General features: G+C 43.2%; 4 protein-coding genes across 12 annotated transcripts; 2 read left to right on the top strand and 2 right to left on the bottom strand.

The window, feature by feature from the left end:
* The first annotated feature begins 5565 nt into the window (after window positions 1–5565).
* LOC110537815 (ankyrin repeat and KH domain-containing protein 1) lies at window positions 5566–60355 on the top strand. 8 transcript variants are annotated; one of them, XM_021624216.2, is made up of 34 exons: window positions 5566–6013; window positions 18376–18529; window positions 21364–21520; window positions 21921–22083; window positions 24462–24609; window positions 25396–25629; window positions 25820–25914; window positions 26028–26265; window positions 27414–27605; window positions 27781–27890; window positions 28166–28253; window positions 28425–28552; window positions 28785–28928; window positions 29050–29152; window positions 29339–30232; window positions 31362–31492; window positions 31596–31707; window positions 31875–32020; window positions 32360–32502; window positions 35627–35840; window positions 35983–36158; window positions 36256–36418; window positions 36653–36748; window positions 37305–37421; window positions 51789–51954; window positions 52860–53370; window positions 53587–53742; window positions 55788–55937; window positions 56046–57652; window positions 58329–58502; window positions 58763–59017; window positions 59202–59401; window positions 59515–59679; window positions 59777–60355. In XM_021624216.2, the coding sequence occupies exons 1-34, from the start codon at window positions 5747–5749 to the stop codon at window positions 59834–59836; spliced, it is 7857 nt and encodes a 2618-aa protein (XP_021479891.2). In that variant the 5' UTR covers window positions 5566–5746; the 3' UTR covers window positions 59837–60355. The 8 variants fall into 8 exon arrangements, with proteins under 8 accessions (XP_021479891.2, XP_021479894.2, XP_021479895.2 ...); XM_021624219.2 differs by having other exon boundaries at window positions 59226–59401; XM_021624220.2 differs by having other exon boundaries at window positions 31365–31492; window positions 59226–59401.
* A 34168-nt stretch (window positions 60356–94523) lies between these two features.
* Window positions 94524–102926, top strand: LOC110537817 (cysteine-rich and transmembrane domain-containing protein 1). Its single transcript, XM_021624225.2, has 3 exons — window positions 94524–94851; window positions 95505–95856; window positions 102325–102926. Exons 2-3 carry the CDS (start codon window positions 95529–95531, stop codon window positions 102435–102437), a joined length of 441 nt encoding a protein of 146 aa, XP_021479900.1. The 5' UTR covers window positions 94524–94851; window positions 95505–95528; the 3' UTR covers window positions 102438–102926.
* A 2579-nt stretch (window positions 102927–105505) lies between these two features.
* Window positions 105506–229334, bottom strand: LOC110537818 (teneurin-2). Of its 2 annotated transcripts, none has more exons than XM_021624226.2 (28): window positions 228992–229334; window positions 167872–168096; window positions 154914–155136; window positions 145789–146027; window positions 133457–133579; window positions 130986–131191; window positions 130532–130727; window positions 128800–128901; window positions 128254–128448; window positions 126067–126267; window positions 125559–125744; window positions 122022–122168; window positions 119938–120148; window positions 119319–119438; window positions 118875–119136; window positions 118257–118524; window positions 117603–117746; window positions 116692–116944; window positions 116565–116585; window positions 113862–114094; window positions 113102–113256; window positions 111815–112689; window positions 111283–111458; window positions 109977–110212; window positions 109308–109604; window positions 107418–109038; window positions 107169–107299; window positions 105506–107032 (listed from the first exon to the last, which is right to left on the bottom strand). In XM_021624226.2, exons 1-28 carry the CDS (start codon window positions 229050–229052, stop codon window positions 106295–106297), a joined length of 7845 nt encoding a protein of 2614 aa, XP_021479901.2. In that variant the 5' UTR covers window positions 229053–229334; the 3' UTR covers window positions 105506–106294. The 2 variants fall into 2 exon arrangements, with proteins under 2 accessions (XP_021479901.2, XP_021479902.2); XM_021624227.2 differs by lacking the exon at window positions 228992–229334 and adding an exon at window positions 177526–177882.
* A 30131-nt stretch (window positions 229335–259465) lies between these two features.
* On the bottom strand, window positions 259466–278677 carry LOC118937818 (teneurin-2-like). The gene is made up of 5 exons (XM_036939511.1): window positions 278671–278677; window positions 278279–278338; window positions 273227–273574; window positions 266991–267053; window positions 259466–259545 (listed from the first exon to the last, which is right to left on the bottom strand). Exons 1-5 carry the CDS (start codon window positions 278675–278677, stop codon window positions 259466–259468), a joined length of 558 nt encoding a protein of 185 aa, XP_036795406.1.
* Between the last annotated feature and the right edge of the window lie 9681 nt (window positions 278678–288358).

Below are 288358 nucleotides of genomic sequence, written 5' to 3' on the forward strand. Positions count from 1 at the left end.
CCCTTCGCCAGATCATATCTCTGTGAAGCTGGACTCAGTGCTCTTGTCTGCATTAAAACCAAATATCGATCCAGGTTGGACGTGACATCAGCGATGAGGTGCGCTCTCGACCACGACTCCTGACTTTGAAAAGCTCTGATGGGACAACAAGGGCAGAGCACGCCCCTATTCACATCAACGGGGCTGTAGTGGAGTGGGTCCACATCACTAAGGATCTATCATGGTCCACACACACCGTTACTGGTACCTCATGTAAATAGCCAAGTTATCGTTACTCATTGTGTATTTATTTGTACTTTTATTATTACGTGTTATTACTTTTCTATTATTTCTCAATATTCTTGCTCTCTGCCTTGTTTGGAAGGGCCCGTAAGTAAACATTTTACCGTTAGTCTACAATTGTTGCTAACGAAGCATGTGACACATTCCAGGGGTTGGATCACTATTTTTTTTGTTTCATTCCACTGTTCCGACCAGTAAAATAAAGTTATGAACCGGTTCTAACCAAAATGAAGTACAGTTTATATTGTTCCTTTCTGTTCCTTTTTTAACCCGTCAAGTCAACAGTTGTTTACATTTAGCTCTTTAATTATTTTACCAATCAGTGCAGATAGAGCAAGCAAGCTTGTTGTTTACATGCGTGATATACAGACAAGTGTGACTGACAATTTTTACATTTATTTTCCCCCCTTTTTTTCTCCCCAATTTCGTGGTATCCAATTGTTAGTTACAGTCTTGTCCCATCGCCGCAACTCCGGTATGGATTCGGGAGAGGCGAAGGTCAAGAGCCGTGCATCTCCTGAAACACAACCCAACCAAGCCGCACTGCTTATTGACACAATGCCCACTTAACTCGGAAGCCAGCTGCACCAATGTGTTGGATGAAACATTGTATACCTGGCGACCGTGTCAGCGTGCACTGAGCTCGGCCCGCCACAGGAGTCGCTAGTGTGCGATGGGACAAGGACATCCCTGCCGGCCAAACCCTTCCCTAACCCGGACGACGCTGGGCCAATTGTGCGCCGCCCCATGGGTCTCCCGATCACGGCCGGCCTTGACAGAGCCTGGACTCGATCCCAGAAACTCCAGTGGCACAGCTAGCACTGCGATTCAGTGCCTTAGACCACTGCACCATTCAGGAGGCATGACTGACATTTTGCGGTTGGGGAGAGAAAGGCTTTAGGAGGAGGCTTAAAGCACTGAGCATCTTGTTACGACATGTATTATCTGAATTAGGCCCACAGAATTAAACCTAGGAGCAGCGGCTCCTAGGTTTCTCTCCCCCATCTTCTCAATCAAGCTTGTAACATCAGTACAGTAGCCTATGCTTCGTAGGAGGGAGGGGCAGGTCGCCTAAACACGCACATTCACAGGCAAAGATTTTGCAGGCAGACACTACTAAGTTTCCGAGTGACAGAGTGAGCATTTCGCATTTTGTCGTGGGACTAGAAAAAAATGCCTGGAACATAAAATAACGTTATTAACCGGTTCCCATGCTTTTAAAATAATGTTACTGTTCCAGAACAGTAGGGATCACTTTCATTCCAGGTTCAGTTTCTGTTCCTTGAAAAATTGTATTTTCAGTTTTCGATTATGCTCCCTGAACCAGTTCCAACCCCTGATTTGAACTATGGAGTATGCGAGCACGGTCCTGCGCTTACGCCAAGCCAAGTTCTGCTAGGAAAAAACAGAGCCTAGTCTGCAGTCGCTTTGAACGTGTACAGAAGTTAATAATCCTGGCTGGCAATACGTTTTTGGAAGCATTGGGAACTTAAAGGAATAATCCACTCAAACTATCTTTTGGTATTTTTTTAAATTAGTCCACTGTTGATACAGTCCCAAAATGTTTTTCATGCCATCAATCAAGTTGTCAAAACAATAAAAATGTATTCAGAGCTTGAAAATGTAATTTTCAGGCATTTATTGTGCCGCTTAATTGGTCTGTATATTTCTGCCTGACAAAGTAACTGACCAAAACATTTCATGTCTGTTACAGAGATGTATGCAGAGGCTGCACCTCAACAGGACAAGAGGAACAGGAAATTATGTTTGACTATCTGGAGCAACTGCAGTACAAGCATATGTTCTGGCTGTACCACCTCAGTACTCAGTAAGTCTTCACCCATATGCAAGAATCGGTTTAGAACCTTAAACTTAACCATTTCTGAAGAACCACAGAATACCTCAGTGAGGCTATATATCAATCATTTTATCTGTCTGTTTATTGATACTGGCATTACTGCACAAGAAAATGTTCCAGGAGTGCAGCATATTGTTTTCTACCTCTGTGTTATAGACTTGATTTTGAGTACCTGAAAGATATCCCCATCTTGTCCTGGATATTAATGATGACTTCAAGAATGGTCGAATTGAACAAGAAGTTGGGGTGGACAAGGTAAATGTTGGTTTGTACTTGCTTCAATATATTGCCAATGTCAGACAAATTAAAGTTTGTCTGACATACCCCAAAATAGTGTTCAGTTCAGGCTTATAACATATTGGACAACTACGCCATCAGGATGTAATGAAAGCGCATTACAAAATGTCAGGGGTGCTGTCCTAAAGTCTGAAATGTTTCAACATGCTATAAGTTCTTACCATGTGATACAAAACACGATCCATGTCTCCACATGGTGGATCAGAGAATTCCTCAGCACATTGTGACCTGGAAATGATACCTATGCTACAGACTGCACCAGTTCACTGGCCTTCCATGCCTTAAAGCTTATACCAACTCCCATGCTGTCAAAATTACACCAGCTCACTGGTCCTTACAGCCTTAGACAACACTGGTCCCTTATGCCTTCTTGCTAGGATATATCTAACTCCTGAATCCTGGGGAGCTATACTGGGTTTGCAGGTTTTTATTCCAGCTCAGCACATGTATTTTTTTTTTAACCAGGCAAGTCAGTTAAGAACAAATTCTTATTTACAATGACGGCCTACCCCGGCATAACCCTAATCTGGATGAGGTTGGGCCAATTGTGCACCGCCCTATTGGAATTCCAGTCACGGCCAGTTGTGATACAGCCTGGAATCGAACCAGGGTCTGTGGTGACGCCTCTAGCACTGAAATGCCTTAGACCGCTGCACCACTCGGGACCCCTGATTCCAATATTGAGGTTCTAGAAACTGAAGACAATCAGTTCTGGGGTGGAACAAAAGCCTGCATTCCACAGTAGCTCTTCAGGACTGAAGTTGGAGACCTCTGCATTAGTCTACACCAGCTCACTTGTCCTCTTGTGCCATTCAGACTATTGGCACCATAACGTGCATGTCCAGAGATTAACAGGGATTGTAAATGTATTTACCTGCTAATGACAGTCAGTATACTTAAAAAATATATATTTTAGGGTTGCCAGATTTAGGTGGAGGGGGTTAGATCTTCGGAATTCCTAGTGAAATTTGAATATGTGTTTATTTTAAAAGTAGCGTGTGTAAAATATGCTCTGTGTTTGTTTTTAATGTAATCAGTTTACAGACTTGTACGTATTTATATTTTGGCACTTACATATTGTTTACACATGCTTATCTTGTGTAAGCACGTGGTTTGCAGGACAGATTAAGGCTAGTCCTTAAATGTTATTTCAAAGGAGATTCTCAATTAAACCATGAGTTACATTCAAAGTTGTTAGATCAAATCAAATCAAATCAAATGTATTTATAGAGCCCTTCGTACATCAGCTGATATCTCAAAATGCTGTACAGAAACCCAGCCTAAAACCCCAAACAGCAAGCAATGCAGGTGTAGAAGCACGGTGGCTAGGAAAAACTCCCTAGAAAGGCCAAAACCTAGGAAGAAACCTAGAGAGGAACCAGGCTATGTGGGGTGGCCAGTCCTCTTCTGGCTGTGCCGGGTGGAGATTATAACAGAACATGGCCAAGATGTTCAAATGTTCATAAATGACCAGCATGGTCGAATAATAATAAGGCAGAACAGTTGAAACTGGAGCAGCAGCACGGTCAGGTGGACTGGGGACAGCAAGGAGTCATCATGTCAGGTAGTCCTGGGGCATGGTCCTAAGGCTCAGGTCCTCCGAGAGAGAGAAATAAAGAGAGAATTAGAGAGAGCATATGTGGGGTGGCCAGTCCTCTTCTGGCTGTGCCGGGTGGAGATAGATCAAATCTGTTTCCTTTGCATTACTTTTTTTTTGTGTAATGTAGAGAAAAAACATTGCTGTGATGAAATATACCACTTACTTACAATTAATATAAGTTGTTTAATGGCAGTTACATATTTGTTCCTGAAATAAATGGTCAAACATGATTGTGAATGCTATTCATATGGCCCTCTTTGAAAAAAATATCAGCCTCAAGTATGGTTGAAAAGGGGCTTGTGGTAGAGGAAAGCCTGAAACCATGGCACTGACTGGTGTTTTTTGGGGGAGTGGCTTGACTGAGAATACTCAATAGTCCCCATCCATTTTTTTAATGTGTTTTTTAATTTTTATTGCAGAAACACCAGTATACATACAATAAGTATTATAACAGAGAATGATAACATATGCTAGGGGTACAACAAATTACAGATACAAAGACCATAAAAGATACACACGCATTGATTGTTTTAACAGCTTTCTCATGGAAAGAATGTAGAATGGTCTTAATGCACTGCTCAATTCCTTTATAGAAAACATGGAAGAGTGTTTTTTTATTAGTGAATTTTCATTTATGAATATGACATTTTTCCATTAGCACAATTTGATTGATGAGGTGAAATTTTTTTCTTGATCATTATTATAGTTAAGGAAACCGAGCAGCACGTTCTCCTTATAATAAACAAAAGTCATCAAGAATATTAACAATTATAAAACTATAAATATCTTGCCATAATTTCTTTACATGTAGACAATGCCAAAATAAATGCAAAACTGTTTCTGGATGCTCAACACAAAAAGTACAGTTAATGTAATGTATTTGTTGAGTTTCTTCAGGTAATGATTGGCAGGGTAATACTTATGGCTCATTCTGAAAGAGACCTCTTTGACCTTGTTAAAGCAGGTATTTGTGAAATAGTGCCCATCCAACACAGATGATAATGCATACCCGTGACACATATTCTGCATTTGCTTACAGTCACCAACATTTGTTCCATGAAAGAATGTTGTATGGAATATCCCGTTTTGTATTTTCCTGCCTCACAATCCTCAGACGCGACCCATATGCCAACCTCACCGGAGGCTTTGGAAAAGGGCTTGCTTTTATGGTCTATTAAAAGTGTCATGCTTCAGAGAGTTTGAATTAACAGTGGACAGACAAATGCATTAATCGGTAGCAGTGACTGACATGAAAATGGAACAAAGTAATCACTTATTATTATTGATAGGTGCAATGATTGGCGTATCACGAAAGTTTGACTTTTTAATACAGTGCTAGGGTCCAATCGTCTCCCAAATATTCAGTTTTAAGGCGTTAAATAGAAAAGCCTTTTCGTAAACCTACCTTGACGTCGTGTGCGTTACTCTGACAAACCGTATCCAACCATATTCTATCCAACCATATGTCGGTAGTATATTTTCCTGACCAATAATATGCATGATTCTGAATAGAGGCGGGGTAAGAAACAACTTGAGCAAAGTAGTTAGGTTGTTAGAAAGTTAATGGCTAGGGGGAAAGAGATTCTCTTCTCGATTCAGGAGTTGCTGGATTTTTCTGAAGTATAAACATAATTACTAAAATAGCAACAACCCCAAAGAAAGTTTAAGACAATATTGAGTTAATTAGAATACAAAATACTAAGAGAAGTATGCAGGATGCAGTAGCCGGGGCGGCAATGCTGACGGACGGCTTCGAGGACGAGATTGACTCGGTGACTCCGCGATCCTCTGGAATGGGGCTTGGAACCACACCAGGAGCCAGACTCGGGGGCCTAGGGATTGGTGTTGGTGGAAAGAAAGTCCGCTTATTTGGAGAGGCTGGTGGGCCTGCAGCTGACAGGCTTGATTTCAAACTCGCTGCGGCCGCGGTGCTTTCCTCCGGCCCCGGATCTGGCAGCGACGACGAAGTGTCTGAGGTAAGCCACTCATGCTAGCTAACCCAGCGAAACTGGGCAAGAAGATTCATGTTAGTCAACGTTCCCTACGAAAAGCCCGTTGGTTTCGACGATATTTTTTTTAACCCTCGTTAATTTCTTCTATCAACTAAAATAGTATCAGTCAGATTTATTGTATGTTGGCTGATAGTTTGCAAAGTCTATTGACCAGCAAGCTTGCGACATGTTTTGTTTTTTTGACATGATATTAGCAATATTTTGGCGGAGGCTTCGATCTAGGCCTAACGTAGTACTGTGGCAGTACACACACAGCGCCATCAACTGCTAGCTAACTAGCTAGCAAATTATTGAAATGTAGCTAGCTAAGATCAGGTACACGTTTGTTAGTCTGTTTATGTCAAACTAACCAATTGTTTTGAACAGGTAGGTGAAGACAAGTCGTTCTAGCTCCTGTTAGATATAATAACTGGCATGCAATCATACATCCGCTTATTCACTGTCACCCCAGTTGTCTATTTAGTTCTAACGTTAGCTGGCTAGGCACATTTTCCCTCCTCTCAGAATAGCACGCTAAGTAGTTACAGTAACAAGTCCTCATGACTTAACACGTAGTTTTATACATTTTTACAGGTACTTCGCTATGGTTGATGGCACACTTGCCAAACTCAACACAGCCTGATATGTTTGCTACAAGCTTGATGTTGAGCTGTCAGTGAGTGGTGGTGGTGATGCAACATATCATCCAGTAACTTCAAGGGTTAGAAATGTCCCAGTGATCAAATCAAACGTGACATTTTAGAGTTAGCAAATTATTTTCTCTACCTATTCTGGTCTCTAACCATTTTCATGTTATTGTTTAGGTTTTGTAATTAAAATAACGAATCTCATATGTATGATCAATTAATGTAAAACATATTTATTTGTATGTTCAAGGCAACACACTCACACATTGGAATGGGTACCTTTTCATGTGATGAGCAAAAATGAACTACAGAATTGCAAGAATTTTTGATTTGTGTACACTTAATAATACTTTTGTCTGTTTATTTGACCTATTTCACACTTGTACAAGTGTTATACGCATGTGTTAATTTGATTTTGTTTGTTGCATATCCCAACTCTTCATGAGACACCCTCGGAGAGTGGGGTCACGTCCAGGGTCAGCCATTATCAACGGTGACCCTGGAGCAATTAGGGTTAAGTTACTTGCTCAAGGGTTGTGACTTGAGGGAGTACAGCTACAACTGGAAGTGGCTTCTCGTAGCATGTTAGGAGAGCATTTTAGCTAACCTAAACTGTTTTCCTAACCTGCCTCGTTAATTATCCTAACATGCTACGAAAAAGTAACTTCTGGTCGTAGCTGTACTCCCTCAAGTCAGAACCTTGCTCAAGGACACATCAAATGCTAACCTCTCCTGTTATTGGTAATGGTGAGGAGTAAGCATCTTGTGGGTATGGTCTTTTTGCCTCTAACTTTGTTACTCATCCTTATTCTCAATTAATTCAGGATAGTCCGTAATCATGGTAGCAGCCACTTTAATGTAGAAGAATTTAGAAACATATTATATTCATATAAAAGTGACTCCAAAATGACAGTACATTATTTACCATTAATTTCTATTGGGTACAAAATAATTTGAAACAACCAAAACAAACAGCAAATGCATCCAACAAGTTTGTAGTCACAAGCTTTATTTAGTCATTGTGTGGTAGAAATATATGACCAAATGCTAAACATTTGACTACTTTAATACACAGGCCTTCAAGTTCATTTGTCCTAATACTTTTGGTTCCCTATAATGGCGGGGACTATGTACAAAAAGTGCTGTGATTTCTAAAAGGTTTACCCCATATGAATGCTCTCAAATTAAAGTTGACAGTCTGCACTTTAACCTCATAGCAGGGTCCAATGGTAACTTTTTTTTCACTGGCCCATTCAGGCCAGCTGGCCAAAAATGTTCTGGCCGGATCAGAAATTCTACATGGGGTAATTTGTAAATACATTAGGGTCATGCAGGGCCTAGGTTTACATGCTTTATACACTGCTCAAAAAATAAAGGGAACACTTAAACAACACAATGTAACTCCAAGTCAATCACACTTCTGTGAAATCAAACTGTCCACTTAGGAAGCAACACTGATTGACAATACATTTCACTTGCTGTTGTGCAAATGGAATAGACAACAGGTGGAAATTATAGGCAAGTAGCAAGACATCCCCAATAAGGGAGGGGTTCTGCAGGTGGGGACCACAGACCACTTCTTAGTTCCTATGCTTCCTGGCTGATGTTTTGGTCACTTTTGATTGCTGGCGGTGCTTTCACTCTAGTGGTAGCATGAGATGGAGTCTACAACCCACACAAGTGGCTCAGGTAGTGCAGCTCATCCAGGATGGCACATCAATGCGAGCTGTGGCAAGGAGGTTTGCTGTGTCTGTCAGCGTAGTGTCCAGAGCATGGAGGCGCTACCAGGAGACAGGCCAGTACATCAGGAGACGTGGAGGAGGCCGTAGGAGGGCAACAACCCAGCAGCAGGACCGCTACCTCCTCCTTTGTGCAAGGAGGAGCACTGCCAGAGCCCTGCAAAATGACCTCCAGCAGGCCACAAATGTGCATGTGTCTGCTCAAATGGTCAGAAACAGAATCCGTGAGGGTGGTATGAGGGCCCGATGTCCACAGGTGGGGGTTGTGCTTACAGCCCAACACCGTGCAGGACGTTTGGCATTTGCCAGAGAACACCAAGATTGGCAAATTTGCCACTGGCGCCCTGTGGTCTTCACAGATGAAAGCAGGTTCACACTGAGCACGTGACAGAGTCTGGAGACGCCGTGGAGAACGTTCTGCTGCCTGCAACATCCTCCAGCATGACCGGTTTGGCGGTGGGTCAATCATGGTGTGGGGTGGCATGTCTTTGGGGGGTGCACAGCCCTCCATGTGCTCGCCAGAGGTAGCCTGACTGCCATTAGGTACCGAGATGAGATCCTCAGACCCCTGGTGAGACCATATGCTGGTGCGGTTGGCCCTGGGTTCTCCCTAATGCCAGACAATGCTAGACCTCATATGGCTGGAGTGTGTCAGCAGTTCCTGCAAGAGGAAGGTATTGATGCTATGGACTGGCCCGCCCGTTCCCCAGACCTGAATCCAATTGAGCACATCTGGGACATCGTGTCTCGCTCCATCCACCACAGACTGTCCAGGAGTTGGCGGATGCTTTAGTCCAGGTCTGGGAGGAGATCCCTCAGGAGACCATCCGCCACCTCATCAGGAGCATGCCCAGGCGTTGAAGGGAGGTCATACAGGCACGTGGAGACCACACACTACTGAGCCTCATTTTGACTTGTTTTAAGGACATTCCATCAAAGTTGGATCAGCCTGTAGTGTGGTTTTCCACTTTAATTTTGAGTGTGACTCCAAATCCAGACCTCCATGGGTTGTTAAATTTGATTTCCATTGATAATTTTTGTGTGATTTTGTTGTCAGCACATTCAACTATGTAAAGAAAAAAGTATTTAATAAGAATATTTCATTCATTCAGATCTAGGATGTGTTATTTTAGTGTTCCCTTTATTTTTTTGAGCAGTGTATATATATGCTGTTTGGTTATGGTATGTATTAAAAAGCTGTGTAATATAATTTAGCAATATAAGACCATTATTCTTTCACATTTAATTATATTAATTGCATTCAATGAACTTTAGTTTCTGAGCTATGTCAAATTTTTTTGAACATCCCATAATAGGTTGTTAAAAAGTTTATTTCAAAAGAGATATCAATCTGGCTAGGGGCAACAGTATCAACAGTATGTTCAGAATTGAAGGTTTATTTTTGTAAGTCACTTTCCCTATAATAAATAAGCTCAGCAAGTGGATTGAGTGCTTCTTTTTACTCTAGACAGCTCATGTGGGCTGTGTGAATGCATCAATTCATGTACTGCTCGAGTGCTAAAGATGTGAGTTGCGACGAGAGTGGTTGAATTAACGGTCAATCATACTGCTCAAGTACAAATAGCATGACTTTTCTGCGTGTAGTCTTCAATGGCAGACTGCAATAGAGCAGGTAAATGTCAAACTGATACGTCAAAATGGGCTGAGTGCTGGTCTTGTCGGGACAGTGACAGACGAGATCCACTAGCCCAACACATGGTTTTACTGGCCCCAGGTCAGCGGGGCATCATTAATGTCAGACCCTGCTCAGTCATTGTATCATTTCAAATCCAGTGCTGGAGTACAGAGCCAAAATAACAAAAATGTCATTGTCCAAATATTTTTGGACCTCACTTTATACCCAAAATTACTTTACTCATTTTCCTTTTCTGTATTTTGATATTTCATGCAGGTTCGTTGACTTCTAGTCAGGGAAAACATTTTGAGAAATAATTTTTTTAGTCAGCTGTTAAAGGGTTTCTATCAATAATTGACGTCATGTATAAAAATAAGTGATAATAAAATAATGTTTTTTAGTCATTGATGAAAATACCAGTTGATGGAAATACATTTGACTGTCATGCTTATCGGACTATTGTATAATTTTTATTTTGTGTGCATTTTCGTTAGTTATCCAACACAACTGTCGCACGCTCTCAGCATACAGATCCTGTTTTGAGCGGTATTTCTCCTGCTCAAACCTCAGCTGATTGCTGCTGGAGTAAAATGTGATTTTATAAGCCAATTTATTGTGCAACAATTCTAAATGTAATCGGCGTTAAAAACAGTTTTGGTGCACAATTGAAAAGAGCAACAATTTTTTTTTTTCTCAACTGGTTATTGAAGCGAGCCTCCCATTCAAGTGCAGGCAACCGGCTATCAAGCACATCACTCACCACTTTACAATGTGAGCTGGAGGCAGTATGCAATTTGAAACCATACTTAATTGTTTGAAACCAGAATGTTTTATTTCATATTATAAGTCATGTCTTACCTTGCTTCAAAGTAGCCTATTCGCAGAATCCGACCATGGAAACAGAGGCATTTATTTTATGACTTCATAGTCGGCATGTGAGTTTCAAGTTTGGGGAAGCTTACAATTGATCCTGCCATTTCTACCATTCTGCGTGCCAGTTATAATTTTTATATGCACATTTTTGTGGGAAGTTTCATTTCAATAATAACTTTATCAAAATTATAATCAACTAATGTTAGATCACCAGACTCTGCCATATGGACACATTGATATACTGGGATCCATTGGCGACTAAAGAAAAGAGCGCATGGAACTCATAGCCTATAGGCCAATGCAGCAGTAGGCCTATACAGTGCAAAGTATTCATACCCCTTGAATTATTCCATATGTTGTGTTACAGCCTGAATTCAAAATGTATTTTTCTCACCCATTTACACACTGTCGTTTCTCGTTGCTTATTTGAGCTGTTCTTGCCATAATATGGTCTTTTACTAAATCAAATCTTGTCACATACACGTACTTAGTAGATGTTATTGCGGGTGTAGCGAAATGCTTGTGTTTCTAGCTCTAACAGTGCAGTAATATCTAACAATTTCACAACAATACACACACCTAAAGGAATGGAATTAAGAATATAATACATTTTGGGCGAGCAATGTCAGTGGCATAGACTTAGATACAGTATATAAATATGAGATGAGTAATGCAAAATATGTAAACATTATTAAAGTGGCCAGTGATTCCAAGTCTGTATATAGGATAGCAGCCTCTAATGTGCTGGTTATGGCCTTTTAACAGTCTGATGGCCTTGAGATAGAAGCTGTTTTTCAGTCTCTCCGTCCCAGCTTTGATGAGCGCCCACAGTCCTTGGTGGCACTGTATTATTCTAAAAGCGGGCAAAGAAGGTGATTAGCTTGTCCGGAAGCAAGATGCCGGTGTCTGCAACGTGGCTGGTTTTCCCTTTGTAGTCCGTGATTGTCTGTAGACCCTGCCACATACGTCTCGTGTCTGAGACGTTGAATTGCGACTCCACTTTGTCTCTATACGGACGTTTTGACTGTTTGATTGCCCTTACGGAGGAAATAACGACACTGTTTGTATTCTGCCACATTCCCAGTCTTGCTCGGTTAAATTTAATGGTTCGCTCTTTCAGTTTTGAGCGAGTGCTGCCATCTATCCACGGTTTCTGGTTAGGGTAGGTTTCAAAAGTCACTTCCAGATTATCTTAGTCACCGTATCAGTATATAAGAGTTGAAGAGTGGATTCCGATTGGTCAGACCAGCGTTGAATTGTCCTAAGCACGGGTTCTTTTTGTTTGAGTTTCTGCCTAATAGGAAGGGAGGAACCAAATGGAGTTGTGCTCAGATTTGCCGAAGGGAGGGCGGGGGAGGGCCTTGTAGGCATCCCAGAAGTTGGAGTAGCAGTGGTTGAATGTTTTAGCAGCGTGAGAACTACAGTCAATGTGTTGATAGAATTTCGGCATTCTTTTCCTCGTTTGCTTTGTTAAAATCCCCAGCTACAATAAATGTGGCCTCAGGATATGTGGGTTCCAGTGGGCATAAAGTTTAGTGAAGTTCTTTGAGGGCCTTCGGAGTATCGGCTTGGGGGGGGGGGGGGGGGGGGGGGGGGGGGGAGATACACACGGCTGTGACTATAACCAAAGAGAATTCTCTTGGGAGGTAATACAGTTGGGATTTGATTGAGGTATTCTAGGTCAGGTGAACAAAAGGACTTGAGTTCCTGTGTGTTATCTCAATTACACCATACGTCGTTAATCATAAAACATACACCCCCCCCTTCTTCCCGGAGGGAGATTTATTCCTGTTTGCGCGATGAACTGAGACCCCCGATTAATCAGCCAATTTATTTATATGAAATGTTTTACTATTATTCAATTTTTATTTTTCGATATATACAGTGCCTTGTGAAAGTATTCGGCCCCCTTGAACTTTGCGACCTTTTGCCACATTTCAGGCTTCAAACATAAAGATATAAAACTGTATTTTTTTGTGACGAATCAACAAGTGGGACACAATCATGAAGTGGAACGACATTTATTGGATATTTCAAACTTTTTTAACAAATCAAAAACTGAAAAATTGGGCGTGCAAAATTATTCAGCCCCCTTAAGTTAATACTTTGTAGCGCCACCTTTTGCTGCGATTACAGCTGTAAGTCGCTTGGGGTATGTCGCTATCAGTTTTGCATATCGAGAGACTGACATTTTTTCCCATTCCTCCTTGCAAAACAGCTCGAGCTCACTGAGGTTGGATGGAGAGCATTTGTGAACAGCAGTTTTCAGTTCTTTCCACAGATTCTCGATTGGATTCAGGTCTGGACTTTGACTTGGCCATTCTAACACCTGGATATGTTTATTATTGAACCATTCCATTGTAGATTTTGCTTTATGTTTTGGATCATTGTCTTGTTGGAAGACAAATTTCCTTCCCAGTCTCAGGTCTTTTGCAGACTCCATCAGGTTTTTTTCCAGAATGGTCCTGTATTTGGCTCCATCCATCTTCCCATCAATTTTAACCATCTTCCCTGTCCCTGCTGAAGAAAAGCAGACCCAAACCATGATGCTGCCACCACCATGTTTGACAGTGGGGATGGTGTGTTCAGCTGTGTTGCTTTTACGCCAAACATAACGTTTTGCATTGTTGCCAAAAAGTTCAATTTTGGTTTCATCTGACCAGAGCACCTTCTTCCACATGTTTGGTGGGTCTCCCAGTTGGCTTGTGGCAAACTTTAAACAACACTTTTTATGGATATCTTTAAGAAATGGCTTTCTTCTTGCCACTCTTCCATAAAGGCCAGATTTGTGCAATATACAACTGATTGTTGTCCTATGGACAGAGTCTCCCACCTCAGCTGTAGATCTCTGTAGTTCATCCAGAGTGATCATGGGCCTCTTGGCTGCATCTCTGATCAGTCTTCTCCTTGTATGAGCTGAAAGTTTAGAGGGACGGCCAGGTCTTGGTAGATTTGCAGTGGTCTGATACTCCTTCCATTTCAATATTATCGCTTGCACAGTGCTCCTTGGGATGTTTAAAGCTTGGGAAATCTTTTTGTATCCAAATCCGGCTTTAAACTTCTTCACAACAGTATCTCGGACCTGCCTGGTGTGTTCCTTGTTCTTCATGATGCTCTCTGCGCTTTTAACGGACCTCTGAGACTATCACAGTGCAGGTGCATTTATACGGAGACTTGATTACACACAGGTGGATTGTATTTATCATCATTAGTTATTTAGGTCAACATTGGATCATTCAGAGATCCTCACTGAACTTCTGGAGAGAGTTTGCTGCACTGAAAGTAAAGGGGCTGAATAATTTTGCACGCCCAATTTTTCAGTTTTTGATTTGTTAAAAAAGCTTGAAATATCCAATAAATGTTGTTCCACTTCATGATTGTGTCCCACTTGTTGTTGATTCTTCACAAAAAAATACATTTTTATATCTTTATGTTTGAAGCCTGAAATGTGGCAAAAGGTCGCAAAGTTCAAGGGGGCCGAATACTTTCGCAAGGCACTGTACCTGTCTATTTGTGGATTAAGTCACCCTGATTAAATTCTTATGGCTGCCATCCCGTTAACGGGATAATTGTCATCAACAACTGCTGAAATGCATAGCGCCACATTCAAATAATATTACCAAAAATATTTATATTCATGAAATCACAAGTGCAATATAGCAAAACACAGCTTAGCCTTTTGTTAATCCACCTGTCATGTCAGATTTTGAAAATATGCTTTACAGCGAAAACAATCCAAGCATTTGTACGTTTATCGATCTCTCAACAAAACATTATGTACACCTAGCATCAAGTAGCATGGTCAGAAAAATCAGAAAAGCAATCAAATTAATAATTTACCTTTGATGAATCTTCGGATGTTTTCACTCACGAGACTCCCAGTTACACAAATGTTCCTTTTGTTCCATAAAGATATTTTTTATATCCAAAATACCTCAGTTTTTTTGGCGTGTTATGTTCAGAAATCCACAGGAAAGAGCGGTCACGACAACGCAGAAAAATCCGTAATGTCCACAGAAACATGTCAAATGTTTTTTATAATCAATCCTCAGGTTGTTTTTAAAATATACAATCGTTAATATATCAACCGCAACTGTCTTTTTCAGTCAGAGGGAAAGGCAATGGCTACCCAAACTCTGTTATGCATACAAAACGCTGCTGGCACCCGGCCAGGCCATACAATGACGCAATGTTATCTTTCTCGCTCATTTTTCAAAATAAAAGCCTGAAACTATGTCTCAAGACTGACACCTTGACGAAGCGATAGGAAAAGGAATCTGGTTGATATCCCTTTAAATGGAGCAAAGACAGGCTATGGAACATGTAATTTTCAAAATTGAAGCCCTTACTGGTTTGATTTCCCTCTGGGTTTCGCCTGCAATATCAGTTCTGTGACACTCACAGACAATATTTTGACAGTTTTGGACACTTTAGTGTTTTCTATCCAATACTAATAATAATATGCATATATTAGCAACTGAGACTGAGGAGCAGGCCGTTTAGTTTGGGCAACTTATTCATCCAAGCTACTCAATACTGCCCCCCAGCCATAAGAAGTTAACTCTTTAGTCATATCCCAGTTTACCTATTTGCTTATGGTCCTGTCTACACCTAGCTGCTTTTAAAAAAAAATATTATACGAGCCAAAAATATTCAATTTAATTTGGAACAGCAAGACAAAATTAAGACATGCCTATTTTATATAATGAATATGAATTTGGAGGGCAGAAATGATTCAATTTTAAAGCATTAGACCTCTCACTAAAATGTGTCAGTCATACAAAAGTTATACTTAAATCCGAACTGGTTCTCTTCCAGATTAGTAAAATGTCTCACTCCATGTTCACGAATGGCCTTTTTCACTTTTCAACTGTTCACTTTCGGTTATTTGAAAATGTAATCTCCAAAATATCGTTATTTGTGAAACAAGCCATTGAACGTTGGTTGCAATTTCAGTTTAGTCCACCAGAAAAGACAGAACAAATATTACAACAAATATTATGGTTAAACTGAAATATACAGTAGGGCAAAAAAGTATTTAGTCAGCCACCAATTGTGCAAGTTCTCCCACTTAAAAATATGTAATTTTCATCATAGGTACACTTCAACTATGACAGACAAAATGAGAAAAAAAATCCAGAAAATCACATAGTAGGATTTTTTTCTGAATTTATTTACAAATTATGGTGGAAAATAAGTATGCACACACATTTAGAACATAATAGAAGCACAAGCATTTCGCTACACTCGCATTATCATCTGCTAACCATGTCTGACAAATAAAATTTGATTTGATTTGCGTTGAAGGTTCGAGTACTGGACCATGTTAGTGTCCGCCCTGAGATTTGAAGGTTGGGACTTCGATCCCTGGCCGAGTCTTACCAAAGACTGTAAATATGGCACCCAGTGCGAGCGTCTCTCTGCTTGGCACTTGGCATTAACAAGATAGTCTGTTGCAGGGCTTTAACTCCATTATTTTGTCCTTTCCAGGGGGTGTACTTGTACATCAAGCTGACTCACGCTACAGAAACTGACAAACTACTGACTGCAACTACTGCTCGGGTCTGTACCAGTTCTGGTCAGGCTCCTGCTCCTATGAGCTGCTGCTGCTCGCAAAAGCCACCACTCGTGCAAGGCTACTTACTTTGAGTACTGTAGCAGCTCAGCACTGTACTGTATTGTCAGTGTGTGTCTGATGGTCAGGGGTCGACTAGACTATTGGACAGGAAACTTTTAATTACAGAAAGGACCAGTGTTGTGTACAACTGTAGGTTATCACTACAGGCTACAAGTCACTACAAGTTATGTGTATGTTTTTGTGGCCACTGACTTGCAGGCAATCTCTTGTGCGCAGTACTTTTTGTTTTTCATTGTCATAAGGTTCACATGGTGGCAAGTCAGATATTAGATGGCATATGTAAGTACTGGTTAATGCTCGAGCTTAACATTATGCATTTGGCAAAATAGTGTACACAATAGATTGATTGTGTGGGAATGATGCCAATATTTAGACCTTTTTTTGTTATTCTACCATCTTAGAAATTATTGTAACTAATAACCTTAGCAAACATGAGTTTATTGTTGGAATGTCATTGAATGTGACAATGTTGTTTTTCCTCATTGTGCTCCGGCTGAGAGAGGTTCTCAGAAGTGCAGGATCATTTTGCAGAAGAGGGATTTGACCAAGGAAGCTTAGCCAGATTGTTGGGAGCAATGATGTCATGTTTCTTGACAATTATTAATCGTCTTCTATTTAACTCAGCATTCTGTGATTGAGTTTCTCCTTACCAGCGCCCATTACCCGCAATTTCCTTGCAGACTAAGTGTAATATAAGATAACGTAATGTAAGATCATTTACAGGCTCCATCTCTCTGCCGCTCCCTGCATCAGTGTCTCTCTCTTACACACTTGCGCAGACAGACATGCATGGACGAGGTAATGAGTCACTTTTTTGGACGTGGTCTCTTGTCCTGTGCTCTTGTTCAGACACACCCCCTGAGACAGATGCTTCCCTGAGTTGAAGCACAGAGCACAACAGTTCCAGCTCTGCCGCAGCCTCAGCAGTGAGAAATACCCCAGTATGGTTTCAATTATATTCACCAGTTTGATCATTTTTCTCTGAGAGCGCCATTCGTGAAAGAAAAATGTGAACCTTCTCTCCTTCCAACTCGGTTCCATTCATTGGGTCATTTCTTTTGACCTCTGCTTTTCAGGTCCCTTTGCACCAGGGATGCTTGTTGATATCATGCAGTATATCATGGAGTTGTCGGTTGTCCAGTCTGTAAAGAACATTGTAGGGATAGTGTACGATTGGGTGTGTTTGTGTGAGTAAACCGATTTGTGCTACATGAGCGGCTTTCAGTCTGCTGGTATTCGCGTGATCCAACACACAGCTGTGTCACTGAATGGTGACCGTGATGGCTGGGATGTGTTGGCTCTGCCCTCCCCTGTAGACCATGAAATGACAGATGGACAGAGCCAGCCTGCTGGGTGTCATGTCCAGTGCAGGATGTCCTGCCCTGATGGCCGTTAGGCAGGTGTATGGAGGTCAAGGTCGCAGGGAGGGGAGAGGAAACGCGCTGATCAGTTCATGTAATTCCACCAAGGCTCAGGTCCTAAGCACTGTACTGCTCCGTCTCCAGGCAACATGCTCGAGGGGGTGGAGCTTGGGGATTCTTTTTACTGGTGCCCTCGTGCCAATTACTAGACTATACCTGCCTGTGTAATCATGAAATGGACCTGCCCATACCTTCCTCAGAATATGCAGAAGCATTTTTTACATTTTATTTCCAGTGGTCATAAGATCATACAATACTGTATGATAGGAATCACCATTGTAATAACTATGTTTAATTGAGGCGATGGGTTTCTCCCAGCAATTGTATAGGGCAAAATGAGCATCAGCCATCCCTCCTGTCCTGACTATCTCTTGTGTTTCTCCTTGTCTCTAGGTGGAGTCCTTCATATTAGACCAGGAAGACCTGGACAACCCCATGCTAAAGACTGCGTCGGAGCTGCTCCTGTCCAGCGCTGCTGAAGGAGCTGACCTCAGAACAGTGGACCCAGAAACACAAGCCAGGCTGGAGGCTCTGTTAGAAGCAGCCGGTACGTATAGTACAGGGCTATTGCTGGCTTTTGACCCCCCCCCCGAACGGAAAAGCAGATTAGATAGAATTGTTGCCGGCCAAATTGACCGGGATAAAAAAAACGATCCCTTCGCAAAATAATGCTTTTTATTCATTGATGGAAATATCAGTCGATGTAAATGCATTTGTCCGCCATGCTTATCGGTCTATAGGTTCATTTAAAACATTTAGTGGAATTAAATTGGGCTGTATGTATTCGGTAGAGGTAATGTATCTCAATCATCGCACAGCATACAGAGCCTGTGGAATATCACTTGTCAGATAGCGCTAGAGCTGCTGCTGGAGTGAAAATAGCATTTATACATCCCAAGTCATTGCTCAACAGTAATTAAAGCAATCGCTATTTAAGCTGTTTCATATCAGCTGTCTTTTTCTGTCCTGAAACCAAAGGCCCAATCCTAGTCATATTAACAACCCATCCCAGTTGTTGCATCTTTAGATTCCCCCTCGTTTCTAACAGAGATCTTCGTCTGTCACATATGGAACTGCTCGTATCAGGTGTGCCGTTTAGAACCGTATTTCCCGCTAATTGCATGACGTTTTATTTGGCTGCTTCATTACAGGAGTTGCATGTTCTGTTAAGATGAATTACCATGATCTTAATATGATTTCTGTCATTCTGAGCACTGTGGTTGGAAGTCGTAATGGGTTACGCACCCAATGCATATGGGTCCGGTAAATTTCTCAAATGGCCAGTAAATTAAAATCCTTCCAGACACATTGTCCGGTGCCGCATTTTCCTAACGGAAACCCTGGCATAGTAGCACCACGATCTGACTCCTTCACCTAGTTTTATGAATGCCCCTGTTTTCAGACCTGCCCACATTTCGCCCTCTGCCATGCCCACTATGCATTTGAAGACATGTTAAATTACAACACCGTTGCATGGTAAGGCTGCCCAGTCGTATTCTTGTTATTGAATAGGACTGCTGGTCTTCTTTGATTTGTTTGAATGCCGAAACCCGCTTGAATCTCCGCCCAATAGAGTATAAATTTAAGCCTACAATTTTGCTGCAATTTAGTTAGTAGGCCTGTGTCTGGTGCTCGTTTCTGTTCCTGCCACTGTTGGGACATGACCCTGTAGGTGTGTGGAGTTGGCACGCTGCCAGGGAGAAATACCAACATCACAAACACTAGTGCTCGACACCAAAACAAGATTCTCTGCTACAACATAAACCCCTGCGTTTTCTTTTTTACTATGCTTTGCATCCGGTTGTGTTGTGGGTTCTGTAGTTCACCTTGGGAAAAAAAATCGAAATGATGATATTACAGTAAAGTTGGGGCGGCAGGTAGCCTAGTGGTTAGAGCGTTGGGCCAGTAACCGAAAAGTTGCTGGATCGAATCCCAGAGCTGACAAGGTAAAAATCTCTCGTTGTGCCCCTGAACAAGGCAGTTAACCCACTGATCCTATGCCGTCATTGTGAATAAGAATTTGTTCTTAACTGAAATGCCTAGTTAAATCAAATAAATAAATAAAAGTTGACTGCAGGGTGCTCACAGGCTAAGTGTCACAAGGTAATTATCAGACTGGTCACAACTGTCTCTCTCTGGCCTCAGTTGAGCTAAGCTGAATCAGACCATCAAAGCACTTAACCATGGTCTGTCAGTATAGAGCCACAGTCATTTAGAGAAAGAAAAGCTTTCTGGAACAATTAAAGAAGTTAATTGGTCTGATTTGATGTGCATGAAGCTTTGGTGTGCAGACGGTTAGCACATTAGCTGGTCCCCAGCAAGCCAGCCAGTCAGTCAGTGCATGGCGAGCTGGTACAGGCTAGCCCAGCCCATGAGATGAGAGGTAGCTAGGCTCTCTGGGACACCACGGGGGAGATTAACATGAACAATGGATTTCCATACAGCAGCAACAGCTCCCATCATGACTCAGCACTGGCCTTTAGTAGACTCTGTTGTTTCCGTACGTGTGTCTGCCTCCTGCCTATCTTTGTGTGTCTGTGTGTATGTGTCTTAGTGATTGTTTGTTCCTGTGTTTTTGTCAGTTCCTCTCTGTGTGGTGTGCGTGTCTGAACTGCTGCACATCTGTGTAACCAACCACGTGGCACGTGCAGTGGTTTTTGCATACCATAGGCAATATTGGGCTCATTCTTCTGTTAAGCCTCAACGTTGGCTGATCACCAGGCTCTGTTCCGTTGATTAGGTGTATGCACACTCTTAGTCATGTGTTCAGTTTCCCCAATTGATATTATCAGAAGCTATTTCTCCAATAGAAATCCCAGATCACACTTGTAGGCGATGTCATGTCGATGTTGGCAAGCTAAGCTCATGCGCAGAAACACGTCATTGGGTCTAACGGTCATCTCACTCCGAACTGCAGATATGCAGGCCATCAAATCAAAGGCACACCTTCGATACAAAGCTGTTTTTGATGACAATGAAACATAACATGTTCCACTACTTAAGACATTGGCTCAAATCTAGGTTGTGCCTTTTAGATTTCGAGAAAATGAACAACTAAGGAATAATGTTTCACTTCTCATTGACTTCTCAAACCCCAAACCCTGGCCTGATCTGCCTTGTTTGTTTCGCAAGCGTTCCCGGAAGTCTCGCGCCTCTAGGTTTAAAAACTCCTCAACACTGTTCAGCACTTGATAATACAGACAGAATGTGTTCTTTGCACTGTGTCTTTGAACATGTTGCATGGTTGGAACATGGGCTAAACTATGCCCGTTTTGTGTGTGTTTTTATTTGGCCCGGCACTAACTGTGGATGCGTTTGTGGTCACTGCGGCTGTGCTGTGAATGCTGGTGACCCTCGATGCACGGCCCTGTGCCTATGAAGGCATTGGTAAACTGTCCACTGCCGATGGTAAAGCCTTTGCAGATCCAGAGGTGCTACGCCGCTTGACGTCGTCCGTGAGCTGTGCGCTGGATGAGGCTGCGGCTGCTCTCACACGCATGAGGGCTGAAAACACACTCAACACCAGCCAGGCAGACAAGTATGTATCTCTTCTGCTCTAGTAGTCTCATACCACAAAGGTGCATCACACCTTATTCTCACACCAGTAGAAAGATGTTCTTTAGGCCATATGTTTCCTTTGTGCTTTCTTCAAGTTAGTGTTTTCCCTCTTAGTGAACAGTTGACAATTCCTTAGATGAATACGTAACTGTGCTCGGACTCTGAATAGCCTTGTTGTCACAAATTAAATCAATCTTATACTGTTTTACTGAAACACTTTAAGGCCCCATATTGAGCCAAATGCAGTTCATGAAATGCATGTACAGCTCTGAGTGAGGCCTTTTTGTTTTAGGTGTGAATTGTGACAGCGCTCTGTAACCTTGTTTTCTGACCTGCTGTTGATTTGCCCTGTGCAGCCACAGTCCCAGTAATTGTAGCAGTCTGGTTATTTTCAGCCGTAGCTTGGCGGAGGCGTGCTCGGACGGGGATGTCAATGCCGTGAGGAAGCTGCTGGATGAGGGGCGGAGCGTCAACGAACACACGGAGGAGGGAGAGAGTCTGCTCTGCCTCGCCTGCTCCGCCGGATACTATGAACTCGCACAGGTAGAGTACACACACACACACAATTTAAATACTTTATTTCAAGGGCCGTTGACACAAGAAGACTCACAGGAACAAAAATAACCTTCTCCACCACACAGCTAGGCTGCCCGTAACCGCCTAAAGAGAGCAGTACTGAGGCAACTGCCTTGCTCTGGTCTTAGGAAGGCCTGCAGTCTGGAGACCATGTACAGTAAGCCTATGTACGTGGCTGAGACTGCCAAATATCAGTGCCACCAACCTGCATCTTTATCCCAGGTTGTGTAGGAGTGATATGAGAGGCTGGTATTTTAGGAGCATGTCTGCAAAAGCCTGCTCCTATCTAACAGTCGAATGAGCAGCCCACTTCCAGAATCAGCGCCTCCCCCACAGCAACAATCTCTGGCTCATTCGGCATACAAGAAAACACATTATCATCAACATCAAACCAGGCTCCTCTGACACACAACACACACTCTCATCTTTGTATTTTGAACTACTCTTATAAAACCGCTAGCATTGCCCTTACTTGCTTTTAATCCGTAGTTCCATCTAGTTCTGAAATCCAATACAGTTGTATTCAAATTAGGGCTGTTGTGATATGTGTGTGTGTGTGTATATACATACATGCATGCATGCGTAAGGCAGTAGTGACCAAGAAAAGCGCAAATAAGCAAAGATAAATATTTAGTACCAGTCAAAAGTTTGAACACACCTACTCATTCAGGTTTTTTTTTAAACTATTTTCGTCATTGTAGAATAATAGTGAAGACATCAAAACTATGAAATAACACATATGGAATCAAGTTGTTGTTAGGGTTCGTTCCTTGGTCCTTGTCAATCATTGGCTCATTGGTGAAATTAGTATTATGACTGTCAACTTCTGAATTATTTAATTAAAGACAATCAGGATCACAGCACGCATGTTTTCCGAGTAAGTTCTGCATCAAAGGAAAGGTCCCGTGTTATTTTATCAAACCCGAAGTCCAGCGCTAGTGATGTCACGGCCTACGTCATTATCTTTTACTCATGCCTACACAGCTATATTAACAAGGCTTTTAGTGTGTTATCTAAAAAGCTTAGCAGTAACTGTCCAAGTTGGTTTATAGTGGAATGTCTGACTTGTCTTGTCTTTTACACTCCCCTGCAGAGTTCTGTCTCAGTCACACATTTCTCAGAGGGATCTCTTTATAAGAAGCAGAGAGAGAGAGAACTAGAAAACAACTTTGGAACAAAATTAAAACCTCATAATGTGTGTGTGTGTATATATATATATATATATATATATATAATTGTTAATCTGTAGTCTAGGACCCTATACATGTAAGGAGGGAGGGGTCTTATAACCCCTCCCCTTCTATTAATACAACATAAGCATAATCAATTAATAATACATCAGTCATTTGGTACAGCCCCAATCATGACCCCTAGGTGAACCTCTAACATTGTAACCAAAAAAGAGAAGTGTTCAACAAATTAAAAAGTTATTTGAGATTCTTCAAAGCAGCCACCCTTTGCTGTGATGACAGCTTTGCACACTCTTAGCATTATTTCAACCAGCTTCATGAGGAAGTCATCTGGAATGCATTTCAATTAACAGGTGTGCCTTGTTAAAAGTTAATTTGTGGAATTTCTTTCCTTAATGTGTTTAAGCCAATCAGTTGTGTTGTGACAAGGTAGGGGTGGTATACAGAAGATAGCCCTATTTGGTAAAAGACCAAGTCCATATTATGGCAAGAACAGCTCAATTAAGCAAAGAGAAACGACAGTCCATTATTACTTTGAGACATTACGGTCAATCTTTTTGATTACTACATGATTCCATATGTGTTCTAGTTTTGATGTCTTACTCTACAATGTAGAAAATAGTACAGATAAAATCCCTTGAATGAGCAGGTGTCCAAATTTTGATTAACCACATGACAATGATTTTGAGATGAAGACTTATTAATTAAATTCAACTCCTCAAATGTGCATATGAAAACTAACAGGCACTCAGATCGGTAGAAATGGAGAGATAAATTGGCATTCCACATGAGAGTTTGCTGAGTCCTTGTGTAGCCTATTACCGGCCACTTCAGGAGAGTAATATCAGAATCTCTGGAAGCAAGTAGGAGCCAAGGAGGATGGTCGGGTTTTGTTTTTTCCGGTTATCTTGATCTCTGTCTCCCTCTTGAGTCATTTGTGTCTTATTTCATAAAACAGTGCGCTTAATGCTTCAGACGAGCTCAATGCATATAGTGGATTTTAGTCAAACATATATGGTGTCTGTGTATGGAAAATTACAATTGATTGGTTGAAAGAACAGAATAGATCATTAAAATGTTCTACTGCCAACCTGGGGCTTTGTGGTTGTGCCTGGGTATCTGTTGCAAGCACTGATGTTGTCTGTTCTCCTGCAGGTCTTGCTGGCCATGCACGCTAACGTTGAAGATCGGGGCATCAAGGGCGACATCACGCCCCTCATGGCAGCAGCCAGCGGCGGCTACGTAGACATTGTCAAACTGCTCCTGGTACATGGGGCTGATGTCAACGCACAATCCTCCACAGGTAAATACAACAAGTCACATTCGCTCAATCCAGACAGTCTCATACCCTGACTACACCTCTCGCGTCATGTGCGCTGCAAAATAAATGTAGAAATGTATGTTATTCAATTATTGCACCCACACTGCTCACGAGCGTCAATGAGCGTCTGCGTTGCCAATGGCTAAAATAGAAGTCCTTTCTGTTTCTTACGCAGATCGCGCTGCCTCTCCCATCTCCTCTTTGGTTTATAGAAGCAGGTATTCACTTGCCATCTCGTCATTGGTTATACCCACGTGGGTGATTGAAAAACAAACTGTTGCCGGTCGTCGTGGTAATACTATGAAAGTTTAGATGCCAATCACCATATAAGTTCAAAGATGAAAAAGCCTGGAATGAGGAGAGATGACTAGAAATGTTTCAGTTGACCGTTTTATGTGTGGATTAATTGTCGGAGTAGAGGACCTTGTGCATTTCAGGTAAAAATAACAATTTAATGTTTCCATCCCAGGACAAATTTGCTAGCAACAGCAAGCTAGCTAAATAGGACCAATTAGCTAGCAAGTGCAAGCTAAATTGCCATACATGTTTAATGCTTTTCGACCTGTCCCCAAATTAATGTAATTGGTTCAGAGTTTGTTTTGGTATTTTAACCTGTGTGTCGTCATCATGTTTTTGGTGTAGGGGGACAAAATACATTTATGCACGCAGCCGGTTTGGGTTCCATGTCATACTTTCCCACCACATGCAGTTATATACATCTGCTGTGAATGTCCACAAACACTAACACTCTGTCCTTGTTCTTGTCAGGTAACACAGCGCTGACGTATGCGTGTGCGGGCGGCTTCCTGGATGTGGTGAAGGTGCTGCTGAAGGAAGGCGCCAACATCGAGGACCACAATGAAAACGGCCACACCCCCCTGATGGAGGCGGCCAGCGCGGGACACGTGGAGGTTGCCCGGGTGCTCCTGGAGTACGGTGCTGGAATCAACACGCACTCCAACGAGTTCAAGGAAAGTGCTCTTACGCTGGCCTGCTATAAAGGTACGTCCTGGACAATGAACCCCTTACCCATGCATCAGAGCGATCGGTCTTTGTCTAGATATCCGTGACTGAAGTGATCTAATGTTGTCACGTATGTTGAAAAAGTATGAATGTTAAACAGGAATTGTAATTGTAGGAAAGAAGCACCCAGAGCCTTGTTTATCATTGTTCCTCTTGTTCCCACACACAGGGCACCTGGACATGGTGCGCTTCTTGTTAGAGGCTGGGGCCGACCAAGAGCACAAGACAGACGAGATGCACACAGCACTTATGGAGGCTTGTATGGTGAATAAACACAGACACAGGAACACATTTAGGTTGTGCAGCACGATTAAATTGGACAAGGTGCAGTATGGCTGTGCACGGTGGTGAGCCCTGTTGTCTCTGCCTCTCTTCAGGATGGGCATGTGGAGGTGGCGCGGCTGCTGTTGGACAGCGGGGCGCAGGTCAACATGCCTGCTGACTCGTTTGAGTCGCCGCTGACGCTGGCGGCCTGTGGGGGGCATGTAGAGCTAGCTGCCCTGCTGATCGAGAGGGGCGCCAACCTGGAGGAGGTTAATGATGAGGGATACACTCCACTCATGGAGGCTGCACGAGAGGGCCACGAGGAGATGGTAGCGCTGCTTTTGGCACAAGGTATGGACTTCTCTCCGTTTGAAATAAACGAGTTCTTCAGTTTAGAGATTTGTTCCTTACTACAGATGTAGGATCTTTATTTGATCATCCTTTTGCTGCTGAGAATTTTCCAACACTGCAGGAAATGCAGATGAGTTTTGTGATTTACATAAATCCACTGAAAACCCACACTAGCACAGTTATGTTAACACTATTGCAGTTTTAGGTATCCTTCTTTTGGCCAGCTAATAGCCTAAACACAGATGAAGCAACATTATGGACTTAAACGTTTAAATCCTGTTGCTGTAGGATAATTTTTCTGTGACAACCATACTGAGTGTACAGAACATTAGGAACACCTGCTCTTTCCATGATACTGACCAGGTGAAAGCTATGCTCCGTTATTGATGTTACTTGTTAAATCCTTTTCAATCAGTGTAGATAACAGGTTAAAGAAGGATTTATAAGCCATGAGACATTTGCAACATGGATTGTGTATGTGTGCCATTGAGGGTGAATGGGCAAAGGCAAGTTTAAATGGCTTTGAACTGGGTATGGTAGTAAGTGCCAGGCGCACTGGTTTGAGTGTCAAGAACTGCACCGTTGCTGCGTTTTTCACGCAACGTTGCAGTTTCCAATGTTTCCCCTGTGTATCAAGAATGGTCCACCACCCAAAGGACATCCAGCCAACTTGACACAACTGGAAAGCATTGGAGTAAACATGGGCCAGGATCCCTGTGGAATGCTTTCGACACCTTGTAGAGTCCATGCCCCAACTATTTGAGGCTGTTCTGAGGGCAAAAGGGAGTGCGACTCAAGATTGGAAAGATGTTCCTAATATTTTGTGGACTCTGTGTAGGTCAAATTAAGATCCTACACCTGTATATTGTCCATCCAAGCTTAGTGTTGAGGCAAAATGCAGAAGTCCTCTTTTGGAAATAAAATGAAGGAATGTAATCCAAGTGATATGATGTTCAGTTACAGTTTTGAGATTATTTTCTTACTGAGTTAATGCAAAAGGGACAAGCTGGCTTTTCTAAAACAAATCAGGGAAAATAATTCTGGGGTCCAACAGTAGGAATAGATTAGTACTACTTAAAAATTTGTTCCAGGCTAAATCATCTGATGAATCCTTGTCCCTCTGTCTATGTTGTCTGTGTTGTCTGCAGGTGCCAACATCAACGCTCAGACAGAGGAGACCCAGGAGACGGCCTTGACGCTCGCCTGCTGTGGGGGCTTCCTGGAGGTGGCTGACTTCCTCATCAAGGCCGGGGCCGACATCGAGCTGGGCTGCTCCACGCCTCTCATGGAGGCTGCTCAAGAGGGACACCTGGAGCTGGTCAAATACCTGCTGGCTGCAGGTGAGCACAACCTCTCCTAAGAACGACAGCCTGTCTCTCTCAAACCAAACTCTACCAACCTCATTTATTGAAATTGACTTGGCTATAAAAACAATCATTTCCTCAAGTTTTTCTTTATCCTGAGCACACACACAACCCTCAGTGTGTAATTTGACACTTGTACTCTTGTCTTCAGGCGCAAATGTCCACGCCACCACGGCGACGGGAGACACGGCGCTGACGTATGCCTGTGAGAACGGACACACAGATGTGGCTGATGTGCTGCTGCAGACGGGGGCTGACCTGGTGAGACCTCTCCCCAACCCTCTGTCCTGCCCTCATCTATTGGGGAACAGTTCATGTCAATACATAGCGTTTTTGCACGAGTTGTTTACACGTTCGCGTAAGTGTGGGTGTGCTTCCCGAATGGCATCCTAAAATATTCCCTTCATAGGGAATCGGGTACCATTTGGGATGCAGCCTGGGCGTTTTTAAGATGCTGTATACATTGCTGCTTGAATAGGCTCATGTGTTTCTGTGTGCCCACGTGACTCACTTCTGTCTTTCTGTTTGTCTTGCAGGAACATGAATCGGAGGGGGGCAGGACCCCTCTGATGAAAGCAGCCAGAGCGGGACACCTGTGTACTGTGCAGTTCCTAATCAGCAAAGGTGTGCCTCTACCTCCTCCCTGTATAACAACCACACACCAGACATCTGACACATTTGAACTTGAGCTGCGGACAGACACAACGATACATTCGTCTTAACACGTCGTAGTGTTGCTACTTTTTGCAGGTGTGCTTAGGTTGACCCTGTCCTTTGTCTCCCTCCCTCCACCAGGTGCTAATGTTAACAGGGCGACGGCCAACAATGATCACACTGTGGTGTCTCTGTCCTGCGCTGGGGGTCACCTGGCCGTGGTGGAGCTGCTGCTGGCCCACGGGGCCGACCCCACACACAGACTGAAGGTGAGTTCGCCTGTCCCAAGCTCCAGGGCGGAAAGGTCTCAGGAGAGAAATCTAATGTTAAGAGTGCAAGCACGGCAAGCATTCTAATGGACTCCTGTAAAGACTAACCTTTCTGTAACTCCTATGAACACAATTGTTTCTTTATCTTTTTCAGTTGTCTTGAGATAAATTGTAACTTCTCCCAAGAACCTGAGACTAATGGTAACATGTGTTTTGTACATGTTTCGCATAGGATGGCTCCACCATGCTGATTGAAGCTGCTAAGGGTGGACACACCATCGTGGTGTCCTACCTCCTCGACTACCCCAACAACATCCTATCGGTCCCCACGCCTGACATGTCTCAGCTCACACCCACCTCTCATGACACCTCTCAGGTAGACTGCTGACTTGCCTATAGACAAACATCTACTTTTACAAACATGTTATTTGTCTGGATGACGTGTTGATACCAAATTATACTTTTATGTTATCTTACACTTTACCTTAACCAAACAGGCTCCACGAGTTCCGTTCCAAGCCCTGGCCATGGTGGTGCCTCCTCAAGAGCCAGACAGGGTCCCTTCCAACATCACAACGCCTCCACCGGTCATCACAAAAGGTCAGTTCATACAACGTGTGTTAACAGCAAATACATGTATAACTTTGTTCATTCCCTGGCCAAGAAGCCCACTAGACACCAGTTGACTGCACAAGGCATCAAAATGTTACAGGTAATGATTACTGTAATACTGAATGGTACAACCTCGTGGCTAACTGGTTGTGTTGTCCTGTGCGATTGTTTCAGGCAGCTCCAAGCAGAGGCTGAGCCCCCACCTGGGTAGCCCCGTCGCTGCAGGCAGTCCAGATGCAGATCTGCTGCCCCCCTTCCACCCATACCAGCCCCTGGAATGCATTGTGGAGGAGACAGAGGGCAAGCTGAACGAGCTGGGCCAGAGGATCTCCGCCATAGAGAAGGCCCAGCTGCAGTCTCTAGAGCTGATCCAGGGAGAGCCGCTCACCAAAGACAAGATCGAGGAGCTGAAGAAGAGCCGCGAGGAGCAGGTGCAGAAGAAGAAGAAGATCCTCAAGGAGCTGCAGAAGGTGGAGCGCCAGCTGCAGCTAAAGACGCAGCAGCAGTTCACCAAAGAGTACCTGGAGGCCAAAGGCCTGAAGGACGACCCGGGGCAGCCGGGTCAGGCGGCAGGGGTGGAGCAGCTCGGCACCCCCCTGCCAATGCAGGCTGCACAGCCGGGCTTCAACACTGAGGGGGACGGGGAGGGCAACCACCACCACGATGGGCAGCTCCATTCCGCCGACGAGGAACAGGAGGATGACGATGATGATGAAGATGATGAGGACGAGGAGGATGAAGAGGTGGACTATGCCAAGCTGCCCGAGGTGGACACCATCCTGTACAGAGAGGCCCAACAGCACCCGCCAACCTCTCCTCCTCAGACCCAAGGCCTGCAGGCCAGCTTCGTACCTGTCCAGTCCCTGGCCCTCCAGCAATCCACAGACTTCAGCACAGCAGACTACCTCGACAGCCCTGACCTGCAGAGGGCGATGGTGAGCCAGCAGCAGATGCTGGGGCAGCATTTGACAGGCCTGGGACCGGGCCTTCTCACCCAGGCCCCTGATGGACTTATGGTAGCCACACCAGCACAGACGCTCACAGACACGTTGGACGATATCATGGCAGGTGTGTGAGCAGTTACTGTAGCCTCTGGTTCATCTCTTTCCTTAGTTCTTCTAATAACTATAAGTAGTGACAGTGTTCCCTCCCCCATCCATTTCCTTAATACTCAACACAGTTTCAGTACATTTTAAACAGAATTCACAAATGGTCTTGATCCTTAAATTCTAATGTAATACGATTTGGTTATAATTTGAAAGTTTTGTCTTATTAAAACCTCCTTAAGACTACAGTGCCTGAAATCAGGCACTAGAATGACTGATATTATGTTTATATTATTGAGAAGTGCTTACGCCTCGATCACACCGATAGCTTTATTGCATTTTGGTACACCAGAAGTACATCCATTTCCAATGGAACGCTGCGTTTGCTTTGCAGCGTTTCGTTGCAGAGGCAGTTTGCAGTGCGACCTGTGTGGTGCATATGTTGGATTTACTGTACGCGTAGACGGGCCTGACAGAAATGGTAGCGAAAGGTGAATGTCGAACTTTTGTTGCACACACATCCAGATGATCCTGCGTACCATTTTGCGCAACGGCGCTGCAGATGTGATCAAGGCATTGGAAAATTCTGGTCCATGGCAGAGCTATAGGAGCGCGCTCGTTGTATTCGTCTCGAGCGCACACATCTGTATATGTAACTTGTGTAGCTCTACGATAAAGAATGAAACCTACAGACTTCCTTAAACCTAAAAATAGTGACAGAAGTCATTTTGTGTGGAAGTCAAAAGTTTCGTTATGGCGGCGGCAAACCCAAAACATATTGCTCAGAACGAAGAAAAATACCTTGTCACTGTGCTTCTCCCGTTGTTGATATGGAGGATGCATGCTGTTTAAATGGCCAACATGTTAAGATGTTCACAAATGTAACACATTTTGAAGATTACTAATGTCTTGATATGTTTGGTGAAATAATAAAGAAAGTGAAATCTTTTGGGTAGGTGTTTCTAAAACTAATTGTAACCATATATGGACATATAAAGTATAAAAAGGCTTAGTCATTCAAATGTCATGGAGGGGGGTGGACACTACAACAGTATTGAAAATATTGCCCTCTTGCTAGATTGATGCATACCATAGCAAAACAGTGCAAAAGGGCTGTCAGCTCAAGAGGTTTTAACAACTCTCTCCCTCAGCAGCAGTGAGCAGCAGAGTGCCTATGTTGAACACTACAACCTCACCCACACCCACAGCACAGACGCCAATCGACGCAGAGTCCCCACCCTCCATGCTCGCCCTCTACCCCTCTGTGGACATCGACGCACACGTACGTCACACAACTTATCTGATAATACACACTGCCTAAGCTAATAGTATTAATACGTCTTCTTTCTGATCAGGAAAATAACGCTGACTGTATCTCTTCTCAGACGGAGAGCAATCATGACACCGCTCTGACGCTGGCCTGTGCAGGCGGCCATGAGGAGCTGGTGTCGGTGCTCATCGCTCGCGGGGCTAACATCGAGCACCGGGATAAGAAGGGTGGGTACACACTCCATACTTTGTTTTTTATATGTTAGTTGTTGCTTTAGTTTTGTAAATGTGTCAATTTTAAGAGAACCTGATCATTTGTCTGTAGTAGTGGGAGTCCATATCTGTGTTTGATGTTTGAGAGTAATCTAAGTGTCTGTCCCTCTGTCTGTCCCCAGGTTTCACCCCTCTGATCCTGTCTGCTACAGCGGGTCATGTTGGCGTGGTGGAGGTCCTGCTGGATAAAGGAGGGGACATCGAAGCCCAGTCAGAGAGAACCAAAGACACACCTCTCTCCCTGGCCTGCTCTGGAGGAAGACAAGAGGTGCTGCTATGCGTTCAACACCACATCAGTGACTTGTTATAGGATCAGAGACCAAGTAAAATGGCTGAACTATGGGCTCTTAACTGGCCCAAACTGCTGGTTGTTTAACTAATACAAGGGAGCTGCTGGATGAAATCAAGTTCAGAAGTGTTCAGTAGTGTGATCAGAGCTGGCATCTTTCAGACCATTGACAGCCCGATTTGAACCACCCCATAGAGAAACAACAGTCCGGACAACCAGACAGACACCAACTTCCTGTCTAGACCAGTTTAACACTCCATACATTTAGAAAAACAATGTGTTCTGTGGATTGAATAACTTGTGGTCCATTCCTTTCAGGTGGTAGAGCTGTTGCTGCTGCGCGGGGCCAACAAGGAGCACCGTAACGTTTCAGACTACACTCCTCTCAGCCTAGCCGCCTCAGGAGGCTACGTCAACATAATCAAGATCCTCCTCAACGCTGGTGCTGAAATCAACTCCAGGTATCTACAACCAGCCCTCATTGCCACAGTTTGTTTCCATGTGCAGGCTGCACCTCTGCCTTTATCCCAATATCAAAGTGGAACGGACAGCATTTTAGCAACATGAAATCTTATTAAAATCAGTTGAACCAGAAAGAATATGACACCTTTCCTTTACAGTTTATGACAAGCAAGCACTTAAATGGTCATTTTGATGTTTTTATAAATTCATAGAATGTTTGGGAATTACTTATAGTAAGGCATTTGTTAGCAGTCGTGCTTTTGGACAATTAATAGACACTGCAGTAAATAAAACCAAATAACTGTCCAGGACTGGATTCTACGCACACTGGTGCGCCATAGCCAATCAGAGCTACAGTAGGCCTATATGCAAATAAGCCATTTCCCACACAGGCCTGCCGTCATTCACTTGGAACTGGACTGTGTTTTTTACTGGCAGTAACAATAGCGTGGCTTTAGATCTTTAGAACGCATTCACTAAAAGCCACAAAGACCTGAATGGATTTCTGCAAATATGAAAATAACATGAGAGTTTAACAGTTTGGAACTGCACAATCCTATTGATCAAACAACCATGAAAAGGTTCTCTTTCCCTCAGTGGCCTTTGCACATCAACAACAAGATCAACAACTAATGCTATCCAGAGCAAGATGAGCTAAAATCTAACAAGCGAACATTTGATAAACCCTCAACTTTTTCACCTAGTTGTCTGTCAAAATTGCACTCATAAATAATGGGCAATAGTAGCCTTCTCGTCTTTCTGCAGCCTGCCTGTCATTGCATGCTTGTCCCAACCCATGCTTTGACATCAATGTGAACTTGCCTGCCTGCCTGCATGTTTGATCAATGCCAAATATATATGATTGACAACTAAGAGATATGCTAACTCTGAATAAGTCGTTCAAGTTCAGTATAGCTAGCTAGCTACCAAAGTGATTCACGTTTCTTGCTAGCTAACCAAATGACACATGCAGCATCTCTAGCTGTAGCCACCGAAAAAGGATGAGGGGGAAAAGTCGGTCACTCACCCACTCCTCCAATGACATGGCCTCCTAGCTAGCTAGCTAACGTTAGGTGCCGTGTTATTAGTTCGCTAAATAAATAGCTAGCTACATAAATAGATACACTAGCCCAGGGGTGTCAAACTCAATCAGCGCACGGATTATATTGAAAAAAACACAATTTTGCTGGCCTGACATAGCCTATTTGAATTTGGAAAAAAAAACATGCAACTGCGACCCAAACTAGCCATTGTTTTATTAGAAAAAACATGGCCCTTTTTATGTCTGCTGATGTATATAGCGTTTTAACATATTAAAACAAAAGATAAATATTTGTCCTGCTATACTTGCAGATGTGCATAATATGCTGCAACCCTAATCAAAAAGTATTCAACTCCAAATAACAAAAATGTAGCTATAGGTTGTTGTAACATTTAAACTTAACATATATACACTTCCTGTTCAAAAGTTTGGAGTTACTTAGAAATGTCCTTGTTTTTGAAAGAAAAGCCATTTTTTTGGGGTAAATTTTTAAAATAACATAAAATTGATCAGAAATACAGTGTAGACATTAATGTTGTAAATGACTATTGTAGCTGGAAAAGGCTGATTTTTAATGGAATATCTACATAGGCGTACAGAGGCCCATTATCAGCAACCATCACGCCTGTGTTCCAATGGCACGTTGTGTTAGCTAATCCAAGTTTTTCATTTTAAAAGGCCAATTGATCATTAGAAAAACATTTTGCAATTATGTTAGCACAGCCGAAACTACTGTTCTGATTTAAAGAAGCATTAAAACTGTCCTTCTTTTGACTAGTTGAGTATCTGGAGCATCGACATTTGTGGGTTCGTTTACAGGCTCAAAATGGCCAGAAACAAGGAACTTAATTCTGAAACTCGTCAGCCTATTCCTGTTCTGAGAAATGAAGGCTATTCCATGTGAGAAATTGGCAAGAAACTGAAGATCTCGTACAACGCTGTGTACTACTCCCTTCACAGAACAGCGCAAACTGTCTCTAACCAGACTAGAAAGAGGAGTGGGAGGCCCCGGTGCACAACTGAGCAAGAGGACAAGTACATTAGATTGTCTAGTTTGACAAGTCCTCAACTGGCAGCTTCATTAAATAGAACCCGCAAAACACCAGTCTCAAAGTAAACAGTGAATAGGTGACTCCGGGATGCTGGCCCCAAACTTTTGAACGGTAGTGTGTGATTCTTTTTGGGGCACTGAATAAATCAGTGGTGTAGTTGAATGCGGCATTGCTGTATGGTGCATGCAAAATACAGATATCGTAGTTGACTAGCCAACCTAGACTACTGCTCAAATGTTGCTGTAATAGGCCTAAATGTTTCTCTTTTGCATGGTGTTTTGTTGCAGATTTCTTTTTTTGTTATTAATTGTCAAGTTTTAAAAACCGAAGCCAGACTGCAACATTTTAGTAGACTAGCTCGGACTGTGGTGTGTCTGTACACTGTCCCTCCGCTGCTCGCTGTAAACGGGACACACTAAAGCAGCTCAACTGATGTTGATTTCACTGATGCGAGCGCACCTGGCTGTAATTTCATAAAGTAGATGGCTCAACTGTTGATTCATTAATACTCACATTTATGTCCTATTCGGCCCACGGGCCTCGTTTGACACCTGCGCTAGCTTATTAGCCACCATATAACCGACTTGTGATCTTTGCCCTTGCTAGTTTGATTGTATTGACATTCCCAGCCTTAGTCTGTTTTTGTTCTAAATATTCAGTCATTGAAACAGTGCATCTCGAATGGGTTGGGGAAGCAAACAATGTTCCAGGCCAGTTGTGATTTACAAGCTGATAACAATCTTTTTTCGACTACCAAGAAATGTATTGGTGAATTATATGAATCATGCATGGACTGCATCCATCAATTCTGCTCACAAAACCTTAATGTACGTCATGTAATTTTGTCAAAAATAACCTATTTTTAAAACCTCAATGCTGGTTTTGAAGCATATTTTTTTGACTGATATTATGATTGTTTGTTTCATATCTGCAAGGTAGTTAAAACAGTTCCACTTGAACGGTTTATGTTATCTTTGCTTTCCCTGCTCCCTGTCTGTTTCTCTCTCATTGTGTATCTGTTTCCTTCAGGACTGGGAGTAAGCTCGGTATCTCTCCTCTGATGCTGGCGGCCATGAACGGCCACGTCCCTGCGGTCAAGCTGCTGTTGGACATGGGCTCGGACATCAACGCTCAGATCGAGACCAACCGCAACACTGCACTGACCCTGGCCTGCTTCCAGGGACGGGCGGAGGTAGTCAGTCTGCTGCTGGACCGCAAGGCCTACGTGGAGCACCGCGCCAAGGTGAGAGCAGCTGCTATCGGCTAAACATGACATGTCGTTATGTGAGCTGGAGTCAAGTCAGACATTAGGAATGAAGTTTGGTGTTAGCCAGTGTGGTGTCTGTTTGGTGGAGTATGTCACTGACTCCTACATTCTCTATTAGACTGGTCTGACTCCCCTCATGGAGGCTGCGTCGGGTGGCTATGCTGAGGTGGGACGCGTGCTGCTGGACAAGAGTGCTGACGTCAACGCCCCACCTGTCCCCTCCTCCAGAGACACGGCGCTCACCATTGCTGCAGACAAGGGCCACTACAAGTTCTGTGAGCTCCTCATCAACAGGTAATTACTGATACAGTCCTATGACTGTAATATGAGATTGAGCATGGCATTTGTCAGAATATCATTCGTCTACTCACCCTGTCGTCTTCATCCTCAGAGGTGCTCACATCGACGTGCGTAATAAGAAGGGGAACACACCCTTGTGGCTGGCAGCCAACGGTGGGCATTTTGACGTGGTGCAGCTTCTGGTGCAGGCCGGGGCCGATGTCGATGCAGCAGACAACCGCAAGATCACGCCGCTCATGGCTGCTTTTCGCAAGGTACATCACTGACCCCCCCCACCACTACCCAAATGAAACTATACTGTGATTAAACACTCGTGTGACATGCTCCTTTATGTAAATATGCTCTGATATTGACTTATAGTTGAATATCTCATATCTGACACTTTGGCACTCTAGGACGTGCTCCCCTTTCCTGCACCTAGATATTGACCCTGGTGGTGCGCAAATGGAAGAATCCTGGGAGGCTGACCTCTGACCTCTGTCTTACAGGGCCATGTGAAGGTGGTGCAGTACCTGGTGAAGGAGGTCAACCAGTTCCCCTCGGACATCGAGTGCATGAGATACATTGCTACCATCGCAGACAAGGTAAGATAAAACAGACAAGGCAATAAATGAATTGAAAATGAGAAAAATGCCTCCCGGGTGGCGCAGTGGTTAAGGGCGCTGTACTGCAGCGCCAGCTGTGCCATCAGAGTCCCTGGGTTCGCGCCCAGGCTCTGTCGTAACCGGCCGCGACCGGGAGGTCCGTGGGGCGACGCACAATTGGCCTAGCGTCGTCCGGGTTAGGGAGGGCTTGGTCGGTAGGGATGTCCTTGTCTCATCGCGCACCAGCGACTCCTGTGGCGGGCCGGGCGCAGTGCGCGCTAGCCAAGGTTGCCAGGTGCAATGTGTAGCCTCCGACACATTGGTGCGGCTGGCTTCCGGGTTGGATGCGCGCTGTGTTAAGAAGCAGTGCGGCTGGTTGGGTTGTGTATCGGAGGACGCATGACATTCAACCCTCGTCTCTCCCGAGCCCGTACGGGAGTTGTAGCGATGAGACAAGATAGTAGCTACTACAACAATTGGATAATTGAAAATACTATGGCGCTCTGAAAGTGTGGGTGAACTCCCAACGGCAAAGCTTGTTTTATACTCCTCCTAGGACCTGCTGAAGAAATGTCACCAGTGCATGGAGACCATTGTCAAAGCCAAAGATCAGCAGGCAGCAGAAGCCAACAAGAACGCCAGCATTCTGCTGAAGGAGCTGGACTTGGAGAAGGTGAGTAACTTTTTACCTTTTTATCAAACAAAAGCTATTGCATCCCAAATGCCACCCTATTCCCTATATTTATGAGTATACAGAAGTGGTGCTATTTGTAGTCCCACCCCAGAAAATTATATATATACAGTGGGGCAAAAAAGTATTTAGTCAGCCACCAATTGTGCAAGTTCTCCCACTTAAAAAGATGAGAGGCCTGTAATTTTCATCATAGGTACACTTCAACCATGACAGACAAAATGAGAAGAAAAGAATATCCAGAAAATCACATTGTAGGATTTTTAATGAATTTATTTGCAGATACCTTTAGTGGGGTGGTAAGGAATCCAGGTAAATATGTCAAATATGCAATACAAAGGTGTGTGTATTATATGGGCCTTTATATAAATAAAGGGGCCAAGGTGTGACAGAGTAAAACATTTACTTTAAAAATATATATATATTTCAATATGATTTTGTGTAGTTACATCAACAAAAGTATAGATATCCACAATGAGACCAGAAAGCCACCTTGCAACCACAAAACATCTACATGTCACTCAAAATGTCACGTGAAACATGGACACCGCATGTTTATTTGTAGCCAAGTCTATTTGTGCTTTAGTTAATTTCCCTATCACTTATAGCCATGCTAACCATTCCCGAAGAATGGAAAAAAATAAACATACTTTTTCTTGCCACTGAATATAGAAATTATGTGAACCCTTTGGAAGTACCTGGATTTCTGCATAAATTGGTCATACAATTTGATCTGATCTTCATCTAGGTCACAACAATTGACAAACACAGTCTGCTTAAACTAATAACACACAAACAATTATACATTTTCATGTCGTTACTAAACACACCATGTAAACATTCACAGTGCAGGGTGGGAAAAAGTATGTTGAACCCTTGGATTTAATAACTGGTTGACCCTCCTTTGGCAGCAATAACCACAACCAAATGTTTTCTGTAGTTGCGGATCAGACCTGCACAATGGTCAGGAGGGAATTTGGACCATTCATCTTTACAAAACTGTTTCAGTTCAACAATATTCTTGGGATGTCTGGGGTGAACTGCTCTCTTTGGGGTCATGCCACAGCATCTCAATCGGGTTGAGGTCAGGACTCTGACTGGGCCACTCCAGGAGGCATATTTTCTTCTGTTGAAGCCATTCTGATGATGATTTTACTTCTGTGTTTTGGATCGTTCTCCTGTTGCATCACCCAACTTCTGTTGCGCTTCAATTGGTGGACAGATAGCCTTACATTCTCCTGCAAAATGTCTTGATAAACTGGGGAATTAATTTTTTCCGGCAATGAAAGCAAGCAGCCCCAAACCATGATGTTTCCTCCACCATACTTTACAGTTGGGATGAGGTTTTGATGTTGGTGTGATGTGCCTTTTTGTTGTGTGTTCCTTCCTAACAACTCAACTGTAGTATCATCTGTAAACATAATATTTTGCCAGTAGTGCAGTGGAACATACAGATGCAATTTTGCAAACTTCAGCAGTGGAATCTTCTGTGGTGTCCTCCCATGAACACCATTCTTGTTTAGTGTTTTACATATTGTAGAATTGTCAACAGAGATGTTAGCATGTTCCAGATATTTCTGTAAGGCTTTAGCTGACAATCTAGGATTCTTCTTAACCTCATTGAGCATTCTGCTCTGTCCTCTTGCAGTCATCTTTTCAGGACGGCCACTCCTAGGGAGAGTAGCAACAGTGCTGAACTTTCTCCATTTATAGACAATTTGGCTTACCGTGGACTGATGAACATCAAGGCTTTTAGAAATACTTTTGTAACCCTTTCCAGCTTTCTGCAAGTCAACAATTCTTAATCTTAGGTCTTCTGAGTTCTCTTTTGTTCGAGGCATGGTTCACATCCGGCAATGCTTCTTGTGAATAGCAAAGTCAAATTTTGTGAGTTTTTTTTATAGGGCAAGGCAGCTCTAACCAACATCTCCAATCTCGTCTAATTGATTGGACTCCAATTAGCTATTGGAGAAGCCATTAGCCAAGGTGTTCACATACTTTTCCCAACCTACACAGTGAATGTTTAAATGATGTATTCATTATAGACAAGAAAAATACAATAATTTGTGTGTTATTATTATTATTTAAGCGCACTGTCTATTGTTGTGACTTAGATGAAAATCAGATCAAATTTGATGACCAATTTATGCAGAAATCCAGTTAATGCCAAAGGGTTCACATAATTTATCTTGCCATTGTAGTTGATATAATAATACAATACAATGGGCTCTGTCAAGCAAATCATTGATAATAATCAATGAAATTCAGTGAATCGGTAAACTATTCAAGCAGTGTCTCTTACACTGTATATCCTATTACACTGTATACCCTATTTTCACTTGCAGCATGTTCTTTTCACTTGCAGCATGTTCTCTGGATTTATGACATTAGATCTCTTATTCACCACTACCATCAATACAATACACCTCCAGCACTGTGTATCTTTCAAAGTTCTGGTATGGAAACAAAGAATTACATGAGGTTATTGAAATTAGTCATTTAATATGAAACAAGATTTACGTAATGTAAGCTATGTGTTACTTACCATGCAGACTCTGAAGTTTCACCTCTCTCCATTGCTCAACATATATTCTCACAAACTGCAATCCCATGGAGACAATCACAGAAGCAGCTGAGGTTTCTGGTTGCCACTACCCTGTTGTTTTTGATGCAATGCTGTAGTTGTAGAGCTCCTTTGCGTTTCTGATCAGGGCTCGGCCATCCTTCACTGCTGTGGTTGCAGGACTCTTGATTACTGCACTTTCCCCATCACTGGCACCTTTACTGTGTCTGCAGCCAGAATAGTTACGTTGTATGGGGAAACCAAAATCAGACACAGCATAGCTAACATCAGATATAGTTCCTTGTGATGTGTAGTGTGCACCACAGCTGCCAGAGTATCTTTACAACTTGTTGAGCTCCAGATTTCTTTGGTTTTTCAGGTGATCAATAGCTGCAGTTTGAAATGCGTAAACTGCATTGTAGTCATGTTTGAGGTCATCTGATATCATTATACAACTTTCTGTGATGGTCATGGGGCATTTTCCACATTTGTAGTACATTACCAAGGGGTGCAGTGTAGCACTCTATTGGGTACAGTAAGCACCCTGGGCCTCATGCTGGTACCTGCAAGTGTAGTTTTCTGCAAAGTCCAGGATGCCCAGTGCTGTGTGTTCTGGAAGGTTGGCTTTTACTTTTGCAAGTTGGTTGTTCTGCCAGTCCTTGATAAATATGTGTTCGGAAAAAGCTTGAACCTCTTGTTCATCAGTAAGCATCTCCATAGATTCACGCTTACAAACCAGTGATAAAAAAAAAATTCTGCCGTACTCTTGTTTCCCATTTTGTTACTTTTTTTGTCTGACAATCTCCCATCAGTGTCCTTTTATGTTGTTGAGGAGGGGGGCAATAAATGGATCTTGTCTATGGACACCAATCCTTGCACTGCTGTTTGACACTTAACTACAGGGGATTTCCACCATCCTTTCTCTTGCATAGTGCAACTGCTGAATGCATGCACACCTTTTATGGTTGGTGAATATTTGCTCATCAGGTGGCCATTCACTGTAATTTCTGTTGTGATATTTTCAAAGTATTCGTGGAGGCAAGCAACCCACATGTTTAGCACTTTTCTGTGGTTTAATGGTTCTTGCTCTTTTTTCTGTAAAACATAGCAGCTCCTATTGAGTTACAAGGGTTGGCTTTGAGAAGTTCTTGGTACAGCTGAGCAATGGAGTGCTCTAGGACGCTGGCTGCGCTCCCAATCTTCTTCTTGCTCACCTTTTCCTTATTTGGCACTTTGAGAGAGACTGCCTCATATTTTTCCACTGCTGAGACTGTAGATTACCTCAATCTATGTCAGTGGTCACCACCCTTTTGAGTCAATCACTTTCTGAGTCAAAATCCAAGCCTAGATCTACCTTTCGGATATTCTTTTGACTTTAAAAAATGTAAGCTTATGCAACATTAACCTATTAAAAACAGTACTGCAGGAATGAGGTTTATGCATTAGGCTTTAGGCCCAAAACATTATCACCACCTATTGATTTAGCTTGAATTGCCCTGCCAATGCATTGTTATTTTCAGACCGTTTTAAAATTTTAATTTCCACATTTGATGTAGACTATATAATCACACCGGTAATAGACCAGTTGTTGTATTACTTGTGAGTAGGGCTGAACCCAATTAGTCGACTGGTCGATTGTTTGGTCTTTAGGCTGCTGGTCGTCCGAGGTTGTTTTAGTCGAGCAGTAACAAATATGTATATTTTTTTCAAGGGTTTTTCTTTGTTTTTAATATTTTCTACATTGTAGAATAATAGCAAAGACATCAAAACTATGAATGGACATCAAAACTATGCATGGAATCATGTAGTAATAAAACAACAATGTGTTAAACAAATCCACATTTATTTAATATTTGAGCTTCTTCAAAGTTGCCTCCCTTTGCCTTGATGACAGCTTTTCACACTCTTCGCATTCTCTCAATCAGCTTCACCTGGAATGCTTTTCCAACTGTCTTGAAGGAGTTCCCACAGATGCTGAGCACTTGTTGACTGCTTTTCCTTCACTCTGCGGTCCAACTCATCCCAAACCATCTCAATTGGTTTGAGGTCGGTTGATTGTGGAGGCCAGGTCATCTGATGCAGCACTCCATGACTCTCCTTGGTTAAATAGCCCTTACACAACCTGGAGGTGTGTTGGGTCATGGGATGGTGTATTGCTGCAGAGTGCTATGGTAGCCATGCTAGTTAAGTGTGGCTTGAATTCTAAATAAATCGCAGTGTCACCAGCAATGCACCATCACACCACCTCCAACATGCTTCACGGTGGGAACCACACATGCAGAGATCATCCGTTCACCTATTCTGTGGCAGTTGGAACAAAAAATCTCACATTTGGACTCATCAGACCAAAGGACAGATTCCCACCGGTCTAATGTTCGTTGCTTGTGTTTCTTGGCCCAAGCAAGTCACTTCTTATTAGTGGTGTTCTTTAGTATCGGTTTCTTTGCAGCAATTCAACCATGAAGGCCTGATTTCAAGCAGTCTCCTATGAACAGTTGATGGTGAGATGTGTCTGATACTTGAACTCTGAACCATTTATTTGGGCTGCACTTACTTCTAATGAACTTATCCTCTGCAGCAGCGTTAACTCTGGGTCTTCCATTCCTGTGGCTGGCCTCATGAGAGCAAGTTTCATCATAGAGCTTGATGGTTTTTGCGACTGCAGTTTGAAAGTTATTGAAATTTTCCAGATTGACTGACCTTCATATCTTAAAGTATTGATGGACTGTCGTTTCTCTTTGCTTATTTGAGCTGTTCTTGCCATAATATGGACTTGGTATTTTACCAAATAGGGCTATCTTCTGAATACCACCCCTACCTTGTCACAACACAACTGATTGTCTGAAATGCATTAACAGAGAAAGAAATTCCACAAATTAACAAGGCACACCTGTTAATTGAAATGCATTCCAGGTGACTACCTCATGAAGCTGGTTGAGAGACTGCTAAGAGTGTGCAAAGCTGTCATCAAGGAAAAGAGTGGCTACTTTGAAGAATCTCAAGTATATTTTGATTTGTGCATCACTTTTTTGGCTACTACATGTTTTTTCATAGTTTTGATGTCTTCACTGTTATTCTACAATGTAGGAAATAGTCAAAATAAAAAATCCCTGGAATGAGTAGATGTGTCCAAACGTTTGACTGGTACTGTATGTATATTTGCACCCATCCCAGTGAACTAATCCATTTTGGAGGCCTAGACTAAAATCCAATTTATGCTTGATTCGAAAATGTGGTGGGAGGCTCCATATGGAGGGTGTGATGCAATTGCAGAGCCTCCAGAGGCACGCAGAGGCCAAATCGAGCTCTGTACCGCATCTCCATGCGCCTCTCAAATGTTGTAACAATGCGGAGGGCTCTGTATAGCTCCGCATTGATATCAAACTGTTAGCTTTAAGCATCAGACAAGCTCATTGCGTATAGCTGATTTTATTAAAACACACAGGGTGTCTTAATATGGAAAAATACACCTTTAACATTTTTTAGACCAATCGATTGAAAGAACAGACTACTTTCGGTCTACCAAGAGCATGCATTTTAATAATTTTGCTTTTGCTTTTTATTTTACTGGGCTGATGGAGCTTGCATCTGATGGTCAGTCTCAGTGGAGGGAGAGGGCAGCATACTGAGGGTCCTCCTCTTAACATCTCTCCCTTTCCTGCGCTGACTGACCAAAAAGGGGCACAGTCTTCCAGCTGATGGCAACTCGAGTTGCACAGCATTTTCTGCTTCATGCACAAATTCATTTTACTCCTATGAACAGAAAGTTTAATATTAAAAATGACACAAGCCGCTAATAATAACGCAAGCCTATCGATACTTCCCTACTTATTCATTGCAGCTGCAGTGCTGGTTGTAGAGCAAGTGGAAGAAGGGAGAACCCACATTTAATGGTTTATTAAAGTGTTGACAGTGCTGAGTAAAAATTTCAACATGAACTCACTCATAAAAACAGCAGTTCTTTGCTGTATTCGTTGACAGTCTCTCTCTAGCCATGCTTTAGAAATCTCAGTTTCAAATTTGCTGTAGCTTTCTGTTATGCCTGTTACGTTACTGCAGACACAGCAATCTGAGCCATACGATTGGCCAGTGGTAGGTCTATAGTGCACTTGATTTGCTCCCCCTGGGAAGGCAGAGTTTGTACCTCCAGACATAAAATGGTTCACGCATGGCAGCTGAATCGGGTGCACCAACAGCACGAGACAAAGAAAAAAACAAAATAGGAACTCAAGGCTTATCGTTCATTTTTTTTACAGAAATGTTTGCTGATCATCTAGGAATGCCTTGGAGATCAACCAGTGGATCGCGATTGACCGGTTGGTGACCACTGATCTATGTTGACCTTCTGGGTTTTTTGTTGTTGCTTGCCTTAAGTTTTCTGCTGACCCCAAATCTTTTTGCAAACTGTTCCTATAGTTTATTTCTTATTCAGTGAACAAGCCAAAGCCTTCCTAGTTGCAGGATTGTCTGGACTTTTTATAGGCCTTTGACTAATTCTTCAACAACTGCCACTTCCAAATTCCCGTCTGTGTTTCTGATCTTCAGACGGAAAGTGGCTCGGTGAGGCCTTGTCAATGAAGTCCATGGTAGCAGTGACATACTGTGCTGCCTGTTTTGGCATACGGGCTTTAGCCTTTTTAAAGTTCCTCCTTCTGGCAGATGGAAGCCCTTCATCTAGCACTGCTGTCAGCAAGGCTCTTTTAGAATGGTCAAGTTGCTTCTCTGTTATTCTAATTTATCCTCTAGTTCCTTGAGATTAATTCTCTTTGCCTCCAATTTCTGTTGTGCTTTAAGCCTGCTTTGTCTTTTTGTTGTCCTGACAATATTTTCCCACAGTTTTCTTCATGCTCCTCTTTTGACCTAGCTGCTCTCTGTTCAAGTTTTTTTAAAGACAGCTTTGTCTTCTTTTTCTGTAATTCTGTTCTTGTTACTGTTTTTTCCGTGCATTGGCAGGACAGAGCAGCTACATCAAAGACCGCACTCAACAAGCTATTTAAGGCCATAAGCAAACAAGAAAATGCCCATCCAAAAGTGGTGCTCTTAGTGGCTGTGGACTTTAATGCAGGCAAACAAATCTATTTTACCTCATTTCTACCAGCATGTCACATGTGCCGCCAGAGGGGGGAAAAAACTCTAGACCACCTTTACTCCACACACAGAGAAGCATACAAAGCTCTCACTCGCCCTCCATTTGGCAAATCTGACCATAATTATATCCTCCTGATTCACGCTTACAAGCAAAAACTAAAGCAGGAAGTACCAGTTACTCGCTCAACGCTCAATGATGTGAATGCTACGCTACAGGACTGCTAACACAGACTGGAATATGTTCCGGGATTCATCAAATGGCATTGAGGAGTATTCCACCTGTCACCGGCTTCATCAATGTGCATCGACGACGTCGTCCCTACAGTGTCCGTACATACATATCCCAACAAGAAGCCATGTATTACAGGCAACATCTGCACCGAGCTAAAGGCTTCAACTGACGCTTTCAAGGAACAAGCTAAAGGTGGTAAGGGTAGGTAACAACACATCTGCCACAATGATTCTCAGCGGTGCATGCTTAGTCCCCTCCTATACTCCCTGTTCACCCACGACTGCGTGGCCAAGGACAACTCCAACACCATCATTAAGTTTGCAGACGACACAACAGTGGTAGGCCTGATCACAGTCAACGATTAGACAGCCTATAGGGAGGAGGTCAGAGACCTGGCAGTGTGGTGCCAGGACAAGAACCTTTTGCTCAATGTGAGCAAGACAAAGGAGCTGATTGTGGACTATAGGAAAAGGATGGCCAATCAGGCCCCCATTTAACATTGACAGCTGAAGTGGAGCGGGTCGAGAGTTTCAAGTTCCTTGGTGTTCACATCACCAACGAACTATCATGGTCCAAACACACTGAGACAGTTGTGAAGAAGGCACGATAATGCCTAATCCCCCTCAGGAGATTGAAAAGATTTGGCATGGGTCCCCAGTTCCTCAAAGTTCTACAACTAAACCATCGAGAGCACCCTGACCAGTTGCATCGCAGCCTGGTATGGCAACTGCGCGGCATATGACCATAAGGCACGACAGAGGGTAGTGCGTACGGCCCAGTACTTTACTGGGTCCAAGTTTCCTGACATTCAGGACCTATATACTATGCGTGTCAGAGGAAGCCAAAATAAAATTGTCCGACTCCAGTCACCCAAGACATAGACTGTTCCCTCTGCTATCGCATGGCAAGCGTTACCGGTACCGGTCCAAAAGGCTCCTTAACAGCTTCAACCCCCAAGCCGTAAGACTGCTGAACAATTCCTCAAATGGCCACCCGGACTATTTTACTTCGTTTTTACACTGCTTTAATTATCTACGGTATGCATAGTAACTTACCTGTAACCCCGCACATTGACTCTGTATATAGCTCATTATTATGTTCTTGTTAATTTTAATTTTTGTTTTTTTATTTGGTAAATATTTTCTTAACCAACAATGCAGTTCAAGAAAAGGGCTCATAAGAATTTCACTCTAAGGTTGTACCTGTTGTATTCTAACATTTGATTTTCTTGACACTCTCTGCTTTTTCTCTCGGCTTTGCTCTTAACTTCAGCTTTCTCTGGGAAGCACTGGCATTATATTTTTCCGCTGCTGCCGTCTCCCTCTGCTTGAAATGTTCCTCATTTTTAGGATACTATCAGCAAGGGACATCTCATGTCTGTTTTGTTTCATCCTTTTACACAATTGACACAAAACATCATGATTTCATTCTACCAGGTATGCTTTCATTGCAGTCAACTTTTAATTGGGAATTTTTTGGGTAAACTTTTAGAAATGTATGTTTTGTATGAGCATGACACTCATGTTGCGCATGGTGATGGCTCTACGGACATAAGACTGTCTTATGTAGAGCCATCAGAAGTCAGCTAGTGTTCCACATTACTTTTTCCACATTTTGTGTTACAGCCTGATTTTTACAAAAAAAGAATTGTCTCTGGCCTGAACATAATGTGTTCATAATGTCAGAGTGGAATTATGTTTATTTTTTAAATTTGACAAATTAATAAAAAATGAAACGCTGAATTGTCTTGAGTCAATAAGTATTCAACCCCTTTGTTATGGCAAGCATAAATAAGTTCAGGAGTAAAAATGTGCTTCACACCCACTCCTGTTGCCTACTGCACTGCTGCTTGGAATCCACCTGGTGATCTGTTCACCATCTGCCCTGGCTTGTCACCCCATGTCTTGTAAGGGTACCCGCACCACACTCCCACCTCTCTCCCGAGCTTTCGCTCGCCTCCAGCACACAGGCACTGTTGGTGCGATTGACTCTGAACTTACAATGGCTAGCCCCAAGTTTTTTTTTTCTTGTGCATTTTGAGATTTGCCTCATGACTCCTGCATGCTTTGTTCACTATGAACTTTTTATTGTTTACCCAACCATGGGACAGACTATGTTCCCACACTCGGGACCCAGACTCTCTATTGGTTACACTGACTTTCGGCCCCCATCCTATTCTAACCTCCTCAAGTCGGCTTTGTATTCATGTTACCTGAGGAACTTGCTGTACAAGATGATCTTGTTGCCAGTCTAATGCACATTCTAATGTCATAAATCAGCACTGCAGAGCTCTCCCTGTCCTATGCCATGCCTTGATTGTATTACTGTTGATGATATCTGAAAATGTGCATATACATCCTGGCCCATCTACTGTTGCTATCCCCAATTCTGACTTGTGCCCTGATATCTGCTTCACTGACTTCTGCTCTCGTAAAAGACTGGGTTTTCTACACGTTAACACTAGAAGCTTAATACCTAAAATGGATCAATTGAAAGTGTGGGTTCACAGCTTCAATCCAAATGTATTGGTCATTACTGAGACCTGGTTAAGGAAGAGTGTTTTGAATACTGATAACCTTTCGGGTTATAACATGATACAGTCTTATACTCCGCTGCTCCCTCCCCAGATTTTGTGTTAAACTTTCTACAACAAAGCTTTTTTAGTGTCCAACAAGCTTTCCCTGCCCTTAACCTTGTTCTCAACACCTCCAAAACAAAGGTCATGTGGTTTGGTTAGAAGAATGCCCCTCTCCCCCACAGGTCTAATTACTACCTCTGAGTGTTTAGAGCTTGAGGTAGTCACCTCATACAAGTACGTGGGAGTATGGCTAGACTGTACACTGTCCTTTTCTCAGCACATATGAAAGCTGTAGGCTAAAGTAAAATCTAGACTTGGTCTCCTCTATCGTAATCGCTCCTCTTTCACCTCACTCTTTCCCCCCCATCTGAGATATCTACTGCAGCCCTCATCCTCCACATACAACACCTGCTCTGCCAGTCAAATTCTGTTAAAGGTCCCCAAAGCACACACATCACTGGGTCGCTCGTCTTTTCAGTTCACTGAAGCTAGCAACTGGAACAAGCTGCAACAAACACACAAACTGGACAGTTTTATCTCAATCACTCATGGACACTCTTACTGACAGTTGTGGCTGCTTTGCGTGATGTATTGTTGTCTATACCTTCTTGCCCTTTGCTATTGTCTGTGCCCAATAATGTTTGACCCTGTTTTGGGCTGTTACCATGTTGTGTTGCTATCATGTTGTCATGTTGTGTTCCTACCATGCTGTGTTGTTGTCTTAGGTCTCTCTTGTCCTATATTTTCATTTTTAATCCCAGTCCCCGCAGCAGGCCTTTTGCCTTTTGGTTGGCCGTCATAGAATTTGTCATAAGAATTTGTTCTTTACTAACTTGCCTCGTTAAATAAAATAAAGTTAAATGGATTCTCTGTTTGTAGCGACAGTGTTGAATATGGTATTTTTAAATGACTACCTCATCTCTGTACCCCACACATACAATTACAGTTGAAGTCGGAAGTTTACATACTCTTATGTTGGAGTAATTAAAACTCATTTTTCAACCACTCCACCAATTTCTTGTTAACAAAAATAGTTTTGGCAAGTCGGGTTAGGACATCTACTTTGTGCATGGCACAAATCATTTTTCCAAAAATTGTTTACAGGCAGATTATTTCACTTAGAATTCACTGTATCACAATTCCAGTGGGTCAGAAGTTTACATACACTAAGTTGACTGTGCCTTTAAACAGCTTGAAAATTCCAGAAAGGGATGTCATGGCTTTAGAAGCTTATTTGAGTCAATTGGAGGTGTACCTGTGGATGTATTGCTTTGCTTGACATCATGGGAAGATCAAAAGAAATCAACCAAGACCTCAGAAAAAATGGTAGACCTCCACAAGTCTGGTTCATCCTTGGGAGCAATTTCCAAATTCCTGAAGGTACCACGTTCTTCTGTACAAACAAGTATAAACACCATGGGACCATGCAGCCGTCATACCGCTCAGGAAGGAGACTCGTTTTGTCTCCTAGACATGAACTTACTTTGGTGCAAAAAGTGCAAATCAATCCCAGAACAGCAGCAAAGGACCTTGTGAAGGTGCTTGAGTAAACTGGTACAAAAGTATCAATATCCACAGTAAAACGAGTCTTATATCGACATAACCTGAAAGGCCGCTCAGCAAGGAAGAAGCCACTGCTCCAAAACTGCCATAAAAAAGCCAGACTACGGTTTGCAACTGCACATGGGAACAAAGATGGTACTTTTTGGAGAAATGTCCTCTGGTCTGATGAAACAAAAATAGAACTGTTTGGCTATAATGACCATTATGTTAGGAGGAAAAAGGGGGAGGCTTGCAAGCCGAAGAACACCATCCCAACCGTGAAGCACGGGGGTGGCGGCAGCATGTTGTGGGGTTGCTTTGCTGCAGGAGGGACTGGTGCACTTCACACAAAATAGATGGCATCATGAGGCAGGAAAATTGTGGAAATATTGAAGCAACATCTCAAGACATCAGTCAGGAAGCTAAAGCTTGGTCGTAAATGGGTCTTCCAAATGGACAATGACCCCAAGCATACTACCAAAATTGTGGCAAAATGGCCTAAGGACATCAAAGCCCTGACCTCAATCCCATAGAATATTTGTGGGCAGAACTGAAAAAGCATGTGCGAGCAAGGAGACCAACAAACCTGACTCAGTTACACCAGCTCTGTCAGGAGGAATGGCCCAAAATTCACCCAACTTATTGTGGGAAGCTTGTGGAAGGCTACCTGAAATGTTTGACCCATGATAAACAATTCAAAGGCAATGCTACTAAATACTAATTGAGTGTATGTAAACTTCTGACCCACTGGGAATGTGATGAAAGAAATAAAAGCTTAAATAAATAATTCTCTCTACTATTATTCTGACTTTTCACATTCTTAAAATAAAGTGGTGATCCTATCTGATCTAAGACGGGGAATTTTTACTATGATTAAATGTCAGGAGTTGTGAAAAACTGAGTTTAAATGTATTTGGCTAAGGTGTATGTAAACTTCCGACTTCAACTGTATCTGTAAGGTCCCTCAGTCGAGCAGTGAATTTAAAACACAGATTTAACTACAAAGACCAGGGATGTTTTCTAATGCCTCACAAAGCTCACCTATTTGGTAGATGGATATATATTTTTTTAAAGCAGACATTGAATATCCCTTAGAGCATGGTGAAGTTATTAATTATACTTGGGATGATGTGTCAATACACCCAGTCACTATAAAGATACAGGCGCCCTTCCTAATTTCACCATGATGCCAATGTTGACTTAAAACAGAGTTTAATGGCTGTTTTTCGAGAGAACTGAGGATGTATCAACAACAGTGTAGTTACTCCACAATACCAACCTAATTGACAGAGTGAAAAGGATGCCTGTACAGAATAACAATATTCCAAAACATGCATTCTGTTTACAACCAGGCATGTAAGTAATACTGCAAAAAATGTGGCAAAGCAATTACCTTTTTTTGTCCTGAATACAAGTGTTATGATTGGGGCCAATACAACCCATTACTGAGTACCACTCTCCATATTTTCAAGCATAGTGGTGGCTGCATCATGTTATGGGTATGCTTCTAATGAGTGGTTAAGGATGGGGGAATTTTCAGGATTTGAAAAAGAACATGGAGTGGTGCTATGCACAGGCAACATCCTAGAGGGAAAGCTTGTCTGTCTGCTTTCCAACAGGCACTGGAAGATTAATTCACCATTCAGCAGGACAATCTAAAACAAGGCCAAATTTACACTCGTTGCTTACCAAGAAGACAATGAATGTTCCTGAATGGCCTAGTTACAGTTTTGACTTAAATCTACTTGAAGATCAACAACCATTTAAGAGGTTTAAGAATTTTCAAAAATAACAATGGGCAAATGTTGCACAATCCAGGTGTGGAAAGCTCTTAGAGACTTACCCAGAAAGACTCAACGCTGTAATCGCTGCCATAGGTGCTTCTAGTAAGTATTAACTCGGGTGGGATTGTTTTTTTATTTTTTTTAATATTTCTGTATTTAATTTTCAATGTGCAAAAATGTCTAAACATGTTTTCACTTTGTCATTTGGGTATTGTGTGTAGAAGATTTGAGAGGTTAAAAATAATATTTAATCCATTTTGAATTGACTAACACAACAAAGTTTGGAATTAGTCAAGGGGTATGAATACTTTCTGAAGGCACTGGATATCTACCTGACATATGTTGAAGACATGCATGTTGAATGTTTTTGAAAAATGTCCCACCTCAATTTGCAACAGTTATGTAGAATGATCCACTACTTATGGGCCCTGGTCAATAGTGGTGCACTAAATAGGGAATAGGGTGTCATTTGGGACACAAACCTTCTGCTCCTCATTTATCTGTATGGATTTACAGGTCTCTGTAGATATTGTAATCATCTATTTTTGCTTGGGGTGTACAGTCCAGGGAGGAAAGTAAGAAGCAAGCCCTGGCTGCTAAGCGTGAGAAGCGTAAGGAGAAACGCAAGAAGAAGAAGGAAGAGCAGAAGAGGAAGCTGGAGGAGGAAGAGGCCAAAGTAAAGGAGGAGGACCTGGAGTTACAGGACCAGGATCAAGACTCATCAGAGGGTGAGCACCTATTTACCAGCTCAACCTTTACAGCCTCTAATAACCTAATCCAGATACTGACATCAGCATTGTATTGCTGTTTAAGATGACCTTTTTTCTAGATAAACTATGTCTCTGTCTGCGTGACTGAAGGGATATTGAAGTCACAATTAAACAAGCTACTCACTTATTTACAGCCTGTTTTGTTTCCCTATTATGTAAACTGAAAGAAGAATGTACTGAACATGTATATAAACGCAACATGCAACAATTTGAAATATATTTTTTTACTGAGTTACAGTTCATGTGAAGAAACCAGTAAATTTTAACTAATTTCATTGGGCCCTAAACAATGGATTTCACATGCCTGGGAATACACATATGCATCTTTTGGTCACAGATACCTTTAAAAAATGGGCCTCGCAATGGTTCTCAGGATCCCGTCACAGGGTATTTCTGTGCATTCAAATTGCCATAGATGAAATGCAATTGTGTTCGTTGTCCGTAGCTTATGCCTGCCCATACCGTAACCCCACCACCACCATGGGGCACTCTGTTCACAATGTTGACATCAGCGAACTGCTCGCCCACACAACGCCATACACATGGTCTGTGGTAGTGAGGCTGGTTGGACGTACTGCCAAATTCTCTATAACAATGTTGGGGGAGGCTTGTGGTAGAGAAATTAACATTCAGTTCTCTGGCAATAGCTCTGATGGACATTCCTGCAGCCAGCATGACAATATTTTTTTTAGCTCATGATACATGGGACCAACACTTTACATGTTGCGTTTATGTTTTTGTTCAGTGTACATCTCAACTGAGAAACAGCCATCCGGAATCTTTAAAAAAATAATTTCTGTTCATTTACAATTGTAAAATAAAGGTGAATAAACTTTTCCTTCCTTGTCTCATGGTCTGTGTAGATGGCGATGTCCCTATTGACCCGCCCAGTGCTACCACAACCACCACCATTGGCATCTCTGCCACCTCCAGCACCTTCACCAACGCCTTCGGCAAGAAACGAGCCAATGTGACGACCACGCCCAGCACCAACCGCAAGAACAAGAAGAACAAGACCAAGGACTCCCCCAGCGAGCCCATCATCCTGCAAGACCCCCAGGTGGCGCTGGCTCAGCAGAAGGCTAACAAAAACCAGATCCACGGGGAGCCCAGGGGTGGCGGGGTGCCAGGTGGAAGCGACTCGGACAACTTGGACAGCACCGACTGCAACAGCGAGAGCAGCAGCGGAGGCAAGAGCCAGGAGCTCAACTACCTACCGGACCTGCCCTCTTCGTCTTCCTCCTGCTCTTCATCGTCTGCTCCCTCGGTGGTGAGCCAGCAGCCCCAGCCGGTCCCTGAGAAGAGACAGTGCACATCACTGCACAGCTCCCGAGACGACAAGATCACTGTGTCCATCTCCAAACCACACCATAAGTAAGTGGCTAGTCTTTTTTGCTCAACTGCTATGTATCCAAACTAAAAATATAACCTTTTGTTAGTCCTTTAACTATTATACTGCTGTAGTGGTTTGTTTTCTCTGGCTTTAGTGCAAAATGTAGAAAGGACACATGCAGGATTCTTCCATCTGAATTGTTTTAGGTACACCGCAGGGTTCTCTTAAGTTTATTATTCCGTATTCTTTCTTCTCAGAATCCATGACCACATAAACGACTTCACGCCCAGTTCCCTTCCCTCCTCGTTCAGAACTATTTCACTGCCAGTCATCTCGCCCGTCAGCAAGATGAACCTCACCAGCCCCAAGAGGGGCCAGAAGAGAGAAGAAGGCTGGAAGGAGGTGGTGCGAAGGTGAGTTGGCTCACAGGAATGTGCCTCAAATCAAACAGTCGCTACTGTTGTTACTGTTATGCATAAAGACAGTAGAAGTACAGTATATCCCTGTTTAGCATCTCCGGTGCTTTAGTTTGTAATGTATAACAATCAACGGCCACTTGTATCTACTACATAGTTGTGGACATACAGTGGGGCAAAAAAAGTATTTAGTCAGCCACCAATTGTGCAAGTTCTCCCACTTAAAAAGATGAGAGAGGCCTGTAATTTTGATCATATATACACTTCAACTATGACAGACAAAATGAGGGGAAAAAATCCAGATTCTCATTGTAGGATTTTTAATGAATTTATTTGCAAATTATGGTGGAAAATAAGTATTTGGTCAATTACAAAAGTTTATCTCAACACTTTGTTATATACCCTTTGTTGGCAATGACAGAGGTCAAACGTTTTCTGTAAGTCTTCACAAGGTTTTCACACACTGTTGCTGGTATTTTGGCCCATTCCCCCATGCAGATCTCTAGAGCAGTGATGTTTTGGGGCTGTTGCTGGGTAACACGGACTTTCAACTCCCTCCAAAGATTTTCTATGGGGTTGAGATCTGGAGACTGGCTAGGCCACTCCAGGACCTTGAAATGCTTCTTACGAAGCCACTCCTTCGTTGCCAGGGCGGTGTGTTTGGGATCATTGTCATGCTGAAAGATCCAGCCACGTTTCATCTTCAATGCCCTTGCTGATGGAAGGAGGTTTTCACTCAAAATCTCACGATACATGGCCCCATTCATTCTTTCCTTTACACGGATCAGTCGTCCTGGTCCCTTTGCAGAAAAACAGCCCCAAAGCATGATGTTTCCACCCCCATGCTTCACAGTAGGTATGGTGTTCTTTAGATGCAACTGAGCATTCTTTGTCCTCCAAACATGACGAGTTGAGTTTTTACCAAAAAGTTATATTTTGGTTTCATCTGACCATATGACATTCTTCCAATCTTCTTCTGGATCATCCAAATGCTCTCTAGCAAACTTCAGACGTGCCTGGACATGTACTGGCTTAAGCAGGGGGACACGTCTGGCACTGCAGGATTTGAGTCCCTGGCGGCGTAGTGTGTTACTGATGGTAGGCTTTGTTACTTTGGTCCCAGCTCTCTGCAGGTCATTCACTAGGTCCCCCCATATGGTTCTGGGATTTTTGCTCACCGTTCTTGTTACCATTTTGACCCCACGGGGTGAGATCTTGCGTGGAGCCCCAGATCGAGGGAGATTGTCAGTGGTCTTGTATGTCTTCCACTTCCTAATAATTGCTCCCACAGTTGATTTCTTCAAACCAAGCTGCTTACCTATTGCAGATTCAGTCTTCCCAGCCTGGTGCAGGTTTACAATTTTGTTTCTGGTGTCCTTTGACAGCTCTTTGGTCTTGGCCATAGTGGAGTTTGGAGTGTGACTGTTTGAGGTTGTGGACAGGTGTCTTTTATACTGATAACAAGTTCAAACAGGTGCCATTAATACAGGTAACGAGTGGAGGACAGAGGAACCTCTTAAAGAAGTTGTTACAGGTCTGTGAGAGCCAGAAATCTTGCTTGTTTGTAGGTGACCAAATACTTATTTTCCACCATAATTTGCAAATAAATTCATTAACATTTCTACGATGTGATTTTCTGGATTTTTTTCCCCCCTCATTTTGTCTGTCATTAGTTGAAGTGTACCTATGATGAAAATTCAGTCTCTCGATGTGCAAAACTGATAGAGACATACCCCAAGCGACTTACAGCTGTAATCGCAGCAAAAGGTGGCACTACAAAATATTAACTTAAGGGGGCTGAATAATTTTGCACGCCCAATTTTTCAGTTTTTGATTTGTTAAAAAAGTTTGAAATATCCAATAAATGTCGTTCCACTTCATGATTGTGTCCCACTTGTTGTTGATTCTTCACAAAAAAAATACAGTTTTATATCTTTATGTTTGAAGCCTGAAATGTGGCAAAAGGTCGCAAAGTTCAAGGGGGCCGAATACTTTCGCAAGGCACTGTATATTAATTGAATTGCTTTTTTGTGTTTTCTCAGGTCAAAGAAGCTGTCGGTGCCTGCCTCTGTGGTGTCTCGGATCATGGGCAGAGGTGGCTGTAATATCACTGCCATTCAGGACGTCACCGGTGCTCACATCGACGTGGACAAACAGAAGGACAAGAATGGAGAGAGGATGATCACCATCAGGTTAGACCAGCCAATTTGTCTACTGCTTTCACAGAACAGTCTGTCAGTATATCATAGTCATTTTTACTGTCTGACACACACCTGCTTTTCTTCCTTCTGGTCTTTCAGAGGTGGCACAGAGTCGACTCGACACGCCGTGCAGCTGATCAGTGCCCTGATCCAGGACCCAGCCAAGGAGCTGGAGGACCTGATCCCCAGAAACCACATCCGCGCACCTGGCACCAGCACCAAAATTGGCTCCACCTACACCACCTCCACAGGGGCCACCAACACTACGGCGGCCGGCTCCAAGGGCCTGGCATCGGTGTTGCCGTCGTCCGCTGTGTCCTTCCAGTCGTCCTCTGTCTCTCAACAGGGAGGGAAGATGGGGAAGAACCTGTCTCCCGGAGTGAGGCCCCCTTTTGTTTCACTTCCTCTGGCATACTCCAACCCCCACCTGGCCCTGCTGGCTGCCCAGACCATGCACCACATCAGACACCCGCGCCTGCCCATGGCACAGTTCGGTGGCACCTTCTCTCCGTCGCCCAACACCTGGGGCCCGTTCCCGGTGCGTCCCATCAGCCCCGCCAGCACTAACAGCTCTCCCAAGCACAACGGGACCACTGCTCCCCGGCCCTTGCCTGCCTCCACTGCCCATCCAGAGTACACAGCCCCTACCTTTATAGCAGGCCCTGCAGCCACCGCCTCTCCCTCCAGATCTGCACCCTCTGGCACCCCCATGCCCTCCATCAGGAAGCAGATATTTTCTGGCGAATCAAAGACGACCAGCATGGCAGTGGTCACCTCGACCTTGAGTGGTGCGCCCGCTACGCAGGTGGGCACTGCACCCCCCACCACGCCCTCTACCCCACCCTCCCCTCCTGCGCCTATCGCCCCACCTGCACAGCAGCTACCCATTTCCAAGCTAGAGCCTGCTGGCTGCGCCACGCCTGGTAAAGAGAAGTCCCCTCCAGACTCAGCGGCACCTGTCCAAGGTGGAGCATCTGAAGGCTCCAACTCCACCGGCCCCATGCACTTCACAGCTCCCACTGCTCCACCACCACTGCCCTCACAGCAGCCAGATAGCCGACAGCAGCAGCTGTCCCTCCCCTCCTCCTCCAGCACAGAGCCCAGCCTCCGGGCCGCCCAGCCTCCCTGCTCCCTCCTGCCCACGTCTCGCTCTGCACCAGCAGGGGGCAGCACGGTCACACACACCAGCAGCACTTTACCTCACTACGCATCGCCCGCTCCCTCACGCATGCAGCCCTCTGCCCAGTTCTACCCCATGGCAGTTGGGGCATCTCTACAGGAGCACCAGTCTGTATTTGTACCCTCTGGAGCATCTCAGGAGCAACGTCAGAAACCACAGCAGCAGCATGCCAGCCAGGGCATGGCAACCCCCTCCATGCAGCAGCAGATGTCCTCCAACATGGGCATGATGAACGGCTCCCAGATGCACATCCACGGGGGCAAGGCCCAGCAGCTGCCCCCCAACTACGGCCCCACAGCCCTCTTCAACCATTTCAGCAGCATGTTTGACAGCAACCAGGTGGGCAACAACCAGGTGTGGGGAGCATGTCACCTGCCTGCACGGACCCCTCCTGAGCAGCCCTACACCGCTCCGCCGGCCTATATAGGGGGCATGGGACAGATGGAGAACGTGGTGCCCCCTCCTGATGGCTCCAAGGCACCAGGGTACCGCTGTAACACCCAGAGGATTGTCACCAGTCCAATCGGTAAGCAACAAGGACCATAAAGACTCCACCACACACAGTCATAGCCCATAGCTCCATGTAGTCTAACTCCAAGACAATACTTTTGTTCCATAGAAACAAAAATTTAACTGATTCCACAAAGCAGTACTCTTCACATACATACATACATACACGCACGCACGCACGCACGCACGCATGCATGCATACAGGAACTGACAAACCAAGGAAACGCCGACATTAAAGTGTCTTAATAGGGCGTTGGACCACCACAAGCCACCAGAACAGCTTCAATGAGCCCTGGCATAAATGGAACTCTATTGGAGGGATGTGACACCATTCTTCCACAATAAATAATAATTAGTTATTTTGTTGATGGTAGTGGTAAATACTGTCTCAGGCGCTACTCCAGAATCTCGTCGTAAGGTTTACATCGTTTTCATGCTCATCAAACCATTCAGTGACCACTTGTGCCCTGTGGATGGTTGCATTGTCATTTACCTTGCCCTTTGAGGGGTTGAGTGGACCTAACCCATGCAAGGAAAATGCACCCAACACCATAGGAACCAGAACCCTAATTTATTTACTCAACCGCTTCCTTTATTTTGGCAGTTACCTGTATATAGACAGACTAGTTCAGTTTATCACAGTGGTTTGTGCCTACATAATTTAACCGGGTCAGTTGAACTCTTTGTTTCAGGAATGCACCCAATGGACCCGTCGGGAAACTCCATCTCTTCGTCTGCTGCGCTGACTAGCTTTGCCACCAGTATCTCTTGCAGTCCAGTGTACCTGCAGGGTCCAGCCTCCGTGGGCACGCCCTCCTTCAGCCGCCAGCACTTCTCTCCTCACCCCTGGAGCGCCTCCACCTCCTGTAAGAACACAACACAGCGAGAGGAAACAGGGCCGTTGCTTCATAGATGTTCTGTGCCCCCCCCTGTTTTTTGTTGTTTTGTAAACAAAGTACATTAGCTTCGTTGTCTACTGTCAAGGTGGGGACACCGAGACAGTCACTTGGTAAAATAATGAAAGTAAATGTAGCCAAATCAAATGATTTAATGTGATTTTATCCTAAGTATTTGATTAATCTAACATTTGGAAAGTTAACAAGTCAAGCCTTTGCCCCTCCCTCAGGTGAGTCCCCAGTGCCCACTGTGTCGTCCGGGGGCTCGTCCCCCCTCTGTGCGTCCATGGTGACCCCGGCTCTGATTCAGGCTAAGCCCAGCAGCAATAGCCAGCAAGACCGCAAGGTGCCCCCTCCCATCGGCACCGAGCGCCTGGCACGTATCCGCCAGACAGGTTCCGTCAACCACGCCATGCTCACTGCCAGCTACACACCGCCTGTGGGACAGGGGGGCATCTGGTCCTTCGGAGTGGGCAGTGCTTCTGGTGAGTGTTCAGGGGGAAGGTGGATGGGGTTAGTGCACAATGGATAGATGTAGACCTGATCGTCTTAACTTCAGAGTGTTTTAAGATGTTTCTTGTAAAGGTTTTGGAATATATTGTGAATGTCTTCTGTGTAAATGTTTTTTTTAAACATGACAATTAACTCTCACACCATCCCAAATCTCAGTCCTCCCCTCTTACCCTCCACCAGAGGCGATGTCGGGCTGGTCTCAGCCCCTGATGGGCGGTCACGTGATGCACCAGCAGATGCAGGAGCAGAGTGCTTTCTCCCAGCACCAGGCCATGGAGCGGGACGACACGGGCATTGTGAACCCCTCCAACACTTTCCATCAGCCCATGCCCACCAACTTTATGGACTTCCCAAAGGTAACGGACACAGCTAAGTAGTTGGTGCAAAGATCTCCTGGTGCAGGTGATCCTATGAGATCTATCACAAAAACAAAATGTTTACCACTTCTCTCTCTTATTGCCCTTTCGAGGGTTTGCCAATATCAATGTATGGCGGGACGATGATTCCTCCCCACCCACCTATGGGAGAGGCCCCCGGGGGCCCCGTGTACAACGGGCTCCATAACGCTGACCCTGCCTGGAACCCCATAATGAAGGTTGTCTCTAACTCTGCAGATAACTCAGACCCCCAGCAGGTAAGCACTCTCATAAACATTCTTCACTTATTTTCACCATTACTCAGTCCTCACTGTTGTGGTTTTGTAGCTAAGTGAGGAAAACTTGTCGTTTTAGGTCTGGCCTGGGACTTGGGCCCCGCACGTTGGGAATGTGCACCTGAATCATGTCAACTAAACACGCGGCCATCAAAGCATAGGACCAGTAACAAGACTCATACACGTTTAAGAGAACCAGATAATTACATAATATTCAACGATATTAACCTAGGGAGTGTCCAGAAAGGAGGAATTGGATGGTTGGACACCATTTTGATGTGCCTAACTAAAAAGACAAATCCAGTGTGGGCTGTAATGTGTTTACCAATGTCTATGAACAAACCGATTTGCCTGTTCAACAGGATCCATTCTCTGCGTAGTATAGCCATTATTTTGACTTTAAAAGCCCCACATGAATTGTTCTTGGTCTGCAGGGCTCTACGGGACTGTACGCTATTTATACTCAGCCCAAGAATTAGGTGATAACATAAAGAGAGAATTCAGACCTTTTAGAGTGGTAAATACATGTATAATTGTTTACATACTAAAAAGGGTTCAAATGAGAGTACATTTCATGTCGTATAGTGGCTCTACTTTATGTAGCCTGTATTAATGTGAAATATTTACCTTAATATTCAATAAAAAAGACGGAACTGTACCATCTTCGCCTTTCTATTCTTATTGCATTAACGTCATGACATACACCTCATAATTCTCCAGACACTTGTTGATTTGAAGTGCCCTTGGTCTGTCTTTGTTTAAGTAGTAGACTAATAGTGTCATGTTTACTCATGATGATGTCATCACTCACTGACTGCATGTTCTGGCAGGGGGTTCTGTTTATCATATTGCAACTGTCTTGCATGCATCAAGAAGTTTCCACAAGAGACTGCAATCTGGCAATTATTTTACATTCAATAGAGCCCCACCAGCAATAAATTGTCTACCCAGATAACACCCAAAAGCTCAGTATGTTTTGACAGATTACTACAGTATCTCGTTATCCTGTTTAAATGGATTATGGCTCAACTGCCTTGTTTTGGAATAACATGTATTTTGATTGTAAACAGGTAAGGCTGAAGATGTGTGAGTAACTTTTTTTCCCCCTTCTTCTTCAAAACAACCAAGATTGACTGGGAATGACATTTTAATGAGCGACCACTGTCACGCAATCTGAGAAAATAAAAGCCGTCTTGGTTGATATAACACTTTGAATAACATTGTCATGACGTCACATAGACAAATAAATAGGTGACATCAATCAAACTTTATTTCCTAGTCCTCATTTACACAGTACAATTAAATCATGGGACTTGGTTCATTTCCGTTCATACTGAATCAACAATGTTATTGTGAGCTGTAAAATGTATTTTAGCTCCGTTGTAATCATACAGTAGTAGTAAGGTGTGATTGCGACACCGAAACTAAACCATGCCTCTCATCAGTAGCTTTTTCATAAACACCTGCACGTGGCTCTCAGCGCATATTGAGTATATCAATCTTGAAGTGGTGTGTCTCCCCCAGCGGTCCCGTATTTCCAAACATACTTTCGAGTTGGCGCAGCATTAGTTGACTAAAGGCCAGAGTTGACATTGATCTGCAATCATTTGGCCAGGCTGTTTTTGTTTTGGAACTTTTAATTGCTTTTATATAACTTATTTGTTTATTCATCGACTTTCTGCAATGTCTTCTAATTGTAACCGCAGTATAGACCTTACTGCTCTATTCCCAGTAGCTTTGAGCAGTCGAAAGACTGGTCTCAGCTGCCCGACACCTACCATCAGACGCCCGGAGGCACTCTGTTCTCCACGACTCCTGGAGGTAAGTTACGCAAAAATAACGGAATTCTGCCGAATACTTGTCATATAGAACAGGGGCGTCATGGACCACAAAAATCCAAGGGGGGCACAAAGTAGGTAAGGATGGCTGGGGTAGTGCTTTGGAGGTTTTTTTTCCTAAACATTTTCCCAACACCTGAAACGGACATAATCATATGCTTAATTCTATGTTAATATCTTTCTGCATATCTAATCATACCTCTTGAACTATATATGATTGGTGGTTCTATTTTAAAATAAACAAAATATGCTTTTCTGCTAAAATCTGAGTCGAAGATTGAATGTGTGTTATTTAATTATTACTTGCTTTTCTAAATTTCTCTACCATAAGCTGCCTCCAATGTCACATCCAACCAGCCTCACATCCACAGACCACGTGTAATTTCGCCAGCCCAGGACCTCCACATCTGGCTTCTTCACCTGTCTGGGGAGGGTGTAGAGTATTGCTGTCTGTATTAAAGCCCTTTTGTGGGGAAAACTTGGCTGGCCTGGCTCCCCAGTGGGTGGGCCTGGCTGTCATGTGGGCGGACCTATATGCCCTCCAAGGTCCACCCATGGCTGCACCCCTGCCCATTTATGTGAAATCCATAGATTAGGGCCTAGTTTATTTATTTCAATTGACTGATTTCCTTATATGAATTATAACTCATGCAACAATTTAAAATATTTTACTGTTGTTTTATGTTTTTGTTCAGTATAGTTATCTGGGCTAGTTCAAGCCATCTTCCTAAAATTGCTATGTGGCAAGTAGTATTACAGAGAAACAACGTTTGTTTAAACGGGACAAATCTGAGGGGGCATGATTTCTCAGATATTGAAAAACACACTGGAATGTACTGTAGCTACTAGTTTGGAGAATAAAGCGCCTTGTGCACCAGTGCCTAAAGATAGACCTCAGGAACACTGTGCTGATTCTGTCATTTTTTTAGGAACTTATGAACAGTACTTACAGTCCTATTGCATGAAATGCACTTTTACCTGTTTCCATAATTTTAGCAGAATCCAGCATCAAGCAAAAACAGATAAAATTATCTCTGTCAAGATGAGTTGATCCGATATGTCAACTGTGGGAGTGTACATGTTATTTGTATTTTTTAAATTTTAAATTTTTACCCCTTTTTCTCCCCAATTTCGTGGTGGCCAATTCTCGTTCTCATTTACAGCAATGATCTGGGGCCATGCGTGTGAGGAGGATGAATCAGTCGGCAGCCTTTCAGAGAGAACTGAGGGAATTAACTGTATGACAACAGGTATATGTTGTCTACTCCCTACTCCCTTTGTTCAGGACACACTGCAGTCTCAAGAGTTGGGTTGCATAACATGTTTTCCCTGCCTTTTATGACCAGATACAGTCAGTGCCTTGAATCTATTCTATCGCGCCCAAAAAACCTGCTCCTTTTACTCTCTGTTCCGAACGTACTAGACGACCTGTTCTTATAGCCTTATCCTACTCCTCCTGTTCTTCTGGTGATGTAGAGGTTAATTCAGGCCCTGCTGTGCCTAGCTCCATTCCTACTCCCCAGGTGCTCTCATTTGTTGACTTCTGTAACTGTAAAATCCTTGGTTTCATGCATGTTAACATTAGAAGCCTCCTCCCAAAGTTTGTTTTATTCACTGCTTTAGCCCACTCTGCCAACCCTGATGTCCTAGCCGTGTCTGAATCCTGGCTTAAGAAGACCACCAAAACCCCTGAAATTTCCATCCCTAACTATAATATTTTCCGACAAGATAGACCTGCCAAAGGGGGCGGTGTTGCAATCTACTGCAGAGAGAGTCTGCAGAGTTCTGTCTTACTATCCAGGTCTGTACCCAAACAATTTCAGTTTCTACTTTAAAAAATCCACCTCTCCAGAAACAAGTTTCTAACTGTTTCCGCTTGCTATAGACCACCCTCTGCCCCCAGCTGTGCCCTGGACACCATATGTGAATTGATTGCCCCCCATCTATCTTCAGAGTTCGTGCTGCTAGGTGACCTAAACTGGGACATGCTTAACACCCCGGCCATCCTACAATCTAAGCTTGATGCCCTCAATCTCGCACAAATTATCAATGAACCCACCATGTACAACCCCAAATCAGTAAACACGGGCACCCTCATAGATATCATCCTAACCAACTTGCCCTCCAAAAACACCTCTGCTGTTAACAACCAAGATTTCAGCGATCACTGCCTTATAGCCTGCATCCGTAATGGGTCTGCGGTCAAACGATCACCCCACATCACTGTCAAACGCTCCCTAAAACACTTCAGCGAGCAGGCCTTTCTAATCGACTTAGCCCGGGTATCCTGGAAGGATATTGACCTCATCCCATCAGTAGAGGATGCCTGGTTATTTCCTCATCTTAAATAAGCATGCCCCATTCAAAAATGTAGAACCAGGAACAGATATAGCCCTTGGTTCTCTCCAGACCTGACTGAACTTGACCTTCACAAAAACATCCTGTGGCGTTCTGCATGAGCATAGAATAGCCCCCGTGACATGCAACTTTTCAGGGAAGTTAGGAACCAATATACACAGGCAGTTAGGAAAACTAAGGCTAGCTTTTTCAGGCAGAAACTTGTTTCCTGTAGCACTAACACAAAAAGGTTCTGGGACACTGTAAAGTCCATGGAGAATAAGAGCATCTCCTCCCAGCTGCCCACTGCACTGAGGCTAGGAAACACGGTCACCACCGATAAATCCACCATAATTGAGAATTTCAGTAAGCATTTTTCTATGGCTGGCCATGCTTTCCACGTGGCTGCAAAATCTGGACCCCCTACAACTCAGCCGGGCTAGACAATCTGGACCCTCTCTTTCTAAAATGATCTGCTGAAATTGTTGGCAACCCCTATTACTAACCTGTTCAACCTCTTTCATATCGTCTTAAGATTCCCAAAGATTGGGAAGCTGCCGTGGTCATCCCCCTCTTCAAAGGGGGAGACACTCTAGACCCAAACTGCTACAGACTTATATCCTGCCCTGCCTTTCTTAGGTCTTCGAAAGCCAAGTTAACAAATAGATTACTTACTGACCATTTCGAATCCAACCGTACCTTCTCCGCTATGCAATCTGGTTTCAAAGCTGGTCATGGGTGCACCTCAGCCACGCTCAAGGTCCTAAATGATATCATAACCGCCATCGATAAGAGACATTACTGTGCAGCCGTATTTATCGACCTGGCCAAGGCTTTTAACTCTGTCAATCACCACATTCTTATCGGCAGACTCAACAGCCTTGGTTTCTCAAATGATTGCCTCGCCTGGTTCACCAACTACTTCTCTGATAGAGTTCAGTGTGTCAAATCTGAGGGCCTGTTGTCCGGACCTCTGGCAGTCTCTATGGGGGTGCCACAGGGTTAAATTCTCGGGCAGACTCTCTTCTCTGTATACGTCAATGATGTCGCTCTTGCTGCTGGTGATTCTCTGATCCACCTCTACGCAGACGACACCATTCTGTATACCTCTGGCCAGACAAGCTTCAATGCCATTCAACTCTCCTTCCGTGTGGTCTCCAACTACAAGTAAAACTAAATGCATGCTCTTCAACCGATCGCTGCCTGCACTTGCCCACCCGTCTAGCATCACTACTCTGGATGGTTCTGACTTAGAATATGTGGACAACTACAAATACCTAGGTGTCTGGTTAGACCGTAAACTCTCCTTCTAGACTCATATTAAGCATTGCCAATCCAAAATTAAATCTACAATCGGCTTCCTATTTCGCAACAAAGCATCCTTCATTCATGCTGCCAAACATACCCTCGTAAATCTGACCATCCAACCGATCCTCGACTTCGGCGATGTCATTTACAAAATAGCCTCCAACACTCTACTCAACAAATTGGATGCTGTCTATCACAGTGCCATTTGTTTTGTCACCAAAGCCCCATATACTACCCACCACTGCGACCTGTATGCTCTTGTTGGCTGGCCCTCACCCACTGGCTCCAGGTCATAAACAAGTCTCTGCTCGGTAAAGCCCCGCCTTATCTCAGCTCACTGGTCACCATAGCAGCACCCACCTGTAGCACGCGCTTTAGCAGGTATATCTCACTGGTCACCCCCAAAGCCAATTCATCCTTTGGTCGCCTTTCCTTCCAGTTCTCTGCTGCCAATGACTGGAATGAACTGCAAAAGTCACTGAAGCTGGAGACTCATATGTCCCTCACTAGCTTTAAGCACCAGCTGTCAGAGCAGCTCACAGATCACTGCACCTGTACATAGCCCATATGTAAATAGCCCATTCAACTACCTCATCCCCATACTGTATTTATTTACTTATCTTGCTCCTTTGCACCCCAGTATATCTACTTGCACATTCATGTTCTGCACATCTACCATTCCAGTGTTTAATTGCTATATTGTAATTACTTCGCCAGCACGGCCTATTTATTGTCTTACCTCCCTTATCCTACCTCATTTGCACATACTGTATTTAGACTTTTTCTACTGTATGTTTGTTTATTCCTTGTGTAACTCTGTGTTGTATGTGTCAAACTGCTTTGCTTTATCTTGGCCAGGCCGCAGTTGCAAATGAGAACTTGTTCTCAACTTGCCTACCTGGTTAAATAAAGGTGAAATAAAAATAAAAGTGCCAAATGGGAAAAGTACAGACCTCGCAGACCTTTTATATGTAGCCTGCACTAACCCACCTTGGACAACTATTGTGCACAAGAATACCTCATGGTCTAGACACACTGCTGCACCTTGTGACTTTTGTCGAGTCTCCTGGTACTACTGTCCGTGTTTTTACTCTGAGACAGACACTTTATGCCCTTGGTTGTTATCGCAGAAACCAGGATCATCTGACAAAGATCCTGCTGGAGTGTCGGAATATACCAATCGCACGCACCCCCTCCCCATGCTGCTTCCCCCATATCACCGGGGTCACGGTGTTGGCCCTGCACCCTCTGGGCAAGCTGAAGGAGATGGATGAGAACAAAGACATCTCAGGTAAGCCCTTATACTAACAGTGACTACTGAATGTCCCATGAGACCCACTAGCCTCTTGCCCTAGCCTGGCCTCTTGGTCACCTGCTCTCCCAAACACCTGACTCCTTGCCCACATGGTTTTGTAGCAGATATAGTATGTGCTTGGAACAGGTTCTCTCTTGTTTTGTTCTTAGAAGTGGTGCAGGGACAGTAAATTAAGTAATTGCACTCATTCATTTCATGGTGCATTTGTTTATATCCTAATATAAAAATACAGTATCTCCTTGTCATTGTCACTTGTCACTAGATTTACTCTATTGTGCATTCATATGTTCTGATGTCTCGCCTTCCTAACTTGCCTCATTTTACTGTCTCCTTAAATTTCACTAATAAAAGGGAGCGGACTGGTGGCTTGGTTCAGGCCGATGTCAATAAGTACTCTATTTCAGATAAGGAAGCAGGCTACTTAGGCCTGTTGTCATCAGTGCAGTGTGTATGAGGTGGCAAATGGCCATACTCTCACCTAGTGTGCAAACCAGTCCGTTTGTGTTTAAAAAAATACAATAAAATTGTACCAGCATTAGACCAAGTTTCAAGGTGAACCGCTCCATGAGAAAAGCAAACATATGTCAAGCTGCTGGCCAAGCCTTGTGCTGCATATCTTGTGACCACTCCATTTAGGTTTCATGCACCAGAAAGGGCTATAGCTTCTTGGAAGTTCAGGAAAGGAAATGGCCCCAAAGCTGACTTGTGTTCTCTCTTCTGTTCCTACAGCTGATGGTGTCCAGTTTGTAATTGACATCTGAACCTACTCATCCAGACCAGCTCTGTTGGAAAAATTGTATTCCGTTAAGACCACTGGGTGGTCTCTACTGGTCAGTGGACAGAACACTCACTTTATATTCCCTTCTGTTTCATCCTGGTGGATGATTCAAGAAGCGTTAAAGGCTCAGTTGACCTGAGGCTAGAGGAAGAATTCTGGGTAAATTTTAAGGGTGGCTGTATTCAGTCTGCTAACTGTGCCAAAGAGGTTAACTCATTGTTCTGCTGATTTTATCTGATGTACTTATCTGATGTACTTTTTTATTCTGTACACTAGGTACTTTATGTTTTTACAGGATTAATTCATGTATAATTAGTTTTGTTCATGGGAACAAATATTTTCAAGTTGCATTTTCATATGTGGTGTGTGGGTAGGCAGCTGAGTAGGTGTAGGTGAGTGAGGTGTTCTAGAGATTTTTTTCAATTAATCTCTGGGCTCTTTGACAGTGTGTGCTGTTCAGCTGCAGAAAAAAATTAATGAAAGAAAGGAAAAAGTTAAGGGTGCTTTGTGTGGTTTTAGTCATCTAATTGTTTGAAAAGACATGGCAATGGCCCGAGAAGGGTGGTGTTTATGTGGTATGTTTTGAAGTAACTCATTGCCAATGTATAAAGAATTAGTTTAGAGTAGGGATCAACTAGATTCGGCTGTGGGACAATTTTGTTCCCACGAACATACCTATTTTACAAAAACGGGACACAATCATGAAGTGGAACGACATTTATTGGATATTTCAAACTTTTTTAACAAATCAAAAACTGAAAAATTGGGCGTGCAAAATTATTCAGCCCCCTTAAATTAATACTTTGTAGCGCCACCTTTTGCTGCGATTACAGCTGCAAGTCGCTTGGGGTATGTCTCTAAAGGGGGCCGAATACTTTCGCAAGGCACTGTATGTGGGTACTCCTTCATGAAGCTGGGTGAGAGAATGCCAAGAGTGTGCAACGCTGTTTAGCCAAAGGGTGGCTTGAATGCACAACACCCATAAAGCTAGCCAGCTGATGTGAGCTAGTCAGCTAGCATGCTAAATCGCGATTTTGGTCAATTAACTTTGATAAAATATGTATAATTGTTTGTGTCTACATTAACATATTCATGTCAACTGTACATTCTTATGCATGATTCGTTATGACGTTATAAATCACTTACATATATTTGTCAGCCATCTTTGCTGAAGAACGTCTCCAGCCTTGGGTCGCATAGCGTCAAATTCGTCAAGCGAACCACTCGATTGGTCATCGCCCAGCGGTCGCAGCTGATGATTTACATAAAGTTGGGAAAAGTTTATTTTTCGCCACCTTCACACCGCCCAAAGGACCCCGCCCTCTCCGCTTCTCACCGCTTTCCTTCCATTGAAATGAATGGAAGCGGTGTTTCACCGTACGGCATCTTGTGCTAGTGTACATGGGCCGTAATGTGCGTTTGAAAATAGAGCCCTTAGGGTTTATTAATGGGTGAATTATAAATAATGAGTGATATCCAATACCAGGAGTATCAAATTACAATCTTTGATGCTGTGTCTGCATGTATGTATTACATTTATACACTTCAACAGTGTTTACCAATCCTGGTCCTGGGACATCAATGGTTACACTAACTATGCAATAGACTAGAAACATGATTTAACTAGTTAAAGGCTAATTTATATCTACAGAAATATATATTTGTTTTAAACGGTACACTACAATTCCTATGCATCATGTAAATACTCTAAAACCGGTTAATGTCCTTCATCAGCATTGATCTAATAAACCAAGGATAGGTGTAGTATTTCATCAATTGAGACTTAATTTCAACCAGAAGAGAATGTGAAATGCTTTATTGAAAGAATCAAATCAAATCAAATCAAATTTTATTTGTCACATACACATGGTTAGCAGATGTTAATGCGAGTGTAGCGAAATGCTTGTGCTTCTAGTTCCGACAATGCAGTAATAACCAACAAGTAATCTAACTAACAATTCCAAAACTACTGACCTTGTACACAGTGTGAGGGGATAAAGAATATGTACATAAGGATATATGAATGAGTGATGGTACAGAGCAGCATAGGCAGATACAGTAGATTGTATCGAGTACAGTATATACATATGAGATGAGTATGTAAACAAAGTGGCATAGATAAAGTGGCTAGTGATACATGTATTACATAAGGATACAGTCGATGATATAGAGTACAGTATATACGTATGCCTATGAGATGAATAATGTAGGGTGAGTAACATTATATAAGGTAGCATTGGTTAAAGTGGCTAGTGATATATTTACATCATTTCCCATCAATTCCCATTATTAAAGTGGCTGGAGTTGAGTCAGTGTCAGTGTGTTGGCAGCAGCCACTCAATGTTAGTGGTGGCTGTTTAACAGTCTGAAAGCCTTGAGATAGAAGCTGTTTTTCAGTCTCTCGGTCCCAGCTTTGATGCACCTGTACTGACCTCGCCTTCTGGATGATAGCGGGGTGAACAGGCAGTGGCTCGGGTGGTTGATGTCCTTGATGATCTTTATGGCCTTCCTGTGACATCGGGTGGTGTATGTGTCCTGGAGGGCAGGTAGTTTGCCCCCGGTGATGCGTTGTGCAGACCTCACTACCCTCTGGAGAGCCTTACGGTTGAGGGCGGAGCAGTTGCCGTACCAGGCGGTGATACAGCCCGCCAGGATGCTCTCGATTGTGCATCTGTAGAAGTTTGTGAGTGCTTTTGGTGACAAGCCGAATTTCTTCAGCCTCCTGAGGTTGAAGAGGCGCTGCTGCGCCTTCTTCACAATGCTGTCTGTGTGAGTGGACCAATTCAGTTTGTCTGTGATGTGTATGCCGAGGAACTTAAAACTTGCTACCCTCTCCACTACTGTTCCATCGATGTGGATAGGGGGGTGTTCCCTCTGCTGTTTCCTGAAGTCCACAATCATCTCCTTAGTTTTGTTGACGTTGAGTGTGAGGTTATTTTCCTGACACCACACTCCGAGGGCCCTCACCTCCTCCCTGTAGGCCGTCTCGTCGTTGTTGGTAATCAAGCCTACCACTGTTGTGTCGTCCGCAAACTTGATGATTGAGTTGGAGGCGTGCGTGGCCACGCAGTCGTGGGTGAACAGGGAGTACAGGAGAGGGCTCAGAACGCACCCTTGTGGGGCCCCAGTGTTGAGGATCAGCGGGGAGGAGATGTTGTTGCCTACCCTCACCACCTGGGGGCGGCCCGTCAGGAAGTCCAGTACCCAGTTGCACAGGGCGGGGTCGAGACCCAGGGTCTCGAGCTTGATGACGAGCTTGGAGGGTACTATGGTGTTGAATGCCGAACTGTAGTCAATGAACAGCATTCTCACATAGGTATTCCTCTTGTCCAGATGGGTTAGGGCAGTGTGCAGTGTGGTTGAGATTGCATCGTCTGTGGACCTATTTGGGCGGTAAGCAAATTGGAGTGGGTCTAGGGTGTCAGGTAGGGTGGAGGTGATATGGTCCTTGACTAGTCTCTCAAAGCACTTCATGATGACGGAAGTGAGTGCTACGGGGCGGTAGTCGTTTAGCTCAGTTACCTTAGCTTTCTTGGGAACAGGAACAATGGTGGCCCTCTTGAAGCATGTGGGAACAGCAGACTGGTATAGGGATTGATTGAATATGTCCGTAAACACACCGGCCAGCTGGTCTGCGCATGCTCTGAGGGCGCGGCTGGGGATGCCGTCTGGGCCTGCAGCCTTGCGAGGGTTAACACGTTTAAATGTCTTACTCACCTCGGCTGCAGTGAAGGAGAGACCGCAAGTTTTCGTTGCAGGCCGTGTCAGTGGCACTGTATTGTCCTCAAAGCGGGCAAAAAAGTTATTTAGTCTGCCTGGGAGCAGGACATCCTGGTCCGTGACTGGGCTGGATTTCTTCCTGTAGTCCGTGATTGACTGTAGACCCTGCCACATGCCTCTTGTGTCTGAGCCGTTGAATTGAGATTCTACTTTGTCTCTGTACTGACGCTTAGCTTGTTTGATAGCCTTGCGGAGGGAAGTTAATTATCCAAGTGTAATAAATATTGTAATATAAATAGAAGTTCAATCTTTACTTCAATGCGTATCTGTTGTGCATTATAAATCAGACAGAGGTGGCGAGAGAGGTGTAAAAGGGAAAGAGATAAGAACATACAGTAGGAGCAGGGAAGGCAGCATGTGATTAATGAATCACAGCGATACCCTAATATTCTCTCAGTTCATCACAATTACTTAAGTGTCTCTTGTGGTGTTTCCTAACCCGCCTTGGGCTCCCAGTCAGCCCGAAGGTTATCTTAAGAGCGGGTGAGGTGGCGATGACGGGACTGGGGGTTGGCATCCTCTCTCACATCAAAACATACCTGCAGACGAGAGACAGATGGAGAGAGAGCATGTTTTTTTAATAAATTCTAACACTGTCCGTCATCAATCATCAGGAGGTGAAATGCGAAACGGACCTTGGATCATTAACTCTGGGATTACTGCAGCTCTCTGTATTTCAATGTAACGCATCTCTTTAATAATACTTCCTGTTGACCTGACCAAGTGACCTCTCACCTCTGATCATGCTGTGCCCTCTATGTAGCCAGTTCAGACACGGGAGGGGTTCACCAACACAGCTGGTATAACCTAGAGGATTTAGGGAGAAAGGGATGAAGTGAAGGAGAGAGACTGTTATTAAGAAAATAAGGTAGTTAAAGAGTGTGTTCAACATGAATCTGTGTGTGTGGCCTCACCTGGTGTCCACACTAAGTGGCTGCAGAGTACTCTATGCTGAAAAACATGAACGGACACAAGGACAAACAATATAGCGTAGTTATAGAAATAATGAAGTCTCTTACTGTTCTCCATGGTTGGCCCTCTTGCCTATTCTTTGAAGGTGGAAGGAGCCAGTTATACACCTGAGCCTGCTTACTGCACAACACAATCCATGAATCAGATTGTTACATAAGTGCGTAGGTGTGGGTTATAGGATGTCTAATTGTTCTACATTTTTTCAATATGGGTGACTTAAAATAGCCTGTTTTTGTTTTTGTACATAGTCGTGGCCAAAAGTTGAGAATGACACATATTGATTTCCACAAAGTTTGCTGCTTCAGTGTCTTTAGATATTTATGTCAAATGTTACTATGGAATACTTAAGTATACAGTGGGGCAAAAAAAGTATTTTGTCAGCCACCAATTGCGCAAGTTCTCCCACTTAAAAAGATGAGAGAGGCCTGTAATTTTCGTCATAGGTACACTTAAACTATGACAGACAAAATGAGGGGGAAAAAAATCCAGAAAATCACATTGTAGGATTTTTGAATGAATTTATTTGCAAATTATGGTGGAAAATAAGTATTTGGTCACCTACAAACAAGCAAGATTTCTGGCTCTCACAGACCTGTAACTTCTTCTTTAAGAGACTCCTCTGTCCTCCACTCGTTACCTGTATTAATGGCACCTGTTTGAACTTATCAGTATTAAAGACACCTGTCCACAACCTCAAACATACTTCATATTTAGAGACAATAAACACTAATGTATTTTCCCCATTTCGTTTTATTTGATTAAAAACCAAGCATAGCCTCCCCTCGTCTCCCTCGCCTGTTTTCTTTTTGTCCTGCCCAATTTAGTTACTCGACAGCCACTCCTATCTGTCATACTTTTAATCTGAGCCTAGAGGAAAGTCTATGTCCTCAGGCCAGGAAGGAAGCCAAAGTAATTCCGCTACCCAAGAGTGGTAAAGCGGCCTTTTACTGGTTCTAACAGCAGACCTATAAGCTTGCTGCCAGCTCTTAGCAAACTGTTGGGAAAAAATGTGTTTGACCAAATACAATGATACTTCTCTGTAAACAAATTAAGACTTTCAGCATGCTTATAGAGAAGGGCACTCAACATGTACTGCACTGACACACATGACTGATGATTGGTTGAAAGAAATTGATAATAAGAAGATTGTGGGAGCTGTACTGTTAGTAAACTTAAGTGCTATGGCTTTTCAACCTCTGCCATATCGTGGATTCAGAGCTATTTATCTAATAGAACTCAAAAGAGTTTTCTTTAATGGAAGCACCTCTAATGTCAAACATGTACAGTGTGGTGAACCACAAGGCAGCTCTCTAGGCCTTCTACTCTTTTCTATTTTTTACCAATGACCTGCCACTGGCATTAAACAAAGCATGTGTCCATGTATGCTGATGATTCAACCATATATGCATCAGCAACCACAGCTAATGAAGTCACTGAAACCGTTAACAAAGAGTTGCAGTCTGTTTTGGAATGGGTGGCCAGAAATAAACTGGTCCTGAACATCTCTAAAACTAAGAGCATTGTATTTGGTACAAATCATTCCTTAAGTGCTAGACCTCAGATGAATCTGGTAATGAATGGTGTGGCAGTTCAACAAGTTGAGACTAAATTACTTGGCATTACCTTAGATTGTAAACTGTCATGGTCAAAACATATAGATTCAATGGTTGCAAAGATAGGGAGAGGTCTAGCCATAATAAAGAGATGCTCTGCTTTTTTGACACTACACTCCAAAAAGCAAGTCCAGCAGGCTCTAGTTTGGTCTCATCTTGATTATTGTCCAGTTGTGTGGTCCACTGCTGCAAGAAAATACCTAGTTAAGCTGCAGCTGGCCCAGAACAGAGCGGCACGTTTTGCTCTTCATTGTAATCAGAGGGCTGATATAAATACTATGCATGCCAGTCTCTCTTGGCTAAGAGTTGAGGAGAGACTGACTGCATCACTTCTTCTTTTTATAAGAAACAATGTGTTGAAAATCCCAAATTGTTTGCATAGTCAACTTACACACAGCTCTGAGACGCACTTATCTCACCAGACATGCCACCAGGGGTCTTTTCAGAGTCCCCAAATCCAGAACAAATTCAAGAAAACGTACAGCATTATATATAGAGCCCTTATTACATGGAAATAAACAGCAAACTTGGTTTCAAAAAACAGATAAAGCAACACCTCGTGGCACAACGCCTCTCCCCTATTGACCTAGATATTTTGTGTGTATGCATTGATATGTAGGCTACGTGTGCCTTTTAACAAATTTATGTATTTCTGTCCTTGTCTGATGTTCTTTATTATGTCATTCTGTATTATGTTTCATGTTTTGTGTGGACCCTAGGAAGAGTAGCTGTTGCTTTTGCAACAGCTAATGGGGATCCTAATAAAATACCAAAATGTAATCAAGTAGTCTAGTCAAGACCGTTTATAAAGTGTTTAGCTCGTGAGATCGCTTGGAAATACATCTGAATCACCAAAGCTGTATTAAAATATCAAGTTTGAGAGGAGCAAAACAGGGAGCTGACATTCTCTTTTTATCTATGCATTGTAGGCAGGCCTACATTATTTTACACATTCTTTGGATGTCCATAAAACCCCCTCCATGGTGTAAGCTAGATGTGGCCATGCCCATCATAACACGAGAGATTATAACCTTTGTGAATACAGGTGAACCTTATATTTAGAAGTTATACTGTAACAATTGTCTTCCGTTTTCATATTCATAAAACCCAAGCCCTCCGTAGACTACCCTTACCCTAGGCCTAGTATAACGAAGGCTGTTTCAACAGCAAAGCGTTGTCTTTTTTTTTATGCTGCCGATTTTATGATATAATTACATTCCTTTTTCGTTGAGTTTTCTTAAAACCAAACTTACAGTGCCTTGTGAAAGTATTCGGCCCCCTTGAACTTTGCAACCTTTTGCCACATTTCAGGCTTCAAACATAAAGATATAAAACTGTATTTTTTTGTGAAGAATCAACAAGTGGGACACAATCATGAAGTGGAACGACATTTATTGGATATTTCAAACTTTTTTAACAAATCAAAACCTGAAAAATTGGGCGTGCAAAATTATTCAGCCCCCTTAAAACCAGTTGCATCTCTAGGGGCGCTATTTCATTTTTGGATAAAAAACGTTCCCGTTTTAAGCGCGATATTTTGTCACGAAAAGATGCTCGACTATGCATATTCTTTCAGTTTTGGAAAGAAAACACTCTGAAGTTTCAGAATCTGCAAAGATTTTGTCTGTAAGTGCCCCAGAACTCATTCTACAGGCGAAACCAAGATGATACGTCAAACAGGAAATGAGCAGAATTTCTGAAGCTCTGTTTTCTAATGTCTCCTTATATGGCTGTGAATGCGACAGGAATAAGCTTAGACCTTCTGCCGTTTCCCCAAGATGTCGGCAGCATTGTGACGTATTTGTAGGCATATCATTGGAAGATTGACCATAAGAGACTACATTTTCCAAGTGTCCGCCTTGTGTCCTGCGTCGAAACTGGTGCGCAAAGCCATGTGCAAGTGTTTTTCCATTTGAGTTAATTTGGAAAAAAGTTCGCGTTTTGAGGACTGAATTTTCGGGTTTTTTTGGTAGCCAAATGTGATGTACAAAACGGAGCTATTTCTAATACACAAAGAATCCTTTTGGAAAAACTGAGCATCTGCTATCTAACTGAGAGTCTCCTCATTGAAAACATCTGAAGTTCTTCAAAGGTAAATGATTTTATTTGAAGGCTTTTATGTTTTTGTTGAAATGTTGCGTGCTGGATGCTAACGCTAATGCTAACGCTAAATGCTACGCTAGCTAGCTACTTTTACACAAATTATTGTTTTTCTATGGTTGAGAAGCATATTTTGAAAATCTGAGATGACAGTGTTGTTTACAAAAGGCTAAGCTTGAGAGATGGCATATTTATTTCATTTCATTTGCGATTTTCATGAATAGTTAACGTTGTGTTATGCTAATGAGCTTGCTAATAGATTTACACAATCCTGGATACAGGGGTTTTTTCATAGCTAAACGTGACGCAGAAAACGGAGCGATTTGTCCTAAACAAATAATCTTTCAGGAAAAACTGAACATTTGCTATCTGAGAGTCTCCTCATTGAAAACATCTGAAGTTCTTCAAAGGTAAATGGTTTTTTTTGTGTAAATGTTGCCAGCTGAATGCTAATGCTAAATGCTATGCTAAATGCTACGTTAGCCATCAATACTGTTACACAAATGCTTGTTTTGCAATGGTTGAGAAGCATATTTTGAAAATCTGAGATGACAGTGTTGTTACCAAAAGGCTAAGCTTGAGAGCTAGCATATTTATTTCATTTCATTTGCGATTTTCATGAATAGTTAACGTTGCGTTATGGTAATGAGCTTGAGTCTGTATTCACGATCCCGGATCCGGGATGGGGAGATCAGAAAGGTTAAGTTAATACTTTGTAGCGCCACCTTTTGCTGCGATTACAGCTGTAAGTCGCTTGGGGTATGTCTCTATCAGTTTTGCACATCGAGAGACTGACATTTTTTCCCATTCCTCCTTGCAAAACAGCTCGAACTCAGTGAGGTTGGATGGAGAGCATTTGTGAACAGCAGTTTTCAGTTCTTTCCACAGATTCTCGATTGGATTCAGGTCTGGACTTTGACTTGGCCATTCTAACACCTGGATATGTTTATTTTTGAACCATTCCATTGTAGATTTTGCTTTATGTTTTGGATCATTGTCTTGTTGGAAGAAATATCTCCGTCCCAGTCTCAGGTCTTTTGCAGACTCCATCAGGTTTTCTTCCAGAATGGTCCTATATTTGGCTCCATCCATCTTCCCATTAATTTTAACCATCTTCCCTGTCCCTGCTGAAGAAAAGCAGGCCCAAACCATGATGCTGCCACCACCATGTTTGACAGTGGTGATGGTGTGTTCAGGGTGATGAGCTGTGTTGCTTTTACGCCAAACATAACGTTTTGCATTGTTGCCAAAAAGTTCAATTTTGGTTTCATCTGACCAGAGCACCTTCTTCCACATGTTTGGTGTGTTTCCCAGGTGGCTTGTGGCAAACTTTAAACTACACTTTTTATGGATATCTTTAAGAAATGGCTTTCTTCTTGCCACTCTTCCATAAAGGCCAGATTTGTGCATTATACAACTGATTGTTGTCCTATGGACAGAGTCTCCCACCTCAGCTGTAGACCAAATCCGGCTTTAAACTTCTTCACAACAGCATCTCGGACCTGCCTGGTGTGTTCCTTGTTCTTCATGATGCTCTCTGCGCTTTTAACGGACCTCTGAGACTATCACAGTGCAGGTGCATTTATACAGAGACTTGATTACACACAGGTGGATTGTATTTATCATCATTAGTCATTTAGGTCAACATTGGATCATTCAGAGATCCTCACTGAACTTCTGGAGAGTTTGCTGAACTGAAAGTAAAGGGGCTGAACAATTTTGCACACCCAATTTTTCAGTTTTTGATTTGTTAAAAAAGTTTGAAATATCCAATAAATGTCGTTCCAGTTCATGATTGTGTCCCACTTGTTGTTGATTCTTCACAAAAAAATACAGTTTTATATCTTTATGTTTGAAGCCTGAAATGTGGCAAAAGGTCGCAAAGTTCAAGGGGGCCGAATACTTTCGCAAGGCACTGTATTAGAATGATTCAATGTCCTGGTTTTAGGGTGAGCACGTCTGTGGAAAGCATGCAATGCAACTTCTGGAGAAGTGTGAAGGCGATCTGTAAGATGGTTCCAATATGTATAGAAAATATTATATTTGGAAGCAGTATAACGGTGAGTGGATATTCTCTATTTGTCTTTATTTTGGATCTTTTTCCAGCTACTGTGAAAAGTTTGGATGTGCATAAATAGTCTGCCTGGTTTTAATATGATATGCACACTGGAAGAAGTTATTGTATATAGTGTATTTAGACATTTAAAACAAGTTGTTTGGTTTAGAATTTGATTTGAATTATTCGCTCTCTTTTTGAATTGAATCTTTCTTATTGACAACATTTGGTAAATTCATGCTCAGCCATAATGCATTTACAGTTGGCCTAGCCTCTATATCAGTGCAAATGCTATGTATATATTTCCACATTGAAGCCATGCAATTAGGGTGACAACATTTAAAATACCCAAATGCGGGACAACAGGATTATTTTGCGGGGTAGTGTAGCCTACATGAATACAAACATTTGGCAGCCCCCCCACTAAATGTCCTAAAATCTCATAAGAAATAAGAATTGAGGTGCTGTTTTTGGTGTAACACAGTAACGTTATACGCTATTACATTTGGTTATGTTATGTAGAATACAGTGGGGGCTCCTCATAGGAGGCAGGGGAGGACTAGCCTCAGTGAAAAACATTTAATTGTGAAACATTTAAAAGGTTATCCTTTTTAGATAAAACTATACTAAATATATTCACGTCACCAAATTATTGCAAAACAGTGTGTTTTAATCAATTAAGGTCTACAGTAACATCAATAGTACTCCTCTAGGATAGCACCATGATCTAGATGCCAAACCTAGGAGGCTCCTGGTTCTCACCAACTTCCATAGACTTGCACAGTGATTATTACAACATCCAGAGGACATCCTACAGCCTATCAGAGCTCTTGCAGCATGAACTGACGTTTTCCACTCAATCAAAGGATCAGAGAATGAATCTAGTACTGAAAGCATAAGCTACAGCTAGCTAGAACTGCAGTGCATAAAATGTGGTGAGTAGTTGACTCAGAGAATGACAACAGCTTAACAGTTTCGAACAAATTCATTTCTTCAAAAATGAAGGAGAAGGGAGAGAGCGCTAGCAAAATATACATTTTTTCACTTTCACTTACTTAGCTAGCAAAGGCAGCTAGCTAGTTTAGCCTACTCAAACACTCAAACAGAGAGGGGTGCTATGTTAGGTAGCTGGCTATGGCTATCTAATACTGGAACTCTTCAAAGTGAAGGTAAGCTTTTGGTTTTATTAATGTTTTGACACCAAGGCCCGCCAGTGTAACTGCTAAACTCCTTGCTGACTGTACTGAATGATTATTAGCGGGTTTAGTTCTATTAATGCGTTAGTTCTAGTAACTATGTTGACTAAGACAATATGGTATGGTGACAACGATGTAGGTGGTGTAGCGGTTATGATATGAATATTTGGCTTGGAAAGGATTTTTTTGCCTGGTCACAGACAGCTGATTTTGTTGTGCACTGAAGTCCACAAGTGAAGGGAAAAGGTGAGAGGAAGAGAGCGTAGATGCGAGAAGAAATTATATAACGATCAAAGCGATTGTACTGTATTGTGTATGTATGTGGCTGCTATGAAAGTGAACTGTGTCTGCGTGTATTCATTCCACAGATTCTGTTAAAATGTTTTTTTAAACAGAAGCAAACGGAACAAAATGGGGATAAACATACATTAATTTGTCCTTGAGAAACTCTTGTTTGCAACTATTGGACTAATGATTACACCCGAGATCACCCAGATGCAGGCAAGAGTGTGTAAGGCGGTATTGAATGTGTCAATGTCTGTCACCTTGATTATAAATATGTCTCTCAACCTGTGCACCTAGCGTACTTTGCAAACTTTCATTCATAGGCTAGGAGGTAGCAACCTTATGATGGGATATGGAAAATTAGAGTATCATGTAGTAGCCTAAACCTATCGATTTCACATTGAGCTGGGTGAATGGAATATGAATTACAGTCATCCAATATGCTGTAATAGAAATAAGGCCATACTCGTAAAACAATATGTTGTCCTCTGTTAGGGTTGCGTCACTTGAATCTGGTATCCGGATAAGTATGACACTGAGTCACCGATTGTATGCTATGTATTTTTTATTAGCTAAGCAATAAGTGGTAAATGCAATTTTCGTATATACGGGCTCTCTGTCACACCTCGCAGGGCAAACAGAGAACGGACTTGTTCCTAACAAAGATATTATAATATACTCTGACAGAAGTAGTTCCTGCTTCCGAGCCGGCCTGTCAGAGTAGAGACTGGGCGTGGTTTAAACTCACTCAGCCTATCGTTGATTGTTGGCGCCTGAGCTGGTCCCAGCCCCCTAGGCGCTTCAGCGGTCAGTCGTTGTAGTTGTGTAGAACATCTATGCGCACATGCTCGATGCAGTTATCACGCACCTGGCTCCTGCTATCTAACAAAAGACCCTTTGTTCCCTACACTACGTTCTGTATGTGTCCGTCTTTATGTTGTTCTGTATTTTTCCATCACGAGAAAGGCCCATGGCCCTGAAACTGTTGACAATGTCTCAAGTCAACTATGTTACATAACACATACATCCACACAAGCCAACAGCAGATAATATTCAATCACATATATGGTAACGGGCTATAGTGCATAACACACAATCCTCACACCTCCCTCATCTTAAAAGGCACTCACCACTACTGGTTGAATACTCATTAATCCGCTGTCTGCTGCACGAAAAAGCAATTGAAGTTACCTAGTTTACCCTTTATGCCTCATACAACATTTTGTGAGGCAGAAACGAGAGACCACGTGTGGCCAAATCGGAGAATATTTGGCAAAGGAAACATTTCTGGTTGGTCTCAGGGAATGTAAAACAGTTAGGGAGTCTTTTAAAACGGGATTGAGTGAAGTAGCAGCAACTAATGAGCATGGAGAGCCCTACAAGTTTGACAAAATTACCTTTATCTTTCAGTTTTATATGGCTGTTTACTTACTTTTGTAGCGCTTCACCAGAGAAGCACGCTTTTTGTAATTAGTTTGGCCTATTGTTCTCTTCAAGTTTACCTGGAATTTAGGACGAAGGGATTTGAGAAATATAATTGGTTGACAATAGGCCTATGACGATTTGTGCTGCGCAGAATACCAGATTCCAAAAGTGTTTAAAGTCACCAGTAAATTTAGGCTACCACATCATTATGATATATATATTTTCACAAGCGCAGCATGACTGCAAGATATAGGTTGGAATGTCTGATTAAAATAAGGGACAAATCAACCTTTTTTTTCTAAATTAGTGGTGCTTGAATTTGTTGATAAAATGCTGGACATGATTGTTTCGTTGCGGGACAAAGGGGGAAATATGTAACTGTCCCGCACAATCCAGGACACATGGTCACCCTAAACGCAATTACTTAGAACTGTATGGACTGCAAACAGGTTCAATTTAACCTGTTTAGGAAAGATGGGATAGGTCTAAAAAAAAATATATGTTTTTCTTCTGTAGGCTGTTTAACAAACGTTAATGAACTAACATTGGAATTGTTGTTGATTCCAGAGCAATACATAAAAGACTGTAAGAGACCGTCGAACCTGAAATGCAGAAGACACATTTCAGTTGAATGCATTGTTGTTCAACTGACTAGGTATCCCCCTTTCCCTCTCCCTTATGTATAGCGCTAGCGCTTAGATTGACCATTGCGTTAGGTTTGTTAAAGTATAGCCCTAAGAAACAACATCAAGCACGCTACCAGTAAATTCACTGGGTATATGCTGATAATGAGAGGCACAGCCTCTGGATTGGTGTAATAACCCTGTCACTCAGTCCTCCCCCTTGACCTACCCCAGTGGGAAACAGAGAGGACTGCTGCCATACTTAGCTAACCTTTCTGCCAATTAATTGGTCATCTGTTCCTAAATTGAGTGGTTTCTAGCTTGACCTTTTCCCTACCCTTGTTAATTTCTGCTCAATATTCTTTAGTATTTATTGATCTGATATACAATCTTCTTTCAGGTTTCTATGGAAATGTATGTTTTAATGACATACTGTGTAACAGCCATACAGGGGGGAGGAGGTATTGACATTGTAATTATTGTTTATTTGGATCCCCATTAGCTTTTGCAGAAGCAGCAGACACTCTCCTTGGGGTCCAGTAACAAAACACAGATACACAAGGACATTCCCACAAATTTAAAATACAACGAAATACCAACAATACAAAAAAAAAAAAAAAAATACAAACAATACAATTTAAAATAATGTGTATGTTAGTGTGTGTTTGTGTGTCCCTGCCGTTCCATTCATTTTTTAAAGGTAATATTGTTGTTTCCTTGAGTAATTGTAGATGGAAGGGAGCTCCATGCGATCCTGGCTGTGTACAAAACTGTGCATTGCCAAAAATGTGTTTTGGACTTTGGGACCATGTCCAAAACGGGTAAGGGGAAGGATCACCTGTTACTTTATCTGCCACCCTTCTCCACCACCACAAGTGTCAATAACTCATGTGCCTTGTCCACTTTGTCATCAGTTTGACGTTATTCTAGACAACAGAGAGATTGATCTTTTAAACAATCAGAATTAAACAACAGAATATATATAAGTACAAGTAAAGAAAATTGCCCATGCATCTCAGTTATTGCGAGAACAGATCAAAGTGCATCTTTGAAGTGACCATTCCAAGTGTGCACAACAGACTCAAATGTGTCAGGATGTCACTCTAAGGCAGAGATTATCAACTTGATTCAGCCGTGGGAAGATTTTATTATTGAGCAAATGGTCAGGCCGGAACAAAATTACAAATAGTTTGTAGACTGCAAATTGATCGCAAGAAGCCCAAACAGATATAATATGACTAAAACATAATAATTGAATTATTCCATTCCATTACATGAATTATCGGACAAAGGCGTCTTCTGTACGTTTAAGAGCCTTGGCACTTGGTCTGAACATGAACACACATCGCTTGCATTACCGTTTTGGAAGCATAAGAACCTTCAACAATTTTTAAAAAGCAAAACAAATTGATACAAAACTTTATAGGGTTAGGGTTTCTGTTCCCACACGGCCATATCTCCATGTTACAGCTCGTGTTTTTTTATATGTTTTATTTCACCTTTATTTAACCAGCTAGTTGAGAACAAGTTCTCATTTACAACTGCGACCTGGCCAAGATAAAGCATAGCAGTGTGAACAGACAACAACACAGAGTTACACATGGAGTAAACAATAAACAAGTCAATAACACAGTAGAAAGAAATAAGGAGTCTATATACATTGTGTGCAAAAGGCATGAGGAGGTAGGCGGATAGTTACAATTTTGCAGATTAACACTGGAGTGATAAATGATCAGATGGTCATGTGCAGGTAGAGATACTGGTGTGCAAAAGAGCAGAAAAGTAAATAAATATAAACAGTATGGGGATGAGGTAGGTAAATTGGGTGGGCTATTTACCGATGGACTATGTACAGCTGCAGCGATCGGTTAGCTGCTCAGATAGCAGATGTTTGAAGTTGGTGAGGGAGATAAGTCTCCAACTTCAGTGATTTTTGCAATTCGTTCCAGTCACAGGCACCAGAGAACTGGAAGGAAAGGCGGCCAAATGAGGTGTTGGCTTAAGGGATGATCAGTGAGATACACCTGCTGGAGCGCGTGCTACGGGTGGGTGTTTCCATCGTGACCAGTGAACTGAGATAAGGCGGAGCTTTACCTAGCATGGACTTGTAGATGACCTGGAGCCAGTGGGTCTGGCGACGAATGTGTAGCGAGGGCCAGCCGACTAGAGCATACAGGTCGCAGTGGTGGGTGGTATAAGGTGCTTTAGTGACAAAACGGATGGCACTGTGATAAACTGCATCCAGTTTGCTGAGTAGAGTATTGGAAGCTATTTTGTAGATGACATCGCCGAAGTCGAGGATCGGTAAGATGCTCAGTTTTACTAGGGTAAGTTTGGAGGCGTGAGTGAGGTCGGAACCATCCAGGGTGGTGATGATAGTTGGGCGGGCGGGTGCAGGCAGTGAACGGTTGAAAAGCATGCATTTAGTTTTACTAGCGTTTAAGAGCAGTTGGAGGCCACGGAAGGAGTGTTTACGGAAGACGGACGGAAGACAGAGGAACCACCTGTGCTATATAGGCTGCACTGAACACCTGTGTGTAATGGAAGAAGGCCGGCAGAAACATGTTACTGAGAAGAATTGTTGGCAGCAACTGTGATAAAGCTGGTTAAAACAGTATACAGTAAAGTGTTTATTTATCCGTTATTTTACCAAGTAAGTTGACTGAGAACACGTTCTCATTTGCAGTAATGACCTGGGGAATAGTTACAGGGGAGAGGAGGGGGATGAATGAGCCAATTGTAAACTGGGGATTATTAGGTGACCGTTATGGTTTGAGGGTCAGATTGGGAATTTAGCCAGGACACCGGGGTTAATAACACCCCTACTCTTACGATAAGTGCCATGGGATCTTTAATGACCACAGAGTCAGGACACCCGTTTAACGTCCCATCCGAATGACGGCACCCTACACAGGGCAATGTCCCCAATCACTGCCCTGGGACATTGGGATATTTATTTTTAGACCAGAGGAAAGAGTGCCTCCTACTGGCCCTCCAACACCACTTCCAGCAGCATCTGGTCTCCCATCCAGGGACTGACCAGGACCAACCCTGCTTAGCTGCAGAAGCAAGCCAGCAGTGGTATGCAGGGTGGAATACTGCTGGCAAAGTGTGCAATTTGTATTTGTGAAATGATTTTGATTTGAAAGTAAAGAACTTTGTTTCAAGAACCGTAATCGCAATTCAGAATCAATTCACATTTAGATTGAGTAATTGGCTGTTTTGCTTTGGCTGAAAATAACATAAGCTCCTTGAGGAGTAACGGTAACGTTAAGCTCCTTAAGAGTACATCTTGGGCTAAATCAAATCACACCTTGCTTACATTTGCATACGATCCAATATCTCTATGCGTAAGAATACTTTGGAACAGATTTCCAAAATTAAAATAACTCTGACCTGATTAGCTGGTGTTTTGACAGTCAAGTCCGAAAAATAATTATTAAAATAATAATCATTTTTGCTCAAACTTGGGGGCCAAAGAAAATAACCCGCGGGCCAAATTCGGCCGCAGGCCGCCAATTGGGGAAGCCTGCTCGAACGATTGTGACACCCCCACCACTCTGTTGACTCTCCTAAATATGAGACTCATGCTAAAATGGATAGTAAAACCAGAAAGCCCACTTTTAGCCCATACCACATATGCAAATCGTTTGTGTCTTGTATCATAATGCTGAATTAGTACTGTTGGCTATCATTACATCATTATTGACCAGTGAAATCATAATGTGATATAGAACTGCCATTTAGTTGTAGCTGTGGGTTGCTAGGCGTAAATAGCCAATACAAAACATCCCCTTTATGAATTTCTGTTTCCAATCCCGATGTTTAAAATTTGTGGTAATTGATCGAGTTGTAGTTTTTGTGGGGGGAAATGCTGGGATATAAATACGGTGATTATGAGGTAAATGCAAAGGGTTTTACGTGACGATAGACAACATAGTGAGGTGGGACGATTTAACAAGCTAGCCTATGCCATTGCTTAAGTTAGCTAGCTAATGACAGAAGCTAGCTAACTAGTGCAACAATTTTAGCCAGATTTTAGCTAGGTTAGTTTTGCTACAAATGTGTGAATGCACCTGCTAGCTAGCCCTATAAATGCAGAGCGTACTGTAGGGCTACTGCTAGCTTGCTATCCCAACTACAGTAGTTAAGGTTATAATAGTGGTGATTAGTGTCGAAATTAATGGCATCAATATATTAGATAAGAAATGTAACAACAATTGTGTCAGAGAAATTAACAGGAATTTTAACCCTGCTGCAATTTTTCAATCTTCATTTGATGTGAAATGGCAGAGTGTGTGGACTAATCCACATACATATTTGATAACTAATAAAGTAAAACAAGTTTCTTAGAAGATCCTTCACAGATGTTATCCTTGTAATAGTTGTATTTCTAAATATTAATGTAGAAAATGAATGTAGATTTTGTGAATTGGAAAATGAGACTAGAGAATTTATTTTGTGATTGTTTGCTTAGCTAAATATTTTGGACAGATATGAAAATATATATTAGTGATAAGATGGGTAAACCTATAAGCATTACTGCATTTAATATTATTTAGATATTTTACATGCACACACAGTGACTGACAATACATTGTGAATTTGTTCATTTTATTGAGTAAATGTTTAATCCAAAAAATGAAATACATGGGTAAAAAAAGAAAGTTCAATATTTTTCTACTTGATTTACAATATTATATAACATCCTTAAAATATATAAATACCAAATTATCAGAAGTGTCTACAGTATTTGTGAATGTAACTTTGTGTCTCTCTGGATTTATTTATTATATTTTTGGAGATATTTTGTCATGTGTGATATTTGTAAATTGTTTTGTATAATTTTTGTGTAATGCAGTGGTGATTTTAGCATGTAAATCTTGGTGGGGCAAACTAACAATTTTTTTTTTAGATGCATGCCACAAAGCCACTTCACAACACAACATTAAACAATACATGACTTGCACTATAACGGTGACAAACGGTGCCCATAAACTGTTAGGGGCACATAAAACTGTCCCAACAGCAGAGCTTTTTTTCAGCACCATGGAGTGAATCCTTACCACTAATACACCTGGCTATCAGCGGAGCCTTGTCTGGCAGCGAAACAGTTCATACTGCCTTTTAAAAAACATAGCCGATATGGCTGACTTGCTTAAACAAAATGTGGTTTCTACTAATAATTGAGATGTACAAACTGACATAAGAGGACGACAAGCGCATAAGAGGCAATCCGTAATTTCGATTAAGACATTAATGAGCGAGCGACGACGGACGTAGTCAATATAACTATTTGTTCAGCACTTTTGAAATGTACAGCGACAGAATTCAGAACACAGGCCGTTCTTACAGTGTACTCCCTGTACAACAATTCAGAACCGTAGGATAAATAAAGGGGGCATATAAACAAACAATGAAAGCTCTTACAGTATTCGATTACATTTCTATAAAACAGGTTATAGGCTACATGTTCACCACCAATTTAAAACAGTAGGTGAAATTAAGAGGTGAAAATAAACCAAATTATTAGGGTGGGGCACATTGAACACCGTTTGGGATTTTACATGTCAAAAAATATACATGTAAGCTTTTAATTTGACATGTCAAATAACACAATTCTATTATAGAATGTTCTGTGCGCTGAATTTGCAAGTGCAAGCCAAGCACCACCACTACTATCAGTAGCACTGTCAAAGCTGTACAAATAAAGTTTGCAAACAAGCACACACCGGCCACGAACGATGTGTTTACAATACCACGATGGTAAAAATAGACCAAATTTTAGGGTGAGGCACATGGCTACGAACAGCTTACTACACAACATTTAGTATTACTTTCTTAGCTATAGCATATCTCCCTTGCATAATACATAATTTATGCAGCAGCATACAATACATTTTTGGACTCACCTTGTGAAGGTGGTCCTTTGTGGGCAAATTTTGTTATCAAACTTTGTCATCAAAGTCTGGTATTCTCTGGATTTATTGTGGGGAACTCGGAAAAAAACACAGCTATTCCATTGAATAGCAAGCTAGAGGATGCTTTGCAACGTTTGCAGTTAGCCACTGATTCCAAACCACTCATTGTTGAATTTGCAATTTCCGACTTGTTGTGTAATCTTTATGTCCAATGGCAGATGAGCACCGATATGTTTTATCTATAATTTCTCTTCATTATTTCTCTTCATATGACACTGATTAAAAATTATTTGCCAGTAGATTGTTGACTTCATTCATGATGATGACTGCTAGCTAGACTTTGAAGATGTTGACATGAACAGACCAATCAAAGCTGTACATATAACATGATTTGACGTCATTTTATCTGTGGCCAATGACCTTGAGCCTTCTTGGAAGGGCACTTGCAATATAACTCTAAGGGCTGAAATATTGGATGTCTAACCTTACTTAGGACCTAAACTTGGCGATGACGTAGTGTCCCCATGAGTGACAGAACACTGACCCAACTAACCGGTGCCCCACACATTGACTCTGTACCGGTAACCCCCTGTATATAGTCTCGCTATTGTTATTTTACTGCTGCTCTTTAATTATTTGCAACTTTTTTTCTTATTCTTATTCGTATTATATATTTTTTATTAAACTGCATTGTTGGTTACATTTCACTGTAAGGTCTACTACACCTGTTGTATTCGACGCATGTGACTAATACAATTTGATTTGATTTGATCACGGCGCAATGTTCCTGTTTTCTGCTGGCTCGCCCCACCACCACAGAAAGCACTGAGTTAGGCTGAAACACCTGCATTTTGGAGCTGCCTCACTAAAGAAAACCAAAAAAAGAGACCACCAAAAAGAGACCACCTGCCCCGAATGACGGGTCGCCACTGATTGTCATACTTGAGTAAGAGTAAAGATACCTTAATAAAAAATGACTCAAGTAAAGGTGAAAGTCACCCAGCTAAAATATTCTTGAGTATCGAAAGTAAAAGTATAAGCATAAATCATTTCAAGTTCCTTAAATTAAGCAAACTAGACAGCTCTGTTTTCTAGTTTTTAAAATGTACAGATAGCCAGGGGCAAACTACCACACTCAGACATAATTTGCAAATGAAGCAAGTGTGTTAAGTGAGTCTGCCAATCAGAAGCAGTAGGGATGTCATCTTGATAAGTGCATAAATTGGACCATTTATCTGTCCTGATAACCATTCAAAATGTATGGAGAAATGTTCCAGAAAATGTATGGAGTAAAAAGTACATTATTTTCTTGAGGAATGTAAAAGTAAAAGTTGTCAAAATATAAATAGTAAAGCATAGATACCCCCAAAACGACTGAAGTAATTTAAAGTAGTAGTAATTTAAAGTATTTTTTACTTAAGTACTTTACAGTTTGTCAGCTGCGTGAGTGGGTGGGAGATGCCTGTGTGCTGAGATGCCCAGTGTTGCCAACTATTTTCAGGGTAAATAGCTAGAGGCAGGTTGATTTGTTGCTAAATGACGTTGTGATGTCATTGCGTGATAACGTAAAACTGCGTCATTATGTATACTACACAATAACGTTACTCACATTGACTGGCCATCTCTGCAAAAAATATGATTTGACATTTGTTCAGGTACAGACTCCCACTCTTTTCTGTACTTCTGGCTGTACACTTTTGATTGAGTCATGTTGATTGATGTAAGTTTCGTTCAAGATCAAACATTCGTGACCAACTATATTCATTGGGTTTGGCTCGTCGAACCCGTACTACTGCTGCTGCAGTCAGCCAACAATGATTTGCAATTTGCTGAAATTGTTGCTGGCCTGCTGCTGCCTGTGCACGAGCTGAGCGCCTACTGCTGACGTCACTCACAATGCACTTTTGCAGCCAGACACGTGTGCTGTGATTGAGTGTGTGACAGAGAAAATCGTTTTTGTGCCATTTAGAGTGAAAATGCGTGCATTTTAACGTTTGAGTCACTTTTCAAAAGTTGCTAAAAGTTCCAAATACATTTTTAAAAGTAGCTAAATTTGTTGCTAGGTGCTGTTTGAAAAAAAAGTTGCCAGGGTATTATGAAAAATTGCTAAATCTAGCAACAAAATTGCAAAATTGGCATCACTGATCACTCCGCGACCCACAAACTGCAGTACCGCCGTACAGCAGCAGATGGTGTTACGCGGTGAGCTAATTGCCGCGTTCATGACAACTAGGAACTCGGAAAAATACGAGGTCTAATCATGACTTCAGGGATCGGAAAGTCGGAGCTATAGAAAGAGTCCGAGTCGGAAGAGTTCAAATAAATTTTACGCAGTCGGAGCACGTTTTCCTTTAGAGTTCCCAGGTATTTTGAACATACTGAATCCGCAAGTGGGAGATTTCCGAGTTCCCAGTTATTTTGAACGCGGCAACTGACGTGTCATTCCTACTCGCCATCACTCACCGCTGTCATCGAATGGACTGAAAGCTAGCAACAAGTGATGTTGTTGAGCTCTATTGTCGAGCCCAGTTGTCATGAAACGCAAAAACAGCGATGAGTTGTTCTGTCTTGGTTTAATAAACACTTAGAGCAATAACGAGGAACGCCCACAATGTGTTTTGTGTGGGTTAGTGCTTAATGTGTCTCTCATGGAACAAATTAGAACGACACGTCCTGACAAAACATCCACAGCATGACGGGAAACCCAGTCAGTTATTTCAGAACAGCTTAGAATGCTTCAGGAAACTGCTTCGACAGTGGAAGAGTGAGTCTGATAGCAAGACATTGTTGTCATAAATAAGGGAGTAACGTTACTTTCTCTCGTAGTAGTCGATGTGTGTTTCTCTTTCAAACAATCCCCTTGTACACAGCTAATAGCTAGCTAGCTAACGTTAGCCAAAGCAAGCTAGCTAGCTACTGATAGTGCAACAGGCATAAGTAACAGTACATACGAAGTTGAAACATGATCAGGCCTACTGTAAATCTTACTGTATAAATTAGGTTGGAGTCTAGGTTGGAACTGTTGCTGTTAAAATACAAGTAATGTTTTTTATTCTGAACTGGAATAAACCGAAGCAAGATGCTTTTTGAGGCAAACACAAAGTTATGGGTTTCTTATCTACAGCAGGAAGCAGTCTCCTGCCTGCCTGAGAAAGCACTAGATGTTCTGATCCAGTTTGTCACCACATACACTACCAGTCAAAAGTTTTAGAACACCTACTTATTCAAGGGTTTTTCTTTATTTGTATTATGTTCTATATTGTAGAATAATAGTGGAGACATATGGAATCATATAGTAACCAAAAAAGTGTTAAACAAATCAAAATATAGTTTATATTTGAGATTCTTCAAATAGCCACCCTTTGCCTTGATGACAGCTTTGCACACTCTTGGCATTCTCTCAACCAGCTTCCAACCGCTGTGTCTTTGTGAGACGCGGTGTAGGTGAACGGATGATTGCCGCATGTGTATTACCGTAAAGCATGGAGGAGGAGGTGTGGGGGTGCTTTGCTGGTGACAATGTCTGATGTATTTAGAATTCAAGGCACACTTAACCAGCATGGCTACCACAACATTCTGCATCGATACGCCATCCCATCTGGGTTGGGCTTAGTGGGACTATCATTTGTTTTTCAACAGGACAATGACCCAACACACCTCCAGGTTGTGTAAGGGCTATTTGACCAAGAAGGAGAGTGATGGAGTGCTGCATCAGATGACCTGGCCTCCACAATCCCCTGACCTCAACCAAGTTGAAATGGTTTGGGATGAGTTGGACCGCAGAGTGAAGGAAAAGCAGTCAACAAGTGCTCAGAATATGTGGGAACTCTTTCAAGACTGTTGGAAAAGTATTCTAGGTGAAGCTGGTTAAGAGAATGCCAAGAGTGTTCAAAGCTGTCATTAAGGCAAAGGGTGGCTATTTAAAGAATCTCAAATATAAAATATTTGTTTAACACTTTTTTGGTTACTACATGATTCTAAATTTCATAGTTTTGATGTCTTCTACAATGTAGAAAATAGTAAAAATAAAGAAAAACCCTTGAATGAGTAGGTGTGTCCAAACTTTTGTCCGGTAGTGTACCTATGTGAGTTAGGGTTCTCAACAAGTATAGAAACCGACTCCATGCTGAGCATGACCTCAGGGTTGCACTGTCAAAAACTGAGCCCAGAATAGACCTGCTTGTTGAAAACTTCAACCAGTCAGTTACACACCTCTCATTAGGACTGTGTGTGTGTGTTTTGTGTGATGCCTCAAAAAGCATCTTGCTTAAATCAGTTTATTCCAGTTCCGAATTCAAATTATTTATTGTATTTTAACAGCAACTATTCCAACCTAGAAAAATATGTAAGAGAGATTTTAATGGGGAAAAATAAACATGAATAGCTATTTATATGGGTATTTAATTGAATTGTTATTTGTCTATATTGCATTTGTTTTAGGTATAAGGGCAATGAAATGTGCTGATATTTACATATAGTTTCATATTTTCATAAGCTTGGGTCCCAGGAAAACACAGAATTTCTAATTTGGGTCCCAGGGTGAAAGTTTAAGAACCCCTGCTTTAATGATTACAACATGCCAAAGATTAGGCTACCATATCTCACATTCTCCCACATTTAAGGTTGGCAACACAGGAAACCCAAACATGAGCAAAAAGCGGTACTATTAATACAGAAGGTATTACCCTTTTTCACAGCAACGATTTTGTGACAGACAAACTAAGACCAGCAATAGTAGCCTGCCTCTGACTATCAGAAACTATAACTATCAATATAATGCCAACCAACCTCTTTTGACCTTGCATTATACTGCATTATACTGCCATTGTACTATGGTAACTCACAATGAATAAAGATGGTACCACATGATCATTTTTAGTAGCATTTATCATAACCCTTACAAAAAATATTGCACTTTTGAAACTGCAGTAAAAGTGCACCATGGTACATTTTTGTAAGGGACCTGAGTCCAGGTTGCATAAATAGCCATTCAACCAGTTTTGAAAAGTGAAAAGAGAGCATTCTATTCCATTTAACTCTTTAAAGTGCAAGGCTGCCAAAATTTGACCACAACTGTACTGTAATATTAGAGACCTACACATAGTAGGTTACTAGGGGGTAACAATGTCTAATTGCTGACACAAAAAAGCAATGTCTGGGAACACAAATTGTATGTGGATGAAGGTCATGCTTAAGTGAATAAACTATAAAGGGAAATAAATGGCTACAGTTGACACTTTTTTTTAGTTATTTCATAAAATGTTGTTTTTAGAAAAGGGGTATTTTTTAAAAGTACCGGGGTAACTAAAAAAAATATTAATTGGAATATAATATTGGAATGGAATAAAGTGCATTTGGAAAGTATTCAGACCCTTCCCTTTTTCCACATTTTGTTACGTTACAGCCTTATTCTAAAATTGATTCAATACATTGTTCCCCTCATCAATCTACACACAATACCTCATAATGACAAAGCGAAAACAGGTTTTGTAGAAATAAAAAAAAGAAATATGGAAGAAGTCAACGGGTCTGAATATTTTATGAATGTATTGTATATCTAATAACACTAAAAAACATAGGAATATAACATTTAATAACAATAACTTAACTAATTAACTTCATATGGCAGCTCTCTTATGCTCTGCTATTGCACAATTCTAATTTGTACATAGGTCACAAATAAAGCTATCCCCAGTAAAATTGGAGCACAATTTATGAGCCCACCTCCTGCACTGCTCACACCACACCTGTGACTAAAAACATGAGAGATGCCAATTGAAAAGTTATCTCTTAGAAACGTAGCTATCTATCCAGCAATATAACATAAAATGCTGTGTAAAATAGCTAAAAGGCTATAAAGTGACATTAACTGTAAAAATATCAGTCACTAGTGGAAACAATTAGCCATTTTAATATGTTTTACCTCAGATGATCTGGTAGGAAGGTTGCTAGCAGCTTCTGCTAGCCGGCAAGCATTTACTGCTAGTGAAGTTGCTAGCTAGCAAGTTAGCATAAACTAGCGCTAACTGGGCTAGTCATTGTCTAAATGATAGGTAGAAACACATAACAACAAATTGGTAACTTAGCCCCCAGGGGACAGCTACCCCTTAGTGTGGGGGCGAGTTGACCCCAACACACTCATTCAACATATTACTGTTGACTAACTCCATTCCGTACAAATTTGCGCAACCGCGACATTCAAACAAGGCTGCATTGAAAACGAATGGGACTGTAGCGACTGTGTTGGCACGTGTGAACTACTTTTCTATTCAAGCGTTGGCACATGGTAATGGCCCAATAGTATTGGAGAAAAGTTTTAAAAAACTGACCCCTTTGACACTGTATGTTAAATTGTGATGTGTCATGACGGAACGTACAGCACACATAATGCAACTCATTCTGTGTCAGGTGTAGCACTTCTCTCACAGATTAAAAACAAGGAAGGGACAGGGTAAAGGGGGATACCTAGTCAATTGTAAAACGGAATGCATGACTCTCATGACTCTCAAAATCCGCTACAGCCGCTGTTTACTTCTGAAGATGACTTTAGCGCCGCCCTAAAAACCCGATTCAAATTCGTCACAAACCTTCAAATAGGTATGTAATGACATATTATATAAACTCTTTATAGTGTTTTATTTATATTTTAGAGGTGATAAGTTGGACAGGTCGAGTGAAAAAAGCAGTTTCTCCACACGGCTTATCTCCCCCTTTCCCTATCACGCAGTAGGTTTCGCTTCTGACGTTTTTAAAAAGACCCGACGGAGATCATTGCCTTCTTCAATTATGCAGAGACGGGCAGCATGAAGGCCTTGTCATTGATTTTGCTGGAAAGGGGAGAAATTGTGCTTTACAATGGTGTTCATATTACAGTTGACCTGGGAGTATTACGTTTTTTGGGTGCTAAAATAAGTTCAGTTGTACGTTACAGCGCAATGTACAAAAGAGCGTTAGTTAACTATAGTACTTTACAAAAAAAGTATCTACATTTTTCTCTCTAAACAAGTGGATTATTTACTTGTATATTTAAAAAAAATAATTATAGATCTAACTTCATTGGAATATATCTACAACTTACCACAAAATAATTTTGTTGAAATATCTCCAAAAGTTGTGATGACACATTGGACATGTTTTGTTGAGCAGAGCAAATGCAGCTAGAAAAAGTGTTGGAAAAATAATTTGTTGACATCTTGTGGTCTTTATATGTATTACAGGGGGGAGGGGGTAGTTACCCCAGGGGGCTAGTTACCCCCTACTACCCTAGTAGTATTACAATGAAATGCCACCAATGTAAAGTTCAAATGTGAGTGTGATCAGCAGAGTGAAATTACTCATGGTTGTGACGTAAGGTTATAAGAGGTGGGGGGATAACCGAGTCAGATGATAGTAGGCCAAAATCGGCCGACCGGCTCAGCTGTCTCTAAGACATCAACGCACCCATCAGCTAGTTTTCCGTTGCTGCCAGTGAAAACGGAGGAGCGCGCCAGCAAGCAACACTCAATGGATTATACAACGTAAATCAAGAAAAAGGCTGTGTTGATGCCAATCCGAACCAAGAAGAGAGAAAGAAAGCACATTACAGATTACAGTTCATTCAACCCGAGGTAATACTGACATTATTCACTAAGACATACTATAGGTCGTTTTAACAAGGGAAGAGTAGAAATGGTCTGCATGATTTATTTATTCTTGAATGTCTAGAATCTGTCTAAGTAAACTAAGGAAAGTTTGAATATAACTTTGGTGCTGAAGCTGCCTACACTATAGTTGAACTTTTTTAAAACGTCAATAACTGTGAACAAATTACCCTAGAATAGTATTTTATGGATTGGAATAGCCAGCCACTGAATGGGCTCTTGGCCATATGATCCACATACTTCTTCTGATTAACTGTGGAAGTGGAAAGTATTGCCTATAATTAAATTCAGACCCTGGCCTTGTTCACTCATTATCATTACACTGTTAAAATAGTGGAATGTCACCTCTCAGACTGAGTCAGTCTTTCACAGTCAGTCACAGGGCTGACATCACCCCACTCGATGCAGCAGCAGGGCAACAAAGCTCTCATTCACTAGGTTGGACTGTTTTCAGTTAAACTTAAGCAACATGCACATTCTCCACTCCAATTACAAGACAAGGGATTCTGACAGTCAATTGTCGTGACTTTCTCATTCTGTTTCTGACATTTGGTCAGAGACATTACTTGTCACATGCCATATTTATGCTTTTGTTGTTTTGTGATTTCCCACATTCCTAGGCGGATTCGTCTTGCTGTCCACAGATGAATTTGGATCAGCCACCTCCTTATGGGGGCCCTGGCCCCTCTGCCCCAGGATACCCTGCCCCTACAGCACCTGGGTATCCAACCCCCATGGCCCCTGTGTACCAACCCCAAGGGTTCCCAGATCAGGGATACCCAGCCCAGGGATACCCTGCTCCGGGTTATCCACCCACAGATCCATCCTACTCTAACTTCCTCCCAGGACCCCCAGGTTTATACCAAGGGCAGCCAGGTTACCAAGGTTACCAGATTCCGCCTCAGCCACAGTTAGGATGGCAGGATACACCCCCTGGTGCACAAATGTATGGAGAAGCCCCTAAGAACACAGGTGAGAGCTTGGAATTATGAAGCAGCTATGGAAATTAATACATAGAATAACCCACTGACCCACATTTGTCTGGCTGTGTATCTGAATAGATTATTGTATACAGGGGTTAAATGTGGAATTCAGAGGTGGAGGAGCCCTATTTTTACCGGGTTAGGTTAAGCCAGGGTTGACTTTAAGACTAAGGGTTAGAGATAGATAATAGGCCAAAATTGGTGTTAGGGTTCTTTTTAGTCTTCGTAATGGATTGCCAAATGACCTCTGAGAACTCCTTCCCCTTCACGCGATGTGATTGAGATACTTAATATCAAAGATGTTTGCAGTCACGCCACACCCTTACTGTACCAACGTGACCTGTCACTATAAAAGGCAGTGCGGTGTGACATTCTGTCTTTCTTCACTCACGTTTGTGTTTTACATTACCATTAATCCCCTTCGGATTACTTCCTTACAGAATTACAATTCTTCAACAATTCGGAGGTGCTGTGAGTAGTTGATGTTAATCTAGTCAAATCAAAGAACATTTTATTTGTCACATGTGCCGAATACAACAGGTGTACCTTACCATGAAATGCTTGACAAGCCCTTAACCAGCAATGCAGTTTGAAGAAAAATAAGAGGTCCAGGTTAGTCGAGGCAATTGAGGTAATATGTACATGTAGGTAGGGGTAAAGTGACTATGCATAGATAATAAACATCGAGTAGCAGCAGTGTAAAAAGGGGGGTGTCAATGCAAATAGTCTGGGTAGCCATTTGATTAGCTTTCCTCTAGGAGCTTATGGCTGCAGGGAAGTTCCATCTACATTGAAAGTGTGTACGGCAGCCATCTCTATGGATCATGACCAGATTGCGGATGCATTACTACAGGCACACCCTCTAGTATCACAATTCATGAAAGTTGCTCTCAGGCTACGGCCACCCAAGGCTCCTTCAGTACCCTCATGGGAGTTAGATGTTGTCCTACGATCATTTATGACTCCACCATTTGAGCCCCTGTCTTCACTTGAGCTATGGGAGCTCTCAGTCAAGACTGCCGTTCTATTGGCTATGGTTTCAGCCAAGCGAGTTAGAGAATTACAGTACATGCACTTTTCTACCCAACCTTCATGCCTCACTTTAGCTGAAGATGGATCTAAGGCAGTGCTTTGGCCAAATTCAACATTCTTACCTAAGGTCCTTTCATCATCACATGTTAACCAGCCCTTAATCATAGCAGCATTTCACCTGCCTCCCTACTCCTCACAGGAGAGTCGTGAGTTGCATACACTTTGCCCGATTAGGGCATTGAGTGCCTATCTTGCTGCAACAAGAACTGTTAGTCAAACAGAACAGCTTTTTGTGTGTTATGGGGAAACACTCTCTCAACCCAGATACAGTAAGTGAGCATACCGTGAACCTTGTACATACCTATCAACCATCAGTGAGATGGATGTTCGAAACAGAGGCCTTCCACTCTTGGTGCTGTTGCACCCAATTGAAGCCTCATGTTGTAAGTTCTAGCTTTCAGCTTGCTTGTGTATACAGTTGTATATCACAGTTGAAATGATTTCTTATCCTGTTGGGTAATTATATTCTGTTGCATCCTGTGGTGGATACAAGGTTTAGTTTAACCCTAACCTTTAAAAAAATATATTTTATTCTACATTTCTCTTTGGACCCGTAGGGTGCTGGAGCTTTTTTCTGAATCAAAATGGTGGTGGGTGTGACAGTGGGCGTGGCCAATGGCGTCACCGCCAACCAAAAATGTTTAAGGCCCTCCTGTTGGCCCCAGTGACAAAATATTGCTGTTGTAAAGATTTTTTTAAGTACAGTTTTAAAGCTAATTTCCTGTAATTCCACACAGCTTGCCATGGGGCTGAGAGAACATTTGAAGTTTTAAACCAACATTATATTTACAAAAGTATGTGGACACTTCAAATTAGTGGATTCGGCTATTTCAGCCACACCCGTTGCTGACCGGTGTATAAAATCGAGCACACAGCCATGCAATCTCCATAGACAAACATTGGCAGTATAATGGCCTTACTGAAGAGCTCAGAGACTTTCAATGTGACACCGTCATAGGATGCCACCTTTCCAACAAGTCAGTTTGTCAAATTTCTTCCCTGCTAGAGCTGCCCCGGTCAACTGTTATTGTGAAGTGAGCAACAATGACTCATCTGTGAAGTGGTAGGCCACACAAGCTCACAGAACGGGACCGGCAAGTGCTGAAGCGCTTAAAAATTGTCTGTCCTTGGTTGCAACACTCACTACCGACATCCAAACTGCCTCTGGAAGCAACGTCAGCACAATAACTGTTTTTTCAGGAGCTTCATGAAGTGGGTTTCCATGGCCGAGCAGCTACATACAAGCCTAAGATCACCATGTGCAATGCCAAGCGTCGGCTGGAGTGGTGTAAAGGTCGCCACCATTGGACTCTGGAGCAGTTCTCTGGAGTGGTGAATCACGCTTCATCATCTGGCAGTCCGATAAACAAATCTGGGTTTGACGGATGCCAGGAAAACGCTATCTGGTCAAATGTAAATTGTAGTGGAGGAGTAACAATGGTCTGGGGCTGTTTTTCATGGTTCAGGCTCCTTAGTTCAAGTGAAGGCAAATCTTAATCACTACAGCATACAATGACATTCTAGACAATTCTGTGCTTTCAACTTTGTAGCAACAGTTTGGGGAAGGCTCTTTCCTGTTTCAGCAAGACAATGCCCCCATGCACAAAGCGATGTCCATACAGAAATGGTTTGTCGAGATCAGTGTGGAAGAACTTGACTTGGCTGCAAAGAGACCTGACCTCAACTCCATCGAACACCTTTGGGATGATTTGGAAAGCTGACTGCGAGCTAAGCTTAATCGCTCAACATCAGTGCCCGACCTCACTAATGCTCTTGTGGCTGAATGGAAGCAAGTCCCCTCAGCAATGTTCCAATATCTAGTGGAAAGCCTTCCCAGAAGAGTGGAGGTTGTTGTAGCATCAATGGGGGGACCAACTCTATGTTAATGCCCATGATTTTGGAATGAGATGTTCGACGAGCAGGTGTCCACAAACATTTGGTCATGTAGTGTAATTTCCTTACATTTTACACATTTTGCCATGATTTATGCTATCTGAGTGACTCAAACATGATAACAAAATCAATAAAGAGAAAGGGGATACCTCGTCAATTGCACAACTGAATGCATTCAACCAAATGTTTCTTCCGCATTTAACCCAACCCCTCTGAATCAGATTGGTGTGGGAGCTGACTTAATCGACGTCCAAGTCATCAGCTCCCGGGGCCCATACCATGACAAAAATAAGGGCCCCATACCATGACAAAAATTAACCTGAATGCATAATGTTTGGAAATGTTAGACTGTCTAGCTTTTATTTTGGTGATTGTTAGTAAATTTGGTGATTTTGGTCATAAAAAGGTATATAGGCTCATAATCTTCTCTACATACTTTACACTGAGTGTACAAAACATTAGGAACACCTGGTCTTTCCATGACAGAGACAGACCAGGTGAATTCAGGTGAAAGCTATGCTCCCTTATTGATGTCACTTGTTAATCAGAAGGGGAGGAGCCAGGTTAAATAATTATTTTTAAGCCTTAAAAGACAATTGAGACATGGATTGTGTGTGTGTACAGTCATGGCCAAAAGTTTTGAGAATGTTTCACAAAGTCTGCGGCCTCAGTTTGTATGATGGCAATTTGCATATACTCCAGAATGTTATGAAGAGTGATCAGATGAATTGCAATTAATTGCAAAGTCCCTCCTTGCCATGCAAATTAACTGAATCCCCAAAAAACATTTCCACTGCATTTCAGCCCTGCCACAAAAGGACCAGCTGACATCATGTCAGTGATTCTCTCGTTAACACAGGTGTGAGGAAGGCTGGAGATCAATCTGTCATGCCGATTGAGTTCGAATAACTGGAAGCTTCAAAAGGAGGGTGGTGCTTGGAATCATTGTTCTTCCTCTGTCAACCATGGTTACCTGCAAGGAAACACGTGCCGTCATCATTGCTTTGCACAAAAAGAGCTTCACAGGCAAGGATATTGCTGCCAGTAAGATTGCACCTAAATCAACCATTAATCGGATCAAGAACTTCAAGGAGAGTGGTTCAATTGTTGTGAAGAAGGCTTCAGGGCGCCCAAGAAAGTCCAGCAAGCGCCAAGACCATCTCCTAAAGTTGATTCAGCTGCGGGATTGGGGCACCACCAGTACATAGCTTGCTCAGGAATGGCAGCAGGCAGGTGTGAGTGCATCTGCACGCACAGTGAGGCGAAGACTTTTGGAGGATGGCCTTGTGTCAAGAAGGGCAACAAAGAAGCCACTTCTCTCCAGGAAAAACATCAGGGACAGACTGATATTCTGCAAAAGGTACAGGGATTGGACTACTGAGGACTGGGGGTAAAGTCATTTTCTCGGATGAATCCCCTTTCCGATTGTTTGGGGCATCCGGAAAAAGCTTGTCTGGAGAAGACAAGGTGAGGGCTACCATAGTCCTGTGTCATGCCAACAGTAAAGCATCCTGAGACCATTCATCTGTGGGGTTGCTTCTCAGCCAAGGGAGTGGGCTCACTCACAATTTTGCCTAAGAACACAGCCATGAATAAAGAATGGTACCATCACATCCTCCGAGAGCAACTTCTCCTAACCATCCAGGTTCATGATGGTGGAGCACCTTGCCATAAGGCAAAAGGGATAACTAAGTGGCTCGGGGAACAAAACATCGATATTTTTGGTCCATGGCCAGGAAACTCCCCAGACCTTAATCCCATTGAGAACTTGAGGTAGGTGGACAATCAAAAACCAACAAATTCTGACAAACTCCAAGCATTGATTATGCAGGAATGGGCAGCCATCAGTGTGGCCCAGAAGGTAATTGTCAGCATGCCAGGGAGGATTGCAGAAGTCTTGAAAAAGAAGGGTCAACACTGCAAATATTGACTCTTTGCATCAACTTCATGGAATTGTCAATAAAAGCCTTTGACACTTATGAAATGCTTGTAATTATACTTCAGTATTCCATAGTAACACCTGACAAAAATATCTAAAGACACTGAAGCAGCAAACTTTGTGAAAATTTATATTTGTGTCATTCTCAAAACTTTTGCCCACGACTGTACTGTTCAGAGGATGAATTGTAAGAGCCTTTCAACATGATATGGTAGTAGGTACCAGACGCACTGGTTTGTGCCAAGAACTGCAACGCTGCTGGGTTTTTCACTCTCAACAGTTTCCCCTGTGTATCAAGAATGGTTCACCACCCAAAGGACATGCAGCCAATTTGACACAACTGTTGGAAGCATTGGAGTCAACATGCTTTCGACACCTTGTAGAGTCCATGCCCCGACGAATTTAGCCTGTTCTGAGGGAAAAAGGGGGTGCATCTCAATATTAGGAAGGTGTTCCTAATGTTTGGTATACTCCGTGTATATTTTTATTTTAGTTTAAGTTTACACTGAAAAGTTTTCCCATCCTGAAAAATATGAACTAATTTCTAGTCTTTTTTTGAATGTTTGGATTTTGGTGGCCCATAAAATAAATATTAGGCAGCCTGCCCAATACTTTTCCATGCAGAAAAACCCTGTCTTTAACCCACGGTGCAGGAGCCAGGTTCTGTGAAGCTGAGGCACAACTTAACCACTGCCTGTACATACAGTATATGCATAAATCAACTATTTTACCATTTTATAGAAAGGATTCTTAATGAGTAGTTGAGGTGCAGAATTGTCAGTGATATTTGTAGAGTAGGCCAGTACAACTCAATGAACACTAATATATAATTTTCCCAGCATGGAGCCAGTCTGGGCCAGGCAATCTCTGGCTCTGTGACGAGGCCAAAGTGATTAAATAGATTTGAACGCTCATAGGAATGAAATTCAACTTAACCTCGCTACCCATTGAAGAGTCATGACACTAATGGCAGAACTGCTTGCTTGATCCACTTTCCTTCAGTCCCTGCTTCTGACAGTGGTCACCCCTAATCAATGGTGTTCCACTCAGTGAGAGTCTGATCAGACCCCAGGGGCATCCAATTCCAGCTCCCAGTCTAAACCCATCTTGCTCTTGCCGGAAGTGAGGTTTTGTGAATCTGCCCTCATTCCCTTAACACACATTGACATTACTAGTAATGCGAATTAATGCCTGATAGCTAACGAGTGTCGTAACATGGAGTGGCCTAGCTCTGGCCAATTACTAGTATATGTGTCTAAATAATGGATACAAGCTTTTTGTTTTTCCAATATTATGAACATGCATGTGTGTCAGTGGAGGCTGCTGAGGGGAGGAAGGCTCATAATAATGGCTGGAATGGAATTAATGGAATGGGTTTGATGTATTTAATACCTTTCCACCGATTCCGCTCCAGTCATTACCACGAGCCCGTCCTCCCCAATTAAGGTGCCACCAACCTCCCGTGATGTGTGTAGATAAGAGGGACTGGGAATACAGCATTGAATAACTTCTCTTTGTCTTCGTCTCTATCAGTGTATGTGGTGGAGGACAGGAGTCGAGATGGCGGAGGCGGAGGGGAGCACGCCTGTCTCACGGCCTGTTGGACGGCCCTTTGCTGCTGCTGTTTGTGGGACATGATGACCTGATCCCTGAACCTGGCGAGACGAGACCTCACTGTTACCTCACCATGTCCTCCCCAGAGAAATCTTCCACGGTGTAAAACCGTCAGGAAGTTAACTGATCTTTTACTTCCTGTCTCTTTGTCTTATTTGTTGTAACTTTATTATGCTCGCTAAATTGTTGCATACGTGACTTTGTACATCATACGGCAACTAAAAACCTAGCCTGAACACTCAAAGTACTAAAGCTAACTTTAAAAATATATAAATATTGACACATCTTCGCCGAAAACAATGTTGATAATCGGTCTAAATAATTAACAGTTTATATTTAATTATATTTTTTGTTTTTTTCATATTAGAGATGTTGGAAACTTACTTTTATCTTTCATCCCCACCTTTAAATATTTGCTTTTCATGGTAAAGAAAACTAGACTGAACAAAAATATAAACGCAACATGTAAAGTTTTGGTCCCATGTTTCATGAGCTGAAATAAAATATCCCAGAAAAGCTTATTTCTCAAATTTTGTCCACAAATTTGTTTATATCCTGGCCAAGATAACACCACCTGACAGTTGTGGCATATCAAGAAGATGATTAAACAGCCTGATCATTACACAGCTGCACCTTGTGCTGGGGACAATAAAAGGCCACTCTAAAATGTACAGTTTTGTCACACAACACAATGCCACAGATGTCTCAAGTTTTGTCAACCAGAGCTGTTTAATTTCTCTACCGTAAACCGCCTCCCAACATTGTTTTAGAGAATTTGGCAGTATGTCCGACTGGCCTCACAACCACAGACCGACCACGTGTAATCACTGCAGCCCAGGACCTCCACATCTGGTTTCTTCACCTGCAGGATCATCTGAGACCAGCCACCCAGACAGCTGATGAAACTGAGTATTTCGGTCTGTAATAAAGCACTTTTGTGGGGAAAAACTCATTCTGATTGGCTGGGCCTGGATCCCCAGTGCGCCCCTGCCCAGTCATGTGACATCCATAGATTAAGGCCTAATGAATTTATTTAAATTGACTGATTTCCTTATTTGAACTGTAACTGAGTAAAATTGTTGAAATTGGTTTCCAAGTGTTTGATACCATTCCATTCATTCTTTTCCAGACATTATTAAGAGCCGTCCTCCCATCAGCAGCCTCCAATGGTTTACAGCTAGAGCTATTGACATTTAAATATGCGCATTTTAGCTGTGTGTCTTAGTCAGGTGACTATATTTGCACAACTTATTTTGGGCAGTGCTTCTCACCCCTCTGGCTTAAAGCTCTCATGTGGGTTGAGTGTGGGGCCAGGGAGGTCTCTGATTCTATTTCTGAAAGGTCAAGATTTAAGCCCTGTTTATACCTGGTGCTAACATGTGTACTGATCTTGTCCACATTCTGATCACCATCAGTTATTTTAATCATCTACACCTGTCTAAAAATGTGGGCCCAATGAAAATGTGAACAATATCAGGACACATTGCACCAGGGTATAAACAGGGTGCAGTGAGTTTGATCTGCATGTGTGAAAATAGCTGCAACTCGTTCAGAACAGTCCGGACTGCTGAGTATCTCTGCCTACCACTGTTCTATAAAGGTAGATGATTCTACGGTCATGGACGGGGCTCAGTCCTACTGTATGTCAATGGAGATGTTAATGATTAAATCTGCTTGTTAGCTTGGAGTCCCAACCTCACACTTCACTGCAGTACTCCAGTCTTTCATATACGTTAGTGCCGGGGGTCAAAGATGCTTCTGGCAGGTGCTAATTAAAATGGTAAAAATAACCTGGGAGCCATGAGAACCGACTGCAGCTGACAGGAAGAGGTTTGCCTCCAATGATCTCAATTTGAACGATACAATACCTGCCTTTAATATACATTTACCTCAGTAGTGCAAAGGAAGCCAATTTGACCTGTCAATCAGTATTTGACAGATTAAATTGCTTTGATTTATTCACAATTTGCTAATTTTACGCTAATGACAAAAATACTGTAAGTGCTCAATGGAAGTTGAGGGTAGGTAGTTAAGTCTCCCAAATTACCCTCAGGAAAGCACGTCGATCCACAGCTGCTTGCTGAAAGTGGAAAAAGAACTTCATGCAACATGAAAAAACACGTTTATTCTGATAAACCTTCCACATTATCCTCGTCTAGTGTAAAGAATGTTTCATGATACCTATTCATGTACATATTGACATCCGTACTGTGGTTCTTCACAGTGAAAAGATACTTTTTACAGATATGGTTGGTTACAGAGAAACCACTAAGTAAAAAATGAATTAAAATCTCCAGTTTAAAGGGGATGTTTGAGTTTTGGCAATCAAATCAGTCAAAGATCAGTATGTAAACCCCTTTTCTATGGATCTTCACAGAACTATAGTTAAACCACCTTTGAGAAATTTACAAATTAGACAGCTTTCAGGACATGGATCTCTGTTGCTGAATGAATGTGAATGTACACATTTAACTTGGTAATGTATAGGGAAACATGTTTCACAGTTGTAAAGACAAAAAAAGTAAACAATATAAAAACACAACATACACCATCATTTAGGTAGACCTTTACTTGACACCCAATGTCATAACACATTATGACACGGTCATAACAACTGACATAACTTGTCATAACCTGTCATAATATGGTCATAACACTGTCATGTGTCTTGTCCTGCTCCTGCATTCATCCCAGTCATCAGCAACAGAGCACTAGCGTAGGTGCATGTCTGACATCAACGTGTGTGCAATTACAATGATAATTTAGTATGGTCAATAAAAAAAAAATATATATATATATATAACAAGCATACTGTTGACACATAGGCTATGGTGTAATGGAATGTTTTGCCTTGTGTGGTAGGTTTGGTGGGTTTTGACACTTATGTAGGTGTCATAACCAGCCATAAAATAATGCACCTTATGTCACAACAGGTCTAAATATATGTGTCATGACAGTGTTATGACCATATTATAACAGGTTATGACACGTTATGTCAGCTGTTATGACATGGTTCTGACCGTGTAATAACGTGTTATGATGCTGGCTATCAAGTGTTACCATATTTTATCTGTAGCATGTCTTGGGCTGCAAATTCAAATATGTATTGAGAAAACTTTAATATATATATATATTTTAAAAGACATGTATTTCATCCTCAATACAAATTCTTCATGATTGTCATATAGTGCAAACAAAAAGAGCAAGAAAAAAAACGACTATCCAGTGATTCCATTTGTATTTTTCTTGAAATTGTGAGAGAGTTATCCTGACTTATCTTGGATAAGTCAACAGGAGTGCCCAAGTGAATGTCTTGTTTCAAAGTCTACAGCACAGGAACATACAAATCTACATATATGTCATATCCTCAATCTCTGTTGTCGTTAAATTAAACCATATTTTACTATGTACTCTGAATGAAGAACAATTGAGCGTCCTTAAACATTGCTCATGGTTATGATGATGTTGGCAAGTGATGGCTCTATGTTCTTCAGATGGTGGCCTGAGACAGTTCAAGAGTTGTTTAGCCATTAGAAATAAAAGCCTTGACTGTGTTGTCATTGTCTGCGTTGGGTCGGATACGTCTGATAAGCTGTTGGAATAGCAGTTAACCTCACTGGTATCAATACCAATCCCTCAAAAAAGAGTGAAAAATAATTTCAATTTTTTTCCACATAAAAAAGTCTGTACAGTTCATATCATCAGTAGTTAAGGGTGCTTTTTTAATTCATAGTCTGAACTCATTCAGGCGTTGTTTTTGCCTTCAGCAAGACATCTGTTTTGTGAGATTGTGTCCTCTCAGATGCCCCTGCAGCACTGCCAGGGAAACCCCATGTATACTCTCCCTAGGAGATGAAGTGTCAGAGGGGCTGTGTTGTATTGTACTCTGTTACCTCTTGCCCATCTCCTTCTGTCTGAGGAACTGGATGTTGCTGCTGCTGTCTGCCAGTTCTGGGTACTGCTCCACAGGCAGCACATAGTACCCATCGTAACCTGGCACCTTCCCTGCTGCTAGGAGCTGCTGCCTCTCTCCCTCTGCCCACAGCCTCCCACCCTCTCTGCTTTCTCTCAGACACTGCTGCTCCCTCATCCAGGCCCCCGACAGGGCCCTCTGGTGGGCCTGCTCCAGCAGGCGACCCCGTTCCTTCTCCAGCACGTCAGCCGCCAGGCCGTAACGTACACTCAGGGACAACGCTACCGTGTGGATCTCCACGGTGACGCCCCGACGAGAGCGGCCGCTTACGGTCACGTTGACGCCATTCTCCAGGGCTTTCCTCCCGCTGCTCAGTCCTAGAGACAGCAGGTCGCTGTCAGCCAGGCCCAGCTTCACAAAGAAGTGGCAGTCCTTCCCGTCTACGGTGTAGTGGGTTCCCTCCAGATAGATGGCGTTGTTCAGGACTTGGGCCACCTTACGGCTGTCCTCGCTGGCCAGGCCGGACACTCCCGTCACCACATGGCCCTCCTTGATGGCTAGCATCATGCCTCGGCCCACGATGGGGATTTTGGTGCCGAACCAGTACCCAGGCTTGTCCCGTTTGGCCCGGTGCTCCTTGTTGAGCAACCTCCCCTCCAGGGCCATGAAGGCCTGGTTATAGCGCTCCGCTGCATGCTGCACCCCTGTGATCAGCTGGAGACAGAGCAGAGGGTCGGCCAGTCACTTGATTATTTTGTTTAAATTAATAAACATAAAAAACATGGAGATTTGCCTGTGTAGTCTCAGTAATCAGTAGCTCAAATATATATGTATTTGATACATAACTCACCTGAGCAGTCTCACAGTCCTGGCTTGCTAGTAGTTCATAAGGAGGCTCAACAAAATACATGGGGTGTCTGGGGAAGCCTGGTATGATGTTACTGAGCTGGAAACCGAACATCACCAGCCAGCTCTTCACATCTACAAAATAGGGCAAGAGTATTAATGAATTAGAACATGTCAAGATGTCATAACAACATACTTAGCTCACTTGATGGATCTTTTTGCATAAGAAAAAGCAAACTCAAATCATCCTCACCTGTCACATAGCTCTTGACGTCGATCATGTCACTGAGTGGGTTGTTGTTCTTGAACATGTACAGATTGAACGGGGATGGCTCCTTGCCAATCTTAGGTAGGAGTTTATGGTCTGGAGCAGTCCATCTGCCTGCCAGCACGTCGTAGTCTCTCTGGCCAAAGTGCACCAGCTTAGTGAGGGGGTCGTAGAGCCCTCCGTGGAAGCCCACCGCCATGTTGAAGTCAGGGTTGGAGTCGTGGTACACCTCCCCGTAGGCAGTGTACTGGAGCTGCTTGACCATCTGTCCGTTGCTGCTGAACACGGCGAGCGGCGTGCCCGTGTTGTCCGAGGCGATGTAATACTCCTCCCCGCCGGTCACCTCCATGGCAAACAGATGGCCCTGCAGGTCGTAGTAGAAAGAGGTGATCTCCCCTCCAGAGTGGTTGTACACGTGGGTTATCCTGCCGGGGTAGTTGAGATCTGCGTAGAAGAACTGCAGGTGCTCTCCCTCATTGGTCTTCCTGGAGATGCGGCGGCCCAGGCCATCGTAGCGGTAACGCACGCTCCACCCCCTGGGCGTACGGCTGTACGCCTGCTCCAGCAGCCCGTTGGAGTTGTAGAGGAAGACGTCAGCGCCGCGCTGGCCCAGGACGCCGTCCTCATCCACGCGGTACTGCATGTCGCCCAGGCGGGTGATGCGGTCGCGCAGGTCGTAGCGCAGCGGTAGCAGGCGCGCGCTGTTCCCAGGGTTCAGCAGGTGCAAGTTGCCGTTCAGGTCGTAGCTGTAACGCCAGGTGGACCAGTCGTTGACTTTGACCCCGACAAGCTGGCCGTCACCGTCATATTCATAGCGGTACTGTGTCGTGTTAGCATATGGCCCGATCTTCAGCTCTCTCTTGATGACCCGGCCCATGCTGTCATACTGTACCGTCATCCAGTACATGAGCGAGCGGAAGATCTCGTACTGCACCTCTTTGATGCGGCCGTGGGCGTCAAAGTGCTTGCTGAGGGTCATCACTGCCGTGGTGATTATCTGGTTGACGTCATAGTAGATAATGCCAAACTTGCCAAAGTGCTCCACCTTGCCTGAGATCTCATCGTAGCGGTAGAGGTCCACGGGCAGGGGCGTCTCGCCGATCACAGGCTTGATGCTGGCCACACGGAAGCTGTTGTCGTGGTAGGTGTAATCAAAACGGGCGTTAACCATGCCCTCCTCAGAGAAGCGGTACATCTGTTTGTCCACTAGGGGGCCAACTTTACGGTAGCGGATGGTGCAGGAGAATCCCCCACTCTGCAGGTTAACCATCTTCAACACTCCGGCTGTATCGTCGTAGCCGAACGTCACAGCTGTGCCGTCGTACAGAACCTCAGACAGCTTGGCCAGCTTGCCATACTTATAGATTACGCGTCGACCTGTGCCTAGGTAAAAGGTGGCGCGGGGTCGCCCGTCTTCGCTGAAGTCGTGGATGACTGTGGCGTTGCTCTCGGGAGGGTTGTAGATGTTGCGAATGTAGCCGATGGACACGTGGGTGGACATGGTGTGTCTGGCCATGCTGGGCATGGTGACAGAGATGATACGCCCCGAGGTGTCAAACTCAAACACATACTGCCTTTGACTCTGCTGGAGGTGCAGCACCATGGACTGGGGAAGGAAGATAGAGAAAACAAAAAAAGGTACATCCATTTGTATTCTCTACTGTACATCCACAATAACAGAGACCTTGAAAAACTTCTCACAAAAAAAAAACTCAGGGACAGGCAAGAGTAAAAACGCTGTTCCCTTGCAGCTTACAGCATGCACGCCAGGCAGACAGACAGACAGAGACAGACAGACAGGCAGGCAGACAGACAGGCAGACAGGCAGGCAGGCAGACAGACAGTCACATCCAGTAGTGTATCAGAATGACTCACCCTGTCCAGATAGCTGAAGCTCCACACCTTGCCGTCCACAAAGGTGCGTGAGAGGATGCGTCCGAAGGTGTCAAACTCGCTCCTCTGGCTCATGCTGCCTCTCTGCAGGCCCACTAGGCGTCCGGTGGGGGAGTAGGACACGTTGACCACAGCCAGGCTGCTGCTGGGAAGCCAGGTGGCTGGACGGCCCTGCTGGTCATACATGATCCTCAGTGTGAACTTACGGTGGTCGTCATAGATCTTCTCTGTGCGAGTGTTGCGGTCAAAATCAATGGAGAGGAGGTTCCTGCCATGGGCCTGTGCAGAGTGTGAGGGAGGACATTTTATTAGTCATAGGTATAGCTAGGTCAAAAATGATTGGCACCTGACTGTACATGAAACATGAGAGGAAGACATCCTAAGCCTGTATAATCATCTGCATTCTGATAAAATCAAATGTTTTTATGGGTGAAAAACTACATTTTCTCTCTTTTGCTCAGAGCTGGCTGTGTATCATATATAGTTAAACACAACATTACTCTACAAATCCTATATTGTAGCTCTATTTTCCTTCTCAGTGATAGAGAGGGACTTCAGTTTGACAGAGAGCAAGCTGCATTGATTAAAAAACCTCCAGAAATGGATTGACATTAGAGACTGAGCACTTTAAGTGCATTGTGTCCAGCTTACTCTCAGCTTCCTGCCATAGACGGTCACTTTGCTCTTGATGAGTTCCTTCCTCATCCTCCACTCGATAGAGTTCAGCCCGCTGTCAGTGGGAAGACTGATGTTGCGCTGACCAATGGTAGGGCTGACTGAGCCGGCTAGGATATGGGGCTCTGTGTGGAAGCTGAGGCCCATGCCATTGGCATACGATACTCTTAGAGTACCATTGTAACAGAACTGGTAGTTGTTCCGTACTTGGTCTGCAGGGGGAGCAACAGACACAGGCACACACACACAAACAGGCACACACACACACACACAAACAGAGACACACACACAAACAGAGACACACACACACACACACACACACACACAAACACACACAGGTTGGATTAGAAGTGAGAAACTGAGGGCACATTTTATTACAGAGAAGACATTACATTTGATCTGATTGAATGCTCTGCATTAGGGGAAATGCAGTCTCTGGGGCTGGATCTGTGTACTTTTCTACCAGACAATAACAAGTATCCTCTCTCATAATGACATGACCAAAGATAAGAGGGTTTTTAGTCTTTCAGCAAAATGCAGAACACGAGATTTTTATTCCATTTACATGCAGTAATGAGATCATGTACTACATTTGAGGAGGAAAGGTACCTGGAAGCAAAATAATCCATGGAGCTTAATGCGAAGGAAACTTCCCGAACACGTCTAACCAGACGAGAGTACTCAAAACCAGCTTTTAACAGCTTTCAAACTCAATTTATCTCCCTGAAACAGTAGAAGCAAACTTTGGAAGCCTTTATAGGCAGATTTACTTTGTAGAGTCCATTTCAGTCAGAACTCTCGCATTAGATTGAAATAAAGTGTGCAGTTTAAGGTAGCCAAGTCGCTTTCCCTCTTTTATGAGCCCCCCAGGGCACACTTTCATATAAATCTCTTCAATTCTTATTCTCGCGGCTCCAGTAGTTTCCAGACGTACAGATGAGATTGCATTTATTTTCTGTCACACCCCCATGGGTCAGTAGGGAAATCTATACTCTCTCCTGCTCTTTCCTCCACACTGTTAAACAGCTGAAATAAGCTCTGGGATCAGGGGCCTTCTTGTTGGGCAGCAGCCACCTCCTATGGCGCCCACAGACACAGATGAAGATTTACTGTGTCCTAGGTAATGAATTTCCACCTTAATCGCATTTGTCATAGGACTGTAACAAGTGTCAGGTACCCTAGGGTGTTGGAGTTGGGGAGACAGAGAGAGCGAGCTGGGTAGGGGATTATAGTACTGTAGTTTAAATATGAGAAGGATGCTTTTAGGTGACATGTTTGCTACCTTGCACCACAGTGTAGGACGCCTCCGCAGAGGACAGGTTGGTGATGACGGTGACATCATCATCCCTGTTGGAGCTCTCCATGTCGATGTTGATTGACTGGTCTATCTCCCGGTGCAGGCTGGTCACCACTCCCGTGGGGTAGGTGACGTTAGTCAGACGCCCCTCACCGTCATACCTGCATGGGAAGAGTAGGATGGAGCTGAGTCGAGGGGCCATGGAGGAAAAATCCTACATGTGCTGGAATGTTTGTCAAACGTGAGACCAACAGATGTCATCTAGCACTCAGAGCAGTACCAGGGTCAGACACCAGACGGTGACAATGTGACATGACACATACTGTTGATTTGACTCCCGAGTGGCCTGACGGAATCCAGACTTCTTTTTCTCTCTGACTAATGCATTACTTCCACACCAATAAATGGCTATTGCTCCTTTTCTTCACCTAATATTAATACACTGCACTGTGAGCTATACCACTGAATACGTTAGGCTAATTTACAGTCACACATACACTAGTTAATTCCCACATACTCATAAAAGTTGGTCCATCCAGTCTCATCAGCCTTGGAGGACAGCAGGCCCGTGTTCGCAGCATAGCTCATCAGCGCCACCTCCTGGTTGAGGGCAGATACAGAGCGCAGGCCACCGGCAGGGTCCAACCCCAGGGTGACCACCTGGTTCTCAGGCAACAGCACCAGCCTCAGCTGGCCAGATCCGTCTCTCCTCACCCTCAGGGTGTTGTTACAGTTATCAGCAACAGCAGCCAGCTCCATGTCCGGCCCGTAGGTGAAGTTATAGAGAGGTTCCCCGGTGATCAGACTGACTGTCTGTCTGTGGAGCCCATCTCTACTGAACACATACAGCTCCTGCTCCCGGGGTGACCCCACCTCATATAGCCCCACTGGCGTGGCCACGGGCCTGTCGCGCCGCACTGCCCGCACACGGATGTTGTTGAGGTCAGCGATGAACAGCGTGCCGTCGGGAGACACGGCGAGCGAGGTGGGGGCGTTGAGCCCGGCGTCTGTGGCGTAGCCCTCGTCGCCAGAGAAGCACTGGCAGTTGACGTCGTTCTTGCAGTCGCACTCGGAGGTGGCGCCGGCCAGCAGAGAGGTCTCTCCGGAGGCGCTGACCTGCCGCACGCGGTTGATCTTCTTCTCGTCCGTCTCGGCGATGTAGAGCACACCGGTGTGGGAGATGGCGATGGCCGTGGCGCTCTCCAGGGCAGAGTGGATGGCCAGCTTGCTCAAGGAGTAGTCGATGCCCGGGACCTGGCAGTGCATGGGCCTCCCAGCGATGATGCTGACCTGGTGGTTCTCTGTGATCCGGAGGATCACGTTGTTCTCTAGCACGTACAGGGAGTTGTCTGTGGGGTTCACCGCCAGGTCTGTGGGCCACTCCAGGCGCACCTGGATGAACAGTTACACAACACATAAGTAATCACAAATCCACTGGAACTCCCCAGTGCTCTTTAGATCTCCAAGTCTTTACGCAAATTCCTCTCTTTCACACACTATTCAGAAGAGAGCACAGCTAGGATAGCTTGGATAGGTGGGTATAAATACTGTCAATTGATGACAGCAAAGAGGCAGCCCTCTTTGTTGGACAGTAGTAGATGTATCCCTTTAAAGAAAAGTCTCTCATGCTTAGTGTATTTGGCCATAAGGCAGAGGGGGGGGGGGAAAATAGGACAGATGGGGATATCATTTAGACTGCAGACTCTCTTCCCACCTGGCTATTAAGAAAAACATATAGCCTCAGTACTACACAGGTTTCCTGCCCCAAAGGACAATTTTTTTGTCCCCCAGTTTTTCTCCCCACCTGACTGACGTCCATGCTGGAGTCACAGCTGAGTGGACGGACCGCTGTGAGGTCATTGGTCTTGATCACGGTAGAGATGATGCCGTTTTGGTCCACCCTACGGATCATGGTGGCGTCAACAAAGTACATTAGGCCGTTCTTATCCACCGCGATCCCTGACAGACAGAAAGATGGAGGCAGAGTTAGAAATCATAACATTCTGACATATCAAAACTAGTTCTACTTTACATCTGGGGCTGCTAACACAAACAGTCAAAACACTGTCAAAGTTGGGCTCATCAGGCATTCTGCAGCGTTGTAACCTCATCCTGACATCAGAATGTCTCTGTGTTAGAGTGTCACCTCTGCTGTGACACCAAGTGACAGTGTTAACACTCCGCCTGGCAGTTTGGTGTCAAGAAGACCCGCTGTTTCTGTTCCAGGTCACTGCTCTGAACAAACAGATTGCAAATCACTCGTTTACATACACCCTCCCTCCTGAGGACACCACTAGATAGATACTGAGTGACAGCTAAAGACCCCAAAAGAATAGCAGGTGAACATGTGTAAACTCACACAATATGAGTGTTTCCTACAAGGGGGTATAAGTGACAGACTGTAAGTAACAGTCAGATATAACTAAATAATCCTGATGGAAATGAGATGTGTGGATCTGATTTTATATGGAATGTGTGGAGCAGAGCATCCCTAAAATAAGGAAAGGCTTCAGTCACTGTCACCTTCACAGTAAGAGTTGATACACTAAGCCCCTGGAACTCACCCCTAGGGCTCATGAGTGTGGCCTCCGCGGCCTTGCCCCCGTCCCCACAGCGGGCCTCGTCGAAGGGGACACACTGCTCGCCGGTCCCAGCCACCACCTGGGCATTGTCCAACAACTGCCGCCCGCCGGTCAGTGAGCGCACGCGGTAGATCTGTCGAGAGTTGGTGTCCGAGAGAAAGACCGACCCAGACAGCGGGTCCACCGCTAGGTAGTACTTGTGTGTTGGGTTGTTCCTAGGTAGATAGGAAATTAGAGAATATTCTAGATAGATAATCCCTCAAAGGACTGAGCCAGAGAATATAGGAATACAAGAGAGATGACATACAGGTAACCATCACTTTTGCTAAAGCTGTATGTCAGGCAATGTTACCAAGCTGGAGGATGCCAAAAGTGCTTCAACAAAGTACTGAGTAAATGGTCTGAGTACTTACAGTACCAGGTTTGGACACACCTACTCATTCAAGGGTTTGTCTTTATTTTTTACTATTTTCTAGATTGTAGAATAATAGTGAAGACATCAACACTATGGATTAACACATATGGAATCATGTAGTAACCAAAAAAGTGTTAAACAAATAAAAATATATTATAGATTCTTCAAAGTAGCCACCCTTTGCCTTGATGACAGCTTTGCACATTCTTGGCATTCTCTCAACCAGCTTCATGAGGTAGTCACCTGGAATGCATTTCCAACAGTCTTGAAAAAGTTCCCACATGTGATGGTGTGGGGGTGCTTTGCTGGTGACACTTTGGTGGTGACACACATAAAAGGCACACACCCGACCTCAACCCAGTTGAGATGGTTTGGGATGAGTTGGACCGCAGAGTGAAGAAAAAGCAGCTAACAAGTGGAACAGAGCAACCAACAAGTGCTCAGCATATTATGCTGAGCACTTGTTGGCGGCTTTTTCTTCACTCTGCAGACGACGTCCGCGGCTCCAGAGTGGAAACTTTTAAAGTTCTTGAAATGTTGAAATTGTCCGGATTGACTGACCTTCATGTCTTAAAGTAATGATGGACTGTCGTTTCTCTTTGCTTATTTGAGCTGTTCTTTCCATAATATTTTATTTTACCAAATAGGGCTATCTTCTGTATACCACCCCTACCTTGTCACAACACAACTGATTGGCTCAAAAGCATCAAGAAGGAAAGAAATTCCACAAAATACCTTTTAACAAGGCACACCTGTTAATTGAAATGCATTCAAGGTGAATACCTCATGAAGATAGTTGAGAGTATGCAAAGAGTGTGCAAAGCTGTCATCAAGGCAAAGGGTGGCTACTTTGAAGAATCTCAAATATAAAATATATTTTGATTTGTTTAACACATGATTCCATATGTGTTATTTCATTGTTTTGATGTCTTCACTATTATTCTACATTGTAGAAAATAGTGAAAATAAAGAAAAACCCTGGAATGAGTAGGTGTCAACTTTTGTTGAAAAACATGTCATGTTTTTTTTTTTTACTTTGCAAAAAATGCAGCCTTATTCTAAAATTGATTAAATCGTTTTTTTTCACTCATCAATCTACACACAATACCCCATAATGACGAAGCAAAAACAGGTTGAGAAATGTTAAAAATTTAAAATTAAAAAATGAAATATCACATTTACATAAGTAAATTGGTCACCTCCCTGACCGAGGCCCTTCAATCCCAATTGCTCAGTTTGGCCAAGCAGCCAGCTCTAGGGAGAGTCTTGGTGGTTCCTAACTTCTTCCATTTAAGAATGATGGAGGCCACTGTATTTTTGGGGACCTTCAATGTTGCAGAAATTTGTTGGTAGCCTTCCCCAGTTCTGTGCCTCTACAATATTTTCTCTTGAGGTCTAAGGACAATTCCGTCGACCTCATGGCTTGGTTTTTGCTCTGACATGCATCACATTTCCAAATCATGTCCAGTCAATTGAATTCCCCACAGGTGGACTCCAATCAGGTTGTAGAAACATCTCAAGGATGATCAATGGAAACAGGATGCACCTGAGCTAAATTTTTAGACTGATGAGACTGATGTAGACTGATGTAGACTGGTGAGGAAATGTGTTTCTTCAATCAATTTTAGAATAAAGGCTGTAACGTAACTAAATGTGGAAAAGGTCAAGGGGTCTGAATACTTACCGAATTCACTGTAAAAATGTACAATATATTGATGATTTATAAAGCCAGGCACATTTAACAGTTACGCTATTGATTATAGACCTAATTAAGTTGGGGTTTCCTCTTGCCTTAGACAACTAAGTTTGTTTTCTCCTCTCCTAACTCCCCTGCTGTCTCCGCCCATTGTTCTCAACACCAATATGCTGGTTAACTTTGCTATTGTTCACATAGCAACATGGTCTAGGAAAAGGCACCAATTCAACAGCGCAGTGATGTATTTCAGAACCGCGGACAGCGACCGCTACCCAAGCCGGAGAATTGTTATAAAATAATATCATTTTTATTAGTGTTGCACCATTGTTCTTACTTAATACAACCATATATATTTTCAGCAGCACATGTCTTAGAGTGATGGACTGTGTCATCCCCGCGGCCTCCACAATAGATTAGTCCACTCAGACAGGTGTCTTGTACGACATAATTTTAAAAATGTTTGTTTGCTGCTGTTCGACTAAAGACATCTCGGTTGACCAACAGCCTTTCGACCAAACAATCGACCAGTCGACTAAATGGGGTCAGCCCTAGAGGACACACAAACATAACTTACCCATGCCTCAAGTCTTTATTTCTGGAGAAAAACAAAAGAAAACAACCTTGTTAGTTTCCACCTATCATGTTACTCATCCCCTCCCCCAATGATAACCTCTGTTCATCCGTCATGCCTGCCAACCTACCTGAGCTCCAGCACGGCTGTGGTGTTCAGAGTGGGGTAGACCCGGCGGACGAAGTTGAGGTCTCCCACATACAGGCTGCCGTCCCCCCCACAGGCCAGCGCCATGGGGGCCAGCAGCTTGTTGCCTTCAGCCAGACCACTGCAGCTGGGGCAAGAGATACTGCGCCTGCGCCCGTTCCCCATGATGCTGTTGATGACTGGAGGCTGCTGCTCTGATACAAACACGTTCTCCCCACTGCCCTTATGCAGGATCCCTGAAACAGTAGAGGCATTCCGATCCAAAACAATATCCTTTTAGATCCTAAACTTTACATCTACGCCATGAAGAGAGCTAGGGAACAAAGACCCAGTGTCACTTTTTAATCAGCCTCTATCTTAATATTGACTTACTTATCATTTTAGACTTTAAATTCCCTGTGTACCTAAAAATAAAACAATAAAGTAATCCAATAATACTGTTCAAACTGTTGCTATAGAAACTGAGTGAGTGTGAAGGTGTGAGAGTCAGAGAGGTCTACTATTAGTGTTTTTCATCTTATTGACTCCCTGCTTGTCACTGCCTGGGCACAGGACTATTCCATTGGTTTTCAGTGGAAACCGGGTGCTGTCAAACATGGAGGCGAAAAACACTGTTTTAGGAGATCCACAGTGGCACTGCATTGATATACAGATGCGAGACAAGAAAAGACACGACTACTTGGATGTTGAACATTCATTCATGCATATTCCAAGACGTTGTCTGGTTTCAGTGACCATTTAATGTAGCTACACCATTATTTTTATTTTATTTTTTAAAATAAATTCTCAACACTGACAAAAGAAAACACACACGTGTAAATGATCTGTCCTGCTGTGAGTGTGAGGTTCGTTCTAAAATGTTCTAAGTGCGTTTTAAAAGGCTGTAGGTCGTACCACTGGCAATGTTGAGGGCGTGGTGTTTGTCCAAGGACCAGCCCCCCAGGTTGGACGGTAGCAGCTCGTAACCCTGCAGCACCGCTGTCCTCTTCTCCCATAGGATCAGACTGGGACACGTCTCATACTCAAACCCCACTGACACTGTAGGAAAAACAGAGAATAGAACCTTTTCCTTCCCCATCCACACTTTAGCACCACCTCAAAGTAACACAGGGCGTCATCACACTACATAGCACGTACAGTCATTTAATGAATTAAATGTACGGTACTCTCAATGACCACAGGAATCAAATGCAATACACATACGTGTGGACGAACGCAGCAGGTTTAGCCTGCTTCCACGAGAATGTTAATCAAGCGAGTGAGATTTAATGAGACGTGTGCATAGGGAGAAACGTATGCAGTGTGATCACACAGTGTTTCTGTCAATGCATGGTTCACACCTACACAGCACCACACAGTATCTTACTGTGTAGGTGTCAACTTAATTAAACGCTTGTGTTGTGGCTTTCTTTTGTCAGGAAGCCACAACAGAAGTTCTGCCAGCCTGTTGCGGTAATAGATGGCACGGTCCTGTGTCTTGACAGATAGAGCTACACAGTTACATCTAACATAACCGACAAAACATAATCCAAACACACTGCCACTCACCAGCAGCCTGGGTCAGCCCATAGACCCTCTGCCTGTAGGCGTCCGTCTTGTCCCAGATGTAGGAGTAGGCCAGGTTAGGAGAGGCGTGGAACCACTTCTGGAAGAGGTGTCCCTCCACGGCCACCATCAGGTGCACCTTGACCAGGGAGAGGGGCACCAGGGTCTGAGTCATGGTCACCTTCAGCAGGGCGTGGTACCCCGAAGCACGAGAGCTCAGGTAGCACAGCTTCAGACCTGTACCTGGGATCTCTAGCTGCTCATGAACCACCTAGGAGGAGGAGGGAGAGAGGGAGTTAGTGGAAGAGAGAGAGAGAAGAAAGTAACAGACAAAGACAGCTAGAGGGAGGGAGGGAGAGAGAGAGAGAGTATGCTAATATATATATATATTTTTTTTTAAAATTGTGGTTTGATACTTTATTCAGACAGTAATGACATGAGATAGGGAGACAGGCAAATACTAGAAACAGTGGCAAGGTTGGAAGCAGGGATTGATCCCTGTTCTCAGGTGGAAAGTTGTAAGCAGAGAGAGACAGAGAGAGAGAGACAGAGACAGAGAGAGGAAAGTAACAGACAAAGAGAGCCAGAGGGAGAGCTACTGAATGTATGTACAGTAAGTACCTGAGTCTCAGGGATGATGTGCCTCTCTGCAGGATGGGAGCTGAAGAAGGAGGAGAGGGGTGAGGCCACCACCACGGGGTCAGGGTGGACGTAGCCACTGAGGTCACAGGCTGGGATGGTGTTCTCCTCCGTCTTCAGTACCAGCGTGTCCATGGCATAGAACCGGTTCCAGGGCAGCCACACCGTGCGCTCTTGGCTCAAGAACGGCGCTCGCTCGAAATGCAGGGTCAGAGACGCACCCCCATTGGCCACCAGGTCAAATCTACAGAGGAACAAAGACAGGGTGTTATAAAGACATTGATCCACACGGTCCTCCATTCACTCTAAGATGTTTGTAATTCATGGGGGAACTAAGGGACATACAGTAAATCCATTAATAATAATTTTTAAAAAAGAACAAAAATGGTAGTCAGTGTCATATTCAAAACCCAAACGGTCACTTACGTGCCGTCCTGTCGAGTCAGGGTGTAACCATAGTGAGGGTACTTGACAAACGTCACGTTGACCCCTACCAGGGGAGTCCCGTCCGTGGTCAGGACCTGGCCTCTGATCAACGATGCCAGGCTGCAAGAGGAGGTGAAAGAAGATACAGTTGCTTCCTAACTGACTGCCAAGGCATGAAGATGATGTAACAGCAAGTGATCCTAAAATCTCCATGTCAAAGTCAGTGGTAATTACTTAGTGACAGAAAAATACACTTTTGGATATATTTGAAACTCTCATATATATTTAAGCAATAAGACCCGGGGGGGTGTGGTATATGGTCAATATACCATGGCTAAGGGCTGTTCTTACAGCTGTTCTTACAGCCCTTAGCCGTGGTATATTGGCCATATACCACAAACCCCCAAGGTGCCTTATTGCAATTATAAACTGGTTAAGAACGTAATTAGAGCAGTTAAAATAAATGTTTCGTCATACCCGTGGTACACGGTCTGATATACTACGGCTGTCAGCCAATTAGAATTCAGGGCTCGAACCACCCAGTTTACAAATGCTGATATCTATGGCATAGCTAGTTGATTCCATCCAAGGAAGTGAAATGGACAGATGGGTACACTACCTTGAGTTGAAGGGGTTGTTTCCAGGGATGATGTGGGTGCCATCCCTCCCCACCAGTAGCTTGACCCGGTCATAGAATGACCGGACTTTCAGGGATGGTGATTGACTTTGCTGGATGATCTGCAGTGGATCCCTTGCTCCCAGACACAGTGGATTGGTCAGGCACAAACTCTGAGTGCAGCAGTCGGGATCCATGCAGTCCGTCAGTCCGTCTGCACGGGGAAACACACAGAAATATCATCTGGACAGAGAGACGGCGCCGCAGCTAAATAAGGATTCAACGGCATTCTTCATGTCAAATTGTTCCTCTTGTAGTTGGGCAGAACAGAACAAGGTGATTGCTCACGCAGGAGCAGAGCTGATAAAACAGTGCCACGAAGAAACGACAGTCGAAATGGAATTTAACATTCAAAGACATGGCACGCATGTTTAGCATTCGGGGTGGCGTCTACACTGTGTCCATGTGAACCACAACGTGTGCATGATTCAAAATGTATAATCCCTTTCCATTCTTCTCCTGATTGTTTCATGAGACAGTTATAATTGAGCTCTTCATCTATAACGCTCTATTTTCATTAGGACGGATGTGTGGTGTGGTATTTTCTCCAGGTTCTCCTTTAGAAGTGGTGCTCTGCAGCCTGCTCCCCGGCACAGTGCCTGCATGTCCTCCTTTTAATCAAACCCAATAACACTGGCATCAAAGTCAAACGGGACATAACGCACAACCCTGTGGGGGGGTCTCCTCTTTTTCATCTCTCTTTACACGCCCGACACAAGCACGCGCGTGCACTCACCCACCTCTATTTTCCTTCCCTCCCTTTTACACCTCCCATCCGCTTCAGACCTGCCAAAACAAACACTGCCAGCTACTTTCAGAGACTTTGTACACATTTTCCGTTTGATCTTTCAGGTATTATTTGGTGAAATAAAACCCAGACAGAGACAAATAGAGAGGGAGGGAGACTGAAACACACAGACAGACATACATACACAGCGAGAGTGTTAAGGATTAAGGACGCGACTTGGAAGTATGACACAACATCTCCACGGAAGAAGGAAGACGATTGGATTAACCACATCAGCCAGCCAGTTAGGCAGCCAGGCAGCCAGCCAGTCACACATTGAAACATGCACTGAGCCAGTCTGGTAATGGAGGGCTGTTCAAGTGAGCCATGTTTAAAAACCCATTGTCCTCGGAGCCCATGACCTTATTGCTCAGACGCAGACGGGGGAGATGAAAGATTAAAGGCTTCCAGGGGCTGCATTAAGACACCTGTTCAATCACCACCCGTTTCCTTGGCGACAGGCATCCTCAATTGCATGACATGCCACAGAGAAAGCGCTCTTTAAAATTGACACAGCTCTGGCCTCTGCAAACTACTTAGCCGTTAATCAAGGAAAAATACACCTGGGTATCATTTTCATGTTAGATAACCCTGCCCTGACATGCTGACTGAGGCTGACTGGCTGACTGCTCAGAGCTGCTGCTTGCCCTGTGAAAAGCATCTATTGCCGAGGCCTCTTTGATCCTCTCACAAATGGTCACAGGAGGGGGTCACTCCATCTCCCACCAGGGAGGGAGGGAGAGGAAATAATATGGGCATCCATCTCAGCAAACTCTAGGTCACTGATCCCCACATGCTCTTAGGAGGAGGAGGAGGAGGCATTGATTCAACCAGCCTCTCCTCTCTCCCCAGCCCTCTCAGTACTCGCTCACACCGACAGAAGGATGCCATAATGGGGCCATTCAGACCTGATAGCACTAGCCCCGCAATCACACCTCTTTGATCCGCTAAAAACACTCACTGGCAGGAAACCTCTCAGAGAGACCTGGGCAGGCGTCTGGCTGTCTGGCTGACTGCTGCTCATCAGGGAGAATCAAGTAATTGTCACGCCTGAGAGACACTGCTATTATTAGGAAATAATCTGACTCAAAATCTAGACCAAATCAACAGTACAGTTGCACAAATACTGTAACTCCGCCACAGCTGGTTCAAAATCAGGGTATAATTTTTCATAGGCAAATCTACAAAGTGTCAGCCTGCCTTCCTGTGCTGCGATCCTTCACCTCTTCAACACACTCACCTCCTTCGTTGTCCTTGTTGTCAGCACAGGAGATCTCCATGGCAACGCTGCAGCCAGGTCCTCTCCAGCCAGTGTGGCATTCACAGTGCCAGTTGTTCTGTCCCAGGGTGCATTGGCCATTCCCGTTACAGAGGCCCGGGCACCCGTCTGAGAGAGAGGGAGGAGGGAAATAGAGGAGGAGTGGACAGGGACCAGAGGAGAGGACCGATCAATAATAGTGACATAGTAACTTGTGCCAGCAAAGGGAGAGCAGCACACCAACTTGATATATTTAGTCTCTGTCTACCATTGCATCACACAACAAAGGCATAAAAAAAAAAAACGATTGATTACATGGCAAGAAGATTGCATCTCATCACAACAATTCTCTTCTTGTGGATGTGGATTTCATACAGCTACAATATATACCCTAGAGGCAAAAGGGAGGGTTTTGGCATGCGGTAAATTGTTTTGTTCAATATCCATTCATAGCTAAAAGTATTCAATAAAAGAAAGTACACAAGTTCACAGCCAATTCATTTGCAGTGGTTGATTTGCCTCTGGAGGCTGGCTGGGTTGTAATGCTGCCTCATGAGAGAATTTGATTAGGCAAAACTGATGAGATTACAAGCCACCTAGACTTTGAAAACAGGGAGGGAGAACAACAGGAGAGATGCTACACATCATTGATGACTGCAGTCCCCCTCAGCAGATGTGTAATATTCTCCCAGGCTAGGTTAATGAAGAGGACATGATGAATGCTGCTGGGACATCTGTCTCAGTGGTGTAGTACAGTCTGTACAGGAGACCAGACGTATGGGACCAGGCAGTCGGAGGTATTGGACTGTAAACTCGCCGATGGTGTAACCACGAATTACCATCACCAAAAGGTCAAAAGAGCAAACCTCACTGAAAAAAAATATATATATGAAGAAGTGATAAATATGAATCCATAAACTGCATTTACAAAAATCAGACACTTTCGTCAAATTAGGAAACGTCAAGATTAGCATTAAGACCCCCCCCCCCCGAACAGACTAAAATCTCATTAAACTGTATTAACCTTTAATGTAAGCCAGCCTCCTAACAACATGTCCGCCGTCCTGTCCCGATGTGGAGCAGTACAGTCATTAGTATTCTCCCAGCAGGGATGAGCATGCAGCTTCACTGGTCCAACTCATCTATTAGTATTCTACCTACTGCTGGCAGATGCAGCTAGAAGGCCAAGGCCATTAATATTGCCATGGAGGGAGCAGACTGCTGCAGCAGAAATAGCTGCCGATCGGTCTCCATTGAGCCCACTTAACATGGAGTAGCAACGCTAACGTACACTTCCAGCTAACTGTGTGTCTACAACAAGACGTTGATAGACAGATAGACGGACTGACAGGCCAGCAGTCGCAAACGAACACAGGAGGAACACACTGACACACAATAGTCCTATGCTTAACAAAGCACAAGAGAGAAATCAAGGCAATGGATCCAAATGTTAAGTCTATGAGGAAGGGGTTCATCTGTAGTGGACAGACTAGTTAAACATATAAATGGTACCATCTGGGTTAACCAATATTAGGAAGTGGTAGAAAGGGTGCACTAGCTGAATATCCCAATATGAGGGACCAATAGGGATTGGGGATACTAGCAAATGGGAGTTTGCATCACTCTACTGGAACTCCAAAACACCAGCTACCACTAAGACATTGAGTACAAACACTACTCAACACTTCACAATACTAAAGGAACCCTCTATACATCCCTCTTCTACACAAGAGAGTGGTCTGTTTGAGGCGTGGGGAACTAACGCACACATCAGATCACCTCTTGTCCAAATACAATACCTTGTTCCAAGCTTTCCCAAAAGTCTGCAAGAAACCAAAATAGGCAGGTTTGATACGTTACTCGTGTGTGGAGGACAAAGTGGGATTCTTAACATGGCGTGGTTCATCACAGGTAAATAGGAGAGATACATCTCCTTCAAACTCAACTGTCCAACACTAAGAGAGAGACACATAATGAACAGAGAATGGGAGCTAGCACAGCTCTAACAACACAGCCCACAGTGGAGCCCCAGGGAGGTGTTTTTCTCATCAGATGGGAGGAAGATAAAGAGAGGAAAATAGGAAAATAAAGCCCTCTGGCACTCAAGAGCACTCTGGGGGAGAATGAGGGGGCAGAGTGGCTGTCCCTCTCTGTTGGCTCCCAGGGAGGCTGAGTGGGTCTTAAGGCTTCCACATGCTTCGGTTCGGCTGGCACCTAGCCGAACTAGGCTAGGCAAATCAAATGAGTGTGCTGGCATACTCCCTTAAAAGACGTTCGCTTGAAAAACAAGAAAAAAACTGCAATAGTACTGTTTGTCCATCTTGAGAAGCCGTAGCCAGTATCCACGTCCTCAAAATAGTCCGAATTAATCTAAGATATCTCAAGAAATCTGTCATTCATTTTGATGTTCTTGTTTGAACTCTTAGTCCCGGCATTTAACATCTAACTAAGATGTCTGGTGCAGTATTTCTCAAGTGAAAAAATGTGTATGAAAAATAATAAATCTATCGTAGAATGACAATAAACCCTTCATTGAAGAATCCCTACTGTTGACCAATGACCGACGAAGGGGCATAGACTTCAGCTACCAAAATTGGGCTTGCCTTGAGCCAAAAAAAAGTGTGCACGAAGCAGGAAAAACCCTTGACGAAGACCAAAAAGACCAAAAACGTCACAAAAATGCACAATCTGTTCTGAACTGTTTTGGATGGAAAGCATGCAGACGCCTTAAGGGAGCACCAAGAGGCCTGCTGCCCAGCCTTCTCCACCGGAGAGTGGGTGACTAGGCTGGAGGGGCGAGGCTGCAAATAGATGTGGCTGAGTACTTTGGTCATGGATGAAACATTTGCACTGTAGTGGAGAAACCATTCCAAATGAATGGGAGAGCTTCTTAATGACATGAAGGAGCAGAGCAGGAAAGGAGGGCACTCATCAGCATTGGTGGAAGTATCTGCTGCTGAGTGCTATGCTTCAGCAATAAGGCCAGAGGGGGGTGTGGTATACGGCCAATATACCACTGCTAAGGGCTGTTCTCAAGCACGAAACAACGTAGCATTCAGGGCTCGAACCACCCAGTTTAGAATGCTCTTTATATAGTCATAGAAAGAGACACATTGGACATGGCTACGGGAAGATGTTTTGTGTTAGGGGTGCTGTCGAGGGGGTAGGGTTTGGTGCTGAGGAGTATTTTTCTCCGCTCTGCTGACAAGTATTTTTCCCCGCTCATACAGAATTAATAAAGGCCGAGTTCACTAATAAAAAAATTATAACAGAAAAAAAGTATATATATATATGCTTTTATTTCCCGTGGCTATGGACTGCCGGTACCTCCTCATAATCCAACCAGGGTATATGGTTAAGACAGCATAAAGGATGCTTCGTTTAAACATGTGGGGGTAGTGACAGTTCCACTCCTTGGCTGAGAGTTAGTATGGTGGGAAGATAGAAGCATGATACCGCTGTGTGTGTTAGCGTGCCAGGGTGTTGGCTGATTGGCTGGCTGGCTGGCCGGATGCATACCGATGGTGCAGTGCTCTCCGTTCCAGCCCTGTTGGCACTGACACTTCCCATCCCGGCATGTCCCGTGCTTCACACACAGCGGGTTGCAGAGACGCTGGTCACACCCGGCGCCTGTCCAGCCCTCCTCACAGCGACACACACCGCCAACACACAGGCCGTGGGCGCCACAGTCCGACGAGCACACCTCTGTGGAGAAACACACATGTAGGCACATGAGCACAGTAACAGGAGAGGAAAGCAGTACAGTCGACGGACACAGGGAAATGGATGGGTTTCACAGAGGTGGTCGTCACAAAGAGATGTGGCCATGGCGCGTGTTGAGTGTCTTTCTGAGTTGTAGAGACTAGTGAGAGAAGTAGTATAATATATGCCATTTAGCAGACGTTCTATCCAAAGCAACAGACATGCATGCGTGGTCCCGGGTATTGAACCCACCATCTTGGCATTGTAAGCACCATGCGCTACCAACTGAGCTTACAGAGGGGAAGGTGTGTGTGGTATTACCTACCCATGGAGCAGTCTGGTCCCATCCAGTTTGGGTCGCAGCTACAGACGCCTGTGTCGGGTATGAAGGCACCGTGTCCGTGGCACTGGTCTGGGCACTGGGCCCTGGGATGCTCACAGAGCGGGCCGGCCCAGCCTGGCTTACAGTGGCACTGCCCACTCACACAGGTACCATGGTCAGAGCAGCCTGGGTCAAGACAGTCCACTGATACACAGATAGAGAGAAACAGAGGCATGACGTCAATGCACCTAACAAAAACGTAGTAGCAGTAGTAGTGAATAGTGAATATACTTAAAGTAGGGAATATTCTGAAAGAGAGGAGGCAAAATGGCCATTTCTGATGTATTCTCAGTCCCTCCGTATAACAAGAACTCTCTCTACTCTGCCATCACACATCTCGCTTCTCTACTTACCCTACTTTTGGCTCCAACTCCACTTCATCCCAGATGAGCAGAAAACCCATCAGAACATAAGTGAATGAATCAGCTCCAGGGCAATTATTTAAAAGCGGGATCAATGGAAGAGATTCCATTCCCGTAATAACGTTTCTGATGTACAGTGGGGGTCTGAAATGATTGACGACCGTGACAAAGTTGAGCAAAGAATGACCGTGTAAAATAAATCATTTAAATACTGAGCTATATTGTATGCAAAGGATATGATATTATTTTTTTATACGAACAGAACTGCTCAGAGAACAACTCATTTAAAAACAATTCTCAAGAAGGTAGGGGGTCAAAATGACACCCCTGTTTTCAACACTTCAGGTGGTGAGGATAAAAGAGTATTTTTCCAAAATGTTTCATGAGATTGGAGAACACACTGGGAGGGACCCATGACCGTTCCTCCATACAGAATCCTTCTAGACCACCGATATCCTTCGAACTGCCCTGTTCAATTCAAACAGCAGGTTTTTAAATGGGTTTCAAGTCCGCCAATTAACCATTTCTTTTTTTGAAGGTTTTTGGCTAAAATATCCTGGTACATGAAGTTCATGATGCCGTTGACCTTAATAAGAGCCCCCAAAGACCAGCGGCAGCAAAATAGCCCCATAACATCAAATATTATTTTCTGATCATGCGTTCTCGTTTTGACGCCAAACCCACCTCTGGTGTGCATGGCCAAAGAGCTCTATTTTCATGTCATCTAACAAATGGAAAAGCCGAACAGCATTGGCTCTTGGATTGGAACTGGAGCTTTGGTCTGATGACATGATACAAAAAGCTATTGTATTGTATTTGAACTATTTATTTTATACAGACAATACTTGCTCATCATTATCAAGGGTGTCAATCATTTCAGACCCCACAAAACATTAGGAACACCTTCCTAATCTTGAGTTCCATCCCCTTTGCACTCAGAACAGCCTCAATTTGTCAGAGCATGTACTCTACAAGGTGTCAAAAGTGTTCCACAGGGATGCTGGCCCATTTTGACCCAAATGCTTCCCACAGTTGGGTCAAGTTGGCTGGATGTCCTTTGGATGGTGGACCATTATTGATACACACAGGAAACTGTTGAGCGTGAAAAACCCAGTAGTGTTGCCGTTCTTGACACACTCAAACAGGTGCGCCAGGAACCTAGTGATATCCCGTTCAAAGGCACTTAAATATTTAGTCTTGTCCATTCACCCTCTGAATGGCACACATACACAATCCATGTCTCAATTTTTTATTATTTTATTTTACCTTTATTTAACTAGGCAAGTGAGTTAAGAACAAATTCTTATTTTCAATGATGGCCTAGGAACAGTGGGTTAACTGCCTGTTCAGGGGCAGAACGACAGATTTGTAACTTGTCAGCTCGGGGATTTGAACTTGCAACCTTCCGGTTGCACCGCTCTAACCACTAGACTACCCTGCCACCCCAATTGTCTCAAAGCTTAAAAATCCTTCTTCAACCCGTCTCCTCCCCTTCATCTACATGGATTGAAGTGGATTTAACAAGTGACATCATTAAGGGATCATATCTTTCACCTGGATTCTCCTGGTCAGTCTATGTCACGGAATGAGCAAGTGTTCCTAATGTTTTGTCCACTCAGTGTATATCACTGCAGTCTCATACTTTTTGAAACGTAATATGACACTACATTGTGAATCTCCCTGAAGGCAGGTGTGTGTGTGTGCGTGTGTTTGTCTGAGAGTGGGCGTGAACAAGTGTGCGCGTGATCTACAGCGCTGCACACCCTACCTTCCTCGCAGGTGTCGCCGCGGTAACCTGCAGAGCACGTGCAGGAGCCCTCGGAGCAGGTGCCACGGCCGTTACAAACTGGGTCAATACACTGGCCCACTGGGACGTCACACTCTGAACCCTTCCATCCGCTGTAGCAGATACACGAGCCCTTGTCATACTGGCCATTGCCACTGCACAGGACCGGGCAGGCAGCTAGACAACGTGGGAGGAATGAGATACAGCAAGGGAGACAAGGTGAAAGACATGGGCGTTAGGTCCTATTTGAGTCATGCTCCATTTTATTTCAGTAGATAATCACTTATGTTGAGATTGGACTCAAACTAGTCATGGTGGCTCTTGTTACGAGGATCAAGGTAGGGGTAAAATATTCCACAATATACATTTGAGTGATGCTTCATTTAAATATATCAGTATTGAGTCACTTAGGTTGAGACGATCCTATTGGACATGTCTCAAAACGATGATGATTTTCAAGATAGGGGTGAAATATACCTACAGAATACACAACTTGACAGCCGAGCGCAGTGATACCAAAGTACGTACCTTTGGCACAATCCATGCCATGGAATCCTGGAAAGCAGTGGCACACGCCCGACATGCACTCTCCGTTTCCATGGCAATTCTGCGGGCATTCTTGCACTGAATCTACGATCGAACAGAAATCATTGAAAACAGACAAGTAATTACAACCAAAATATGAGATCTGATATGATACAGGATGCGATTGTTCCCACTCCTCTCACCTCCCTCTGTTTGATCCCTCTCCTGTTTTGATTAGGCAGACCTCCTCCCTCACCACCTCTTCCCTCCTTACCGTTCATAATTAGATGCGTCTAAATAATTAACAGTCGTTAACGTTTCACCGGAGGCCGAACCTGCGACTCTTTCTACAGCTAATAGAATAGTCTGTGCCAATAAGAGTTGAATGCAGAGAACGTCACGTGTTTGATGGAAGAACTACAATGAAGCGGCAGAATGGTGTGAACACATTGACATTACTCGAAAAGGGGGGGGCAGCTCCTGGGGGGGCATGTCAACATATACTCTATACAGCTTTATGCAAAGACTACAGCTCAGTAATTAAGAGGACAGGTGAAGACCGATGAGCTTTTGCGATTCGGGTCATTTTTATTAAAAGAATTCTCTGTAAATATCCATTAGCAGATCATTCAAAAATGCCTTAGCACATTATTCAAACGATTCAGCGTACCAACACTCTTTTATAGCACACCCCAAATGTCCTCAAACAACCCCCCCCCCCCCCCCCCCCCGCCACAAGTGAAAACCTCCCCCCATTACAACATTACTCATCCCCACTGCTCAGTTAAGTACAATTACTGTAATATAATTGCCTCAATCACTCAGTGTCCCTACGGCAGTAGGCCAGTGGCAGAGGCTACTCCACCACTGTATGTTGCTGCCACTGTTGCATGTCCTGTGTGCCTCCCCACGGAGGATTAGAGGTTCATGGAAGCATATAAGGCAAAGGAATAATGAGCAGATGTGTATTCATGTACTAAGAGAGTCTACTGTTGAAGACAAAAGCGCCACTTTGACCTTGTGCATATCAATGTAGCCAGTAGGTCAAGCCAACCCATTCGTCTCAGCTCCCGTTCCCCTCTCTTTTAGACAAGTTTAAGCCCACGCCCTGTTCTGTTGCCCTTTGTTCTCCTTTTCAGTAGCATCGTCCTTCAGACCAGTCTTCCTCATCACTGGTTATCATTTCAACTCATCTCTAAATCAAAAGATGTTGTTTCATGCCTTTACTGCAGCAGAGCCTGCCTGTGTGCTGTGTAGAGATAGTGTTTTTCTTCGGGGGAGCTCCTGACAGTCATGAAAACTTCAAAACCAAAGCAAGTGCAAATATTAATGGTGTTTTTTTTCTTTTCTTGTTTTGTTCTCAGCTGTTGCAGAAATGTGTCATTCTCCCCCTGAACAAGGCAGTTAACCCACTGTTCCTTGGTAGGCCGTCATTGTAAATAAGAATTTGTTCTTAACTGACTTGATTATAGATTTTTTAAATGCAGCTTACAGACAGAGAGGACATACATCTTTTACAATTCAATCTCTCCCACTCAACCTTGCCAACACATTCAGAGTTCACTACTAATATCAGTCTAACCCAAACTGGCCAACAGGGCTGCAAACCTGGAATGGTGCATTTGTAGAACTCACTCAGAGGTGTTACTCGCTACCAGAATCCAAAAATGGTTTCCCTGCCTTTACGAAGAGAAAACAGAGATATAGAGCAGGGAAATACAATAACAGCACCCACCTAGAGCCACGGTGCTGAAGGAGACAGACTCCTTGTCCTTGCCGTCGTTGTAGAAGGCCAGATGCCAGGTGCCAGGGTCCAGGTATTGAACAAAGATGGCCTCGTTCAGAACCACCGTGTGGATGCTGCGGCGCTCCCGAGGAGACTCCACCACACTCCACTTCTCCTTCCCGTCCAGACGCTCCATGTAGTCATACTGAACAGAGAGAACAGGGTTAGTCAGGAAGGAAGGGGCACGGCAGGTAGTCAACTCTGCTTAATAAACCCGGTTTATTAAATTCAGGTGGAATTAATGTCAAGGTCTATAACATATCTGTGACATATGTAATATACTTCTATGATAGCTATATCCAGGTCTAAAACATGACCTATCCAGGTCTAAAACATGACCTATCCAGGTCTAAAACATGACCTATCTAGGTCTAAAACAATATAGACGGCCATTGCTGGGTACCTGTGCATGGGAGGGGGGCAGACCCTTGCGGATGTACACCCCAAAGAGTGCATCTTTGCCCAGGGAGATGTTGAACTTGAGGAACAGGGGCTGGCGGAGGTGTAGTAAGGAGCGCCAAAACACTCCTGGGGGGATGTCCTGGCTCACCCGCCGACCTACCTCCAGCTCACCTGTACTTATACTACTGTTCCTGTACACCCATGGTCCTGAAAGAGAGACGGAGGAGGGAATGGGGATGGGAGAGAGAGAGAGAGAGAGAGAGAAAGAGAGGGGGTGAGTGAAAGAGAGAAGAGAGAAAGAGTAGGTTAGACATACCAAATCCAAGGTAAAGGCCCCTGTGAGTTTACCTCAGATCTCTGTCGAAATAACCCCTCTGCTGTGATAAAACCCAGAGGAAAGTCAATGTCTCCAGCTCATGGAGAGGCAATGCAAATATTTGTGTTTCATTGCGGGGGAAAGAAACCAACATACAGATGCTGTTTTACTAAGGTGTGCATTTTACAACACTATTAATCATCTCACACTGTAAAAGGGTTTTAGATTCATGTTTACATTGTAGTGCTGTAGGATGCGGCATCACACAGTTCCTGTAGCTCCTTTTCCCTATGGGGACTGGTGAGGAACTAAAGGTCTGCTACCATTCTCCTCCTCCCTCTGAGGGGGATTACCGTATTCCCAGACCTGTTTATCATGCAGCTCTCATGGGACTGAGGGGGTCGACAATAGTGAGGACTTTGCTAAATCATCGTAGTCCACCATCATCTGTGGTGCAACATACTGCATCTCCCCTTAAAAACAAAAAACGTTTGAGAAATTGATGCAGGAACAGGAAGTTCCTAGTATTAACTATAACTGCAAAGGTTGCTATCCCTCTCTGGTTTTGAGCAGTTAACCCCAAATAGTTTATTTTCCTAGCTGAGAAACCTCTGGCTGTATTAATATTGGATGAGGGAGAGAGATAAAGAAAGAATGGGGTGAAGAGAGAGAGAGAGAGTGAAGAGATGAGGTCCTAGGTAGCGATCTATTCCTCCCACAGTATTAAAGCAGGGGTGTTATTCCTCCTGAACACATCAGGCAGATCTGCAAATGTCCTCCTGACAGTGAGGATCACAGACACACAGCGAGAGAGTCACACTAACCACAATGCTCTGGCTCGCCTCCAGCACAGTCTCACAGCTCCCTCTCTATGTCTTTACTGCAGAGTGACCTCAACTCATCTAGACACCAGGATCCAAGCCCTGGAGGTTAGGGAGGCATCGACCGTTTAGTCTGGAGGTCTGCCTCACAACACAGTCTTATGAAAAACTATTCCCAGTCCTGCCAAACCCCGGAGAACCCAACGCGACTGCTGTATCTCTCAGTAGAGAGCCGTTTGATGCCATTCCCAACAGATGACAGATGTGCTCTCACTCATATCTTGTCCTTTCCACAACCTTCTCTAATTACATGAAGCCCAGCAAATTCAAACGCTCAATTTCAGCGTCTGGCTTAAACAAACTAGCTTGGCCCAGACATGCAGTGTGTGTGTGTGCGTTTATGTGTGTGTGTGTGTGTGTGTGCGGGTGTGTCGGCTCATCAGACAGCCCATGCTTGGCGGCTCCTCAGAGCCACTCCAGAGGCCCTCCATCAAAGCCAACGTCACGCTGTTGGAAAAACACTTCAGAGGACGAGTTCACAGCTCGAGTCTCCGAGAGCGATTTCACAGCTCCTTCCGCCCACACTACGCCTCCTCTAGTTGGATTAGATGGAATGTGTCGTTACAGTCCTCCTAAATTAAGACGTGCCTCTGACGCGGCCAGCAAATTCTACAGACCGAAGGGCGTGATATGGTGTTTTAACAGCAATCAAACAAATGTGCATTGGTATGTGTGAGGAATTACTAAATATTTATCTGAGGGCTGAAGGCTTCCTTTCTAATGTGTTACTAATTCACAAGGGAAATGAGGCATTACATGCACTATGGCGGACGGATGGTCAGCCTTGTGCCATCCTTTGATTGCGCTCCGACAGCAAACTTCAAAGCGCAAGGTAAATAACCTGAGTTCTAATGCAATTGGCAACGCTCCTTTAATAGAACCTGTGTAAGCTCTGTTGATGTGATTAGTATTCTATTAGGAGTTTTGCACCAGACGGGGTAAGCTTCACTATAATTCAAACACTCCAGACAGCAGAAAAGGGAGAACTCGTTATAATTTGTTCATTAACAAATGAAAGCCAGGGACTTCTTGTTCTTCGTTCTTGCACATTAGCAGGTTGTCGATTTCCACTACATCCTTCCCTCCATTCATAAACAAATCTAGCCCAAAGCTACCAGACCTCTAGCCCAGAGCTACCAGAACAGCCAGAGCCTCACTAGCTGTTAGAACCCCCAGTACAGTCTCCAGTCATCCATGCTGCCTCAGTGTAGTGTAGTGGAGGGTTTCAGCACCATGGCCAGGGGCGGTAGCTGTGTGGACTCTGGCTGTTCTTACCTCTGCCTCCGGAGGGCACTGTTGCCACGTCGCTCCTGCCCGGCAGGCCAGTGCTCAGTCCGTTGTTGATCAGGTGACCATCGGCCGGTTTCAGCTGCCAGTTGAGCCCCAGCAGATTCAGAACTGATCGAGACACAGAGAGAGAGAGAAAGAGAGAGAGAGAGCGAGAGCGATAGAGAGCACAATACCATAGTGTGAATATTGTAGTGTATATACCACTAATACACAGAGCTGGGCTGTTGAGCTGTGCTGGGTTGGGCTGGCCTCAATGGCCAGGCAGCTTGCCCACACAGGTGGACTGGAAGCCCACAGCCCAGGAGAACAGTTTAATAAGCCTCTCACTTCACTACTTAATCACAATGGCCTTTAGGTAAATCACTTCATCCCAATACTCAAGAGAAAACTCTTGAAACAGCCATGCTAGAGTTGGCTTTGTCTCATACCTTCCTGTATATTGGATTAAATGCTGGGACATCCTAAATCTTGATTAAAAAGAGACAAATAGGCTGAATCTGAATAATAATAAAACAAAAATATATATAAAATGCTTTGAATTTAGTGACCAAGTGGCAAAGATAACTCTTCTTCTTCTTGAGTTAATCAGCTCGTACATTCCATCGCTAGGAAAAGACCTTGGATTAATATCTCAGCAATTTTTCATCTACTCCCCAGAACTCCAATTACTGCTGCCAATGACCTTTTGCACAGAGCGAAACCCAGAGAGTAGAACATTCAGGTATATCAAAATTCCCAAAAATGTAGCTATTAGGTTGGGACAGGAATGGCATCTGCTTGAAGCACACGTCAACCTCACTATAACAAGTCAGACAGATCAACACTCTTATTTTATAATTGTTTTAATTGTACCTTTATTTAATGAGGCAAGTCAGTTAAGAACAAATTCTTATTTACAATGACGGCCTACCAGGGAACAGTGGCTTATCTGCCTCGTTCAGGGCCAGAACGACAGATTTTTACCTTGTCAGCTCGGGGATTCGAGCCCGCAACTTGTTGGCCCAATGCTCTAACCACTAGGCTACCTGCCGCTCTCTATGATAATATAAGGAACAGTGGTTTTGTCAGTCAGAGGTCCTAAGGTCATCTACATGACAACATGCAGAGTGGTCCAATGGCTGTTCATAACAGGGGTAGAAATGAAATCTACTCTACAAACGGCTACGTGGGGAGAGGCCGAGGGGGTCTTAATATTCTACCCAGTCCCTCTTACCCTAGTCCACATGGATGCACACCAGCACACACACACTGACATTGGTATGTACAGGCACAGCAGTATGCAAACAAGCATACGCACGCAAACATATACACGCATGCACACACACGCGCGCGAAGATGCAGACGTATGCAGTATCAGTGCTAATGACTCACCTTCATCTGTGCCCTACTATCCCAGCTACCCCCCACCCCCCAGGGCTGAGGCAGACAGTAGGCTGAGGAGAATGAATGGAGCAGGATGGGCCCCTCGGTATAGCTCCTGTCTGAACTGTTCAGCTTGACTTGTGGGCAGGCAGGCTATGCTCCTGTGCCACTCCACTGTCAACCTCTCTACCGTCACAGAGATGGAGCAGCCTTTCTTCACTATCTCCATTTACTCTCGCTTTCTCGCTCTTCTCTCCTCTATCTGCTTATCTGCCACAATCTCTCTCCTTCAATCTACCTCCATCTCCACATCTCCTTCATTCATCTCTCTCTGCAGCCTTTCTTTTCTCCCACAGCAGTCACTAGGCCTCTGTCCCAGATACACTTTGCTATCCAGACATTGGGCTGCTGCTGCTGATCCTGGCACAGATCAGGGACAAAGAGGTCCAGGAACGTTATCAATAATAAGCTCTCTCCGAACGCTTTGTCTAACGGGACACAATTCACTGCATTTCTGTCGATGCCGGCAAGAAACCCATGTCTTTCTACTCCGCCTGTAGAGGGCACCCTTGCTATAAACCATTGCAGAGTTCAAAGGGGAATTTTTGATAAGGTCTATGCATGGGGAGCCAAACTGCATATCGACTCGGTCTTGCAACGAGACACACCTCTATACAGCAATGGCGCCACCTTCCGCAATTCAGGATGGTGCCAAGAGCCACAGACAATCCATTGCTAATTGTATTAGATCATTTAACAACAATCAAACGATGCCATTCTAAAAATAGCACTTCTCAATGACTATTTTCAAACCATCTCCTCACGGCGTGCACACAGTCACCCTACATTTAAACACAAGAAACAACAATCAGGCTGGCTGTGCAGCTATAGTTATGCACACTATAAATGTGCCCATGGGGAGGAGTGTAGAAAAAGGATCAGAGAAACAGGCACTTTGCATACATTAGCTCAAAGACGAGAGCTGCAGCACTGCACTGCTTACTGCGGTCTGCATGCTGCCTGTACAACTCCCAAGGTTTACCTAGATAATCATTAGCTGATTGAATAAAAAGCTTGTCAATGAGGCGAAGAGACAGTAAAAATAAACCTAAATGACAGCCCCTCAAGCTGTTGGTCATCCTCAGTTAATTCTGAACAAGAACCCAAGTTCTGCCGAGGCATTAATAAATCCTCGCCTTCGGGTTCCTCCTCCCTCTCCAGCTTCTTTCGGTACAACACACGGTCTTCTGCAGGCCTCTCTAAAGACACACATATATACGTGTAAAGCAATGTAAGCTAGGTAATCAGTGGTTCATCAGTCTGTCAATGAACCAGCATGGCAAGTGTTAAATACTCTCTGTCGCTTCAATGCACTTAAGACTGCTTAATCACATCTGGGGGAAATCTTCCACAAACTCATTTTCGGCCCTGCAATAAACATGAATAATTAACAGAAAATGTGTTAGATGAGAAATTCATGAGATGGTGCATAACAATTTATGTAATCTTTATCTATAATTCACCTCCTCAAAGTGATGTATAACATTACCTAGAGAAGTACTAATCTGAGAGATGACCTCAACTCTACCGGGAAGGCACTGTGAGTTCCCCGTCTCTGTCTCTGCTGCAGGAGCAAGACGCTCCGACTTCAGGTCACATCCATCATCAAGGAACAGCACAGAGAGATACTAATGCAGTATAATTATTTATTATTGGCTACCACTCACTTCAGTGGTTATGTATCAAAACTCAATGTGACGATCCAAAAAAAAGATAGTTGTAATACATTGGTCTGGGGAGTCTGATGAATTCTATGAATCTAACAGGTGAAGAGTCCTCAGTTTGAGGACCGAGACTGGGTGTGGTAACAACAAAAAAATGATTCCCGAATATTAAGCCTTTATTCTTGTAATACCCCCATGTGAGCTGCTCCCTCCAGGGGATTTCTCCTGCAAACGCAAACACAGCTAAGTCTAAAGGCTTTGAAGTTCAACTACAAAGTGGAGCAGACCCAGGGGCCAGGGGAGGGAGCTTGCCGGGCCGGCTGAGGAAAGGAAAGCAGGCCGTGCTGGGGATGAGGATGGGCCGTGATGTGATGTGATGGAGGAGCGTAGAGCTCAGGTCTGCTCGGTTGGTCCCCTGGCAGGACCAGCCTCTGATGAACCGGTAATGAAAACAGCCGTGGGCCTTGCTCCCTTGGTGCCACACCTCCTCTGACTGATGCAACTAAGTGGCAGTTCACAGCAATCTGAGGACAGGATTACAGGAAGTTAAAAGCAGGTGTGCAGTCTGTGCAGCACCACCACCACCACCCATCCCCCATCCCCGAGAGACAACTCAAATTATAGGTGTGTAAACACAGACGTTAGGCTCCAACTTTCACACACACACACACACACACACACACCATATAAGTCACACACTTATCAACACAAACTCAAATCACCAACACTCTGCCACACACAAACACACACAAAAAAAGCGCACTGTGAAATAAAAAGCTTTTATTCCCACTGATCTCCCGGCGTGTTTCCATCTTTGAAGTCTGTTTGATTTGTCGTTCACAGCTTCTAGCAACACTGTTGTGAATACAAATGTGTGACTACGAGAAATCGACAGTGTCTCTCCTAACAATGAAAAGCCAAGCCAATAACAGCAGCCCTTTCTGGGGTCTATCCATCCCCGCAGCAGCATTCTCTCCAATCCCTCCACAGTGTGTACCTTATCCGCTGCTCTATCCTTGACCACTGAGGGACCCCAGCCTCTGAGAGATGATGCGACATGCCTGTGCTGCGGAGCCATTTTGTTGTCTGATCATCACCCTTTCTGCAGACCCATGGAATCTAAAAAGGATTACCACCCCACCAGCAACCCCCGCGACCCCCCTCTGCGAGGGCGAGATGTGGGTGTGAAGAGCAGCGTGACGAGATGGATCCAATCTATTCCACTCCGCTTGTCAAAATCCCTGAGCCCAACCATCGGTCCCCCAGACACCTTTTCTTTCTTCTATAATTACAACCTTCGTGTTATGAGTTTCTCTCTCTTACTCTTTCACCGACTCCAAATGGACCTTGTCACCATCCTGCCCATGTGCAAGTGCTGAGGAGACAATTTGTGTGACAGCGTTATATACCCCTGTCGGTCTCATGAAGGAGAGCCAGGGAGAACATCCACACATATGCCAGCAGCATACCACCCTGCATCCCACTGCTGGCTTGCCCCTGAAGCTAAGTAGGGTCGGTTCTGTCGTTCCCTGGATGGGGGATCAGATGCTGCTTGAAGTCAAGTCAATCAAATTTATTTTATAAAGCCCTTTTTACATCAGCCGATGTCACAACGTGCTGTATAGAAACCCAGCCTAAAACCCCAAACAGCAATGCAGATGTAGAAGCACGGTGGCTAGGAAAAATTCCATAGAAAGGCAGGTATCTCGGAAGAAACCGAGGACAGGATTACAGTGGTTTTGGAGGGCCAGTAGGGGGCACTCTTCCCTCTGGTCTAAGGAGATCCCCATTTCAGGGCAGTGAAGGGGACATTGCCCTGCGTAGGGTTCCTTCTTGTGGAGGGAATGTTAAAACAGGTATCCTGACTCTCTATGGTTATTAAAAGTCCCATGACACTTAGCGTAAGAGTAGGGGTGTTAACCCCGGTGTCATGTCAAAATGTCCAACCTGGCCCCATTCCATCATGGCCACCTAATTATCCCCCTCATTCCTAATTGGCATATATCACTCACCTGATAGCTGATGTGTGGTGAAAATGGCACAAAAATGGTTGCTGTGCATCACCCAGGTGGGTGCTACAGTACACATTGATGGTGGATGAGGTGAGTTTCCCCCTACTATAGGAAACGCCTTGAGTACCTCAGTTGGTAGAAAAGCGCTATATAAATCCAATCAATTATTTATTATTATTATTATTATTATATCTGGAGTCAGGCCACATGCTCAGCCTCCCTCTCTACAGCTGCAGCTCTTGTACAGCTCATACTATGTGCGTCTAACCGTAACCGGCCAAGTTCACCAATGGTGGCTGGCCATTCCAGCAATATTGCCAAGGTGCTCTGCTCTCTGCTGCTTTGAATCCGAAATAGACCTGAATTTACTATTACTATGCAGGCTGGCATTTGTTTATAGCGAGAGGTAAAAATATTAAATTAAGTGGAATGGAAATAAAGTTGAATTTTGATTGTCATTTCTGTACGCCAGAAGCAGAATTTAGAGTAGAATGAAGAGACGAGGACTCAGGGTTGTGGATTGTTTTTTCTCCAGTTTAAAGCGCGTGCATTGTATAGCATATCTAACACATCCATGACATGCGGCATAAGGAGAAGTTTCACTCAAAGCCTCATCTCCAAAGTAGGAAGGGAAGGAATTTCAGGTTAGGCTCTCTCCAGTGTACACCGCATTCATTCTGCACATTAAGTTTTGCCAGCATGAAGGTCAAAGTCTCCAAAGGCTTGGGGACATTGGGGGTCGTGTTTTCCAGGGCAGAGCCAGTCTGATGAGGCAGATATTTATAAAAAAAAACAAAAAAAACTGTGACAGACTAGGCGTATTGATGGAGCAAAGGTTTCAACCGGAGAGAGGAGAACCACGCAGGGCTGAGGACATCTACCACCTGTCTCACATGTTTTACCACATGGCCTGTCACTAATGATGGACAGATGACTACAATCAGAACCCACACATAAAAGTGACAGCCGCCAACCCTGCTCCATCACTGATACCGGAGGGAGAAGGGGAATAATATGAGTGGATATGTGCCTGTGCATGTCAGGTGGTGTGTTATTCTAAATACATTGTAGGATTTTTAATGAATTTATTTATAAATTATGGTGGAAAATAAGTATTTGGTCACCTATAAACAAGCAAGATTTCTGGCTCCCACAGACCTGTAACTTCTTCTTTAAGATGCTCCCGTGTCCTCCACTGTATTAATGGCACCTGTTTGAACTTGTTATCAGTATAAAAGACACCTGTCCACAACCTCAAACAGTCACACTCCAAACTCCACTATGGCCAAGACCAAAGAGCTGTCAAAGGACACCAGAAACAAAATTGTAGACCTGCACCAGGCTGGGAAGACTGAATCTGCAATAGGTAAGCAGCTTGGTTTGAAGAAATCAACCGTGGGAGCAATTATTAGGAAATGGAAGACATACACGACCACTGATAATCTCCCTCGATCTGGGGCTCCACGCAAGACCTCACCCCGTGGGGTCAAAATGATCACAAGAACGGTGAGCAAAAATCCCAGAACCACACGGGGGGACCTAGTGAATGACCTGCAGAGAGCTGGGAACAAAGTAACAAAGCCTACCATCACTAACACACTACGCCGCCAGGGACTCAAATCCTGCAGTGCCAGACGTGTCCCCCTGCTTAAGCCAGTACATGTCCAGGCCCGTCTGAAGTTTGCTAGAGAGCATTTGGATGATCCAGAAGAAGATTAGGAGAATGTCATATGGTCAGATGAAACCAAAATATAACTTTTTGGTAAAAACTCAACTCGTCGTGTTCGGAGGACAAAGAATGCTGAGTTGCATCCAAAGAACACCATACCTACTGTGAAGCATGGGGGTGGAAACATCATGCTTTGGGGCTGTTTTTCTGCAAAGGGACCAGGACGACTTATCCGTGTAAAGGAAAGAATGAATGGGGCCATGTATCGTGAGATTTTGAGTGAAACCCTCCTTCCATCAGCAAGGGCATTGAAGATGAAACGTGGCTGGGTCTTTCAGCATGACAATGATCCCAAACACACCGCCCGGGCAATGAAGGAGTGGCTTCGTAAGAAGCATTTCAAGGTCCTGGAGTGGCCTAGCCAGTCTCCAGATCTCAACCCCATAGACAATCTTTGGAGGGAGTTGAAAGTCTGTGTTGCCCAGCAACAGACCCACAACATCACTGCTCTAGAGGAGATCTGCATGGAGGAATGGGCCAAAATACCAGCAACAGTGTGTGAAAACCTTGTGAAGACTTTTGACCTCTGTCATTGCCAACAAAGGGTATATAACAAAGTACTGAGATAAACTTTTGTTATTGACCAAATACTTATTTTCCACCATCATTTGCAAATAAATTCATTCAAAATCCTACAATGTGATTTTTGGGATTTTTTTTCTCATTTTGTCTGTCATAGTTGAAGTGTACCTATGATGAAAATTACAGGCTTCTCTCATATTTTTAAGTGGGAGAACTTGCACAATTGGTGGCTGACTAAATACTTTTTTGCCCCACTGTATGCCCATTCTAATCCTGTTTTATGAGTCATTAGGTTGATTTCAGTGTCAATGACCCATCTTTTTTGGTTTTATATCATGCCTAATAAAAGCCCCTGCTTATAGCCAGAGCAGCAGCTCCAGCATCAGTTCAGGTAACATGCAGTGCACTCGGAAAATGTTTCAGATCCTTTCACTTTTTCCACATTTTGTTACGCTACAGCTTTATCCTAAAATCGATTAAATGAATGTTTTCCCTCATTAACCTACACACAATACCGCATAATAAAGTGAAAAGAAGTTTAGACATTTTTGCAAATTTATTAAAAATACAAACAGAAATACCTTATTTACAAAAGTATTCAGCCCCTTTGAGATATTCATTTCAGGTGCATCCTGCTTCAATTGATCATCCTTGAGATGTTTCTACAACTTGAATGAACTTCACCTGTGATAAATGAATTTGATTGGACATGATTTGGAAAAGGTACACACCTGTCTATTTAAGGTTTCACAGTTGACAATGCATGTCAGAGCAAAAATTAGGCCTTTATGGTAGAGTGGCCAGATGGAAGCCACTCCTCAGTAAAAGGCACATGACAGCCCACTTGGAGTTTGCCAAAAGGCACCATGCCAAGCGTCACGTCTGGAGGAAACCAGGCACCGCTCATCACCTGGCCAATACCATCCCTACGGTGAAGCATGGTGGTGGCAGCATCATGCTGTGAGGATGTTTTCAGTGGCAGGGACTGTGAGACTAGTCAGGATAGAGGGAAAGATGAACGAAGCAAAGTATGGCGAGATCCTTGATGAAAACCTTCTCCAGAGGATCATGACCTCAGACTGGCGCAAAGGTTCACCTTCAAACAGGACAACGACCCTAAGCACACAGCCAAGACAACGCAGGAGTAGCTTGGGGACAATTCTCTGAATGTCTTTGATATGCCCAGCCAGAGCCTGGACTTGAACCCAATCAAACAACTCTGGAGAGACCTGAAAATAGCTGTGCAGCAATGCTCCCCATCCAACCTGACAGAGCTTGTGAGGATCTGCAGAGAAGAATGGGAGAAAATCCCCAAATACAGGTGTACCAAGCTCGTAGCGTTATACCCAAGAAGACTCAAGGCTGTAATCGCTGCCAAAGGTGCTTCAACAAATAACTGAGTAAAGGGTTTGAATACTTATGTAAATGTGATATTTCAGTTTTTAATTTTGGATACATTTGCACAAAATTAAAAAAAAACTGTTTTTGTTTTGTCATTATTGGGTAGTGTGTAGATTGATGAGGGATAAAAAAAAAAAAAAATTAGAATAAGGCTGTAACGTAACAAAACGTGGAAAAAGATAAGGGGTCTGAATACTTTCTGAATGTACCATAACTAAGGGGATAAAAGTAGAACCAATATCAAAAAGGGGGTTTGGGAGGTGGATAGCTAAGCCTAGACATACTTGTCATTTATCTCTCCCTTTCATCATCATTCACCAATTAGTGTAAATTAGACCGGCTGTCCTTTAAGGGGGGGGGGGGGGGGGGGGGGGGGGGGGGGGGGGGGGGGGGGGGGGGGGGGGGGGGGGCGAGAGAGAAACGCAGGAGCAGGGCTCTCCATCGCCATTCCCCACCTAGCATGATGATGCTAGACCTGCTCGGCTTGCATCAGGCCTGCTCACCTCACCTGTGTCCTAGCAACAGTAAACCTCTCAGCCCCTTGGATGCGTTAGGTCTGTGAGCGAGTGCGTTTCACAACAAACCACAAGGAATATAAAAAGACCTTTGTGGCAAACGAGTGTCCTTAGAGGAATGGACGAGCGGAGAGATACAAGGACAACTGGTGGGTGTCAGTCTTTCATGATGTAACAACGTCCCCGTGATTGGCCCAGTAGCTCTTCACACTTGTACCCGTACACTGTTTCAAAATAGCAGATTTGGACACGCTGTGGCTGTGCAATAACATGCTACTCGTGACGTCAGAGCTCAAGGACTCATCTTCACTGTGCAGTATTGGTTTTGACTGACAGCAGTTCTGAACTTGAACACCGGGCGTGACAAGACGTCGCCCCGATCCCCAATGCTAATTGGGGAAATCGCTGTCTTTTGAAAAGACGAGACATTGGACAAACACCCGTTAGTCCAAATGTGCAGTTCACATTTCCATATCATAAAACTCATGTCATATACAGTAGTGTCAACGTTTATGATCACTATGCTATGTACAGTTCGAAAGACATTTTGGCGGGGAACACGCATCTGAATACACCAAAATGAGGGCCCGCTTCTCTGAACTGCCTTGTGAAAGCCTAACACTGTAAGATCCTATTTAGTAATTTAGCTAGCTAGCCATGTTGCCAATAGAACACACTTTCAAATAATGCCCATCTGACCAGATCTGACCAGATTGCAATTTATAATGGACTGTTTTTGGAATGTGTAAACAACAACAGTAATTGACACGGATGCAGGGCTGTGTTCCAAAGAAAACAACTACAAGTCTACTTGCTCTAGTTCCTCAACGGCACAGCTAGGAGAGCTCAAAATAGCACCTTATAGTTGAAGACTCCTCTTTGAGACATAAAAGTGCATTCAAATTACGTAGGAACTGTGTGTGGCCACTTGGAGACACAAGTTAAACCCTCTCACTCAAAGCCGTGTCATTTTTGTCTTCTGTTGCACCTACCCCACATTTTCCAGGAATAATCTAGTCGTGTTACTGAATTTATCCAGAGTATTTACAGATGTAGTTATCAACAAATGTGGCAAATAGTACAGTGAATGTAAAATATACATAAAATCAATAATGTAATGTTTGGATTAAGTCTTGCATCAGATGAACTGTTTTCCCTTCACATTTTGTCCTCACATTTAATAATTTTCACATAATCTCCAATCTGTTCCCTTTTGATTGTTACCATGGTTATGCATACATGCTTTCCATATTTCTTCTGTAAGAAACATTTCAATTTAGCCCTGTCCCACGAGTGTATTGGGTTAAGAGGCAAGCTACGCAGACTCAAAAGGAGTCTAGCGTTCAACTCTTTCAGAGCATATTCTTTGTCTTGAGTCTCTGAGAGAAGTTCTCTTCAGACACTAATTCTGGAGTTCAAGAAGAGGACAGACATCATCATTTTTTTTAGACACTTATGAAAGAGGGAAACAGAAATAGCTCATATTTGTCTGACTGCTGTGTTTCCAGATGCATTAGTGCAGATCTCCCTGGAACGTAGGCAGAGTCTGGGCTATGGCTGTGTCTGCGGTGGAGAGCTCAGCTGCAGCCGTCCAGGTTTGATCGCTTGTAAAAATAAAAAAAAATTAAAAAGCCACGGTCACATTTATTTCTGCAGTTTGCACGCACGCACAGGGTTCGGTTCTGCTCAGAAGTCCCGGGGCCCGCTGAGTATTGGCCTGGCCCGGGGGTGCTGGATCGGAACCGCTCAGCCCATAAAGCCTCGACCCCCATCCTGGCGCTGGGGTACAGAGCGCTCTGCTTGCTGAGCTGTGGCCTTGCCTCCCTCCCTCGGTGTGCCTGAGTGCCACGCCATGCGAAACATAATCCCACAGGTAATGGGGGAGTTTCACCACGCATCACACACCAGTGCACACACACAGCCAGCTTCCACCCATGGCTGCCCAGAGACAATGAGCCAGCTCTCTCCCACTCGCTCTTTTTTTTCTCCCTCTCTGTGTGTGTCTCTCCAGATTTGAATAGGACAAGCGTGTCAACGCAATCTCACAGTGAATAAATATATCCACAAACACTGCAATTCCAAACAGTGAAGTCCTGAAAGCCGGGTGAAGTTGACTTAAAACCACAATACCGCAATGGCTTGGCCACCACTACTAATGTATCTGTTTCTACCCCACATAGAGCCCGTAATACAACACATTCAGGCAACTCACAATACACCCCCCCCCCCCCCCCCCCCCCCCCCCCACGTGATTGGCCTTAGCTGTTATTATGTGACCACAGTGAGGCTCTTGATCGGCTCATCAAAGCCCTTTGATGTGTTTACTCTCATTTTCCACCCCTCCTGTAGTGGGCTCTGCTCCCGCTCTCACTCGAGCGCTCTTACGCCTCAGTATTGACTGTGTCCACAGTCCTCTGAGGAGCAAGGCTTGGGGAGCGGCAGGCTCCCTCTCTCAGCCTGGTGTGTGGAGCTAACAGCACAGCTCACTGCACCCCGCAGTGCTGCGATGACTCACAATCACCATGTCAGATCTGAACACCGCCGGAGAGACCTCAATGCTGACTATAAATCGTTACCTCACAAAACAAAATGCTAATAGTAAATATTGTGGGATGAAACCGACCATGGCGTACGGCTAGAGTAGGCCGAGTGTTCACACGTCTTTTTCTTTCTATGTGCTTCATCCTCAGCCATTCATTTGTCATGAGCATGAATACATATTCCATTTTATAATAACCAACATAATATGCTAACAGGCACACATGGATTCATTGCGTGTCAAATGTCAAGCTAATTATGATATATAAGCAAGGTTCTAGAAATTGCTTTTCCATGTCAAGTGTCTGTGAATTTTAATATCATTAGTGCGATAGGCCTATGGTATTTCAGTCCACCATACCCTTGACAAGAATATTTTCAGTTGGAATATTTTCTAGTTCATTCCCAAAACAGGTGAAATGAGCCAAGCCAATCTGACAGCAGATGGCATATCAATATAACAAGGGGGTCTACAGTACTGTATTGTACTGTACTGTATTGTACTGTAGCCTACCTATGAAGTAGGAGAGCAGCACGGCCAGCAGGACGGCAGCAGCGATGGCCGACACGGCAGCACATTTCCAGCTGCAGTACTTGGAGGGTTTATTCAGCTTGAAGGAGCTCCTGGAGAAGGCGTTTCTGGGTAGCAGCCGCGGTGGGGGTGAGTAGACGGTCCCAGACGTCAGGGGGTACCCTGGAGACGAGCTGCTGAACAGGGGAGTGGTCCCGGACGGGGTTTTAAACAGGAAGTGCCTACAGCGAAGGAGAGAAAAGGAGAGAGAGACAAGAGGCGGACACGGAGAGTTAGAATCAGCTGCTACATGGTCTCTATTACCAATAGAATGTGCAAATTGTGTTGGAGTGAACAGTAGCTTTCAGAATATAATGAGACATCTGGAGCAATGAAGTGCCCCTCTATATTCCACCAGCAATTATTCACTGGTCATTTACATGCATTGATTTTCTTATTCACGCTACTCAAAGCGGTCTAAGGACTCTGAATTATACAGCTAAAAGCATACAGAATATACAGATTATCGCCTTCCAGACTCGTAGACCGGCATTTGATTATTATGCTCATTATCATCGTTAGCGCTTAGGCTAAGAATAAAAATCAACTGCTTCTTCGTCATCAGCAGTCTAATTTCTACCCAATGTGAAGATTAGTAAATACTGTAGCTAAGTTAGTCTGCTTCGACAGTATCTCTCGCCTAGCACCTCCTTTCCGTCCGGTGCCCAGCTTGGCTACAGGCAGACCCCAGTGCAATGCTGGCCTGTGCCAGGTGGGCGGCAGACCCTGCGGGGAGGTCTACGAGGAGGCAGATGGGATGGGGATGAAAGTGGAAGACAGTTGACCGTGCCGCTTTGATGCTGGTCGGAAGCTCTCACAAGCTGCTGCCCCACACTGAACCCAAAAACACTCTCCTCTCAGATCTTGTTCCACAGCTCCAGCCCGGACGGGGAAGGAAATCCAAAACCCCCCAGCATCAAACCTCATGGTGTCCTCTCTCGCCTTAAAAAACAAAATTTCCCTTCTATTCACTCACACACAACAAGAGGACAGTTTCTTCTCCTCTCCTCAATTGGAGAAGCAGTGACTAGATCAATGGTGCACATCTACCAATTACGCGTCTCAACTCCTGAGCTGGTGTCTGATCAATCCTAGCAGTAGAACACTGAGATCAACACTAACAGGCTCTCCACAGCCCATCTCTCAACCAACCCGAAGAATCGCTGGAGAACACCAAGGATGACTTGTAACAAAAGGTCTGGGAATTACAGTTAGAAATAAGTAGGAAATCTGTCAGAGATGTCTGTTAAATCGACTATATGTGTTGTAGAGGGAAGGAACTCTTATATGAAGTAGGTAGGGGGAAGCAGCAGAGAGAGTAACAAGTGGATTGACCGTCAAACCTCACGTCAATTCTCAATTCACCGGTTTGGTGGTCTGTGTCCAAATGAGAGCGTCAGCTCAGAAATAATCATTTCATGGGGCGAGAAAGCAACAGAATGACTTAGATATAAGTGAGAGAGAGAGAGAGAGAGAAAAAAAAAACAGGTTGGACGCACAAACAAGCTGTAGGAGGCGTGCGCACATAACTCAAGGCCTTACCTCGATGCGTCTCCGTCAGTCTTTACATTTGGGATCAGTCTTTACGTTTGGGCTTCACGTGCAGGCAAGGTCAAATGTGAAACCTGCTCAAGGCAACAGCCCGATTTTCATAGCCGTGATGATGGTGCGTCGGCATTTCCTCACCCTGGAATAGCGATGATAAAGTGGGCTGACTTGCCAGTCTACCCAATTACCAGTCAATATCAAACGATGGCTGGCTGATGACATCAACTAATCCCAGGGTCTGCAACATGTGACCTAATAATCCTCATTCAATTCACTCTAACAACCTCGCGTGGAGTGAAATAAACACCTCGAGGAATGGTTTGTCCGAACATAGTATATTGAATATACTGTACTGTCTATGGGCAATCAAAGGGATCACATTAAAAAAAACATGTTTGATGTACGTACGATTGGTTGTGTTAAATATGCGTTCAGCCAGCTGGCCATTACGGGTTCATCAGAGTATCATCCTCTACACCTCCTCCTCAGTATATAATAAAAGGGATGAAGACAGTGGAAAGAGGTGTCACCGCGGCGACCTGAGAAGGTGTTACACTTGGAGAGGAGTGAACCCACCCCCAAGCAGCACCTCCTGACGGCTGTGTACGTGCACTAATGAAAACATGGCTGAGGTTAGCGCCCTGCCCCTTACTTTGGCCTGCCCTCCGACGCTGCCTGATTAATAACCTGTTCCTTGGTGACAGGCAGGCAAACACGCAGGCGGCTGGCCACGGCCATCACATCACACCGTGTTAGTGGAGAGAATATCCTCTCAACTAGATGCATGTTAATTGCACCATAGCAGGCAGCAGGTAAATGAATCCATAAATCAATCATATTTTATCCACCAGGGCATGAGTCATATAGCCGTCGTCAGAGACAGCTTTGCAAAGCAAAACAGAGATAGCATAATGGCTTTGGCAAGCACACAACAGATGAGATGGATGATATCACAGTTGATTATGTGTGGGCATTACCACCTGAATTAAACAACGCAATATTCTCCCAACACACTGTAGAGAATGTAATACTCTCTCTCCTGACATGACAAAGAAGGCTGTTTTGTATCCAAAATCGGTCAATAGTAAAAATAAATGTACATGCTATTCAGCAGTTATTAAAAATGCCACTCTAGCTTACAATGACATTCAGTTCACAAGCCTACTCTGACTTTAAACAAAAAAATGAAATCTATTTCAATGTGATTATAGGACAAAATGAGCATATAATATAAAGGCCTTCATACGTTAATTGCTTTAGTTACACATATCATATCAAATCCACGCTCGAGTTGCATATTTTCAAAGAGGAGAGCCAGCATCAGAGCTGCATTTGAATAAGGACACACAAAAAAAACCCGCTTTTTTTCTCCTTTCTTTCAGGTGAGCCTTTCTGTCTTTTTGTTTATTTATTTTATCCAGATGTTTGCCTTATCATCATTTTAAATAGCACTTATGGTGATAGTCTTTTCTTTCCTTCCTGCTCCGGTGTGTAAATTGGCCACAACATGCCACTCAGAGGGGTTTATCCCACACAGACAGTTTAACAAAACCACAGATGAATACAAAACCAAGCCAAACAGAACAAAAACAAAACAGCAAGACAAAACTGTGTTCATAGTCTCTCTTTCACAGTAAACACTTCTCTCATCCTGAGGGAGGGCGTGTAAAGCCAGCGCAATTAACGAGTAAATGGAGATTTTACAGATAATGAACAGGAATTCAACTGGAGTGTAGATCTATTAGTATTCTACCAGACATGCCAGGACATAATGGTAAAGCTATCAAGGGCAACAGAAATTTAGCATAAGAATTTATGTAATGAACCCTGTTTGGGATTCAAGTCACGGAGGGCTGAACTGTTGGAGGTTTCTGGCTGTTTCTCTCTCAATACCAATACCTCCAGAATATCAGGCAGGCAGGGCCAGGTCTGTCTGCAAGGTGCAACCACGACAACACATTGAGCTGGGCGCTAACACACTGAACCATACCGACGGTGCCGGAGTCAGTCAAACTAATCTAATAAAAAGCAACATCAAAAGGTTCGGGAGTTGAGTCCCCCTAGCACCATGGCTTTTTTAAGCGACCACAAAGTCATTGACTTTATTGTGTTATCCCCGACTGGTTCTTAAAATGTATGTACTGTGTGTATATGTCATTTTTTAAACTGTCAAATCAAAACCAATCAATCAACCTTTGAAGACTTCCACAACAACAAAAAACTAAATCTGACAGGACAGCAACCACAATGACGCAGTTGAACTCAGAGAAAAACATGTTATATAACTAACCCATCCATTCTCAGAGGATGTCTCTCCTAGACAGAGCTCACATAAAAAAAAATTGGGGTTGAAACAGAGAAAAAAGGCATTTGGAAATTGAACAAGCTACAAACACTACCATTTAACATGGCTGCCATTAATAGTGCATAATTAATTCCAATAAACATGCCATCACGATGCAAATACAGCTTCAGTGCGTACCATAATAATCAGCGGCTTGGTCTTCATGTTACAAGAGCCATACAATATGGGCTTTCACGCTACGTTGTGAGCATACAGTAGTAGGGCTAATATATACTGTAATAGGGCTCATACATGCAAATTGGCTAAATACAGGCTATGCATTCTGTTGTTGAGAATATAGGAGGAACACCTACAGGCCAAAAGCACCATTGCACAGGTGGCCACTACTCGCTACACTTTGTGATTTTTTTATCTCCCCCAACCCCGTTTAATTTCAGGGCTCCTCAGCAGAAATCGACTGCTGGAGGAGGACATTCAATCTGCAGATAGAGAGAGAGAGGAAGAGAGTGAGAGAGAGAGGAATGGTCCAGCCTTCTCAAACAAGCCCATGGGGATACAGGGAGAGAGCAGACCGGGCAGCGACTCAGCTCACCTCTCAGGATAATGGATTTTTTTATTATTTCATTTCAATTCACCATTTCTGGAATGTGATGAGACTGGACCCTAGAGTATGACAGTGTTACAGTGCCTTGCAGAAATATTCAGACCCCTTGGATTTCTTCACATTTTACTGTGCTACAAAGCGGGATTCCAAACCAAAAAAAATGTCAACAATGTACACAAAATACTCTGTAATGTCAAAGTGATCATATGTATATATTTTTTGAGATAAATAAAACATTCATAACTAAAATACAGTCACTGCATAAGTATTCAGACCCTTTGTTATGGCAAGCCTAAATTAGTTCAAGAGTCAAATGTGGCTTAACAAATCACAGAATAAATGACATGGACTCTGTGTGAAATAACAGGGGTTGACATGATCTTTGAATGACTAAACCTTCCTCTGTCCCCCATACACACAACCTCTGTAAAGGTCCCTCAGTCAAGTATTGAATTTCAGGCACAGATTCAACTACAAAGAGAACGGAGCTTTTCGAAAGCCTCTTAAAGATGGTCAGTGATTGGTAGATGGGTAACAATAACAAATCAGACATTGATTATCTCTTAAGCATAGTCAAGTAAATAATTATGCTGTGGATTATGTATTAAACCACCCAGACACCTCAAAATATACAGTTGTCCTTCTGAACTGAGCTGCTGAGGGCATTGGTGATTTTATAACAGCTACAGTTTAATGATTGGGATGAGAGAACTGAGGATGGATTAAACAACATTGTAGGGACCTAAATGACGGAGTGAAAAGAAGAATACAAATACACAGAAAGAATATATATTCCAAAACATGCAACAAGTCACTAAAACACAGCAAAGAACTACACTTTTTGCATAAATGCAAAGCCTTATGTTTGGGCAAATCCAACTCAAAACGTCACTGAGCAACTACCTCCTTATTTTCAAGCATGATGGTGGCTGCATCATGGTATGAGTATGCTTGACATCAACAAATACTGGGGAGTTTTTCAGGATAAAACGAAACAGGATGGAGCTAAGCACAGGCAAAATCCTAAAGGAAAACCTGCTTTACACCAGAGACTGGGAGAGGAATTCACCTTTCAGCAGGACAATAACCTACAATAAATCTACACCGGATTTGCTTACCAAGAAGACAGTGAATGTTCCTTAGTAACCAAGTTCAAGTTTTTACTTAAATCTGCTTGAACATCTATGGCAAGACTTGAAAAAAGTACTGTGAGCCATGATCCCCAAACATCTTGACAGAGCTTGAATAATTTTGAAAATAATAAAATGGGTAAATATTGCACAATCCAGGTGTGGAAAGCTCTTAGAGATTTTACCCAGAAAGACTCACAGCTGTAATCACTGCCAAAGGTGTTTCTAACATATATTGACTTATGCAACAACTATATTTTAGTTATTACATATTTCTTCCACTTTGACAGAGTATTTTGTGTACATTGCTGACAAAAAATGACAATTAAATCAATTTGACTCCCACTTTGTTTCACTAAAGAAGGAGGATTCTTTATAGATAACATTGATGTCATCGCTGAATAATTTGGTAGCTCATTTATGCACTGTAGTTCCTTGGCGCATAAAGACTAGGGCAAGCATTTCGTGAGGGAATTATATAAAATAGTGCACTATGAAAGTGGTTTTCAAACTTTTCTTGCCCAGGCAAACTGGCGACCCAGCATATGTTAGCAAAAAGGTGAACGATAATGGCAAGTAAAAATAAATACTTTATTTTAATGACTAGATTTGGTTGATAGCTTCATTATTTTGACATCCCCACAATTAATTGGAAGAGGAAGTGTCAACTCTAACATAGCCTATAAGCTGAAAAAGAGAGAACATTTAGCTTTTTTAAAGGTCATTTTCTGCAATTATTCCGATTTTTTCATTGAGCTGAAAGAAAATTTTGAAGATTTGAAATTCATTTCCAGCAATTCTATACAGTTTGGCATGGAGTTGAGGGACAATTTTGCAGCTTTAAAAGCACATTTCCTGCAATTACATGCATTTTGCAATGGCTAATGCTGTATTCCTCGCAAACAAAATCAATGGGCATGTGCCCTGACGTTCTAATTTCTATTCGATTGTTAGTTCTCAAACATTGTATTATGAAAAATTATATATAGTTCAATATCTTTTCTGCATGCTTTTTATCTGGTTTTGGTCGTTTAAGTTGACAATAAAACCATTTTTCCATCCCGAAAATTACCACTTAAGACAGCCCGCCTAAGAATTTTCTATACAGAAAAACCCCTGTAATTATCTCCAATGACTGTAATTTCCTCCATTTTAAAGGGATGGTTTGAGATTTTGGCAATGAAGCCATTTATCTACTTCCCCAGAGTTGGATGAACAGGAACAGCTAGCACGGTAACTGTTCCTGAAGACAGCCAGTCATTGCGCTAACGCTAGTTAGCATAGGCTCTTGAAACTACCTCTAACCTATTTCAGACTGGACGCAGAGTCATAAAAAAGTTATCCACAATGGCCTTCTGTTGTAGCTAGCTAGCGAAAATGTATTAAAGAAAATGTTGGTATGTGTCTTTCTACCGTAGTCATTTGCAATATGATAACCTTACAGTTGATTTGTTCCATTGCAAAAAAAATGGCTTTTCCAAGCCAAACCCAAGTCACTGCCTCCCTGAAAATGTGAGTGTGTGTGTGTGTGTGTGTGTGTGAGAGAGAGAGCATGTGTGTGCTAGTGTGTGTGTGTGAATGTACTGTATGAGTTATATTATCTCCAGCAGTGGTATGATGGACAGCATGTCGGGTGGTTCCAGGTCATAGGGTAAAGGGTCAGGCCCCAGATGAAATGTTGTTTTATGCCTATGAGGGAGACTCTGTAAAGACCAAGCAGTATTAATGGGTGAAACTAAGTAAAAGTGCTAGCGCTGCAAGATGCCCCAGACAGGGGCATCTGAAAGACAAAGAATTATGAACTGAAGTGTGTGAGGTCAGGCCCATATGCCCCGACAGAAGCTATATTAATCTGCCTGCTGAGAACAGGCACTGAGGGGGCAGGGAGAGAGGGAAGAGAGAAGAGGAGAGACGGAAGGGGGGAGAGGAGAAAAGGGCAAGGAGCACTAGGGGGAATTGATAGTGAGCGAATAGACGCAGGGTTCTTGTACTGTTTTGTTTTGTGTGTAGTTTGCATTTGTGTGAGTGTGTAAGTGTATATAGCTGTCTATGTAAAGTGTAGGATTAGGAAGAGGAAATTGGATTGCTGTCCACAGTAGAAAGGGAAGTCATAAAACCTAAAACTAACAAACAGTGGTGTAAAGTACTTAAGTAAAAATACTTTGAAGTACTACTTAAGTAGTTTTTTGGGGTATCTTACTTTACCATTTATATTTTTGACACCTTTTACTTAATCCCTAAAGAAAATAATGTACTTTAAAAAAAACATTTCCCCTGACACCCAAAAGTTACATTTTGAATGCTTAGCAGGACAGAAAATGGTCAAATTCACACACTTATCAACAGAACCTCCCTGGTCATTCCTAAAGCCTCTGACCTGGTGGACTCACTAAGCACAAATGCATCGTTTGTCAAATATATCTGACTGTTGGAGTGTGCCCCTGGCTATCAGTAAATTTAAAAAACAAGAACATTGTGCCGCCTGGTTTGATTAATATAAGGAATTTTCAATTATTCATACTTCTACTCTTGATACTTAAGCATATTTTAAACCAAATACTTTTAGACCTTTACTCAAGTAGTAATTTACTGGGCGACTTTCACTTTTACTTGAGTCATTTTCTATCAAGGTATATTTACTTTTACTCAAGTATGACAATTGGGTACTTTTTCCACCACTGCTAACAAACCACCATACTGGAGACTTTTGGGAAAATGCATGGCCTAAAAACCTGAAAAGCAGCAGAACACAACTCAAGCTGCTAGGACACCAGATCAGGAAATACAACCCTAACATCCTGAACACTGTCTCGTTATTCCTGCGTATCTCAGCTACCATGATGGAATTGAAAAAAACTGAGTTCCTACAGTAAAAACTGATTTCCTCACTCAGTAGGAGGCATGCTGGCTGTGACTCAGGCGCCAGGCTCCATTTTGGAAAGGAGGGAACAGGCAGGTAAAGGCACCCGGCGGTAGCAGGAGTAGCAGGAGCTCCTGGCAAATAAAACATCTGAGAGACACGCCCTGTAGTCCCGGTAACATGAATTGTGCATGCGGCGTGTTTGGAGTGTGATCTGGGAACATAGAGGAGCGACTCACAACCCAGCAGGAGCATGGCAATCACACACCAAACAAAAGGCAGAACAGAGGGGGAGAGGAGGACACCAGCTTCCATCTACCAGAACACCAGAGAGAGAGAGCAGCAGGCAGGGCCTCTGCCTGTGTGCCAGTGTGGCTGTGTGTGAAGATAGGCAACGGCAGAAGGGGATGTTGAGTTCAGAGCTCTAGCAGCTGGGCAGAGGGCACCCACAAACCTGACCAGAGCCTTTAAGTTTAAGGTAAAGACCTTTGTCACTTGGATAAATACAGCCAGCTGTACAGTACCAGAAGCTGATAGGAAGCATAAAGTGTTCCTGTCCCTCTGAATAGGGAGGGTGTCCAAACATGAATGGATAGCAAGCAGGGAGACAGTGATACTGACCTGGTCTCCAGGGGCACGCTGCTGTTCAGCGCCCAGCTTTCCTGGAGCTGGACTGACTCTGGTGTGGAGGGGCCCTCCCCGGGGGCCGCCGAGGGGGCATGGGTTTGGCCGCGGCGGCTGGCCAGGGTGTTGCGGTTCAGGGAGTTGGCCGATGACTGGTGGTGGTTGTGAGGAGGAGGGAGTGGCGGCCGCAGAGACTGACTGTGGTGGTTGTTTGGAGGACCTGAAGGAGAACACAGGAACAAATTAGGGCTTATTGTTTGACAGGAATGGTGTTCTAGCTCATAGTGTATATTTCAGTTGTTATAGCCATGGCGGCCGCTTTATAAATGTGTACTACTTCAGCCTGAATTGACTGATTTAATGAAAACATTATCCATTGACAGTGATGTATGTTTGGATGCTTTAGTTTCATATAGAACATTTTTCATTTCATGTGTTACAAATTGCTTTATGAGAACATGTCAGATCGAAATACAAAAACACCTCTGAAGAAATAACTAAAATTGTACAAGTAGAATATTTTACAGACTAAATCCAACCTCCTGTAGAGTGACCAATTCACCTTATCCATTCCATAACTTAAAAAAAAGGAAACATTAATGAAAATTACTTTGTGAAAGTTTAAAATGTTAATTATGATTAAAACTATCCAAATATTGGAATCAAGTGTTCTTCACTTTTAAACCTCTAATCAAATAATATGATACAAGTACTTGTATGCATTATTGTAGCAGCCCCAAATCATTCCATTTAATCATTACTTCTGATTTTGGCAAATGAGATCTAAATCTTTAAATTAAGGTATTAGAAAATATCACTAATTACTCAAGTCTAAAGAGAAATATTTGAACGATTCTAATTTCTATCTACAGATACTATATATTACAGAGAACAAATTGTGTAGCAACATGAATAAAATCTTAGTGTTTCCACCTCCACAAATTCTTTACAAAGCCTGCGTGACGGACTGATCGGACAATGGCAAAACATCAATGAATCAACATATTCCTCAAAAGGGGTCAAAAGAAAAGACAATATATACTTCTTCCATGATGCAATAACAGTCTTTTTGACTAAAAGGCAACGCCTACTGTATAAAAAAAAGCACACAAACACATACACTGAGGGTACAAAATGGCATAGACAGACCTGGTGACTCCAGGTGAAATAATGATCCCTTATTGATGTCACTTGTTAAATTCACTTCAAAAATCAGTGTAGATGAAGGGTGAGGAGACAGGTTAAAGGAGGAATTTCAAGCCTTGAGACATGGATTGTGTGTGTGTGTGCCACTCAGAGGGTGAATGGGCAAGACAAAAGATTTAAGTGCCTTTAAAAGTGGTATGGTAGTAGGTGCCAGGCACACCGGTTTAAGTGTGTCAACAATTGCAACGCTGCTGGGTTTTTCACACTCAACAGTTTCCTGTGTGTATCAAGAATGGTCCATCACCAAAAGGGACATCCATCCAACTTGACACAACTGTGGGAAGCATTAGTCAACATGGGACAGCATCCCTGTGGAACGCTTTCGACACCTTGTATAGTCTATGCCCCGATGAATTGAGGGCAAAAGGGGGTACAACTCAAGATTAGGAAGGTGTTCCTGATGTTTTGTATACTCCGTGTGTATTCTCCAACGGGTTTCTCCTTCCTTTACTTGTACAATTAATTTCAGCTATTGAAGAGTAACATAAAAATATCAGTTACCCATACAGTATGTAATGTCAACATCGTAAAAAAACAGTGGGCCTACCTGATTACGTACACAGCACTGATAACTGAAAGAATGAGGAGTCATACCAAGACCTAAGACATGAGCTAAGAAAGGGAGAGGCCCTTTACACAAAACGTCTTGTGAAAAGAGGAGAAATGAAAAAGGGATTTGGCCGAGCTGAGATCAGTCATGGTTTGGAGGGCCAGGGTGGGTGTAATCTCCCACACCACACTGTGTAAGAACTGGAGAAAGACCCAGTGCTACAAAACCCACAGTTCACAAAAGCTGCGTTTGGACTGCAGGGACGCAGGGAACAATCTGAGCAGCACAATAGGGGCTGAGAGCAGTGGATTATAAAGTGTGACGTGTCCATCAAAGCACCACTCCACACAACAGCCCTGGCTAAACACAATGGTATTCTGGTACTAACCCTTTAATGTGCTCTGATAACCTTGGTCGGGCTCTGATCTAATGCTTCTTCCACTGTTTCCCCCTGCAAAACTGCCGTTCAAACTCAAAATCGAGCTGACAGCCATGGAGGTTGTTTACCAACCCTCAACAGGTCTGTGGGCACACAAAAGGACACACAGTCAGAGACCTCAGTTTCTAACCTTCAGTAACGACATCCCTGTGTGAAACAGTGGAATCCCACAAACACAATGGCCGGCTCCTCATCTGTTTAAACATACTGCCGAGATCACAGTGGAGATCTGAGCAGGGGGGTTATCAAAGTCCCTTCTGTAATACGCAGATTACAGCATTCTGCAGCATGCTGGCCTTTATTAGTCTACTGTATTGTGTGTTTAATAGCTCTAATACAATGGCCTTTAAGATGGAATGAATGTCCTTTCATCCGCCTTGGGGTGGCAGGCAGCCTAGTGGTTAGAACATTGGGACAGTAACCAAAAGGTTGCTGGATCGAATCCCCGAGCTGACAAGGTAAAAATGTGTCTTTCTTCCCCAGAACAAGGCAATTAAGCCACTGTTCCCAGGTAGGCCGTCATTTTAAATAATAATTTGTTCTTTATTTATTTGCCTAGTTAAATATATCTATTTTTAATTAAGATTACGATCACTTTATTGGTCGATAGCACAATTTGACTTCCGCTTTTAGCTCAACCCTTCCGAAATACACACATCCAGGTTTGGAGAGGTGCAGGGGGCTGCCACACAGAGTCTGGGGAGCTGGGATTTGATACCAGCAACCCTCCGGATGCCAGCTCACTTCCCGCTCTGACCCTGGATTTGAACTGGCAACCCTCCAGTTACCTGCCGGTTACCTGTCACAGCCAGTCTTTCCACAGAGGATCAGCCTTTCCACTGTGGCTCAGTACTACCATCTTCATACCTACTTAAACAACATACGCCATCGTAAAAAGACAGTTGTGCTGCATAGTAGAGGAATGGCAGGGCACCTACAGTTGAAGTCGGAAGTTTACATACACCTTGGCCAAATACATTTAAACTCAGTTTTTCACAAATCCTGAGTTAGGATCGGTAAATTAGGATCACCACTTTATTTTAAGAATGTGAAATGTCAGAATAATAGTTGAGAGAATGATTTACTTGAGCTTGTATTTCTTTCATCACGTTCCCAGTGGGTCAGAAGTTTACATACACTCAATTAGTATTTGATAGCATTGCCTTTAAATTGTTTAACTTGGGTCAAACATTTCGGGTAGCCTTCCACAAGCTTCCCACAATAAGTAATTCTGGCCCATTCTTCCTGACAGAGCTGGGGTAACTGAGTCAGGTTTGTAGGACTCCTTGCTCACACACGCTTTTTCAGTTCTGCCCACAAATTTTCTATAGGATTGAGGTCAGGTGATTGCCACTCCAATACCTTAACTTTGTTGTCCTTAAGCTGTTTTCCACAACTTTGGAAGTATGCTTGGGGTCATTGTCCATTTGGAAGACCCATTTCCGACCAAGCTTTAACTACCTGGCTGATATCGCTTCAATATATCCACATAATTTTCCTGCCTCATGATGCAATCTATTTTGTGAAGTGCACCAGTCCCTCCTGCAGCAAGGCACCACCACAACATGATGCTGCCACACCCGTGTTTCACGGTTGGGATGGTGTTCTTCGGCTTGCAAGCCTCCCCCTTTTTCCTCCAAACAAAACGATGGTCATTACGGCAAACAGTTCTATTTTTGTTTCATCAGTCCCCATGCAAGCCGTAGTCTGGCTTTTTTATGGCAGTTTTGGAGCAGTGGCTTCTTCCTTGCTGAGCAGCCTTTCAGGTTATGTTGATATAGGACTCGTTTTACTGTGGATATAGATACTTTTGTACCGGTTTCCTCCAGAATCTTCACAAGGTCGTTTGCTGTTGTTCTGGGATTGATGTGCACTTTTCGCACCAAAGTACGTTCATCTCTAGGAGACAGAACGCGTCTCCTTCCTGAGCGGTATGACGGCTGCATGGTCCCATGGTGTTTATATACTATTGTTTGTACAGACGAACGTGGTACCTTCAGGCGTTTGGAAATTGCTCCCAAGGATGAACCAGACTTGTGGAGATCTCCAATTTTTTTTCTGAGGTCTTGGCTGATTTCTTTTGATTTTCCCATGATGTCAAGCAAAGAGACACTGAGTTTGAAGGTAGGCTTTGAAATACATCCACAGGTACACCTCCAATTGACTCAAATTATGTCTGTTAGCCTATCAGAAGCTTCTAAAGCCATGACATAAATTCCAGAAAATTTCCAAGCAGTTTAAAAGCTCAGTAAACTTAGTGTATGTAAACGTCTGACCCACTGGAATTGGGATACAGTGAATTATAAGTGAAATAATCTGTCTGTAAACAATTGTTGGAAAAACTACTTGTGTCATGCACAAAGTAGATGTCCTTACCGACTTGCCAAACTATAGTTTGTTAACAAGAAATTTGTGGAGTGGTTGAAAAATGAGTTTAAATGACTCCAACCTAAGTGTATGTAAACTAGCCTAGTGGTTAGAGCGTTGGACTAGTAACCGAAAGGTTGCAAGATTGAATCCCTGAACTGACAAGGTAAAAGTCTGTCGTTTTGCCCCTGAACAAGGCAGTTAACCCACTATTCCTAGACCGTTATTTAATATAAGAATTTGCCTAGTTAAATAAAAGGTAAACAAAAAAAAATGTATCTGCACTGCTGTTTTAGTAGTTGGGGGGGGGCAGCGGCTTTTTCAGAATAGATGACATGGTGACTTAACCCTGCACAATAAAGAGATGCAGCACGTTTCGGTCACAGCAGAGTGTAGGGGTGCCTAACACAGCACACACATGATCACACACATACATACATACACATGAACAGAAAGCAACAACATCAGCCAGGCAGAACAAGTGCACTCACACAACCTATCCCCGGAGAATTATGCCTTGCCTCTTTCTGCCTGGAAGACAATCATTCCAATTCCAAACAAAGTCCTATGAGGAGCAAGAGAGGCGCAAACTAGAAATTAGCAAATGAGGATACAAACTTAATAACAGGCAGCCATGTTGGTAATTACCCACTCCATGGAATGAACAAACTTCTAAAAAGGTTAATTGCTTTTCTGTCAGCAAGGCAGCTCCTCGCTACAGAGTGACAGAAATGGAAATTGAGAGCGTGTCTGTTTTCTTTATATGGAATCAGAAAAAATATATATTTATTGTAAGAAATATGTATTACACAACAAGAACAACAAAAAATGCTAAATGATAAAAAATTTAAAAAATGTTTTCATTAAAAACCATGATTTATGGCAAGATTTATCCAAGTAAAATTGGTATCAGCCAAGCTGCAGCAACATTCATATGAGCATGACTAAAACTTTGTTCTGTAGCTTTAGATCTCATCCTGCATCATAAGCTCCTTTAATGTAAAAACTGTTGGGAAACAGCACTGAGCTGTAGTTCCACCCATAAAATGATATTCATTTTCCCCTCTATCTTCTACCTCCTTTTGTTTTTCTAAATGTCATTTTTTTTACCCCCCCGCCATTTAAGAGAGTTGATTCACAATTGAGTTCTAATCTACTGTGCAAACCTACAGTAACGCAAAAGACAACTCAACAAAAACACAGGGACGAGAGCCCATGTCAAATAAGCTACTATATGATGGTTGTCGTTTTGGAATCATTCCCGAACAACAACAAAAAAACTGGATGACAGCTCAAGCCAATTTGCTACAAAACTCAGTTTAAACTTGAAAAATCTCAGTTTGAACTTGAGAATCTGCTCCAACTCTCTTTGAAACAGTATGGGAAAGGAGGAAAACACACAAACACATGAAATGGTCTTACATGCCTATTTGTTCCTCCAATGTTTAGGAGTCCAGGCAAAATAACAATTGCTGTAGATAATGACCCAGGTGTAGAATGTGTTTTATAGCCACCTCAGCTATCAAAGACTCATGTAGAGAAAAGAGACAGAAAGCTGAGAGGGAATAAAAAAAAAAATATCTAAAAGCAATTACAGTTCAGAGGCAACGCAGGGCGAAATGGAAGCACAGCACAACAGCTTCCCGGGTCCGCTTGTTGTTGTTGGTGGTGCATGGCGATGTTGAAATTACTGCAGCTCAGATTCGCAGGCTACGGGCTAGAATGACAAGGATTAAAATAAATTGCCCAACATGAGCGGTGGGAACCTTGGGAAAAACAATACGAGTAAAAGCATAAAATGTCAATTTGGAATGATAAAAGACACAATCTAAACAGGGCAGGAGAAGCCTCAAGACAGCGCAAGGTAATAGAAATTGTGATTTTTACTGTGACTCAGCCTGCTTAAAAATAAATGAGGTGGCATGATTGGAAAGGGGGCATTTTTCTGGTCTTCCACTCTTTTGCTAGTTCCACCTATCTATCTCTTCACACAAACCAAAGACAGGTGAAAATGTCTTAATTGAAACAGGCCCAAAGGTCAGTGTACTCATGACAGCTCTCAACGCCTCAACGAGTGGTGGACGCCTGCCAAGCTGAATGGGTTAACGTTTGGCTTCGGCTGCAAATTGGTACAAACGGTGTTATGGATATGCAAGACCCAGGATTCAGCTGAGGGTGTCCAGACTTCATTTTCTTTCACTGCTAGTACATCATATCGTAATAGAGAATGGCAGGATTAGCAGAAGCAGTTGAATTAGTTTTTTTCCAGGGACTTCTGTTCAGTGAATAAACTTCTGTTGGGCGTTTCCAGAGCGATAGGATGGGTGGCAAAACAGAACCGCAGCAACACCACACCGAGTCAGATCAGTGAGCGGCCGTGCTTGAGAAGCCGTGGATCATACCCCTACTCTTCTAAAGAGCGGAGGATCTGGAACTGCCGAAGGACAGCTCAGTTTCGGAGTGCACTACTTAGCCCTGTCCCCTTGATCTTTTTCTTTCTTGGGGATTTAATTAAAAAGCAAGATTGCAGTACGTTAGTGCAAATGAAATACAGAGACATACTGATGGAGAGAAGAGGGGGGAGATGAGACGGAGGTTGTTTTGAAATATTCAGAGCACACTATTTCTCTGCCTCGGTCACTCATCTCCACTAATTAGACAATAATAACTGTCCAGCAGCAACAGACAAGGAGAAGAGACTACTGCACATTCAACTTGAAACCCCTCCAAATCAAATACACCAATGCTATGAAATTACATTCATCACCAGAGAGATCTGTGGCATACAATTTATTAACACAAAATTAACACAAAATTTAAGACCAGACAAATGAACTTTCCTTTGGTAACAAAGTGGCATAGAGAATGGAGTGATCAAACATTCAAAACACCACATAAACCTCTAGTGATTTCCCTGCTGGAATGTTTTTCTACTTCCAAAACGCATAGACACCGGAAATACACCACAAGAGGGAGAAAAAAAAACAACTGATGAATAATGCATTGGTAGCATTAGTGCGCTAAGAGCCTGGGCCGTTCCAGGAGTAGCTACTGCGTCTGCCACTGCTCACATCCAGTTCTGGCTAAACCTTCCCAGAGAGTGTGTGGAGAGACAGGCCCCAGCAGGCACACTTACAGTGCTGATGCCATCGACACCTCACTTCTCCCCCATGACACCTGAGAATGTGACGGCCTCAGGAAGGGAGATGGAGCATACACAAGGTGCTAATGCTGTAGCATGGGTTAGCGCAAAAATTAGCAGGAGACTAACAATGCATACCAATTACGCACAGCCGGCACTAGGGATCAGCCACAAGCAAGGCTGAGAGTGGAGGCTTCAGGGGCAGACTATACGTTTGAAGGCCATGTTTAGCATTTGTTTGGAGAGATGCAACACTGCCACAATATGGAAGGCATATTATGCATCCAAATATGATCATGGGAATGAAAAAGTCGTTACAATAATATAAATGTAGAATTTAGGAGCAGGAAATGCAAAAATCAACAGTCAGCCAACTTCAACACGCAGTGATTTAAACTGCATATTTTGTTATCCCAATGAGGCTAGAGGAGTAGAGTGGACTGATGACCGAGTTGTCATAATAATAAGGGAATCAGTCGATAACTGAACAAGGCACACGGGCAGGAAAGCCAACTGAAATGTAACCTTGGAGAATACAAAGCATTGCAATATGAAGGGGGAAGAAATGGTTCATTATCTGTTTCATCATTCGGCTTCTTGGGGGTTGTTCTGTTGGTGAAAATGTTTCCCTTTGAGAGGCGATTGTACTAGAAAAAGTACAGATGAGCATGAAACGACAAGGTGTGCAGGCGTTCCAAAACAGCGCATCAGAATGCTTTGTAGAGAACCATGGTATCCGATTACAGAATACAGTATGTGAACTGTGTGTGCTCCACATGCAGGAACCTCAATCAAAAACGATATCAGGATTCATTATCAGAAACAGGGAAAGAGATGCCAGAGTGGAAAACAACAGGCAATTAAAATATGACTTATTCTATCCAGCTACCTAAACAATGGAGGGGGAAAAAAGGAAAAGCACACTTGACAAAGGAGGAGATGACAAGGAAATCTAAAAAGCGCTTTAGATCTGTGATACCTCTTAGAGCTAAAAATACTCCTACGTTCCTTCCATGGAGAACATGAGGGCACAATGTCGACAGTGTTGATACATGTGCCTACCTGTCTAACAATCTGGGTTAATTGTGTTTAGTCAAAAAAATAATATCACTTCTGTTATGACTCCAAACAGGACGAGGTGAGAAGCAGAGAGTCATATCAAAGAATTTTATACAGCAGCACCAGGCCATCGACTTCCAGAAGGATGATATGCTTGGTGATATTTCATGTCGTAGACATACCACGTCATCATACCTACAAGTATTGACACTTCCGTGGAAAAATCATTCTATGGGTCTTTTAACCGCCTGACTGACTTTGATAGATTTGATTTGATTTCTTGCAAAGATGGTTCATTAACTGCATGCAAGTGATGAGTAAAAGCTGGTATGACATATTTTCCTAACAATGTGCATATATATATATATATATATATAAAATACGTATTCACTTGTTTAGGTCAGAAACATATTGATTCGCATATTATAAAATCAATAACAGGAGATAGTTTATCTTTTTGCAATTTTTGCATATGCACTTTGGATGTTAAAGGGCCAATCGACAGCTGAAACAATAACAAAGGCATCCACACCACCGCTGTTTTGGTAAAAAGCTGAGGGACGGGGCTGGAGAGATGTAACCACTAAAATTCATAAACAGACCTATGGATACAAGGACTGACCATCCATGATATCCAAATGATACTTTTAACCATGTTTTGAGGTTATACAATGTTTGTTTACATGTGTTGTTTATAAACAATCGAGTAAAGCAAGCTTATATTTTGGGATCTGATGGGGTACAACAGTTTAACTAAGCTCATGAGGCATTTATACATGTTATATTCATGATGAATCACTGGGTATATATCATTCATTTAGAAGTCTGAATATGAATGAAGTAACTGCGGACTGCCCCTTTAAGGTGCCATGTTCTAATCAATAAAATAGAGAAACATTTGCATTATTTTTATCTCTAAACACATATTTTAACTTTAAAACATAATACATAACATTTGTGACTACTTCTATGAAATAACTTGTCCTTCCTATGTCTAGTTTTGTATTCATTGTTTTTATAATGCAAACCATATTGATTACGGTATGTACACCAAATATAACAGTGATGCACTTTTCTAAATAAATTAAAATCAGTGAAAATCAAATTGAAAAATTCATCATAACAAGTACTGTGTAAAAACAAAAAGTTTAAATCCTAGTACATAGGGTGACTTTTCTTTTTCAAAGTATTCTTAGTTACTCCCTGTTGATGTGGTACATGATAGGTGAACAGTGAGGAGATGCAATACTCGGTAATATGCAGTACAGCATATTTTAAGAGTAACGCACACGCTGCACTAGAATACTGCCAGAGCAACATCTCGGCACTTAAGCAGCATGAGCACTGAAAAATGGCACATACAGTATTTTCACCAAATTGCTAGCAACCTCTAGCTGCTGCATTTGACTGTTTACTAAACTACTCTGTCTTTCTGTGCTGATTCTTTTCCCCATTTAGGCCTAACGCAAACGCAGCATGGAGAAATGTTACACTAAGACTCAAATCTTCAGAAACACTGCCTCTGGAAGAGCAGAAGGCCATGCAGAAATACATTATCGAACACAATAATTCATAGGAATATCATAGACATAGTAGTATCTGTTGAAAACAAGACCTATAAGCTACCATAATGAAAATCCAATTGTGGATTCCCCAATCAATAAGAACCATATCTGTCTTAAGAGGACTAAACTTTTCACTAACCTATTTGATAAGGGTGCTTCGCCATGATTGATGTGGCTCCTTTGAAAAGTAAACCAATTTCAGCCCTGATGCAAAGTTGATTGAAATTGGCTATAATCACGTTACTCTCTAATTCTGAACCCCCCTCCCCCCCATGGTTTTAATAAAGATTTATGGCTGATTAAAAGACAGACTAATCGAATTAAGACTAGACCTTGTTCCAGCAAAAAAATGGTTCCAACTGATTTTGCAAAATCCGATTTTCGTTTATGATATTGATATAACACTTACTGATTTAGATCCATAGAAGAGGAAGGAGGTCTTCTTTTACAGATTTATTCCCCTATTTCCCCATCATGCGTCAGTATGTTGACTTGATTCTATGATTATTTGGGTTATTGGCAGGTATTGCTCAGAGGGAATGGACTTCACGTGGAGCATTGGGGGTTCAGAAAGAGCCAGAATGACCAAGCGCAAAGAAAATATATTTTTCTCTCTGTGTTAGTGAGGTGTCACCTCAGTCTATTCACAGCAGAAAACACATGACCCCAACAATGGGAGTCAGTGGCCTTTCAACTCAAAGGCAATGGGATGATGTGGATCAGAAGACAATTTAGGAAAAGGACAGACCCATTTCAAGGAGCAGGTCTATATATAGCCTGTCGCTACAGTGACTATGAACTTTGGACACAAAAGTGATCTGTTACCTACTAATCGGCACCATAATCAGGAACATTTGGTTAATGTAATATTCTTACTTGTATTAGACCATAATATACTATTACTTTGTGGTACACAGACGCAGGGGTTTGGAAATATATATGTAAAGCCAACGTGACCAATGAGCTATACAATGCGTATTCTTTTTAGGATCTGTGCTGGAATTCAAACGTAGGCTACAACGTTACACTGAGTGCATTTCAAAAATGTAATATTTCCGTGTAGGCCGAGCAGTTTCGCAACACTAAAAATATAAACAATACCATGTAAAAATGTGCTATTTTTGGACCATTCATTAACTACAAACAAGTGCACTGGCAAGAAAAATACATAGCCTACAGTACACAATTTCATCAAGGGAAAATGTAACAGAACTATTCGACATGAAACCACAAAAGCCAAAAGCTGTGCTTCCTAGCCACATTTTAGAAGACATAAATATACAAGTATTATATCTTTAGTGTCGAACGTACAGTCAAAAAAACATAAAAGAATGAGAGAAACCATCGGAAACCCAGACAAAGCCCCCTCTGTATCTCCGGCTACAAGCAGGGTCTCTGTTTGACATCGCAGTAATCGTCTCAAATCCTTTCCTTCCACCATTCTCACCCACTGAGGAGAATTCAGTCACCTAGGAACTCTCATTCTGAATACTGACGTGATTAGAAAGTAACAGCTGCATTCACGGTGTTTGGAACAAAAGCACACTCAAAGACGCACAATTTTCTTGCTTGTTCATGCTAGCGCAGAAAAAGGCAAAGCAATTACGGGCAGAAAATACAAAAATGAATTAAGTGGGCCTATTTCTACACCATTCCTAATGACTAATGCTTTTTAATATTGTTTTTTGATAGACATTCACAGTGGGGGGGGGCAGTTTCACAGATTGAACTCATTGAAATGAATTTAAACTCCACAAATTCCCTCAATTCAACATCTTTCAAGCATATTTTTGCATTTCAGACTCAATTCAATAATTCTATGTAATACTACTTCAATTTAATAATACTTTATTAAACCACAATTTATCCATTGTGATATTTATCCATTTCCAAAGCATTGATAAATTCACCAGTTTGCTTTTTTTGAACTGAAAATTAACACATAACTTCCATTTTATAAAAAATATATTCTTAGCCAATTAAAATGTATGTATTTTCTTTAAATACTAATGTACACTAACAAACTTTCCTCATTTTATCCAATAAACCACAGAGAAGAGTGGAAATATAAACCCTAAGTGTGTTCCTCATTGCATATGCAACCAGTCTCACAAGCACAGGTAGAAACTGAGTAAATGATAAGGGATTCATAATTTACTATGGAATGGTAGTTATTAATATGGAAATAATATGCTCTGATTCAAAGGAGCTGCTTTCAAAACTCTTTCCTATTTTTATGACTTTGGGTGGCATGAGAGCAAATAATTGTAAATTCATCATGACTACTTTCTTTGCTGTGTGAAAAATTATTTGGAATTGCAGTATATCAATGAATTCAATCTTAGCATATACATTTGATTTTCTACCTGAAGCGAGTGAGTCATTTCTTAAAGAAGGACTGAGGTTCATTATGATTTTAACATTATAAATGATCGTTGTAGAATGTCCTTCACCTTCAACGATATGGCATAATCGTTTACTATGCGCTTACTTTTGGCTTTTAAAACTAAATCTAAACTATTCAGAGATCTGTATCTATCCTTTAACCACAGTGAATAAAGACAGAGAGACATGCCATGGTAGATGGCGTTTTAATGATACTTTACATTGGCTGGGGATGGTCTTACCCGCAGAGGGGGGCTGGGGTGGAGGTGCGCAGGCCCGGAGTAGGTAAGAATTGGGGGAGAATTCATCGTCAGGAGGGGGGTCCAGCATGACGTGGGGGGAGCCGCTGTCCAGCAGGGGCACTTGGCACTCCCTGATGGCTGGGGGGGCAGGATGGGGAGGGCCAGTGGGTGGAGGTGGGGCAGGGGGTAGCAGGCTGGACGAAGGTGTGGGAGGTAGGGGACGACCTGGGGAGCACACACACACACACACACACACACACACAGAGAAGATGGAGGGCACGTGTTACTATGCACACTGGCATTGTAAATTACAGGAGGACAATAGGTGGTGTCCTCTTTGAACATGAAGAAGTGCTAGAAATTACACAACCTCGTCTCCATGTCAATACAATGCTCTTTTAGACACACTGTCAATCTCTACCAGTATTGTCAATCTCTACCAGTATTGTCAATCTCTACCAGTATTGTCAATCGCTACCCGTATTCATGTGTTCAAGCGGAGACTGTCAATTCCATTCACAGCTGAGCGATAAAATAACGATAATGAAAGACGAGAGAAACAATTGAGAAAGAAAGAGATATAGAAAATGGAGAAGTATTGCAGGGCTTTCCATTCCTTCAATCGCTCTGATAACCTTGCTCTTTAATAGCAGCACACTGAAAGGAGGTCAACTTTGATGTCCTATACAGGCTTTTAAATGAACCATCATGTACGGTATTTTATTTGCCTTGAAATAAGAACTCCAGCGTTTGACTTTGACCTTGAGAAATAAAGAGTGAAAGCCTATGAGTTTTCGTTAGGATTCTTTGTGCCATCAATGGTGCAGAATTGTCTTTATTTTGCCATAGTCATGGGGGATCTACCTCCTTTTTATCTATTTTGCAACCAAACCAGATGGCACTGAGAAAATAACATTGATTTGCATGATTAAGCCTGCAGTAACACTAGAGTTCAACATTTGGTTAAAGCAGAATGGTTGACCCCAACAGAAAATCCAAGGGGCAGCCTTATGTTTATTTATTTTTTCCATCCTAAACCCTTTTCTCACATCCTATTTTAGGCCATCAAATATTTGGTTTGTAAAAGGAACTATGTCCACGATCCACGAGTATTTAACTTGTGAAATGGGACATAAATGTGCTTATTAGGACATTTCAAGGAGATAACAAAGGAGATTATATTAATAAATGTGTTTTGAGAATGATCAAAAATGTATGATCAATTGTGGCCTAGAAATTCCAGAAAATACTAATTCTTCAATAAAGACAATTTGTAAGCAAAGCACATTTATTCAAGGCTACCATTTCTCAAAATAATTATTGCTCCATTTTCTGATTTCAGTCAATTACAGCATTTTATTTAACATATTTAATATATTCTGTTTTCCTACTTATGTCCAACACAGCAATGGAGAAATGAAGGCCGATTCCCTCCCACACATCCATGGTGTCCTTTTAGATTAGCATGTTTTGATGCAGCTCATCAAGATCACAGACACATATATCAACCCTACACCTTGTTGTGGTGTGATGGAATGGTGTCACCAAGGCCCTGCAACTGTCAGTACAAGGCAAAGCACTCCCAGCTCGTGTGAATACTCTCACTAATAACATGAGCACCACCACCCACTTTGCCTCTGAGCAAGTCGGCAGATCCAACATCCACGGCTGCTTTGGCAAACGTGTCCTTGTATAGAGGCCGGGTGATTTTGACTTCATGTCAGTTCTTGTCATGCGTGGTTAAAAAAAATAAAAAAATAAAAAAAAGTGGCCTGCTTTTGCTGAATAATATATGCCTGCTTCAAAGTCCCGGAGTGGAAGATAAGCTAGTGATGCAATGGTTGCTGCCACACAGCACTCTTCAAAGCAAATAGGCTAGCAGAACATTGGAATGGGCAGTGGAGGGGACGAGCACATATAGTACAGTATAGTACAGTACTGAGAAGCCAGAGAGTAGAGTGGCTGGACGGCGATAGAGGGCAAATCTCTCTCTAATGATGAGGATTCATCCTCCTCTCCTGTCGACAACAGGCATTCAGAACATCAACATAAAATAGGAAGGTTTTCTGAATGGAAGATTGGAGGATGACATCGGTTCCTGCCACAGAGTATCAGAACAGCCCCCCATTTCCTATTCCAGTGTGGATGTTTGGCACAGGCCTCCATTGTGGCTCATTTGGAGCCGTTATCGCTGTTTCAAGCCTTATCCTCTGCTGTTAGCGTCCCTGTCCTCTGAGTCACATAATGTGTTGGGAGGCAAACACACACGCCCCCCCCCCCCCCCCCCCCCCCCCCCTCCTCGCTGACTCCTGCTGAGGCTGTCTACACACAGCAGGTCTAGCTGTGACATTTGCAGAGATGTATCATATCAGTGTCCTCCTACATCACACAGCAAAACAAAACTAGAGGACCAAAAGAAACCAGAGCTCCTCGCCTCTGTCCTCTTTGTCACGTTTAACACGGCTCCAAACGCTGACATCAAGGGGCAAGAAAGAGAGAGGGAGAGAAAGTGAGCACAAGCCAGCTCTAATGTGACAAGTCGACAAAGATTACTTCACAAAATGTCACTTGAAGAGACATCACACTATCTAACGCGCCTGGCATTACATTATGAGCATCTGATTATGTTGCTATTTTGATTGCTGAGGGCTTTGATGTGCACCATAAATAGTTTAATATGCACCTCAAATGTAAATTAATGCTAAGCTTTTTATAAAGTATTTTTGTACCAAGTAGTACAGTACTTTTTCCTTTCTATTGCCTGATATGTTTAAAATTTTTATTTAACCTTTATTTAACTAGGCAAGTCAGTTAAGAACAAATTCTTATTTACAATGACAGCTTACCCCGGCCAAACTCGGACGACACTGGGCCAATTGTATGCCGCACTATGGGACTCCAATCATGGCTGGATGTGATACAGCCTGGAATCGAACCAGGGACTGTAGTGACGCCTCTTGCACTGACATGCAGTACCTTAGACCTATGTGCCACTCGAAGCCCCTGTTAGGTATAGCATCCAGATGTGAGGGCTCCATAAAAGCTCATTTCTATCCCTCACTGCCCCCTCTCTCTCCTGGGCCAGGGCCTTTTCAAGCAACAACATTCAGCGTGGTCTGAAAATAACTGTCTCCAATCGGCCTGACTCCATTTTGTCACGGGCCTCTTTGTGTCATCACTCCCCGTGACTGGGATGGCTCCGTGCTGCATCCTCAGCACATTCACGGCCCCAGTAGCCTCATGCCCAGGCACCATTGTTCACATGAAACCACACTTTACTTCTCAAATAATTTTCCACACACTCATGGTGGGATTCTGCACCATTTACAAGGTAAAATAAATGGCCCCCAACCACCAAATTATTTTTGTCCCACAACTTCCCATTGCCTCCATCTCATGCACTTATTAATCTCTGTGTGGCTCTTCTCTATAACTGTCTAAACCAACATGGCCTCGGATTGCTGTTGATTTGATCCTATTGTTTCCTCCACAGGCACCAACAGGCCACTATTATACACACAGCACCGGCCAGTCATCTCTTCAGACTGCCTGTCCCTGTGATCTCACAACCACAAACAGTTTCACAAACACTCAGGAGTATGTGGTCCCTTAACAACAGGCAGTAGTGGCATCTCCATGTCCAAATTGAAATGGAAATCCAACTTTGTTCTCATCAGCCATGGAGACAACTCTATTGTGTGATTTCAATATCGGCGCAGTTGTTCAATTTCATTCGAGCAAATGGGTGAAATTATCCACCACAATGTGATATGGTGATATATGTGTGCTACGATATATGAGATGACATGACACCGGCGTCACAACAAGTTAACCTCACCCGTCAACCCCCTCCCTCCCTCATTAACCTAGCTACCCCTCCTCAACCCAACAGAAACACAGATGGTTTTGGAGTGTTTGCTAAATCCTGCAGCACAAACAACACAGCAGCAAACCCACATCCCTCCTACTGTCATGTGTGTGTCTCGCTGCTGATGTACAGATTAGCCCAGAACATGGCAATGTGGAACAGCAGGAGGGAGGCAAGAACCAAGACTTAGGCTCAGCTGCAAAGCACATCGGAAAACCAGACTTGAGCAATAATATCACTATCATCTCCCTTTCTATCCTTGTATGTTTCATTACAAAGACAGCTGGGAAACGGGTTAAGATGTGCTGACTCGGCTCTCCATCACACAGAACAAAGCTCCACTTAAAGATCCACTTCTGCCATCAGCTGTAGCCTTTTAATATATGTACGGTATAAATTACTTATTACATCGCTGCCTTTGAAGTAGGATGCTTCCATTCTGGCACTATTTTTATCCAGTGTCGCAAAAGTAACAAAAAAAAAAAAAAGGACTTACTTTTCTATAACGCCGACTCATCCTCGAGCCTCCCCCCTCCCCATACTGTTACACCCCCCCCCCCCCCAATCTGTAGTCCTAAGAACTCTTTGCCCTCACACAGGATCAAAGCAGTGAGAAATTAGATTCCACTCCAAACCAATGAGAGCAGCCTCTCCCACCTAACAACACGTTCCGCATAAAATCACAGCTTTTTTGTTTGTTTGTTTTCCTAGAACCTGAAAATCTGCAAGCCTCAATTCTTCTCTCTCTCTCTCTGCCACTTTCTCACTCTCTCTCTCTGATTTTAGGTGTCTTGTGATCGTTCACTTGGAGAAAGTATTTTTCCTATGCCACCAACCCGAAAGCACTCATAATCCCAAAATAAGGTAATTACTCAAATGAACTGATGCCTTTGAAGTGGGGAGAGAGATTTTGTCAAAGACACACCATATTGCTTTGAGTTTTGTTTGAAGTAGGTCTCAACGGTAATGAGTTTGAGTCACTGGCCTCAGAGAATGCTCTTTTATCACAAAGGCGCCACCATCTTCATTAATTTACTCAAATCAACATATTGCACTGTAAACATGTAATTTGAACCAAATGAAAGACAACTAAAAGGCTTGTTAACAGACCAACCTGGTCTCAGAGCATTTCGTATTATTCTGAACGGAAATCCTAGACACTCCATTTAGTATGATGTTACATTACTTATGGTATGTATTCATTTGTGGATGTCCATCACCCATTTTGTATACGTTACGAATTTCAATTCAATTTACGAAATAGCAAAACGTACAATATGTTACCAATATACAACGCATATGATATGTAACAAATTCTAGCTAGGTGGCTAACGTTAGCTACCTCGCTAACGTTAGCTAGGCTAGCGGTTCGGGGTTATGGTTAAGTTTCAGAGTTAGGTTAAAGGGTTAAGGTTAGGGTTAGCGAACTTGCTAAGTAGCAAGTAGTTCAAAAGTTGCTAATTAGCTCAAATGCTAAAATTGTGCGTGATGATTCAAACTCGCAATCTTTGGCAACCATGTCACGCCCTGACCTTGGAGATCCTTTTTATGTCTCTATTTTGGTTTCTATGTTTTCTATTTCTTTGTGGTTGGCCGGGTATGGTTCTCAATCAGGGACAGCTGTCTATCGTTGTCTCTGATTGGGAACCATACTTAGGTACCCTTTTTCCCACCTGTGTTTGTGGGAGGCTGGCTTTGTTTAGAGCACTTTGATGGTGAGCTTCACGGTTTGTTTTTGTAGTGCTTATTGTTTTGTTTGGCGTCATTTGGATTAATAAAGGAAATGTACGCTCACCACGCTGCACCTTGGTCCGCTCCTTCCAACAGCCGTGACAAACCACCCCGATCCAACCACCCTCATTTTGTTTTTTCCTTAAGTGACTATCTGTCTTATGTAACTATACCAAACTGAGTGTCATGGATTTATGTACAGAATAATACAAAATGCTCTGAGGCCAGGTATGTAGGCATGCATGCTTGGGTTGGGCGGTATCCACATTTTCCTACCATCAAAGTTTCTGTTCCATCCCAGGGTATACGGTATTATCGGAAATGCACACAAGGGGGAAAATGTCAATGTATTATTTTTACGCACAAAAATATTTAGGCAACGGGGGATCTTCATCCAGGAGGAAACTGAATGTCTCTAGTCTGGGTACCAGTCTTTTAGCTAACATTCCACTCCTTGCCACACCATGTCATTGCAAGAGACTGGCCTTTCGGCAATCTCAGCGTTCAATATGCAGTTGGATTTAAGGCAGAGTTGGTTGTTGAAAATAACATTAATATTTTCCATGACAACATGTTGAGCCTCAAATATAATTATGATGTCAAAAACAAGCTGCTGTTAGCTAGACAAGTTGTTGTATTTTGAGGCTTAAAATCAAAGCAAATAGGTTATGTGGTTTGCAGTATGTATTTAGAGAATTTAGAGCTAGAATCTTTTGACAGACTGGTTTAGTCTGGATAAACAAAAAAATGGATACCAATGTGTTCTGTGGAGAGAAAAAAGTGATTGAATGCCAATATTTGGGTAATTGTTGTTATTGGATGATCGCTGTGAGGGTTATCGAATCATGATCAACTCCTCTGTTCCCCTCGAGTTCATTAATGATAGAATGTTCATGTTTGAATATGGCAGAAAGGTCAAGCTCTTTGGCAATGACAAGGAGTGGCAAGGAGTTGTTAGCTAAAGCAACTGGTACTCAGGCTGGAATGTCTCTGCTGTAAACCAAGAAGTTTAGTCTTGACATCTAGCCACTTAGCTAGCTTGCAAGATAGCAAACAACATTTATTTGACACATCTTAGATTTCTTATAGTTATACATATATTTATAAACAGTGGTCGGTATTGAAAATCATACTGTAGGTATTTTAGAATACCCCAGTATTCGGTATAAAACAGTATATCGCACAAGCCTAGAGCTCGCACAAATTACTCACACGCGCATGCAGACACACACACACACACACACACACACCCCTCCTAAACCTTTATAGTGCCTTATAAAATAAATGTCAGAATGTTTTAGCTGAATCCCAGAGGCAAATGCCAGTCACATATTAGCCATCTGACAACTGGTAACATAAGTGTCCAGGGGACCCGAAGTCTGGTCCTGGGGACAGCAGCAGGACACAGGTCATTAGTGACCAGCAGCCCACTGGGCACTGTGACTGCACCAGGCTGCAAGGTGACAGGGCCATCGCTGTGACATGCAGCGCTAGGCCAGCCAGTAGTAGGACCAGCCCCACTACTCCAGGCTCTGGGATCAGCACACACAGCACACTGAGGCAAACGCTGCTCCTCTTTGCATCATCTGACCCCGAGGAGCAGGTTGGCTGATGTTGTTCTGCACAGCTCCCCATACAGAGCCCCACAGTGGATGCGGCAATACCCTGCAGCACTGACGCACACCACAAACAAACATACATGTGCTAGGCATTGTCGGTCTTTCCCTCTCATACACCCCCCACGTACATACGTATGATGCACATTTACTTGGCTGTACTGTACGTAATGTCCAAATCAGACATGAGCATGTACTCACTTCACTTAACACAGAAAAAAACACTGCCTTGAAAAACCGAAGTGTGCTCCTTCCTTGGACAGTTCAAGGATAGTCAGTGATACACACACTCCAGTATTCTTGAAGAGCAGGTATATCGAGCCTCTCCAACCAAAGGAAGTCATGCATTTTTCTTCACTTATGAACTATGTTTTCTTTTCTAATTGTAAATGAGATCCTTAGTGTTTAAATCATTAGTGTTTTTCCTACATTGCTAATACATGTATTACAAGTGTCATCAACCCAGCACTAACTATTCCCCTTTCGGCTAACCCATACACTGATAACAGTGAATGTCTTGGTAGGGTATTGCTCATTTTGACTTATTAAGTGAGAAATGGTTCAAACGCCTATGCCCCACATATAGGCTGTCTAAGAATATAGCTTTAGAGTATTATAATCACCAAGTTAACCATATTTACACCTCTGAGAGGTTTATAGTTTGGCGCCCACATAGTACCCTACATTTCCAACAATAAGCTAGCCTTATGTATAACCTTAACTCTCCAAGCAGCTCTCTCTCGCTACCTCTCTCTCCAGCTAGAACTTGGCAGATGCTTTGAGAAGGGATGCCTCCGTGTGGTGAGGGCACATATCAGAATATATCAGGGCTGGGAATTGCCAGGGACCTCACGATATGATATTATCATGATACTTAGGTGCCAATACAATATGTACTGCAATTCTCACAATTCTATATGTATTGCGATTCGATATTGAGATGTTGATTTTGATTGGCCATGAAAATAAAATTGATGAAAACATGTTGGTTCACTATTTAAAAAGAAGATGGAGAACAAGCTATAGGATGACAAATCAAGTTTTTTGGCGTATCAATTTGTACAAATTGATACTTGGAGTCAAATATTGATATAATATCGTCCAAAACAAATATTGTGATATGTAACTCTATCAATCCCCCCCCATAACTAAAATATATTAGAGTAATGCACTATGAATTGGACCGTCCAACATGTCAATTAGTAATAACATTATCAGCTTTTGAGACATGGGCACTGAGTTGACCTGAAAAGAGGCAGAGAAGGAAAAAGCAGCTCTGCTAAGTAAGAATATTGCCTAGTGACACGAAACACAGACAGTGATGAATACACTACTACGTAGATAGTAGTTATGAGAAAAAATAGGCACGACTGTTGCAGCCCTGTAAAGATGGAACATGCTAATGAGTATGTGTCTAAAGTATTTTTTTCAGATATATCAAGCTCACTGAAAGCATTTATGTAAACACTTTATGTAGGCCAAACAAGAGCTGTGGAAATCCACTGTAAAAAAAAACATTATCAGCCAAAATCCAGAACATATAAAAAGTATATATATCTTCAAATTCAAAACCCATCACAGGGCATGTCCTAAAATAGATATAGAAGATGGTGCAATACATGTTGATGATTAGTAAATCAGATTCTCAGTGGGAGATGAATATATGGTTACATATACATTTTCCTGAGACTGACAATTACCCGAAGAATGCTAAAACACAAATATTTAATAACAGGTGGACTACATCGGAAAATGCTGATTATTTGAGGAAGAATGTAGAATAACTTAGCATTTTAAGCTGCCAACCACTCCCCCTTACTTTGATTGCAATCAGTTGTTCTGGGAGTGTCCCTAGACTCCATTAAAACGTCACGATTATTCTAACAACAAAATCAAACAACGTTCATCAACCTAATTAAATGCACACACACATTTAAAATGCCCTTAAGAGTGTAGATGATGCACAATTTCGAACACATATCAAAACGAAGTTCATTAATTGTATATAGATTACATAAAACGCTATGATAAATGGGATAAAAGGGGGATACATTGTTTATGTTGTTTATGTGATGTAAAATAAAACAATTATAGGAAATGCAACCAGGTGTTGCTAGATGAAGCCCTAATACAGAATAGATTGCCTACAGCTCGAATCCTACACGACATCCTAAAAAGCAGATGTTGGAATGATTTATTCCAAAAGACGCTGACATTATCATGGGATGGGAGTCAGAATTCAGAACCAAAATTCCGTTCCAAAAGACTCAACGGGCTGAAATAGGAGATCTCACGACAGATGCACCCCCATATGTCAACCAACTTTAAAACCACATTCAGAGGGAACACACAAACCGCCTAATATTATTTTAACAGCATCTAGGCATAGTTGAATGAGCCACACACAGCAAGAAAGATAGGTCGATTTATTCGGCTTACCTTTGCTTTTCACCATGCTGCGAACTCGGTTTCTTCTCTACTCATGCAAGGGAGGTATACATTTTTCCAGCATCAGCAAAGAGCGCCGTGTTCCGTGTCGGCTACACAGACGTGCACCAAGAGAAGACAGTGAAAGGCGCGAAACTGAGGTTGTTAGCATCCGCGGCAGTAGCTTTGTCTGGTTGCTGATGTGTTTGCATCGAAACGAACAGACAGACATCCAACTTAAATCTTCAGCGCTACAGTGCACTAACGTTACCATGAATTACGCGTAGGCAAACTGACAAAGAGCCATGCAGTTAGTGTCCAGTACAAATGTTGCAGAGGGGCGGGCTGGTGCGTAAAGGTGAGCTCATGGTGTCATTATAGGGTGTGGATTTGTCTGTACCTCCTGTATGGTCAACTAGGCAACTCCTATCTCTCTCTTTGTTATGCTGCCTTTGCAGCAAGTGTCTCAGGTATACATTTAGTGCCATTATGCTCTCGCTATGGGGTCAGTCAAATTGTGTTTAGATCATCATGCCATGCACCATAGGGCTTTTACGGATCCGTCTCCAGCTCTTCACTCCTACAGTCTACACACACACGGTTATGAGCCTTTAGAATACCCTCCAGTGTGCGGTATTGTACAAGCTGACATGGCAGTGTCCCTCTAGTATGGGTGAATTCTCCATGGCATGCTGCAGTTGCCTAGACAGACTGGGGAAAAGGGTGGTTTTCATGTTGAGAGTCTGGGGGTGCCACCCATATAGATTGCCATCACAGATAGGCTATCATCTCCCCGATTCCTTTACATTTTATATAACAACCTTCTTGCCTGTGTGTTTACCTATATATTAATGTACAATATATTGCTGAATATTACAAACCATGTCCATGAAACCAAATGGATCAATAGTCCAGAAGTAGATTCATCTGTGTCTGTTAAACCAGTTCCAAACCACTGTCTCTGTAGTCCAGAAACACAGTATTCTAAGGCTAATCAGTGATAAAATTGTAGTTCTTGATGTATGCTATAAAACCAGATTCAAGCCTAGTTCTGGAAACATATAATAGCCTATCTGTTGTTCATTCAGTGTGTGTGTGTGTGTGTGTGTGTGTGTGTGTCTAAAGTGAGATTGAGATGATAAAATCTGTACAATGTCCATTGTTCTATCTTTAGACCACAAGAGATTAACAAAAAGGAAACTTACACCAAGGACCCACTTACAAGCACAGTGCCGCTTTGCTTCAGTTTCAACAGCTTTGTGCTATGAGGTGAGGAAATATCATTGTCAACTACACTTTCCTCCCTTTTAATATTTTTGGTGTGACACTAAGCATAGAGCATCAACCCACAGTTAAGTGAGAATAAGAAGTGAGAATAAGTAGTAATCTAATTAGTGCTAATTCAGAAACTGTCTTTGCTAAACCGGCATTTCTGGGCAGCTCTGTTTACTGTGTGGCAATACTTTGACTGCTTCCAGGAGCCTCCCTTTTGTACAGCGACACTACAAAGCGCCAGCGCTTCCCACGCATGGGCATCCGTCCTCATTAACCACGGCAGTTCTCGACTGCCAGAGCTCACAAAGAGCGCCATGGCGCAGAAACTCGGCTGTGCCACAGAAACACGCCGGCAGTGGAGAGTTGGGGTTGAAACAGAACAATAGTAGAGGCAGAGAGAAAGAGGGAGAGAGACAGAGAGAAGGAGAGAGGGGGAAATAGAGGGAGAGCGAGAGAGAGAGAGAGAGAGAGGGAGAGAGAGGGAGAAATAGAGGGAGAGAGGGGAGAGCGAGGGAGAAATAGAGGGAGATAAGATGTGGAGGCTGTGTTCTGCCCTTTGTTGTTTCCCTGACAGGAAAAAACACATGGAAATTGGGTAAGAAAATTGATGAAAATGCTTCCGTATCCCTGAGGCCCCAAACCCTGGACCCAGCTGCACTCACACTCACACTCCACAGCCTTACAGAGCTAAAACAATGGAGGCAGACCTTTGTTTAGCTCACAGCATTCAAAGCTGCAGGCATGCAGATTGTACAGTACGTCACCCAATAACAAAGGCAAAACGCATACATGTGCACATACTACACACAAGCACACACACAAAAACGTACACACAGTGACACCTAAGACACTCTGGGCTCCCTCCTGAGGTTGTGTAGCCCTGCTAAAACATGCTGTCACTCGCAATTCTCCCCAGTGCCCCTTAGAGGTGAGAGCTGGCCTTTCCCCTCTCACAGCATACTTAAATGAGAGAAAATGAAAGAGCCCAGCCCAACTCTATGGGGTTTCTTCACACTAAGCTATCAAGGCTCGCTCCATGAACACATCAACAAACAGTTTAACCTTAGCCTAAAAATAACAGGGCAAAAACACAGCTCACACACATATATGCATGCACGAACACACGCACGTGCACGCACACACACACACACACACACACACACACACGCACACAGGCAAGCATACGCACGGACACACACAGAAACACATACACCCAAGAGGGCCATTTATCAAAAAATGACATAAAATCCATTTAAATTCTATTAGAATCTGCTGCAGTATGATACTGTATATACACACCAGTATAATTTCACCCAGCAATCCCTTCTGACTCCACCTATTGCCAGCATGAACCTCTCCATGCCTCCACTCTGTGTTTTCATCCTTCCCCCAAATACACCGAACAAAAATATAAATGCAACATGTAAAGTGTTGGTCCCATGTTCCAGCCACTTCGCACAGCCATTGAAGAGTGGGACAACATTCCACAGTCCACAATCAACAGCCTGATGAAGTCTATGTGAAGGAGATGTGTTGAACTCCATGAGACATATGGTGGTCACACCAGATACTGACCGGTTTTCTGACCCACACACCTACCTTTTCTTTAAGGTACTGTATCTGTGACCAACAGATGCATATCTGTATTCCCAGTCATGTGAAATCCATAGATTAGGGCCTAATTTATTTCAGTTGACTGATTTCTTTATATGAACTGTAACTCAGTATAATCTTTGAAATGATTGCATGTTGCGTTTATATATATTTTTCAGTATAGTAGAAAACATACTCCAAATTGTGTCTGAACAGATAATATAATATTTTAACTATCCTCTATGGCCACCTTAACACACATATCAATAGTTTAAAAATGCAGAAAACTATTCACTGCTTCACCCAAAGCTGAGAATTGATTTGCACCACAAACAATAACAGACGTTTTCCAATTTGTTGATGCAAACGATTTCAGAAAGCAATTAGGCATTTTTCCCTGAAACATATTCAAATGAGTTATTTTCTCCTCTCGTAAGGATGTTTAATCATGAGCACTTTTAATCAGGTGGGCTGGCAGATAGGTCTCGATCACCATCATGTATAAACTGGAAATAAAGACAAAGGCCCGCATTTGTTTCAATCAGAGTGGAACAAAGCCCTGTATATCACTTCCAAATTGACTTAGGGGTGCTCAGCATTTCAATGGGAGAAAGTTTGTCCCACATTATGTAAAAATGAATTTCTTGACGTGAGTTTGTGCCCCCAGGGGGAGTGGGCTGTTTGCGGAGGAGCAGTGACTGGAACCAGAACATTATCCACACTAATGAACCTCTCAGGTGTTCACAGGATCCAGGGATGGGAAGGAGAAGGATGGGAAATAAATACAGGGTAAACACAGCAGGAACATTTGAGCAAAAGCAGTGCAGTTACACTATGGCCCTGTAAATCCAGTCAGTTCAGAAAGCTATGCATTCCTATGAACACGTCTCATGTCCAATTCAAAAAGGAATGGACAATACCCTCCTGTACAGACAGCTGTAGTGCTGGTTCTGGACTCTCCTCTATCTGTCCTTGTCGCTCCAGAATACACACACACATACACATGAAACCATCACTTACCTTTGCTGCATATGGACTCAACCCGTTGGAAATGAATGTTACACTGTTACAATGCCACAACTACTACTGCTTAATTGCTATAACAAATTAAGAAGGGGATTACATTTTAATCCTAAAAATAATATTTCAAGGGCAATGGATCCTGACCTGTGATTTTAATTGTTCACTGTAGATTTTTTTCACAAAGCCATTGGAAAGCTGGCAATGTTGATAAAAAAAAAAAAACATATCTGTAATGTAATGTTAATTTCAGAGATATGAAACAGAACAGTTGCGTCTATCTGTCCTCTACAGCGTCTGGCTCTCCTTGCCGGAGTCTGTTTTTTAATACAGGTGGGCTCTCAGTCATGCTCTGCATTCTCTTTTATGCCCCTAACTCTGCAACACACTCTCATTCTAGGGTGTGTGTCTGTCAAAACAGCACCGCTGGGTATTATCCACAGAGAGAGCCTTTGAAAGTGCACCAGATCCATCCTCCCTATTACTTCTCTCAGTAGGAAGTGGAGGAGACGGAAGAACGTTGGTGCAGTGTCAGCAAGCGGATTGTTCGCATTTCCCCCAAAAACCTATCCCCACAGGTGTGTCAGTCTGTGTTTAAATTCTCGTTATCTGCCTCGCTCTACCTTTTGTTCTATGTGGCGCGCCGTAACAGTTACTTTTGGTGGGATTGGTTTGTTTACATTTCACGTGTGTGGAGTAAATTCCTCTTTTCAAGCCCCTTACCATGCAAAATGTCCTTGCTGTGAACCGCTCCCCAATCAAATGTCACAGGAAAGACTCCCTCTCTTTCTTTTAAATTGAATATTTACATCAGATAACCTGACCTAATTTGGTTTCTAGCTGGTCGCCCCCCAATGAAGTCTAAATGCAGTTATCAGCAAATGTTTCAGTAAACAGCAGCAACGGTCTGATAGCACACAACAGTCAAGTAAAAACATGGACATTTGCATGTATTCAGGCTGCATTAGCTGTTGTCATACAGAACTGAATTACGTAACTTACATCCACAGGCCACGGAGACCAGACCACCACTGAATACCTAATATTGTTGCCACCCAATAGTTGAAGCTTGTGAGGAATAGAGAAGGACAATTTATGCAGTTTATGACTATACTCAGTACTATGAGTTCCCCTGTACCAGGGGAGTACGGCTCCAGTCCTGCAGGTCTGCTGCATCGTTTCACATTTCAATCAGCAAAATGATAAGGCATGGGAAACCAGGTTTGATTACCATCCAATCAATGCCTGCCACTGATCAATTATGTGCTGAGGCTAAACAAAAACCAGCAGACATTGCAGTCCTACAGGAGTGGAGTTGTATATTCCTATTCTATGTCATTGCCAATACTTGTCCTATAGACATCTGAGGCGGTAGGAGGGAGGGTCGGTAGCAGGAGGAGAGGCAAGGCAGCAGTAAGCCAATGTACGGTTTTACTTGCTTGCTTTCCCAATATCCTCGTATTCATGCTCAGAGAGCCCCGATTTCTCCCTCAAAGTATCTGTCCCTGTTCATTAAATTTCACTTAGCAGCTAAGGACCATCAGAGGTGGAGCCACTGAATCATGGCCCTCTATCTGGAATTGGCGAGAAAAGCGAAGCAGCGGGAGGGTTCCCCCAGTCACTCAGGCGGATGGCCAGTCCCTGAGCTTATTAGGGAGAGGAAAAGGGAGGGAGGCTGAATGGAGAAATGGAGGTGCAGGCTGACAGAAAGCTCCAGAGACAGGGAAGGGCACAGGGAGGAAGGGTGTGTGTGTGTGTGTGCTACACTGAATTAACCACTGTGAATGTGTGAGTTCTTGCTGCCAAGTGCCGTATGGAGGTAGCAGAGCAGCCAGGAGGTCGTTGCAGAGGTAACGGGACGACTTACGCTGCCGGAGGCACGCTAAGGTGTAGGTGTCATTTTTCCAGCTATGATGTAAAGAGATGGCTATGCAAATGAGCGAACGAGAGAGAAATCAACGGGGGAAAGTGTTGAACGTTCTTTGTTTGTGATGGAACTGTTAAAAATGTTTATTTTGTTTTCTCGATGATTATTTTTCACATAAATGATATTCCATTTCCACTGTATGCTGTCCTCGAACCTAGGGTTCCACTCAGTTTTACGAACCCAAAAGCATAGTCGGTGAACAGCGGCATTGTATCCGTTGTGTAAAAGCCCCGCAATGAATTTTGACCGTGCAACTTTAAAGTCAGAAGAAAGTCAAGTCATTGACAGTTTGCACAGGGCAATATATCAGATTAATTGAATTCAGCTATTCTAGCCAGTCCGGACAGAGAGGTGTGTGTGTGTGTGTGTGTGATTAACCTTGCTGTTGTCCAATGAGCCTGTGTGCATGGTACACACACCATCCTCCCACCCATCCCAGTGTCATTAAAAGGAGTGAGTCACCAAGCTCACCTGCGCTACACTGCTGCTGCCAGCTGTTAATAAAGTGCTTATTGGATTACCTTCCCTCTAATGAAGTAATTTAATCAGGGGACACAAAGCACGAGTAAAGCCCGGTTCCTCCAGGACAACTAATGTCCACCTCTGGTCTAAAGCTCAATATCTGGAGCAAGACAGATAGATTTTATTGAGTACTCTTACTTAGAAAAGCAGTCATGTCCGTGCTGCCATTTTGGGTGCAGGATCAGTGACCGGAGCCAGGAAAAGGAATATGCCAGGGTAGACTGATACCGGCATGGTCAGTCTGGACACACATGCTCTCTGGCATTGGATATTCGGCCCGACAAACGCTTCAACAGTTTTTCTAATCTCAGCCACTTCCCCTGCAACAAAGGCTTAAGGACTGTAGGCCGATACAAACAGCATATGGAAATACCTCTGTGTTATGTAAAAATATGCAGATACCGTGTGAGCCACTGCTCCACATCAACAGGCAAATGTCAAACAAATCAGAGCTAAACCCACACATATGTCTCCACACCCTGTTAAGAAGACATCAAATCACCTTAAAGGCTTTTCAAATAATGCAATACACATTATTACAATACAATTAAAGTAATGTGTTTACTCCTTCAATATTTATTTGGAAATGCCTCCTGTTTCCTAACAAAGACTGCCAGAGCACCAGAGCTGCTGCCATCTAGGTCTAGCCGGCAGCTTTGAAACGTTGCAGGACCGTGTCCTAAGTTCCCATGCTGCCCCGTCCACCCAGGGAGGGGAAGTGAACCCGAAGATCTGAGACAGGATCAGGAGAAGCAGCGAGACACACTGTGGAGAATCAGATTACTGGCACTGCTCTGCCAGAGTCCTGCCCCTGTTTTATCCCATTACAGCAATATGTCTGAGTACTGGATCCTCTTTCTGCAGCAATTACAAAACCTTTGGAGAGATAAAATGCCCAGTTCCTCATGGCAAACGCCATCCATCAAACATTTAGCCTCCTGAATGTGAAAGACTTTTTGTGGTTCCCTGCTCACATTTGTAAACTGCGTGGTTTCTCCACAGCGAGGACTTCCATTCACTGTCACATTATCTTCCTAATGGATGTTTACATAGATCTTGTTGCTTTCTATCAACACATGCATATACAAGCAACACAATACACAACAATGCAAACCCTACTAAAAATAACATCATAAACATATGAACGCATTCCAGGTTTAATGGCTTACACAGCACAACAGATCAACATGTCTAAAAACCCTACAGTTTCCTACACATATTTTCAGTGGCGCATGATTTGTAATAAATCTCGACTGGATGGAAAGGAGTGGAGTGTCAGGATACAAAGTGGCTTGCCCTAGGCGTCGATAGGAGAAGGGGAGAGAGGGAGGGAGGGATGGATTGCGGTGGGGGAGGGGAGTAGATGGAGTGAGGGGGCTGTAACACAGCCAGGTTGGTTGAGAGAGTGACACTGAGGGGAGCCAGGCGGCAGGGCTGATGAGATAGGATATGATGTGCCCTTGCCAGCTGTGAGAGTTTAATTAAAACCTGGAGTCACACCACCACACACAGAGAGAAAGGGAGGGAGAGACAGAGAGAGAAGAGAGCGAGGGGCGGTGAGACAAAGAGAGACTGGGGGGGGACAGACAGACAGAGGGAGATGAGAGAGAGACAGACAGAAAAGGGGAGAGGGAGAGCAAGACGGCATGCCAGAGAGAGACAGATGAAGGGAGAGAGAGGAGGACACTCCAAAACAAATGGGTAAATTAGAAAGGGAGCGTAGTGGGGCTGGGGTGCTAGGTTGTTAGCGACATTGGGACGTCAGAGAAAGTGCAGCACATTGCACATTAAGGACAGTGATTCACTCCGCTGGTATCTCGCTGCTGACTCCAGGATGTTAATAAGGGCCTGTGATGGGGCTTGTTAGTGGCTAACGAGCCATGGCACTGATGTCACCCCACGGACCAAAAACAGGGAGAATACAGTCTCCCACACCTTTGGAGCCAGAGATAGATGGGCTTCTTGACGGGTAGTCCTGTCACACACGGATTCAAAGTGGTCTGTCTGTACCCATGCAAGCGTTAGCTGATTCTCGGGAAAGAGAATCAAGATCCAAAGACTGGTGTTGAGACTAGTTTGTGAAATCAAAGACGTGACAGATACAACTGCCATTTACCTATGAGTATACTGTACACCTATGTACTATAGGTGTACCTGGGAAACAGGACACTGCTCTCGGGAAGTGTTAGTGAGACAAATCTATCCATCAACAACCTGTTCCAACATGTAACAGTCATCTTGTCATCTTACAGTCCTAACACAGCCTTCCAGCTGAGGGAGTGATGGAGAGAGAGAGAGAGAGAGACAGAGGAAGAGAGAGATAGAGAAAGAGAGAGAAACAGAGGAAGAGAGAGAGAGAGACAGAGGAAGAGAGGAAGAGAGAGAGATAGAGAAAGAAATGACAGGGCAAAGGGCAGGATTACAAGAGACAGACTGAGGAGAGAAAATAGGACAGAATCTAAAGGGTACAAGAATAGGCAAGATCTATCTAGTGACGCACTGACCCTGAGGCCAGAATGGAGGATAGAGGGTGAGAGAAAGTGGGGGATGAGGGAGACAGGCGAGAGAGAGAGAGAGAGAGAGAGATATGAAGGCGAGAGTGGGAGTGAGAGGAGAACGGAAAAGGAAGAATTTGAGGAATACGTTTGAGGGTCTAATAAGAGAGGTGACCTATCGATCATGTGGAGGGAGAAGTGGGAGGAAGGCATGGTGGAGTGGAGCTGGCTGCATGATAGGGGTTTTGCAAGAGAAGAGCTAGAGGAGGATAAAAGGAGGGGGGGGGGGGGGTTACTGTAGAACAACAGCAAAGGCCTAATGCCGTCCAAATGAGCCGAATCAGGAATAGCCTCACAAAAAGGGAAAGTGATTTATTATCTGACAATATCCGTCTGTAATGCTTCCCTCGCTTCTTTCAACCCTGTCCGTTTTTAAACCACCGTTGCCAGATGCGGATAAGCGACCCCGACATTGACGACTCATTGTGTGGCAAACGCCCACCACTCACTGGGACACCAGCGGTAATGACAAGGACCTGGGACCGTCTAGTGTAGAGGCGAGAAGATATCAGTCAACCAATGATTAACCACACTTGTCGTCACTGTCATTACAACTGCTTTCTACGACTGAATGTCATTGGCTACTGTTCAAAGACCACAACTGTCATTGTTTTGACAGATGTAAACAGTACATTTCAGGTGGACAATGAATCGATTTAGTTATGCTGGACAAGTCACTTGGGTGCCTCTGATAGCCTGTTGGTCATATGCATGTTTACAGACTGCGATTCAAAACGTCCTTCTCTATTCTTTCATGGAGGGTGATTGTGGCAATCCGCTCTCTCTCAACCTCGCCATCTCCTTTCAGTCTCTTTTTGAACACATCCTAATAATAAATGAGCACAGCATTCACTCCACACTGAACGTAGCAGATCCGACTAAAGCTCACAACTAATACTTTGTGTTTTCTCACTGAATTTCCCCATTATCGTATCTGAAAGATTGCGTTCTGGACCGGCACGGAGCAAGGGGGGGTTGGTGCATGTATACTGTATGTACAGTATTTATAGTGCAAAAGGAGCATCATTCGTTCCGTTAGGATCACACAGTCTTTGGACCACCGTAGACCATCACATGTAAACCCCCCCCCCCCCTCCCTAATTGGTCTTTTGAACAATCAGATCGTCTGCCAATAATTGGGCTGCCTGTGTAAACGCACCCAGTGAAGTTCAGGGATGTTACCTTGCCACCCAGATAGAACTCCTGCAGCGTCACATACACAACGAGAGAACAGTAGGCCAGGTGACACACACACAAAACACAGCAGAGCTATTTCTGCCCCACGATTTATGGACTGTCAATATGAGCACTGTGCTGGGGGGAGAGAATCCAATTACCTTATTTGGGTGGGGTGTGCTGTGTGAGGGTAAACAGCTCAGCTAAAACAGTGGCAGGCACATCAAACCGCACATCAACAGCAACCCACTTTCCCTGCTTCCAAGGAGGTATAGAGAGGGATATCGCTCGACTGTTTGATTGGACAGCTCTGGGCCTCCAGTGAATTGAATGGCATTGGCTTTTGCTTTTTAAAAGCAGATCAATTATGAAACGCAACATTAACGGCAACAAAATGGACGGGGGGAAAACTTCACCTGGGAGGATCTAGAGAGAAATAAATATAACTCCGACACTGCCCCCCCCCCCCCCCCCCCCCCCCATCTCTCTCGCTCTATCTCTCTTTCCCTCTGAAAAGAGGAGTGAGTGATGGCAAAATTCTGCAGTCAAACAACATTACAGTGAATAAATTATGCAAAGAGAGGCATAAATTACTGGGTACATCTCCAGGCATAGAATCCTGCATCAGATAAACATAAGTCTTAATTTAGAAACTGGAACACATGACATGGTATTGTTTATGGGCATCGCAAATCATCTAGTTGCTGACTTGTTGCACCACCGAGCAAAACAAAATCCATAGTGGACATCTTGTAACCACTGTCTGTCTCAATCCTACGTTTGTTTAAAATACTTTTTTTCTTCATTTCTTTTAATTTCTTCAAAGAAACCCTCCGATGCAGAATGGCTGAAGTCCCAGGGGATGACAAATTATATGGGAGAAAACCAAGGGCTAAAAATACTCAGCTGGCTTCATTATTGAAAAGGTAGCCATCCTCTGTCTTAGCCTACCTGTGGTGAACCACACAAGACAGAACTCAACTCAGGCCCTGGTTCATTACACTCTCCTCCCTCCGTCAGACTTAAGTCAGGGCCGGAAGGAAGCTGTGGGAGATGAACTCTAATTCCCAATATTTGAGCTGCCTGACAGGGGTGATGAAAGTTGCCTTAATTAGCAGAAATAAAGTTAGCTGAACTGAACTTTAATATATATATTTTTTATTTTTATTTAACCTTTACTTAACTAATGGGGGACAGAAAAAGAAGGAGCCTCCTCTGGTCTCTGTTCACTCTGGCCCTGGTAGCTCCTCCAGTCCTGACAGCTAAAACTGTCTCTATCAGGTGCACTACGCTCTGACAAAATCATCAGCCAATTGCTTTGCCCTCCCCATCGGCCATCAGAGGGGCGATTTAGAAGACGTGCCTTGCAATTAAAGCCTTCCTGGCACCTGCTGCCTTAATGAGATTTGTGAGCAACACTCTCCCTTCGTTTCCAGCCCTGCACACCAAGCATATCTGCGAGGAGGCATTCCCCACACATGGGTCACCCAGGACTGACTCTCTCTCTCTCTCTGCCCTTGACTTTGTGGGCTCTAACAGGCAACATGGCAGGCAGCTCCAGACTGGAGGGAAAGACAGAGAGAGGCTAGCAGGGCTCTTCACATCAGATAGCCCCTCCAGGTCCTGTGTTGTGTTCTCTTCTCTTAGAGAGAGAGAGAGAGAGAGAGAGAGAGAGAGAGAGAGAGAGAGAGAGAGAGAGAGAGAGAGAGAGAGAACGAGAGAAAGATAAATACATGTAAAAAAAGAGAGGAGAAAGAGAGAGGGAAAGAGAGAAAGAGAGAGAGAGAGAAAGGAGGGGAGAGAGAGAGGAGGGATAAAGAGCGATGGAGGAGAGAAAGAGCTGGACCTGGATGCCAGACAGGTACAGCAGGCTCATTAGTGCTTCCTTAACAACAGCAGGTTCTGTTCTCACACTATGCCCACACACACATTTTCATCTTTTAAATTAATTTAATTGATTATTCAACTTAATTTTTAAGCCCAATTTGTATCTTCATTATTTATAAAAAGATCTGTCAGCTGTATTTTGCAGAGGGGGCAAACTGAATGGTCCAGGCAATTCTCCCTATTCTCCCTAGTAAGTGATTCCTTCCAAGGTGCAATACAGAGCAGAAACATGCTAGGCAGGACGCTAGATACTCTAAGTGCCCTCAAACTCAACTCTGGACCTTGAAGCCAGTTTCACTGCATTTTTCATTGTTCTCCTCTAATCAGGGACTGATTTAGACCTGGGACACCAGGTGGGTGCAATTAATTATCAGGTAGAACAGAAAACCAGCAGGCTCCAGACCTCGTAGGGTAAGAGTTGAATACCCCTGCTCTAGTGCGTGCAGACAGCATCGTCAGTGGAGGAGGAGATAGAGTGTCGAGTGACAGGCACAGAGTTTGATTTGATTTTAGCTGCCGGTGATGGGCAGGACTCCCAGGAGGTATGTTTGTAAATTAATTTGATCACGCTATGTAGCCTATTGATTCCTTCTTGATGAATAAATACAACAAAAATGCTGTTGTTTCTCTGTAATTCTACCCACCTAGCAATTTTATTCTGGTGTATGTGACAATTAATCTATTATTTTAAAACATTTTTAACTATCCAGATAGATAATCTCCCAACCTCATAACTAGCTACCAAGCCAATTCAGGCTATCAATCAAGTTAAGAGTTAGCTAGCTTGTCTAACTATCTTAGGTGGCATTCCTGCTGGCAAGATTGCTAGACTTCATAAAATGCAGAAATTGCTTTGATTCTTGGGTTATGATACTATATACCAGTGTGGCAGTTGTACTAAACTCCTAAAGGCATAAAAGTTCTTAAAGGGTGACTGGACTTCTTCTTATCTAGCCTCGTTTTATATTTGGTTTGTTTTAGATTTGGTTCATTAAAGCCACCATAATTATATTTTTAAATATATTTGTCTAATAAATCACTGTGCGTTTTTTTTTTAATGTAACTACAAAATATAGTTTTTCTATTTTATTTCCCTGAGCCTCCGTTTCATTTTCTTATATACTGTTATACTGTTATTAACTATGAAGTTGCTTAGCATTATCCTTTGAAAATAGATAGATTATAAAGTAAACACTCTTGAATTACACATTTTGGAATGTTTTCTGTTGTTGAAAGTAAATAAAGAAACCAGACTGCAATTAAAGGTTGTTGTCATTATTCATCGTAAACAGTGTTATAATGAAAGTCAAAATCAAAGCATGTAAGTATGTTTCCAAGTGAATGTTTTCCAACTCAAGCTTTGGAAGGTATAACTCACAGTAAAAGGCATTTCTATTCTGATCCTTAAAAAATAAGGAACACCTGTTTTAGTGAGCTTTCCTAAATCATATGATCTATCACAGGGTTATTCAACTCTTGCTCTATGAGGTCTGGAGCCTGTTGGTTTTCTGTTCTACCTGATAATTGATTGCACCCACCTGGTGTCCCAGGTCTAAATCAGTCCCTGATTAGAGGGGAACAATGGAAAAATGCAGTGGAACTGCCTTCGAGGTCCATATACATTCATTCTTGCATTCAAAAGCCAGAAAGCGTACACATTTTTTCGCAATCATATCACAGATAAACATGAGATATGTAGCTAGCTAATCATAATATACCCTCTCTTTTTCTTCTGGCTGGCTGGCTAGTCTACTAATCTAATCAAAAAACAGTTAATTTGAGCTCTAATACCTAATGACAAATAATCTTGAAATTGTCAATTTGTGCATTTTATTTTGGACAGTCATGAAGGAAAACATTAGCATCAAAAAGACAAGACACGAGCTAAACCAAGTAGGCTACCTTGGTCTGTTTTGGGTGACTGACTGACTGCAGCTTGAACAACAGTCAACAGGCTACCTAGCTAGCTAGCATTAGTTAGCTCACAGACTTTGGTAGCTAGCAATCTAGCTAACATTATTTTTTTTAACTAACCCAAGATAGACCAGAGCCTGTCGTTTCCAATGGGAGCAAATTAATCATAGTGGGGAGAACAAGCAAGGAGTTGGGCAGAGCCAAGCACGATCTAGTGAGATCCTATTGGCACGTTCTAGCATTTTTTGCATATTTCCATTAGGGAGTGCCTACTCTGTGAAGTGCACGTGTGCAATAACTCAATTCGCCTTTGAACTCCTGAAAGAAATCGAAGCTGAAAGGCTGACATGTCTGACATTTGTTTTAAACAGCTCTTACACAAAGAGGGCATTATCATAATTTTCATAATTTCAGTGTTAATTTAACCTTATAGTGGAAAAATCATTAAAGAAAAGTAAGGAGAGGCATTCTACCTCCTAGAGATGAACGTACTTTGGTGCGAAAAGTGCAAAACAATCCCAGAACAACAGCAAAGGACCTTGTAAAGATGTTGAAGGAAACGGGTACAAAAGTATCTATATCCACAGTAAAACGAGTCCGATATCAACATAACCTGAAAGGCCGCTCAGCAAGGAAGATGCCACTGCTCCAAAACCGCCATAAAAAAGCCAGACTACGGTTTGAAACTGCACATGGGGACAAAGATCGTACTTTTTTGAGAAATGTCCTCTGTTCTGATGAAACCAAATAGAACTGTTGGCCATAATGACCATCATTATCATTGGAGGAAAAAGGGTGAGGCTTGCAAGCCGAAGAACACCATCCTACCTGTGCAGAACGGGGGTGGCAACATCATGTTGTGGGGGTGCTTTGCTGCAGGAGGGACTGGTGCACTTCACAAAATTGATGGCATCATGAGGTATATATGTGGATATATTGAAGCAACATATCAAGACATCAGTTAAAGTTAAAGCTTGGTTACAAATGGGTCTTCCAAATGGACAATGACCCCAAGCATACTTCCAAAGTTGTGGCAAAATGGCTTAAGGACAACAAAGTCAAGGTATTGGAGTGGCCATCACAAAGCCCTAACCTCAATCTTATAGACAATTTGTGGGCAGAACTGAAAAAGTGTATGCGAGCAAGGAGGCCTACAAACCTGACTCAGTTACCCCAGCTCTGTCAGGAGGAATGGGCCAAAATTCCCCCAACTTATTATGGGAAGCTTGTGGACGGCTACCCGAAATATTTGACCCAAGTTAAACAATTTAAAGGCAATGCTACCAATGACTAATTGAGTGTATGTACACTTCTGACCCACTGGGAATGTGATGAAAGAAATCAAATCTGAAATAAATCATTCTCTCCGCTATTATTCTGACATTTCACATTCATAAAATAAAGTGGTGATCCTAACTGACCTAAGACAGGGAATTTTTACGAGGCTTAAATGTCAGAAATGTTGAAAAACTGAGTTTAAATGTATTTGGCTAAGGTATATGTAAACTTCAGACTTCAACTGTATATCTCACTAGGTCAGGGTTTTTAAGCCTCCATATATCCACTAATTCCAATATATCCATGACTTTCATGATTTCCTTAAGTGCCTGAGGGTGATAGTTTGTAGTGTGATTTCTTTTACGGTCCATAGAGGTGTTTAAAACCGCATTCAAATATCCCACTATAATAATACTGTTGCTTGTAGAGTTAATACATTCTTATATATATTTTCAAAGATGCTTGGTCATCATTATTTGGACCATATAGGTTAATAACCCATATCTGTTTATGGTTCAATAACGTATTTAAAATAATCCATCTAACTTGAGGATCTGTTTGAACAATTTGCACATTTGGATCAAAATTACTGTTAATTAACATCCTCACCCCTTTTGAATTTCTTTCCCATGGGAGAAATATATTTTGTCCCACCAGTCCTTTTTTCACAAAACTTTATCTAAACAATAGATAATATATTCCTTCTCTTTTAGCCAGGTAAATACTGATCGTCTTTTCTTATCTGCTAAACCATTACAATTATAACTGGCTATACTTATTTCACCACTTACCATAATGAGACACAAGTTTCAATTATATTTATCATAATATACAGTAGCAAGAAAAAGTATGTGAACCCTTTGGAATTTCAAATTCCTGGATTTCTGCATAAATTTGTCATAAAATTTGATCTGGCCTTCATCTTAGTCACAACAACAGACAAACACGGTGTGCTTAAACTAATGACACACACATTATTGTATTTTTTTGTCCATATTGAATACACCATTTAAAACTCACAGTGTACTGTAGGTTGGACAAAGTATGTGAACCACTAGGCAAAATACTTTTCCAAAGGCTAATTGGAGTCAGGAGTCAGCTAACCTGGAGTCCAATCATTGAGATGAGATTGGAGATGTTGGTTAGAGCTGCCCTGCCCTATAAAAAACACTTACAAAATTTGAGTTTGCTATTCACAAGAAGCATTGCCTGATGTGAGCCATAACTCGAACAAAAGAGATCTCAGAAGACCTAAGATTAAGAATTGTTGACTTGCATAAAGCTGGAAAGAATTTTAAAAAGTATTTCTAAAAGCCTTGATGTTCATCAGTTCACGGTAAGACAAATTGTCTATAAATGGAGAAAGTTCAGCACTGTTGCTACTCTCCCTAGGAGTGGCCGTCCTGCAAAGATGACTGCAAGAGCACAGTGCAGTATGCTCAATGAGGTTAATAAGAATCCTAGAGTGTCAGCTAAAGACTTACAGAAATCTCTGGAACATGCTAACATCTCTGTTGACGAGTCCACAATACGTAAAACACTAAACAAGAATGGTGTTCATGGGAGGACACCACAGAAGACGTCACTGCAGTCCAAAAAAACATTGCTGCACGTCTGAAGTTCACAAAAGAGGACCTGGATGTTCCACAGCGCTTCTGGCAAAATATTCTCTGGACAGATGAAACTAAAGTTGAGATGTTTGGAAGGAACACACAACACTATGTGTGGAGAAATAAAGGCACAGCACACCAACATCAAAACCTCATCCCAACTATAAAGTATGGTGAAGGAAGCATCATGGTTTGGAGCTGCTTTGCTTGCCTCAGTGCCTGGACAGCTTGCTATCATCAACGGAAAAATGAATTTCCAAGTTTATCAAGACATTTTGCAGGAGAATGTAAGGCTATGTGTCAACCAATTGAAGCTCAACAGAAGTTGGGTGATGCAACAGGACAACGATCCAAAACACAGAAGCAAAAGAAGAAAATACGCCTTCTTATCCTAAGAATATTGCTGAACTGAAACAGTTTTGTAAAGATGAATGGTCCAACATTCCTCCTGACCGTTGTGCAGGTCTGATCCACAACTACAGAAAACGTTTGGTTGAGCTTATTGCTGCCAAAGGAGGGTCAACCAGTTATTAAATCCAAGGCTTCAAATACTTTTTCCCACCCTACACTGTGAATGTTTACACAAACATACAGTGGCAAGAAAAAGTAAACTTACCATTAAAAGGTAACATGATGATTGAGTGTCTATATACTGTAGCTGTACCATGATATTTGCATTGCTACTAAGTAAACCTCCAATTGGTCCCCACTATTCCACCCGCTGAAACCCCTCCTCATCCCGAGTTGTCATCCCAATGCCCGGCAGTCCACCCTCGACCCTCTGGATTCCATGGCCCTGGAGAGACCGGGACCCATCCTTTGAAAAGAGCACACAGTGCCACCCACAGAACAGAAGCAGATCAACTGCCAAATGCATTTCCATCGCCCTCATCTCGATTTGTATTATATATAGCCATTAAAAAATATAGAGTATATATATATATATATATATATATATATATATATATATATATATATATATATATATATATATATATATATATTAAAAATTCAGTTTATCTTATTTTCTATAAATAGCTATTAATATTTATAGTAATGTAGCATATTTTAGTTGTCTCATTAAATTCTTTCAATATTTGTGTTTGAATTTCTACAATTTCTAGTTTGTTTGAGGTTTTTAAGTCATTGACATTTGGAGCTATTGACATTTAAAAATATTGTCCCATGTACATTGTGTAATTTACTTATGGTCCCTAACTAGCCCCATAGGGATATCAAATGTCAAACCAAATTGACCATGACCACTATGATTGGGTCCCTTGCAACTGTGCTCCTAATTGATGATTACTTGGGTACTGCCAGCCGTGGGCATGTGGGTAGGATTAAAATAAACCCAACCTACGGAAAAGTGTTACGGTACCCTTCATTTTTTTTACATTTTTTTTTTTTTTTTTTACATAGAATTAGGCGTAACGATTATGGCTCTAGATTGCAGGAACAAGCAGTTTCAGGTGTTTGAAAAATGCTAAATTCTCATGTACTTCATGCCCCCTCTAAAATAATGGATGCGAGACGCCCCTGCACACAAAGACACACAGCTCAGAAAAAGAGAGGCTAACAGAGAGAGGCTTTCACTACAAAATATGTAAGGTTGAAGCCCCAGGGAATTCAGACTGGAAAATGTATTGATAGTTGTTTTCCTGTGAGATTTTTTTAATGCACACTAATTATCTTCCCTGGAAAAAAATGTGTGGGAAAAATGTACACACACTGTGGTGTGACTATTGATAAGGAAAACATTCAGAATGGACATCTGTTTGTTTGATGGGGCTGTTGATAAGGTGTGATAGTGATAAAGCTTGTGTCTGTCTCTTCCCCAACTGGCAGCCTATGCCAGCCAAGCCTGTTGATCGGAATGCTGGATGAACAATGTGCTTCAGCCAATGGAAGCACCTTAGAGGAGGAAGGGGAGGACCATCCTCCTCAGGGATTTTCATAAAAATAAAAATATTGAAGCATTTAAAAGGTTATACTTTTTAGAAAAAACTATTCCAAATATATTCACGTCACCAAATAATTGATTAAAACACATGGTTTTGCAATGAGGGTCTACAGTAGCCTCAGGTAGCCTGAGGACAGCTAGATTCTGTCCTCCTCTGGGTACACTGACTTCAATACAAAACCTAGGAGGCTCTTGGTTCTCACCCTCTTCCTTAGACATACACAGTAATTTTGACAACTTCTGGAGGACGTCCTCCAACCTATCAGAGCTCTTGCAGTATGAACTGACATGTTGTCCACCCAATCAAAGGATCAGAGAATATAGTACTGAAAGCATAAGCTACAGCTAGCTAGGACTACAGTGCATAAAATGTGGTGAGTAGTTCACTCAAAGAGAGAGAAAGATAATAGTTAAACAGTTTTGAACAAATTAATTTCTTCCAGAATTAAGGAGAAGCAAGAAAGAGAGAGATTTGGTTGTATTTTTTCAAAACTTAATGCAGCTAGCTAGTTCAGCCTACTCAAACACCCGGCTCAAACAGAGAGGGATGGTATGTTATCTAGCTGGCTATGGCTATCCAACACTGGAACTCTTCCAAGTTAAGGTAAGCTTTTGGTTTTATTAATTTATTGCCACCGGGGCCTGCCGGTGTAAATGCTAAACTGAGTTCTGACTGTACACTGTACTGCATGATTGTAGCGGATTTACTAACACGTTAGTTCCAGTCTCAATGTTGACTATGAGGTGACAACAGTGTAGGCTGTGCGTGGCAGTTAGCAGTCATGATATGTTTTGGCTCTGAAAGGTTTTTTCGCTTGGTCATAGATAGCTGATGTGTTGTGCACTGAAGTCCCCAAGCGAAGGAAAAAGGTGAGAGAAGGAGAGCGGGTAGCAGTTGCGAGAAGGAATTATGTATACAATGAGCAAAGTGATCATGGGGTTTTAATATGGCTGCTATGAAAGTGAATTGTGTTCAGCGTGCGATCAGGGGTTTATTCATTCTGCCGATTCTGTTGAAAAACATTTCTTAAACTGAAGCAAACGGAACAAAACAGGGATAAACATACCTGAATTCCTCCAATGGAAACTGTCGTTTGCAACTTTTGGATTAATGAATACCCCCTAGCTAGATCAGCTAGATGCAGGCAAGAGTTTGCAAGGTGGTATTGAATGTGAATGATTACTCAATTCTCTCGACCTTTCCACCTACTTGTAAACTTTCATTCATAGGCTAGGTTGTAGCAACCTCATGATGGGTACAGGGAAAATGTGAGTATCATGCAGTAGCCTAAACCTATCAATGTTACATTGAGCTGGGAATGGAATATGGAATATGAATGACAGTCTTCCAATATGCTGTAATAGAAATAAGGCCACAAAAAAATCCTCCCTCATCTTAAACGTCACCGACAGCCACTGGCTTCAGTGACACGGTATTTTAACTTCAAATGCAGATAGCAGCAGATCTTTGCAAGCAAACATTCATATTCCAAACACACATTTTGTCTTTCATGTTTTAATGAAGCCCATTTTGTTACCATCGGACATGATTATGAGGCTGATATGTTTGAATGTAAAGCAGCTGTGTGGGTGAAATGCTGTAGATGTAGCAGATATCAGGCCTAGTGGGCCAATACCTTTCAAATGATACAAGGACGATCTTGTCTTTTTTAATGGAAATGTAGTAGGCTTACTCTCTCTCTCTCTCTCTCTCTCTCTCTTTCTCTCTCTCTCTCTCTCTCTCTCTCTCTCTCTCTCTCTCTCTCTCTCTCTCTCTCTCTCTCTTTCTCTTTCTCTCTCTCTCTCTCTCTCAGTGGGTGCAGTGGGTGTCTGGCTGCGGGTAGAGCTGGCTAGAGATCTCGCCAGGGAGCATCCCTTTGACATTACGCATTCTCCTCTCTGCTTCACGCGTCAGGAGGATGCAATACATGAATTCCGTCGTGTATCTAGAGGCCCACTTGCGTTATCTGACAAAACAGCTTTCTTCAAAGGGGAAGTAGATGGTGGGAATGTGCAGCCGGGGGAAGACTGCAGGCCTGGGCTCCGGGCCTGGGGCCCACTGCTGAAGCTAGCTCTCTCTCTCTGTCCCCAGATAGCATTCATTTGAGGGCCTTACTTAATACATCAGACAGGCCAGGCAACACACGCATCATTAAGGCCTCATGATGGAACCGCTTACGGCTCGAGCTCATTAGGATTAACATTATTACAGAGAAAATGGGTGTCACTTATTCTGAGTCAAGAAAAGCAAATGAGGCCAGGAGCAGTAAAAGATTGAAATTCCTCCTTGTTTATTAAATCAAACCTTTTCAAAGTGCTCTAATTGAGGAGTATTAGCGCTGTGGCGGGCGGGCAAGCATTGTAGCCTGGCTTAACACATGCAAAACAACCTGTCGTTGGCAGCAGTTACCATGCAAAACTTAGCATGCAAATCCAGAAGGTCAATGAGCCGACAAACAAGCACATTAGCAGCGCCTCCACTCTAAACAAACCCATTTGCCCCACTTTGTATGCACTCTTTCTGCATTCTGTATGCGTGCTCCCTGAACCAAACACAAGCACGTAACCTTATTCCAACCCTGCACACCTCCATGTCATGTGTAAAGTGAACCATTTAACTAAGGCATGTTTAACACACACAAAAAATTCTGACTGAAAATGAGCTTGAACTGTTGGAAGGATAAAACAACAGGAAAACGAGAGGCAGGTTCCATTCTGATTGACTGACTGGGGTCTGGCCTATCTGAAACATAATTTGCGCCTCATCTGTGATTCCACCCAGGTGGAGAGAGGGTTAAAGTAAACACTTCCAAATGACACTATCGCCTTTCATATTTTCATATTTCAAACCATCACCTTGGCTACGAGGTGGATATTTTGCATTTCACACCATCACAACAGAAGCATTCTGAGTCACTCCATATTCTCCCTTTACAGATTCACACAGACACAAAGACAGGGAAAGGCTCTGTCTACGCTGGCGTCATTAGGTTGAAACTTTTGTGGAAAATTGTGGAGTTGGTTTGGAAGAGTTTCCTTCCCTCCCCTGGGCCCGGTGCTCTAATTGAGATTCCTGCAGAGGACCTGATCCCTCTGATCCTGTCACATTCATTTCCTGCTCCCGCTTCACACCAGAATTCCAATTACACCTGTCTGCCTTCTCCCTGCCAGGCCTTCACGCAGGCAGCCACACACACGCCTCTGTTTGTGATGAGGCTGTGTTTACCAGCAAAAAAAAAACAACAAGAGTTTTAATTAACAGGGAGATGTTAAATTAAGTTACTGATTCAGATGGGAAGGGAGACAGATAGTTGAGGAGCAACTCATCAATGAAATGCTCATCAGGTTGAGATATTGGCCACATTGAATACTGGTCACTGATCAGTTTTTACACACTGTTTTAGGACTTTATATTTATTCCGGACTCTGACATTGCTAATTCTGATATTTTTAGGGGATTTTAGATTTTTGTACGCGTATTGTTATTTTTATTGTTAGATATTACCGCACTGTTGAGGCTAGAAACATAAGCATTTCGCTGCACCTGTGATAACATCTGTAGAATATGTGTACGTGACCAATGATTTGAACTAGATTTGAACTAGAAAACACTGTTCCTAGTTCAGACCCAAGGCCTCTGCAGACCACTTCAACTAACGGCGTTCTGCCAGCATGCATAGCCTACTCTATTCTACCTGGCCTTGTGTAATTTCACTGTGTGTTTTACTCATCCTGCCAACTGAAATCCCATTTCAACAGCACTCGAGACATTTCAACATTTCATCTCGGCTAGCAGCTGATGTTGATGTGTTCATCCTGACTATAACAGTGTGAAGATTTACAACAACAACAGTTCTAGTCTATAGCCATGCTTCTGACCTATCACAGCTCGGCGTGGACCTGCCAATGGAGCTCGGGGCCCAGACGGATGTCCTCCTGGAAGTGTCAGCAGCGGAGGGATTCCTGGCACATAATTGGTCTGTGAATGGAGCTGCTCCACCCCCTGTCTCATTGTCATGCATGGCTGTCTGTGAGATTTCTGCCTGCGTGCCGAGTGCTGAGGCAAGGGCGTCAGACTGTGAAACGACCCTCCGCCACTCAAACTGGGAGCTAATTGGGTGTGGCTGAAACAATATGGCTCCCCATGGCTCAATGGAAACGAATAGTCTCTCTCATCAAAATACCTGCTGCCGCACTTCGCTTCTTTATCGCACCTGATCAACAGAGTCGAACACAGAACAACAATAAACCGGGCTAGATGTTCACCAGATATACTTTTAAATGGGGAAAAGACTGGAGAATGCTCCCCACCACCTATGATCATTATAATCAGAGAGGGATCACATTGCTTTGCAGCCTCACAGGTAGCTGTGAGAGATGATCTTTGGGCCTGACAGTAATGGAGACCCAGGAATGATGATAAGGCACTGCACACTGGAGTGTCACTCATGCCTGCTATAAATGTCACTCAGGGCTCCACGTTATCGAGTGAACGGGCTAGATACTCCTGCTATGAAGTAAAACAGAAAAAAACCCACTGATCTTGCAGTGAGTTCAGAATGTGCAGGCTACGACTTCCAGTTAAGAGCCGAGCACGGTTTTTCATTAGATCATCTAATACAGCAATTAGCAGCAACCATTTAGCTGTAGAGAATGGTGCTTTATTCAGGAGAACGTACTGTATGCCTGCTACACATTATCAATGAATATGAAAATAGCACATTGCCTGTAATTGCCTATTGATTTATCCAATTCTACTAGCATGCCATCAACAACTTAATCCATGCTCTACTGAGAAGAAAGAAACATTCCTCATGAACCACGGTTGATGTGAAATGGATGACAGAAATAATGTAATAGTTTCAGCTACCTCAGGTGTGGTAAACCTGCTGTTCTGATACTCCCAGTCCCACAAGTAGCCAAGTGATGCTGATATAGCCTGCAGCTATACCACCCTGCCTGCTTCGCTCTGCTGTTCGATGCTGAAGCTAAGCAGCTTCGATCCTGATCAGAGGGAAACTGCCATGTTGGGTGCTGGTGGAAGGGAGAGCTACATCCATGCAGCGCTAAGCATTGAGTTAGACAGAAATACAGTTAAACCATCCACTCAGGCCTATCCAGTCCATAACACACACTCTTAAGAAAAAAAGGTGCTATCGAGAACCTAAAAGGGTTCTTCAGCTGTCCCCATAGGAGAACCCTTTGAAGAACCCTTTTTGGTTCCAGGTAGAACCCTTTTAGATTCCAGGTAGAACCCTTTCCACAGAGGGTTCTACATGGAACCCAAAAAGGTTCTACCTGGAACCAAAAAGGGTTCTCCTATGGGGACAGCCGAACAACCTTTTTATAACCCTTTTTTCTAAGAATGTACCAGATGCAAGCAATTAGTATCCCCTCCACACATGCACGCACACGCACACGGACACACACACTCTTTTGAGAGTGGTTAGGAGCAGAGCAGTACACGATGAGGTTCAGGTAATTAAACCCTATTCATGTTGCCATGGAGGATCAATACCTTCTCTCTCCCTTACTCTCTCTCTCCATCTCTCCCTTCCTTTCTAGCTCTCTCTCTCAAGCTCTCATCTCTTCCTTCCTCTCTTTCTTTATCTCTCCCTTCTCCCTTCTCTCAACAGAGTCCAAAGTCCAACTGTTATCTGCTAAGTGAGGCCAGAGAGGAGCATAAAAATATGAAAAAACAATATATTTAAAAAAACACTCCTCTAGCCTTTTGCACAAAGCAGAAGGGGCCCACCACTGACAGGGCGGTGCTCCACCCGGGAAAGACCCCAGACAATTAGTGTCTGTGTGGGAAATCAAACACACCCTTGCCTTCATGTAAAATGTAGATTATGGCAATTGTGTCATCCAGCCCTCCAGGGATAGAAGCTTTAACTGCACTTCAGAGGCAGAAGAAAGAGGAGCACGGACCCTGGGCAGGGGGCAGGATTGGCTGTGTTTTGGCAGCTGCAGGGTTCCCTAGGAAAGAGTCTCTAAAAGGCCCAGCTACTGGGCTTAAAGAACACAGCATGTCTAATGCTTGTAAAATATCCAGTTCTCGCTCTGTGTGTGAATTACCCTTGAGACCTAACACATCAAGACCCTTGCAACCCCATGGCCTGCGGACCAACGTTCTCTACTGTACATACATCTCTCCATCCATGCTAACACCTCACACACAGGAAGCACAGGCACACACACGTGTAAAAAAAAAAATATAGGGAGCCGATCCGAGACGAGAGTTCAATTGTAATTAAAACAAGCCCATAACATCTCGGTTAATGGGAGCTGGAGGCCCATTGGCATGGAAACATAACAGCATGTGCTGCCCCCCCACCAGACGGAAATTGGCAGACAAATCAAGCCATACATCACCGGGCCGATATGAGAGCATCACTCTGAATAATGGGCAGTGGAGAAGCAGCGCTGCCTTATCAGAGGCATCCCACAGCAGCACACAAACACTGTTATTAGGGGCCTCCATTACACTACTCACACAGTCATACAGATAGAGCTAATGAAGATGTGTGTTTTATGTCAGGCACCCTGCATCAGTTTAGAAAGCTACAACGGAAAAAAAGAGTGTAGGAGGTGACGTCAAACGAGAAGATTTGCTCAGGCTCAGTCCCTTAACAAGGGAACACCGGCCTACTTGAGTGAGTGCTGCTGCTGACGTTACATAAAGCCCTTCTGAAAATGTCAGCAGCATTGTTTTTGTAGGTTGCCTGTCAAAACACAGGCTCAAACCCCACTCACACCTGATGTAGATAGATGGATAAATAGACAGCTACCAAAAACATTGATGACTGCACTGGAGCACAATAAGGTGGGCGGTAGTGACTCATTCACACTGTTTACAAGCTGATCAATGGCCAACTGGAGGAACCTGCTGCAATGCTCCGTTTCTCTAGAAGTCTGACAGACAAACTCGGGGGCTGATGAAGATGAAGTTTAGGCATTTGTTGAAGAGGCCACAATTTCAGAGACATGTTATTGAAAGCGGGCCTCCCAACCCCGCCCCCAGCGAGACACTTTCTTCGTGATATTCCAGATGAGAATTATGTTTGTGGGCATTTACTCACAAATGGCAGTTGTTGTTTTTTTAATCACCCAGAGACTGGCAAAGAGATCCAAATGAAATGAAACATATCCTGCAACACCAATGTCATTTATTTAATCAGGTGTCCATGCGGATGAGCATATGTGGGAAAGACACACATAGCGCTTAAAACAAGAATCACAGAACACAGGAGTTGCATAAGAAACAATGATATCAAATGTCCCCTTGCTGTGCGCTTTTCCCAGGCAACGCACAACTTGTCCTCTCTCTCTGCTACTTGGGAATTGAACATGTGAAAACGTCATGTGGAGAGGGCGATACATTTCCTCAACACTCTATTTACAAGAGGTCTAAACGGGGAACTAGATATAAAACCGTTTCTATAATGTGTTCAGCTCACAGGGGGTTGCTTTTTGCCATTTCCCCTATATAATATTGTATACAAAATGATTGTCACGCTTGTCTCACCCGTTTTTATCTATCGCACACCTACTGTGTATTACTTGACGTGGATCAACAAACCTAAATGTATTCATGTTTTTACATATATTTCTGCTGTGTAATAATTATTGTGATGTTAGCATATTATATGTATTCAATTGACTGGATGTACATGCCTCTAGAGGTTTTTAAGTAGGTGTGTTTCACAGTGGTGTGTGACCTGATGAAGATCCAACTCTGATCGAAAACGTTGTCTTTTTTGTGCGTCTGGTTAACGGGAGCATACCACAGAGCATACCAGATTTTTATTTCTTTGATACATTATTCTGTTCTGTTGGATGTGCATATTTTCTCTTTTTAACAAAGATACAGATACATTTAAAAAATAGTCATGGACGATGGGTACTTTGAGTTAGTTCATGTTATGTCTTCCGCCTGCCCTTGCTGTTGTCCAGAGAGGAAAACTGACAGACAGAAAACTGACAGTGGGACATGGGACAATAGCTCAGCCAGGTTAGCCGTGATACAAGTCAGTATTTGTCGTCCATTCATGTCTGAGGAAATCGGGACCACCGGCCACTAGGGGCACCAGAGAGCGCTGTTAACTTCAAACAGGTTTCGGTTTTGGTACAACAATCCGGATGTGGATGGGTGTAAGCATCTGCCTCTGATTCCAAAGGTTGCAATTTCAAATCCAGTGATAGAAAGTTGTTTTTATATTTTGGTTTTAACCCTATCCCAAACCATAACCCTTTAACCATTCAGAATTATTGTCTAACCTTAAGAAATTGGAGTTAATGCCTGAACTTAACACTAACCTTAAACATTTGGAGTTGATGCCTAAACTTAACCTTAAACACGTCAAAATTTGACGTTTGGAGCAACTTCGAAATTGTATGTTTGAGAAACATGAATGAACGTCTAATTCTGATGTGAGACTGTGAGAGCTGGTTGCGATAGCTAACATGCACACCTAATTAGAGGGACCATCAGATCCTCACAGCTCTTCTCTCTCTCCATTGATCTGTTTTAAACCGAACCCTGTCTGATGAACCAACTTCCAACTCCAGGCCAGCGGTCAGCCTTAACACCTATTTCTAAGGGGAAAACCACACCTAAATACAGAACAATGAATACACCTCCCTTTAACCTTGTTGTTCCACCTTCCACTCCCCCACTGTGGGGCTCCTTGGTGGGTCTGTAAACCAGCCATAAAGCCCTGACTTACACCATAAAGCAGAGGGGGTGTGGTCGCTGGGATGACACAGGTACACGGTCTAGTGAGGACAAGTCCCAGGATAACAAACAGTCAGAGCCCCTCCATCCCTCTCTAAGCTAGGTGGGGACCTGGATGAGCTAACTAATGACTTCATTTTGGAGTGTGTCGAGAGCTTTATTGGTAGTAGAAGGAAAGGGGCCGGCTGATTCTCCATCCATTGATTCCCTTTCCAGGCACATTGTGGATATTGATGGTGGTTTTTGCCAAGAGCTGTTCTCCGACGCACGCTAATCAAACAGTTCCTCTGATGTAGAACGTGAAATGGGGTTGGAGACTTTATTCATAATATCGATGCAAAAAAAAACACAGCACACATTTGTATGAGCACGGACATTTTAAATCTCAGCCACTTGTGGAATTTGAAAGCTGAAATTCTCTTGTGGAATTTGAAAGCTGAAATTCTCTTGTGGAATTTGAAAGTTGAAATTCTCTTGTGGAATTTGAAAGTTGAAATTCTCTTGTGGAATTTGAAAGCTGAAAAGATGCACAGGACTAAATGTAAGCCTTCTATTAGCTTGCAGTTTGAAGGTCACAACTCCACCGGTGGTATTTGAGAGTGAGTAACAGATTACCAGTGGCCAGCAGTGAGGCTAGGGGGGGTAAGGCGAGCAGGGCGAGGTGACAGACGCTTAGCATCTCGCTCCAGCCTGGCAGGCAGGCAGTACGGTGTGTGTCTGTGTGCTGAGGAATGGCCTCTGTGGGCTGCCTGACGCTGAGCCCTATTGATGGATGGCGATGCTACGGCGCCCCCCCCCCCCCCCCCCCCCCAGTTTACCGCTGGTTATTTGTCACGTCTGTCACCGCAATGATCCTCTCACAAGGAGGCTGGCTCCCACTACATCACTGTCTCCAAAACAAGGTGATACAGCAACCTCCTCCTCATCCAGCCACTGCCTCACTTCCTGCACCTCTTATGTGCGTGGAGCGGTGTGTTTGGGCTATATTCAGCCAGGATGACTCAAAGGCAAATGTCAGAAAGCAGCAGTGATCTGGGCTTTGCTTTCAGCCGCATTCACATTTACTATGTCTCACCTTCTAAAAAAACATTGCAATTTCATCGAAAAGGATTTGATACAACCCCTGCAGTCCCACACCCAAGGACACAATTCTAGTGCTATTTATTAAAACACAAGTAAAGGTTGTGACAACAGGGTGCACAAACTGTATGATGATAAACTGTAGACCACACTCTCTACCTAGAGAGTTTTCACCTGTATTTTTCGTAGCTGTCTACATACCACCACAGACCAATACTGGCACTAAGACCGCACTCAATGAGCTGTATTCCGCCATAAGCAAACAGGAAAACGCTCATCCAGAGGCGGCGCTCCTAGTGGCCGGGGACTTTAATGCAGGGAAACTTAAATCCGTTTTACCTCATCTAAACCAGCATGTTAAATGTGCAACCAGAAGGAAAAAAAACTCTGGACCACCTTTACTCCACATACAGAGATGCATACAAAGCTCTCCCTCGCCCTCCATTTAGCAAATCTGACCATGATTATATCCCCCTTATTCCTGTTTACAAGCAAAAAATGCAAGCAGGAAGCACCAGTGACATGGTCAATAAAAAAGTGGTCAGAGATGAAGCAGATGCTAAGCTACAGGACTATTTTGCTAGCACAGATTGGAATACGTTCCGGGATTCTTCTGGTGGCAGTGAGGAGTACATCACATCAGTCACTGGCTTCATCAATAAGTGCATCGATGACGTCGTCCCCACAGTGACCGTAAGTACATACCCCAACAAGAAGCCAGGGATTACAGGCAACATCCGTACTGACCTAAAGGGTAGAGCTGCTGCTTTCAAGGAACGGGACTCTAACCTAGAAGCTTATAAGAAATCCCGCTATGCTCTCCAACAAACCATCAAACAGGCAAAGCGTCAATACAGGACTAAGATCGAATCGTATCACACCGGCTGGTCATGGCTCACATCAACACCATTATCCCAGAAACCCTAGACCCACTACGATTTGCATACCACCACAAACAGATCCACAGATGATGCAATCTCTATTGCCCTCCACACTGCCCTTTCACACCTGGACAAAAAGGAACACCTACAGTGGCTTTTGAAAGTATTCACCCCCTGTGCTATCCCGGGGGGTGGTAATAGAGGGGAGGTACGTGCTGCGACGTTCGTGCTGCGACGTAGGCTCCCTATGCTGGGAGTACACGAGCTGGGCACCCCAACACGGATGGCTCCAAGTGGAGGTAATTAGGGGAAAGTGCCAACCAGCCGTGGAGGACACATAAAAGGAGCACTGTGGCACACCGCGGGAGAGAACCGGGAGAGACCAACACAGAGTCAAAGCTGAGAAGAAGGACCAAGCCAAACCTACGTGATTTTTCTTTGTTATGTTTATTTTATGGCCTAGTAAAGTTGTGTTTGCTGACTAAAACGGTCTTTGTGTCCCAGTCTCTGTGTTAATCTCTGCACGCTCAACCCAAAACCCCACGGGTTACCACACCCCCCTTGGCATTTTTCCTATTTTGTTGCCTTGCAACCTGGAATTAAAATAGATTTTTTGGGGGGTTGTGTCATTTGATTTACACAACATGCCTACCACTTTGAAGATGAAAATATTTTTTGGGTGAAACAAACAAGAAATAAGACAAAAAAACTGAAAACTTGAGCGTGCATAACTATTCACCCCTGCAAAGTCAATACTTTGTAGAGCCACCTTTTGCAGCAATTACAGCTGCAAGTCTCTTGGGGTATGTCTCTATAAGCTTGGCACATCTAGCCACTGGGATTTTTGCCCATTCAAGGCAAAACTGCTCCAGTTTCTTTAAGTTGGATGGGTTCCGCTGATGTACAGCAATCTTCAAGTCATACCACAGATTCTCAATTGGATTGAGGTCTTGGCTTTGACTAGGCCATTCCAAGACATTTAAATGTTTCCACTCAAGTGTTGCTTTAGCAGTATGCTTAGGGTCATTGTCCTGCTGGAAGGTGAACCTCCATCCCAGTCTCAAATCTCTGGAAGACTGAAACAGGTTTCCCTCAAGAATTTCCCTGTATTTAGCGCCATCCAACATTCTTTCAATTCTGACCAGTTTCCCAGTCCCTGCCGATGAAAAACATCCCCACAGATTGATGCTGCCACAACCATGCTTCACTGTGGGGATGGTGTTCTCAGGGTGTTGAGAGGTGTTTGGTTTGAGCCAGACATAGTGTTTTCCTTGATGGCCAAAAAGCCCAGTTTTAGTCTAATCTGACCAGAGTACCTTCTTCCAACCCTGATCTGTATGTCTCCACAACTTTGGTAAGCTCCTTGGTCTTCATGGTGCCACTTGCTTGGTGGTGCCCCTTGCTTAGTGGTATTACAGACTCTGGGGCCTTTCAGAACAGGTGTATATATACTGAGATGATTTGACACTTAGATTGCACACAGGTGGACTTTATTTAACTAATTATGTGACTTCTGAAGGTAATTGTTTGTACCAGATCTTATTTAGGGGCTTCATTTTTCTGCACCACTTTTACGTTTTTTTGTTTGTTATTTGTTATTTTTTAAATTTCACTTCACCAATTTTGACTATTTTGTGTATGTCCATTACATGAAATCCAAATAAAAATCTATATAAATTACAGGTTGTATTGCAACAAAATAGGAAAAATCCAAAGGGGGATGAATACTTTTGCAAGGCACTGTATGTGAGAATGCTATTCATTGACTACAGTTCAGGGTTCAACACCATAGTGCCCTCATCACTAAGCTAAGGACCCTGGGTCTAAACACCTCCCTCTGAAACTGGATCCTGGACTTCCTGACGGGCCACTCCCAGGTCGTAAGGGTAGGTAACAACACATCTGCCACTCTGATCCAGATTCCCTCTGTCTACCCAAGGACGCCAGAGGACAAAAATCAGTTAACCACCTAACTGAGGAACTCAATTTAACCTTGCGCAATACCCTAGATGCAGTTGCACCCCTAAAAACATTTCTCATAAGAAACTAGCTCCCTGGTACACAGAAAATACCCGAGCTCTGAAGCAAGCTTCCAGAAAATTGGAACGGAAATGGCGCCACACCAAACTGGAAGTCTTCCGACTAGCTTGGAAAGACAGTACTGTGCAGTACCGAAGAGCCCTTACTGCTGCTCGATCATCCTATTTTTCTAACTTAATTGAGGAAAATAAGAACAATCCGAAATTCCGTTTTGATACTGTCGCAAAGCTAACTAAAAAGCAGCATTCCCCAAGAGAGGATGACTTTCACTTTAGCAGTGATAAATTCATGAACTTATTTGAGGAAAAGATTATGATTATTAGAAAGCAAATTACGGACTCCTCCTTAAATCTGCGTATTCCTTCAAAGCTCAGTTGTCCTGAGTCTGCACAACTCTGCCAGGACCTAGGATCAAGAGAGACGCTCAAGTGTTTTAGTACTATATCTCTTGACACAATGATGAAAATAATCATGGCCTCTAAACCGTCAAGCTGCATACTGGACCCTATTCCAACTAAACTACTGAAAGAGCTGCTTCCTGTGCTTGGCCCTCCTATGTTGAACATAATAAACGGCTCTCTATCCACCGGATGTGTACCAAACTCACTAAAAGTGGCAGTAATAAAGCCTCTCTTGAAAAAGCCAAACCTTGACCCAGAAAATATAAAAAACTATCGGCCTATATCAAATCTTCCATTCCTCTCAAAAATTTTAGAAAAGGCTGTTGCGCAACAACTCACTGCCTTCCTGAAGACAAACAATGTATACGAAATGCTTCAGTCTGGTTTTAGACCCCATCATAGCACTGAGACGGCACTTGTGAAGGTGGTAAATTACATTTTAATGGCATCGGACCGAGGCTCTGCATCTGTCCTCGTGCTCCTAGACCTTAGTGCTGCTTTGGATACCATCGATCACCACATTCTTTTGGAGAGATTGGAAACCCAAATTGGTCTACACGGACAAGTTCTGGCCTGGTTTAGATCTTATCTGTCGGAAAGATATCAGTTTGTCTCTGTGAATGGTTTGTCCTCTGACAAATCAACTGTAAATTTCGGTGTTCCTCAAGGTTCCGTTTTAGGACCACTATTGTTTTCACTATATATTTTACCTCTTGGGGATGTTATTCGAAAACATAATGTTAACTTTCACTGCTATGCGGATGACACACAGCTGTACATTTCAATGAAACATGGTGAAGCCCCAAAATTGCCCTTGCTAGAAGCATGTGTTTCAGACATAAGGAAGTGGATGGCTGCAAACTTTCTACTTTTAAACTCAGACAAAACAGAGATGCTTGTTCTAGGTCCCAAGAAACAAAGAGATCTTCTGTTGAATCTGACAATTAATCTTAATGGTTGTACAGTCGTCTCAAATAAAACTGTGAAGGACCTCGGCGTTACTCTGGACCCTGATCTCTCTTTTGAAGAACATATCAAGACCATTTCAAGGACAGCTTTTTTCCATCTACGTAACATTGCAAAAATCAGAAACTTTCTGTCCAAAAATGATGCAGAAAAATTCATTCATGCTTTTGTCACTTCTAGGTTAGACTACTGCAATGCTCTACTTTCCGGCTACCCGGATAAAGCACTAAATAAACTTCAGTTAGTGCTAAATACGGCTGCTAGAATCCTGACTAGAACCAAAAAAATGTATCATATTACTCCAGTGCTAGCCTCTCTACACTGGCTTCCTGTCAAAGCAAGGGCTGATTTCAAGGTTTTACTGCTAACCTACAAAGCATTACATGGGCTTGCTCCTACCTATCTCTCTGATTTGGTCCTGCCGTACATACCTACACGTACGCTACGGTCACAAGACGCAGGCCTCCTACTTGTCCCTAGAATTTCTAAGCAAACAGCTGGAGGCAGGGCTTTCTCCTATAGAGCTCCATTTCTATGGAACGGTCTGCCTACCCATGTCAGAGACGCAAACTCGGTCTCAACCTTCAAGTCTCTACTTAAGACTCATCTCTTCAGTGGGTCATATGATTGAGTGTAGTCTGGCCCAGGAGTGGGAAGGTGAACGGAAAGGCTCTGGAGCAACAAACCGCCCTTGCTGTCTCTGCCTGGCCGGTTCCCCTCTTTCCACTGGGATTCTCTGCCTCTAACTCTATTACAGGGGCTGAGTCACTGGCTTACTGGGGCTCTCTCATGCCGTCCCTGGAGGGGGTGCGTCACCTGAGTGGGTTGATTCACTGATGTGGTCATCCTGTCTGGGTTGGCGCCCCCCCCTTGGGTTGTGCCATGGTGAAGATCTTTGTGGGCTATACTCAGCCTTGTCTCAGGATGGTAAGTTGGTGGTTGAAGATATCCCTCTAGTGGTGTGGGGGCTGTGCTTTGGCAAAGTGGGTGGGGTTATATCCTTCCTGTTTGGCCCTGTCCGGGGGTGTCCTCGGATGGGGCGACAGTGTCTCCTGACCCATCCTGTCTCAGCCTCCAGTATTTATGCTGCAGTAGTTTGTGTCGGGGGGCTAGGGTCAGTTTGTTATATCTGGAGTACTTCTCCTGTCCTATTCGGTGTCCTGTGTGAATCTAAGTGTGCGTTCTCTAATTCTCTCCTTCTCTCTTTCTTTCTCTCTCTCGGAGGACCTGAGCCCTAGGACCATGCCCCAGGACTACCTGACATGATGACTCCTTGCTGTCCCCAGTCCACCTGGCCGTGCTGCTGCTCCAGTTTCAACTGTTCTGCCTTATTATTATTCGACCATGCTGGTCATTTATGATTTTGAACATCTTGGCCATGTTCTGTTATAATCTCCACCTGGCACAGCCAGAAGAGGACTGGCCACCCCACATAGCCTGGTTCCTCTCTAGGTTTCTTCCTAGGTTTTGGCCTTTCTAGGGAGTTTTTCCTAGCCACCGTGCTTCTACACCTGCATTGCTTGCTGTTTGGGGTTTTAGGCTGGGTTTCTGTACAGCACTTTGAGATATCAGCTGATGTACGAAAGGCTATATAAAAAAAAATATTTAAAAAAATTATTTGATTTGATTTGATCTTCAACACAGGGGCCCCTCAGTGGTGCCTGCCCAGTCCCCTCCTGTACTCCCTGTTCACTCATAACTGCACGGCCAGGCACGACTCAAACACCATCCATTAAGTTGTGCCGATGACACAACAGTTGTAGGCCTGATGACCAACAACAACGAGACAGAGTATAGGGAGGTCATAGACCTAGCAGTGTGGTGCCAGGACAACAACCTCTCCCTCAACGTGATCAAGACTAAGGAGATGATTGTGTCCTACAAGAAAAGGAGGACCGAGCACGCCCCCATTCTCATTGATGGAGCAGGTTGAGAGCTTCAAGTTCCTTGGTGTCCACATCACCAACAAAGTAACATGGTCCGAGCACACCAAGACAGTTGTGATGAGGGCACGAGAAAACCTATTCCCCTCAGGAGACTGAAAAGATTTGGCAAAAGGTTCTACAGCTGCACCATCGAGAGCATGGTTGCATCCCTGCCTGGTATGGCAATTGCTTGGCCTCCGACCGCAAGGCACAGAGGGTATGGTAGTGCAACAGGCGATGTCAGAGGCAGGTCCTAAAAATTGTCAAAGACTCCAGCCACCCTTGTAATAGACTGTTTTCACTGCCACCGCATGGCAAGCTGTACCGGAGCACAAAGTCTAGGTCCAAGAGGCTTCTAAATAGCTTCTACCCCCAAGCCATAAGACTATTGAACATCTAATCAAATGGCTACTCAGACTATTTGTATTTCCCCCCCACCCTATTTTACGCTGCTGCTACTCTCTGTTATTATCTATGCATAAGTCACTTTAGTAACTCTACCCACATGTATATATTACCTCAATTACCTCGATTAATCAGTGCCCCCGCACACTCTGTACCGGTACCCCCTGTGTATAGCCTCGCTATTGTTATTTTACTGCTGCTCTTTAATTATTTGTTACTTTTACTTCTTATTTTTTTAGGTATTTTTCTTAAAACTGCATTGTTGGTTAAGGGTTAAGGGCTTGTAAGTAAGCATTTCACTGTAAGGGCTACCCTTGTTGTATTCGGCGCATGTGACAAATACATTTTGATTTGATTTGACACAATTTCATCCAGTTCAATCAGCGGAAACAAACAACCCACCCACTTCGAATAAAAACAGGTTATGTTTATCATGAAATCATTTACACCTGGGTTCTTACCTGAGAAAAGAAAGGAAAAGATAGAGAGAGAAAAAGAGGGTAAAAAGAAAGAAAGATAGAAATTCAGGAGAGAAAGCGAGAGAGAGAGAACATGAGGAAGGGAAGGAGGTAGGGAGGGAGGGATGGAGAGAGGGGGGAAGCGTAGAGGGAGGAAGATAGAGAGTGGTGGGGTAATGGATCAGAGGGTTTCTGATGAGGGAGACGGAGAGCACATGGAAATGCCACATGCAAATGAGTCGCTAGAAAAGAGCACTGGGTGAAGTGAGCTGCAAACTTAGGCCTGGATGAGAGCCTGCCACTGCCAGTCTCCAACTGACCACTGAGACACCCAGGAGCCCTGGCCAGCCAACCATACAGTTACATCTACAGGCAACTGCCAAAATAAATGAAACGCCAACATAACGTGTCTTAATAGAACAGCTTCAATGCACCATGGCATAGATTCTACAGGTGTCTACTGGAGGAATTCCATAATTTGGTGTTTTGTTTTTATGGTGGTGGAAAATGCTGGGTCTCTCTCCCGTAAGCGTTCAATTGGGTTGAGATCTGGTGACACACATATACACACACACACACACACACACACACACACACACACACACACACACACACACACACACACACACACACACACACACACACACACACACACACACACACACACACACTTTATAAATACTTTATTTGAATCCACCAATCAAATTTACAAATAAAGGATCCAAACCCTTCAGAGGTCCCTGTATGCATGACACTAAAGGGTACAGAAAGCACCTCCTTCTCCAAATAGCTAGGCTGCCCACAACAGCTGAAACAGAGCAGTACTTAGCCAATTGCTTTGCCCTAATTCAGGCCCGCAATCTGGAGGCCATGCACTGCAAGCCTGTGTACATGGCTGAGACTGTCGAATATCATCGCCACCAGCTTGCACCTCCACCCGAGGCTGTCCAAGCGTGCCACGAGTGGCTGGTACTTAAGCAGCTTCTCAGCAAAGGCCTGCTCCATGTAGTCGTCAATTGAGCAGCCACTTCCAAAATGAACACCTCCCCTGGCCTCTGGTGATTGACACACACACACAGACCATATAAAACCTCTATGCTCCTTTGAGACCCCCCTTTCAAAGTCACTGAGATCTCTTCTAGCCATAATAATGGGCAATTTTTATACATGACCCTAAGTATTATGTGGATGTTAATTTCTTAATTAACTCAGGAAGCACACCTGTGTTGAAGCACCTGCTTTCAATATATGTTGTATCCCTCATTTACTTATGTGTTTCCTTTATTTTGGAGTTTTGCAGTTACCTGTACATACACAAGCGCGCGTGCGCGCACACACACACACACACACACACACACACACACACACACACCACGTCAGCTGACATTTCAGTGGGCTTTATCTTGCTTTTGTCAATATACATGGAGGTTATAGCATAATAGTTTGTTACAATGACTCACACACAAACACACAGAATAATGTAAGTGTGGGGAAAGGATCATGAGGGGCAGCCTGGAACCCGATTCCATGTGACTTTGCAGCTGTGACCTTGAGCTGGATAGTCCCTAAAGAGCAGTAGCCGTGTCAAAGTCCCCTGTACCTCCATCTGAGCCCACATACAGCCAGGCAGCCTCCCAGGAGCAGAGGAGGTACAGCCGAGGAGAGGAGAGAGAAAACAACACACATACAAGCCATCACAGCCATAGAGTTAGATAGGGGACTCTAGATGGATATAACCTATTTTGGCATTGACAGTGCCATTGAGGGCTTCCACCATTTTAAAGTATTCAACTGAGTGAGACTTCTTATGGGTTAAGGAAGCTGACCGTGTGCTCACAGATGCCATAATACAACTGATACAATAATGTACTCTTTCATTCTCTATGATCAGAGCAGGAATAATACCACCTCCCTCTCCCTCTCTTTCTCTATCTTGGGAAGACTGACCTCCAAGGTCTCACATTTAAAGATAGGGAGCAAAGGGACCTGTGGCATCTGCTCTGGACATTTGCTCTTAAACAATGTAGTTAGTTTGTTAGCATGCAGGCCAGCAGTTAGGCAGTTTGATAGTATGCAGGGAAAACAGACTGTAAATAGCTCTTTTAGGCCAAATACTCTGTTCTCCTTTTCCATCTCTCGTTCTCTTTTTCTACCATATCTACGATTCAAATGTCAAAGCGGATTCTGTGCTATACGTGCATGACAATTTCTGTTTGGTTCACAGCAACAGACAGCAACAGGAGACACAAGCTGATCGAATCTCTGTCTCACTGCTCCCTCTTGGGGGCCACTCAATCAAAACAAATCGCCCAAGGCCGACATAGCGCTATGAGAAGATGTTTTTTTATTATTTTTTTATTTTATTTTTTTAACCTCATATCAGTGATAGCCAAAGCAGAATCAACTTGTATCATTCTCCACTGGCTAGGACATGGGATGCTGCTGAGGTGACAGAGAGCACAATCCTAGATAAGACTCTATATGAAATAATAACCAACAGGATTTATACCTTAGTATGTATCAATGTCCATGTCTGAATACCCATACTTGCGTTCTAAATTGTAGGCATTTTGGGTATGCTGAAAAAATTATGTTTTATCGCATGTGAAATTTTAAAAATCTAGTATGCTTTAAATGCCAGGATATCATACTCATTAATAGAATTCGCTGCACACTATTGAGGAAAATAATCGTCTTTCAAGACACAAGTGTGTCTGACAACAGCTGATAATCAGCTGAGGGGACGCACGCGCTCTACCAAAATGAACGAATGAAGGGAATCAATGCAATTGAGCATTAGATGATCCATTCTCATCCTACTGATCCATTCTCAGTAGGATGAGCCGAGCATGCTGATATTTGTGGCTTACTGTTTTCATTTTTACTAAACAGTACTTTCTAAATAGTATGTACAGTATTCATACCGCTTGACTTATTCCACATTTTGTTATGTTACAGCCCGAATTGAAAAGGTATTAAATTGCTTTTGTTTCTCACCCATCTACACACAATAACCCATGATGACAAAAGGGAAACATCTTTTTAGACATTTTTACAAATGTATTGTAAATTAAATACAGAAATATCTCATTTACATACTGTATGTAGGCCTATTCACACCCCTGATTCAATACTTTGTAGAAGCATAGCATAGTCATTAGTAGAATTTGCTGCGCACTATTGAGGATAATAATCGTCTTTTGAGACCCAAGTGTGTCTGACCACAGCTGATAATCAGCTGAGGGGACGCGCTCTACCAAAATGAACGAATGGAGGGAATCAATGCAATTTCTCATTAGATGATCCATTCTCAGTCGGATGAGCCGAGCATGCTGATATTTGTTGCTTACTGTATTCAGTTTTACTAAACAGTACGTTCTAAACATACTGAACTAAAATATAAACGCAACATGCAAACCTTTCTAAGATTTACTGAGTTACAGTTACAGCACCAGTCAAACGTTTGGACACACCTACTCATTCAAGGGTTTGTCTTCATCTTTACTATTTTCTGCATTGTAGAATAATAGTGAAGACATCAAAACTATGAAATACCACACATATGGAATCATGTAACAACCAAAAAAGTGTTAAACAAATTAGATTTGAGATTCTTCAAAGTAGCCACCCTTTGCCTTGATGACAGATTTGCACACTCTTGGCATTCTCTCAACCATCTTCACCTGAAATGCTTTTCTTCAACAGTCTTGAAGGAGTTCCCACATATGCTGAGCACTTGTTGGCTGCTTTTCCTTCCCTCTGAAGTCCAACTTATCCCAAACCATCTCAATTGGGTTGAAGTTGGGTGATTGTGGAGGCCAGGTCATCTGATGGATCCCTCCATCATTCTCCTTCTTGGTCAAATAGCCCTTACACAGCCTGGAGGTGTGTTGAGTCATTGTCCTGTTGAAAAACAAATGATAGTCCCACTAAGCACATGCCAGATGGGATGGCGTATCGCTGCAGAATGCTGTGCTAGCCATGCTGGTTAAGTGTGTCTTCAATTCTAAATAAATCACGGACAGTGTCACCAGCAAAGCACCCCCACACCATCACACCTTGCCCTCCATGGAGATCATCCGTTAACCTAATCTGTGTCTCACAAAGACACAGTGGTTGGAACCAAAATCTCTACATTTTGATTTCTTTGCAGCAATTCGACCATGAAGGCCTGATTCATGCAGTCTCCTCTGAACAGTTGATATTGAGATGTGTCTGTTACTTGAACTCTGTGAAGCATTTGTTTGGGCTATAATTTCTGAGGCTGGTAACTCTAATGAACTTATCCTCTTTAGCAGAGGTAACTCTGGGTCTTCCTTTCCTGTTGCGGTCCTCATGAGAGGTTGATGGTTTTTGCGACTGAAACTTTCAAAGTTATTTACATTATCCGAATTGACTGATCTTCATGTCTTAAAGTAATAATGGACTGTCGTTTCTCTTTGCTTTTTTGATCTGTTCTTGCCATAATATGGACTTGATCTTTTACCAAATAAGGCTATCTTCTGTATACCAACCCAACCTTGTCACAACACAACTGATTGGCTCAAACGCATCAAGGAAATAAATTCCACAAATTAACTTTTAACAAGCCACACCTGATAATTGAAATGACTACCTCATGAAGCTGGTTGAGAGAATGCCAAGAGTGTGCAAAGCTGTCATCAAGGGAAAGGGTGGGTACTTTGAAGAATCTCAAATTTAAAACATATTTTGATTTGTTTAACACTCGTTTGGTTACTACATTATTTCATATGTGTTATTTCATGGATTTTGATGTCTTCATTAATATTCTACAATGTAGAAGATAGTAAAGATAAAGAAAAACCCTTGCATGACTAGGTGTGCCCAAACGTTTGACTGGTACTGTAAGGAAATCAGTCAATTGAAATAAATTCATTAGGCCATCATTTATGGATTTCACATGGGTGCAGGGGTGCAGCAATAAGTGGGTCTGGGAGGGCATAGGTCCACCCACTTGGCAGCCAGGCCTACCTACTGGAGAGCCAGGCCCAGCCAATCAGAATGAGTTTTTCCCCAGAAAGGGCTTTATTACAGACAGAAATACCCCTCAGCACCCCCCTCAGACAATCCTGCAGGCGAAGAAGCCCGGATGTGGAGGTCTAGGGCTGACGTGGCTACACGTGGTTGTGATGCCGGTTGGACATACTGGCAAATTCTCTAACACGACGTTGGAACCTTATGGTAGAGAAATGAATATTAATATCTGGCAACAGCTCTGGTGGACATTCCTGCAGTCAGCATGCCAATTGTACACTGTGTGGCATTGTGTTGTGTAACAAAGCTGCACATTTTAAAGTGGCCTTTTATTGTCCCCAGCACAAGGTGCCCCTGTGTAATGATCATGTCAGGTGGATGGATTATCTTGGCTAAGGAAAAATGCTCACCAATAGGGATATACAGTGGGGCAAAAAAGTATTTAGTCAGCCACCAATTGTGCAAATTCTCCCACTTAAAAAGATGAGAGAGGCCTGTAATTTTTATCATAAGTACACTTCAACTATGACAGACAAAATGAGACAAAAAATATCCAGAAAATCACATTGTAGGATTTTTAATGAATTTATTTGCAAATTATGGTGGAAAATAATTATTTGGTCAATAACAAAAGTTTATCTTAATACTTTGTTATATACCCTTTGTTGGCAATGACAGAGGTCAAACGTTTTCTGTAAGTCTTCACAAGGTTTTCACACACTGTTGCTGGTATTTGGCCCATTTCTCCATGCAGATCTCCTCTAGAGCAGTGATGTTTTGGGGCTGTTGCTGGGCAACACGGACTTTCAACTCCCTCCAAAGATTTTCTATGGGGTTGAGATCTGGAGACTGGCTAGGCCACTCCAGGACCTTGAAATGCTTCTTATGAAGCCACTCCTTCGTTGCCAATGTTTGGGATCATTGTCATGCTGAAAGACCCAGCCACGTTTCATCTTCAATGCCCTTGCTGATGGAAGGAGGTTTTCACTCAAAATCTCATGATACATGGCCCCATTCATTCTTTCCTTTACACGGATCAGTCGTCCTGGTCCCTTTGCAGAAAAACAGCCCCAAAGCATGATGTTTCCACCCCCATGATTCATAGTAGGTATGGTGTTCTTTGGATGCAACTCAGCATTCTTTGTCCTCCAAACACGACGAGTTGAGTTTTTAACAAAAAGTTATATTTCGGTTTCATCTGACCATATGACATTCTCCCAATCTCCTTCTGGATCATCCAAATGCTCTCTAGCAAACTTCAGACGGGCCTGGACATGTACTGGCTTAAGCAGGGGGACACGTCTGGCACTGCAGGATTTGAGTCCCTGGCGGCATAGTGTGTTACTGTTGGTAGGCTTTGTTACTTTGGTCCCAGCTCTCTGCAGGTCATTCACTAGGTCCCCCCGTGTGGTTCTGGGATTTTTGCTCACCGTTCTTGTGATCATTTTGACCCCATGGGGTGAGATCTTGCGTGGAGCCCCAGATCGAGGGAGATTATCAGTGGTCTTGTATGTCTTCCATTTCCTAATAATTGCTCCCACAGTTGATTTCTTCAAACCAAGCTGCTTACCTATTGCAGATTCAGTCTTCCCAGCCTGGTGCAGGTCTATAATTTTGTTTCTGGTGTCCTTTGACAGCTCTTTGGTCTTGGCCATAGTGGAGTTTGGAGTGTGACTGTTTGAGGTTGTGGACAGGTGTCTTTTATACTGATAACAAGTTCAAACAGGTGCCATTAATATAGGTAACGTGGAGGACAGAGGAGCCTCTTAAAGAAGAAGTTACAGGTCTGTGAGAGCCAGAAATCTTGCTTTTTTGTAGGTGACCAAATACTTATTTTCCACCATAATTTGCAAATAAATTCATTAAAAATCCTAGTCATAGGTCTAGTCACATCATAGTTGACATCATAGTTGATGTGTACCTATGATGAAAATTCCAGGCCTCTCTCATCTTTTTAAGTGGGAGAACTTGCACAATTGGTGGCTGACTAAATACTTTTTTGCCCCACTGTAAACACATTTGTGCACAAAATTTGAGAGAAATAAGCTTCTTTAATTTTTAAATTTCATCTTATGAAACATGAGACCAACACTTTACATATTGCATTAATCTTTTTGTTCAGTGTAGCATGTACAGTACCTTCAGAAAGTATTCATACACTTTGAACTTTTCCACATTTAGTTGTGTTACAGGCCGAATTCAAAATGTATTAAACATATATTTTTCTCTCACCCATCTACACACAATACCCCATAATGACAAAGTGAAAACATGTTTTTTTACAAGTGTGCAAATGTATTGAAAATGAAATAGAGAAATATCTCATTTACGTAAGTAGGCCTATTCCCACCACTGAGTCAATACTTTGTAGAACCACCTTCAGCAGCGATTACAGCTGTGAGTCTCTAAGAGCTTTCCACACCTAGATGTGAAACATTTGCCCATTATCATTTTCAAAATTCATCAAACTCTGTCAAATTGGTTGTTGATTATTGATAGACAACCATTTTCAGACGTTGCCATAGATTTTTAAGTAGATTTAAGTCAAAACTGTAATTCGATCACTCAGGAACATTCACTGTCTCCTTGGTAAGCAACTCCAATGACATTGTGTTTTAGGTTATTGTCCTGCTGAAAGGTGAATTTATGTCCCAGTGTCTGGTGGAAAATAGACTAAACCAGGTTTTCCTCTAGGATTTTGCCTGTGCTTAGCTCTATTCCATTTTTAAATGTTTTTTTATAATACTTTAACCCCCTAATTTTGTGGTATCCAATTGGTAGTTACAGTCTTGTCTCATCGCTGCAACTCCCAAACGAACTCGGGAGAGGCGAAGGTCTTAGAGCCGTGCGTCCCCCGAAACACAACCCTGCTTCTTGACAACAAAAAAACGGAAGCCAGCTGCACCATTTTGTCGGAGGAAACACTGTACACCTGGCGACCGTGTCAGCGTGCATTGCACCCGGCCCGTCACAGGAGTTGCTTGAGTTCAATGGGACAAGAACATCCCTGCCGGCTAAACCCTCCCCTAACCCGGACGACACTGGGCCGATTGTGCGCTGCCCCATGAGTCTCCCGGTATACATATACATATGAGATGAGTAATGTAGGGTATGTAAACATTATATGAAGTAATATTGTTTAAAGTGGCTAGTGATATATTTTTACATCAATTTCCATTATTAAGGTGGCTGGAGTTGAGACAGTGTGTTGGCAGCAGCCACTCAATGTTACTGGTGGCTGTTTAACAGTTTGATGGCCTTGAGATAGAAGCTGTTTTTCAGTCTCTCGGTCCCTGCTTTGATGCACCTGTACTGACCTCGCCTTCTGGATGATAGCGGGGTGAACAGGCAGTGGCTCGGGTGGTTGTTGTCCTTGATGATCTTTATGTCGTACCTGTGACATCGGGTGATGTAGGTGTCCTGGAGGGCAGTTAGTTTGCCCCCGGTGATGCGTTGTGCAGACCTCACTACCCTCTGGAGAACCTTACGGTTGTGGGCGGAGCAGTTGCCGTACCAGGCGGTGATACAGCCCGACAGGATGCTCTCGATTGAGCATCTGTAGAAGTTTGTGAGTGCTTTTGGTGACAAGCTGAATTTCTTCAGCCTCCTGATGTTGAAGAGGCGCTGCTGCGCCTTCTTTACGACGCTGTCTGTGTGGGTGGACCAATTCAGTTTGTCCGTGATGTGTACGCCGAGGAACTTAAAACTTACTACCCTCTCCACTACTGTCCCGTCTGCTGTTTCCTGAAGTCCACAATCATCTCCTTTGTTTTGTTCACGTTGAGTGTGAGGTTATTTTCCTGACACCACACTCTGAGGGCCATCACCTCCTCTCTGTAGGCCATCTCGTCGTTGTTGGTAATCAAGCCTACCACTGTTGTGTCGTCCGCAAACTTGATGATTGAGTTGGAGGCGTGCATGGCCACGCAGTCGTGGGTGAACAGGGAGTACAGGAGAGGGCTCAGAACGCACCCTTGTGGGGCCCCAGTGTTGAGGATCAGTGGGGTGGAGATGTTGTTACCTACCCTCACCACCTGGGGGCGGCCCGTCAGGAAGTACAGAACCCAGTTGCACAGGGCGGGGTCGAGAACCAGGGTCTCGAGCTTGATGACGAGTTTGGAGGGTACTATGGTGTTAAATGCTGAGCTGTAGTCGATGAACAGCATTCTCACATAGGTATTCCTCTTGTCCAGATGGGTTAGGGCAGTGTGCAGTGTGGTTGCGATTGCGTCGTCTGTGGACCTATTTGGGCCGTAAGCAAATTGGAGTGGGTCTAGGGTGTCAGGTAGGGTGGAGGTGATATGGTCCCTGACGAGTCACTCAAAGCACTTCATGATGACGGAAGTGAGTGCTACGGGGCAGTAGTCGTTTAGCTCAGTTACCTTAGCTTTCTTGGGAACAGGGACAATGGTGGCCCTCTTGAAGCATGTGGGAACAGCAGACTGGGATAAGGATTGATTGAATATGTCCATAAACACACCAGCCAGCTGGTCTGCGAATGCTCTGAGGACGTGGCTGGGGATGCCGTCTGGACCTGCAGCCTTGCGAACACATTTAAATGTTTTACTCACGTTGGCTGCAGTGAAGGAGAGTCTGCAGGTTTTGGTTGCGGGCCGTGTCAGTGGCACTGTGTTGTCCTCAAAGCGGACAAAAAAGTGATTTAGTCTGTCTGGGAGCAAGACATCCTGGTCCGCGACGGAGCTGGTTTCTTTTTAAAATCCGTGATTGACTGTAGACCCTGATACATACCTCTTGTGTCTGAGCCGTTGAATTGCGGCTCAGTGGTTTGCGCTTTCAGTTTCACGCGAATGCTGCCATCAATCCACGGTTTCTGGTTTGGGAATGTTTTAATCGTTGCTATGGGTACGACATTGTCAATGCACTTTCTAATGAACTCGCTCACCGAATCAGCGTATTCGTCAATGTTGTTTTTGGACGCAATGCGGAACATATCCCAATCCGCGTGATCGAGGCAGTCTTGAAGCGTGGAATCAGATTCGTCAGACCAGCGTTGAACAGACCTGAGAGCGGGAGCTTCTTGTTTTAGTTTCTGTCTGTAGGCTGGGAGCAACAAAATGGAGTTGTGGTCAGCTTTCCCGAAAGGAGGGTGGGGGAGGGCCTTATATGCGTCGCGGAAGTTAGAATAACAATGATCCAGGTTTTTACCAGCCCTGGTTGCGCAATCGATATGCTGATACAATTTAGGGAGTCTTGATTAGCCTTGTTAAAATCCCCAGCTACAGTGAATGCAGCCTCCGGATATGTGGTTTCCAGTTTGCACAGAGTCAAATAAAGTTTGTTCAGGGCCATCGATGTGTCTGCTTGGGGGTCAATATATACGGCTGTGATTACAATCGAAGAGAATTCCATTGGTAGATAATGCGGTCGACATTTGATTGTGAGGAATTCTAAGTCAGGTGAACAGAAGGACAGTTCCTGTATGTTGTTATGATCACACCACGTCTCGTTAATCATAAGGCATACCCCCCCGCCCCTCTTCTTACCAGAAAGATGGTTGTTTCTGTCGGCGCGATATGTGAAGAAACCAGCTGGCTGCACCGACTCCGATAGCGTCTCTCGAGTGAGCCATGTTTCCGTGAAGCAAAGAACGTTACAGTCTCTGATGTCTCTCTGGAATGCTACCCTTGCTCGGATTTCATCAACCTTGTTGTCAAGAGACTGGACATTGGCGAGTAGTATGCTAGGGAGCGGTGCGCGATGTGCCCGTCTCCGGAGCCTGACCAGAAGACCGCTTCGTTTGCCTCTTTTACGACGTCGTTGTTTTGGGTCGCTGGCTGGGATCCGATCCATTGTCCTGGGTGGAAGGCAGAACACAGTATCCGCTCTGGGAAAGTCATATTCCTGGTCGTACTGATGGTGAGTTGACGTTGCTCTTATATTCAGTAGTTCCTCCCGACTGTATGTAATGAAACCTAAGATTACCTGGGGTACCAATGTAAGAAATAACAAGTAAAAAATCGAAATACTGCATAGTTTCCTAGGAACGCGAAGCGAGGCGGCCATCTCTGTTGGCGCCGGAAGTCAATATGTTATGTTTATGATTGTATTTCAACTACATTGTTGAAGCTATTCATATGTTTGTATATACAGTAGGTTTGTGACACCACCCTGAGATGGTGCTTAAACTCAAGATTAATCTGAGTTTGACCTCCCAGCAATCTCAATGCAACAGAAGCCCTGTGGCTGAGTACCAGTAGAGACCATCAAGCGGGGCTACTGCCACGTGCACGCTACTACACTACACTACACTCCACTCCACTACACTACACTACACACGGAAGAAGACACCATTACTCTGTTGTTGCCATTGACACCAACAAAGATCAACAGCAGGTCCAAGCTGGCCTTGAGCAAGAGAATGGCATTATCTATCAAGAAGTTTCAGACCTGCCAACCATTACAACAACACGTTGATGTGTTCATGTGTCAGTATTTGAGTATGCATAATATTTTTGTGTGCCTCTATGCATGTGTGTGTGTGGGTGCACGAGCATGTGTGTGTATCCCAACAGTCTCCTGTTTATCAGGGCCCTCCACACCTCTAAGCCGCTTCCATCATGCACATCCCATTAAGATGCTCTTGATGAAACAGTCCGTTTACACTTCAGACACAGCAAATTAACAAATTGTCAGCTTATAAAACAATAATAGAATTGTATGCGTTCCCCAATTCCCCTCACTGCTAATGTGATGCTGGAGTGGCCCTTTGCCTGCAAGGTTAATGGAATCCATATTTTCAATCCTTCTCTTTTTTTTTGCCAGAAAAGATGCACAAGTGGGTGTAATTAGTCTGTACTGTAACAAAGGAGCAATGGACCAATGGAAACAGACCTGTATTCCACTATCATTTATCCTATCCCTCTCTCCATCTCCAAGCTGCAGAAAAACAGCATGAAATTTCGCTCTTGTTTCACAGTGGCGTGTGATCAGGGTGGATGAGAAATTGCGCCTTCTACAAACACTGTTCACATAGCAGTGTGGTACATAGAGACGGACAGAGGTGAGGATTGGTGTGCAGAATCCCCCCTCCTGAACCAAGAGCAGTCAGGATTGATATGGACAAGCTGCTGAAAGATGCCTCTCTGCTGCTCCTCATAATGCATGCTGTACCGGAGTCTGGGAAGCTTTTCAATCACACGCCCTCTCCCGCTGTCTGTCATAAGGTTTATGGGTCCTAGGCTGAGGTAAATTGCTTCTTGCCGGTCAAATTTGAAGAGCCTCGTAAAAACCTGGACGTGCCTCAGTCACCCCCAGCCTCCTCTGCACCCCACGCTGCACAGATGTGACATATGTAAAGGTGAAACCTCCACAACACACCCACACACACCTTGACTGGGCAGAAAATTGTTTTATTTCCATCTCCTCTCCCTCTTTCATGTCCTCTCCCTCTCTTCTCCTGTCCTCTTAACTGTGCCCATGTTTTCAGCAGGAGGATTTGATGCTGAGAGAGCCAAGACTTCCTCTAATTTCAGATATAGAGAATGAAATGGAAATCTGTCCCACTGCTTCGAATGTCAAATGAAGCAAAGGGTATGTCTTGCAGACAACCAATATTAATCCCGCAATGATGTGGAGAAGGAATAAACACTAAACACATTTTTAGAATATTTAGAATATTGATGAGATATATAACTATTTTCCTGAAATCATGGTTGGGGTTCTCCCAAGGAGGTTGGGCCCCCCCAGATAGCATATGAACATGTCATAAATTAAAAAATATATATATTACAGGAAATTAGCTTTAAAACTGCAACATGTTCTCTCTGCCTCATGGCAAAATGTGTAAAATAGCATGAGATTAGCTATAAAACCACATATTTAAGAATTTGAATAATAGAATGGACATGAGCCGCGTTTTGATGGCCTAAATGTCAGCCATTTTGGTCAGGGAGTTTGCAAACCACAGTTTGCCAGTGTTGTGATAAGATAGCGTAAAATAATGCATTTTAAGAAAGTATCTGCACTGTAGGCCTACTATGTTTGTTAGCTAGCTAGCCAGATAATTTTAGATGAATAATTCCATACATTTTTCTAAATGCCAATATTCCATTCAAACAATGCAGTCAATCTACAGCCATACATTGGCCGAAATCAGTTGATGATAGGACTTGCAATGCAACAGGTACTGATATAGTATCATATCACAGCTTTCAAAGAAAATGAAGACATTTATGGTCTGTTTACATATATGTATAGGCTATTTATACACAACATTTGTATAAAACCTGTATAAACTGTATTTATATTTATAAGACAATATTTTAGGTTGACGGTAATTCGATTACACAATTTCTGATATATCACATGCCTTGCTTTTTCATTCCTGCATAAGAAAAATCTGGATTATGCCTCTACTGCCAATAATTCCAATTAGACTGGTTTGGATTTTTCACTGACCAATATGGATGCCATTTTCACTCCATTCTGGAACGTTGAAGGTTAATGACATAGCCTCTCAAAATATAATAGGCTCTCTATGCATAAAACAGCACATTTATCTCTCTGCCCCAGTTTTTCGGCCTGCGAAACTGTGCGATGCCACTGCATGGTCTGGTTCGTTTACAACTGTTTGGTTCATATGTAAAGTGCCTTCAGAAAGTATTTTTCCACATTTTGGTGTGTTACAGCCTGAATTTAAAATGAATTAAATAGAGATTTTGTTTTCAATATGCCTTAATGTCAAAGTGGAATTATGTTTTTAGAAATGTTTACAAATGGCATCATGTTATGGGTATGCTTGTAATCATTAAGGACTGGGGAGTTTTTCACAATCAAAACATTTACGGAATGGAGCTGAGCACCGGCAAAATTCTACAGGAAAACCTGGTTCAGTCTGCTTTCCACCAGACACTGGGTGATGAATTCACCTTTCAGCAGGACAATAACCTAAAACACAAGGCCAAATATACACTGGTGTTGCTTACCAAGAAGATAGTGAATTTTCAGTTTTGACTTAGAGACTTACCCAGAAAGACTCAGCTGTAATTGCTGCCAAAGGTGCTTCTACTAAGTATTAGCTCAGGGGTGTGAATAGGGCTACTTACAGTATATAAATGAGATATTTCTCTATTTGATTTTCAATACATTTCCTAGAATTTATTAAAAAAAATTCACTTTGTCATTATGGGGTATTGTGTGTAGAGAAAAAAATCTATTTAATCCATTTTGAATTCAGGCTAACAACTAAATGTGGAAAGAGTCAAGGGGTATGAATACTTTCTGAAAAGACTGTACATACTACACTGAACAAAAATATAAATGCAATATGTAAAGTGTTGGTCCCATGTTTCATGAGCTGAAACAAAAAAAATCTGTTATATTTTCCACACGCACAAAAAGTTTATTTCTCTAAAATCTTGTGCACAAATGTGTTTTCTCTCTATTGATGAGCATTTCTCATTTGCCAAGATAATCCATCCACCTGACAGATGTGGCATATCAAGAAGCTGATTAAACGACATGATCATTACACAGGTGCACCTTGTGCCGGGGACATTTTTTGTCCCGGCAATAAGAATGTGCAGTTTTGTCAGACAACACAATGCCACAGATGTCTCAAGTTTTGAGGGAGCATGCTATTGGCATGCTGACTGCAGGAATGTCCAGCAGAGCTGTTGCCAGAGAATTTAATATTAATTTCTCTACCAAAAGCCACCTCCAATGTAATTTTAGATAATGTGGCAGTTTGCCCAACCGGCCTTAAACCACGTGTAACCAGACCACATGTAACCAGTAATAAGTTAAGGAGTACGAATAATTTCTGAAGGCACTGTATGTGTAGGAGTGGGAGTGTGTGAGGTGTGTGTGTGTGCTATGAATTGGTGATGCTCCATTCAAGTCAGTTTTATTACATCTAAATTGCATCTCTCCCTTTCAACCAATAATAAAACAGACCAAAAATCACCAGTGAGAAATTAGTAATTGTACTGTAATAAATCTAATTAAATCTCAGTATTATGGTGAATACCACATAGGCCTATAACAGTGTAGAAGACTATTTTTTTTAAAGTGTTTATTCAAAGTTAATATCTGACATTTGATATTATATTCAACCTCCCCAAGAAATTATGTTACAACATTTGAAGTTACTTTGAGGATTTTCAGGCATGCTATTTGGAGGATGCTAACAGGGGTCCTGTCACTCACATTGTTTTGCTCTGATAATGCTAATGCAATAATGTTGCTATGTAAACAATCAGCTCAATCTTGGGTTGCTAAATCTCGAGGTAGAGTAGGCTATTTTCCCCAATGTAAAAAAATATGTGTAATTTAGGTGAATTATACATTTAATAACACGACAATACACATATTACAACCATTAATGGTATCTCAAAAACCAATATAATGATGCCAAAACACTTCAACATGTAGTCATAGGCCTACTGCTTTTTATAGGAATTATAATCACATGCTTACAAATAATGTATTAAAATGAGTTTACCATCAACAGAATAAGATATTTCCTTTATATATGCATTCGGCATGGGTGCAACTAATCACAACACATAAAGAGGCACAGGTCTTCCTCAAGCTGTCATTCGATTATGTGAAGATGATGCACATCTCCGTTGATATTTCAGACAGATAAAAATAGGCGGAAAGGCAACTCATAATAGACTAATGAGATTAACGGTTCTGTAGCAAACATACAGAGAGATTTTGATGCATATTATAGCAAGTTATTGTCCAGGTTAATCTCTAATTTCTCAATTGCTCCATCTCAAATAACAAACCTTACAAGTTTAACAGTTCTGTTGTCTGTTGTCAATCTAACAGGTACACTCACGGAGTGACCGCACGCACTTCCTGCCTATGAAAGAAAGCGTGCGAGTTAAAAGGGTATCCTTACCTGGCTCTTGTAACAGCCCTTTCGTTCTGTGCAAGCCAGACTGGTGCGTCGCTCCCCGCATATCTCCGCACAAACGCGGCCACTCTCTCCGCGCTTTGAACTCAATTCTGCAGCAAAGTCTCAAAGCAGCGCGGGTCCGCAATGTTCAATAATACTTCTAAATCAAAAGGTGTTGGCACTAGGCGCGGACAATTTCAGTTTGTGGTAAAGTTTATTGGAATATTGTGTTGCATCTCACTCACCCTTACACAACATGTAGTACGAGTTTGCGAAGTAAATGAGTGGAGAAAAATATATCTGGGAGTGAGAGGAATAGAACGGGAAAAAGGGTTGGGCGCTTTTCAAAGAAAGAGCTGCTCTGAAGTGAGGGAGCATGGAGCTTGCTGCCTCATCGCTGTTCTGCACAAAGAAGAAGCTACCAGCAGAGAACAGAGGGGGGTGGAATGTGGTAATTAATGCATGTTCTCTAGGAATAAGGAGATGTGGAGAGTGAGAGGGAGCGGGGAAGAGAGAAAGCAGGAGAGAGAGGACAATTTGATTTTGAAGATTGTGGGTCAGAAAATGTATTACAAACAACATAGAGGAGATTGTAATGATGGTCTCTACCTCCAACATAGATCAGTAATTGGGGAGTAATTCAAGACAGTAAATAGGCTACATTCATTTCCAATCAGGAATCCCAGTGGTATTTATTCCCACAAAGGAATTTGTCATTGAAATAACAGAGTATGCTTAATACAAATGTCAATGAGGGGTCACCACACTATTTTATTTGAAACGTTACTAGCCTAATATCACTATTCTATGCTTTGAGCAGGCTATGCCTGAAGAGTAGGAAGGTCTCATCACCTCAGCTATGACAGTAGCCAGTGCTGGAGCAAGCTGTGTCCTGTCAACAGCCGATGCTCCTGTGAAGTTTCATGCTGCCACCCGGTCCAAAACTCAGTGGAGAACTGGGTTCCAGGAGGACATGCTGGCTTCCTGCCCTCCATCATCTTCCACCTGGGTGACTTCCTGGTTCAACAGGGCTGCAGAGCTGGGACCCGGGCTGCTCAAAGATCAAAGGATACTGATCCATAGCTGCAGTTCTGGTTGAGTAGGAGTGTGAGAAAACTCCTGTTGTCTTTAGTCTAAATTTAAAAAGCCCAATCTGGAGTGTTGGACACAACAGCACAGAGTCAACCAAACTCTGTTCTATATGCAGGTTGGCATTTATGGTCATGAATCTTGCCCTGGAGGCAGCTCTGCAGAGTGGTCACTAGCTGGCACACTAGCTGGTTTTAAAACTAACCCTAACCTTAACCCTAACCACATTGCTAACATAATGTCTAACCTTACCTTAAATTTTCAGGAATTTGTATGACATAGTAAATTTTGACTTTGCAGCTGGCCCACCTAGTGGAAATCGCTCAGTTTTGCCCCCAGGGCAATATTCATGACAATAAACGTCAACCTGCTTTCTAAATTTAACATACTGGTCTGGATGGATTAGTCATCTTCTAACAGCATGGTGAGTTGGCCTATTTTAGGTCACATGGAAGGCTTATGATACATGATTTATATATTTTAAAGAGAGCTGGTAAACTAGTGGTATGTCATTTTTCTATGGATCACACAATCTTGTGAAGGCAAGGCTCCTACTATGCCACGTCAGTTAAAATCAGTCAGCTTGGCGCTATGGTAACACATCTAGAAAGTAGTACAGCTTGACAACTGTCCACCTCTGCTTTGATATCCCAGTCATTTTAATGAGATCAAATATTATTCTCTCTAAGCCGTGAGAACATAAGATATCACAGGAAGAGAATCAAGTTATTCATATTCACATGTTTGTTACAAGTGTAAATTTGATCTTCACAGGCTCTGCAATTTCATTCTTCCCGACCTGTAAATATGCATACTCATACTGCGTTATTCCAACGCCACCACTGAGTTCCGTCTCCAGCAGAACTTTGATCAGGTAGACATAACTGGAAATCACTAGACAGACACTAAAATACCCACCACAAGCAAATGCCTGAAGTATGAGAATCAATATTTTATGGAAATGGCAATTTAGCTTAATTCAAATGTTTGGGCTCACATTATATTTCGGCAACAGCCGTCGTTAAATTATGCCTCTGTGTGTGTGTGTGTGTGTGTGTGTGTGTGTGTGTGTCCCTCCCCTGTAACAGGAGGGGAGGGAGAGGGGATTTGAGCTCTGATTGAGCCTGGCCGTTTGTCTTCCTGTCAGAGATTAAGCAAAGATTGGTTAACCTTTACAGGAAACTAAAAGGAAAATAGACAGGCAGAGAACAAGGAGGGAAAAAACACCTGACAGGTGAAAAAAAAAGCCAAGCAAGAGGAGTAAATGTGACTGGTAGGGGTAAATACAGTAAGGCTCATCTCCTCTACTGTGTGATGGACTTCTGTTGGGCCTCAGCTGTTTCATCACGGGCCCATTGGGTCCTCATTTACAGCCGTCCCTGAGGACACTACACTATACTGCACTATACACACACACAATATATATCAGAGAGTAGGCCTGCTATTACTGTTGATTTGGAGGAAATATATCTGAGAGCCAGGCATGTTTTTCATACCTTCAACCTATCTGAGCCATATTGCAGTTTATCATCTAATCTTGGGTATATTGTGAAAATTGGTTTGGGGAAAACTAAGTAATATCAGTAGTGTACAGATATCAGACATTCACAAATGTCTATAAAGCCAATCAGAACATAACCATGCCCATGTTGTAGTGTTTCACATACTGTATAAGTAATGCCCTCAGCTACAGTATCATTTATCTGAATTAACAGAGACCCGCCTGTGTTGTGAGTGGGTGTCAACGATTAAAGTGACTGGATGTTCAGCACCAAAGACATTCAAATAGAGGAGAAATTGAATTTAGTGAGGCCTACTATGTACTGCTGGAGTTATCAAGACGATATGGTAAGGGACACATTTTCTGTCCATCAAAAAAAGCCCTCACAATGTGCGATCCCGTGTGAAACAACTATATGGCATTGTCCGAACACGATAATGTGCCCCTGCATGGATAAGAGCAAAGGTAGCATAGCCGCTTCACCACAATATTCCAATTGCATTTTACAGCGATTAAAAGAGCACAGGGGAGAGCAAAATGCCCATGTGAACATTCATTGCTAACTCAAAGTGAACACAAATCTAAATGCTTTAACTTACTGTCCTTCATTGTGTGTGTCAGGATGCCTCGTAGCCTCGTATTACCAGACTGATGAAAGGTGAATTGATATCCCAGTATCTGCTGGAACGCAGATTGAACCAGGTTTTCTGACATTTTGCTTGTGCTTAGCTTTATTCCGTGTTTTTTTTTTTATTCTAAAAAACTCCCTAGTCCTTGCCGATAACAAGCATACCCATAACATGATACCGTCACCACGATCAAAGGGATATTCAATGTCTGCTTTTTAAATGTTTACCCATCTACCAATGGGTGCCCTTCTTTGCGAGGCATTGGAAAACCTCCCTGGTCTTTGTGGTTGAATCGGACCTTACAGATAATTGTATATGTTGGGTACCTAGATGAGGAAGTCATTAAAAAAAAAAACACTGCCGGTTTACAAGGTATTTGAGGTAGATACGTATGTGGGTTCTTACACTGATTTGGTGTCTGTTGAGAAGAGTAAATTGATTTAAAAAAAAAAAAATTCACCTAACTTAGTGACAGGGTGCCAAATAAACTAACAGGGTTGACCGTAACAGGGTTGACTGTAACAGGGTTGAACATTTCATTTAAAAAATCTGCCATAAGTCCCCTCTTGACAGGGGGAATGGAAGCTTGTTGTGTGCAACAGGGAGTGGCAATTGAATCACAAAAAAAATTTAATTGCAAAAACATTTCTAGGCTGTCTATCTATAGGTAACAGGGTTGACGTGTTTTGCTCAACCCACTCAGTTTTCCCTCACAAAACACAAGAAAATGGCCAAAAATAGTCAAACTAGCTCATCTGCTTTTACACTCTGATATGAGTATTAGATGTTCAATGTTTCTTTTGAAAAAATAAATATTAAAAAAGCAATAGTTTCACTATATTAAAATGAGAGAATGAGGGACAATCTAATAATAATAATCTTCAGAAATGACTATGTCAAATAAACAAAACAACTAGGGCTTTACATTGATGGTGAAACCTGGTGTAATAGGATTCCCCTTCATTCCACATTGTCCTTTTTCGTGATTGATGTCTCATCTGAGGTTGTAAAGGGCTTTCTTGTACGCATTCATGTCTGTCCCGTTCCTTGTAACATGTTGACTACACCAGTCACATGCGTGTCCACGTCCGCCCTTGCGCGCATATTGATTTTTCCATCCACACCAGACGTGATCATGACACACAGATTAAAATATCAAAACCAACCAACTATTTTCATTTGGGCGCATGTTAAAACACTAAACATTCATGGACATTTAGCTAGCTTGCTAGCTAATTTGTACTGTGAGATGATCATTGGGTTGTTAGTTTGATTACTCCTGAGGTGCTGACCTGTTGCACCCTCTACAACCACTGTGATTATTATTATTTGACCCTGCTGGTCATCTATGAACATTTGAACATCTTGGCCATGTTCTGTTATAACACCCAGCACTGCCAGAAGAGGACTGGCCACCCCTCATAGCCTGGTTCCTCTCTAGGTTTCTTCCTAGGTTCCTGCCTTTCTAGGGAGTTTTTCCAAGCCACGGTGCTTCTACATCTGCATTGCTGTTTGGGGTTTTAGTCTGGGTTTCTGTACAGCACTTTCTGACATCGGCTGATGTAAAAAAGGGCTTTATAAATACATTTGATTGATTTGATTGAGTTAACTGAAATGCATATGGTACTTGTTTTTGCTGGATCTTTGTAGAATTTTGAACCGGAGTCATACAAAACCTGGTGTTTCTCGACTCCGACTATTAACACTAGAAAAGCTGAGCATCTAGCAATACCCTTCTGAGACAATTCATTCTAACAGTCTAATAAATACATTTCATATATGAAAAAAAAAGTAGAATTTGGTTGTATTTATGAAGGTTTTAGGTAGGCCTACCATTAGAATTCGAAAAAAACGAAATATTTTCATTAGTTTGTTAGTGTAGGCTAAATGTAAAAATGAGAAAAACCCAAAACATCACAACTCAAGTGTTATACACCATCACAAATACATAATGTATCATTTCATTGAGGCAAAAATGAATAAAAAATGAATGAATTGTATTTCAAAATAATAGAATATCATATTTTAAGTTTAATTATGTTACTAGTCTGTGCAGAGCCGCAAATGCTCACATGTAGAACACATTGAATACCGGCTGTAATATTCTACAATATATATATATATTTCTAAATAGAGCCCATGCATTAATTACATTTGATTAATTTAGCAGACACATTTGTCCAGAGCGACTTACAGTAGTGAGTGCATACGTTTAAATGCTTTTTTTATACTTAAAAAATTACATAACAATAATGAGGCTATATACAAAGGGTACTGGTACAGAGTCAATGTGCGGGGGTACATGTTAGTTGAGGTAATTTGTAAAGTGACTATGCGTAGATAATAAACAGCGAGTAGCAGCAGTGTAAAAACAAATGGGGGTGGCGTCAATGTCAATAGTCGGGTGGCCATTTTGATGAATTATTCAGGAGTCTTATGGCTTGTGGATAGAAGCTGTTAAGGAGCCTTTTGGTCCTAGACTTGGCACTCCGGTACTGCTTGCCGTGCGGTAGTAGAGAGAACATTCTATGACTTGGGTGACTGGAGTCTTTGACCATTTCTTGGCCTTCCTCTGACACCACCTAATATATAGGTCCTACTGTAGATGTCAGGAAGCTTGGCCCCAGTGATGTACTGGGCTGTACGCACTACCCTCTGTAGCGTCTTATGGTCAGGATGCTCTCGATGGTGCAGTGGTAGAACTTTTTGAGAATCTGGGGGCCCATGCAAAATCTTTTCAGTCTCGTGTGGGGGAAAATGTGTTGTCGTGGCCTTTTCGCTACTGTTTTGGTGTGTTTGGACCATGATAGTTTGTTGGTGATGTGGACACCAAGGAACTTAAAACTCTCGACCCGCTCCACTTCATCCCCATTCATGTTAATGGGGCCTGTTCGGCCCTCATTTTGCTATAGTCCACAACCATCTCCTTTGTCTTGCTCACATTGAGGGAGATGTTGTTCTCCTGGCACCACACTGCCAGGTCTCTGACCTCCTCCCTACAGGCTGTCTCATCGTTGTCGGTGATCAGGCCTACCATTGTTTTGTCATCAGCAAACTTAATGATGGTGTTGGAGTCATTTTGGCCACGCAGTCGTGGGTGAACAGGGAGTTCAGGAGGAGACTAAGCACGCACCGCTGGGGGCCTCAGTGTTGAGGATCAGCGTGGCAGATGTGTTGTTGCCTAGCACCTGGGGGCGGCCCCTCAGAAAGTTCAGGATCCAGTTGCAGAGGGAGGTGTTAATTCACAGGGTCCTTAGATTAGTGATGAGCATTGTGGGCACTATAGTGTTGAACGCTGAGCTGTAGTCAATGAACAGCATTATCACATTTTGTCCAGGTGGAAAAGGGCAGTGTGGAGTGCGATTCAGATTGCGTCATCTGTGGATCTGTTGGAGCGGTATGGAATTAGAGTGGGTCTAGGGTTTCAGGCATGATGTTGTTGATGTGAGCCATGACCAGCCTTCAAAGCACTTCATGATTACTGAGTGCTATGGGGCGGTATTTATTTAGGCAGGTTACCTTCGCTTTCTTGGACACTGGGACTATGGTGGTCTGTTTGAAACATGTAGGTATTACAGACTCGATCAGGGAGAGGTTGAAAATGTCAGTGAAGATACTTGCCAGTTGGTCCGCACATGCTTTGAGTATACATCCTGGTAATCGGTCTGGCTCCACGGATTTGTGAATGTTGACCTGTTTAAAGGTCTTGCTCACATCGGCTATGGAGAGGGTGATCACACAGTCGCCTGGAACAGCTGTTGCTCTCATGCATGCTTTAGTGTTGCTTGACTCAAAGCGAGCATAAAAGGCATTTATCTAATCTGGTAAGCTCACGTCACTTGGTAGTTCATGGCTGTGTTTCCCTTTGTAGTCCATTATATTACTCAAGCTCTGCCACATCCGACAAGCGTCAGAGCCGGTGCAGTAGGATTCAGTCTTAGTCCTGTATTGACGCTTTGCCTATTTGATGGGTTGTCTAAGGGCATAGCGGGATTTCTTATAAGCATCCAGATTTTTGTCCCACTCCTTGAAATGGGCAGCTCTAGCCTTTAGCTCGGTGCGGATGTTGCCTGTAATCCATGGCTTCTGGTTGGGATATGTATGTACGGTCACTGTAGGGACGACGTTGTCGATGCACTTATTGATGAAGCCGGTGACTGAGGTGGTATACTCCTCAATGCCATTGGATGAATCCTGGAACATATTCCAGTCTGTGCTAGCAAAACAGTCATGTACTGTAGCATCCACGTCATATGACCACTTCCGTATTGAGCGAGTCACTGGTACTTCCTTCTTTAGGTTGTAAAATTGTAATTTAATTATAAGCTCGATCCTGACTAGTCTCCCAGTCCCTGCCCCTGAACACATCCCCACAGCATGATGCTGCCACCACCATGCTTCACCAAAGGGATGGTGCCAGGTTTCCTCCAAACCTGACGCTTGGCATTCAGGCCAAATAGTTTAATCTTGGCTTCATCAGACTAGAGAATCTTGTTAGGTGCCTTTTGGCAGACTCCAAGCGCCCTGCCACGTGCCTTTTACTGAGGAGTGGCTTCCGTCTGGTCACTCTACCATAAAGGCCTGTGGTAAATTCAATTGATTGGACATGATCTGTCTATATAAGGTCCCACAGTGCATGTCAAAGCTAAAACCAAGCGATGAGGTCATAGGAATTGTCTCTAGAGCTCCCAGACAGGATGGTGTCGAGGCACAGTTCTGGGGAAGGTTACCAAAACATTTCTGCAGCATTGAAGGTCCTCAAGAACACAGTGGCCTCCATCATTTTTAAATGGAAACATTTTGGACCTACCAAGACTCTTCCTAGAGCTGGCCAAACTGAGCAATTGGGGGAGAAGGGCCTTGGTCAAGGAGGTGACCAAGAACCCGATGGTCACTTTGACACAGCTCCAGAGGTCATCTGAATTCCGCTGTGGAACCTTCCAGAAGGACTACCATCTCTGCAGCACTCCACCAATCAGGCCTTTATGTTAGACTGGCTAGACGGAAGCCGCTCCTCAGTAAAAGGCACAGCCAGATTGGAGTTTGACAAAAGGCACCTAAAGGACTCTCAGACAATGACAAACAAGAATTGCTGGTCTGATGAAACCTAGATTGAACTCTTTGGCCTGAATTCCAAGTGTCACATTTGAAGGAAACTAAGCACCGCTCATCACCTGGCCAATAACATCTTTACGCTGAAGTATGGTGGTGGCAACATCAGGCTGTGGGGATGTTTTTCAGCTGCAGGGACTGGCTGACTAGTCAGGATCAAATGTAAAATGAAAAGAGCAAAGTACAGAGAGATCCTTGATGAAAACCTGCTCCAGAGAGCTCAGGACCTCAGACTGGGGCGAAGGTTTACCTTCCAACAGGACAATGTGCCTAAGCACACAGCCAATAGAATGCAGGAGTGGCTTCGGGACAAGTCTTTGAATGTCCTTGAGTGGCCCAGCCAGAGCCAGGACTTGAACCCGATCGAACATCTCTGGAGAGACCTGAAAATAGCTGACCAGTGACGCTCCCCATCCAACCTGACAGGTGTGCTAAGCTTGTAGCGTATTACACAAGAAGACTTGAGGCTGCCAAAGGTGCTTCAACAAAGTATTGAGTAAAGAGTCTGAATATTTATGTAAATGTGATATTTCAATAAAGTTTTATACATTTGCAAACATTTATCAAAACCTGTTTTTGCTTTATCATCATAGAGAATTGTGTGTAGATTGATGACGAAAAAAAAACAATTTAATACATTTTAGAATAAAGTTGTAATGTAACAAAATTTGGAAAAAGACAAGGGGTCTGAATACTTTCTGAATCCACTCCATATATACACTACATGGCCGAAAGTATGCTGACACCCCCTCAAATTAGTAGATTGGTATATTTCAGTCACACCCATTGCAGATAAAATAAAGCACACAGCCATGCAATCTGCATAGACAAACATTGGCGGTAGAAGGAATGGCCTTCTTGAAAAGCTCAGTGACTTTCAACTTGGCACCGTCATAGGATGCCACCTTTCCAATAAGTTAGTTTGTCAAATTTCTGCCCTGCTAGCCTTGCCCCAGTCAAGTGCTTTTACTGTGAAGAGGAAACGTCTAAGAGCAACAACGGCTCAGCGGAGAAGTGGTAGGCCACACAACCTCACAGAACAGTACTGGCGAGTGCTGAATCACGTAACGTGTAAAAATGGTCTGTCCTCAGTTGCAATACTCACTACTGAGTTCTAAATTTCCTCTGGAAGTAATGTCAGCACAATAAATGTTCGTCAGGAGATTCATGAAATGGGTTTCCATGGCCCAGCAGCCACACACAAGCCTAAGATCACCATGCGTAATGCCAAGTGTCGGCTTGAGTTGTGTAAAGCTCACCGCCATTGGAAATGCATTCTGTGGAGTGATGAATCACGCTTCATCATCTGGCAGTCCAACTGATGGCAGGAGAAAGCTACCTTCCCTAAATGCATAGTGCCAACTGTAAAGTTTGGTGGAATAGGAATAATGGTCTGGGGCTGTTTTTTATTGTTTGGACTAGGCCCCTTAGTTCCAGTGAAGGGAAATCTTAACGCTACAGCATACAATGACACAAAGCGAGGTCCATACAGAAATGGTTTGTCGAGATCGGTGTGGAAGAGTATGACTGGCCTGCACAGAGCCCTGACCTCAATCCCATCAAACAACTTTGGGATGAATTGAAACGCTGACTGCGAGCCAGGCCTAATCGTCCAACATCAGTGCCCGACCTCACTAATGCTCTTGTGCCTGAATGGAAGAATGTCCACCCAGCAATGTTCCAACATCTAGTGGAAAGGCTTCCCCAGAAGAGTGGAATCTGTCATAGCAGTAAAGTGTGGACCAACTCCATATAAATGCTGATGATTTTGGAATGAGATGTTCAATGAACAGGTGTCAACATTCTTCTGGCCATACACTGACCAAAAATATAAACGCAACATGTAAAGTTTTGGTCCCATGTTTCATGAGCTGAAATAAAAGATCCCAGAAATGTCCCATACACACAATATTTCTCTCAAATTGCGAAATTTGTTTAAATCCTGTTAGTGAGGATATTTCCTTTGCCAAGATAATCCATCCACCTGACAGGTGTGACATATCAAGAAGCTGATTGAACAGCATAATCATTACACAGGTGCACCTTGTGCTGGGAACAATACAAGGCCACTGTAAAATGTGCAATTTTGTCACACAACACAATGCCACAGATGTCTCATGTTTTGATGGAGTGAGCAATTGACATGCTGACTGCAGGAATTTCCACCAGAGCTGTTGCCAAAGAAAGTAATGTTAATTTCTCTACCATAAGCCGCCTCCGTCAATGCTGGGAGAGTAAGAAAATCAAATCGGGAGCACCGAGAGCAAGCCTGTGCCAATTATATCAGTGATAAACTCAGTGCTCCCCCTCCCCATCCCCCCGCCCCCACTCCCATACCTCAAAAAGCCAGGCATGCAAATGGAAATTAACATACATCTAGATGCCAGTTCACCCTAGCGCTGCCTCATTTTGCATTCATCTAATTAAACTTAAAACTTAACAGACACCCCCCGTTTGGCCTACTAAGTAGCCACGGGCTGTCTGTAGAACTGCATGAACAATCACTACTCTTGGCCATGTCCTGCTACCACACCACAAGCCACCCTCTTAACTCTCTGAGCACACATTAAATTCCTTTCTGAGAAGCCAAAGTCAAGTTTATAGTAGTGAGTTGAATAATGTTAAGTTAGATGTACTACATTTTCAGCTCCATAGTTCTGAATAATCCGGTGCAATTAAAAAAAGGTTCTAGACAACAATAATGTACCATATACTGTTTTTCCACAACAGTAAACATAGTTTAATTAAGCATAATGTGAGGATATATTAGTAATTCAAACTTTGATTTGATTGTATTTAAGGCAGCAGAATTCATTTTATAATAACAGATCCTTGATTTTGCACTAGAGCTAATAGGTGGAATCAGATTTGGTTATATCCATGAAGGGAACAAGGGAACTAGTTTTAATCAAACACTCTCCTTTGAGTAAAGAAGAAAATAGTGTCACTTCATGCTATCATCATTTATTCCCTCATTTATCATTTACTCCATTCATATCCATCATTCATCTTTTCATGTTAATTGATTCTCGTGCGGGACCGCAGACTATTAAAAAGAACAGTAACACCAAGGTTAAGAGGCTTAACCTCCGACCGCTTCTCCTACCCTATTTTCACTGAACAAGTATTAGATTCCTCTCACCGCCACAAGTAAGACTATCACAATGTAGACGGTTCTGTTATGAACGGTCATACATCCAGTATAGCACTGAATGTCTTATTATGGCACCTGCCCTTCAGTCAACCTCAGACCAATGTGGGGTCATCACACAGCTCCCTATATAATAGCTATCATGGTCATTATGAGCTTCAGGCTAACACAGAGAGACACAGGAACCATGTGACTCATCGGCTTTCCCATTCCTTCCACATGTTTTCTGTTTGAGGGGAGCCTCAGCCTTCACACAGTAGCATAGCTCCCAGCATCTTTGTCACATCACGCTGCCACTGAATCCCCCCCTTCCCAAGAGTGATTAATCTTCTAACACTAATTAGATACTTGCTAATTAGCATCTGACATATGAGGGGAGGAAGGGAAACATTTGCATGACGATACGGTTGGCTGTACCAGTCCAGACCCTGCCAGAGTGCTGTCACAGCTCCGAAAGATTTGGAGCTCTGGAACAGTAAATCCCAATCAGAACTCTGATACAAAGCCTGTTAGCTACATCTTCTCTGTGATGGGAAGTCATTATACAGTGCATGAACACAGAACAAGAAGTCTTATGTTTCATTTATCCCTTTCTATTCAGAAAAAGTGTACATGTAAGAAACCTTAAACAGATACAGCTATTGCACACAAAATACATGGTGTGTAGCAGAAATAACATGAGACAGCAAATCAAATTTTATTGGTCACATACACATGGTTAGCAGATGTTATTGCGAGTGTAGCGAAATGCTTCTAGTTCCGACAGTGCAGCAATGTCAACAAGTAATCTAACAATTCCACAACAACTACCTAATACACACAAATCTAAGTAAAGGGATGGAATAAGAATATGTACATATAAATATATGGATGAGCAATGACTGAGCGACATAGGCAAGATGCAATAGATGGTATAAATTACAGTATATACATATAGGATGAGTAATGAAAGATATGTAAACAAGAGTGACTAGCGATCCATTTGTTAGAGTGGCCAATTTCAAGTCTGTATGTAGGCAGCAGCCTCTCTGTGTTAGATGACTGTTAAACAATCTGATGGCCCTGAGATAGAAGCTGTTTTCAGTCTCTCGGTCCCAGCTTTGACGCACCTGTACTGACCTCGCATTCTGGATGGTAGCAGGGTGAACAGGCAGTGGCTTGGGTAGTTGTTGTCCTTGATGATATTTTTGGCCTTCCTGTCACATCGAGTGCTGTGGGTGTCCTGGAGGGCAGGTAGTTTGCCCAGGGAATGCGTTGTACAGACCGCACCACCCTCTGGAGAGCCCTGCGGTTGTGGGCGGTGCAGTTGCCGTACCAGGCTGTGATACAGCCCGACAGGATGCTCTCAATTGTGCATCTGTAAAAGTTTGTGAGGGTTTTAGGTGACAAGCCATATTTCTTCAGCCTCCTGTGTGGGTGGACCATATCAGTTTGTCTGTGATGTGTACGCAGACGAATTCAAAACTTTACACCTTCTCCACTGCTGTTCCGTCAATGTGGATATGGAGATACTCCCTCTGCTGTTTCCTGAAGTCCACGATCATCTCCTTTGTTTTGTTGACGTTGACTGAGAGGTTGTTTTCCTGACACCACACTCCGAGTGCCCTCACCTCCTACCTATAGGATGTCTCGTGTTGTTGGTGTTTAAGCCTACTACTGTTGTGTCGTCTGCAAACTTGATGATTGAGTTGGAGGCGTGCATGGCCACGCAGTCGTGGGTGAACAGGGAGTACAGGAGAGGGCTGAGCACGCACCCTTGTGGGGCCCCAGTGTTGAGGATCAGCAAAGTGGAGATGCCTGTTTCCTACCTTCATCACCTGGGTGTGGCCCATTAGGAAGACCAGGACCAAATCGCACAGGGCGTGGGTTGAGACCCAGGGCCTCAAGCTTAATAAAGAGCTTGGAGGGTACTATTGTGTTGAATGCTGAGCTGCAGTCAATTAACAGCATTCTGTTCATTGAGGGGTTTTGGGGAATATATGAATGTTATAGTGCATAAAGTGTATAATCTACAGCATAAGTTGTATAATCTAACCCCTCTCACCCTTTTGAAGGCCTTCCGATCAATCTCCCAGAACCCATATATTATATTATATATATATATATATATATATATATATATATATATATATATATATATGTTTGTACAGATGAACGTGGTACCTTCAGGCATTTGGAAATTGCTCCCAAGGATGAACCAGACTTGTGGAGGCCTACAATTTTTTTGAAATACATCCACAGGTACACCTCCAACTCAAATGTGTTAATTTTTAATTTATTTCACCTTTATTTAACCAGGTAAGCTAGTTGAGAACAAGTTCTAATTTACAACTGCGACCTGGCCAAGATAAAGCAAAGCATTGCGACAGAAACAACAACAAAGAGTTACTTGGACTAAACAAGAGTCAACAACACAATAGAAAAAAAGTCTATATACAGTGTGTGCAAATGGCATGAGAAGATATGGCAATAAATAGGCCACAGTAGCAAAGTAATTACAATTTAGCAGATTAACACTGGAGTGCTAGATGAGCAGATGATGATGAGCAGATGATGGTGTGTAAGTAGTGATACTGGTGTGCAAAAGAGCAGCACAGTAAATAATATAAAAATATGGGGATGAGGTAGGTAGATTGGGTGGGCTATTTACAGATGGACTATGTACAGCTGCAGCGATCGGTTAGCTGCTCAGATAGCTGATGTTTAAAGTTAGTAAGGGAAATGTAAGTCTCCAGCTTCAGCAATTTTTGCAATTCATTCCAGTCCCTGGCAGCAGAGAACTGGAAGGAAAGGCGGCCAAATGAGGTGTTGGCTTTAGGGATGATCAGTGAGATACACCTGCTGGAGCGCGTGCTATGGGTGGGTGTTGTTATCGTGACCAGTGAGCTGAGATAAGGCGGCAGACTTGTAGATGACCTGGAGCCAGTAGGTTTGGCGACAAATATGTAGCGAGGGCCAGCCGACTACAGCATACAGGTCGCAGTGGTGGGTGGTATAAGGCACTTTGGTAACAAAACGGATGGCACTGTGATAGACTGCATCCAATTTGCTGAGTAGAGTATTGGAAGCTATTTTGTAGATGACATCGCCGAAGTCGAAGGATCGGGAGGATAGTCAGTTTTACTAGGGTATGTTTGGTGGCGTGAGTGAAGGAGGCTTTGTTGCGAAATATATTTGATTTTGGATTGGAGATGTTTGATATGAGTCTGGAAGGAGAGTTGACAGTCTAGCCAGACACCTAGGTATTTCTAGTTGTCCACGTATTCTAGGTCAGAACCGTCCAGAGTAGTGATGCTAGTCGGGCGGGCGGGTGCGGGCAGCGAACGGTTGAAAAGCATTTGGTTTTGCTAGCGTTTAAGAGCAGTTGGTGGCCATGGAAGGAGTGTTGTATGGCATTGAAGCTCGTTTGGAGTTTAGTAAACACAGTGTCCAAAGAAGGGCCAGATGTATACAGAATGGTGTCATCTGCGTAGAGGTGGATCAGGGAATCACCCGCAGCAAGAGCGACATCGTTGATATATACAGAGAAAAGAGTCGGCCCGAGAATTGAACCCTGTGGTACCCCCATAGAGACTGCCAGAGGTCCAGACAACAGGCCCGCCGATTTTACACACTGAACTCTATCTGCGAAGTAGTTGGTGAACCAGACAGCTGCACAGTACTGTCTTTGATCTATGGCAGTTATGATATTGTTTAGTACCTTGAGCGTGGCTGAGGTGCACCCGTGACCAGCTCGGAAACAGGATTGCACAGCGGAGAAGGTACGGTGTGATTCGATATGGCCGGTGATCTGTTCGTTAACTTGGCTTTAAAAGATTTTAGAAAGGCAGGGCAGGATGGATATAGGTCTATAACAGTTTTGGTCTAGAGTGTCTCTCCCTTTGAAGAGGGGGATGACCGCGGACGCTTTCCAATCTTTAGGGATCTCGGATGAAATGAAGGAGAGGTTGAACAGACTGGTAATAGGGGTTGCAACAATGGTGGCGGATAATTTTAGGAAGAGAGGGTCCAGATTGTCTAGCCCGGCTGATTTGTACAGGTCCAGGTTTTGCAGCTCTTTCAGAACATCTGCGATCTGGATTTTGGTGAAGGAGAAGCTGGGGAGGCTTGGGCAAGTAGCTGCGAGGGGTGCGGAGCTGTTGGCTGGGGATGAGGTAGCCAGGAGGAAAGCATGGCCAGCATAGAGAAATGCTTATTAAAATGATCGATTATCGTGGATTTATCTGTGGTGATTGTGTCGCCTAGCCTCAGTGCAGTGGGCAGCTGGGAGGAGGTGCTCTTGTTCTCCATGGACTTTACAGTGTCACAAACATTTTTGGAGTTACGATGCAAATTTATGGTTGAAAAAGCTAGCCTTTGCTTTCCTGACTGACTGTGTGTATTGGTTCCTGACTTCCCTGAACAGTTGCATATCGCGGGGACTATTCGATGCTATTGCAGTCCGCCACAGGATGTTTTGGTGCTGGTCAAGGGCAGTCAGGTCTGGAGTGAACCAAGGGCTATATCTGTTCTTAGCTCTACATTTTTTGAAAGGGGCATTCTTATTTAAGATGGTGAGGAAATTACTTTTAAAGAATGACCAGGCATCCTCGACTGACGGGATGAGGTCAATATCCTTCCAGGATACCTGGGCCAGGTCGATTAGAAAAGCCTGCTCGCAGAAGTGTTTCAGGGAGCGTTTGACAGTGATGAGGGGTGGTCAATTGACCGCGACCCATAGCGGATACAGGAAATGAGGCAGTGATCGCTGAGATCCTGATTGAAAATAGCAGAGGTGTATTTGGAGGGATAATATCTATGAGGGTGCCCATGTTTACGGATTTAGGGTTGTACCTGGTGGCTTCCTTGCTGCTGGGGTGTTAAGCATATCCCAGTTTAGGTCACCTAACAGAACGAACTCTGAAGATAGACGGGGGAAAATCAATTCACATATGGTGTCCAGGGCACAGCTGGGAGCTGAGGGGGGTCTATAACAGGCGGCAACAGTGAGAGACTTATTTCTGGAGAGATTAATTTCTAAAATTTGAAGCTCGAACTGTTTGGGCATAGACCTGGAAAGTATGACAGAACTTTGCAAGCTATCTCTGCAGTAGATTGCAACTCCTCCCCCTTTGGCAGTTCTATCTTGACGGAAAATGTTGTAGTTGAGTATGGAAATCTCAGAATTTTGGTGGCCTTCCTAAGCCAGGATTCAGACACGGCACGGACATCGGGGTTGGCGGACTGTGCTAAAGCAGTGAGTAAAACAAACTTAGGGAGGAGGCTTCAGATGTTAACATGCATGAAAGCAATGCTTTTTCGATTACAGAAGTCAACAAATGAGAGTGCCTGGGGACACACATGGCCTGGGTTAGCCTCCACATCACCCGAGAAACAGAGAAGGAGTAGGATGAGGGTACGGCTAAAGGCTAGCAAAACTGGTCGTCTACTGCGTTATAAAAGGAGCAGATTTCTGGGAGTGGTAGAATAGATTCAGGGCATAATGTACAGACAGGGGTATAGTGGGGTGAGGGTACAGTGGAGGTAAGCCCAGGCACTGAGTGATGATAAGAGAGGTTGCATCTCTGAACATGCTGGTTATACTGGGTGAGGTCATCGCATGTGTGGGAGGTGGGACAAAGGAGGTATCTAAGGCATGTACAGTGGGACTAGGGGCTCCACAGTAAACTAAAACAATGATAATTATCCTAAACCACAGTATACAAGGAATATTGACATTCGAGAGAGACATAAAGTGAGGCATAATGCAATCACAGGTGTTGATTGGGAGAGCTAGCTAAGTCAACAACGGGTAAGACAACAACAGCTGATCAGCTAAGTCAAAAACAACAGGTAAAATGGCAATGAATGGGCAGAGGGTCGGTTAACTACACACAGGACAAGAGTTCGGGGCTAGGGCCAACAGATAAACAAAGTTAAACAAAGTGGAGTACCGTGATAAATGAGCAGTCCAGCAGGCTATGATCACTTGGCTACATAGCATCAGCTATGTAGCCAAGTGATCATAGGGTCCAGTGTACAGCAATAGATGAAACAGGGAAGCTGCTAGGTAGTCGTTACTACACTAGCACGCGGGAGACACAGTGTTTAAAGTTAGCAGTCCGGGGTAAGTAGAAGCGTCTGCTCCGTCATCCGGCAAAGGCTGGTTGGAGGCACCGCTGATGGAATTACGTCTGCGGACCAGTCGTGGTGGTACGGCGGGGTGCTGTGTCGACGAAGGGACCGGGCCAGATGGCGAAAGAGGTATTGTAGTTGTGGGAATTTCGTTTGCTAGCCGGGAGATGCGCCTGGCTCAAGGATAGCTTCAGGGCTGGGTCACTCAGTTGAAGATAGCTTGCTGTGATGATCAATTGTCTAGGGTTTACAGCGGGAATCTGGCGTTGTAGTGGAGAAAACCAGTCCGAGGCTGGCAGGTATTATCCAGGCTAAATAAAACGGCTGGTGCATGAGCAGAGGGTAAAGGCCGCTAGCAGTGGCTAACAATGACTAAATGGCTAGTAACTTAGCTAAATAGCTGGCTACCTTCTGATTAAAGTTTTGGCTATAGGGTCTAATAAATAAATAAATAAATAAATAATCCGTGTCACATTGAGTGAGGCGTGTTACCGGAAGGTATATTTAATTTTAAAAATGGAAAAAGAGATTGAAAAATAAATCGGAATATATACAAAAAAGACGAAAAATACAAAAAGTAAACAAGAGGACAACAAACCATGTCTGCACTGCTACGCCATATTGGATTGACACCTAAATGATGTCAATTAGCCTATCAGAAGCTTCTAAAGCCATGACATCATTTTCTGGAATTTTCCAAGCTGTTTAACTTAGTGTATGTAAACTTTTGACCCACTGCAATTGTGATACAGTGAATTATAAGTGAAATAATCTGTCTGTAAACAATTGTTGGAAAAATTACTTGTGCCATGCACACTGTAGACGTCCTAACCAACTTGCCAAAACTATAGTTTGTTAACAAGGAATTTGTGAAGTGGCTGAAAAACGAGTTTTAATGACTCCAACCTATCAGTCACTGATAGCCAGTCAATTAGCCCATGTCAGCTAACATTTTTTAGATTGCGCAGTTAGTTTAGCGGCCAGCTATCTAAACTTGCTATCATCGTCGAATTGGGGGGTGTATGGATGTGGGTACGCAGACCTGTGAGCAACTGCGGCCCCTCATGATGAGTTTAGATTTTTAGTGGCCCTTACCCCATCAAAGTTTCCCATCCCTGATCTACAGTATTCCATAAAGTAACTTCAGCTCATGTTTGCTCTCACCAGGGGCGTAGGAGCGACTTTGACATTGGGAGGGGACACATTTTGCTAAGGAGGCTAGGAGTTTGGGGGGGGGGGGGAATTGGGTATACCCACTTCTCCAGGCACCTCTACACCACTGGCTAATAGCCAGGAGAAAGCTTATAGTTGTTCAGGTTCGTTCTAACATATCAACGTTTATTCACATACACTTTTTACTTAAACTTACTTTGTTGTTGCCAACAACAATGACTTTTCCCAGTGTGGTGAGTAATGATGGTGGTACTGCACAGTGCTTTTTCCTCACTCACACACTGCCACACACCTTGTAACAACCAAGAGTGAGAACAAAGCAGTCAGTGGGGGAAGTGACTAATGTTTCAAAATAAAAGTTCCTCAATAAATCAGGCGACTTGTTTTAAAAAATGTAACTCTCAAAGATTTTGTATTTTTTGTGTTACAACAACATTTTACCTGCTTCTGACATTGAGGGGGGCATGTACCCCCTGTCCCCTCCCCCTTACTCTTGATGACAATGATAGGATAACTCTTCTTTGTTTTACATTGCAACAAGCAGGAAATTAATATGATTGCATTTTAGTAGCCCTAACCCTAAATTCTTGCTCAGATACGATTATTCACACTAATTTAAATATGGCCACAAGGTCTTATCTTTATTTAAAATTGACAAATGTCCTTGTCTCCACCCCCCTCCAGGTGTTGCCCATCTTCCCCATTATCCTCAGTGTATTTAAACCTGTGTTCTCTGTTTGTCTGTTGCCAGTTTGTTTATTTGGGCAAGCCTACCAGTGTTTTCCCCTTGCTCTTGTCTTTTTCTAGTTTCTGTTTTCTAGTTTTCACAGTTTTGACCATTCTGCCTGCCCTAACCCTGAGCCTGCCTGCCGTTCTGTACCTTGTCACACCACCCTGGATTGCTGACATCTGCCTGCCCTTGACCTGTCTTGTTTTGCCTTCCCCCTGTTCTAGTAATAAACTTTTTTACTTCGACACTGTCTGCATCTGGGTCTTCTTCTGAAACGTGATAGTCCAATTGCAATATTTCCAAGTCTCAGGTTATTTCTGTCAGATATGGACCCATCGCAACATTCTACAACCTTTTATTGGAATTGTAGCAAAGACAATCGGTGACAGACTTTACCTGTGGTATTGACAAAGCCATTGACAATACTGTGGTATTGATTAGCTACCAGGAATATTCCACTGAAAAGCAATTATCGCTTCAGGGTTAGTGTCAATAACGCAATAGTAAATACATTACAAAGAGATGAATTACCTGCCTGCAAAAAAGAGCACAAAACAAACTCGTCATTATCTTCCCTCACATCTATTCAAACTGCAATCAAAAGCAAGCCATTGAATATGGAAGAGCTTACTTCATGGAACAGATTGGTTTAGCTACACCTTCAAAGGAAAATGGGTGCATGGTAGCGTCAAAGTGCCCTGTGGCAGAGAGAGAGAGAATGAAAGAGAAGTGGCTAGAGGGAATGGAGTGCGAGAGAGAGAGAGGAAAGGGACTTCTAAGGATGGATGACATGCCATCTGCAAACTCCTAACAAGAGGGCCAGTGTGACAAGCTGTTCGTCACACAACTCTGGAGATTTAGCATGGTGAACATGTGCCCATATCACAAGCCCATACTGAACTGCAAATTATATTCATCTCATCATTCAAATGTGTCTCCTCCAATGGGTAGTGTACTACATTAGGAATGGACTGTTGACCAACTACCACAGAAGGCTAAAAGCTGGTTTAAAGCAATATGGCTGTAACATTTGAGATCAGGATCAAACCCCTGAAATCACACAATACATGGGCTTTTAAGTCACATTTCACTCACAGTGATGACTCTGTTACTCTGTTAAGCATATTGATGAAAGGAGCTAAGAATATGGCAGCACTGAGAATGTGGCAGCTATTCCAGTGACAGATATTCAGTGAAAACATTTATTGTTAGTTACAAGGAAACATTGGTGTTGCATGTGGGTTTTGCTTGCGTAGTAGCGGTGCGTGGGTAAAATCACTGGGGAAGAAAAGTCAGGGGAAAATAGCCATATTAAAACCTACACTACAGGTCAAAAGTTGAACAAACTTTCAAAGTTCTTGAAATTTTCTGTATTGACTGACCATGTCTTAAAATAATGATGGACTGTCATTTATCTTTGCTTATTTTAGCTGCTCTTGTCATAATATGGACTTGTTATATTGCCAAATAAGGCTAACTTCTGTATACCTACCCTGTCATAACACAACACAACTGATCAAACGCATTAAGGAAAGAAATTCCACAAATGTACTTTTTAGAAGGCACACCTGTTCATTGAAATGCATTCCAGGTGACTACCCCATGAAGCTGGTTGAGAGAATGCCAAGAGTTTGCAAAGCTGTCATCAGGGCAAATTTGAAGAATTTGTTTCACACTTTTTTTGGTTACTACATGATTTCTTTATTTCATAGGGTTGATGTGTTCACTATTATTCTACAATATAGAAAATAGTAAAAAATAAAGAAACACCCTTGAATGAGTAGCTGTTCTAAAACTTTTGACCGGTACTGTATGTGTTGTGATAATTGAGTTGTTTGCTCTTTAGTTTATATGCCTTGTGTCTTCCTAAGGCTGAGACAATAAGACACAGTGGCAGAATAAATTCAACCACACCTGTGTTTCATCACAAAACTGGAGAGCAACATCTGTCCAGTGACATCGACAAAGCATATTGCATGTAACAAACAGTTACATGACCTACAGAATGGTCTACAAGTTAATGTTTCTGAAATTTTCGGTCTACTAAACAAACTATTGATTTAGAACCATGGAGAGTTAGGCTACCGCAAGTCGCAAAGAAAACAGCTGCCTTCACTATTCCAATCAAATACAAATTGTATTTGTCACATGCTCTGAATACAACAGGCGGATCACCTTACAGTGAAATGCTTACATACAAGCCCTTAACCAGCAACACAGTTAATAAGAAAAAATACATAGAAGAAGAAATACTAAAATATAAGGGTAAAGAAAGTATTTACTAAAGTAAAAAGAGAGAGTAGCAGCAGCGTACAAATGGGGGTGGGGAGGGGGGCAGTGCAAATAGTCCAGGTAGCCATTTGATTAGCTGTTCAGGAGTCTTATGGTTTGGGGGTAGAAGCTGTTAAGAAGCCTTTTGGACCTAGACTTGGCGCTCCGGTACCGCTTGCCGTGCGTTAGCAAAGTAAACATGTGGCTGGAGTTTTTTGGGCCTTCCTCTGACACCACCTGGTATAGAGGTCCTGGAAGGCAGGAAGCTTGGCCCCAGTAATGTACTGGGCCGTATGTACTACCCTCTGTAGTGCCTTGCGGTCGGAGGCAGTGATGCAACCAGCTCTCGATGGTACAGCTGTAGAACCTTTTGAGGATCTGAGGACCCATGCCAAATCTCCTGAGGGGGAATAGGCGTTGTCATGGACTCTTCACAACTGTCTTGGTGTTTTTGGACCATGATAGTTTGTTGGTGATGTGGACACCATGGAACTTGAAACTCTCAACTTGCTCCACTACAGCCCCATTTGTGAGATGTGGGGCATGCTCGGTCCTCATTTTCCTGTAGTTCACCATCATCTCTTTTGTCTTGATCACATTGAGAGAGGTTGTTATCCTGGCACCACACTGCCTGGTCTTTGACCTCCTCCCTATAGGCTGTATCATCGTGCCACTGTTGTGTTGTCGGCAAACTTAATGATGGTGTTGGAGTTGTGCTTGGCCATGCAGTCATGAGTGAACAGGGAGTACAGGAGGGGACTGAGTACGCACCCCTGAGGGGCCTCTGTGTTGAGGATCAGCGTGGCAGATGTGTTGTTACCTACCCTTACCACCTGGTGGCGACCCGTCAGGAAGTCCAGGATCCAGTTACAGAGGGAGGTGTTTAGTCCCAGGGTCCTTAGTTTAATTAAGAGGTTTGAGGGCACTATGGTGTTGAACGTTGAGCTGTAGCCAATGAATAGCATTCTCACGTAGGTGTTCCTTTTGTCTAGGTGGGAAAGGGCAGTGTGGAGTGCAATAGATCATCTGTGGATCTGCTGGGGTGGTATGCAAATTGGAGTGGGTCTAGGGTTTCTGGGATAATGGTGTTGATGTGAGCCAGGAGCAGCCTTCAAAGCACTTCATGGCTACAGACGTGAGTGCTACGGGTTGGTAGTCATTTAGGCAGGTTACCTTGGTGTTCTTGGGTACAGGGACTATGGTGGTCTGCATGAAACATGTTGGTATTACAGACTTGGTCAGGGACAGGTTGAAAATGTCAGTGAAGACACTTGCCAGTTGGTCAGCTCATGCTCGGAGTACCTGGTAATCCGTCTGGCCCTGCAACCTTGTGAATGTTGACCTGTTTAAAGGTCTTACTCACATCGTGATCACACAGTCGTCCAGAGCAGCTGATGCTCTCATACATTCTTCAGTGTTACTTGCCTAGAAGCCAGCATAGAAGTTATTTCGCTCGTCTGGTAGGCTCGTGTCACTGGGCAGATTGCGGCTGTGCTTCCCTTTATAGTCTGTAATAGTTCGCAAGCCCTGCCACATCCGATGAGTGAGCTGGTGTAGTACGATTCAATCTTAGTCGTGTATCGACTCTTTGCCTGTTTTAAGGTTTTTCGGAGGGCATAGCGGGATAACTTATAAACGTCCGGGTTAGAGTCCCGCTCCTTGAAAGAGGCAACTCTACCCTTTAGCTCAGTGCCGATGTTGCCTGTAATCCATGGCTTCTGGTTGGGGTATGTACAGTGCCTTGCGAAAGTATTCGGCCCCCTTGAACTTTGCGACCTTTTGCCACATTTCAGGCTTCAAACATAAAGATATAAAACTGTATTTTTTTGTGAAGAATCAACAACAAATGGGACACAATCATGAAGTGGAACGACATTTATTGGATATTTCAAACTTTTTTAACAAATCAAAAACGGAAAAATTGGCCGTGCAAAATTATTCAGCCCCCTTAAGTTAATACTTTGTAGCGCCACCTTTTGCTGCGATTACAGCTGTAAGTCGCTTGGGGTATGTCTTTATCAGTTTTGCACATCGAGAGACTGAACATTTTTTCCCATTCCTCCTTGCAAAACAGCTCGAGCTCAGTGAGGTTGGATGGAGAGCATTTGTGAACAGCAGTTTTCAGTTCTTTCCACAGATTCTCGATTGGATTCAGGTCTGGACTTTGACTTGGCCATTCTAACACCTGGATATGTTTATTTTTAAACCATTCCATTGTAGATTTTGCTTTATGTTTTGGATCATTGTCTTGTTGGAAGACAAATCTCCGTCCCAGTCTCAGGTCTTTTGCAGACTCCATCAGGTTTTCTTCCAGAATGGTCCTGTATTTGGCTCCATCCATCTTCCCATCAATTTTAACCATCTTCCCTGTCCCTGCTGAAGAAAAGCAGGCCCAAACCATGATGCTGCCACCACCATGTTTGACAGTGGGGATGGTGTGTTCAGCTGTGTTGCTTTTACGCCAAACATAACGTTTTGCATTGTTGCCAAAAAGTTCAATTTTGGTTTCATCTGACCAGAGTACCTTCTTCCACATGTTTGGTGTGTCTCCCAGGTGGCTTGTGGCAAACTTTAAACAACACTTTTTATGGATATCTTTAAGAAATGGCTTTCTTCTTGCCACTCTTCCATAAAGGCCAGATTTGTGCAATATACGACTGATTGTTGTCCTATGGACAGAGTCTCCCACCTCAGCTGTAGATCTCTGCAGTTCATCCAGAGTGATCATGGGCCTCTTGGCTGCATCTCTGATCAGTCTTCTCCTTGTATGAGCTGAACGTTTAAAGGGACGGCCAGGTCTTGGTAGATTTGCAGTGGTCTGATACTCCTTCCATTTCAATATTATCGCTTGCACAGTGCTCCTTGGGATGTTTAAAGCTTGGGAAATATTTTTGTATCCAAATCCGGCTTTAAACTTCTTCACAACAGTATCTCGGACCTGCCTGGTGTGTTCCTTGTTCTTCATGATGCTCTCTGCGCTTTTAACGGACCTCTGAGACTATCACAGTGCAGGTGCATTTATACGGAGACTTGATTACACACAGGTGGATTGTATTTATCATCATTAGTCATTTAGGTCAACATTGGATCATTCAGAGATCCTCACTGAACTTCTGGAGAGAGTTTGCTGCACTGAAAGTAAAGGGGCTGAATAATTTTGCACGCCCAATTTTTCAGTTTTTGATTTGTTAAAAAAGTTTGAAATATCCAATAAATGTCGTTCCACTTCATGATTGTGTCCCACTTGTTGTTGATTCTTCACAAAAAAATACAGTTTTATATCTTTATGTTTGAAGCCTGAAATGTGGCAAAAGGTCGCAAAGTTCAAGGGGGCCGAATACTTTCGCAAGGCACTGTAAGTACGGTCACTGTGGGGACAACGTCATTGATGCATTTACTGATGAAGCCAGTGACTGTTATGGTGTATTCCTCAATGCCATTCGTAAGAATTCCAGAACATATTCCAGTCTGTGCTAGCAAAACAGTCCTGTAGCTTAGCATCTGCGTCATCTGACAACTTCCTTACTGAGCGAGTCACTGGTACTTCCTGCTTTAGGTTTTGCTTGTAAGCAGGAATCAGGAGGATAGATTTGCTAAATGGAGGGCAAGGGAGAGCTTTGCACACGTCTCTGTGTGTGGAGTGAAGGTGGTCTAGTGTTTTTTTCCCCCTCTGGTTGCACATTTAACATGCTGATAGAAATTAGGTTAATCGAATTTAAGTTTCCTTGCATTAAAGTCCCCGGCCACTAGGAGCGCCGCCTCTGGATGAACTATTTATTTTTTGTTTATGGCCATATACAGCTCATTGAGTGGCGTCTTAGTGCCAACATCGGTTTATAATTGTAAATAGACAGCTATTTATGATGGTATATAGACAGCAAATATAGATGAAAACTCCCTTGGTAAACAGTTTTGTCTATAGCTTATCATGAGATACTCTAGGTGAGCAAAACCTCAAGACTTCCTTAATATTAGATTTCGTGCACCAGCTGTTATTTACAAATAGACACAGACAGCCAGCCCTTGTCTTACATGAGGCAGCTGTTCTATCTTACCGATAGACCTAAAAGCAAGCCAGCTGTATGTTATCCATGTCGTCGTTCAGCTACGACTCCATGAAACATAATATATTACAGTTTTTAAAGTCCCGTCGGTAGGATAGTCTTGATTGGAGTTCTTCCATTGTGTTATCCAATGATTGCACGTTGCCTAATACCACTGATGGTAGAGGGGGATTACTCACTCGCCGTTGGATCCTTACAAGGCACCCCGACCTATGTACGTTTGATTTTTTATGTGATTTGATTGGTGTGAAGCCAAATTCAAACTGGCTTACCTTAACACTTTTTTGGGGTGTGCTAGGACCATTTACAGTTGAGCTCACTCAGTTTAGAGCAACGCTGATTGGCTATTATTTTATAATGGGCTCACTGGCTTCCCTTGCATTCAAAGCTACAGTATCATACTGTTTTTGACCAGACAGCATCAGATAGATGGGCTACATAAACAGAGGGGCGCTGTTTCGCTTGTTCGGATTCCTTCTTCAGTGAGATACATTCAGCCTCTTGTGAATTGAAGGAAAAGGATTAAACACAAAGAGACTAAACATAAATGAATTAATATGTTTGTTTTTTGGGGTTTTTGGGGGGGGGGGGGGGGCCTGGCTTCCCTTGTTATTCATGAATACATGCCACTGTGCTTGCGGAGGTCCAACAACTATTTATATTATCAGATACAAATAAACTGTGTTAATAACCTGTCTAGGACACACGTTCCGCTAACGGACCAACATTCCGCTGAAAAGGCAGCATGGGAAATTCAAAAATACTTTTTGGAAATATTTCACTTTCAGACATTAACAAGTCCAATACAGCAAATGAAAGATAAACATCTTGTTAATCTACCCATCGTGTCCGATTTTTAAAAATGTTTTACAACGAAAACACAACATATATTTATGTTAGATCACCACCAAATCCAAAAAAACACACAGCCATTTTTCCCAGCCAAAGATAGTCACAAAAGCAGAATTAGAGATAAAATGAATCACTAACCTTTGATAATCTTCATCAGATGACACTCATAGGACATCATGTTACACAATACATTTATGTTTTGTTCGATAATATGCATATTTATATCCACATATCTCGGTTTACATTGGCGCCATGTTCAGAAATGCCTCCAAAATATCCGAGGTAATTACAGAGAGCCACATCATATAACAGAAATACTCATCATAAACTTTGACGAAAGATACATGTTTTACATATAATTAAAGATACGCTGGTTCTTAATGCAACCGCTGTGTCAGATTTCTTTAAAAAGTTCAGAAAAAAGCACACCATGCAAAAATCTGAGACGGCGCTCAGACGTAAATATATTTCTCCGCCATGTTGGAGTCAACAGAAATACGAAATTACATCATAAATATTCCCTTACCTTTGATGATCTTTCATCAGATTACACTCATAGGACATCATGTTATACAATACATGTATGTTTTGTTCGATAATATGCATATTTATATCCACAAATCTCGGTTTACATTGGCACCATGTTCAGAAATGCCTCCAAAATATCCGGAGTAATTACAGAGAGCTACGTCAGATAACAGAAATAAGCATACTATGTAAAAAAAAAGCATACCATGTAATAATCTGAGACGGCGCTCAGACGTAAATATATTTCTCCGCCATGTCAGAGTCAACAGAAATACGAAACTACATCATAAATATTCCCTTACCTTTGATGATCTTTCATCAGAATGCAGTGCAAGGAATCCTAGTTCCGCAATAAATCGTTGTTTTGTTCAATAATGCTACTTTTGCTAGCACGTTTAGGTCACGTCCAAAAGCTGGCGCTTGTCCAGGAGAACTCGGACGAAAACTTCAAAAAGTTATATTCCAGGTTGAGTAAACTGGTCAAACTAAGTAGAGAATCTATCTTCAGGAGGTTATTATCATATACAGTGCCTTGCGAAAGTATTCTGCCCCCTTGAACTTTGCGACCTTTTGCCACATTTCAGGCTTCAAACATAAAGATATAAAACTGTATTTTTTTGTGAAGAATCAACAACAAGTGGGACACAATCATGAAGTGGAACGACATTTATTGGATATTTCAAACTTTTTTAACAAATCAAAAACTGAAAAATTGGGCGTGCAAAATTATTCAGCCCCTTTACTTTCAGTGCAGCAAACTCTCTCCAGAAGTTCAGTGAGGATCTCTGAATGATCCAATGTTGACCTAAATGACTAATGATGATAAATACAATCCACCTGTGTGTAATCAAGTCTCCGTATAAATGCACCTGCACTGTGATAGTCTCAGAGGTCCGTTAAAAGCGCAGAGAGCATCATGAAGAACAAGGAACACACCAGGCAGGTCCGAGATACTGTTGTGAAGAAGTTTAAAGCCGGATTTGGATACAAAAATATTTCCCAAGCTTTAAACATCCCAAGGAGCACTGTGCAAGCGATAATATTGAAATGGAAGGAGTATCAGACCACTGCAAATCTACCAAGACCAGGCCGTCCCTCTAAACGTTCAGCTCATACAAGGAGAAGACTGATCAGAGATGCAGCCAAGAGGCCCATGATCACTCTGGATGAACTGCAGAGATCTACAGCTGAGGTGGGAGACTCTGTCCATAGGACAACAATCAGTCGTATATTGCACAAATCTGGCCTTTATGGAAGAGTGGCAAGAAGAAAGCCATTTCTTAAAGATATCCATAAAAAGTGTTGTTTAAAGTTTGCCACAAGCCACCTGGGAGACACACCAAACATGTGGAAGAAGGTGCTCTGGTCAGATGAAACCAAAATTGAACTTTTTGGCAACAATGCAAAACGTTATGTTTGGCGTAAAAGCAACACAGCTGAACACACCATCCCCACTGTCAAACATGGTGGTGGCAGCATCATGGTTTGGGCCTGCTTTTCTTCAGCAGGGACAGGGAAGATGGTTAAAATTGATGGGAAGATGGATGGAGCCAAATACAGGACCATTCTGGAAGAAAACCTGATGGAGTCTGCAAAAGACCTGAGACTGGGACGGAGATTTGTCTTCCAACAAGACAATGATCCAAAACATAAAGCAAAATCTACAATGGAATGGTTTAAAAATAAACATATCCAGGTGTTAGAATGGCCAAGTCAAAGTCCAGACCTGAATCCAATCGAGAATCTGTGGAAAGAACTGAAAACTGCTGTTCACAAATGCTCTCCATCCAACCTCACTGAGCTCGAGCTGTTTTGCAAGGAGGAATGGGAAAAAATGTTCAGTCTCTCGATGTGCAAAACTGATAGAGACATACCCCAAGCGACTTACAGCTGTAATCGCAGCAAAAGGTGGCGCTACAAAGTATTAACTTAAGGGGGCTGAATAATTTTGCACGGACAATTTTTCAGTTTTTGATTTGTTAAAAAAGTTTGAAATATCCAATAAATGTCGTTCCACTTCATGATTGTGTCCCATTTGTTGTTGATTCTTCACAAAAAAATACAGTTTTATATCTTTATGTTTGAAGCCTGAAATGTGGCAAAAGGTCGCAAAGTTCAAGGGGGCCGAATACTTTCGCAAGGCACTGTATGTCCAATAACGTTTCAACCGGAGCATTCGTTTCGTAATAGAACGCAAGGCATATAATTGGCATGACCAGGAACTGGCATTCTGCCAGACCAGTGACTGAAATAGCTGCCATCCGGTCCCACATCACACTAGAGGCTTCATTCCATGTTCTACTGACTGTTGACATCTAGTGGAAGGCGTAGGAAGTGCGAACAGATCCATATATTATTGGGATGTGAATAGGCGATGAGTTGAAAATCAACCAGCCCTAGAATTTCCACTTCCTGTTTGGAAGTTTGCCTGCCCTATGAGTTCTGTTATACTCACAGACATAATTCAAACAGTTTTAGAAACTTCAGAGTGTTTTCTATCCAATAGTAATAATAATATGCATATATTAGCATCTGGGACAGAGTAGGAGGCAGCTCACTATGGGCATGCAATTCATCCAATGTGAAAATGCTGCCCCCTATCCCTAATTAACTGCCAAGTTGACCTACACTGTATATAATGTTAATAGATTTGAACAAACAGTAAAACCTTTGATGCATTATTTTGTAAGGATTTGTTATTTAAGGTTTGAGGCCACAGTTTTCAAACATACAGTACATCTGGGCCACATGCTTCTGTCTTAGAGGATTATTATGACACATACTGTGAGTCAAGCCCTCTTTCCTCCCTATGAAAAGAAAGTTAAGATAAATTGCATCTCTATCCTGTTTTAGGTTAAATTCAAGGTTCTCTTGCGAACAGTTAGGAACTCCAGTATATCTGCAGGAAATCAGCATCTCACACTATTCCCCCCACTAGTCCTTCTGTCCGTCTTGCTCATTAATGAATGCTATACGGTTGGCTTCCACTCTGGTCTCTGAGTGACAGGTGCCTGTAACCATGTCATTGAACTTCGGTGACTTTGACTACAGTGAGCAACTTCACTCCCCACACCCCAAAGGGAGCCAGTCACAAACATGGCCAATAGAGACCAACCGAGCAGAAAATCAATAATGCATAGGTGACGATCTGATTTCCTCCCATTTGTCAAGGTGAGAGTGGGCTGAGGCTGTGGTTGGGGTTGGGGCTGGGGCTGAGGCTAGCTGAGGATGGGGCTGGGGCTAAGACTGAGGCTGGGCAGAGCCTAGCTGAGGCTGGGGCTGAGACTGAGGCTGAGGATTGGGTTGACGCTGGGGCTGGGTGAGGCTGGGGATGAGGCCGGAGCTAGGGATGGGTGAGGGGAAGAAGACAGGGGGGTTGTCAGGGAAAGCTCGGGTTTGTGGTGACCGTCTCTGTGTTTAATGATGCATGGAGGTGAGCCTGCTCTCCCAGACTGATGAGTGACAGGCCGTCTTCTGTCTATGACACTAAGAGCCCCCCGGCCGTGTGCTGAGACCCACCACATGGGTCTGCAGGAGAGGCTCGGAGATCCTCTGCACTCCGACTCCCCTGCAGATCGGCTGTCACAGTGCTTATGTCAGTCCACTGCACTCAATTACAGAAACACACACTATTTCCCTTGAAGTTATGACTTCCTTGAAATGTACGTTTGTTTCCATGAATTATATTGAAGTTAAAACTATGAAAAGTGTTTTTCTGCCATTATGTATGGCCCCATATATAATCTTAGTGATGTGGTAAAATGAGACTGGAAATCATCCTGGTTAGCTGGGAGCATTTTCTCCCAACTGAGGCTGAGGGCATATTTAGCACTCTGCTCTTCAGACATTAACAATGGACCGGGATGGGAGACAGCGGGGGAAAAATCAGTCAAATTGGTTTAACAGTATCCATGGCAACCAGCTGACTCATACCCTGAGAATTTCCGGTGCAAATGGGATGTGGGGTCCGGCTGTAGGCACGCATGTTAGGCAGTCACTGTCAAACCAGGGGCTTGTTCACATACGGAAAGTCATGTCAATGCCATCAGGAGTACATTTCCTTTCTGACCGCACAGCGGACCACACAGCCCAACATCTGGGCCAGAACCTTTAGTCTCGGCACTCTCACCTCTCTTGGGAGGAGCGTCTTTAAAGCTCTTGTTATTAAATGACAAGATCAAGCCCTCATTGAGTCACCCCTCTGCCGGTTTATCCTCATACCTAACAAAAGCAGCAGGAGTGCCAGCAACGACAGCCACATCAACCACAACACTAATATTTACACCACGTCGATAAGAACAGGCGATGGCTCAGCCACTTACTCTGACGGAACTGCTCATTTGAAGATCAATACAATTTTCAATACATACTTTGATGTATGAGTAATGGCGTGGTAGGACTCTACAGTGGAAAATTACATTCAATATGACAGTTTGTGCATCAAAGAAAAACAACAACAATTTGCGCAAGAAGAAAGGCTAAAATTAGATTGAATGGAGAGAAAAAATGCTTTTCTGCCGAGCCTGCTGCCCTCTCTCATTCAGCCTGACTTTGAGCTCAGCGGTAGAGTCTTACAGCTGCTGAAACAGTTGTGTGTTGTATACCTTTCTCTTTCCGACCTTCCCTTCCACCTGTAACCGCTCCGATTTCTGACAGAGACACAGTTGTGTGTTAGGCAGACATCAAAACGGAGTTAGAACATAGGCATTGAAAGCAAGGCAGAAAGAGAGAGAGAGGCGACTCTACCCATTTGAAAATGGCTGTAATCAACACTGAAACTCAGCCAGCCCCTCTATCTTCAATGGTACACACTGCCAGTCGTCTGTTGAGTGGGGCGAAGAATCATGGAAAAAATGTTTGTGAATCTGTTTTTTTTTGTGTGCATTTTTTTCTTTCTGTGACCTGATTAATGGGAAGATTTGCCAGGGCAACGCTAGGTCACAGCTATACAGTATGTGTACCATATAGGCTGGACGTGCCACTGGAGTACAGCTGTAACCCGCAGGTGGCCTTAGGGTGGTGGGTTTAATACCCTGATACTGCAGGGGAGTTTAAGAGACAGAGGGCTGGTGAAAATTGACTTCTGACCAAAGGGATGCTGGTTCTAACGCTGGGTGTGAAGAATAGGGAATGTCTTTTCTGAATAGTCTGCCTGTGTGAGCCACACCTTAGTTGTGATGTGTGGCTGTGGGTTATTTGTGACAGGTTGCCCTCATACTGCTACCGGAGGTAACAGGCGATGTTGTATCCTCTGCTGGATGGAGAATTAGTGACATTAACATTTGTTTTTGTGCTACAGCTGGTATAATGATTAATGGATAATGTGCTAAATGCCAGGCCAAAAATCATCATTCTGGATAAGGGTCTAAAATGTATGACAAATATGATGAATATTGATGTTACAGCCCTAAAACTCATGAGGCCATGGTGCATGAAAAAATGAACAGCAAGCTACAGTATTTCTCCCTATTTAGACTTGGGCTTTCCAAAGATATTGCACAAGGCAATTTTATGCATGTTATGCATGGCCGAATTTGTGTCTAGGAGTACTAAAGACACTTGAATACAAGTGTGATAACATTAATGCGTTACTACTTGCACTACTATGATTCCTTCCAGCCTGCATGTGGGTCAGTGTCTTACTAGAGCTAACACTCAACCAAACCCATATCACAACAACAGTTAAATACACACACACATAAATGGTGCATGGGTCCATATAAGAACCTCCACCTTGGAGTGTGTTCGACTATTTTCTGGACTGCTGAGCATCGCCTGCCTCTCTCCTCTTTGGCTCCTCTCAGCACCCTTATCTCTCCCTATAATAAATAGCATCACATAGGCCAGGCCTGGTTAAACTACACTACAGCCTTATCTGACAGCTGCAATGGAAGAGGGTTATATAACCTTTAAAAAGGTAAGCTATGTACATGGCTCCAGTACAGGAGTCATCAATCAGGTGAAATGGAAATGATGATATTGGAGCCACACTTTGCGATGGCCGGGAATAAACAGTGTGTGGCAATGAGAGCTGAACAAGGCGAGGATGGAACAGCCAGAAAATGTACAACCAAAGGGCTACAAAAATTCAAATTTGTCCAGGCGGCACACACAAAGTCCCCTCGCCTGCCAATGCCAGCCTCATTCCAATACTAATTTTGGCGGGTTAATCTCTCGCAATCCTCTCCATTTCCATAATAATTGCTGTCAATTACCAAGAGCCAGTTCTCTACAATGCTGGTGTCTGGGGAGAAAGTTGACCGCTCCTGTTAGCCGATCCAGAGAGGAAGAGTGAATGTGTGAAATGGATCCAGAGAGCCCGATGCTTTTTGCTGCTGCTGTGCTGTGCACTAGGCCTGCCACTGGGGACCACCACTGATGGCCTGCTCAGTAAACAGCCCTGCAGACAGGATCATTAGGCCTCAATCTTCCAATTTGTTCCTTCAACCCCTCATTAGATTCCCCTTCCAAACAGAGGAGGTATTATGATAGGGTTGTCAGCAGAGCAGGAAAGTGCTGTGGCCGGCCCTAAACCCAGATTGAGGACGGCATCCCCTCTCTCTCGCAGACATCCACATGTTTAATCACTGCATCAATGTTGCAGCAGGAATGGCAAGTGTTTGTGCCATTTCCCTGCATGCAGTGGGGAGAGATGAAGGCTCTGTCACATGCTGCAGAGGTACGAAAGCGTTCTGATGAAAATAAGTGATGTAAAGTGCAGTTTGAGAAAGAGCTGCTGGGACTAAAAGGATTCACTTATGGAACGGCGCATGGATCACATCAATAGCCAACACCGATTGGATCAATCCGACGAGTGACAGGTGAAGCCATCGGCTCAGCTCTACCTCTCCGCAGACAAGGCTCCCATAAAAACAAGGCAATCTCTTCATCAACAAACTCACTGACACTTTTTTTTTTGTGTTTCAGAAAATCGACTTTCGACTGCTTTTATTTTGGTCTTGCAGCATTGAGTGCACAACGAGAAAGGAGCATCCGCCTCCTCTCTGCATCGGTAAAGTGACAATTCTTTCATTTCAAACATTTCATGTTTGTTTTCATTTGAAAAGAAGTGGGAGGAATAGAGAGACTGTCAGTGACACTGGTGTTTTAAGAAACAAGAACAAAAGATCCGACAGCAAAGAGAGAAACAGAAAGCAGAGGAAGGCTGGCAGCCACCCACATCTCTGACTACTGGCTTATCAAACAGCAGGAGCATCCTGTCCCCAAAGAGCAGACAATCTTTCTCCCCTCGGTCTCTGAAGAGAAGCCACAGAGGAATAGAGCTGACATATGTTCTCAGATTAAATGCTTAGTGTCCTGCAGGATTGGAGCAACTTTGATCTGACTGGTAAATCAATGATTAAGTAACTGCACATCCACTTCAAAACAGTTGTTGTGTTTTTTTAAGACAACTCAAGCTTTTGACTATTTGTGAGTGTGTTAAATATGTTTAGAGACACTGATGTGAATGAGGAACTAAATGGCTCACACTTTTAGAAGTCGAGGGAAACAGGAGGCATGGGACAAAGTGAGTCAAAGAAGAGGTTGAAAAATGAGGACATTTCAGGTATATTTAGGTAATTTGGTTGATCCACCTGGAAAAAAGATTTTCATGGCACTTGAGAGAAAGAGTAAGAGAGAAAAAAAGGATGAGGAACTGTCCCTGAAATACCCCAAAACTGAATTGTTGATCCCGAAGAACATATTGAGGGGCACAGGAATTTAATATCATATATCTCCATATGCATCCGGGACGAACTCAACACAAGGGGGCCCTGCAAGCCCAGTCAATATCCTGCTTGTTTATGTTGATATCAGTTGGAGGACCTTTATGACATCACAACACTGGCTGGCCTCTGTCCAGACGCAACAACAAATAATCATCACTGAGCCAGTCACATTGTGTTACAGACAGATTCTGGCTACTGCGTGAAAGTCACTGGATATCCAGGCAAGTAATACAGAGCCTGCCCTGCACGCATTTCCGTCATTCATGTACAGTCAAGATTGTGTCGGACAGTTGACATGGATAGTTCCTCTTTGCCATTACATCACTGCTTTGTTACAGTGTGTGTGTGTGTGTGTGTGTGTGTGTGTGTGTGTGTGTGTGTGTGTGTGTGTGTGTGTGTGTGTGTGTGTGTGTGTGTGTGTGTGTGTGTGTGTGTGTGTGTGTGTGTTTACTGTACTGTATAGGATAAAGGGACATCCAGGAAGTCAACAATACTTGTTCACATCCGCTTGGCTGAAACAGCCAAGTTATTTTTCAATCCCAAATGCCAATGGTATAAAAGACGCTGCAATTCATATGCTTCTCTGAAGACAAGAATTCAAAACATGGAATGGAATTCTTTGCTTTGGCTTCCTTCGGTGGATTGATAATTACTGACACATGGATGTGGGAAGGGACATCTCTTCTAAGTATCCATTTTCTATTGACTGTACCTTAGCAACTAAAAGGGGAAAATCCCTTTCTATTCAAGGGTTGTAGGTAGTGTCTGTCTTCATAATCAACATTCAATCCAATAGTAGACCTTGCATTACAGCATGTCACATCTTCACAATAATCTTTAGCGATAGTTTGTAGTAGAAACGTTTCAATTGCACCAATATTATTGTGTAAAAGCAAACATCCATCCAGTGATGAGTGTGAATGATATGTACATGTCCATCCTTCCCTACAGTCTGACTGTGCTAGAGGGGCAAATGAGTTTAGCGTGATGATAATTAGGTGCCAGAAACAGTGGGATTAAAGATTTCAACATACTGATAATGTTCAATTTGGAGCGCTCTTTTCCAACCACAGATGTTGATTAGAGTGATCACTATTCACCATCCATCACAGGTAGCGCCACAAATAAACCAACATGACTTACTGCATATCTATTCTGCTGAATCCCTAAGAGTTTTGATTTATTATTCCTGGACTGTCTTTTAGATCACTGTCCTTTCTATGTCAGATTTGATCTCAAGGGGAATACTGGCACAGTTTCAATGCATGTGCTTGGAGAAAACGTTTGGGCCAAGCATAGTAATTTAGCCCAAGCAAACAAGTGTGCTCAGTGTGAGAAAGCAGAAATGTGCTGCTCAGTGATGTGCATCAGTGTGTTTGTCAGAACTGTGCTAATGAAATAATGTAAGTAACTATGTTTACAATGTGCCAATCATGTAGCTGTTTTCATGCACAATTGCTCTGATCAAATTATGCATCCCTCCAATGTACTGCAATGTACTGTAGGTCTTGAAATAACTGTTGCAGATTCCTACCTAGATATATCTACCAAGGTTTCCAAATCTGGATATGGATTCATACACAATAACTACACGTTAGAAATCAAAAAGTCGACTTAGCATGTTGAACAAATGGAAGCAGAGACTCGATATACCCTGTTAAAATAACGGGATATACAATCTCACAAAAGTGCGATAGCATCTGATATCAAATAACAAAGGCAGCATTCTGCAATTGAAGAAAGCTGGCTGCACTGTGAGCAAAATGATAGGTACAAAGAAAGGCTCAACCCCTTGTTGAGTCACCCTGAGGAGCAAAATCATGTTCCTGTGGTGCCTTAGAATGAAGGTTCTGATTGTTTGCGCTATTGTATTGTACACCACTCTGATCTCCAGCACACAGTAGGAGACTGGGAGAGGGGAGTAATCACATAGGCCCACACACAACCTGCAGGGTCAGGGAGGGACAGGGTTGGGGAAGGAGAGGTAGGTACAGCCAAACTGGGTCATGATGAGCTGGTGTAGCACCAAGGAGACCTGTGAATGTTTGACAGGTGATTGATTAGGTAACAAAGTAGCGGTTGCTGTTATCGACCTACAATCCACTCCCATTCAGTTTCATCTCCATGCTATATGAATGGCACCAGTGGATACTACTCAGTACTCTAACCAGTGGTATTTACTACCTTTGGTAACACCATTACTCCAACCATAGGGCCACTGCTTCCATCCCTCCCAATGGCTAAATACATGTTGCTGGTGGCTGAGGAGAAACTGTGAGATAAGCTGTGACACAGATATCATTTATGGCCTAAATCAAGCATGTTTAAAACTCCAATAATGATTGTAATACTTCAATTTACTTAAACATACAACAATACAACAACACAGATTATCCCTCAGTTACCCTGTGCACAACATATGGCTGTGGCTTTGACTAATGGGAAAAAAAAACAGACTCATTGCTGAATTGCCTTTGTGGAGGCAATTGCTCAAATAATTGTAAAATGCCTGAAATAGCTGGACTGAAAAGCAATTCAGTGATGACTGGTATTTCCAGATGAAAGAAGCTAATTGGCCCTGGGTTTGTTTAAGGAATTGTGATTAATGGAGTTCCTAATGAGTGGTTTATGAAGAAAGCAATCTGTCTCTGTGTGACAACTTCTCATCAGGGAAAACAGTACTGTTCAGTTACAACAGGCTACTGCCACTAAGTGTCCGTGCCTGTTTGTCCCCTGTTCTCTTCCCTTGACTGACAGCCACAGCACAGGAGTGCAGCTAATCCTCCTCCCACTCACAGGGGACCTGATGTCCTGGATGCATGAACACCCTGACAAAAGGCCTTCCCCAACAACACACTCAGCCCAACACAACGGGAAAGGATGAAAACAACAACAGAGCACTGGAACAATGCCATGAAGGATGAATTCACAACAGTGTGTTTGATGGTGGTATCAAAGGTAACAACTGCAGATGAAGGTTGTAAAAGGCACCGTTGTAGTAAGAACACAGATGCCTTTGCAGTACACAGTAGAGGGGTGAAAGTGAGTTGGCACTTACTGAAACGGTGGTGACTGTACAGATCCTCCTCATCCTCATCATCCCCTTCATCATCGAAGTATGCTTGAGATGGAAGACACAAACGTTTTAATAATAAGAACAAAAAGGAAATACAGCATGGTAAATATGAAGACAAGACAAGTAGACAGACCCCCCCCCACACAAACAAGATTTTAAAAATATATATATATTTTTTTACATCCCTATTATGGAACACTAACATCCTGGTAACCCAAGTTTCTATCTGCAGTCTGGTCCCTATCTAGAACTAACACATTGTCAGTCATGCCTCTCAACACAATCTATACACTGGGTGCTCTCACATACTCCTAGACTTGACCATTTTCCGAGCTCGAACATGGAATCCAATTTAAAGAAGCAGTGGGGTTTCTCGCTCCATTCCGGAGTCTCATTGTGATTTTGACATTTTATTGTATTGACTAAATCTGCCACCAGATGTGCTTGGTAAAAGAGATGTGGCACACTGTTATCTAATGTGTCATTTCCTGCCGGGTTCCACATTGCCATCATTTGTCACATCAGTGTACTGTACGTGTCTGAGAATATCATAATAATCCCTGCACATTATGAGTGCAAATATAATATAGTCACAAGAATGCAAACAATGCAAACAGCTGCGCATTCCCCAGCAAGCAATCTTTAATCTGAGAGGTTTTTACAAATGGAGTGTGTAAATGGTTAAGTTATGTTAACTACCCTGCATAACAGCATCCCCTTAGTTACTAGAGACTACAGACAGTGTGTCTGACTGCGGTAACCACGAAGCCAATCCCTGGTTCCACATCCGTCGCCAATACAAAGCTCTTATCGCTGTCTTTGATGGTAACAAGTAAAACAAGACAAAGATGGATCGGTTTTCAGAGCAGACGATGACAATTTCAAACAGTGAATTTTCACAACTCCAAAAGTCAGCTCCTCTTTTGCAAAGGGAAAGGGCAGACCCCATTAAGTGGCAAATTGCAGTCTCGCAAGTTAATCAGACAGCATCAGCATTGTGCAGGGGAACATATGAAAAGTCATTATTGCTAAATCAATTCTCAATTACCTCCTTTGCTGTAGCCGTCGACACGTTAAATAAACGTTCAGCACTGTCACCGCCATTTTCCCAACAGGCAACCGCAGTAAAGGCCCAGTGTGTGTTATTCTATCACATAGCAAATGCTAATGGCCTGTAAACAATCGTGAAATAACAGTATAGATAGAAGTGGGACAGATAAGCATGGAGGGGAACGGCTGCCATTAGTGGATTCATTAGCGCCTGTCACACCTGTGCCCAGGAAATGCCTCGCCTGGCTGGGCCCCTGTTCCTGTCATGCTGCGCTGCACTAACGTTAGCCTAGCTGGCTGCCAATCCCAACACTTTCAGCACGCACAAATAAAATGAAATGAGGGCCCCTTTTACTTCTCACCCTCCCACTCTTGTCAAAATTAGACAGAAAGAAACTTGTGATATGGGGAACATTTTGACTGTTAAGTTAGTGACTTTTGGCAGAACTATTCTTTAAAAAAGAGGAGAATGTGTGGCCAACGTACATTATGACAACTCTTTCGCAATGTTATTTTGTCAGCCGTGTTGGGTTGTCCAGCAACAGCGTACTACAGTTAGCAGCCCTTCATTCCAGTGCCGTAGCTACACTACTATTGGAATCCCACTGGGAAACAACCAAGCCTATGGCAACCTGAGACATCATTCACAGGAGTGAGGATGAATGTTGACACACACACACACCGAAATACACCCAGACCCAAAGGGCCTGCCAAATGTTGTTTCAAGGAGGATGGTTGTCCTGGAAACCATAGCTAAGATTTGACTTCAGAACTAATGATTGCCCACTTGCGCCATCCTTTTCCATTACTGACAGACAGACATGCTCATTTCCATTCATTTAACAATCCAAGTGACACAATGTAGAGATTTAAAGAGGGAGACAGGCAGACACGCCCTGGTTGTTAAATTCAACAAATCTCTTCATAATTAGATTGATGTTTGTTAATGAGATGTGGGAAGCCAGTGAAATGTGTGATTATGTTATAACTAGATAGATAGGAATCCACCTGTCAGTCTCCCACTAGCCTTCTCCTACATGCACTCCATTGGAAATGATGGCTACATCCACCAACATACACGTGTGTGGTTTCTGAGTGCCTAACCCATGGAATCTATGCTATACTACGGACACGTGGAATCTATTACAGTTTTTTTTTTACAATCGCGTACACACTAAAAGTAGCACTTGAGGCACACTCAGTGAAACCATTAACTCATGTACCTAATCTTCAGACCAAGTCTGCAAAACTGCAAGCACATTATCCGCTTTACACTCAGCTTGCAATTGTGAAGCACACTTTTTTGCAAAAACACTAAAACACACTTTCTCGACGTTAGACACATCATTCAAAACTAACAGGTCTTGTGTTTCGTTTGGAAAACACTGCCATTCCAAATGCCACACTCGTTTACCGATTACCTACACCCAGTGCTCACGTGTGAAAACACTTATAGCTCATTTCTTCACATAGAAATAAGAGCTTGAGCACTATAAATAGGCTTCAGGTTGGCTTTCTTGGTTTGGACAACAATGGAGGCCAATTTTGGAGAGAGAGTTAGAGGAAGAGGAGTGAGAGTAAGAAGGGGACGAGGACAAGGAGGAAGAGGACAAGGACAAGGAGGAAAATGAGGAAGAGGACAAGGACAAGCCTATTTGTTTATCTTCTACTGTATTTATTTGGTCTGTTACTGAAAACTGGATGAAAATACAATGTTTTGAGAAAGAAAAACATGATTTCCCCCCCCCCTTGCATTTCTGTTTATTGTGTAAATATATACTGAATATGCATACATACCGTATATATTTGTGCACATACATGCATGTGTGAGTGCTATGATAAACTGCCGTGGACTCCACTGCACACTGAACATGCAAAAGACACAAGATAGTAGTGCTCTACATTTGTCACATCTGTGTGTAGTTGACGTGTATAAGAGCTAATCATTTGATGGTTTGTGTGTAGAGTTTTGATGCAAAAACACCATTTTGAGAAGAGTTAAAATAGTTTTGAATAGAGTTTTGTTTTGCAAGAGATGTGTGACGTTTTGCATGTTGTGTGTGTGTTTTGGGGTTTTGTGTGTAGAGTCTAGAGAAAAGGAGCCATAGTTTCAGAAATCGTGTGGAAGCAATTGTCAAAAACTGTAAGCAACAACTGAAGCTGTAGTCTACTGTATGTTGATAAGATACACCTGTGGCATCAACTGTATGCTACTGTAGTTGACACTCCTCTCTGATCCCAGTAGGCATGGCAGTAAGTTGTGTTTCACTGTACAACCCCTTATACTCCCCCGCTGTGAATTAGCATTCAATATTAATATAATGATTTCAGCTCTTCACAAACTTTGTCTCCTACCTGTATTCTATATTGACAATTATTGTGTTATGAAGTCTGCCATTACCCGATGGAGAAAATGCCTCTGCACCAGTGCATTGTGACTCAGATATCAGCTTCAAAGACTTTCAATACAACAAATAACAGACAAATCCTGCTGTTTTAATGAGGGCCGGGATGCTAATAAGCCAATTGTTTTTATTCCACTGTGGCGTGCGTGCAGGGCCCTCTCTCATTGCGTCTCTGGCACAGAGGCACAGCTCCCAGAAGGCAGCGGGGGAGAGTCGAGGCAAGGCAGCAGGCGCTGTGGAGGAGCTAGAGGGCCAACAGAAGTCTGTGACACTCTGACAGGCCAGATGAAGGGGAGTCACTTGGAGTCAGTCGCTGGGCATGGTGACGACAGCACTATGGTTCAGTTAATCTCAGCTGTGTTCGCCAAGAGGCACCCTTGACCCAAGAACAACCATGAAACACTGTAAGGTGATAATGAGCAGAACTGAGAGAGACAGTGCCCTCCTCACCTCGCCTTGCATCGTCTCACACACAGGACAAACAGTCCCCTGCACTCTAGCGCTACTCATCCCGTGGTCTCTTGATCAAATCGAACGCTCGCTTCGCTGTCCTTATTAATTAGCTCCCATGGTGAGAATACATTAGTGTCTGGAGTCTTGCTGCGTGCGCATTTAATTCAATCTACACAAACACTTTATGAACCAATCTATAAAAAAGGCACATTAAAATGGATCATGCAGCGCCGTGGCCTTTTTGAAGGATAAGCATGGGGATCTGTTCTAAGATAACTTCTAGGCTAGGGTGTTTGGTGGATGCAGGGGTTTAATTTCTGGCTTTCACACAGAAAATTAACCTTTTATGGAAAAAAAAAACATCAGCAGGCTCCACAAAGGCCTGTGATCGCTCCCTGATGCATATTTGTACTGTGAACAATGCAGATGATTCCCCAGTGGAAATCAGCACCAAGTCATTTGCAGCGTGAGCCGGGTGGCACTATTGTTAGTGTGAAGTGACGCCCGACACCTACGGGGAGACCACAGAATGCGTCCTCATGACCCCAAACTCACAGAGTTCTAACAGAATCAAACAACGGGATCACCTTCCATTGTCTAGAAATTACAAACACAACCAGGTATATAAACCAGGTAGACAAACGTGTGTTAAACACAAATCACAATCGAACTCCAACACCTCTCCTCTAAAACCTGCCATTACTGCCAAGCTCAGAGTGAACAGGTGAGGGGCCAAGAAAAAGACAGATAATTTCACATACGCAAACCCCCGATGCCCAAGTAAACACAGGAAGACGTGCAGGAGAAGGGACCAGAGGAAAACAATATAATTTCACTGAAATGTATATTCTCATTGGCAGCAATCCCAAAATCATTGCCATCCTAGTATGCATACTATTAGGACGTTAGTGAGAAATGAGAGTCAGAGTGGTGCTGGTAGTATACTCTACAGTAGCATGCTCTCTCTGTGTGTGGTGATGGTTTCAGAGAGATGGCTAGCGGAGAAGAAGCCAACGGGATAGAGGGAGGAAAAGACCGAGAAAAAGCAAAAGAGCTGATCTCTAAGAGACATGCCAGGCAGAGCAGCATGGCTGACTGACTCAACACAGTGGGAGAAATCGTGTCCAGGACTTAATCTGATCAAAGTCCTGATCAGGATCCAGTGTTGGTGGCTCTAAATGCTCTGGGTCCATTCAAAAACTATTCTAATTGGTAAATTGAGTTACTGAGACTGTGTTCATTAGTGCTGAGCGATTGGTGCTTTTTGATGTCAGTTCGGTTTCGGGTCGATTTTTAAAAAATTCTCACGGTTTTCGATTTCGGTTTTGATTCTTTTTTTTTTACATTAAATGCACTAACCATTATGTGGGTTGAATGCTGTAACAACACAGAATAAAACAATTAATACAAGTCCCATGATGGTAGTGACTGCCCATTGCTATGTATCCCTTATTAATTTATTCACATTACCTTACTTTAATAAAATATTTCAGTTGCTGTGTATATTACATTTGTTTTTGGCCTATTTGATGACTTTATTATTTCATTCCAAGTCATAATCTCATCTCTATAGAGCTGCTGCCTATGCTGTCTGGCAAAATCACTATTTTAGTAGTTATTCAAAGTAAATGAGGCATATTTTTATGACTGAATACCAACTATCAATCTTACGTCATGTATTTACAGGTAAAGATAGCTCATGAAGCAAATGCTCTGTATCCCTCTTGATCGCCCGCTCTTCTGTCTCTTCTCTCCGTCTGAGACCGGACAAGTAGGAGCACAATAGATTATGGCCATTGCAGTTAATTACCACATTGTCTGTGCTAAACTATGTAGAATATTGGCTTGTTGGAAACTACTACTCCCTACTACATTGCACAGTTCGGGCTTGATCTGATTTATCTCTAAAGAAACTGCGCATTGCCTCAGAAAAAAAAAAAAATTGAATTCAAATAATTGAACTGACTCTGGTCTATTAGTTATTTAAAAAAGGAAAAATAACAGACATTTTGTTTAATTGCTCAGCACTAGTGTTTAGTGACATTCAGCCAGACTGGCTTGGTAGCAAAGACATACATTTTAAGTCAAGAAAAACATATGCATCAAAAAACTGCAAGTGCACTTCCAAGGAGCTCTGTCTTTTTGTGTCCATACATTTTTCATGACACCCACCCTCACAACATTTCTCTGTTGGTTTCAGTCTCAGCTACCCCTTACTCTCTCAGCCTTTCTCTCCATCGCTCTTTCTCCACTCCCCCAATCCCTCCCTCCCCACCTCTCTCTCTCGCTCTCTCTTTCTGTCTGTCCTACCTGACTCGTCGTCAGACTTGTGTTCGTTGTCTGAGTCGGTGAGTGTGAGGGCTGAGTTTTCCCTGCTGGAGAGGCCGGAGCTGCGACGGGACTTGATCCCGTGACCCCCCCACAGCTGAACGGCACGCTCCGGCGACATGACCCCCTCTGGGTCAGAGTCTGCGTCGGAGCCGGTGCTGAGGGAGTAGCCCTGCTGCAACAGGCCCAGCTCCGAGTGGGAGGAGTGGTAGGCAGCCTGGTGCAGGTGCTGGGTCTGGTGCTGATGCTGGGTCTGGTGCTGGTGCTGGTGCTGGGTCTGGTGCTGGGCCTGTTGGTCACTCACTCCCAGCTCCGCCAGTGTGAAGCTCCCTGAGAACAGCAACAACCCAGTTACACCCAGGGCAGGAGGGGTGGGTAGGTGCTGTATGTGTATGCATATTATTCTGAGAGGTTTGTGGGGCAGGCAGGCTGAAGCAGACGTAAAAAGAGAAGTGACATTTAGATGTGCTAGTGCTAATGCTGAAATGTTAGCATTTCTTTAAAAACAGCATCTCAGATAAAGGGCATCATATGCAAGCTCAGTCCCCACATTACGTCAGTGTGGACATCTACAAAGAGCTGTATTAGAAATTCCAGGGGTCCTCCCGGAAATGTTTTATGTAGATGGATTGAGAAGCTCTGTTCTGGTGACTTTAAAAAAGGACCTGCTACTCCAAAATGAATGGGAAAAAAAATATGCTGGAAACATAATTTCCACCACCAGATGAGCCCTATAACATATTGGTAAAATGATTTGTTCAAATAATTTGTACATATAGGACCATGCATATAGCCTATGCATGGTCCATATTATAAGGTATTAGCAATTAGCAATAAGCATTATCACCTGTATCCCAACTGATGCAATATAGTGGCTATAAATAAATAGGCTGAAGCATGGGGATGCCTATCTGCATTTATCCTATTGGTCTAATCTTTAGCTCGACCGCAAATGTGATCTTTTAACTAGTTAGCATCCTGTTGATGAATGTATGTAACATTCGTCAACACAGTGAATATAATCTAGGCCTACCAGTTAGAGTAAATTGGGTTAACCAGCCACCTGGTTGCCACTACTCTTGCTCAACAAAAAAAATGTCATCCGTCTCATCACTATTTTTTTAAAGTCACTCCCAAAAAAAGGATTTAGAGGAAGGGTGAAGTTTTACCCCAAGTAACCCTACAATTGACCCATGTTACATTTAGCCCCACTCTCCCCTATGCACTCATGGTGAATTGCGGAATGGTAAGGTGCTTAACCAGGCCGCTGCTAAAAACTCAGGGTTTAAAAGGGTGCAGTTTGCGCATATTTCGAAGTTGAAAAATAAATAAAGTAGTAATGGAAAGCTTGGATCCCCTGCTTTTTAAAAAAGGCCATTACAACGGCTGTTTTCTAAGCAATTGCAAGACTAGTTGTGCATTGACTGCTTGTCGGAATGCATGTTTGCCTATTTTGTTTGCCGTGACAGCAATGATTTTGCCATGGCGCAGCACCACAGTCAAATGACTGCAGTGGAAGCACTGCTCAACTATGCAGATCTGAAGATAAGCAATTCAATTAACGGGGGGGGGGGGGGGGGGGGAGAGAAATAGACCAGAAATGTAATTTTCATTATGACTTGTTTGGCTGACCGGTAGATGCTCCTGCTCCATGGTCAGAGAAATGTTAATAGAGAGAAATGAGACATAACAGAGATATAGTAATGGTCCAGGTTATTATGACAAAATTGCCAAAAGACCCTGTGGCTTGGGTAGGATGAATTGAAAATGAGGATGAATGAAGACAGGTCGTGGTGTGGAGGAGGAGTACAAGGAATCCTTTTTTTTTTTAAAGAATGTTAAAGCTAGAATCCATCAATTTCTGGACTTCTAAATGAATGACGATTCTTGAAGAATATAACTTGGAAATGCCTCATGAGCTTAGTTCAACTGTCACACTCCATGAGAACCCAACATACAGTATTAGCTTGTTTTACTCCAATGTTTCTAAACAATGCAAATGTAAACAAATACTGTATAGCCTCAAAACATCAAATGTAAAATAGTTTAAAAAAAATAGTTGCAAATCTAATTTTCATGGATGGTCAGTCATACATACAGTGGGGAGAACAAGTATTAGATACACTGCCGATTTTGCAGGTTTTCCTACTTACAAAGCATGGTCTGTAATTTTTTATCATAGGTACACTTCAACTGTGAGAGACGGAATCTAAAAAAAAAATCCAGAAAATCACATTGGATGATTTTTAAGTAATTAATTTGCATTTTATTGCATGACATAAGTATTTGATACATCAGAAAAGCAGAACTTAATATTTGGTACAGAAACCTTTGTTTGCATTTACAGAGATCACACGTTTCCTGTAGTTCTTGACCAGGTTGGCACACACTGCAGCAGTGATTTTGGCCCACTCCTCCATACAGAACTTCTCCAGATCCTTCAGGTTTCGGGGCTGTCGCTGGGCAATACGGACTTTCAGCTTCCTCCAAAGATTTTCTATTGGGTTCAGGTCTGGAGACTGGCTAGGCCACTCCAGGACCTTGAGATGCTTCTTACGGAGCCACTCCTTAGTTGCCCTGGCTGTGTGTTTTGGGTCGATGTCATGCTGGAAGACCCAGCCACGACCCATCTTCAATGCTCTTACTGAGGAAAGGAGGTTGTTGGCCAAGATCTCGCGATACATGGCCCCATCCATCCTCCCCTCAATACGATGCAGTCGTCCTGTCCCCTTTGCAGAAAAGTATCCCCAAAGAATGATGTTTCCACCTCTATGCTTCACGGTTGGGATGGTGTTCTTGGGGTTGTACTCATCCTTCTTCTTCCTCCAAACACGGCGAGTGGAGTTTAGACCAAAAAGCTCTATTTTTGTCTCATCAGACCACATGACCTTCTCCCATTCCTCCTCTGGATCATCCAGATGGTCATTGGCAAACCTCAGATGGGCCTGGACATGCACTGGCTTGAGCAGGGGGACCTTGCGTGCGCTGCAGGATTTTAATCCATGACGGCGTAGTGTGTTACTAATGGTTTTCTTTGAGACTGTGGTCCCAGCTCTCTTCAGGTCATTGACCAGGTCCTGCCGTGTATTTCTGGGCTGATCCCTCAGCTTCCTCAAGATCATTGATGCCCCACGAGGTGAGATCTTGCATGGAGCCCCAGACCGAGGGTGATTGACCGTCATCTTGAACTTCTTCCATTTTCTAATAATTGCGCCAACAGTTGTTGCCTTCTCACCAAGCTGCTTGCCTGTTGTCCAGTAGCCCATCCCAGCCTTGTGCAGGTCTACAATTTTATCCCTGATGTCCTTACACAGCTCTCTGGTCTTGGCCATTGTGGAGAGGTTGGAGTCTGTTTGATTGAGTGTGTGGACAGGTGTCTTTTATACAGGTAACGAGTTCAGACAGGTGCAGTTAATACAGGTAATGAGTGGAGAACAGGAGGGCTTCTTAAAGAAAAACTAACAGGTCTGTGAGAGCCGGAATTCTTACTGGTTGGTAGGTGATCAAATACTTATGTCATGCAATAAAATGCAAATGATTTACTTAAAAATCATACAATGGGATTTTCTGGATTTTTGTTTTAGATTCCGTCTCTCACAGTTGAAGTGTACCTATGATAAAAATTACAGACCTCTACATGCTTTGTAAGTAGGAAAACCTGCAAAATCGGCAGTGTATCTAATACTTGTTCTCCCCACTGTAGATCTCGGTTTGAATTTGTGAGTGGTTACATTTCTCCAGGCCCATCCCTCAGCTTTTTTTCCCCAAAAGCACAGGTGAGGTGACCACTTTGCAATTGTTTCTAGTAATGATTCCATCTTTAAAGCGGTAGCATTATATGAAGCTTTGTGGCAAGAGAAATGCTTCAGCGATAACATGGAATACAACTCTGCTCTAAATAACAATCTGACACAATCACACAGGAGCCATCACCAGGTGTGTGTGTGTGTGTGTGTGTGTACATAGCAGAAGGGAAAAGATGGGGGTTCTAAGTAATGGATGGAGAAAGAATAGCAGCAGCAGTGCTGCATGTCAATGTGAAAACTAAAACTTTCCCCACTCCTACTGCTTGTAGAAGTACAGCAGCAGCTAATCAATGAGTACAATAGCATCTAATCAACAATCCCTTAATAAGGCTCTTCAAACTATGTGTTGAGACAGTGAGTCAGAGGAAGACCTATGGGTTATCCACACAAGTTGCGTAGAGTAGACAATAGTGTAGGGACAAAAACAATTACCTGAAATTAAAAGTACAACAGTGAGTCAATAAAACAACAGAGGCCCAATTAGGTTTCAGCTCCAGAATAAGAAATTGAGCAAAAAGGCATGCTCAACCAATACATTTTGCCGCACTAATTAAAACAACGCTGCGGATGCGATCTCTTGCAATCAGCTGAAAAGTAGGAAATCAATTAATAACAAGAGCTCATTAGATAATAACAGTGAATTGATAATGAACAACATTAAACGGAAGGGCTTAGCAATTACAGCATATGGGTTGTGTACTGTGCTGTGCCTTTAAGACATCATGAGCGGATATCAGCCGCATCAAAGAATAACAATGGAAATATCAATCATAAAGGATAAATGTATCATGATCAACGTGGACCTGTACTGTCTACTGTACAGACAAGCAGAATATGAGATGACTGTGCACAGCTCATATTCTCACATTGAACGCCATAGAATTTCAAAACAAGACACTATATAATTGTGAATATTAGATATTGGTGTGAGGTAAGATGCTCATGAAATATTACAACGTTTAACACAGGCATGATACAAACAGGAACACAAGCATAAATGTTCAAATGATCGATAAGCAAACAACAAACAGTTTGAAAATGATCTGAACCCACCCACAGAAGGAGTAAGGGAAGTTGGTTAGGTTATTTAGGGCTGGACACTGGAGGAATCTTCACTGGTACACAACAGGTAGAGTAAGACAGAGGGGGTAGAGTAGGAAGGATACACTTGTATAGGTCCCCAAGGTAGGTGCAGGGGATACAGTTCCAGTATGGCTGTGGCACATACCTGTGTAGTGCATACCTGACAGGAAATAGCTGATGCCGATGGGGGCCAGCTCCACGTAGGCTGAGTGGGTGGGCAAGAAGACAGGACAACTCTACCGTCAGTCAAGATTCTTTGTAATGTGCTGTACTGTACTTTATAAAACTGGTTGTTTGGATCCTGGATGCTAATTGTGCGAGCAGCGTTCCAAGCCGTGCTATGTTGGCCGTCACAGACACACCTATGCCTGCTAACAGCTCCATCTGAAATGATCACTGCGCCTCCATAAGAATATCATGTTCATGTTGCTGTCCGAATCATCTCTTGTATCACAACCTTGCTTCCAGCCTAGCATTTAATTTGGTATAGTGAGGATTCATATATGTTAATGCTTAATTTTTTGATATCTTTAGTACCGTACATCGAGTGCCCAGATGAGACAACTTTTTCTGAGCCAGTCGAAATCACGCATCAACGTCATATTCAAGTAAATGGCAATAGACAAAAATATTTAAAAAAACAAAAATGCAGCTAGTCATTCCAGATTCAATGTTTGACAAGAGCATTGTCTAGCCTGCGGAGCAACTATTTTGTTTAGAACGGATGACCAGTCATTTTTGCAAAGCAACTATGCAAAAATTATTAACGACTGTGTCGCATCTGTAGCAACATGACCAAAAGAACTAACAACCCGATTTGGAATTAAATTGAATGAATTGATGTTTTTTTTGTTATTGTTATTTGATACAGTCAAAGGTAAATAGGTTGATTGGCCCTCTCTACTATCGCGTCGGGCCAAACACATGCCATTTACCTGCGGTCTCTCCTTCACTGCAGCCGAGGTGAGTAAGACATTTAAACGTGTTAACCCTCGCAAGGCTGCAGGCCCAGATGGCATCCCCAGCCGCGCCCTCAGAGCATGCGCAGACCAGCTGGCCGGTGTGTTTACGGACATATTCAACCAATCCCTATACCAGTCTGCTGTTCCCACATGCTTCAAGAGGGCCACCATTGTTCCTGTTCCCAAGAAAGCTATGGTAACTGAGCTAAATGACTACCGCCCCGTAGCACTCACATCCGTCATCATGAAGTGCTTTGAGAGACTAGTCAAGGACCATATCACCTCCACCCTACCTGACACCCTAGACCCACTCCAATTTGCTTACCGCCCAAATAGGTCCACAGACGATGCAATCTCAACCACACTGCACACTGCCCTAACCCATCTGGACAAGAGGAATACCTATGTGAGAATGCTGTTCATCGACTACAGCTCGGCATTCAACACCATAGTACCCTCCAAGCTCGTCATCAAGCTCGAGACCCTGGGTCTCGACCCCGCCCTGTGCAACTGGGTACTGGACTTCCTGACGGGCCGCCCCCAGGTGGTGAGGGTAGGCAACAACATCTCCTCCCCGCTGATCCTCAACACTGGGGCCCCACAAGGTTGCGTTCTGAGCCCTCTCCTGTACTCCCTGTTCACCCACGACTGCGTGGCCACGCACGCCTCCAACTCAATCATCAAGTTTGCGGACGACACAACAGTGGTAGGCTTGATTACCAACAACGATGAGACGGCCTACAGGGAGGAGGTGAGGGCCCTCGGAGTGTGGTGTCAGGAAAACAACCTCACACTCAACGTCAATAAAACTAAGGAGATGATTGTGGACTTCAGGAAACAGCAGAGGGAACACCCCCCTATCCACATCGATGGAACAGTAGTGGAGAGGGTAGCAAGTTTTAAGTTCCTCGGCATACACATCACAGACAAACTGAATTGGTCCACTCACACAGACAGCATCGTGAAGAAGGCGCAGCAGCGCCTCTTCAACCTCAGGAGGCTGAAGAAATTTGGCTTGTCACCAAAAGCACTCACAAACTTCTACAGATGCACAATCGAGAGCATCCTGGCGGGCTGTATCACCGCCTGGTATGGCAACTGCACCGCCCTCAACCGTAAGGCTCTCCAGAGGGTAGTGAGGTCTGCACAACGCATCACCGGGGGCAAACTACCTGCCCTCCAGGACACCTACACCACCCGATGTCACAGGAAGGCCATAAAGATCATCAAGGACATCAACCACCCGAGCCACTGCCTGTTCACCCCGCTATCATCCAGAAGGCGAGGTCAGTACAGGTGCATCAAAGCTGGGACCGAGAGACTGAAAAACAGCTTCTATCTCAAGGCCATCAGACTGTTAAACAGCCACCACTAACACTGAGTGGCTGCTGCCAACACACTGACACTGACTCAACTCCAGCCACTTTAATAATGGGAATTAATGGGAAATGATGTAAATATATCACTAGCCACTTTAAACAATGCTACCTTATATAAATGTTACTTACCCTACATTATTCATCTCATATGCATACGTATATACTGTACTCTATGTCATCGACGGTATCCTTATGTAATACATGTATCACTAGCCACTTTATACTATACTATGCCACTTTGTTTACATACTCATCTCATTTGTACATACTGTACCCGATACCATCTACTGTATCTTGCCTATGCTGCTCTGTACCATCACTCATTCATATATCCTTATGTACATATTCTTTATCCCCTTACACTGTGTACAAGACAGTAGTTTTGGAATTGTTAGTTAGATTACTTGTTATTACTGCATTGTCGGAACTAGAAGCACAAGCATTTCGCTACACTCGCATTAACATCTGCTAACCATGTGTATGTGACAAATAAAATTTGATTTGATTTGATTTGACTGTGTTCATGACACAGCATGACACAGCCTCTTGTGACTTATTGCTTAAGTTATTCTAATACACTATACATGTACAGCGCATTGGGAAAGTATTCAGACCCCTTGACGTTTTCCAAATTTTGTTACAGCCATATTCTACAATGGATTAAATATGTTTTTTACCCTCATCAATTTACACACAATACACCTTAATGACAAAGCAAAAACAGGTTTTTATAAATTTTTGCTGATTTATTAGATATAAAAAACTGAAATTTCACATTTACATAAGTATTCAGAACCTTTACTCAGTACTTTGTTGAAGCATCTTTGGCAGCGATTACAGCCTTGAGTCTTCTTAGGTATGGCGCTACAAGCTTGGCAAACCTGAATTTGTGGAGTTTCTCCCATTCTTCTCTGCAGATCCTCTCAAGCTCTGTCAGGTTGGATGGGGAGTATTGCATTACAGCTATTATTTACAGTGCCTTGCGAAAGTATTCGGCCCCCTTGAACTTTGCAACCTTTTGCCACATTTCAGGCTTCAAACATAAAGATATAAAACTGTATTTTTTTGTGAAGAATCAACAACAAGTGGGACACAATCATGAAGTGGAACGACATTTATTGGATATTTCAAACTTTTTTAACAAATCAAAAACTGAAAAATTGGCCGTGCAAAATTATTCAGCCCCTTTACTTTCAGTGCAGCAAACTCTCTCCAGAAGTTCAGTGAGGATCTCTGAATGATCCAATGTTGACCTAAATGACTAATGATGATAAATACAATCCACCTGTGTGTAATCAAGTCTCCGTATAAATGCACCTGCACTGTGATAGTCTCAGAGGTCCGTTAAAAGCGCAGAGAGCATCATGAAGAACAAGGAACACACCAGGCAGGTCCGAGATACTGTTGTGAAGAAGTTTAAAGCCGGATTTGGATACAAAAAGATTTCCCAAGCTTTAAACATCCCAAGGAGCACTGTGCAAGCGATAATATTGAAATGGAAGGAGTATCAGACCACTGCAAATCTACCAAGACCTGGCCGTCCCTCTAAACTTTCAGCTCATACAAGGAGAAGACTGAGCAGAGATGCAGCCAAGAGGCCCATGATCACTCTGGATGAACTGCAGAGGTCTACAGCTGAGGTGGGAGACTCTGTCCATAGGACAACAATCAGTCGTATTTTGCACAAATCTGGCCTTTATGGAAGAGTGGCAAGAAGAAAGCCATTTCTTAAAGATATCCATAAAAAGTGCCGTTTAAAGTTTGCCACAAGCCACCTGGGAGACACACCAAACATGTGGAAGAAGGTGCTCTGGTCAGATGAAACCAAAATTGAACTTTTTGGCAACAATGCAAAACGTTATGTTTGGCGTAAAAGCAACACAGCTCATCACCCTGAACACACCATACCCACTGTCAAACATGGTGGTGGCAGCATCATGGTTTGGGCCTGCTTTTCTTCAGCAGGGACAGGGAAGATGGTTAAAATTGATGGGAAGATGGATGGAGCCAAATACAGGACCATTCTGGAAGAAAACCTGATGGAGTCTGCAAAAGACCTGAGACTGGGACAGAGATTTGTCTTCCAACAAGACAATGATCCAAAACATAAAGCAAAATCTACAATGGAATGGTTCAAAAATAAACATATCCAGGTGTTAGAATGGCCAAGTCAAAGTCCAGACCTGAATCCAATCAAGAATCTGTGGAAAGAACTGAAAACTGCTGTTCACAAATGCTCTCCATCCAACCTCACTGAGCTCGAGCTGTTTTGCAAGGAGGAATGGGAAAAAAATTCAGTCTCTCGATGTGCAAAACTGATAGAGACATACCCCAAGCGACTTACAGCTGTAATCGCAGCAAAAGGTGGCGCTACAAAGTATTAACTTAAGGGGGCTGAATAATTTTGCACGCCCAATTTTTGAGTTTTTGATTTGTTAAAAAAGTTTGAAATATCCAATAAATGTTGTTCCACTTCATGATTGTGTCCCACTTGTTGTTGATTCTTCACAAAAAAATGCAGTTTTATATCTTTATGTTTGAAGCCTGAAATGTGGCAAAAGGTCGCAAAGTTCAAGGGGGCCGAATACTTTCGCAAGGCACTGTAGGTCTCGTACAGAGATGTTAGATTGGGTTAAAGTCCGGACTCTTGCTGGGCCACTCAACGAAATTCAGAGACTTGTCCCAAAGCTACCCCTGCATTGACTTGGCTGTGTGATTAGGGTCGTTGTCGGGTTGGAAGGTGAACCTTCGCCCCAGACTGAGGCCTTGGGCGCTCTGGAGCAGGCTTTCATCAAGGATCTCTCTGTACTTTGCTCCATTCATATTTACCTCGATCCTGACTAGTCTCCCAGTCCCTGCCACTAAAAACATTCCCACAACATAATGCTGCCGCCACGCTTTTCCTCAAGACATGACACTTGGCATTCAGGCCAAATAGTTCAATCTTGATGTCATCAGACCACATAATCTTGTTTCTCATGGTCTTAGCAGATTTCAAGCGCGCTGACATGTGTTTTTTACTGAGGAGTGGCTTCCGTCTGGCCACTCTACCATAAAGGCCTGATTGGTGGAGTGCTATAGAGATGAATGTCATTCTGGAAGGTTCTCCCATCTCCACAGAGGAACTATGGAGCTCTGTCAGAGTGGCCATCGGGTTCTTGGTCACCTCCCTGACCAAGGCCCTTCTCCTCCGATTCCTCAGTTTGGCCGGGTGGCCAGCTCTAGGAAGAGTTTTGGTGGTTCCATACTTCTTCCATTTAAGAATGATGGAGACTACTGTTTTTTGGGACCTTCAATGCTGCAGAAATGTTTTGGTACCCTTCCTCAGATCTTTGCCTTGCCACAATCCTGTCTCAATCCTTCGACCTCATGGCATTGATTTTGCTCTGACATGCACTGTCAACTGTGGGACCTTATCAATTGAATTTACCACAGGTGGACTTCAATCAAGTTGAAGAAACATGTCAAGGGTGATCAATGGAAACAGGATGCACCAGTCTCATAGCAAAGGGTCTGAATACTGTTTTTTATTTTTAGTGCATTGCAAACATTTCTAAAAACTTGTTTTCACTTTGTCATTGTGTGTAGGTTGATGATATTTATTTATTTTTTAAATCCATTTTAAAACAAGGCTGTAACGTAACAAAATGTGGAATAAGTCAAGGGGTGTATACTTTCCGAATGCAGTGTATATAAAACTTTGTGCACACATTTAAATGAATGGATTTGGCTATTTCAGCCACACCCGTTGCTGACAGGTGTATACAATTGAGCACACCGCCATGCAATCTCCATAGACAAACACTGAAGAGCTCAGTGACTTTCAACTTGTCATCGTCATAGGATGCCACCTTTCCAACAAGTCCGTTTGCCACATTCCTGCCCTGCTGGAGCTGCCCCGGTCAACTCTAAGTGCTGTTATTGTAAAGTCTAGGAGCAACAACAGCTCAGCAACGAAGTGGTAGTCAACACAAGCTCACAGAACGTGACCGCCGAGTGCTGAAATACATAGCATGTAAAAATCATCTGTCCTAACTAACTATCACACTAACTACCGAGTTTCAAACTGCCTCTGGAGGCAACTTCAGCACAATAACTATTTTTCAAGAGCTTCATGTAATGGGTTTCCATGGCAGAGCAGCTGCACACAAGCCTAAGATCACCATGCGCAATGCCAAGTGTCAGCTGGAGTGGTGTAAAGCTCACTGGCATTGGACTCCGGAGCAGTGGAAATGTGTTCTCTGAAATTATTAATCAAGCTTCACCATCTGGCAGTCCAATGGACAAATCAGCGTTTGACGGATGCCAGGAGAAGGCTACCTTCCCCAAATGCATAGTGCCAACTGTAAAGTTTGGTGGAGGAGGAATAATGGTATGTGGCTGTTTTTCATGGTTTGGGGTAGGCCCCTTAGTTCAAGTGAAGGAAATCTTAATGCTACAGTATACAATGACATTCTAGATTATTGAATCTGTGCTTCCAACATTGGGAAAGGCCCTTTTCTATTTCAGCATGACAATGCCCCCTTGCACAAAGCGACGTCCATACAGAAATGGTTTGTCGAGATTAGATTGGAAGAACTTGATTGGGCTGCACAGAGCTCTGACCTCAACCCCATCGAACACCATTGGAATTAAATGGAACGCAGACTGCGAGCCAGGCCTAATCACCCAACATCAGTGCCTGACCTCGCTAATGCTTTTGTGGCTGAATGGAAGCAAGTCCCTGCAGCAATGTTCTAACATTTAGTGGAAAGCCTTCCCAGAATAATGGAGGCTGTTATAGCAGCAAAGGGGGGACTTACTCCATATTAATTCCCATGATTTTGGAATGAGATGTTCGACGAGCAGGTGTACACATACTTTTGGTCATGATGTGTATGTGATCCATTTCAGGATGCTAGGCGTTATTACTTCACAGGAGAGGCATTTGACGCAGGCCTCCAAATTGTCCCTAGAATTTCTAAGCAAACAGCTGGAGGAAGGGCTTTCTCCTATAGAGCTCCATTTTTATGGAATGGTCTGCCTACCCATGTGCGAGACGCAGACTCGGTCTCAACCTTTAAGTCTTTACTGAAGACTCATCTCTTCAGTGGGTCATATGATTGAGTGTAGTCTGGCCCAGGAGTGTGAATGTGAACGGAAAGGCTCTGGAGCAACGAACCGCCCTTGCTGTCTCTGCCTGGCCAGTTCCCCTCTCTCCACTGGGATTCTCTGCCTCTAACCCAATTACAGGGGCTGAGTCACTGGCTTACTGGTGCTCTTTCATGCCGTCCCTAGGAGGGGTGCGTCACTTGAGTGGGTTGAGCCACTGACGTGATCTCCCCCCCTTGAGTTGTGCCGTGGTGGAGATCTTTGTGGGCTATACTCGGCCTTGTCTCAGGATGACAAGTTGGTGGTTGAAGATATCCCTCTAGTGGTATGGGGGCTGTGCTTTGGCAAAGTGGGTGGGGTTATATCCTTCTTGTTTGTCCCTGTCCGGGGGTATCATTGGATGGGGCCACAGTGTCTCATGACCCCTCCTGTCTCAGCCTCCAGTATTTATGCTGCAGTAGTTTATGTGTCGGGGGGCTAGGGTCAGTTTGTTATATCTGGAGTACTTCTCCTGTCTTATCCGGTGTCCTGTGTGAATTTAAGTATGCTCTCTCTAATTCTCTCTTTCTCTCTTTCTTTCTCTCTCTCGGAGGACATGAGCCCTAGGACCATGCCTCAGGACTACTTGGCATGATGACTCCTTGCTGTTCCAGTCCACCTGGCCGTGCTGCTGCTCCAGTATCAACTGTTCTGCCTGCGGCTATGGAACCCTGACCTGTTCACTGGACGTGCTACCTGTCCCAGACCTGCTGTTTTCAACTCTTTAGAAACAGCAGGAGCGGTAGAGATACTCCTAACGATCGGCTATGAAAAGCCACCTGACATTTACTCCTGAGGTGCTGACTTTCTGCACCCTCGACAACTACTGTGATTGTTATTATTTGACCATGCTGGTCATTTATGAACATTTGAACATCTTGGCCATGTTCTGTAATAATCTCCACCCGGCACAGCCAGAAGAGGACTGGTTCCTCTCTAGGTTTCTTCCTAGGTTTTGGCCTTTCTAGGGAGTTTTCCCATGCCGAGAGATGAGTTTGGATTGGTCTGCCATGTAGCATGCTTCTGTCTATAACATGAGATGCTCAGTATGTGTAGATAATCCTTGCTACCATGTCATTTTTGAAAGATAACATGGAGAACTGCAAAAGTGTTGCTACTGCTCTCAACATTGCTGCCCTGAATTTAACAGGGCCTTTCGACAAATATCAGTGGGAAAAAAGTTGCGGTGGACTACTTTTTGGAGGATGATCGTGCCATGCTTAATCTCTCAGACTCTGAAAATGAATCATACGATGAGGAAATCCCAGATTTAGGTAAAAACATTTTAATTGAACCAAATATTGTAGAGTCTTCAGATGACAGTGATGGGGAAGAAACGGCAACCAACAGTTTTGTTGTCATGGAAGAAGTTGACCGAGTTTTGAAATCAGTGGAATACCTGATGGAAGCAGAGTATGATTGCAAATGCGAAGGGAGTCAATAAGAGAACACAGAAGGCTGTTGTATAAAACACCTGTCTCCGGATTACATTTTCAAACTAAGGGCAAACATAGCATGAGAGCGTTCAACCATGTATAAGGGTAAATTCAAATGTCATTGTAAATTCAAGTGTACTGTTAGCTAGGTAGCTAATGTTAGCTTGCTGGCTCGCTAGCTAACATTACATGTACTGTGTGATCTGTGTAGTAATATTATTTGTGTCTCAGAAAGCCATTTGCATTGCTAGTTATAGCCTACTGTTAGCGAGCTAGCTAACATTGAACCTAGTTGATTAGCTTTAGCTGCCTGCAGATTCATGCCTGGTGGCTAGCTATGACACTCAGTTTGTATGGCTAGTAGTATGGGTTGGGATTATGGGTAATTATTTTGCTAGCTAACACTCCACTATGCAATTAACCATTTCATTGTACCGTTTACACCTTCTCTATCCTGTGCAGGTGACGAATATAAACTTTTATTTTATATGATATAGTGTGTGTTTACCAGAGAAGGTAATGTGAAGAGAAACATGACCTGCACCAAAGTCAGATTAGGATATAGGCTAAGGACTAGATTAAGTCTATTTTTACTACTACTTTTTGCTACTGCTTTAACCACTTTTTGTCTTGAAATCTTTGGTTGTTCACTACACCGCCCTACTAACTCTGTTTAGCACATGGCCTCACATGTGAGTCCTGGTAGACGGCTAAGGTAGAGTTGGTAGACGGCTAAGGCTTAAGAGGGTGTGAACGTTGCTCCCCAGTTGGTGTACCAAAACGTTCAAGGGCCATTTTCTCAAAGTGGGGTTACAGGTTTATCAACTTTCAAAGGATAATTACTTTCCTATGGTTCCTCAACTGCAATGTATGATATACCATTCCTTGCTCTGAGTCTCTGCCTTTATCCAATGTAAGAAACACAATTTCAAATGTTGCTACATGGTGGGTCACATACTGTATGGTCATTCTTATTCACACACGCTAAACTAAAATACATATATGTGAATGATATCACACCAGTTTAAACAAGACATTTTAACTCTATTTCTAAACTGAAAAGATTAGCTATTTTGTAAACCCTCAAATAGAGAACCTCTATGGATCTTTGTTTAACCAAAAGAGAATAGAAAGACAGGCGTGCAATACTGATGATGCAGACCAGATGTTTTAACATCAAGCTTCCATTGATTGAGGGAGAAAAAGACAAGGTCATTTCCCTAACAAACACATTTTAGTCACGGCCCAGGATCTCCCTAAGTCCCAGTGTTGGTCCACACACTTTACATATCCACAAACACGCAGGCCCTGTGAGCCA

Source organism: Oncorhynchus mykiss, chromosome 12 (assembly GCF_013265735.2).
Source record: "Oncorhynchus mykiss isolate Arlee chromosome 12, USDA_OmykA_1.1, whole genome shotgun sequence".
In the NCBI taxonomy this organism is placed as follows: domain Eukaryota; kingdom Metazoa; phylum Chordata; class Actinopteri; order Salmoniformes; family Salmonidae; genus Oncorhynchus; species Oncorhynchus mykiss.

Coding starts and splice junctions, on each gene's coding strand:
- LOC110537815 (XM_021624216.2), top strand. CDS start 5,747: ATGCAGGATGCAGTAGCCGGGGCGGCAATGCTGACGGACGGCTTCGAG. Junction 55,938..56,045: donor GAGAGGATGATCACCATCAG/GTTAGACCAGCC, acceptor CTGGTCTTTCAG/AGGTGGCACAGAGTCGACTC. Junction 59,680..59,776: donor ATAACTCAGACCCCCAGCAG/GTAAGCACTCTC, acceptor TTGTCGTTTTAG/GTCTGGCCTGGGACTTGGGC.
- LOC110537817 (XM_021624225.2), top strand. CDS start 95,529: ATGAATTTGGATCAGCCACCTCCTTATGGGGGCCCTGGCCCCTCTGCC. Junction 95,857..102,324: donor AGAAGCCCCTAAGAACACAG/GTGAGAGCTTGG, acceptor CGTCTCTATCAG/TGTATGTGGTGGAGGACAGG.
- LOC110537818 (XM_021624226.2), bottom strand. CDS start 229,052: ATGCGGGGAGCGACGCACCAGTCTGGCTTGCACAGAACGAAAGGGCTG. Junction 126,268..128,253: donor CGGCGACACCTGCGAGGAAG/GTAGGGTGTGCA, acceptor TCTGTGTATCAG/TGGACTGTCTTGACCCAGGC. Junction 112,690..113,101: donor CCAGCATGGACGTCAGTCAG/GTGGGGAGAAAA, acceptor CTGTTCATCCAG/GTGCGCCTGGAGTGGCCCAC.
- LOC118937818 (XM_036939511.1), bottom strand. Junction 273,575..278,278: donor GTCAGGTATGCACTACACAG/GTATGTGCCACA, acceptor TGCTGTTCTCAG/GGAGCTTCACACTGGCGGAG. Junction 259,546..266,990: donor GTACAGTCACCACCGTTTCA/GTAAGTGCCAAC, acceptor ACCCATCCCTAG/CTCCGGCCTCATCCCCAGCC.